Source organism: Ambystoma mexicanum, chromosome 2p (genome assembly GCF_040938575.1).
Source record: "Ambystoma mexicanum isolate Mex_15411 chromosome 2p, UKY_AmexF1_1, whole genome shotgun sequence".
Lineage (NCBI taxonomy): Eukaryota > Metazoa > Chordata > Amphibia > Caudata > Ambystomatidae > Ambystoma > Ambystoma mexicanum.
In genome coordinates this window covers 9,720,562-10,008,919 of record NC_090923.1, presented here as the reverse complement: position 1 = coordinate 10,008,919, position 288,358 = coordinate 9,720,562, and the positions used below count along the sequence as shown (strand labels likewise).

The following is a 288,358-nucleotide window of genomic DNA, read 5'->3' as shown; positions in this document are numbered from 1 at the left end:
ACAAAAGTATCATCCCCAAATAGATGATTTGTTGGTAAAAGTTGGGGGAGCCATAGTTTTTTCTACTCTTGATCTGGAGGCAGCCTGTCATCATGTTAAGCTGCTTCCTTACTACATGGACCTGACTACATTTATAACATCTTTTGGATTATATCAATGTAGAAGGATGTCTTTTGGCTTGATGTCTGCCTCAAGCGTATTTCAAAGGGTCACGAACAAGTTGCTCACAGGGCTTGCAGGTACGTGTTGTTATCAGGATGACATATTGGTGTGGGGCAAAAATGTGGAGGAACATGAACGACTGAAAGATGTGCTAAAGAAAATAGCGGAAGCAGGTTTGACCATATCTGTTGACTCAGACTGGAGAAAGTGCGATATTTGGGTCATGAACTATCCGAGGAAGGCGTGGAACCAAAATATGGCCCACTGGAAGCAATAAAAAGACAAAGGCACCAAAGGATACATAGGCATTGTTGTCTTATGTGGGGTTGGTTGAATTCTATGGGACGTTTGTAACAAATGTGGCAGAGAGGACAAAGATGATGAGAACCTTGGTAGAGGAAGGTGTGAGATTCGATTGGTGTGTGAAGTGTGAATGCACATTTGAAGATATAAGGAACTGCTTAGTGAATGCTCGTATCTAGAAAGGGTTCAAAAAGTATTAGGATGTAGAGCTCTGAATGGATGCAAGTGAGAGTGGCCTTGGGTGCGCTTTGATGCAGAGAAGAGGGGAGGTATTACGCAAAGTGGCATTGCGTGTCTTGAAGGAAGCTGAGAAGCATTATTCTGTTGTTGAGAAGGAAGCCCTGGCTTGTGAGTGGGGGATAGAAAAGTTCTGCCAGTTTGTATGGGGGTGAACATTTGTGGTTGTGACAGATCACAAACCATTGGTGGGCACCTTCAACAGGAAGGGGCTAGATGGTGTTTCAAGGAGGACTATCAGGTGGAGTTTGTCTATGCAAGGTTTAGACATGGAAGTAAGGCATATGAAAGGTGAGTTAAATGTTATTGCTGATGTGTTACCTCACAATCCAATAGAGGACAGTGATTTGAAATGTGAGGAGGATGGTGAGGTTTATGTGAAATGTAAAGTCGCCGATGACAGTATGTGATGACAAGATGAATGGATGCAGGAGGGTGAAGCAGGGGTTAAGCATTGTGAAGGGAATTGTCTCTCGGGGTGAGCGAATGGTTGTGCCGGAGGGCATGAGAGAAACCGTTCTTGGAATTGCTCATGAGGATTTTGATACAGAAGTGTTCTTGAAGGACTGTCAGGCTTGTAAGTATAGCAATAAGGTGTTGAGTACTAGGGTTCTCTCAGTGAGGGTTGTGGAGCCTCCCAGTTCAGTCTGGGATGTGGTAGCTATGGATATGTTAGGTCCCATATCCATCAGGGGAACCCAGAGTGCATATCTGGTCGTCTTGGTGCACTTGTTGTCTAAGTGGCCAGAGGAGTGCATTGTTAGACGTTAGTTCCTGCAGAATGATAATGTTATTGGAGTCAGTATTTTAGAGAGGGGTTTTCCCAGGAAGATTGTGTGGGACAATGGTCCCCAGTTCATTGGGAGGGAAATCGAAGCATTTTTGGAGGAGAAGGGCATTGGGCATTCCACGACGGCCTTGTATAATCCAAAGGGTAATGCTACTGTAGAGCTATTTAACAGGATGCTGATGGAGGTAATTAGGATTGCAATCGCGTCAGCTGGAGATTGGCAGCCTGCAGTGATGGACAGGGTAGAGCAATATAGGATTACGCCTCATCAGGTAACTGGAATCTCCCCTTTTAAGCTTTGAGGAAAAGGGTGCCAAATCCCAGACAGCATCCAGGTTGGATGAAAAAGTTTTTATACGTTTGTGAGGAGGTGCCAGTGGGATTGTTACACCACAGGATGTTGGATACACACAGGAGGTAAAAGAGAGGTATGATGAGAAGAACGGTGTGAAGGAATGTGTGTTGGAAGAAGGTGCCTCAGTTAAGGTAAGGAAAGGAAGAAGAGTGGATAAGGGGTTAGAAAGTTCTTCTCTCCTTTGAAGGTGGTGAAGGATTTGGGAAATACAGTCACGATGAGGAGTGATGGAGAAAAGTTGAGCAAAGAGAGAGTGGCGATTGGTATAGGTTGTGACAATTGCAGTAATGGTTGACATGGTGTGCATAATGTTTCCGCACCTGGAAAGGGGAGGAGGTGTGTTATTGATGTTGTCTTACTTTGGGCTATCAATAGGATGGCTCATCATTTCCAATACATATAGAGACGAGGAGGAGGCCACTAAGATCAGTAAAGATCACTGTTGTCGATGTTACCTGACTTTGGGCTATCAATAGGCTGTCTCCTCATGCACAATAGATAGTGGACATGTACCTAGTTATCCTTAAATGTATATAGTTGTGGTGCGTTCCTGTTCCTCTTCAGCTGCATGATATGCATTGAGCGGGTGCATTCTGTAACAGAGCTGGAGCTTTGTCATAGGCTAGAACACCAGTTCTAGATTAAATGTGATGTTTTAAGTGGAATACAGATGTAACTTGGCTGGAGAGGTCTTGGGCTGCTGAAGCTGAATCTCAATAAAGCTGTTCCAAGACTTACCTGCGTGAGGGTATTCTTCAACCCAATCATTACCAATAAGAATAACATGGGGAAAGCAAGGAAAACCATCTTTAGTGAAAACCACTGTCCCACTAATAGTCAGGCAGAGTCAGACATTGTTAGGTAACCATTCACACCTGACTCTACTTGGCTGTGTGTTCAACTATAAAAGGTGTGGTCAGTCGCAGAGACAATGCCAAGCTGGGGATGCAGTCCAGACCAGTGGAGGGCAGAAGCCGAGAGAAGCGGCAGATGCAGGCAGGAGGAAGATGGCGCACAAAGACGCTGGCCCTGTGTGTATGGGCTGCAGCGTGGCAATGGAGCCGTGCCTCCAGGGAGCCGGAGAAGCACTGTCTGCATTCTGCAGGCCAGGTCCAGCATTCCACAAGCCAAGTCCAGAAGAGTGCTCGTTGCCCTGGGGCCAGTACCGACCCCAGGTGTGCCTTAGGGGCAGCAGGTGAGACACTGACCTCAACGCTGCATTGCCTGGAGGAAGCACCTCTCAACGCGACGATGCCCAGTGAGTTTCATGTAGAATGTAATAGAAACTCGGGAGCAGGCGTTTAAATGAGAGAGGAGTGGGAGAAATGCACAGATAGGAAAAGCAGATTGGAGCAAAAGGCGAGTAAAAAGCCTGATTGAAGCAGAGAGCAAGAGAAAGTGAAAAGAAGCAGCGAGTGGGGCCTTTAGCAAAAGAGGGGTACGAGACAAGCAAATTATGTCATCCAGGTGGCCAGCACATGGGCATCACTTTTGGATCCAGTTCCCCGGGGTGGACCAATGCCGGAGGATCACCTGGGTGAAGGGTCTTTGGGGAGTGCAAGTGGGATGCCAGATGGCGAGATGCCATATTCCCTTCCCTGTTACACCTTTATCCCATCCTATCAGAGAGGATATGTAGGAGCTATATGCCCCCCTTTTCATACACAAGCACTTTCACACGGGCAGCCTGCTCTGGGAGAAAACAGACTAACAACCAAGCAGTATACCTGACAAGTCCCAATACAATGGTCAGGCAATTACTGACCATCACTCACACCTGACTTCCATCAAGCTTCCCCACACAGATAAAATGCTGAGCACAAAAGCACATGAGGAAATAGCAGTTTTGAGACGGCAGCTGAATGAGAGAAGAAAGAGGGCAAAACAGGAGGGGATTTCAAAGAGTGAGGTTACTTGACCTTTCTGACAAGAAACCATTACTTTCAAGAGCCCTCGAGATTAGAAAGCCTAAGACCAGGAAGCCAAGCTGAAGAATACTGTATTGTGTGTCATACCCGGGCCCCTCCCGTATCACTAATCATGGAGGGGAGAAGCAGCAGCTGCTGTGGTACCGTCCTTGGATCCATGAACAAAGCATCATCAGTGAAATCAACCCAGCCGGTGAGTTGGGGAGAACGATACAAGCCAAGGATGCATTGTTTCAAATATGTGTGATAAAAGATGCAAGTAAAGTGAACTGCTGATGAGTGATTGAACTTTGAAGAGACTTTGATACGATACCTTTGACATAGTAGTCCGATACCGCGTGGTTGCTCAATCGCAGGTCTCTCTGTGTACGGTATCCAGCTGAGAAGTTGCAGAAGATAAAGTTAATGCGTTATATTAAAAAGAGAAAGAAGAATTGTGAATCAAAGTGGTCCTGCGACGGGTCAAGCAATATCCTGCGCATAGTCTAAAGTCTTCGATTTTGATACAGTAAAGACCGATTGGAAAATTACATCAATTTGGCCTGGGCTCGGCGGAGGGAGATCAATTGAAGGTTTTTTGAGAAAGTGTGTCTGAGCCCGTCGAAGGGGGACTCAGGGTCAACAGTGAATCACCAGAGAAGTTGTGCATATGAGATACCTGAAGAGAAAGGAACTTAGAATGTTTGTCGCATCAGGCCCTCTGAAATAAGAGACTTTGAATGGCAAAGAGACTTTGGCACAGAAGGTCTTGATACTGAGATTTTGAACTGCATCCTCATGCTAGGAAAGCCAGAGTGCGTGCTAAGCTCAAGAGTGCTGCCTTGTCCTGTGCTGTAAACATGGGCAATGCAAGCTAGCGGCTCAACTATCCTGACATATCATTTCTTGAACACTTTTCTTTTGTATAACAGTGCTTCCCACACCATTTGTATTTAGAAGTAAGGATTGGCAATAGGGTTATTAGTATAGGACCTTTTATTTTGACCAGACTCTACTAAGACTCTACTAGGACTGCGTTATGGTCGTAGCTTGCTCTCATCTTTGGATTTGGTATTAGACAGGAATTTTACAAACCCAATTAAAATTCAATAAACACCCTTGAACTGTGATCACTTGTGTCTGTCTTCACTGCTTGATACCATGCCTTCCTTACCACACAGAAAGGAAAGCAGATCAGCAAAGTGCCAGGGGCACGTTTAAAAGGGTGCACATGTGCACATAAATGAAAGCAGAAAAAAAGGGATGCAGAAAGCATCTGAAGGAAACAAAACGATAACAGAACATGAGAGCAAAGAGAGTGGCACAAGCCTCTGATTCTACCCCATGAAAGGATGCTTTATAAATTCAAGACAGAACTGTAGTAAATCATGTGTTGCGTTTGGAAGCTGGAAGAGGCCTAGAGCTTTGGGGAAAGAGACCCTGAGAGGCCTATTTGAGAAATCAAAGTGCATCCTGATAAATAACTGATTTTATGTTTCAAGGTTGAAAGGGGCCTGCGGCCTCATTACAAGTATATCGGTCGGACCTGGCGGGCAGAGTGGCGCCCGCGAGCACAACTCGACAGATGCACCGTTATGAGCAGTGCCGGTGCATCCGCCTTCCCCATTCCCATTGAGCCGTATGGCGGTCTAATGGGAATGGGGAAGAACATTTTCCGGCACCCAGGAAAGGGCAATTACTGGGTCCGCCAAGGTCGTAATGACCCAGTAATTGCCCTTTTCTGGGCACTGGAAAAAATAGCTAATTTGGCGGGAGGCTGCCGGTTTTACCGGCAAGGCTACTGCCAAACTTGTAATGAGGCCCAATGTGTTTTTCTTTGTGTTCATAATTTGCTTTCAACATTAGTCTATCCTGTACTATACTTTCTGGTCTCTTCTCATCTACTTCCTGATATTGATTTCAGGCCTCTTTTCACTTTTTGTAAATAGTACGTTTACTTAGAATTTGTCATTTTTTATTCATTACTGTTCATAACAGAATGAATATGTGAAATGTACATACATGCCAAGTATGTATCGCAGTGTGTCTTAGCTCCAGTATGTCTGGGAGCTTATGTTTGAGAGGACATGCCATCACTTGTTATTAATTAACATAGGATGCTGGCTCTCCTTTCTTTAGAGAGTCAGCACCAGGATGCCATGCTAGGTGTAAGTTATATACACTAGTTACAGGGTGTCCCTTTCGCAGCAGTCATTTTCTGAGACAGTTCACAGGGACTTTGTCCAATGGTATACCACATTATGTTTTCCTGTTGGACGCATCTCTCTTTGTTGTTTAAAGAAAATGGTATTGGTATTGGCAATCGCGTTCAAAGAAATGCCATTTTCCTTGAAGAGCTGTATATTTTGCAATTTTACGCTCTCATAGTGCATGCAGAACATCCCATCAGTGCACATCAATGCAGACATTCTTCTGTTTATAAGACACCTTCCGAACTCTGGCTGAGAGCAAATTACACCGGCATGGTCGCATGCTCCTCTTGGTGCAATGGTTGAGAAAACCACCTTGGCAGTGGGAAAAATCTGCGTCACTACATTCATCAACTTCTTCAGGTGATGGAGCAAACGTCCACATGACAGATATGCCAAATGTAGACCTCCATAATGCACCATGACAACGATAGAGGCCACATATCTGCAAAGGTGGACCATGCTGCCGAAACTGCATGCATAGAGACTGGCCCACAAAGCGGCCATTCCTTCCAACCTGAAATTAGCAGCAACACCACTTTGCACGGCATAGCTGTGCACATCTTGCACAAATGTAACACCCACGATCAGCACTGTGCGTCTCTACCAACCTCATTACACAGAGAGTATAGTGAAAAAGTAGTAACGGCCCTTCCTGTGAACCACACCCTTCACACGTGATTCCACAATCCCCACAGTTCCGTTTGCATGCCCACCATGGTAAGAATCACAGGGAGTGGCGCGTGTACACTTTCCCAGCAACAGTGAGGGCTACACCTCAGTAAAGCACACACAATCCTTCTCCACCTCAGCACTGTTATTCCTCCAGCCTTCAGTACTGTGAAATATTCACGCATGCATGCAGCAATCACAGGCAAGAACTCTTCATCCAACACTCCATCCACAACCATCCAGAGCGGCATCCATCAAGCTTTTGACCCATGCACACAAAAGTATACTGCTTGCCCACACCCAGCACAACATAATGTAGGCGTGCATGTGAACATGTGGCCAAAAACCACAATCCACAAACGTAAGTTACGCAACAGCACTTCTACCCAACCCCAGCACCATCACACAACAATACATGGCAACATGTAACAGTTAGCACATTCCACAAACATACCACTGCCTCCATCACCCCTGCCCACTTCCATTCACAAAGTATTATGTCACTGGCAATGAGACCACACAATCTTCACAACATTGGGCCTACTCCCTGTGAAGTACACAAACCACAATATCTGAGCAAACACAAGTTTCACTTCAACCCTACCCTCTTCAATACTGTTCCAACACTGCACCCAGTGTGCACACTGCAAGACTTTTCACTGCACAATTTCCAGCCATACACCAAATACCGTAGGATGTTTGCCCAATAACCCCACCGATGGAACCAAAAATATGTGCATAGCAGCACACTTCTGGTGCTCTATGAAGAGTAAAATGTGCTGCTCAGCCATTCCGTAAAGGTGACCACCCTCAGGCAGATGCAGTCAGAACTGCATTGCTGCAGTGGGTGTGGCGAAAGCCTTGCCTTTTGGGTGCATGCCCTATGGCCTATGGCCTTTGGCCATGCACCCAATAGTCTACACCTTGTCCACACCCAATGCAACATAATCCAGCCATGCATGGCAATATGACACCAACTTCCACAATCCACACACGTACCACATCCACCACCAATCCTGCTGCAGTCTCTACCTCTCCTGTCCCTTCCCAGGCCCTTTGCACGGCACTGGCTTCTCACTTCATCTCTAAAACTCAGGACATCCTATCCTCACTGTCCTCCTCTCCCCTCCCTCCTCTACTCCCTGCTCTTCCTCTGGCCCTTCTGCAGCCACCTTTCCTCCCTCCTTCTCTGCCTTTCCCCTTTTCTCCTCAGATGAGGTTTCTAGACAAGTCTGATCTATGAAAGTATCATCGAAACAGGTTCACCCTTGTTCCTCCAAAACTATCAAGGACCACATCGACACCCTGGCACCAGCCGTGGCTAACTTCTGCAACCACCTCTTCACCACTGGAGTCTTCCCCTCCCCCTGAAGCACTCCCTTGTGCACCCTCTTCTTAAGAAACCCACTGCCGATCCCTCCTGCCCGGCTAACTATCGCCCAATCTCCATCACTCCCTTCCTAGACAAGCTCCTGGAGAAACAGGCCATCTCCCAGCTTAATCTCCACACTGAATCTGTTGGTAGTCTTCATGACCATCAGTCTGGCTTCAGAGCTGCCAGAAGCATGGAAACTGCTATCCTGAACATCCGTGAAGACCTGCTCTCCAACCTCGACTCTAACACCCCCTGTGTCCTCATCCTGCTTGATCTCTCGTCTGCCTTTGACACTGTCAACCATTCCATCTTGCTAAATTGTCTCCGTGATAACCTGGGTGATGAATTCTACTGGTGCACATGTTTTGAATACCTATGAGTTTCATGAATTTGATTGTGGAATTTGATCAAGACAGATAATTGATTGAGCCACTGTTTGTTTGAATTTCTTTATAGAAAATAATGATTGTACGCCGCTGATGAAGAGAGTTTCTGGAAACGCGTTGGACGATATGAACAATAAATCTTGTTGGAATTATTGATTGAATTGTGATCTATAATATATCTTGAAATACTACTGATGTAACTTATTTGTTGATAAGAGTATAAACCATAATACCACTAAATGCTATAAATCACCAATAATAGACAATGGCCCTCGTTACAACTTTGCCAGTCCGGAAACAATGGTGCCGGTAAGTTTACCGGCACTGTTGTTTCCGGACCAGCAAAGTACAAGTCTGTGGGTGGGTTGCCATTCCGCCCACCAGGTCTGCACTGCCGGGCAGAATGGCACCTGCCCAGAGACTTTCATGGAAGCACCGGCACCGTTGTTAACGGTGCCGGTGCTTCCATGGTCCCGATTCCCATTGAGTCCTATGGGACTCAAATGGGAATGGGGACTAACAATTACTGCCGCCTGACTTACCGGACTGCCGGGGCTGTAATTCCCTGGTGTTTCCGGGAAGTCAGGTGCAGTAAATCGTTTACCGGCAAAGTTACCGCTGGACCGGTAATGAGGGCCAATGTGTGTTCTATATAGAAGGGACCATTTGTTTCCTTATCAGTTTGGTTTATTCTTGAGCCCCAGAGAGTGTGCATGGGACGGAAGTTCCTAAATAGAGAACCTTTTTCTTTCTTTGCTTTATGCCTGGCGTATCAGGATACATTATCCTCAGTGCTCCCCAAATTTGTACCCTATAATTATTGAAAGCCACTCCATTGTGTGTATTCATGTCTAATTGCATTCCCGAATACCCCGCTTTCTTCCGTAACTCGTTTTTCATGTCCCCAATTGCCAACATGACACTGGCGGTTTATTTTTCTAGAGCATAAATCCACTTCCCTGCCCCTGCAGTGATTGAAGGAAGCATCTTCATTAAGTTATTCTGGGCCATGTGCGACCATCGGACATAATACACCCTCCCTTGACCCTTCTGGAATAATGGGTATTGAGTCACTTTTGCTTTTACTAGGCTTCACCTAGCCGTCCTCGTCCTCCTCCTATGGCCATGCGGGCTCCGCGGTGCATCCGAAGCCCCATGGTATATTTAGCAAAATCCTAACTAGAGCAGGAGGTGTAGCCTCTGTTTCCTGTCCTCCCTGCTTGTTGTCCATCTCCCAGTTATCCTCCTCTTCCTCCACTGTCCCTTCTATCACATCTCTTGATCCTTTTGTTGGGAAAATAACACCTTCAGGGCTGCCCTAGCAGGCTGTCTCTCTTCTCCCTCATTCATCTATAGCGGTGCTTTCTTTTTCCCTGGACACACGTCCTTTCTTTATGACAGATTTATCAAGTCATACGAGAATCTGACCATGCCTCCATTTTTCTCCCTTTGCTTCATGTGTTTCCCTGTTCTCATCTTCCTGCTTTTAACTACTATCCTGTTGTACCCCTGCCACTTCGCTCTCTACTAACCTTGCCACTTCCTCCCTATTCTGCTGTTCTTGCCTTTCCACTACTCTCCATAATCTATCCTCTATCCCCTCATTGACTCTTCTTCATGCCTGCTTCTTACAATCCTCTCTCGCTCTGGCTCTTCTGGTCCCAAGGATAATGCTGATTTTGCCCTTAAAATAGACTTTTCTTCTTTCCTCTTCCCTTTGAGGCCTGCCAACAACCTTTACTAAAGAAGGCGTTACCCTTCTGCTTCCCTCACATTCCTGTCTCCCAAAGGTTGGTGCAGATGGAGGTGTTACCCCTGAACGTCTCGTAACCACTGGAGTAGTCACTGGAGAATATGGAGTTTCAAACTCTGGATTTGTGTACCCTTCTGCGTGTGAAAAAGGATAGCACCCATATGGGGGCGGTGCAGAAAAAAATCATATGCCTTCCTTTCCTTATCCCTTCTTCCACCCTTCTCATATAACCTACATAGCTCCAAGATATTCAGTTTAATATCCATATTTGTACCCTTATATTTGATCCCTAAGGAAGTACGCAGATTTTCCAATATATCCTTATCGTGGGACTTCTCACTAGGCCACCGTTTAAACATCTTACCCTTCGTTTCCCTCAACTAGTCCCGATGGAACTTCAACATTTTCATTTTACATCCGGGGAGCACTAGGCATAAATGATTCAGTGGAGTTTCCACGTTTCAACAAAATCCCCCAAAATCCCAATATTATTAAAGAAAACCCCAACCTGTCAAAACAAAAATGACTACCCAAAAAATAATCCTTTTCTGTCCCTTAGAAGATTTTCCCCACACTCACTCTCTGCGCTCACTACTTTATCATAACCGCCTCAATAACTATGTATTCCTCAACCGCGCACGAAAGACAACGGCCCTCATTCCGAGATTGGAGGTAACCATGGCACTATTTGCACCATGGCTGCCTCAATACTGGGCCCGGCACCGGTCTGGTTGAATGGGGACTTACCAGGACATTCTGACCTGTGCGGACCCGGTAAGTCCCCATTCAACCAACCATTCCCCATTCCCATTTGAGCCCCCATAGGGCTCAATGGGAATGGGGAAGGCGCTAACAACGGGCCTGCAAATAGCAGGCCCGTTATTAGCGCCCTGGTCCCTTAGCGGGACCCGTAAAGGACGTGTGGTCAGACCACACGTCCTTTGCGGTTCCCGTTAAGGGACCTCGGAATTGGGCAGTAAGGGATTACCGGCACCGGTCTCCTTACCGGTGCACGGTATCCCTTACCACCCAACTCACAATGACCCACAACATCTTATTAAAACAAGCCGACCCAAATCCTTTGCATTCCTTTGAGATTTCACATTCACTCGAGCATAGAAGGAGCGCAATGTTTTCCACTACAACACTGTTGTATCTCGTCTTCTTTTCAGTAGTATGGCACTTTCTACTACAGAGCCATCTTCAGTAAAACTACCAGAGGAGACCCACACTACGTTAGACCCACCAAGAAACTCGAGGTGCTGGGTGCGCCCGCGCAATTGGTACAAGTAATGCGTTACCAAGATATGCCTCCTAAAGGTATCTATGGTAAGGTGGTCTTACCATAAGAGGCCACCTCACTCTAAAGTGAGGGCTCCAGCCAACCAGAGAAGCAACCTGAAGGGTATCGAGCCTATCCCCTTGAGTAACACACTGCGCTGAAATAACCTATAAATTACAAACTAGATATTAAAAAAAATGTTTTAACAACATAAAATGATTAATTTACTTCCTAAACACCTTGGGCCACATTCCGAGTTCGGCGGCAACCCTGCCGGTGCTACTGGCGGGTTGCCGCCGGACTCGAAATAATTTACTAGTGCCTGACCTCCCAGTGCCACTGGCTAATTCCGAGTCCGGCGGCCGGGAAGTCAGGCGCCGGTATGTTTGCAGATCCCATTGCTAACAGTGCCAGTGCTCCCGTGAAAAGTCTGCCTACCTCTGACCACTGTGCCCAGCAGGATCAGACCGGTAGGCTCACTGGCACCCTTACTTCCGGACTGGCAAACTTATAAAGAGGCCAGTTCACTCTTCAACCTGCTTAGTCCCTTCTAATCCCACAAATTAATTTCTTGCCCTACCTAAAAACCCTGTTTCCTTTTTTATTCCTATTACACCCGCATGGTTTACATAAAAAAGATGCACTTATGTAGACGTTGAAACCTGGAAGGGCTCCGAACTAGTGCTCCCCCAATTGGTTCTACTTCACAGCTGGGCTGCGGAACTTTGGCCTTGGGGACCAGACATGCCTCTTGTTGCATAAAAACGTCTTCTTTTTCATGCACAAGCTGGTCCCTGCACTGAAGGACCAGAGTCGACCTGGACGAACAGGAGACCCCCAATATTTCGGAGAGCCTAAGGCTCCTACCTGACTCACCAAACTGTAGGTGAGGAACTTTAGCTCTGCGCTTTTACCCAAATTAGGCCCACCTCTAAAATTAGTAAGGTCTCCTTTTGTCCATAAAGCAAGCTTATTGTACAACGGCCAGGACAGGGGCTTAGATGACATCTAAGTGTCAAACTAACCCTGGTCTCTCTGAATCACACAAAGAACACATATACAGTTTACAATAGTTAATACACTCCCCAAATAGCGTTACAAAGTCATCCCCCAAACATGATTGGTTGTCCTGTGCAGAGAAATCTAAAACTCACACAGTTCATTGGACACAGACATTATAACACAATCCCTTAAAACGTATAATTACAAGGTTTACATTTTCAACACACCCCTTCCCAAAAGCCTCTCCATATTTGGTGGTAGCCTTGCCTCTTAGTTACACAATAACAGAATTCCTGTTAATGACGCACACAGACCTATCCAAAAATACCTCAGCACATGAAGATGAGAGAAAGACACGTAGATTCCCTTTGACTTATTTGTGTTTGTTAACCGCATTGCCCAGACCTGTCTGGTGTATGATTTTTATGAGTTCTACGTGGCTGACCTTTTCTTATTCACATGAGTTCCACCCACCCTCTGACAACACAATCGTTCTCGTAAATGTATTACTACTGGTCTCCGCAAGTGCCCCAGGAGAAGCCGCCTGCTTCAAACACCCCATGAATTCACAAGATGCCGATCTCTTATATCAATGAGCTCTCCAGTTCACCAGAGATCATATCTTCCCTGGCCCTCCAGCACTTGAGCCATCTGCAAACCGACTGCAACCACCCGGTTGACCAGCTTACAAAGCATTGTTCCCTGACCGCTGACGGGGCCTTTGCAAACCTTTGCCATGATGGTGAAAACACCCTTCGGATTGAACCACAATGCAGAGATACACAAACCAATTCCACCTCATATATCTCATGTATTTTACTACATTTGAAAAACACTTCCCATACAGGTGTACCATTATGTGTGCACTTTATACCTGGAGGGGCCCTCCTTGTGACAATGTTTCATCATTGTGTTTCTGTCCGCATGCAAATCTACAAATGTATCGCCTCTTCACAAAATAGCACACAGTAACCTAAATGTAACACTTATCCCATTTACCATAAATATTGTAATATTTGTTGCAATTTGCGAAAGTGACAGAAAAGATGATGATGACGTGTCCATTCCCGAGTCAGTGGTATGGCGTGCGAGGTTCGAATTGTTCCAATTTCCCAACAAGGGTGAAACAGAAGGAGGGCAAACAATGACCTTACTATGCCTTGTGTTATTCAGATCACGCAAGAGTGGGGAAAAGGGGAGGGGAGAAGTTCCAATGGAGGGTGGTGGAGGGGGGAGTGTAGGCGGCTCAATAAGTGATGCCAGTGGGTGGCTCTTAAGTGCAAAGAGAAGGGACTGTAGGGTTACAGATACAGACCTGTAAGTGCTGATGGAGCCCGGAGACAGTGCAAGAGTAACTGGACATGCAATAACCTTCATGTAAAAAGCGTAGTCATGAACGTACTCTCCCTGCTCAGCAGGCTCTGCTATAAATTCTGCTGGGTTCACCCCACGCTGCCTGTCAGGCTCAATTTCTGGGTTTTTCAGTATTATCTCAAATCCGAGTCCCTTTGAGTAGCAGAGGCATTGCAAGGGGAGGGGGCTGAGGGGTCTGTTGCCCCGGGTCTTTTGGTTGTAGCCCTGGATAGAAGCTTAGGGGGTACACTGAAAAGGCTAGCTAGCCCATAGTCCCGACGTTCCCGACATTAGCATAGCCCTGGATCTTTCCCAGACCTTGCAACGCCTCTGTTGAGTAATCAATGTGGATTTTTCAAATATGGTGAAGAGCAAGTGCCTCACGTACAGAACTACATGGCTCCCCATGGTAATTTTTGCTGCCTTCTCTATTGCAAACGCTGTGGCCGCAAAGTGCTTGCTTGAAGGGGAAATGGCCCTGCATCACTGCGTCTAACAGTCTGCGGTAGTACAGCAGGGGTGTGTGTCCCTGTGGTTTCTTCTGTGTGAGGACAGCTGTCATCACTGTGCCATCACAATGGGAGATTAAATAGAACTTTTCTTTGTAATTAGGAATAGGTTAGCCAACACCGATGCGTGCGCCAGTGCCTCTTTGAGTTCAGCAAAATGCTCTTTAATTTCTGCAGTCTGTTTAATGTGTCCCTTTAACTTATGTGCTTCCTTTAGTGCCTGGAAGAAGGGCTTGGTAAATGTTGAAGAGTCAAACACCCATGACCTGCAGTAGTTTCATAATCCCAAGAATCTTTGCTTCTATTTTACTGTGCCAGGGGTGTTGTCTTGTGTACTGCCTCTATTTGTTCTGGTGTTATCCTTCACCCTTCCATGGATATTATCTGCCCCAAGTATACCAACTCTTCCTGGGAGTACTGTAACCTCACCTAATCTACCTTGTACCCCTTGTCTGACCGCAATGTCAGAAGAGTTATGGAGTCTGCCATGTTCCTCTGTTGGGCTACACCCTAGGAGGTCATCCACATACTGTATCACTCTGCTGCATACCTCTAAATTGCCCATATACATCTGTATTACTCTGTTAAATAAACTGGGGGACTTCCAGTACCCGTAGGGTAACCTTGTGTGTTCAAACCGGACCCTGCGATATGTGAACGCAGTGCGATACCTGGAGTCGGAATGTAATGGAATCGAAAGGAGATCAATCACTGTAAAGTATTTCGCATTAACAAGTATGTTACACAATAGTGTGCCAGGGTTTGGTGCTATTGGAAATCCAGCCTCTACCGCGTTGTTCAGAGGACGTCGGTCATGAATGAATCGTCTCGCCCCCCCTTTCCTTTCTTTTTTTTTTTTTAAACATATTTTTATTGTATTTCCATAATGATATAAAATCAACATCTCCAACGTTTCCCAACACCCTGCTCCCCCACACCCCGGAGAGCCTCTACCTCCTTTTCATTCCAGGAAATCTCTTCATGCAGTAAATAGGTCCAGAATTCATATTTTGTATGGGCACCATTGGGCCATGTAATCTGTTTGTAAATAAGCCAACACTGATCCCCATTCCTTCTTGAATAACTCCTGAGTCCCTTGAAGCTTATGTGTTATCCATTCCATTGTTACCAGTGCCCACACTTTCTGCAACCAGTCTTGTATCGTCAGTGCATCCCGCTGTTTCCCGTGCTGGGCTAGGTTACGCTCACCTGGTCTCTGCAAGGACGTTGGGGCACGGTTGGAGCCCTCCCTCGACTTGGCTCCCCTGGATCGACTCTCTCCCCCAGCTGCTGTGGAATCGACTGCTCTGGATGCTGATATTGCCCCTGAGAGAAGATGAGAGGCAAAGAGAATGGCGTGGTGGTGTCGTGAGTCCCCTCGACCCTTTTGTGCCAGAACGAAGTGTGCAAGCGTTTACCCATGCAAGCTCACCTGTTTATTTGTAATGCTGAGCTCTCCGTCCTGCTTCTTGTAGCAGGGGTGCTTGGAGTGGACCTAGTAGCTTCACTGGCCCGTGGAATTGGCGATCCAGACCGGCTGTGACAAATCACTTAGAAGGTTAGTCTTTTAGCAATGATTATTGTTCATTAATTATAATGTCTTTTGCAGTGATTGTAGTTCGTAATTCTTGCAATGTCTTTTGCTGTGATTATAGTTCCTAATTCTTGCAAATGTCTTTTCTCTCTTCTAAAGGTGTGAAGATGGCTGCCCGGAGTCGCAGTATTTGGAGCGAGTCCAGTGATTCCCCAGAGGATGATGAAGCCTTTGAACTAGATGGTAGATTGGCTTTTAATGTAGAACGCTAGGCTTAGGTATGGTGCGGCCGAGCGTTAGTTATTTATGTGACTCCTAACCTGTTGTGTTCTTTTCTCTTGCAGGAGAAGACTGGCGGCGTCGAGCGGATTCTGGCTGTTCGGGGGCCGGTCCGCGGCTGCAGGATGTAGGTTCTGCGAAGATGAAGAATGTAAGATAAGCTCCCGTGTAGCTGGACGTCCGGATCAGGTGAATAAGCGCTCCAACTCCGATGACGATGGGAGTCAGGTAAGATGCGAAGCGCTGCAGACTATGAAGTGCAGGAGATAGGTGAGATGCACGTGCAACGATGGTGTAGCTGGAGACAGGTAAGGTGCACTTTCCGTGATGGTACAGCTGGAGTCAGGTAAGATGCTCCTTCAGTGATGGAGTAGCTGGAATCAGGTAAGATGCGTCCTCAACGATGGAGTAGCTGGAATCAGGTAAGATGCATGGCGAGGAGAAGAGCAGGGAAAACAGGTAAGGACGGCGGTAAGCGATACGCTGCAGAAAGCAGACTAACGCAAAGCGCCAGTATGTGGACGGTTTGTACTTAAATAGGCTGGCCCTGGCCCCTCCCTTTGGCCCCGCCTTGTGGCTCCACCTTGCCACTCCCAGAGGTTCTTGCACATGCTCCCCAATGATCCTCTATAGCCAGGCCCGGCCCTGATGCACGTGCCTTACGCCAAAGTGTGCAAAGCACACTTTTCTATGAGCCTGGTGCCAGAGGCGCCAGGCCTGGGTCCATTTGGACCCTGTAGGTGAGGAAGACATGGGCCCTTGCCCAGTGGCCATGACAGCACTCCCCCTCAAGGCCCCTCTCACAGGCGTTCTCCTCTCTGGTCCTGTCTGGCAGGGTTATTACGGTGGAACCGCCTGATTAGTCGAGGTACATGGACAAATTCCACAGGTTCCCAAGTACGATCTTGAGGTCCATAACCCTCCCAATTGATTAAGTAGTACAGTTTTGATCGTACTATTTTAGAATCTAGGATGTCTTTAACCTCGTACTCAGGTTCCCCTCTGATAATTTCAGGTTCTGGTGGTTTTTTGATCCTAGTCTCTGGCTTCACAGGCTTCATGAGGGAAACGTGAAACACTGGGTGAATTAGCATATTGGTGGGTAGATCTAATTTTACAGCCCCAGGATTGATGTTGGCCTTGATGGGGTAAGGTCCAAGATATCTTGGACGGAAGACCCGAGGTCCTTTTAAAGTCCTTTTAAAGGTATATTTCTGGATGCCAACCATACTTTATCGCCAATTTGGTAATGCGGAGCTTCCCTTCTATGCCTGTCAGCAAACTTCTTCTGTTGTTCCTTGGTTTGGTTAGATTCTTGGTTGCTTCCTTAAGAGTTTGAGTAATGGTTTTATGTAGAGAAGTGATCGCAGGGATTTCTAGTTCATCAAGCGGATCAAAGGAGGACGTCCGAGGATGTCGACCATCCATGATATAGAATGGGGTTTGTCCAGTAGTAGTGTGGATAGAGTTATTGTAGGCAAATTCAGTCAACCAGAGAATGTCTTTCCAGGGTCCTTCCGTCTGTTGCAGCATGCATCTCAGGTACTGCTCTAGTGTTTGATTGGTCCTCTCAGTTTGACCATCGGTTTGTGGATGGTGACTGGTGGATAAGCGAAGATCAATTTGCGCTATCTTACAACAACTCCTCCAGAAGGCTGAGGCAAATTGCGTTCCTCGATCTGAAATCAGTACCGAGGGGAACCCATGTAGTTTGATTACTTGTTCTAAGAATACAGTAGCCAGAGTCCCAGCAGTAGGAAGTCCATTTAGTGGAATAAAGTGTGCCATCTTGGAGAATAAATCTACCATGACTAAAATTGTGTTGAAGCCGTCACAGGGTGGTAAATCTGTAATGAAGTCCATGGAGAGCGTATGCCATGGTGCTGGTGGTATAGCCAATGGACGCAATAATCCTGCGGGACTTGACTTTTGGGATTTTTGTTGGCGCAAACACTGCAGGTTGCAATAAATTGGACCATGTCCTTTCTCCAGGTTGGCCACCAATAGTTCTTCCTGATTTTGGCCTGTGTCTTAGTAATTCCAGGATTTCCCTCCACTAAAGACTCGTGGTAATTTGCTATAATTTTGTTTTGTGTTCCTTTGTCTTTAATGTATAGTCTCCCCTGAAAATAGGGTATACTATCCTTGATGGAGTACTGGTCCCCCTTATTTAACCACATTGTTGGGCTGTTTTGGTCCATTTGAGACTGGAGGTCGACCTTCAACTCTTCACAGCAGGCGGTTACTGCGATCTGGTTCTGAATTCGCCCTTCAGGAATAATGAGTACTGGTTCTGATGGTATGAATGCGTCCTTGTCCTCTCCCATTTGCGACAGAGTGTCTGCTTTTCCGTTAAGCACTCCTGGTATGTATGTAATCACAAAATCGTACTCTGCGAAGAAAAGAGCCCAGCGAAGCTGACGTGAAGATTGGGCCTTGGCAGTTTTTAAATATTGCAGGTTACGGTGGTCTGTGATAACTTTAACAGTATGTCTAGCTCCTAGAAGGTAGTATCTCAAGGTTTTAAGAGCTCCTTTAATGGCCAGTAACTCTTTGTCGGTTATGGCATAGTTCATCTCTGGTGCAGTAAACTTACGGGACCAAAATGCTATTGAGTGTAATTGCCCCGTGTCCAGGTCTTTTTGTGATAAAACCGCCCCCATGGCCACGCGGGAGGCATCGCTTTCAACTACATAGGCCAGGTCGGGTCAAGGATGCCGAAGAACGGGTGCTGATGTGAAGGCCAATTTTAATTCCTGGAAGGCTTTTTCGGCTTCGGGAGACCAGGAAAACTTTTTATTCTTTCTTAATAAAGAAGTGATAGGATGAACGATCTGAGAAAATCCCAAGATGAACCACCTGTAAAAATTGGCAAATCCGAGTACGCTCTGCACTCCCTTGGTCGATGTTGGAGATAGCCACTGAAGAATAGCTTCCACCTTGCGAGTGTCCATGTGTACCCCTCGTGGGGTAAGCATGAAGCCCAAGAACTCGACTTCCATGACATGGAAAAAACATTTTTCCAATTTGGTGAACCATCGATGCTTACGAAGCTTTTCCAAAACGGCCCTTAAATGGCCCACATGATCTTCCTTGGATGCTGAGTAGATGAGAATGTCGTCGATGTATACGAGGACGCAGACGTCCAACAGTTCGTCGTTCATAAAGAATTGGAATGCTGCTGGTTCGTTACATAATCCAAAGGGCATAACCTGATACTCGAAAAGCCTGTATTTGGTTAGGAATACTGTCTTCCATTCATCGCCCTTTTTCACTCTTGCTAAATGGTAAGCACCTCGTAGGTCCAATTTTGCATAGATTTGAGCATTCTTCACTTGATTAAGTAACTCGGGAATGAGTGGCAGAGGGTATCTGTTCTTTACGGTAATCTGGTTCAATGCCCTATAATCTATACAAGTTCTGAGGTCCCCTTCCTTCTTTGGTACAAAGAAGAGAGCTGAGGAGGCTGGGGACTTGGATGGGTGGATGTACTCATTGGCTAGGTACTGATCTAGGTATGTTCTCAGATGCTGATTCTCTTGCTCAATCAGAGCATAAATTCTGCTGCAAAGGATTTGTGCTCCTGGGACCAGATCGATTTGGCAATCGTAAGTTCTGTGTGGAGGCAGGGTGTTTGCTTGTTCCTTTTGAAACACATCCAAAAAGTCTTGGTATTCAGAGGGTAATGAACCAGAAATTCCTAAAATGGGTTTCACCTTGAGTTGTAGATTCCTCACATCCCTCTGGTAGCAACTCTCTGCACATTGTTGAGAGAAGTTCAGCTTCCTTGTGCGCCAGTCAATCCTTGGGTTATGGGTTTAAAGCCACGGCATTCCTAGGATCATTTGGAACTGGGGGGCCCCTATAAGATGGAATGAAATGCTTTCCCGATGACCATCCTGACATATCAGCGTCACCTTATCTGTGTGTTGTGTTACTGGACCGGAAAGCAACTGAGAGCCATCCACAGCAGTGATGTTTTCCAATTGTGGTTTTTGCTGAAGCGGAAGGCCTTTCCGTGTGGCCAAATTCTGATCGATGTAATTTCCCACTGCCCCACTATCAATGTAGGCTTCTAGAGCATGTACTTTTGATGATTGTTGGTGATGGGTTAATAACAACGGGATGACCAGGTGTGAGGTCTGTACAACTTTCTTTATTCCGCTCGACAAGTGGACCCCTACACTTGCCGGGCATATGAGTTTTCTGACTTCTGTTCCTTTTCTTCGTTGCTATTGTCCGTGGCACCTCCCATCTTCTTGGGGGGTTTTCTAGGGCAATCTTGGTGGAAATGTCCAGCTTTACTGCAATATAATTGTCTCCTTTTTACCCTTTCAGCCTTAGAAATAGGGGCTCGTAATCCTACAATTTGCATGGGTTAAGTGGGCTTACAAGTTTTGTTTTGATTGTCCCGAGGTCGCATGTAAACTGACCTCCCTTCAGCCCCCGTGAGGTCCATTTTTCGGTCGTGTAACCGATGGTCCAATTGCATCGCCAGGTTAATATATTCCGCACAACATTTGGGCGGGTTGTCCACTTGAGCTAGTACATCTTTTAACTCGCCACGTAGCCCTCGGTAAAAAAGTGTAGTCCATTTCTCCTCAGGCCAATTAGTCTGTGCTATGAGACGGTTGAAGGTGGCAATGTAAGTCAACAAGTTGTGGCTTCCTTGTCTGAGAGACAATAATTCGTTATCTAAGGCTTGTCCTTGGGTGAGTCTGGCAAACAATTTTTCCAATTCCGGTTGGAATTCCCCAAAAATTCCGAAGTATTGGATCATCCTGGGTTACTAATGGTATGGACCAGTCAGCTGCACAGCCTCCCAAATATGAAAGTACAAAGGCAACTCTTGCGCTGTTGTTAGGAAAAGCCCCGGGTCGACACAAAAAGTGGAGACGGCACTGGTTCATGAATACGGCATATTTGTTTGGGTCGCCGGTGAAGCGCACTGGTGGAGCCAGTGGGACTGCCCCTAGAAGTACCACTTGCACTGGTGGTGATGGTTGTGGCAAAGGAGTTGATGCAATCTCAGGTAACGGAACCTGTCCTGCGTGTGTATGCAGAAATAACAGGGAGAGCTTATAAAGCTAAGCACGGTACAACCGTGTTTGTCCTTTTTACCGTTAACAAAATCACATAGGGTAACACAGAAACAACGGTTTTATAGGAAAAAATGGTATTCAAGGTGCATCAAATGTATGCCAAACAAATAAGTGAGTTGAAGTGCTCACACTCAATTACATGAAAAAAAGGGCCACCCGACTCGGCGTACCTAGCCCTAAGGAAGAACACCCTGACCCTGACGGGGTGCCTTTCCCTGGGTTACGCGTGATGTATCGCCTACTAAAAAGAAATAGAGGAGAGTACTGTCCCTCAACCTTCTATACTGGTGGCGGTGTCTGAGAACAGACACGAATAGTCCAACAGGGACATCTAAAAAGTGGTAGACTTCAGCAGGTTAGGCAGCGTACAACAAAACTGTATATTAGATCTTGAGGCTGCTAAAATGTGTGGATACAACCTGCGAAAGAGGTCAAATGCTTATATTCCATCCAGAATGTATAACTTTAATGATTCCCGTAGGGCATTGTGGTGGGAGTGTAAAGCAGTACTGCTGGAGACACCACTAGAGGGTGCAATAAAAACAAACCCAGCCTAAGGGCTGTAGGGCTAAAAAATGGCTCTTGTAAAAAGGTGTAGCTCGCTCTGTGAGGGTGAGTGTGCTACAGTAAGCAATTTTTTAAAGAATACAGTCTCTTAAATTGGTGTGGAAGAGATCACGGGTAGGTCATGAGAGCCCTCATGACCGAAAAAGGTCGACCGGTTTCGATGGCATGGGAGATTCAAACCATCTTCTTCAGGACCGTGACTTGAAATGCAAACAAGTTTGCCAATTGTTCAGGTAAATGCTGAACAAGGGAATGCTGGTGTCTCCTGTAGGGAGACAGAAGTGAGGGGAAAAGAAAGAGAGGGGCAATCAAACAATGATGAAAAGCAAGCACCAATAGTGTGCAGACATACAGGTGGTGCTTGTCATGCGTAGAGTAGAGCATGTCTAGACAACAGAACTACAGCGGTCAGAAGTTTACAGGAATGATGGAGGTGCCTGGACACCTGTGTAGGGTCTCAACGCCAAGTGTGAAGGAATGCGGGGACAAGGAGGTGAAAGAGGTGGGCCATGAAGAAACGAGTCTCTCTAGGTGACAGACGAGCTGCTGCCTGGGTAGTGAGGGGCACCGTGCAGTACAGAGTAGGAAGGTCATGAGCCTCTGTGTGGTCCACAAAGAAAGGGTCTCTCCAAAGTGAACTTGAGGTGTGGATTGAGGGAATTGAGCCAGATGTGGAAGGCCTCTATCTCGTGTTCTAAGCCTCGGAATATCACGAAAATGTCATCGATATATCGCCGCCATATAATTAGGTGTGCGAGATACGGATTAGTCTCTGGATAGATATGTTGACGTTCAAATGAATCAACATATAGATTGGCGAGGCTGGGGGTGAAGGTTGCCCCCATCGCAGTTCCTGAGATCTGTTGATAAAATGTGTCTTCAAAGAGAAAAAAGTTCTTGGTCAATGCTATTTCTGCGAGAGATAAGATAAAATTAGGCGGGACTCCATGGAGGTCCATACCTGAGTGTAACAACCTGCTGAGCATGTGCAATGTTTCCTGCTGGCTCCGAACGCTCAAGGCGTTTCCCTGGAGCCAGCCACGTCACGCCGACGCTGCCGCCGCCTCAATTAGTGCGAGCGCGCTGCTCGCTCCTTTTTATAGGCGATGGGCCTTTTTTCTGTAGAACGCCAGTCTCGAGCTGTACCAGCTCGATACAGCACACAGATTTTACGGAGCCCAGCAGTTACAGCTTAAAAGGTATGGCACACCCCTAGATACTTTGGCTTTACACTCTAACTCATAAAGCCATGTTTTTTGAGCCCTTTCCACCCACACTTTGTGGTCTTTTTTCCTCAGGCACATTTTCACCCGATTGTGCGGGTTTTCGATCCTTCCTCACCAGCATGATGCTCTAAACAAACCAGTGTCATCCCTCGCCTCCCAGACAGACCTTATGCCTGAGATTTCGGCGAAGAGGTAGGTTCAGCCCCCTCTATTTTACTTACACCACTTTGGGATAGCTCCCCCCTTTCTTTGTGGACCACACAGAGGCTCATGACCTTCCTACTCTGTACTGCACGCTGCCCCTCACTACCCAGGCAGCAGCTCGTCTGTCACCTAGAGAGACTCGTTTCTTCACGGCCCACCTCTCCCTCACCTCCTTGTCCCCGCATTCCTTCACACTTGGCGTTGAGACCCTACACAGGTGTCCAGGCACCTCCACCATTCCTGTAAACTTCTGACCGCTGTAGTTCTGTTGTCTAGACATGCTCTACTCTACGCATGACAAGCACTACCTGTATGTCTGCACACTATTGGTGCTTGCTTTTCATCATTGTTTGATTGCCCTTCTCTTTCTTTTCCCCTCCCTTCTGTCTCCCTACAGGAGACACCAGCATTCCCTTGTTCAGCATTTACCTGAACAATTGGCAAACTTGTTTGCATTTCAAGTCACGGTCCTGAAGAAGATGGTTTGAATCTCCCATGCCATCGAAACCGGTCGACCTTTTTCGGTCATGAGGGCTCTCATGACCTACCCGTGATCTCTTCCACACCAACTTAAGAGACTGTATTCTTTAAAAAATTGCTTACTGTAGCACACTCACCCTCACAGAGCGAGCTACACCTTTTTACAAGAGCCATTTTTTAGCCCTACAGCCCTTAGGCTGGGTTTGTTTTTATTGCACCCTCTAGTGGTGTCTCCAGCAGTACTGCTTTACACTCCCACCACAATGTCCTACGGGAATCATTAAAGTTATACATTCTGGATGGAATATAAGCAGTTGACCTCTTTCGCAGGTTGTATCCACACATTTTAGCAGCCTCAAGATCTAATATACAGTTTTGTTGTACGCTGCCTAACCTGCTGAAGTCTACCACTTTTTAGATGTCCCTGTTGGACTATTCGTGTCTGTTCTCAGACACCGCCACCAGTATAGAAGGTTGAGGGACAGCACTCTCCTCTATATCTTTTTAGTAGGCGATACATCACGCGTAACCCAGGGAAAGGCACCCCGTCAGGGTCAGGGTGTTCTTCCTTAGGGCTAGGTACGCCGAGTCGGGTGGCCCTTTTTTTCATGTAATTGAGTGTGAGCACTTCAACTCACTTATTTGTTTGGCATACATTTGATGCACCTTGAATACCATTTTTTCCTATAAAACCGTTGTTCTGTGTTACCCTGCGTGTGTATGGAGCATTTGCCTTGCCAAATCATCCATCCTTTCCCGGGCTACAATATGGTCTCTCCTCAAGGCATTGGTCTCTTGCCTAGAGGCATGCACTTCAGCCCGCAGCTCCCCCATTAATTGGGCCAACTGGTCGGTTTCAGAGGTTTCCATAACGCCCAGGCAGAGATTCAGAGAGGCTTTGCATTCTGATACGCTCACCTGGTCCCTGCTGGGAAGTTGAGGCACGGTTGGAGCCCTCCCTCGACTTGGCTCCCCTGCATTGATTCTCTCCCCCAGCTGCTGAGGAATCAACTGCTCTGGATAATGATATTGCACCTGAGAGAAGATGAGAGGCAATAAGAATGGCGTGGTGGTGTCGTGAGTCCCCTCAACCCTTTCATGACAGAACGAAGTGTGCAAGCGTTTACCCTTGCAAGTTCAACTGTTTATTTGTAATGCTGAGCTCTCCGTCCTGCTTATTGTAGCAGGGGCCCTTGGAGTGGACCTAGTTTATTTATTCACAATTGTTAAGCGCGCAGCAGCCCAGGGGCATCGTGGCGCTAGTTACAGACAGTTCACATAGTTACAGATGACGGAACAATTGCAGTAATATATACAAGCAAGAGGCAGGCGAGGCAAGGCAAGCGGTAGGTCAATTGAAGAGTAAGGTCTTGAGTTTTTTGCGAAAGGTCAGAAGAGAGTTTTCTGTTCTGATGTTTGTGGGTAGAGTGTTTTAGAGCTTGGGGGCTAGGTAGGGGACACGTAGTCCTCCTGCTTTGGCTCTGTGGATGTGGGGAGTGTGTAGAAGGTTGGTGTAGGGTGTTCTGGTAGGCCTGGTGTGCCTAGGTTTGGATAAGGTTTGTGTGAGATATGTGGGAGCTGACGAAGAGAGGCATTTGTGGGTGAGGGTGAGAATTTTGAATTTGATGCGTTCTTTGACAGGTAGCCAGTGGGCTGCCTGTCTAGCCTGAGTGATGTGTTCCCTTTTGGGAAGGCTTATTGCTGCTCTGAGCGCATTATTTTGCATGATTTGGACTCTATTAAGATTATATTAGGAGGGCATTGCAGTAGTCCAGTTTGGCCCCAATGGTTGCTCTGGCAATTGAGAGACAGTTGGGCTTAGATAGGTACTGTTTAACTGCATTTATAAGTTTGGTGGTGTGTGCTGAGGCAGAGGTAACGGCGCTAACATGCCTAGACATGGATAGCGTGGAGTCTATGTAAACGTCTAAAGTCTTTACCGAGGTGGAGACAGGGATGATGGTGTTGTCGATGGTGAAATAGGAGTACAATTTGTCTAGCTTGGCTAATGTTGTTTTAAGGCCTAGAATGATGATGTTGGTCTTCTCTCCATTGAGGCAGAGGCCGTTAGCTGCCATCAGGCCTGGATGGTGGTGTATATGTCGTGAAGTGATTGGGCATCTTTGGTGTAGGAGCCAGTGAGAGGTAGGAGTACTTGCATATCATCAGCGTAGTTGGTTTGCACGATACCTAGCGCATCCAGCTTGTCGAAGAGATGCTTTGTGAACAAGTTGTAAAGAGTGGGTGCGGTGCAGGTGCCTTGCGGGACTCCACAGTGGTTGGTGGTGGGGGCAGCGTGGGCTGTTTCTGAGAATACTTTCATTGCCCTGCCCTCTAAGAAGGATGTGATCCAGTGTGCGGCTTCTTTGGAGAAGTTGGCTGAGTGTGTGAGGTGCGATGTGAGTGTCTTGTGATCTACAAGATCAAAGGCCGCTGAAAGGTCTAAGAGTATCAGGAGAGCTAGCTTGCCTTTATCCATTATTTGGGTGATCTGTTTTTTTTTGGTCTACCAGCGCTGTTTCCATGCCATGTCCTTTGCAAAACCCAGATTGTCTAGAACCAAGAATGGAGTGGGTTTCAAGGTAGTGTTGGATTTGGCAATGAGCAGCTTTGTCCAAAATCTTGAGGAGGAAAGGCACAGTGGTTATGGGTCAGTAGTTGTTTGACTGGGTAGGGTTGAGGGAAGTTTTTTTTAGAAGGGGTCGTACCCATGCTTCTTTGAGGCTGTCAGGGATGATACCTGTTCTGAAGGAGGCATTAATGAAGGCTGTTATAGGTGGGACGAGAAGATCTGCGCAGTCTTTGATGTTTCCTTCACACATAGAAGGCTTCAAGTTTTTGAGGATGTTGGAGACTTCCAGTCCTGAGATATCTTTAAATGTGAAGCATGGTATGGAGTTGGTTGAGGGGGGAGGTGGGTCAGATTGTTTGGGCCCATGGGTGTGAGCTAGAGCTTTGCGATGATCCTTGATTTTGTTTTGAAGGAGCTCTATTTTGTTAAGCATGGCGGCTTGGATGCTGGAGCATCAGGCTTCGTCTTTAGTAATCTCATCTGGAGTATTAGGTGGAGCTATAAGTTCATTGAAGATGGCAAATATTTCTTTGGATTGGGATTTGGCATTGGTAATACGGACATTGTAGGAATTGGCTTTGGCGTTAGTGATGGCATTTTTGTAAAATTGGGAGATTTGGTTGAAGTGGTTTTTTGTGTCCTCCCTAGGGCCTGCTAGCCAGTTTTTCGGAGCCTCCCTTTTGCGGGAGCATAGGGCCTGTAGTTCATCTGTGAACCATGAGTTGGAGTGTAGAGTTTTTTGCCTTTTTTGGGTTCGAGTGGAGCTATGGAGTTGATGGCTCTGGATAGAGTATCTTTGTAGATATTGGCTAGTGCGTTGGGGTCGTTGCAGAATGGGGGGGCTAGTGCTGGGATATTAAGGTTAGGTTGTAGGCTGTTCTATTTTAGTTTTTTGGCACTTCTGACTAGTTTGGGGGGGCGGGGCTGAGGAGTTTGGTGCTAGTGGAGGAGGGTAGGGTGAACTCGATGCAGTGGTGGTCGGTTCATGGTAGCGCTGAGCTGGCGGTGATAGAGGTGTAGCAGTTATGGCCGGCGACCCAGTCGAGGGTGCGGCCTTTGGAGTGAGTGGGGCTAGAGACTTTTTGTGTGAAGCCTAATTCGGAGAGTTCATTGGTAAGGGAGGTGGCAGCTTTATCTTTGAGGTCATTGGAACCGAGGTTAAGGTCTCCGAGAAGTAGGGTCTTGGCGGAGGCTTTAATGTTATTGCTTAATAAATGTAAGAGGTGGCCCTGGAAGTCCAGAGGCAAGCCAGGGGGACGATACAGTATGTGAATGTTGATGGTGCTATTGGGGGATAGAGCAAGCTTGGCAGATATAATATCTGAGTTGCTGTCACAGGGGAGAGTGGTGGGTCTGTGGGAGAGTGTTTCTTTAGCGATGAGAGCTACCCCACCTCCCATGCGTGTTGGTCTGTCTTGCCTCAAGGTCGTGTAACCTGTTGGGAGCGCAAGAGCAATGGATGGACCTGATGCTTCATGAAGCCAAGTTTCAGTGATGGCCAGCAGGTCAAGGTTAGAGCTGTCGATGAGATCGTGAATTTCTAGGGCATGCGCCGGGAGTGAGCAGACGTTTAGCAGGGCAAATTTAAGGAGGGGTGTAGGTGTGGTATTGTGTTTGGCGCTAGAGGGTAGATTGGCTGTTTTAGCGGTGGTGAGGGTTGTGGGTCCACGTGGTGGCTGTGGTGAAGGTGTATACCTGGGTATGTGTGTGTGCGTTCAGTGTGTGGAGTGCCATAGTAGGTTGAACGTGCCCCTAGGCATAGATTGCAGAGTGCTGTAGCTAAGGGGTGGTGGCTAATGTTAAGTGGTTGAGTGCGGGTTCTGAGTCTGGAGCGTCTGAGGTTGAGAGGGCATGTGGTGGTGGTGGGTGAGCGTGTGTGTGTCAGGGTTGGATTGTAAGGTAGCATGGTGGTAGGTGGGATGTGGTGAGGAGATGGGATCAAGCTGAAAACGTTAGTGTCTGACCTGGTGAGATAGTGGGTAAGTGGGGCGAGTATGGTGATGCAAGTGTTGGTGAGGAGGCTGGTGCTCTCTTTAGGTAGTATGGCGTGAGTGGGGTACCGCGATTGGCCGGGGAGTTACTTGAATCAGTGTGGGGGGGTGTCCTGGGAGAGAAAGAGACACTATTATGTTGCAATACAGGTTTGCTGCGGTTTGATTAATAGAGAATTGAGGGCCAGGTAGCGAGGTGCAGTAGGCAGAACAATGCAGGGTGGTTGCTAAAAATCACATTAGGCAAGTTCTGATAGTGTGCGGTGGGGGAACATATTGAGAGGGCATACAGAGTATGTATATATGCATATCATGATACGTGGAGGGGACTGGTTCACGATTCAGTGTGTGTGTATATCCGAGCGAGACCCAGGACGTGTGCGGAAGGGGTCATAGTCAATAAATGAGTAAATAGTCAGTGGAGGGAATACCTGTTTAGTGCAAGGTCCATCAGGTAGGTGATTAAAGTTCAGTGGCGACGGCGGTCCGGCGGCCACGGACAGGAACAGACAGACAGTTGATTCACTGGCCCGTGGAAGTGGCGAACCAGGCCGGCTGCGACCAACCACTTAGAAGGTGAGTCTTTTAGCAATGATTATTGTTCATTAATTATATTGTCTTTTGCCGTGATTATAGTTCGTAATACTTGCAATGTCTTTTGCTAGGATTATAGTTTGTAATTCTTGCAAATGTCTTTTCTCTCCTCGAAAGGTGTGAAGATGGCTGCCCGGAGTCGCGGTGTTTGGAGCAAGTCCAGTGATTCCCCAGAGGATGATGAAGCCTTTGAACTAGATGGTAAGTTGGCTTTTAATGTAGAATGCTAGGCTTAGGTATGGTGCGGCCGAGCGTTAGTTATTTATGTGACTCCTAACCTGTTGTGTTATTTTCTCTTGCAGGAGAAGTCTAGCGGCGTTGAGCGGAGGCTGGCTGTTCGGGGGCCGGTCCGTGGCTGCAGGATAGAGGTTCCGCGAAGATGAAGAATGGAAGAAGCTACCGCATAGCTGGACGTCCGGATCAGGTGAAGAAGCGCTCCAACTCCGATGGCGATGGGAGTCAGGTAAGATGCGATGCATTGCAGACTATGGAGTGCTGGAGATAGGTGAGATGCACGTGCAGCGATGGAGTATCTGGAGACAGGTAAGGTGTGCTTTCCGCGATGGTGCAGGTGGAGTCAGGTAAGATGCGCCTTCAGCGATAGAGTAGCCAGAATCAGGTAAGATGTGCCCTCAGCGATGGAGTAGCTGGAATCAGGTAGGATGCATGACGAGGAGAAGAGCAGGGAAAACAGGTAAGGATGGCGGTAAGCATTACACTGCAGAAAGCAAAACTAACTGAAGCACCAGTATGTGGGCGGGTTGGCCTTAAATAGGCTGGCCCATCCCCTCCCTTTGGCCCCACCTTGTGGCTCCACCTTGCCACTCCCAGAGGTTCTTGCACATCCTCCCCAATGATCCTCTGTGGACACGCCCAGACCTGATGCACGTGCCTTAGGCACAAAGGGCCTCATTACGACCCAGGCGCTAATGGGTTAACGGCGCCGTAAAAGGCTGCAGCGCCGTTAACCTATTAGCGCCTAATTACGAGGTCCCTTTGCGGGACCCGACATTAACGGCTGGTTTTACCAGCCGTTAAAGTAGGGTGCCGCAAAGGGACCTTGGTGCTAAGTACGGTGCCGCAATTTGCGGCACCGTACTTAGCGCCTTCCCCATTCCTATTGAGCCCTATGGGGCAAAAATGGGAATGGGGAAGGGCCCATGGTGAATGGGAAATTACCGCCCCGCCAACCTTGGAATGGGGCGGTAATTCCGCCATTAACCATGGCGGACCCCGGCATGGACCATGGTGCTAATAGCACCATGGTTTAGCGCCAGGGTCGTAATGAGGCCCAAAGTGTGCAAAGCACACTTTTCTATGAGCCTGGTGCCAGAGGCGCCAGGACTGGGTTCATTTGGACCCTGTAGGTGATGAAGACATGGGCCCTTGCCCAGTGGCCATGACAGTCTATCGCCAACCAAGCTGCTATCAGCACACCCATGAAGGCTTTCTTTTGTAGCTTCATTACTGTCTTAGACTTTGGGTCCCACATCCTGCAGAACCAGACTTTGTCTCCTATTTGGACTTTGACTGGTACCATCCCCTGAATCTGGGTTTTTACTCCATCCCAGAATCCCTGTATTCCCTGGCAGTCCCACCATATATGTCTACAGCTTCCTGTCCTAGCACATCCCCTTCACCATATATTTGAGACCTGTGGGTACATTGATTTTAGCCTTTCTGGGGTATAATGCCATTGTACCACCATTTTCACCCACATTTCTCTCATCTGGATGGCCCTCGCAAACCTAGGGATATCTTTCCAAAGTGCTACCCACTGAGTTCTGGGGATCGCTCCCCCTAGTGTTTCTTCCCACCTTTACATGTAACTCCATTGCATCTCTTCTTTCTGTATATTTATAAATCTATAAAGGGTTGAGACTAACCTTTCTGCATCTGAGTTGGTCAGTGTATATGTTTCGAAGGGGGTCAGACCTCTTGTGGCTGCTTGCTCAATGGCCGGTGTTGTTAGCCAATGTCGTAGCTGCTCATTTTTAAATCTATCGGAATCTCCTAGGCCTAACAGAGTTTTACATTCCTCAATCGATCTCATGCTCAGGTTATAGAACATATGCCCAATTTTAGTGCATCCTGCTATTTCCCACTTCCTGAAGACCCCCTCCTCCATTCCCGGCAGGAATGCTGGGAATGCTGGGTACCAAACAAGGGTGTAAACGGAGCTTGGATATTGTTAGGAAGCCCTTACTGGATAACTTGTCCCATGTGTCTAATGTTGATTTCGTCACCTCGCGGATGTGCGTGTTAGGGTGTCTATGTTGCTTTCCTTTCCATAGGGTCTCGCCAGTGGGGCCCGCACTACTGCCCGACCCTGCCTGGCCCATGTTTTCTGTGGGTCGCCCGCTGTCCATTCTTTGAGAACCCACAGCTGCGCTGCTTGGAGGTATTTATAGAAGTGTGGGAGGGCGAGCCCTCCCTCATGAAGTGGGGCTGTCAGAACTGTTCTTGCTACCCTCAGGTTTTTTTTCTCCAGATATATGACCTGATTGCCTTATTAAGGGCTTTAAAGAAGGGTTTTGGGATCTTAATCGGAATGGCCTGGAAACAGTAGAGAAGTTTGGGCAGGGTATTAATTTTCATTGCAGCTATTCTGACCCACCACGAGATCAATAGTGGATTCCGACTATCTAATTCGCGTTTGATTTTTTTCCTGGAGCCGGGGGTAATTTTCCATATAGACGCGTCCCACCCGATCTGTAATGTTTATGCCCAAGTATGGAATACCTTTATCTGCTACTCATAGTTGTAGGGATGCCGTCTGCCTCTTGATCTCATCTTGGTCCCCCGCCAGAATTAGTAGCTCCGATTTTTGTCCGTTTACTTTAAGTCGCATGATCTCACCAAAGCTTTCTATTTGCTGTATCGCTTCAGAGAGTGATTTTATTGGGTCCGTAAGGGCCAGCAGCATATCGTCTGCATACGCCACTACTTTATGAGGCCTCCTTGCCATTTCTATTCCTTTGACTATCGCTGAAGCTCTGAGTTTTATTAGTAGAGGTTCCAGGTAGATGGCTAATAGGAGCAGGGAGAGTGGGCATCCCTGTTTTGTTCCCCTAAAGATCATAACTTTCCCTGTGACTTCCCAGTTTATAGCTATTCTGATGGATGGAGAGTTATAATTAGGTTGGACCATTTTTGTAAGCCGTTCCCCCATCCCCATATGTTTCAGTATACGGAAAAGGAGCGACCATTCAGCCCGGTCGAATGCTTTTTCGGCATCAATGGACAGTAATATTGCAGGGGTTTTGGATATACCTATCTTCTCCACCAGATGGATAATTTGCCTGGTGTTGTCATAGGTTTGTCTTCCCAGAATAAAGCCCGATTGATCTTGGCCGATCAGGTCCAGTAAGAGAGGTGATAGTCTACATGCCAGGATATTGGTCTATAGTTTTGATTCGATGTTGATGGGGGCTATTGGCCTATAGGATCCGGGTTGTGTTGGAACCTTCCCTGGTTTGTGGAATACCAATACCTTGGCTTCATTCATGGATGCTGTGATATTTCCCACTTCCTTGAACGAGTTAAATAACCTTGCCAAGACTGGGGTCAGGATATCAGCGTATTTCTTATAGAAGTTGGCTGTAAATCCGTCCAGACCCAGGGCTTTATTTAATGGAAGTCCTACTATTGCTTTCTTCACCTCATCTTCACTGATTTCCCTATCTAGGGAGTGTTTGTCTGCTTCCGCTATATGTGGTATGGTCAGCAAGTTTAAGTATGTGTCTTGATCCGCGTTAGCCGGGTTGTCCGACATGTACAGGGATTGATAGAACTCCTTAAGTACCTCCCCCATATCCTCTATCCATGTCTGCAGGGCCCCTGCTTTATTTAGGATGTTTTTGATGGTTAGGTTGTTTTGTTTGGCTCTCAGTTGCATGGCTAGGAGTTTGTCAGCCTTATTTGCCTTCGTGTAATACCAGTGCTTGAGGAAGAGAAGACTCTTCTCTGCCTGTTTCGTGCGTATTGTCTCCAATTGACCCTGCACGTTTACGTGTCTTAGGACCTTCCTCAGTTTATTACCGGGGTTTTGAGTTCCCTTTCCCATTGAAGCCTTTGCTTGTCCTTGGACGCCTTCAGGGTAATCATATGGCCCCTCATCATCGCCTTGAAGGACTGCCATACTGTTTCTAGAGGGACCTCATCTGTGTCATTGTGGTTGAAGTACTCTGTGATTATTTTCTCGTATATTGTTCTCCAGAACCGGAACTTGGAGAACTTCCTGGGTGAGCCTCTACCTCCAAAGTCCCTTACTCCTGTCGGGTACTGCGATCTCCACCCACAAGGGGTCATGATTGGACAGTAAAATGGGTCCCTTATCAATCTCCTTGACCCTTACCAGCAGACCCACCATCACCCAAAAGTAATCTATCCTAGACATGGTATTGTAGATGTGAGCAAAGTGAGTGTCCCATTCTTGTAGGCCCCTCCGCTCCCTCCATACATCAGAGAGCACCAGGTTTCCCATCTTTTGGCAGAGATTGTTTGTTGGTGCCCCTACCCATGATGTCCCTTGATACTCCTGTCAATGTTGGGTTGCCAAGCTAGGTTTAGATCTCCCCCCAGAACTATCTGAAGTGAAGTCTTCTAATTTTCCCAGCGTCTCCCTCATGAAGGTATTCTGTCCCACCTTTGGTGCATATATCGAGGCTAGTGTAAGTGCGTATCCTTCGAGTGATACGTTTGTGAAGATATATCTCCCCGTTTTGTCGATTATTCTGTCCCTCACCTGTATCTTCAGGTTATTGTGAAATGCCAAAATGACACCCGCTTTCTTTTCTGTCACGTTGGATTGTATTATGTGTCTATATCCTCTTATGAGTAGTTTCGCTTTATCTTTTGATCCGACATGTGTTTTTTGTAACATTAGAATATTGTACCTATCCCCCCGGAAGTCATTTTCCAGCTTTTTCCTTTTTACCAGGGCGTTTAGGCCCCTCACATTAAATGTTAGTATTTTCAGCCCTCCCATCCCTGATTTTCCTTACTGGAATTGCATCCTGATATCCTGTGTCTGTGTCCGTTACTCTCTCCAGGCCCTCCACCCACCCCAACATCAAGTCCCACCCCCTTTGCCCCCAACTAGATAACCCACCAACATCCCTGTAACTGTCCCAAGGAGGGCCCAGCGACCTAAGGTTGCTTGGGCGAAGAGCCGTTGCTCCTGGCCCTCTGCTTACTTGGGGGTAACTGCGCGGAGGATCCTAAACCCCACATTCACCCCTGTGTTCTCTTCCAGAGTCCAAAGGTGGTCCATGGCCAGGCCACAGATACAACCTGGTCAGTGGAACTGTCGTCTCTCCTGTTTCTACAAGTAGCTGCTTCCTAGCCCTCATCGGACGTCCTGTACCCATGCCCGCGTGGGGCATTGGTCTCTTATACTCATGATGTTTCTTTTTTGGATATATTGTCTTCCAATCCCATGGTCTTCTCTGTGGTCCCTCCCTTGTTTTGTGTTTCTCTGCCTCCCTCTCTTCTTCTCTGACATTTAAGATATGCTTTTTTTTAGCGTTACTTGGGCATGGTCTTGGAAGAGCTGAATTTGTACCCCATTCATTCTAATGTGGTCTAATTCTCTTGCCATCCGCAGAATTTGCTCCTCCTTATGGAATGAGGCTAGGGCAACCAGCATGTCCCTGGGGCATACACCCGGTTCACCCATCCTCCGTGGGCCCACCCTATGGATCCTGTCTATCATAATTTCCTCTTTGCCCAAGTTTTCCAGAATGTCCTTGAATACTTGATGCACCTCTTCCTTAAGGTTGTTAGATTCCACTGATTCAACCATGTTTTTTATTCGGAGGTTAGACCTGCAGGAGCAGTTTTCCAGGTACTCGCACCGTAGTTCTAAATTGTGTGTGAGGCGTATGAGGTGTTTCTGCATCTCGTTGCTTTGCTGTGCTTCCTCCTCCACATTCTGGACCACTCTCTCCAGGGTGTCCGTGCGCTCTTTTAGTTTGGCTATGTCTGTCCTTAATTCCTGGACCGCTTGACTAATTTCCTCTTTTACAGATGCAAATTGATCCTGCACCGTGGTCATACATTTCTCTTGAAGGTCTTTGAACCATCCTTGCATATCCTCCTTTGTGGCCGCCATTGTCTGCGAGGCTGTCAATCCCTGGTCCTTCACTGTTTCCCCTTGACTTTTCCCTTTGCTGGAAGTAGAATTTTTGCTGGTCCACAGTTGAATCAGGTTGGAGGTCGGTCCGGAGGCCTGGATCTGAGGGGTAGCCTGTGCCCATTTTCCTCTTGATTTGGACATCTGTGTTCTTTGGTATGGTCCTTTGTCTCACTCTGCTCTTATCCCTACTTCTTCCATAGAGACCTTGAGCTTGTGTTCTGTTCTCACCCTTATGGAGGCTCCGGTGGGACCCCAGGCCTGGTCGTAGGAGCATATGTCCTTTGTGCTTATTCCCCTCCTTGCCGCTGCCTAGGATTTGTGTTAGGGGGTGGTTTGGTCTCTCCCTTATGCGTCCGAATGCTCCTTAATGTGGTGTGAACCGTGTGGCCCCAGATTGGTAGGGGCTATGAGATGTCCCTGTTGGTACGGGCCCAGTCCCCTTTGTATCATCGAAGGATCCCTCTGGACGCTCTCTTGCGGATCTGTGTTTGAGGGTACCCCGTTAGTTGATCTTGATATCTTAATGCCCAGTATCGCAGTATGTAAAGGAGGGGGTTGGGAGGGTGTGCCCCCCTCGGCTTAGGGCTGTGTCTGCTCCTCTCTTCAGATTCTGATGTGATGGTTGTGCATATGTAGCCTTATGGTCCTGGTCCTCTTTACCTGTTGTTCTTCGCTACTGACTGTTTGGAGGCCTACGCTTCTTCCTCGTGCTGGGTGCCACTCTAGGGTCTCTGGCTCTTTGGGATTTGTAAATCTGGCCTGTATGTGCTCCATCTTCAGCGAAGAATTTCCTGGTGCTCCACCAACTCTCCCCCGGGCCAAATCCTGGGCTGGGGGGCGGGGGGTTGTGCGGCCGGTTTACATTTGTTTGTTTGTTTGTTTGTTTGTTTGTTTATTATTTAATGCGCACCAGACCCAAGGGTTTCAGGGTGCAACAGTTACAAGAATATGCAAAGCTTAGTTACGGAAAATCATACAATGAAATTGATTACTTACAAAGGCAGGATATACCGATATTTACAGATATTATGGGTGTTGTACATGTAAATGATATTACTGCAATTAGGTATTACTAGTTGCATTTTAGTTACACAGGCAAGGATCATGCATCCTGTAGATTAATGATCTGTGGATTTTAACCACAGTATAGTATTTGTTCTGAAATTCTGGTAAGACTGGTTTACTCTCAGTGTAGGAGTTAGGGAATTCCATAATTTGGCTGCTTTAACGGGGAAACGATTACCTCCAATCGCGGATAGTTTGAATCTGGGGATAGACAAACAGTCCCGGTTTATTGTTCTGGTTGGTTTTAGGGACGTCCTTTTGTGGAATCCCTCAGAGAGGTAGATCGGTGGAGCATTATTGAGAGATTTATGAGTAAGCGAGGCAGTTTTTAGTAAGATTTTGTCGTTTGTCCGGAGCCAGTTTTTCTGTCGTCTACTCTCAGCAATATGCTCCCTTTTGGAGATGCCTAAGGCTGCTTTAAGGGCATTGTTTTGTAGGGTTTTATATTCTTGTGATGATGGATTTTTTAGCGCCTATGTATAGGGCGTTACAGTAATCCAGACGGGACAGAATGAGGGCTCTGGCTAGGATGGCACAACTATTGTTCGAGAGAAATGGCTTACCCGTTCTAATAAGTTTACACGTGTACGCCATGGATGACGCTAGTGTGTTGACCTGTTTAGAGAAGGACAAAGTAGAGTTCAGGTAAAAGCCCAGTGTTTTTACCCCCTGGGCTCCCTTGATGGGGTTGCCGTCAATTTAAACAAATGGTTCACACCACTCCTAAACAATGTAAGACAAGAAAAAAGAAACTGTGAGGCTGCATGGAAACTACTGCTTGTGGAAGCTAACAAACTAAAGCTCACCAAACTCTGGACCTCTTAGCTGCCTTCGATTTGGTGGATCACACTATCCTATGTAACCATCTTGACACAGCAGCACACTTCTCCAAAGATGCCATAACCTGGATTAGATCTTTCCTAAGTGGCAGAACAATGAGGGTTATCTCGTCCTCAGCAGCGGCAGACCCCATACCTATCACCTGTGGCGTGCCACAGGGGTCCTGCATCTCGCCCACACTGTACAATATCTTCACTAAGCCCCTTTTCGATGATCTGAATCCTCTTGGTATCACCTACAATAACTATGCAGATGATACTCAGATCCTACTCCCACTTACAGGGGATTATGACAAGGATTTGGCCTTGGTGAATAGAGTGTAGATCATCATCCAGGCATGGATGGCAACCCATGGTCTATGCCTGAATGAGGATAAAACAGAACTCATCATCTTGGGTACCCCTATTAACCTAAAATAATTAAGAGGTGACGTTGGGGGAACACACGGAGAGTCCTGAATTACGCCTTTTGTAATGATCACTAGCGCATTATAAACCGATGGCAAGGGGGGGGCTGTGTTGGCTGAACGCGGACTCACCCCTCAGACCGCTTGTTTGCTGTGCCTTTTAGTGTCCCCCTCCCCTTAAGCCCTGCACCCGGCTTACCGCTGCGTTGCTGCTGGAAGTTCTGGAAACCTCTGGACAATTCCTCCAGTCCCCAGCTCCAATTCACTGGGGGTGTGTTCTCACCCAGTCTCTTCTGCCACAGAAGGGGGAGTGTTTGAAGGCTGTTCCCCCATATTACATATCCCAGTGATCGCCTGGCCCTGCTTCCCCTCCACGGGTGATGCCGTTTATTTCTGGGGTGCTCATTCGTCAGGCGAATGTGTGGTGGGGCGGTGGGGGCTGCGCAATCTGCTGAGGGCCTTCTGTGAGGGAAGGTTCTGTGCACCCCTTGGTGCCGGCGAGCTGGCTGAGACCGATGGTACCTTTTCCCCATCAGCAGCAGGGCGCTTGCCTTCTCTTGTCCCGTGGGGGTTGGGGCGAAGCTTTCTCTGTGTCATGGGTCCTCGAGTCCGTCACCCGCCTTTCATCTGGCCTCACCTCTGCAACGTGGGTCTCCTTGTGTACACCCACCTGGTGCACCGGCGTGTATCCGCTCCAATGGGGGGTGGCCGTGGGCAGCGGTCCACCTCCCTGTTGCCTCTACTTTCTTCCTCGCCTGCGTCGATGACAGGCAGGTACCGGCTGACGGCCGGAAAGACCCCACTTTTCCATTCTTCTCAGGTAACTCACATATCCCACCAGGCTTTTGATGTGCCGCGGGTGTCGGAATAGCTCTCCCTGCGGGGACATCACTGGCAGCTTATCTTCTGTTTCTGACAAGTTCCACTTCTTTATTTAAAGCTTTATTGTCGCAGCCCGACGGGTGAGACACTCACACACGTCTCCTTCCCGCGGTGGCCATCTTGGATCCCCCTCCCTTTGCTCTCTTGATCAGGAATATGGCCGTGTTACATGGGTACATTGATGTATGTATTATACCCTGTTGCCATAAATGCGTTCATCTGCTTCGGAGAAGAGGGGGTACTGTTTTGCCCATGGCAGCAGCTCCCCTCTTTCAATTTTGTGTGGACGGCCCCTGCTCCTTTGAGTACTCCCATGTCATGGGGCCGCTTTGTCCACAATGTTTTGGGGACCTTCTTTAAGTCTCCTCAAGTGTAAATCACCTGTGTTTTGAGAAGCTACATCATCTGTGGTATGAACCTTTCTATCACTCTTATGTGCCATGGTATGTGCAGTTGAAACACAACTTCACCCTCCTCTTCCTGTTCCCAATCTGCAAAAAGATCTTAATCAGCCAGGCCAGTCAATGTTAATGTGGGGTCAACACAGAGTACTTTAGGCCATTCCATGTCATCCTCATCTGTCCCACACATGATCACCATGTCTTTTCGTGTGAGCACCTCTTCTAGATACAGCAGTATCTGCGTGCCTTGGGTAATGTCCTTATGCCTGAATAGAAATTCTGAAGATAGCCTGAATGATATGATATGGTATTTGTAACGCGCCTATACACAAGTGTTTCAAGGCGCGAATGTCTTTCTCTTTATCCCTGGCACCCTACCCCATAGTATCTGGACCCTGTATAGAAACACCTCGGGTGCAGGGGCTGCCCTCACAATGTGCTGTTGGCATAGTGGGCCTGTAATATGGCTGCCACCCTTGCTGGATACATGCCATGAGTGGAACACACCATACCTTTTATTTTGAATGAAATGGTAGCATTCAGCTTGCTCAGCAAATCCCTCCTTAGGATGTTAATGGGAGTGTCTTTTGAGTATAGAAGAGGTACTACCAGGTGCTGAGTACCTATCGTTAGGGGTAAAGCCCCAGAAATGTCCTTGGTGTCCATAACTTGCTGTATGCAAGATTTAGTGGCCCCCGTGTCTATCAAGAAGGAGGAATCTCTCTACCCTATCTTCACTGCTTTCTCAGGTTCCTCATTGGGGTCTTCAGTTACTGCAAGGACTGGATGCACACACTTTCAATGGGCAGTATTATTCTGAATGAACGGAAAAGGGTCCTCTCCCAGAACGGTCACTCCTGTGTAATGGGGTACTACATTCTGGCACAACAGTGTACCGCCCCGTTCTGAATGTGTTTGCTTGGGTGCTTGTAAAGCCTGTGTGGGTGTTCCCGGGACACATGCAGGTGCTGCTTGGGCCGATTTCTGTGCCTGCAGCGGCGGAGGTGTCATCTGCTGTTTTGGGAGCTGCTGGGGCTGAATCTGCTGAGGTTGGGCCCGGTTGCTGTGCTTGCTGTACAAAGGGACAGATGTCCTTGGTTGCCACATATTAAGCATGGCTCAATAAACCTATACCCGTCCCCTTGGCCCAGCTCTGGGTGTCCCTTCATCTGTGGGAAGTATCCCATTTGCTGATACGCTCCCGCTTGTGGGTAATAACCTTGCTGCTGGACCCCCTATTGTGGGACGTACTGTGGTTGCATATACCCCGCTTGTTGGGGTGCACTCCAAACTGGGAACCCTCACATGGATAACTTGGCCAGCTTCTTTTGTACCAATGTAGTCTCTGCCTTTGTAGAGTTATCTGTTGTCTCCTGTTCTTTCTCTTCTTTCCTCTTGTAATAGTGTATGATAGTTGCCACCCCTTTGCTTCTATTCCCACTTTGCATTGTAGTTCTTAATTCTGTGCTACTGTCATGATTTGGGACATGAAAACGTGGCTGCCATGCAAATAGCATACTTTTTAGTTTCCCATTCTGCGTTGCTGGCAGTTGCCATGGTGCTTATACCGACGCCAAGATCGAACGCAACGTACTCCACCTATTGCCTTGTGTTGCCATGGTTACCAGACACGAAGCGCAATGTCAGTATGTTGCTGTTCTTCTGTAATGCCATAAAGAAGGGCATTTCCAGGACACCAGTGCTTCTGATTGAAGTAGGTGCCCTTGCTTTCTGTCCTACGTGTGTATTGCTTGTGACTCCTGTGACCCAGTCCAATCTACAAGGTCCATGTAACAAGGTCCCATGCTTGTCAAACTGTGCCACAATTGATTCTGGATGAGAGTGAGATCTACAGGTGGTAGCAGCCAATATCAGCGTTCTGGGGCTACGAGGTGTTGTGGTTGACGAGAGCCTAACATGGCTCAAGCAAATAAATGCCGGGGCACCAACAAGCAATGCACTCTCAAAAAAGTACAGAAATCGCAGATAATAAAACACTAGATGCTGTGGAAGAGTCAATGGGCCTCATTACGAGTTTGGCGGCAGCCATGGAGCTATTAGCTATTAGCTCCATGGCTACCGCCAAAGCGGGCTCCTTTACTGGGTTCCCAGAATGAGTAATTACCGGGCCATTCTGAGTTCGGAGGGCCCGGTAATTCCTCCCTCTGGGAACCCGGGCCTGGATCTTCCCCATTCCCATCTGAGCCCCCATAGGGCTCAATGGGAATGGGAGAGGGAGCTAACAATGGGCCGATTACGACCGGCCCGTTGTTAGCTCCCTCTTCCCCTCGCGGGACCTGGTAACGACACCTGGTTTTACCAGGCGTCCTTGCCGAGTCCTGCGATGGACCTTGTAATCGTGCGGAATGGTGTTAACGGGTCCGCCTCCATTAGTGGAACCCGTTAACCCATTCTGCATGGGCGCGTAATGAGCCCCAATGTATCATCTAGAGGAGCTGTTTGTGCACCAGATTCCCGCTAATGTGGACATGGCGGGCGCACGACGACTAATGCCACGGTTCAGACGGACATGCAAAGTACTGTACATAATACTTTACTCCACTGCACAAGGCACACGTCCAAGGCCTTCAAAATTCAAAGCAGCTTTTCTGACGGCAAAATATTCTTTTTGAATTGATCTTGGCTAATGGAGCTTCTACACACTGTTATTCCTCTTCACTTCATTAGTATTTAGTATTTAGTATTTATTTTATTTATATTGCGCACCTAACCGAGAGGTAGCAAGGCGCAGAGGCATCAAGAGGATTGCAAAGCTTGGTTACATACAAAGGTACGCGGTCCAGCTGTGGTTACAGTGCTGGACGCGTAAAATAGAAACAATGCACGCCGAGGAGGCATAAATTACAGCGATAAACAATGTAGGCACTATTATATACAAGATGCCGGTTGTCTCATGAAAGATATCTATGCCAAACAGATGACAACCTAAATGTACATATTTACAAACATAGTGGTGTGGGGCATCAGGGCAACAAGAGAGCTGGCGGTCGTTATGTGTCGTGAGCCTTGAGCCAATAGATGGTCTTAGATCTAAATTGGCGGTAGGGAAGGTCCTCCCTGCAAGTAGGAGGAAGGGAGTTCCAGAATTGTGCTGCTTTTACCGGAAAGCTATTCCCTCCAGACAGTGTGCGTTTAAACCTAGGCACCAGAAGGAGATTAGAGTTGGCCATTCTGGAGGGGCGAGAGGAAGTAGGTCTGGTGAATCTAGTGATAAGGTATTGAGGGGCTGCTTGGTGGAGACATTTGTGAGTCAGGGATACCGATTTGAGGAATATTTTGTCTTTCGTGGATAGCCAAGTGACGGATCTTCTAGATTCAGAAATGTGGGCTTTCTTCGGGATGCTGAGGGCCGCTCTTAGGGCATTATTTTGAAGGATCTGTATTTTGTTAGTGATATATTTGTTGCAGCCTACATAGAGTGCGTTGCAATAGTCCAGCTTGGACAGGATCAACACCCTGACTAGTTTGATGCAATTGGATGGAGAGAGAAAAGGTTTGGCTGCTCTGATGAGTTTGCAAGTATATGATGTGGCGGAGGCCATAGCATTAACTTGTTTTTGAAGATGAGAGTAGAGTATAGGTAGAAGCCGAGGGTTTTGACCTCCTTGGCTGCTGTGATCTTATTGTTGTCAATTACGAAGGAGGAGTAATTTTGGTCCAATTTGCTAAGGTTATGTGGCGATCCCAGAATGAGGAGTTCCGTTTTGTCATCATTCAGGCATAGACCGTGTGAGGCCATCCATGCCTGATTGATGAGGTACCCACTATTGACGAAGGCCAAATCCTTGTCATAATCCCCCGTCAGCGGGATGAGGATCTGGGTATCATCGGCATAATTGGTGTAGGTGATACCCAGACCATCTAGATCATCAAAAAGGGGCTTCGTGAATATGTTGTACAGTGTCGGGGAACCGCATGATCCCTGGGGCACGCCACAGGTGATGGGCGTTGGGTCAGCTGCTGCTAGTAGGGAGAAGACTCTCATTGTGCAGTTATTTAGAAAGGATTGGATCCAGTCGGTAGCCTCTTGAGAGAAATGGGGTGCTTTTTGAAGGTGATCACATAAGATCTCCTTGTCGACCAGGTCGAAGGCAGCTGAGAGATCAAGAAGTAGCAATAGTGCAGTCATGCCCCGATCTCTCAGCTCATCTATCTGTGCCTTAAGGTCTATGAGTGCAGTTTCGGTACCATGTTGAGGCCTGAAGCCCGATTGTCTGACTCCTAAGAGCTGTAGTAATGGCATCCGCAATTATGCTTCAGCTATTGCATCTTTTCATGCTGATGGTACTCTTGCTTATATGATGGATCATTGTGCGGCTTTCCGTAGATTGGGCTGTGAATGAACACTCATTGAGGTGGATGATACTTCACTGATCTTGCTCGAAGGTTTAAGGGTGCTAATAGGAGAGCTTCAACTTTGCCAAACACCTTGCAAAAAACTGCACAACATTTCCAATGGTAGAACGCAAGACTGGTCAATGTGTCAATTTAGGCGGTCTCGCGTCTGAGAATGGGGCGAAGGGGGAAGGGTTTCATTGGGCATGGTTAGCCAGTATGGTGGAGCGGCATGGCCTACTGCATTCCTCGCTGTGGTTTTAGCTCCTCTTTTCTGTTTTTAAGTTGGAATACTCGTGGTCATTTCCACTTGTTTGAACAGGATGGTTTGCTGGACCATACTGACAGATCAATGTGATTGTGCTACAGGAGTCTTGGCTCACGAAATCCCTTGTGATCGATGGGTGGAATACGTTGACTCATTTAGCCACCCAGGGGCCTCGGGGGCTGTCCTAAAGGAAGACTAGCTCCAGGCACCAAGAAACCTTTGGGTTTAGTGCAAGTCCCCTGTGCATCAGGGTACATTCTCGTTTGTAGAGAAATGTTCCCATGGGAACCTGCTCACATGTACAGGAAAGACATCCTCATTGTCAATATATATGACCCCCTTACAAGAGATACCATGCTGCTATCATAAATGAAATCGAAGTAATCATTAATAATATGGAGGGAGGCACTTCTGTTTTTATACGCAGGGATTTTAACGCAAGGATTCCACAAGACTTCCCTCTTGAGGTGGGGGAATTAAATTCACTTCCCTCTCCTACTCCAGCAGGGAAATAGTTGGGCTAGCCTGTTGTACTCAGTTGGCTTCTCCATGGTAAACAGTGCCTTTCCCTCCAACATTCACACGTATTGGGAACCTAAGCAGAGGCATACTCGACTACATTTTTGTCGCTAACTGTCCCTTTTTGACTAGAGACATGTGTATTTTCCAACGTCGACAATGATCACTGCCCGCGAGTTGCTTGTTTGAACTTGAAACCTGAGCGTTCTACTCTTATATCCACTGGGAGATTGTACATCAGTGCACCATTGAATTGGATGTCTTGGAGCGACAGCCAGATTGGGCAGGCAGGCATCTGTTGTGGCCTAGAAGCTCTGGACACTTACTCGAGGCCTAGTTCTTTGATTGCTGTTAAGACCACTAGTCAAGCCTTAGCTATAGTGCTAACTTTCTACGAATCTAGCATCGAGACAATCAAAAACTGGTCCTTAGTTAAGCGCAGTTCTCATCGTTAGGCCGGTATTGGCTTCATTAATTCTCACCAACACATGTTTGATAAAGATATTAAAGAGAAACAAATGCCCTACGACCAGAGTTTCGAGCCTTAGCTAATTTGAATTTTGACTCAACACAACACGCCCTAGAAGCATAGTGCATTAAAAATACGGCAAATATTCTTTTTAAATTGATCTTGGTGTTAAAATGTGAGTTTCACGATTCATGAAGATGCGTTGACTCGCATTATAGCATATATGGCTTAAAAGTTGTTGATTGAATGCTCCGCTGGAAGGCACTGGTACATTTGTCTCTTTCCAAAAACACCACTATGTTTTGGAAGCTCATAAATGGTTATAAAAAAAAGAACCGAGACATCAATGACGTCTCAGAGATGAATTGGGCATCCCACATGGAGATGATCTTCGTTGGGGGTGAGGTGGAAAATTCCACGGTGGCTGAGATATCATGACTACTTGCAGCCACTGAAAAGGCCCGACCACCCACTCGCTGAAGGGGAAATTTGGAAACCTGAACCAGGTGATCATTGCCAGATCGCAATGATCGGCAAGGAACATAGGGTTGAAATTTGTCACAGAGAAAATCAACCCCCACCAGATGGTAAGCCAGATGAACGAGGCAGAGGGACCTGAAAGCTATTTTCTGTTTAACCAGGAGCCAATGCAGGCGATGCAGTACAGGGCTGATGTGAGAGCTGTACTCTGTGTCTGTGGCTACCCGGGCGGCGAGAGTTTGAAGCAGCCGAAGTTGATGAATTAGGCCCACCGGCGTGGCCTGATACATAGCATTACAGTAATCTAGCCTACTAGAAACAAGGGAGGCGACGGCCACAGGACAAAGAATAGAAGGGAGAAAGGGCAGGAGCTCTCAGACTTCTGTATGTCTAACCCCTGCTCCTCCTCCCGACCTGGTTCTTCTGTGGAGATTTATGTTAGGGAGAATTCTCTTCTAAGGCTAATTTCCCTTACCTATAGAGTCCCCCAGCAGCTTTGCTGGATTTGAAGGGTTTATTTTTTTACTCCTGCTAAGAGTGAGACTCTTATTCCCACTCTTAGTCATATTGTGATGTGTGTTTTAAGCTATTTTTGTGCTTATGGGCTATGGAGTTTTTCTCAATCCATAGGTATCATCTTTTTACATGTGTGTTGCACAGCACCCTAAGTGCACTAACACAGGGGTGTCATAGTGACCCCCGAACATAGACTCCGTACCCTGGGACTGACTACTGTCTCCCAGGACATGCAAAGTTACCATTGACTTTGCTATTCAATAGTTATGAACAAAACCAGTACACACCATCTTACTATGGAGGTACTAGGAAGGGTTAATAGTTTTTACCTGGTGATTCATTTTCAACAGGGTACCGTACAGTCCCTCTCTCCAAAGTTTCTGACTGGTGACAGTGGTTACTACCATTAATATTCAACCACGAATATTTCCCTATGGGATTTTCCCATTGTTCGAGGTTACCACTTTTTATGATAGCCTTTAACATACCGCCGGTTTATCTTTTTATTAACTTTACTCCGGTGGGAGTTTTTCACCAGATCTTTAATAATATTTCTTTCTCGTGTCTTTCTCTGTAATCCAAACCGAGATCTGGGCCTTTTGTTCGTCCTTTTGGCGGGCTTCTACACAGAAGCCCTCCTTCAGGCGCCACTGAGTCTGGGGTAGACAGGATGTGTGGGAGGGGGAATAGGCACCATGGACAGGGTTGCCTAAGCAACCCAAGTCGCACTCTGCCCTGATAGGCTCGGGGGTGATCCCGCCAGGATAACCACCCCGCTGCATGAGTGACAACTAGGCTATATGAATGGGGTTTTTCTGCATAAAAGCATGGATCTGAGGACTGGAGGACAAGACGTCGCCACTGGACATGAGAAGTCCAAAGAGGAAAGAAACCGAAGACCTCGGCAACGACTGAACCACTGGTCAAGCCCTGCTGCAGATCCTCACCACTTTTCTCCAACGACAAGAGAAGATCTTCACCTGCAAGAGCCTTCATTCCTTGAGCTGGTGGGGCCAACCAGTTTGCAATCGCCTTCCAGGACCTGCCTTGGTCGAATCGCCAGTGCCAAGCACTAGGAGACCGGATAGCCAGGCACCCGTCCACCACGACCGCGATTTAAAGGAGCATACCTTTTATTCCATTTTGGCATCACTGCAGCTGGCTTCTTCCCTGGGCAGTGCAGTGACTCGAACCTTTCTCCACGATGTTAGACTCTCTTCCTCTGCTGGATCTCCCGAACTGCAGGAACTGCCAGGAACTAACGCCACCGCAGGAGCATCATCCACTTTTAAGGTACATTGTTCCTCCAGGCCTCCCGTTTCGATGGGTACTGCTAAAGGTGTTTTAAATTCTTTACTTACCTTCTGGGCTGGACGTCCCTATCGTCTAACATTGTCTTTTTACCTTCTGCACCCTCCTTTTCAACCGTTAAACAAAGACTTGACTGCAGCTACTAGAACCGTTTGATCATGGGCACATTGCCTTGTACAACTGACTCTGGCACAGGCCTATTGACTCTGGCTAATTCTGTTACAACTGCCTACTCTAGATTGCTTTTCATCAAGAAATGTGTTGGTGCACCTAAACTCTTACAACCACCTTTCTTTCCCCTTTATATATTGTTGAAGTGCCATTTTGCTCGGTTTTCACCTACGTATTGCTTATGCTAAATTACTGCCTTGCCTAACTTGTTCACAATCCAAATGGGAAGTGTTGCTGGTGTGTTTCGGAGTCTAACCCTGTATAACTTGACCTTTCCCTCCCTCTGAAGAAATTGTTAGAGTGCTATTTCTGCTTGGTTTACACTGTGCCATTTTGCTCAGTTTTCACTCTTGCTCAAACTTGTCTACAATTTAAATAGGGAGTTGTGCATACTTTTCTTGTCTGTGTTAACTTGCTTTAATGATAGTGAATTGTGTGTTGAACTAAAAAGTGTGTAAAATAAAAATATATATATAATCTTTTTGATACCAAGCTTTGGTCAGTGTTTCCTTGTTCCATAGTATTGTAGTCCTATTGTGTAAACCCTGAATACTGCTCATCTCCCTCTTGAGATAAGTATGACTGCTCAGCCACAGCTACCAACTAAATCTTAGTGGTACAGACTGATACCAAAGGGGATTTATTGCATATACCTGTATTCCTAATCTTCTGTAGTGTTCCCTAAGGGAACTGCATAGGACTCTGCCTAACACTGGTGTACAGCAGTGATGATAAAGTATTGAGTTAACATTTTAGTGTGCTGCTAGTACCTCGGTGCAACTAACCACAAGGCCTAACAATCACTAAAAGCTAATTTTAAAAAATCAAGTGAAATATGTAAAGCTATAGCCAGGAGACCCTCCTTGTAAATACTGCTGACTATTTAAGGGATCTGTGTAGACAGAAAGGTCTTCCTGTCAAAGGCAAGAAATTAGAAATGATTGAAAGATTGTTAGAAAAACAAAGTCTGGAGAGGGGGGCTGTAGTGCCTACTCCTCCAGCAACTGAAGCAAATATTGAGGATGATAATGTTGATGATGTTATTGTTGAGATGAGGAAGAGGAGGCTGACAATGTAGACCCCACTGGCCTTCTGCCTGCTCAAAGGCCTGAACCTGTGGCTACTGGACCATTGTCAGGTCCAACATTAAGTCCTGAATTTATCTCACTAGAAAAAATGAGGCTTGAACTTGAATTCAAAATAATTAGTGCCCAAACCGAACAGAAACACCAAGAACTAAGCCTCAAAGAAATGGAGCTCAATCATGAGCTAGAGATGAATAAATTGTCTTTGGAAAACTCTTCTCTCCCCGGAACCTCTAGATCCTCCAGTCCAAAGAGACCCTGGATGCCTAAAGAGATTGTGGGTATGTATGAACCTAAGTTGGATGTGTTGGATTGGTTGGCTATGTTTGAGTACAATCATCAGCTCCAGGAAATCACAGGGAATCAGTTGCTTCCCTGGTTATTCTCTAGGCATCCCCTGTTGCATCTGATGTGGTAATGGAGTTGGGGGAGGTGGATAGGATGGATTATGAATGTGTAAATCTAGCTTTAATTGCTAGATTTGGGAAGACCCCTTCCCAGTACCTTAAGATGTTTAGGATCAGCATGGAAAAAGCATGATGGTACCCCTTGGGCTACCTGGGTGACTGAATGTTTGAAAAACTTAGAGCGTTGGATTAAGGGTTACAGAGTTAACACTTATGAGGGAATGAGAAATCTTGTTATGTTGGAGTCTATTTGTGATGCCTGCTCTCTTGAGCTCAGACAGCACTTGGCTGATTCAAAGGAATTAGATTCCAGGAAGCTAGCTAAGGCTGCTGACTTGTGGGTGGACAACATGGCTACTCACAAGGAATCTGGTTCAACTCAGAAGAAGGATGAGGGAAAGCAGCCACCAAAAGAGAACCAAGAGAATCCTAATACCTCCCATCCCAAAGAGGGCCACAAACAACAAAATAGCCAGGTGGGGAAAATTTGCGCTATTACTGCCGGCGGATCTCCCGCCGGCGGTAAACATGCCAAAAATTGGCAAATATGCAGTGGATTTCCCCCCTGCTCAGAGCTGGGGAGGAATCCCCCAAGGTCATGATCTGGTGGACCCTTAAATGCAGAGGTAATAGTGCTACTGCCGCATTTAAGGGTTACCGCCAAACTCGTGATGAGGCCCATTGTCTCCAGCATGTAGATGGGTAGGAGGGATTCAGGTTATGTAGCCTGTGTGGTGACAAATACCACCTGTAGCATAATTTATAGACGGTCTCTTTAATCGCAGTGCATGTGCCCAACTCCAAATTTTCCCCCATTCCTCCTCCGTAACGGGCGAGCCCAGGTCCCTCTCCCATGAGAGTATGTATGAGAGTTTATCCTCCTCTTGTGCTTTGTCTAAAAGTCAGTACATTCTGGATGGTGCTCTTATCGTCCTTCCCTCCTGCAGGGTTAGTTCCATCCCTATCGGGGTCCTAGAAGCCACCTTCTGCAAGAAATTTCTTCCTGTGTATTCACCAACCATCTCCCAGATACAGATCCATTCCTTGTGGAAATTGGGACTACCAGCAGGGTTTATTCAGCCGCAAGGCTTTTTCCCTGACAGGGGCGTGCTTCCCGGGGTCCATCTTTTCTGGAGTTTCCTCTTCCAGTCACAGTGGCCTCTGGGGGACCATGTCCTTATCTCTTCGAGAGAAAGAAGGATCGCAAGGGAGAGGAACCAAAGAAGACCTGCAGAAAGAAGAAGACAGAAGCCTCTGAAAGCTCCACAGAATAACCAGGTGAGGAGGAGCAGGGGGAAGACATACAGAAGTCTGAGGGCTTGCAACACCCAACTATTCCCATGGCATCGTTGGAACAGTATCGGGAACTTGTGGCAGCCTTACAGGGCTTGTCTGTGGAAGTACAGTCCCTTCAAGCAGAGAGCGTAGCCTTACGGCAGCAGACAGCAGTCTGTGATGACAGCAGAGGAGATCTGCCGCCATTGACTTTCCCATTTGGTAAATATGATGGAAACCCTAGACACCTGCCTGGTATACTTTACCTTTCGTCCAAGGGCATATGAACTAGATCGGGCGAAGGTTGGCTTCCTCATATAAAACATGGTAGGGAACGGCCTGGTAGTGGGCTACCCCATTGATCACCTGTTCAAATCCAGCCATGAACGATTACAGATTATTCACACAGCTGTTCAAGGCAAGATTCGACAGCTGGAAGTACAATACTCCTCCTACGAAGCCATGTTGGACCTCAAACAAGGAACACAAGATGTTCAGTCCTACGTATCCACCTTTCAACGTCTATCAGTTGATGCAGGATGGCCAAATTCAGCCCAACAAACTTTGTTCAGGTGAGGGCTCCACGAGGACATTTGACGAGTTAGCTAGAGTGGCTCGACCCGCCACATTTCAGGAACTAGTAACATTAGCCTTACAAATTGAGTTTTGCCTTTTGGAACACAGACAAGAGAAAAGAAGAGACAAGCCCTTCCAACCGCCGACCGCTAATCCTTCTCTTCCTCTGAATCGATCACTCGGAGATGAGCCCATGCAGATCGGCCTGGCCCGAGGACCTCTTACGACCGAAGAACGCAAGAGACGCAGAGAGCAAGGGCTCTGCATGTGTTGCGGTTTGTCGACGAAACATACACTAAGAAACTGCCCCGAAGTTCAGCCGTGCCGGGTGGGAAACGCTCCACCCCGACCCTAAACAGGGATAGGATCGGGGGTGATCACGCAAGACCCTGTAACAACACTCAACAAGTGGAGGATAATAGGCTCATGGTTTTTCAGGTCAAACCTCAAGTCAGTTCCTTGCCTCCCTGGAGGTACTTGCCATGCTTGACTGCGGGGCAGTGGGCAACTTCATCGACATTGAGTGGGCCAAGGATCACAACAACCCACTCCATGAGAAGCCAAGACCCATCCCAGTCGAAGGGGTAGACGGCTCCCCGTTAACCTCAGGACCAATCGTTCTGGAAACCGACCTCATTCAGGTTTCTTTATTCTCTCATCAGGAGACATTGGTGTTTGATGTTGTTCGTACAGCCCATTTTCCTGTAATACTGGAATGGTATGCCATGGCTGCGTCAACATAATCCTGGGATCAACTGGATTGCTAACACAATTCAGTTTAATTCCCTCTACTGCAGTCAACATTGTTTCATACAACAGGTCCAAGCACCGCAAGAAGGATTGAAGATCTCCCTCTCCACTTCGGTAGTACAGTCTATTCCATCACACTATCAGGACTTTTCTGAGGTCTTTGAAGATCAGCTGCCTCATACTCTACCACCACACAGAATAGAGGACTGTGCCATTGATTTGTTACCGGATGTCTCTGTGCCTTTCGGCCATATGTACCCTTTATCCTTGCCCGAGAGGAGGGCTCTGAAGGAGTATCTGGAGGCGAAGCTGCATAATGTTCTCATTCGTGAATCAAGATCTTTGGCAGGTACATCCCTGTCATTCTGAGAAGGACACACATGAGCTCCGTCCTTGTATTGATTACCGCAGCCTCAACCATCTTACCATACATGACAGATACCCCATGCCTTTAATTAAGGATGTGTTGGAGGCAGTTCAAGTTTCTCGTTATTCACTAAACTGGACCTCCGGGGGGCCTATCACCTGTTACGGATAAAAGAAGGGGATGAATGGAAGACAGCCTTCAGGACACCACTGGGTCACTACAAATACCAATTCATGCCATTCGGTCTGGTAAATGCCCCAGTGGTGTTCCAGCGGTTCATGGACAAGGTTTTTTCAGGCATCCTGTATACCTTTGTAGTAGTCTATCTTGACGACATCCTTGTATTCTCCACTACTCTGTCAGCACATAGAAGGCACGTCTGCGAAGTGCTGTGTCATCTATACCACAATCAGTTGCTGGCCAAGCCTGAAAAATGCTGCTTTGAAGTATCTTCAGTCTTTTATCTGGGGTTCATTCTTTCCAATGAGGGAGTCCAGATAGATCCTAAGAAGATCAAGGCTGTACTGCACTGGCCAGAACCCCAGAACGTTAAAGACATCCAACGTTTCCTGGGCATGGCTAACTTTTACAGGCGTTTCATTCTCCGGTTCTCTGAGAAGGTCCTGTCCATCTCCTCACTCCTGAAGAAGGGAGTCAAGTTCAACTGGAACACAGAAGCAGAAAACCTTAAAGGCAGAGTTCACATCTGCTCCCATATTCACACAACCGAAACAAACTCAGCCCTTTATAGTAGAGACCAATTCTACGGAAGGAGCACTAGGAGCAGCATTATTACCGGCCTCTCAAGACCGCTTGGAACATCCCATAGCCTACTATTCTCGGACACGCACACCTAGTGAATGGAATTATTCCGTATTGGAGAAGGAGCTTTTAGCCAACAGCCAAGCCTATGAAGCACTTACTCCAAGGAGCAGCACATTGGTTTCTGGTACGCACTGACCATAGCAACCTGCGGATTCTCCAACAAATGGAATGCAAGAATTCTCGTCCTGTCCGTTGGGCTTACTATTTCTCGCAATTCGATTTCGATATTACATCTTTTTCTGGCAGGGAAAACTCCTTGGCTGATGCCTTATCAGGAAGCTTTGAGGTTAAGACAGACTTCCAGAGCCACAAGAGAATATCGTCAGATGAGAGGTTCCTAACCACAGTTAACAATTTTCTCCAAGACGTGCAGTCTAATTCCAAGAAGACTTCTAATGCCCCTCTTCTGAAGAAGATCGATGGGCTCTACTTCTGGAATCAGACTTTATACTTGCCCACCAGCAAACTCCAGACCCTCAACATCACCTGGTGTCACGATCTACCTGCCGCAGGTCACAAGGAGCAGAAGGCTACGCAAGATCTGGTATCTAGGAGATCTTGGTGGCCAACGCTCGTGAAGGAAGTCAAGAGGTATGGGGCCACTTGTCCTGTCTGTGCCACCAACAAATATTCCACCCCAGACCAATCGGATTGCTCCAACAAGAAAAACCTACCCACCAGACCTTGGGATCATGTGTCTACCGATTTCATAGTGGATCTCCCTCCTTTAAGGGGTAATACTGCTACTATGGTCACCGTGGACACCTTCAGCAAACTCGCCCACCGTCTTTCTCTGAGATATTGGGCCTCATTACGAGGTATGCAGTAGAGGGATAATGGGGCCGGTAGAGATGCCGGCCCCGTTATCTCTCTACCGCCCCATTACGAGGTCTCTTCGCGGGACCCACTAAGGATGCCTGGTTTTACCAGGCGTCCTTAGCGGGTCCCACGAGCAGACCAGATGCAAACAATGGGACTGTCATTAACGGGCCCGTTGTTTGCATCCTCCCCATTCCCATTGAGCCCTATGGGGGCTCGAATGGGAATGGGGATGTACCGGGTCCGGGTTCCTGGGAAGGGGAATTACCGGGCCCTCCAACGTCGGAATCGCCTGATACTTCCCCATTCCGGGCATACAGACCTGGTTCCCAGTATGGGGGTAGCCATGCCGCTAATAGCGGCATGGCTACCTCCATACATGTAATGATGCCCATTGTCTGACTGCATGGCATTCCCTGCACCCTTGTGTCTGATTGGGGTTAGCAATTTACCTCATCTTTCTGGTCTTCCTTATGCAAACAACTAGGTTTCCAAAGGGCTCTATCCTCCGGGTACCACCCACAGAGCAATGGCCAGACCGAATGACTGAATTCCACCCTCGAGTAGTATTTGCAGTTTTTCTGCAATCAAGAGCAGGACAACTGGGCAGAATACCTCCCCGATGGCAGAATTTGCATACAACAATACCAAGCACTCAGCCATTGGTATGAGCCCCTTCTTTTGCACCTATGGATATAATCCACGGCATCTTCCCATCACTATAACTACATCCACTAAGACCCCGGCTATCGATCATTTTTGTCCAACCTCAAACAGTCCCAAAGAACTGCACTTCGGTCTTTAGAGAGAAGCAGGAAGAGCTACAAGACCCAGGCGGACAAGAAGAGAAGCGAGAATTCTTCTTGGATCCAGGAACCAAGGTCTGGCTCTTCACAAAATTCCTTCCTAGGTGGGTCCACACAGGAAAGTTCTCTCCCAGGTATCTCGGTCCTTTTACCATAAGTGCCACAATCAATCCTGTGGCTTTCTGCCTGCATTTACCACCTAGCTTGAGAAGAATACACCCAGTATTTTACTTCTCTTTACTCAAGGAATATCGTACAGACCCATATGGACGCAAGATCCCCAGTCTCAGAGGATGCAGACCTCCAGAACCTGAAGAATATGAGGTCTCAAGACTCATCGACTCCCGGTACAGAAAGGGTACTCTCCAATATCTCATGCATTGGAAGGGATATACTGAGGCGGAAAGGACTTGGCAACCAAGGAGACACCTCTGGGCTCCTCGATTGATCAGATTGTTTCATCATGGAAACCCCGGAAAGCCAGTAGGTCCCTCAATGAAGAGGGGTCATACTGTCACATGCCGTCCTTGGAAGTGCTGGAATAAATGGCGGTTCCTCTAGCGGCTGTTAAGTTTCCCACATTTGACTAGACGCTGTCTAGTGTTTCTCCCAAGATGGCTGCCACCTGTTATTTACTCAATCAGGATGCGCGGCTCAGCACCTTGCTACGCCAGTGTTTTTTGTACTCGGGTAAGACGCTGGTATACTGCATCCCTCCTGTGTTCTCGCCTATCTCTGACTTGCCTTTCTTTCTGCTCTGTGTCCCGCCTCCCAGCCTAGGGCGGTCACGGTCACTGCACAGCTCTCCTGGCTGACTCTCCCTTCCTTCTCTTTCTCAGCTTCCTTTTGTTAGCTTTGGATTGCCATTCCGGCTGGTTTTTCGTTTTCTCCCTGGCTTCACTTATAGCCGTGAGCCCTCTCTTCCTGGTCCTCAGTCTACCTTCTAAAGTGAAGGTGCCTCATTACGACCCAGGCGGTAAGTTACCGCCTGGGTCGTACCTTTACCGCCATGGCGTAAACTACGTTTACGCCATGGTGGTTGGCGGATTTACCGCCCCATTCCAAGGTGAGTGAGGCGGTAAATCCCCATTTCCCATTTACCCTTCCCCATTCCCATATTTGCTCCATAGGGCATAATGGGAGTGGGGAAGGAGATAATTACGCCACCGTAAATTACGGTGCCGTAATTATCTCCAAGGTCCCTTAGCGCCATGGATTTTAACGCCTGCAAAAAGCAGGCGTTAAACTCACCATGGCGCTAAGGGACCTTGTAATCAGGCGTTAAGGGTCGGCGCCATTTACGGCGCCGTAAACCCCTTAACGCCTGACTCGTAATGAGGCCCGGTGTTTCATTGAAACATGAAGCAGGTCAATTCCAGATCGTGTACTACTGACAGTCTGCGTCTTTCCTCTTTTTCCCAGTCTGCTTGGCATTCATTATATCCTGGAGTTCTTTTCTGGTTTAAGTACCTTTTCTGCAAGAAATTCCTTCCTGTGTTTTCACCAGCCATCTCCCGGAAACAGATCCATTCCTTGTGGAAATTGGGACTACCAGCAGGGTTTCTTCAGCCGCATGTCTCATTCCCAGACAGGGCCGTGCTCCCCAGGGTCCCTTTTTTCTGGAGTTTCCGCTTCCAGTCACAGTGGCCTGCAGGGGATCACATCCTTATCTCTTTGAGAGAAAGAAGGATCGCAAGGGAGAGGAACCAAAGAAGACCCGCAGAAAAAGGAAGATGGAAGCCTCTGAAATTGTTATTAGGATAACCCCCCAGCCAATCAGGGCAGAGTGCGACTTGGATTGCTTAGGCAACCCTGTCCAGGGTGCCTATTCCACCTCCCACACATCCTGTCTACCCCAGACTCACTGGCGCCTGAAGGAGGGCTTTTGTGTAGAAGCCCGCCAAAAGGATGAACAAAGGGCCCGACCTTGGTTTGGATTACAGAGAAAGACACGAGAAATAAATATTATTAAAGATCTGGTGAAAAAAAAACACCGGAGTAAAGTTAATAAAAAGATAAACCGGCAGTATGTTAAAGGCGGTAGCCTCGAACAATGGGAAAATCCCATAGGGAAATATTTGCGGTCAAATATTAATGGTAGTAACCACTGCCACCAGCCAGAAACTTTGGAGAGATGGACTGGACAGTACCCTCTCGGAAATGAACACCAGGGAAAAACTATTCACCCTTCCCAGTACCTCCTTAGTAAGATGGTGCGTACTGGTTTTGTTCATATCTATTGACCAGCAAAGTCAATGGTAACTTTGCATGTCCTGGGAGACAGTAGTCAGTCCCAGGGTATGGAGTCTATGTTTGGGGGTCACTATGACACCCCTGTGTTACTGCACTGAGGGTCCTGTGTAACACACATGTAAAAAGATGATACCTATGGAGTGAGAAAAACTCCATAGCCCATACGCACAAAAATAGCCTAAAACACACATCACAATGGCCCTCATAACAACTGAGGTGCTAAGTGCACCAACTTTACCACCATGGTGTAAACTACGTTTACACCATGGTGGATGGCGGATTTACCGCCCCATTACAAGGTGAGTGGGGCGGTAAATCCCCATTTCCCATTTTCCCTTCCCCATTCCCATTTTTGCCCCATAGGGCATAATGGGAGTGGGGAAGGCGCTAATTACGCCACCGTAAATTACGGTGCCGTAATTAGCACCAAGGTGCCTTAGCACCATGGAACTTAACGCCTGCAAAAAGCAGGCGTTAAGGTGGGAATCAGGCGTTAAGGGTTAACGGTGGCGTTAACCCTTAACGCCTGAGTTGTAATGAGGGCCAATATGTTTAAGAGTGGAAGTCTCACTCTTAGCAGGAGTAAAAAGTAAACCCTTCAAATCCAGCAAAGCTGCTGGGGGACTCTATAGGTAAGGGAAATTAGCCTTTTAAGAGAATTCTCCCTAACACTCGCCCCACCCCCCCAGACTAAGGGACAGGAGGATCTAATCCACTCCTGGATGAGTCTCTTACCTCTAGTCGGTTAAAAACATCCTAGAGAGACCATCAGCATTTTGGTGGTGACATCCTGACCTGTGCTCAAAGGTTTTCCTTTGTAAACTAGATGACCTACAAACCCTTTCTGGTACATCTTTCTTATTTAAGGTGTAAGGGACCTGATTTAACAGTCCCTTTGAAGTTGCAACAACTTCTGAACCCAAAATAGGTTTTCTCAAGGGGTCCTTATAAAGGATTCCCTTAGATCTAGAAGGGCCTCCAGGGTTCATCACCACCTCTCTTTCAAGATCAGGTTGGGTCTCAGGCATCCTGGTTGGAGGGTCAGAGGTCAAGCCAGGTACAGTCTTTCTCTTCTTCTGAGATCTAGTTTTACCTGGTGGAGGAGTTTCTTTCCTAACACTAGGTATTCCTTTGGAGTCTTTAGTAGAAGAGTCCACAGCCTTAAGGTTTTTAGCCTTGAGCCTATTGTTTCTGGATTTCCACCAGCTTTGAGAATTACCAGTTCTCACAGGCCTAGTGAGGGGTACAATCTCTCTATCCACTTCTTCCTCAGAAGCAGGGATTTATAATTGGATGGTCAATGGTGGAGCTTGGTTGGGGCTCCCATTTCCATAAAATTCTAGCCTCAGATTTGACTTTGTTAGAGGTCAACTTACTAACATCAGGGCTTTCAGTGGGGGTCTCAGTAGAGGTTCAGACAGGCTCAGAGTGATCTCTTAAGGCTGCCTCTCTAGCCAATTTGGTTTGATCCTGTGTCTCCTTACTGGGAGGCCTGGGGCTACTGGATACTACTCCTAGAGTTTTTTGATCATTCCCCAACAGGATTCTCCCAGGCACCTCGGTCTGAACACTGACAGGAATCCTCATTGCCATGTTATTACACTGAATGAGGGCTGGTAGAATAGGAACCAACTGGACATGACCTCCAGAAAGTTTAGTGGGACCTTTGGGTGCCTTAGCAACATCCTCAGGCTTGAAAAAGTTTTCATCCACTACTGTTCTATTGGCCCCAGTGTCTCTCCTGGCAGGAGTATCCTGGCCATTGACAAGAACACTGTCCATGTAATAGACTTTAGAGTTTTCTGGAAGGGAGTCATACACACCCCTATTCTGTTGGCTAACCAGACCAATGGACTCTAAGGATACAGTTGCTTGAAGACCCAAGGGTGCTTCAGTAAACAATTCATAATGGGCACTAGCCATTTGCACTTCTTCCTGTGGGGAGAAGGCTAAGGAGACTGTGCTGATCCCTGCAGGTTTACCTTTGTATCTGGGATCACCCTTTATATGGTCAATAGACCCACAAACATAGCATTTTCCAAATGCTCTCAGGAATGGGGGTTTCTGCTGGCCTACCTCTGGTTGGGCCGCAGAGAGTTCACTAGCCCTATTTGGTTTCCCAGGTGGGGACAATGGGGAATGAGGAATCCCCGAATGGGCCCAATGGGGAATGGGCAATAACCGTTCTGCCAAACCCGTGATCCGGCGCTAATAGCGCCGGGGGGGGTTGGCGATAGGGCTATTAGCGCCGGCGTTACCGCCCAACTCATGATGAGGCCCAATGTAGGGACAGAGGGGACTTATACCATATGTGGTGGGCTTGCCCCAAAGTGACGATATTGGAAGGAGGTCCTGGGGAACATACAAGAGATCACAGGGAAACAACTTGCTGAACCTGCGCTGGTTACCTGGCCATCCTCTGTTTTCCGGCCCAGGTCCCCTCCACCGCCAGTCCTATGAGACTCTATGGGAATGGGGAATTACAATTTACTGGCGCCTGACTTTCTGGACTGCTGGGGTTGTAATCCCCCTGTGGCACTGGCAAGTCAGGCATCGGTAAATCATTACGGGTCCAGTGGCAACCCACCGGTATCACCGGCATGGTTACCCATAATGAGGCCCATTGTTAATAATTCATGCTTTAAAATTATAATCATTATAATTCATTATCCACAACCTTCATCTAATATCAATCGTTTAAATCATTTTTTTAAACTTTACTACAGCTATCGTGAGAGCAGTATTTCTCCCACTGAATAGTTGTCCCCAGAATTCATCAGTGGTTAGCCAGTAATTATTGTAGAGAAATCTTGTACATGTTTCCTGTCTTGTGATTTCTAGTGCAGGACTACTAGCACAAGATCTCCAAGAGTTGTCATCCACAGTCTTTCTAGAATATTCGATCCCTTAGTCAAGATACGATTTAATCTAAATCTTGAAAAGAAAATCATGTTGCGCCCATCAGAGAATTTCTCCACGTAATTCGGTACAACACAATGGGACTCATTATGGATCCAGCGGTAACCCTGCTGGTGGTACCGGAGGGTTGCCACCGGACCCATAAAAAATTACCAGCGCCTGACTTCCCGGTGCCACTGCCCTATTCCAAGTCTGGTGGCCGGGAAGTCAGGCGCTGGTAATTTCGTTAATCCCCATTTCCAAAAAGTCCCATAGGACGCTATGGGGGTAAGGACATGGAAGCACCGGCAGCATTGTTAATGGTGCCAGTGCTTCTGTGATGGCTTTGCCCAGCAGGGTCAGACCTGTCGGGCACAGCGGCTCTGACAGGCAAATCCATAGTTTGCCGGTCCAGAAACAAGGGTGCCGGTGAGCTTTCCGGAACCCTTAATTCCGGACCGGCAAACTTCTAATGCTTTATCCTTACATGGGGCCTCATTACGACCCAGGCGGTAAGGGGTTAACAGCGCCGTAAAAGTTGTCGGCGCCGTTAAACACTTACCGCCTAATTACGAGGTCCCTTTGCGGGTCCCGACCTTAACGGCTGGTTTTACCAGCCGTTAAGGAAGGAACCCGCAAAGCGACTTTCGAAGTAATTACGGTACCGCAATTTGCGGTACCGTAATTACTGCCTTCCCCATTCCCACTGAACCCTATGGGGCAGAAATGGGAATGGGGAAGGGCCATTGGTGAATGGGGAATTACCGCCCTGCCATCCTTGGAATGGGGCGGTAATTCCGCCATTCACCACAGCGGAGTTGGTAAAATACTGGCGTCAACCATGGCGCTAATAGCGCCATGGTTAACGCCAGGGTCATAATGAGTATATTAAGCCCTTAAATCACAGGCACTGCACCAATCTGACTCATAGTTTCATCTTGACAGCAGCTGGGTTTGTTATAATATCCTCTTGACTTACCTTAAAAAACTCATATATTTTAAAACACTTCTTTTTAACACATGGGTTATGATTCTATATCTGATGCCTTAGATCAGAATAAAGTGTATTTTAGAAGAATTTCTAATAATTCTAAAGCAGGATGGCACCCCCATAAGTAAATCCCATGCAAGAAAAGGAGCCCCAATTCATATCTTAGAGTTGCTATGGGAGCACAGTTAGGCAATGATAATGCCTTACGGCAAATGTTCCCTCCAAACGTGCAAAGTCAATATCCTCTGACAGGGTACACACCTCCAAACTGTACATGACGGCTGGAGTAACCTTTGCATGATAGAACTTGGTTAATGGAATCATTGAGAATCCACAGTGTTTCTGATTCATAACCTTCATCTGGGCTCCAAATTTCTCTCCTTTGGTGTTAAGTTTCATTAGTATAGCAGACTTACAAGCTTTATTTACTATTAACAGTCCCAGATATGTTATTTCATTCACGACAATCAGTCTCGCCTCCCCTAATTTCCAAAATAAATTCGGCCCCCTTCTGTGCCAGTAACATTATGCAAGACACTGCTTCGGACTCAATTTAGAAAAATAGAAATAAGACTATGGGCCTCATTACAAGCATGGCGGTCCGGGAACTACCATAACGGTAAGCATGTCGGTACCGTAGTTCCCGGACTGCTATACTACGAGCTGTGCTGGCGGGCACCTGTCAGCCCACCAGGTCTGGCACCCGCGAGCACACCACGCCGGATGCACCGGCACCACTCTGAATGGTGCCGGTCCATCCGACATCTCATTCCCATTCAGTGCTATGGGGCCGAATGGGGATGAGAAGTACCTTATTACCAGCACCCGCGAATGGGCAATTACCGGGTCCGCCAAACGTGGTATGACCCAGTAATTGCCCATTCGTGGGTGCCGTCAAAATCACGGGTTTAGCAGCAGCCGTGCCTGTCTTACAGGCACGGCTACCGCCAAACTCGCAATGAGGCCCATTAACTCTTAAATGTTAATTTCATTCAGGCCAATGCCACGGTTCCATTGACTCAGATTTCTAAACCAAGTAGTCACAGTGACATGATTTACATAATACCCGGCATGCCAGAGCCTAGCCTCCACCCCAAAGTTGGTATAAATGCCAAGCTCCACCCCAAAGTTGGTATAAATGCCAAGCTGGCTGTGTGGCAAGTTTTGTGACACAGAATAGGGCTGTGCCAGACAAGATTCAGAGTGCTGTGGTATTATGTGACATTTTAGGTACTACCTCTCCTCCCCCACTACCGGCATGCTGAATACAGATGTCTTTGAAAGGACAGAACATCTTGTTTGTTTACATTTGAACTGACCTCAATCTTGTCATTATCTGTCGCATGTCTGAGCAAGATGTGGACTCAGGACCAACCTAAACCCAGTGTTTCGCCAGCGCAGTAGTGAAGGTTGAAAGGCTCACCTAACAAAAATACATCACGGGGGCTCATTACGAGGTTGGGGATAGCCTGTGCTACAGGCACGGCTGCCAGCGGTATCCTTTTTTTTTCGGTACCCATGAATTGGCAATTCCCGGGTCATGCCGATTTGGCGGACCCAGTAATTGCCCATTTGTGGTGCCGGTAATAAGGGAGTCCCCATCCCCAATGGGCCCCATAGGGCTCAATGGGATGGGGGAGGGTGGTAGCACCAGTACCATTAAAAACGGTACCGCTGCTACCATAATTTACTGCTCGCAGGTACCGGTACGGCCACCAGGTCAGACCTAGTGGCTGCAAAGGCACCCGAAAGCAGAACTTGTAGTTTGCCGGTATGGTAACAACGGTACCGGCAAGCTTACCGGTACCATTGTTACTGTACCGGCAAACTCGTAATGAGGCCCATGGTGTCTTTTAAATGGTGTGACCATGGAAAAAAAACATGTTGAAAAAGGTGCTTATTTTAGCCCCACAAATAGTGAAACAGTAAATGAAAATAGAATATCGAAAATTCAACCAAGTATCAATTGGTAAACCCATGTGCAGTTTACTACCTCAGGCTTAACGCACCTGAAAGCTGTTTGCTGCTAGTTTGCAAGGCAGTTCAGTTTTATAATGTAGATTTTCCTCTTAAAGCTAGCATTTAAAATCAGAATTTGGAAACAATTTGGCCAAGATAATACATTATTAATATTAGTATGGTAATTACTGAGCACAGACCAAGCTTTGAGAAGCAACAGAGAACTTACAGAGGGAAACAACAATACAGATACACAACAGAGCGCTTTACAGAGGTATACAATAGAACAGATGCATAACGGAGGGCTTTTCAGAGGTAACAACAGAAAAGATATACAGCAGGAGTAGAATACAGGGGGGAACAGAGGATGGGTACAGCTATACATGGTCGCGGGGAGTCAAGGGATGGAGTGCCTTTAGCAGGTCAGGTGGTGTGGGGGTGACGTAATGACCTGGGTGTTGAGGAGAAGAGACTCCTTGAAGAGGTGGTGAATTGCAGGAGCGTGCGGCGAGTCTGATGCTGATGGGGAGGAGGTTCCATAGTCTTGGGGCATAGGCAGAGAAGACTTGTTTTCTGGTCCTTTCCTTTTTGCAGCGGTGGATCTCAAGTCTGCATGTGTCCTGGCTTCTGGTGGTGTGCTGTCCGCCGGTTTCTTTGCAAGGTAGCTGGGTAACCACCTTATAGATGATGCGTCTTATAGATGAGGCAGGAACACTTGAAGGCGGTTTGTGCGTGCAGTGGGAGCCAGTGAAGGTCTATGAGGGCCAGGGGGATGTGGTCATATCTGCATACACCCTTCATGAGACACAAAGAGGACACATTGGAAACTACCCTTTTCCGTAAAGCAAGGGCTCGCAACAACCTTTTCCATAGACTCAGCTTTCATTCCCCCAATACCATAAAAAGTCCACCTTTTAGCCAATTCTTCAGGGTTAAGAAAATTGTTCAAGATGAAACAGATTGTGAAAGACATTTACAAGACATGGCCAACAGATTCAAAGTGAGATTCTACCCAGACAACGAAATCACAAACTCCTTTGAGAAGATAGACAATATCACAATGGAGACAATATTGATGAAAAGCAACACCAAGACCCAACACCCACTGATCTATGTCACAAAATAATCACTACAAAGTAAAAGAGTAAAGAAAATTGTCAACAAACATTGGCATTACCTATCGCAGGACAGATCACTGAGGAAACTAAATGAATCACCACTTGCATTCGTGTATAAAAGGAGCAGAAACATTAGAGACATGCTGGTCAGGAGCGACACCAACAGAAAACCCAGAAAACCCTGAAATTACAGTCTAGTACAAAAGGGTGACACAATATTTCACCCCAATACAGGAAAGAAGATATTTTTGAAATATTATGCAACATGCAAAAGCATCAGCATCATTTACAGTATCAAATGGCAGGAAATATTATATTGCAAAAAGCAAGGAAAGCCATACTCCGGGGGAATGAACACTGGTCTAATATCAGGACAGGTAACATGAGATCCCCAGTGATAAGAAACTTCCTAGAAGCGCAACACCAGATATCCCAAAGGAAATTCCAAATATTGAAAAAGATTGTGAAAAGAGATGGTGGGGGTACAGTATCCAAAAACTACTTGACCAAAGGGAACACTTTTGGATAGAAAGATTGAATTCCATACATCCAGGAGGAATGAATGAGGAATGCAATTATGCATGTTTTCTTTCATTTCATGAGCAATTATTGACAGATGACAGGATGTGGTCTTAGGGTACCAGTCTTTACACTACAGTTGGAAATGATTAATACGTGTGATTACATGTACAGGAATAAGCCTACAAATCATCTAAATGCTGTATTTCAATATCAATGTGAACCTGAACTATAACACCCATTACTATCACTGTTTATAACTATTGTGTAATGGGTCATTTCCAACTGGAAGCATGCCATGTATTATGAAAAGTCTTCAGACCATACCGTCATGAACCGTCGCCTACGTCCTTTCTGTACTTCGTGGTCCCTGACCCATGGGGGATTGAATGCAGTAATCCTTCCAACATGGCTGCCTGATACGGAATGCTGCTTGCCAGTCCTTGCGCTCCACGCTCTACGTTCAACTAAACAGTCACACCCCAGCGGCTCTGTGAATCTCAACGCTACCGCTTGCTGTAGTTGGACGTGTGTTGCCGGGGTTCGCTCGGGGCTTTCTTCTGAATCCTGTTTCCCGGTTCCTTGAATCCCCCTTCCTTCCTTCTTTTCCTCAAATCTTACCTCCGAACTTCCCGGTTTTGCGCCCGTGCTCAGGTCACGGCGTTCCGTGTCTCCGAGCTCGGACAGTGTTCCTTCCTGGTCTCCGTCCTGGACATCTGAACGTATCCTGGAGTTGGATTGTCATCCTCACGCTGGAATACGAAGACCAGCACACAGGTTTATACAAATCCCGGACCGTGCGAAAGAAGTCCCCAAAGAAGGTCTCAAGCAAACAACAAAAACAGGTGAGAAGGGGAGAGACTTGCGACAGATTGAGACGCCTAAAGAACGATACAGACACAGAGATGGAATCCGCGGTTCAACACCTCATGCGAGGCATGCAGGAACTAACCACAGAAGTCCAGAACCTTAAGGCTGAGAATGATGCATTAAAGCAGCTAGTCTTGTCACGTGACTCTGCAACTAAGGAAAGCGTGTTATTGGGAGGAGTAGTGGAAAAATTTGATGGTTCTTCAAAGACCCTCTGTGCTTTCCTTGATTCATGTTTAGTGCACTTCACCTTCAAGCCCTACTACTTTTCCACTCCTAGAGCAAAGGTGGGGTTCATGATCTCACACCTCACTGGTAACGCCTTGACCTGGGCAACCCCCCTAGTCAATTCGGGCGACGCCCTCCTGTATGATTATGATGGGTTTGTGGAAGCCCTAAAGGCCATGATTGATCGCCCAGAACAGGTTTACAGCGCTCAAAAACGTTTGCTTGAATTTCAACAAGGATCACAGGATATGCTTACCTATGTGACCCGCTTTAAACAACTTGTGAAGGAAGCTGATTGGTCTCAAGAAGCCAGCTTCACCCTCTTCCGAAGAGGCCTGAATGAAGAAATAAAGGATGAGTTAGCCAGGGTAGCTCGCCCAAACTCCTTCCAGGCTCTCATGGACTTTCCTTGCAAATCGACTTTCGAATCCAGAAAAGAAAGGCAGAGAGAAAGAAATCTAAGTCAACCTTCCAAAAGGCTGCCACAGACCAACCATCCAGACCAGAGCCCACAGCTTCTCCAACCTTGGATCCAGAACCCATGCAACTGGGGGCCTTCCGTGGACTCATTACCCCACAAGAAAGAATGCTCCAGATTCACACTGGTCTGTGCATGTATTGCGCCTCCGATAAACATCTCGTGAGAGAGTGCCCTATTGCTCCTCCACGGCGTTCGGGAAACGCCAGCTCCAGATCCTAGATGGGGCACAGTTTCGGGAGAGAGATGTCTGCTCAACATCAATTCCTTCCTTGAACTCTCTTGGACAAAACAATCTTGTGATTCTACAGGCATTCCTATCGCCTTCCAAGAAAGAATCTTACCCCATCCTAGAATTAGTGGATTGTGGAGCCATGGGCGTATTCCTACATCATGATTGGGTCACTACTAACCACATTCCATGTGAAACACGAGAGACTATGCAACCTGTAGAGGCTATTGATGGGCGACCCCTGTCTTCGGGTTCCATAACCCTTCAAACTAAAGAGATCCTACTTTCTATAAACCACCATCAAGAGAGGATTAAATTTGACATTATAAGATCGGCCCACTATCCAATGGTTCTAGGCATGCCCTGGTTACAGAAGCATAACCCCTACATCAATTGGGCAGCAGGCTCGCTCCTTTCTCTTGGTTCTGAACATTGTATGTCCCACTGCTTATCCCTAGGTACCTTACCAAGGTCCTCTGTAGACTCTCAAGAAACTCAGAAAATTGCAGTCACTGTTTCTAACATCATCCGGATTCCCAGGGCCTATCAGGCTTACACAGATGTATTCTCGACAGCCATTGTTCAAGCTCTTCCACCACACAGACCTGAGGATTGTGCTATCGATACTGAACCTTCAGCAGTAATCCCTTTCGGGAGAATGTTTATTTTGTCAGAACCCGAAAAAAGGGCCCTCCGGGAATACCTGGATACCAACTTGGAAAATGGAACTATACGACCATTCATGTCCCCAGCGGGTGCTTCTCTATTTTTCGTCCCCAAGAAGGATTCCAAGGAGCTCAGACCATGCCTAGATTACCGTGGCCTTAACCAGTGTACTCTCAAGGATCATTACCCATTGCCTCTCATCTCGGACATCCTGGAAGCAGTCAGAGGTGCAGTCGTCTTGACAACATTAGATCTCAGGGGTGCTTACCATCTCATTCGTATAAAGGAAGGTGACGAATGGAAAACAGCCTTTAGAACCCCCTTTGGCCACTTTGAATACTTGGTTATGCCCTTTGGACTTGCTAATGCCCCAGCAATCTTCCAACGTTTTATGGATCAGGTGTTTTCTGTATGCTGTTCCTCTTCATCATTGTATAGCTGGACGACATACTGATATACTCCAAGGACCACCTGAAACATGAAGAGCATGTTAAGACAGTCTTACAACTTCTACGTGAACATAAACTCCTGGCTAAACCCGAGAAGTGTCTTTTCCATGTATCAACTGTTCACTATCTCGGATCTGTTCTTAGCCCAAAGGGAATTGGAATGGACCTGTCAAAGGTTGATTCCATTCTATCGTGCCTGTTCCAACTACTGTGAAACAAATTCAATCCTTTCTAGGGCTTGCTAACTTCTACTGGAAATTGATACCAGCAATTCCTGAGATTGTGCATCCTATTGTTACATTGCTAAAGAAAGATACCCCCTTTCGGTGGACCTCAGCCCAAGATTCGGCATTCCTATGGTTGAAGTCGGAGTTCACACGAGCTCCCATCCTAGCTCAACCCGACATTGATCGACCTTTTCTTGTCGAAACTGATGCCTCCAACTACGACATTGGGGCAGTCCTGAAACAGGAACTTGGTGACAAGTTAGAACACCCCATCGCCTATCTCTCTTGCACCTTGACCCCCAGTGAAACTCATTATTCCGTCCTGGAAAAGGAATTGCTAGCCATCCGTCAAGCCTTCACTGATTGGCGTCATCTTCTTTTGGGAGCCAAACACCCGGTACAAGTCCGCACGGACCATTAGAATCTTCAAGTCCTGCAATCCCTAGAATGTAGAAACAGTTGTCAAGCCTGTTGGGCCTTCTTTTTTGCCCAATATCAATTTCAAATACATTATGTCTCTGGAGCACATAACATTATAGCAGATGCCTTATCCAGACGTCCTGATTATGAACTCCTTGAAGATCGGACCTTTCCTAAGATGTTTCCTCACACAATATTTGTTGCCCAAGCTAATACCCTCCTGGAGGATATTCGAATTCAAACCCAGTCCTCTGAACCTTGGAAGGAGTTCAAGAGAAACAATCGATGGAATCTCAAAACAAAGGACGGATACCTGTTCAAGGACAATCGCTTGGTCATTCCCACTTCTGGACTGAGACAAAAGATCACAAGTCTATGTCATGATACTTTCCTTTCAGGACACCGTGGCATCACCAACACTCTCCATCTAATACAAAGACAGCTTTGGTGGCCAAAGATGAAGGATGATATCAACGTCCATATCCAGACATGTGCAGTCTGCAATTTGAACAAACTACCATTTCTGTTCATTTCACTCATATTTAAATCTAGATTCTGGACACAGGGATACACCCCAGAAGGATCCTGTTATCCAGAGGCGGCTGAAGTACCAGAAAATAGGTGAGTGCTGAGAAACATGTAGAGCTAGATATGGTCTCACCCAGTATAGAGGAACCTAGCAGAGTAGCCATTTCAACTTCCCTACTTATCCCCCCATCTGTTGCCAGATACATCAAACAGACAAGAGAAAGTGGTAACTAATGCAGGAGTACACCTTGGGGGTCATTACAAGGTTGCCGTTCCGGAAACAAAGGTGCCGGTAAGCTTGTCGGCACTGTTGTTACCGGACCGGCAAACTACGGGTTCTGCGAGCGGGTGCCTTTCAGCCCGCCAAGTCTGACCTGGCGGGCGGAAAGGCACCCGCTCGCAGACCTTGACGGATGCACCAGCACCATTCATGAATGGTGCCGGTGCATCTGTCCTCCCCATTCTCATTGAGTCCAAGGGGACTCGAATGGGAATGGGGAGTAATATTTCCGCCGGACTCATAATGAGACCCCATGTCTTCACAAGGTATGTAAAAACGTAAGTACCAAGCATTTCATTTGGGAGGCTAGGAACCCTAGATCACCCAAAAATAGTGTTTGATGCCTTGAATTCCAGGTCACCAGTGAATCTCAGAGGTCTGAAGCTTAGATCCATGAGTAGCCCAGAAGTACCAAGGAACATAAAGACATGAAGTGCCTACAGGAACAATAACAACACAGGCAGGGGAATACAGCTGATGATGTATATTCACACCTTCATGTAATACCAGACACACTGCATGTGGTTATGTTTTGTAGAAAGGGATCCCTTAAGCGGGTCTAAATGACTGAAATGCATTGGACAACACAAGAATGCCTATGTCTAAAGAATAAATGCTTCCATTTTAAACTTTAAAGAATTTCTTTGTTCAAATCATATAATCTTTTGTATGAATGGTATGAACGGATATTAGATACAAGAAATGAAATAGAAACAAGCAAGACTCTCACACAAGGTCCTTACAGATGTCTGAGTAATCCCGTAATGAGGTTCAATGTACTTAAGCATACTACTCTTTAAGATGCGCTGTTTGAACAGAACATATTGATATTCTACCCGAAACAGTTCAGGGGAAGGGAATTAACCCCAGGATACAAGGATTGTTTTGTTGGATTTACACACTTTGTTTTTGCACACTTTTTGCTGATTTTATAGCAGAGACCTTTACCTTACACCATGTGTTGCTCATTTTTAGTGTGCGGGTGAGATACGTTTTGGACACAAGGACATTTTGTTTTATTTCATAGGGAAGGAAACTCTTTAGGATAGGGATAGAAAGGCCTTCATCCAAACCCTTTTATATTAATAAAATATCTAATGTTGAAAACATTACAACTTGGTGTACGTCTCTCATTTCTGACCCCGTATATTACTCATTTAGTGACAGGCAGCGTCCTGAGAAATGATTTGTAGGCCAGTTTCCCTCACATATCCAAAGAGTGTCTATAGTTATTGATTCAACCACTGAGTCTTTAAACTTTTTTAAAATGTTGGTGCCCATTAATATGCATGAGGTACTTAGGCAAAGTGTCCCATAGGTTGGGGACCTTAATACAGAAGGTACAGTCTCCTTTTAGAATATTCCAGAAGGATGCAGTTGAAATAGCAGTGATTAAACCAGTCAGAATCGGCCACTATTTGTGTGTCAAAGGAACATGGGAACAGCTGTGCCAAACTAAGACCCATTGAAGAATCACCACCTCCTCTCTGAAGCTTCAATTGCAGTGGGGATTTCACCACCTACATGTCCTCTTGTATGACATATGAGAACGCTGGAGTATTTGCTGCATTCACAACATTGCAAGGGTTCCTCACTCATGTTCTATCTGGTGGCTAATAAGGTTACTGTTCACAATTAAGCTCTTTCCATACTCTGCAAACAAATTATGTTTCACACCTTTATGTGTTCTCTGGTGGCGACTATGCTCTTGTTTTCCAACAAACCCTTTTCCACATTCAGGGTTCTCAGGAGGTTTCTCACCTATATGTGCTCTCTGGTGGCTAGTAAGTTCTCCCTTCTGAGCAAACATTACACACATTCAGTGTACATATGACGTTTCCCACGTGTATGTGTTCTTGGGTGGCAAGTAAGCCTTCCTTTCTCAGCAAACCCTTTCCCACATTCAGAGCATACATGAGGTTTCCAACCTGTATGTGTTCTCTGGTGGATAGTAAGATTTCTCTTCCTAGCAAAGACTTTCCCACATTCAGTGCACACATGAGGTTTCACACCTGTATGTGTTCTCTGATGACTAAAAAGATATCCCTTCCGAGCAAACAATTTCCCACATTCAGTGCACACATAAGGTTTCTCTCCTGTATGTGTTCTCTGGTGATTAATAAGAAGTCCCTTCTGAGCAAACCCTTTCCCACATTCAGTGCACACATGAGGTTTCTCACCTGTATGTGTTCTCTGGTGATTTATAAGATATCCCTTCTGAGCAAACAATTTCCCACATTCAGTGCACAGATGAGGTTTCTTGCCTGTATGTATTCTCTGGTGGTGGATAAGAGCTCCCTTCCAAGCAAACCTTTTCCCACATACAGTGCACACATAAGGTTTTTCACCTGTATGTGTTCTCTGGTGACAAATAAGATTTAGCTTCCGAGCAAACCCTTTCCTACATTCAGGGCACACATGTGGTTTCTCACCTGTATGTGTTCTCTGGTGGCTAATAAGATGTCCATTCTGAGCAAACCCTTCCCCACATTCAGTGCACTCATGAGGTTTCTCACCGGTATGTATTCTCTGGTGGATAATAAGCGTTCCCAACTGAGCAAACCCTTTCCCACATTCGGTGCACACATGAGGTTTCACACCAGTGTGTGTTCTCTGGTGGCGATTAAGTTTTCCTTTCTCAGCAAACCCTTTCCCACATTCAATGCACACATGAGGTCTCTCACCTGTATGTGTTCTCTGGTGGTGAATAAGAGCTCTCTTCCAAGCAAACCCTTTCCCACATTCAGTGCACTCATGAGGTTTCTCATCTGTATGTGTTATCTGGTGGTAAATGAGATTTCCCTTCTGAGAAAACCCTTTCCCACATTCAATACACACATGTGGTTTCTCACCGGTATGTGTTCTCTGGTGGCAAGTAAGTTCACCCTTCCGAGCAAACCCTTTCCCACATTCAGTGCATACTTGACATTTTTCAACTGTATGCATTTTTGGGGGCAGACAAGTGTAACGTTCAAATGGACACTATTCTCAAATTCAGTGAACTAATGAGGTTTTTCACCCATGTTCTCACGTGGGCAAAAAGTATGTTCTTGAGATGGCAACTTTTCCCATATTCTGTGCATATGTAAGGTTTCTTGTCAGTTTATTGTGTCAGGTGGTAAATAAGAAGACACTTCACACTGAATATTTTAGCAAATTCAGGGCACAAATGAGCTCTCTCGTGTGAAGATCATTTCTGGTGACAAACACGACTTTTCCTCTGATTGAGGCTTTGAAAATATTCAGTGCAAGGATATGCTTTGTCCATTCACATTTACAAATGTTTCGTAATATGCTTTAAAGAAACTACCTTTACATTGAGAATGTGTATAAAATAGCACTCACATGTGTTCTATAAGGAATAACGGTGAAAACAAAAATGCTTTTCTCAGGATTGACAGAAAGAACAAGCTTGGTTACTGGATGTTACCATTAAGGAGTTACATGGGCCGAAGCCATCTGGTAGCCAATAGGCTTCACAGTCTCAGTTCCTGAAATCTCTGAAAAGGCAACTGGACCCCAAACATCCCTAAGATGCTTGGAAATAGCATATTCTAATAATGACTCTTTTCACTGTATTAGTCCAGAGAATCTACCAATCACTGTGGTTGCATTTCTGGGGCATCAATCACCTGTTAACATAAAAGGAGATGCACATTATTAGTTTCAACACATTCTCAATCGCAGGCATCACATGTAACAGGCAGACTGGTTCTCAGTAGCAGTGATGTGCACTAGTTAATTACTCACGTAGTAGCTCATAAAACGTTGAATACTAGGGTGCCATTTATTGGGGACACGCACTCTAGGGGGCAGAGTAGTGGCTCTCTGATGATAAAATATAATGTGATAGAGGCCAAACGCTGCAGGAATAGTGGGATTCAGTTTTATTAACCCATTTTAGTATCCAAGAGTAAAAAACACAGGTAGAGTGAACAAATAGTTTAAGTGGATAGTTTAATCATCAGGGCACTGCATATACAGGCTACCATTCTATTTCTACAGAAATGACTAAACTAGCTTGAACGCCCCACATTTTTATATATCCAGCGATAAAGGCAGGTTTGACTAGTCTATTTTGTAATCACTGATGACTTCCTTACATTTAGGCAAATGTATATTGACCCAAACACAGAGACTGAGAATGCAATATTTGGCAATAAGGCAAAGTGTACGGGAGACTCCCTTCAACATCGTCCCATTTGCCTTCTAATTTTCTATACATATGCCATATTGCCATGTTCTGAAGAGAATTGGCAAAATGGATCCCACTTTTGTTGCCCTTTTCAATATACCACTGGGTAGTGTTCAGGCGGGGTGACATACTCCATTTAATTGTTGAGTGGGTATAAATGGGGCTGTTACTTATCAGTTTCCCATAAACCGATACAGACCCCTTATTTATGGATTCTGATAATTGAACCCTAAATTGAATCTCAGCAAGCCCCTGCACCATCTGCACTGTGAGCAAGGATTGCTTTCATGACATCACCAGTAACCAATGGGAAAGCAGCCCCAACATTGCTAATATCCAAGAAGGGATTGCCGCCATTTACGGATTACACACACTGTTTGTGTCTCATATGGCATTGTTACGGGAATAAGATGTATTTACTTGTGAATAGTATTTATAGTCACCACAGGATGCGCGGGCCACCGTCTGTCCGCCTGTCTGTCTGTCAGACAGTCAGTGGTAGGTTATTTATTGTGCAACAGAATATATGAAAAACTATGAGCATTCCAGTATGGGGCCATGTATCACTTGAACTGATGGCGATTGCTCACTAGGTCAACAGAGGGGAGAATGTACTTCTAAGCCATGCCCGCTACTTATAATACATGTATCACTTGAACTGATGACGATTAATCCCTAGGTCAAAAGGTGAGAAGGTACTTCTAAGCCATGCCCGCTTCTTCTAATACATGTATCACTTGAACTGATGGCGATTGCTCCCTAGGTCAACAGGCGAGAAGGTACTTCTAAACCATGCCCGCTACTTATAATACATGTATCACTTGAACTGATGGCGATTGCTCCCTACGTCAACAGAGGTGAAAAGCTGCTTCTAAGCCATGCCCGCTACTTATAATACATGTATCACTTGAACTGATGGCGATTGCTCCCTAGGTCAACAGGTGAGAAGGTACTTCTAAGCCATGTCCGCTACTCATAATACATGTATCACTTGAACTGATAGCGATTGCTCCCTAGGTCAACAAAGGTGAGAAGGTACTTCTAAGCCATGCCCGCTACTCATAATACATGTATCACTTGAACTGATAGTAATTGCTCCCTAGGTCAACAGAGTTGAGATGGTACTTCTAAGCCATGCCCGCTACTCATAATACATGTATCACTTGAACTGATGGCGATTGCTCCCTAGGTCAATAGGTGAGAAGGTACTTCTAAGCCATGCCCGCTTCTTATAATACATGTATTATACTTGAACTGATGGCGATTGCTCCCTAGGTCAACAGAGTTGAGATGGTACTTCTAAGCCATGCCCGCTACTCATAATACAAGTATCACTTGATCTGATGGCGATTGCTCCCTAGGTCAACAGACATGGGCGTAATTTTAGGGGGAGACGGGTGTGTTTGCCCCCCCCCCAACTTTCATGGCACACAATTTTGTCCCCATTAATTTGGCTGGAGCACCTTTTCTTCAGATGTCATGTTCCCCCCCAACTTTTTCAACAAAGTTACTCCACTGTCAACAGAGTTGAGATGGTATTTCTAAGCCATGCCCGCTACTCATAATACTTGTATAACTTGAACTGATAGCGATTGCTCCCCAGGTCAAAAGGTGAGAAGGTACTTCTAAGCCATGCCCGCTACTCATAATTCATGTATCACTTGAACTGATGGCGATTGCTCTCTAGGTCAACAGAGTTCAGATGGTACTTCTAAGCCATGCCCGCTACTTATAATACATGTATCACTTGAACTGATGGCAATTGCTCCCTAGGTCAACAGGTGAGAAGGTACTTCTAAGCCATATTGTTGTGGATTACTACCTAAACAGGCTGCGCTTGGTAACCATATAAAGACCACTGGATGTGGTGAGTTTAAACAGAATGGATGGGGAAATGGTCACAAATATGTTTAACTGGTTTATTTGTTCAAAGGAAAGATTGTACATTCACAGGAAAAGTATCACACATTCAATGTGTTTATTAAATCAAAACTTAAATAAAGTAAACGTCTGTGTATACAACGTTGTGTTTAAACAATTGTAAAAGAAAGTGTTTATACTTAAGACACAGTATATTTCCATGTAATGTCAAAACACATTATTGAAGCAGGCTATATGCCAGGTAGCGATAATCAACTTGTATACAATTGCGAAAAAATGCTTTATACTAAAGAAGTGCCATAATCGCATGTAAGGCATGCCATGTAATGCCAAATGATGCCAAATGTTTTATACTAAAGAAGTGCCAACACGTGTTTCAACCAAAAAGGCCGACCTCAGGGCATACAAATACATTTGCCGTTTGAACTGATATATAGTTGTTGAACCTTGGCTATTATTAAATATAAAAACAACCAAAGTAGGGGGTAGTGGGTCAAAGCAAAAAAGCACGAAGAAACAGGAGAGAGGAGAAAAATGGAAACATAGCGTTAGAATGATACGTGGAGTTAGTTATTCTAATTATTGGTATATAGACAAGTGAATCAATTCATACCTTGTTGTGATTATGATTTACTAATTCTTGATTGTGCTTTTGATAGTTGGGGAATTTGTAATTCCCACAAGCGTGGCTGGCCAGGTCTGTAAGCTGTAAAGCCATAAAGTAAAATAGCGCATATTTAGCCTAAAGTTCTGCACTGGTAGTTTATTGTGCAGTAATAACATATAATTTGTAAAGAGTATAGAGGTTATAATTACCAGTCTTACAATCAAGTCGTAGTTGTTGCTCGACTGGTGTGCCGCTGATCCAGCAGAAATGAAGTATAACGCACGTATTTGACGTGCTTTCCCTTTAATACCGGCCGTAATCTACAAAATGAACATAACAGCGTGTTTAGGCGATTTGAAAATATAAAAATGCTGCATCAACTCCGTATGTGAGAAAAGTAGGGGGCAGCTCTGGCTTACCGCCGCATGCTCCAAATGTTTGTGTGCACAATGGCGGGTTGTTTCTCCAATGCTGAAGGCATCGGCAATGTCTATAGTAACCTCCACGGAGTAGGTCAGGTGATGTAGTCACATGACCCAGTTGCTTGGAAACTCCTTCCAAGCCGGAAATACTAGAAATAGACATTTGTTGTGCGCTTGCTTTACAGAGATGCACTCATTCAGTGGAACTACATTCGCCAATAGTGATACAAAAGCTTTATTAGGTTTAGATATTTGGTTATTGGTGCTAAATACCAACACGGCATGAAAAGTGGAAACGGACATTGTCCGCGCAGTTTACGTGCAGGAACTGCGATAATAGGGCTTGGTGTATGCCTATATTTGAAAACCGTGGCGGTTCAGTGTAGGAATATATGGTAATGTTACATGCAGCATATGACTGATTTGATGAACGTATATTGATACTAGAGTAGTCTAAATGTATAGGCCATTGTGTAATTTGAGGTGTGGAAAGGCAATTAATTGCCAGTTAATGACAGTCGGTGGAATCTAAAGTAGGTTCACTAGACTATGTATAGGCACCTCGGGCATAGCCGGTAAGCCCTCTTATTATTCATGGGCTGAATAGCGTATGTTTAGCATTAAATTAAAATTGTCACCCAAGGTTCATAAACCGTTTCTGACTCTCCCAACAGTTCGACCAATTATGAGTGGACAGGGAGGAGTTACTGAAGCACTTGCTGATTATATAGACAGCAGTATTAAACACTTGGTACCTGAGATCCTGCATATCTAAAAGACACAACGCACACGTTGCAAATACTACAAGGGATTACTTGGAAACCCACATAGTATCTAGTGACTTTAGATGTGGCAGCACTATATACATCAATCCAACACCAACTGGCCCTGGAAACGATTGACTTCAGTTTCAGAACTTCCCATTATACACATGTACAGAGGATCAAAGGTTTTTTGGAATTCACTCTCATGCACAACCAGTTTCTTTTCAATGGTGACTATTATTCGCAAATCAAAGGGATTGCGATGGGGGCAAAATATGCCCTCTTTGGCCAACCTATTTATGGCCTTTTTTGAGGAAAGATATATTTTTCAGAATAACCCTTTCAAGCACCACATTATCAGGTGGAAAAGGTATATTGATGATGTCCTGGCCATTTGGGAAGGTAGTAAAGAAGACTTTGAAGCATTCATGCTTTATCTCAATGACAACACTTTTGATATTAAGTTTACAGGATACATGGATGCAGCAGAAATCACTTTTCTAGATCTTAAAATCAATATTGTGTCTGATAACATCGAAACCTGCACGTTTAGGAAAGCCCATGCAGTGGACTCTATATTGCATGCCACCAGTAGCCACAGACACAGTGTTATTCAAAACATACCTAGAGGTGAAATGTTAAGAGCCATGAGAAATTGCAGTCAAGATGAAACGTTCCAATCAGAATGTAAGTCTATTGGACACATATTTCGGGAAAGAGGGTATCCAATCCAACTAATTAGAAAAACCACTGATGCAGTCAAGAAAATACAGAGATCGCAGTTACTGACAGAGAAGATAAAATTGCCCAGTGAGCAATATCCTAAGCACGTCAACTTTATCACCAAATATTCCAGTGATCACAAGTTTATACAGTACATATTGCAAAAACATTGGCACATTTTGCATTTAGATCCTGATTTGACATCGTACATTACTGATCGACCAAGTATTATCTTTACCAAGGCAAATACCCTGAGGAATATTCTTAGTCCCTCTTTCCTTAAACCTGACCCAATTGGACAGGATAATTGGCTCACTGCAAGTACAAAACCAGCAGGCTTTTATAAGTGTGGGACATGTAATTTTTGTCATCATGCCTTAGCACCTGCAAAAACTTTCAGCTGTCATAATGGACTTCAAACCAAAATATTTAACTTTATGAATTGCTGTACAAAATATGTCATCTATGGTATTCAATGTGTATGTCAGAAAATCTATATTGGCAGCACGATTAGAGAAATTCGCTTTAGGATTCGAGAACACCTTAATAACCTCAGCAGTCAGGACATCAGACTCCCATTGGCTTCCCACTGGCAGAAGCATCATCAACTGGATAACATCAAAGATATTAAATTCATTGGACTTAAACACATCAAACAACAGCAGAGAGGTGGTAACAGAGAATTGACCCTACGACAGCAGGAAGCAAGAATGATTTGTAAACTACGTTGCCTGTCACTTGGCTTGAACCAAGACCATGAACTCAATGTGTTTCTATAATTTGTGAAAATCCAATTGTTTGCATATTGTTCGGATACCATGGGTTCCTATAGGTAACAGACATCAACGATCATATATGCATATCCGTTACAAGTCTAGCTCATATGTTGTTGTTATCAGTTGCACGACAACTATCACTTATAATTGCAAGCATATTTTGCCATTTCTTTCCAATGTTGTCGTTCATTTGTATTGTATACCATTCAATGTCCTGACTCTTAAGCATTACTTCCAATAGGCTTACATTTTACAGTAGTTTCATCAACCCCATCGCATATGATACTCTCTTTTACTTATCCCATAAGTGCACAAATTTTCCTTTCTAACTACCGAACTATATTCATTAAACGGGGTCTAAGCACAGACAAGTTGTGCTTAGCATGGAACAAAAATACTCAGATATAGCCCGATTAATTTGCCCTTCGCATTTGCTCATGCTCCAATTATTTAGCTACAGTGGCCATGCTTCATTCGTCCAGCCTTAATTGGTCATGTTACCATGGGAACCTAGTGGCAACTTTGACAATTTTAATTTAATGCTAAACATACGCTATTCAGCCCATGAATAATAAGAGGGTTTACCGGCTATGCCCGAGGTGCCTATACATAGTCTAGTGAACCTACTTTAGATTCCACCAACCATCATCTCTTAACTGGCAATTAATTGCCTTTCCACACCTCAAATTACACAATGGCCTATAAATTTAGACTACTCTAGTATCAATATACGTTCATCAAATCAGTCATATGCTGCATGTAACATTACCATATATTCCTACACTGAACCGCCACGGTTTTCAAATATAGGCATACACCAAGCCCTATTATCGCAGTTCCTGCACGTAAACTGCGCGGACAATGTCCGTTTCCACTTTTCATGGCGTGTTGGTATTTAGCACCAATAACCAAATATCTGAACCTAATAAAGCTTTTGTATCACTATTTGTAACGCTCACCTGATTCCCGTAGAGGCGCCGGTCTTGACTGGGCGTATACCGTATCTTCAAAGGTGATGTGTAACACACGGCTGGCTCTTTGGGCTGGACCTCTGTGCACTGTATGTCTGGCTCGAAGGGTAAGATGTCTGCAGATAGAAAATATGGGATTAAGGAACTGGGTTATTGAATGTCTCTCTCTTCTTCCCTTTCTCTTCTCCTGTAGAACCCCAAAGGTTAACGCTCTCACCTTAGGTAAGTGAACGCCGTGCTCTCCATCTGCCTCGGGGCAGGGTGCTGTAACCAGTTTCTTCACTGGATAAGGGGAGCAGGCCTCTTGACTTCAGAGGACTGCTGTCCATCGTTTACTGCACGAACGGTAAGTTTCGAGTAATTCTAATGTCTTTAAAGTCTTTAGTAATGACGTTTCTTGTTTTGCAGGGTTCCGGCGATGGCGGATGACAGGCTGAAGTGAGTTGAAGATGGAGCCCGTGTGATGAATAGAAGCGCCTGGAAGCACGTAAGTAAGCGCTAGTTGCCTGCTTCACGATGCGCTCTAACTGTCTTTTTATTTTGCAGGTACAAGTTCGGAGCGGCTGCAGGGTGCCGGAATACCCACTGGGTTAGATGTGGAAAGGAGTAATGGCACGTGAGTATTAAAGTTCCCCAATGTCTTTAAACGCACCTTGTTTTGTCTTTCAGATGCGGGATGCAGCGCCGAAGGCCTCCGGAGCGTGCGAAGAGTAGGTAAGCCTTTGGGCCTCATTAGGACCCAGGCGGATTTCGCGGTGCTAAATGCACCGCGAAGCACGGCGGAAAGCCGTCGATAGCGCCATGGGGGTTGGCGGATTCACCGCCCCATTCCGACCTCGGCGGAGCGGTAAATCCCCAATCCCCATTCTGCCCTTCCCCATTCCCATTCTTGCCCCATAGGGTATAATGGGAGTGGGGAAGGAGTTAATTACGCCACCGTAAAATACGGTGGCGTAATTAACAACGAGGTCCCGTAGCGCCATGGTTTTCTCCGCCTGGTAAAACCAGGCGGAGAAAACCTCCATGGCGCTAAGGGAACTCGTAGTACGGCGGACGGGTCCGCCGCGATTAGCGCTGGCGGAAACCCACTCCGCCTGGGTCCTAATGAGGCCCTTTGTCTTTCAGATGCCAGAATGCAGTGTGAAGACCTCCGGAGCGCACGAAGAGTAGGTAAGCCTTTGTCTTTCAGATGCCGGAATGCAGCGCGAGGCGTTGGTGACAGCCGATGGACCAGGTAAGTGAAGAGCTGTCACTGAAGACCGTAATGCTAACCTGTTCTTTCTTGTCTTTATAGGTCTTGCTGAAGACTGGATTCAGGATGGTAAGCCTTTTTCCTTAGGCCCAGGATCAGATGCAGAAGACACGATGAGCGTTCTGCTGCAGAGGATGCAGAATAACGCAAAGCAAGATTCATCCATCGGGTGTGGTTTAAATAGCCTCCTGTAGTGCTTAGGTGTCTCCTTCCACAGCCACGCCTAGGTAAGAAAAGAGTTCCTGCTTTCCAGAAGAGTTCCAGTGTTCTGAATCTAGGGAGTGGCTCCTGCCCCACCCAACAGGAAAAGTAGTTCCAAACAGAAGAGGATCAGAGGCTCAACTGGCAGGCAAGTAAGCAGCATGGTCTGCTGCAGGTAAGTCCACCCAAGCATTATGAGCCCGGCGCTTCCAGTGCTGGGACTGGGCATATTTATGAGCCTGGTGCCACTGGCGCCAGGACTGGGTCCAAAAGGTCCCAATTGGGACTGGTTGGCACTCGGAACCTGGGTTATGGATCTGCTTCCAAGGGAGTTGGGAAAACCCTGACCTTTTGGAAGCAGAGATCATGACAGTACCCCCCCTCAAGGCCCCTCCCAAACCGGGCTCCTCCGGGGGTTTTGGCTTGTCAGGAAATGTTCAGTGAAATCTTTTGATTAGGCGAGGAGCGTGGACATATTCAGCAGGTTCCCAGGATCTCTCTTGGGGGCCGTAGCCTTTCCAGTCAATTAGGTAAAATAGTTTAGATTTGGAGATCTTGGTGTCCAGAATGCTTTTGACTTCAAACTCGAGTTCTCCATCAACTAGGATAGGTTTTGGAGATTTAGTTAGTCGGGTTTGAGGTTGCACGGGTTTTAATAGAGAGACGTGGAAGACCGGATGTATCTTCATGTGCGGGGGCAAGTCCAACTTGACCGCTACTGGGTTTACTATGGTAGTGATGGAATAGGGACCAAGGTATCTTGGGTTGAATGTGCGTGGCCCTTTTAGAGGTAGATATTTGGTGGATAACCAGACTTGATCCCCTACTTGATATTGAGGGGCTTCCTTCCGATGTTGATCTGCTCCTTTCTTGTATTGTTCTTTAGTCCTTTGAAGGTGAGAAACAGCTTTCTTAAAGGCTTGGGTGATTGTAGAATGCAGGTAGTCTACTGCTGGTGTTTCAAGATCTTGGAGGGGATCCAACTCCGAGGTTCGAGGGTGACTGCCGTACAAAAGAAAAAACGGGGTTTTCCCAGTTCCCGAATGGACAGAGTTATTGTAGGCATATTCGGTTATCCAAAGGATGTCTTTCCAAGTTTTTTCAGTTTGTTGCAGCATGCAGCGTAAATACTGTTCCAGAGTTTGATTGGTCCTCTCGGTTTATCCGTCGGTCTGAGGGTGGTGACTGGTCGATAGTCTCACATCAATTTGAGCCGACCGCCAGCAACTTCGCCAAAAATGAGAAATAAATTGACTACCTCGATCCGAAATTAGAACCGAAGGAAAACCGTGCAGTCGGACGATGTTTTCGAGAAATTCTCGGGCCAGAGTTGCTGCTGTTGGCAAGCCTTTGAGCGGAATGAAATGCGCCATCTTGGAGAATAAGTCCACGATTACTAGAATCGTATTGTATCCGGAGCATGGAGGTAGATCGGTGATGAAGTCCATAGAAAGCGTATGCCAAGGGCGAGGTGGGATGTCAATAGGGCGTAAGAGGCCTGCTGGTCTTTCCTTTTGACTCTTGTTTTGGGCGCATACTCCACAGGACATTATAAAGTCTCTGATATCTTTTTTCCAAGACGGCCACCAGAAGTAGCGCTTGATCTTGTCTGAGGTCTTGGCCATACCGGGATGTCCTTCCATTAAAGAATCGTGATAACAAGTGATTACTTTTTTCTGTAAATCTGTGCTGGGTAGGTATAATCGTTCTTGGAAATACAATAAGTTGTCCTTTACTGCAAAGTCCTTTCCCTGCAGATGCCAATTCTGTATGTCTGCTGGAGTTACAAGTTGCCTGGCTTTATCCTTAACTTCCTCTATGGATTCTGTGGCGATTACACCCAGAATTCTTTGTTCGGGAATGATTGGTACAGGTTTAGGGTTGATCAAGTGTTCTTCCACTCCCATCCGAGAAAGGGCATCAGCTTTACCGTTCTTTGTACCAGGTCGATAGGTAATTATGAAGTCAAACTCGGCAAAGAATAATGCCCAACGGAGTTGTCTAGAGGATTGGGCTTTTGCGGTTTTCAAATATTGCAGGTTTCGGTGATCCGTAATCACAGTAACGGTGTGTCGGGCCCCCAGCAGATAATGCCGCCAAGACTTAAAGGCAGACTTGATAGCCAGAAGTTCCTTGTCAGTAATCGTGTAATTGATTTCAGGAGGCGAGAATTTGCGGGACCAAAATGCCACGGGATGCAACTGATTGGTTACCGGGTCCTTTTGTGATAGAACTGCCCCCATGGCAAGGCTTGAAGCATCAGTTTCCACGATGTAGGGGAGTTCGGGGCGAGGGTGTTTTAAGATTGGCGCCGAGATAAATTTAGTCTTCAAATCCTGGAAAGCTTGTTCCGCCTCGGTAGACCATTCAAAACGTTTGTTTTTCTTTAACAAGGCAGTGATGGGCTGGACTATTTGAGAGAATTCGGGGATAAACCTGCGGTAAAAGTTAGCGAAGCCTAACATGCTTTGCACACCTTTTACGGAGGATGGTGATGGCCATTTGAGAACTGCATCGACCTTCTTTGAATCCATACGCACTCCGCCAGGTGATAATATGAATCCCAAGAATTCAACTTCAGTCACGTTGAAAACACATTTTTCCAAATTAGCGAAAAGTTTGTGTTGATGCAATCTTTCGAGGACCATTTTCACGTGTTTCCGATGTTCAGATTCCGATGAAGAATAAACGAGGATGTCGTCAATGTAAACAACAACACACACATCTATGAGCTCTCTGAGGACATCGTTCATAAAATATTGAAAGGCGGCCGGGGCATTGCAAAGTCCGAAGGGCATGACCTGATATTCAAATAGCCCATACTTGGTGCGGAAGGCCGTCTTCCATTCATCGCCCTCTTTTACTCGTACCAAGTGGTAAGCTCCTCTAAGATCCAGCTTTGTATATATGCATGCTTTTCTGACTTGGTCCAGGAGTTCAGGGATCAAAGGTAACGGATATCTATTCTTAACGGTGATCTGGTTCAGGGAGCGATAATCTATACAAGTTCTAATAATAATAATAATAATAATAATAATATTATTAGGTCTCCTTCCATTTTTGGAACGAAGAACAAAGCTGAAGAAGCAGGGGACTTGGAAGGACGAATAAACCCATTTGCCAGGTATTGATCCAGGTATTGTCGAAGGTGAAGGTTCTCAGGCTCGGTGAGGGCATACATTCTACTACAAGGAGGAGTAGATCCAGGTATCAGGTCTATCTGGCAGTCATAAAACCTATGAGGAGGTAGAGAGTTAGCCTGATCCTTCCGGAAAACATCTTGGTATTCTAGGTATTCGGGAGGTAACTGGGGAGTCTCTGAAGAAATTGCTGCCAGTGAAACACCAGGTGGAGGGTGACAAGTAGAGACACATTCTGGAAACTGGACCGTTCTTGCTCGTCAATCGATCAGAGGATTGTGTTTCTCTAACCAAGGTATTCCTAGAATAATCTGAAACTGAGGGGCCTTGATCACATTGAACACGATCTTCTCATGGTGTCCATCTTGACTTACTAGCGTCACCTCTTGAGTGGTATGCGTTACTGGCCCGGAGGCTATCTCCGTACCATCCACCGTAGTAATGACGTCCTTTACAGCCTTGGGACAAAGAGTTAGATTCATCCTCAAAACCATTTCATGATCCACATAATTGCCGATGGCACCGCTGTCAACGTAAGCTTCAATTGCATGTAATCGATCCGGATTATCAGGGCTAATGAGGACCATAGGTATCACGAAATGCGAGGTCACAGAACTGGTTTTCACGCTCGGCAAGAGGACCTCTATTCTTGTCGGGCGAGGTCGTTTCCCAGCTCAGAGTTTGTAACTTTGGTAACTGCAGCTCCTACTGCCTTCTTGGCAGGTTTCACCGGACAGTCTCGAAGAAAGTGCCCTGAGTTTCCGCAATAGAGGCATAATTGCAACTGTTTTCTCCTTTCCCGCTCCTTTTGTGTTAGAGGACCTTTCAGACCCCCTATTTGCATGGGTTCCCCGGAGTCTACTCCTTTGGAAGGAGTTGGCGGTTTGGAAAATACTCGAGCATCAAACTTGGAACGATCGGCCTTCCTGTTCTGCAGTCTGTGATCTATTTGAACGACTAAGTCTATATAGTCCGAACAATCTTGTGGGGGATTCACTACTTGGGCTAACACATCTTTGAGCTCTCCACGTAGACCTCTATAAAACAGCGTAATCCTTTTGTCCCCAGGCCATTGAGTTTCCACTATCAGTCTGTTGAAAGACGCAATATAAGCCAAAAGGTCTTGATTACCTTGTCGCAACGAAAGAAGCTCATTGTCCAAGGCCTGCCCCTGTGAATGTCTTGCGAACAGTTTTTCCATACTGAGCTGAAAAGCTTGAAAATCATGGAGGACCGGATCATCTTGATTTACTAGAGGGATCGACCAGTCTGCCGCATTGCCACTAAGGTACGAAAGCCCGAAAGCTACTTTAGCTTGATCAGTTGGAAAGGCTGCTGGCCGGCATAAGAAATGCAACCGGCACTGATTGATAAATACTGCAAACCTCTTTGGGTCACCAGAAAATCGTTCGGGCGGAGCCAGAGGTACATTCCCAGGTAGGTTGATCTGCACTGGATTCATAGAGGATGTAGAAGGAAGATTTCCCCCAGATGCGGGTAACGGGGTCTGTCCGGCTTGTGACTGTAGCAATTGTCTAGCGAGATCATCTGTTCGCTCCTTGGAAATAATCAGTTCCCTTCTTAGAGCGTTCGTTTCCTGACGGGCTGCATGCACTTCTGCCCTTAGTTCCCCAAGTAACTGGGCTAGCTGGTCGGTATCCGAGGTTTCCATAGCGCCTGGACGGGAGTTTTGTGGTTGGCTTTGCGTTCTGTAACGCTCACCTGATTCCCGTAGAGGCGCCGGTCTTGACTGGGCGTATACCGTATCTTCAAAGGTGATGTGTAACACACGGCTGGCTCTTTGGGCTGGACCTCTGTGCACTGTATGTCTGACTCGAAGGGTAAGATGTCTGCAGATAGAAAATATGGGATTAAGGAACTGGGTTATTGAATGTCTCTCTCTTCTTCCCTTTCTCTTCTCCTGTAGAACCCCAAAGGTTAACGCTCTCACCTTAGGTAAGTGAACGCCGTGCTCTCCATCTGCCTCGGGGCAGGGTGCTGTAACCAGTTTCTTCACTGGATAAGGGGAGCAGGCCTCTTGACTTCAGAGGACTGCTGTCCGTCGTTTACTGCACGAACGGTAAGTTTCTAGTAATTCTAATGTCTTTAAAGTCTTTAGTAATGATGTTTCTTGTTTTGCAGGGTTCCGGCGATGGCGGATGACGGGCTGAAGTGAGTTGAAGATGGAGCCCGTGTGATGAATAGAAGCGCCTGGAAGCACATAAGTAAGCGCTTGTTGCCTGCTTCACGATGCGCTCTAACTGTCTTTTTATTTTGCAGGTACAAGTTCGGAGCGGCTGCAGGGTGCCGGAATACCCACTGGGTTAGATGTGGAAAGGAGTAATGGCACGTGAGTATTAAAGTTCCCCAATGTCTTTAAACGCACCTTGTTTTGTCTTTCAGATGCGGGATGCAGCGCCGAAGTCCTCCGGAGCGTGCGAAGAGTTGGTAAGCTTTTGTCTTTCAGATGCCGGAATGCAGTGTGAAGACCTCCGGAGCGCACGAAGAGTAGGTAAGCCTTTGTCTTTCAGATGCCGGAATGCAGCGCGAGGCGTTGGTGACAGCCGATGGACCAGGTAAGTGAAGAGCTGTCACTGAAGACCGTAATGCTAACCTGTTCTTTCTTGTCTTTATAGGTGTTGCTGAAGACTGGATTCAGGATGGTAAGCCTTTTTCCTTAGGCCCAGGATCAGATGCAGAAGACACGATGAGCGTTCTGCTGCAGAGGATGCAGAATAACGCAAAGCAAGATTCATCCATCGGGTGTGGTTTAAATAGCCTCCTGTAGTGCTTAGTGTCTCCTTCCACAGCCACGCCTAGGTAAGAAAAGAGTTCCTGCTTTCCAGAAGAGTTCCAGTGTTCTGAATCTAGGGAGTGGCTCCTGCCCCACCCAACAGGAAAAGTAGTTCCAAACAGAAGAGGATCAGAGGCTCAACTGGCAGGCAAGTAAGCAGCATGGTCTGCTGCAGGTAAGTCCACCCAAGCATTATGAGCCCGGCGCTTCCAGCGCTGGGACTGGGCATATTTATGAGCCTGGTGCCACTGGCGCCAGGACTGGGTCCAAAAGATCCCAATTGGGACTGGTTGGCACTCGGAACCTGGGTTATGGATCTGCTTCCAAAGGAGTAGGGAAAACCCTGACCTTTTGGAAGCAGAGATCATGACACTATTGGTGAATGTAGTTCCACTGAATGAGTGCATCTCTGTAAAGCAAGCGCACAACAAATGTCTATTTCTAGTATTTCCGGCTTGGAAGGAGTTTCCAAGCAACTGGGTCATGTGACTACATCACCTGACCTACTCCGTGGAGGTTACTATAGTAACCCCCAGACATTGCCGATGCCTTCAGCATTGGAGAAACAACCCGCCATTGTGCACACGAACATTTGGAGCATACGCCGGTAAGCCAGAGCTGCCCCCTACTTTTCTCACATGCGGAGTTGATGCAGCATTTTTATATTTTCAAATCGCCTAAACACGCTGTTAGGTTCATTTTGTAGATTACGTCCGGTATTAAAGGGAAAGCACGTCAAATACGTGCGTTATACTTCATTTCTGCTGCATCAGTGGCACACCAGTCGAGCAACAACTACGACTTGATTGTAAGACTGGTAATTATAACCTCTATATTCTTTACAAATTATATGTTATTACTGCACAATAAACTACCAGTGCAGAACTTTAGGCTAAATATGCGCTATTTTACTTTATGGCTTTACAGCTTACAGACCTGGCCAGCCACTCTTGTGGGAATTACAAATTCCCCAACTATCAAAAGCACAATCAAGAATTAGTAAATCATAATCACAACAAGGTATGAATTGATTCACTTGTCTATATACCAATAATTAGAATAACTAACTCCACGTATCATTCTAACGCTATGTTTCCATTTTTCTCCTCTCTCCTGTTTCTTCGTGCTTTTTTGCTTTGACCTACTACCCCCTACTTTGGTTGTTTTTATATTTAATAATAGCCAAGGTTCAACAACTATACATCAGTTCAAATGGCAAATGTATTTGTATGCCCTGAGGACGGCCTTTTTGGTTGAAACACGTGTTGGCACTTCTTTAGTATAAAACATTTGGCATCATTTGGCATTACATGGCATGCCTTACATGCGATTATGGCAATTCTTTAGTATAAAGCATTTTTTCGCAATTGTATACAAGTTGATTATCGCTACCTGGCATATAGCCTGCTTCAATAATGTGTTTTGACATTACATGGAAATATACTGTGTCTTAAATATAAACACTTTCTTTTACAATTGTTTAAACACAACGGTGTATACACAGACGTTTACTTTATTTAAGTTTTGATTTAATAAACACATTGAATGTGTGATACTTTTCCTGTGAATGTACAATCTTTCCTTTGAACTAATAAACCAGCTGAACATATTTGTGACCATTTCCCCATCCATTCTGTTTAAACTCACCACATCCAGTGGTCTTTATATGGTTACCAAGCGCAGCCTGTGTAGATGGTAATCCACAACAATTTGACTTACTTTAAGGTGATAGTGGTAGATCACCTTACCACCTACACGACAGCAGCTCAACCATTACTCAATTTCCTTTCAAATAATTCCAGTTGTGCGCACTCCTGATTAGGGCCCTACTCCCACAAACTCTTTACTTCTAAGCCATGCCCGCTACTTATAATACATGTATTACTTGATCTGATGGCGATTGCTGCCTAGGTCAACAGAGGTGAGAAGGTACTTCTAAGCCATGCCCGCTACTCATAATACAAGTATCACTTGAACTGATGGCAATTGCTCCCTAGGTCAACAGAGGTGAAAAGCTGCTTCTAAGCCATGCCCGCTACTTATAATACATGTATGACTTGAACTGATGGCGATTGCTCCCTAGGTCAACAGGTGAGAAGCTCATTTTAAGCCATGCCCGCTACTTATAATACATGTATCACTTGATCTGATGGCGATTGCTCCCTAGGTCAACAGGTGAGAAGGTACTTCTAAACCATGCCCGCTACTTATAATACATGTATCACTTGATCTGATGGCAATTGCTGCCTAGGTCAACAGAGGTGAGAAGGTACTTCTAAGCCATGCCCGCTACTCATAATACAAGTATCACTTGAACTGATGGCGATTGCTCCCTAGGTCAACTGAGTTGAGATGGTACTTCTAAGCCATGCCCGCTACTTATAATACATGTATCACTTGAACTGATGGCGATTGCTCCCTAGGTCAGCAGAGGTGAAAAGCTGCTTCTAAGCCATGCCCGCTACTTATAAAACATGTATGACTTGAACTGATGGCGATTGCTCCCTAGGTCAATAGGTGAGAAGGTAATTTTAAGCCATGCCCGCTACTTATAATACATGTATCACTTGAACTGATGGCGATTGCTCCCTAGGTCAACAGAGGTGAGAAGGTACTTCTAAGCCATGCCCGCTACTCATAATACAAGTATCACTTGAACTGATGGCAATTGCTCCCTAGGTCAACAGAGGTGAAAAGCTGCTTCTAAGCCATGCCCGCTACTTATAATACATGTATCACTTGAACTGATGGCGATTGCTCCCTAGGTCAACAGAGGTGAGAAGGTACTTCTAAGCCATGCCCGCTACTCATAATACAAGTATCACTTGAACTGATGGCAATTGCTCCCTAGGTCAACAGAGGTGAAAAGCTGCTTCTAAGCCATGCCCGCTACTTATAATACATGTATCACTTGAACTGATGGCGATTGCTCCCTAGGTCAACAGGTGAGAAGCTCATTTTAAGCCATGCCCGCTACTTATAATACATGTATCACTTGATCTGATGGCGATTGCTCCCTAGGTCAACAGGTGAGAAGGTACTTCTAAACCATGCCCGCTACTTATAATACATGTATCACTTGATCTGATGGCAATTGCTGCCTAGGTCAACAGAGGTGAGAAGGTACTTCTAAGCCATGCCCGCTACTCATAATACAAGTATCACTTGAACTGATGGCGATTGCTCCCTAGGTCAACTGAGTTGAGATGGTACTTCTAAGCCATGCCCGCTACTTATAATACATGTATCACTTGAACTGATGGCGATTGCTCCCTAGGTCAGCAGAGGTGAAAAGCTGCTTCTAAGCCATGCCCGCTACTTAAACATGTATGACTTGAACTGATGGCGATTGCTCCCTAGGTCAACAGGTGAGAAGGTAATTTTAAGCCATGCCCGCTACTTATAATACATGTATCACTTGAACTGATGGCGATTGCTCCCTAGGTCAACAGGTGAGAAGGTACTTCTAAGCCATGCCCGCTACTCATAATACAAGTATCACTTGAACTGATGGCAATTGCTCCCTAGGTCAACAGAGGTGAAAAGCTGCTTCTAAGCCATGCCCGCTACTTATAATACATGTATCACTTGAACTGATGGCGATTGCTCCCTAGGTCAACAGGTGAGAAGCTCATTTTAAGCCATGCCCGCTACTTATAATACATGTATCACTTGATCTGATGGCGATTGCTCCCTAGGTCAACAGGTGAGAAGGTACTTCTAAACCATGCCCGCTACTTATAATACATGTATCACTTGATCTGATGGCAATTGCTGCCTAGGTCAACAGAGGTGAGAAGGTACTTCTAAGCCATGCCCGCTACTCATAATACAAGTATCACTTGAACTGATGGCGATTGCTCCCTAGGTCAACTGAGTTGAGATGGTACTTCTAAGCCATGCCCGCTACTTATAATACATGTATCACTTGAACTGATGGCGATTGCTCCCTAGGTCAGCAGAGGTGAAAAGCTGCTTCTAAGCCATGCCCGCTACTTAAACATGTATGACTTGAACTGATGGCGATTGCTCCCTAGGTCAACAGGTGAGAAGGTAATTTTAAGCCATGCCCGCTACTTATAATACATGTATCACTTGAACTGATGGCGATTGCTCCCTAGGTCAACAGGTGAGAAGGTACTTCTAAGCCGTACCCGCTACTTATAATACATGTATCACTTGAACTGATAGCGATTGCTCCCTAGGTCAACAGAGGTGAGAAGGTACTTCTAAGCCATGCCCGCTACTCATAATACATGTATCACTTGATCTGATGGCGATTGCTCCCTAGGTCAACAGGTGAGAAGGTACTTCTAAACCATGCCCGCTACTTATAATACATGTATCACTTGATCTGATGGCAATTGCTGCCTAGGTCAACAGAGGTGAGAAGGTACTTCTAAGCCATGCCCGCTACTCATAATACAAGTATCACTTGAACTGATGGCGATTGCTCCCTAGGTCAACTGAGTTGAGATGGTACTTCTAAGCCATGCCCGCTACTTATAATACATGTATCACTTGAACTGATGGCGATTGCTCCCTAGGTCAGCAGAGGTGAAAAGCTGCTTCTAAGCCATGCCCGCTACTTATAAAATATGTATGACTTGAACTGATGGCGATTGCTCCCTAGGTCAACAGGTGAGAAGGTAATTTTAAGCCATGCCCGCTACTTATAATACATGTATCACTTGAACTGATGGCGATTGCTCCCTAGGTCAACAGGTGAGAAGGTACTTCTAAGCCGTACCCGCTACTTATAATACATGTATCACTTGAACTGATAGCGATTTCTCCCTAGGTCAACAGGTGAGAAGGTACTTCTAAACCATGCCCGCTACTTATAATACATGTATCACTTGATCTGATGGCAATTGCTCCCTAGGTCAACAGAGGTGAAAAGCTGCTTCTAAGCCATGCCCACTACTTATAATACATGTATGACTTGAACTGATGGTGATTGCTCCCTAGGTCAACAGGTGAGAAGGTAATTTTAAGCCATGCCCGCTACTTATAATACATGTATCACTTGATCTGATGGCGATTGCTCCCTAGGTCAACAGGTGAGAAGGTACTTCTAAACCATGCCCGCTACTTATAATACATGTATCACTTGATCTGATGGCAATTGCTGCCTAGGTCAACAGAGTTGAGAAGGTACTTCTAAGCCATGCCCGCTACTCATAATACAATTATCACTTGAACTGATGGCGATTGCTCCCTAGGTCAACTGAGTTGAGATGGTACTTCTAAGCCATGCCCGCTACTTATAATACATGTATCACTTGAACTGATGGCGATTGCTCCCTAGGTCAACAGGTGAGAAGGTACTTCTAAGCCGTACCCGCTACTTATAATACATGTATCACTTGAACTGATGGCGATTGCTCCCTAGGTCAACAGGTGAGAAGGTACTTCTAAACCATGCCCGCTACTTATAATACATGTATCACTTGATCTGATGGCAATTGCTGCCTAGGTCAACAGAGGTGAGAAGGTACTTCTAAGCCATGCCCGCTACTCAGAATACAAGTATCACTTGAACTGATGGCGATTGCTCCCTAGGTCAACTGAGTTGAGATGGTACTTCTAAGCCATGCCCGCTACTTATAACACACGTATCACTTGAACTGATGGCGATTGCTCCCTAGGTCAACAGGTGAGAAGGTACTTCTAAACCATGCCCGCTACTTATAATACATGTATCACTTGATCTGATGGCAATTGCTGCCTAGGTCAACAGAGGTGAGAAGGTACTTCTAAGCCATGCCCGCTACTCAGAATACAAGTATCACTTGAACTGATGGCGATTGCTCCCTAGGTCAACAGGTGAGAAGGTACTTCTAAGCCATGCCGCTACTTATAATACATGTATCACTTGATCTGATGGCGATAGCTCCCTGAGTCAACAGGTGAGAAGGTACTTCTAAATCATGCCCGCTACTTATAATACATGTATCACTTGATCTGATGGCAATTGCTGCCTAGGTCAACAGAGGTGAGAAGGTACTTCTAAGCCATGCCCGCTACTTATAATACAAGTATCACTTGATCTGATGGCGATTGCTCCCTAGGTCAACAGAGGTGAGAAGGTACTTCTAAGCCATGCCCGCTACTTATAATACATGTATCACTTGAACTGATGGTGTTTGCTCCTTAGGTCAACAGAGTTAAGATGGTATTTCTAAGCCATGCCCTCTAGTAATAATACATGTATAACTTGAACTGATGGCGATTGCTCAAGCCACACCCACTGCGTATGATACATGTATCACCGGGACTGATGGAGATGGGTCCCTAGGTAATTGGAGGTGTGGGGAAGAAATACACTGCAGGACAGCATCATTGAAAGCATTGCACATGGACTCCACATGTACTATTCCAGGACAAGGGGCAAGGAATGAAATCCAGACAGGTGGAACAGGCAGCATGGTGGGGTAGCAAGGCTACACGACACCACCAATATCACAATGCTGAGTAAGACAGTAAGATCTACCCAGAACACCTGTATTTCATGGAATACTCAACAGTATTCAGATAAGTTATGTGGCAACCATGAGAGATGGGACGTGTGAAAGTTGTGTTGTGGTCTGACAGAAAAGGCATTGTTTTTTTTAATGGGATATTGGTGTACCTTTGTCATTAATAAAAATATTACTTTCTGAAAATTATCCTTCGCTAAGTTTATTTATAAATGCTGTGTACCAAACATCACCTATGAGGTAACATTTTTAGAAAGGAAAGGACTGCGGGATTAGCACCCTCAGGCCGCACTAGCAAACAGGATCAAATATATTCCATGCACACCATGGTGCTCAAGTCCTGCATATCCCCAGAGCAGAACCAGGATGAATGGGGCATAGAGCAGCAGTGGCTCAGCTTCAGTGATCAGCTGCATGAGTCCCAATCTCTCCCCCTCACCTGCAGTCCTCCCCTCCCCCACATCCCCAGAGCAGAACCAGGATGAATGGGACAGAGCAGCAGTGCCTCAGCTTCAGTGACCAGCTGCATGTCTCCCAATCTCTCCCTCCCCCTCACCTGCAGTCCTCCCCTCCCCCACATCCCCAGAGCAGAACCAGGATAAATGGGACACAGTGCAGCAGTGGCTCAGCTTCAGTGATCAGCTGCATGTGACCCAATCTCTCCCTCCCCCACCTGAAGTCCTCCCCTCCCCCACATACCCAGAGCAGAACCAGGATGAATGGGACATAGAGCAGCAATGGCTCAGCTTCAGTGATCAGCTGCATGTGACCCAATCTCTCCCTCCCCCACCTGAAGTCCTCCCCTCCCCCACATACCCAGAGCAGAACCAGGATGAATGGGACATAGAGCAGCAGTGGCTCAGCTTCAGTGAACAGCTGCCTGTCCCAATCTCTCCCCCTCACCTGCAGTCCTCCCCTCCCCCACATCCCCAGAGCAGAACCAGGATGAATGGGACATAGTGCAGCAGTGGCTCAGCTTCAGTGATCAGCTGCATGTGTCCCAATCTCTCCCCCTCACCTGCAGTCATCCCCTCCCCCACATCCCCAGAGCAGAACCAGGATGAATGGGACATAGTGCAGCAGTGGCTCAGCTTCAGTGATGAGCTGCATGTGCCCCAATCTCTCCCTCCCCCTCACCTGCAGCCCTCCCCTCCCCCACATCCCCAGAGCAGAACCAGGATGAATGGGACATAGAGCAGCAGTGGCTCAGCTTCAGTGATCAGCTGCATGTGTCCCAATCTCTCCCCCCTCACCTGCAGTCCTCCCCTCCCCTCCCCCACATCCCCAGAGCAGATCCAGGATGAATGGGACATAGAGCAGCAGTGGTGCAGCTTCAGTGATCAGCTGCATGTCCCAATCTCTCGCCCTCACCTGCAGTCCCCCTCTCCCCCACATCCCCAGAGCAGAACCAGGATGAATGGGACATAGAGCAGCAGTGGCTCAGCTTCAGTGATCAGCTGCATGTGTCCCAATCTCTCCTCCCATCACCTGCAGTCCTCCCCTCCCCTCCCCCACATCCCCAGAGCAGAACCAGGAGGAATGGGACATAGAGCAGCAGTGGTGCAGCTTCAGTGATCAGCTGCATGTGCCCCAATCTCTCCTCCCATCACCTGCAGTCCTCCCCTCCCCCACATCCCCAGAGCAGAACCAGGATGAATGGGACATAGAGCAGCAGTGGCTCAGCTTCAGTGATCAGCTGCATGTGCCCCAATCCCTCCCTCTCACCTGCAGTCCTCCCCTCCCCCACATCCCCAGAGCAGAACCAGGATGAATGGGACACAGAGCAGCAGTGGCTCAGCTTCAGTGATCAGCTGCATGTGTCCCAATCTCTCCCCATCACCTGCAGTCCTCCCCTCCCCCACATCCCCAGAGCAGAACCAGGATGAATGGGACATAGAGCAGCAGTGGCTCAGCTTCAGTGATCAGCTGCATGTGTCCCAATCTCTCCTCCCATCACCTGCAGTCCTCCCCTCCCCCACATCCCCAGAGCAGAACCAGGATGAATGGGACATAGAGCAGCAGTGGCTCAGCTTCAGTGATCAGCTGCATGTGTCCCAATCTCTCCCCCTCACCTGCAGTCCTCCCCTCCCCCACATCCCCAGAGCAGAACCAGGATGAATGGGACATAGAGCAGCAGTGGCTCAGCTTCAGTGATCAGCTGCATGTGTCCCAATCTCTCCCCCTCACCTGCAGTCCTCCCCTCCCCCACATCCCCAGAGCAGAACCAGGATGAATGGGACATAGAGCAGCAGTGGCTCAGCTTCAGTGATCAGCTGCATGTGTCCCAATCTCTCCCTCCCCCACCTGCAGTCCTCCCCTCCCCCACATCCCCAGAGCAGAACCAGGATGAATGGGACATAGAGCAGCAGTGGCTCAGATTCAGTGATCAGCTGCATGTCCCAATCTCTCCCTCCCCCTCACCTGCAGTCCTCCCCTCCCCCACATCCCCAGAGCAGAACCAGGATGAATGGGACATAGAGCAGCAGTGGCTCAGCTTCAGTGATTAGCTGCATGTGCCCCAATCTCTCCCTCCCCCACCTGCAGTCCTCCCCTCCCCCACATCCCCAGAGCAGAACCAGGATGAATGGGACATAGAGCTGCAGTGGCTCAGCTTCAGTGATCAGCTGCATGTGTCCCAATCTCTCCCTCCCCCACCTGCAGTCCTCCCCTCCCCCACATCCCCAGAGCAGAACCAGGATGAATGGGACATAGAGCAGCAGTGGCTCAGCTTCAGTGATCAGCTGCATGTCCCAATCTCTCTCCCTCACCTGCAGTCCTCCCCTCCCCCACATCCCCAGAGCAGAACCAGGATGAATGGGACACAGAGCAGCAGTGGCTCAGCTTCAGTGATCAGCTGCATGTCCCAATCTCTCCCTCCCCCTCACCTGCAGTCCTCTCCTCCCCCACATCCCCAGAGCAGAACCAGGATGAATGGGACACAGAGCAGCAGTGGCTCAGCTTCAGTGATCAGCTGCATGTCCCAATCTCTCCCCCTCACCTGCAGTCCCCCCCTCCCCCACATCCCCAGAGCAGAACCAGGATGAATGGGACATAGAGCAGCAGTGGCTCAGCTTCAGTGATCAGCTGCATGTGTCCCACTCTCTCCCTCCCCCACCTGCAGTCCTCCCCTCCCCCACATCCCCAGAGCAGAACCAGGATGAATGGGACATAGAGCAGCAGTGGCTCAGCTTCAGTGATCAGCTGCATGTGCCCCAATCTCTCCCATCCCCCTCACCTGCAGTCCTCCCCTCCCCCACATCCCCAGAGCAGAGCCAGGATGAATGGAACATAGAGCAGCAGTGGCTCAGCTTCAGTGATCAGCTGCATGTGTCCCAATCTCTCCCCCTCACCCCCTCACCTGCAGTCCTCCCCTCCCCCACATCCCCAGAGTAGAACCAGGATGAATGGGACATAGAGCAGCAGTGGCTCAGCTTCAGTGATCAGCTGCATGTGCCCCAATCTCTCCTCCCCCCCCACCTGCAGTCCTCCCCTCCCCCACATCCCCAGAGCAGAACCAGGATGAATGGGACATAGAGCAGCAGTGGCTCAGCTTCAGTGATCAGCTGCATGTGCCCCAATCTCTCCTCCCCCCCCACCTGCAGTCATCCCCTCCCCCACATCCCCAGAGCAGAACCAGGATGAATGGGACATAGAGCAGCAGTGGCTCAGCTTCAGTGATCAGCTGCACGTGCCCCAATCTCTCCCCCCCCCCACCTGCAGTCATCCCCTCCCCCACATCCCCAGAGCAGAACCAGGATGAATGGGAAATAGAGCAGCAGTGGCTCAGCTTCAGTGATCAGCTGCATGAGTCCCAATCTCTCCCTCCCCCTCACCTGCAGTCCTCCCCTCCCCCACATCCCCAGAGTAGAACCAGGATGAATGGGACATAGAGCAGCAGTGGCTCAGCTTCAGTGATCAGCTGCATGAGTCCCAATCTCTCCCTCCCCCTCACCTGCAGTCCCCCCCTCCCCCACATCCCCAGAGCAGAACCAGGATGAATGGGACATAGAGCAGCAGTGGCTCAGCTTCAGTGATCAGCTGCATGAGTCCCAATCCCTCCCTCCCCCTCACCTGCGGTCCTCCCCGCCCCCACATCCCCAGAGCAGAACCAGGATGAATGGGACATAGAGCAGCAGTGGTGCAGCTTCAGTGATCAGCTGCATGTGCCCCAATCTCTCCCTCACCTGCAGTCCTCCCCTCCCCCACATCCCCAGAGCAGAACCAGGATGAATGGGACACAGAGCAGCAGTGGCTCAGCTTCAGTGATCAGCTGTATGTCCCACTCTCTCCCCCCTCACCTGCAGTCCTCCCCTCCCCCACATCCCCAGAGCAGAACCAGGATGAATGGGACATAGAGCAGCAGTGGTTCAGCTTCAGTGATCAGCTGCATGTCCCACTCTCTCCCCCTCACCTGCAGTCCTCCCCTCCCCCACATCCCCAGAGCAGAACCAGGATAAATGGGACATAGAGAAGCAGTGGCTCAGCTTCAGTGACCAGCTGCATGTGTCCCAATCTCTCCCCCTCACCTGCAGTCCTCCCCTCCCCCACATCCCAGAGCAGAACCAGGATGAATGGGACACAGAGCAGCAGTGGCTCAGCTTCAGTGATCAGCTGCATGTCCCAATCTCTCCCTCCCCCTCACCTGCAGCCCTCCCCTCCCCCACATCCCCAGAGCAGAACCAGAATGAATGGGACATAGAGCAGCAGTGGCGCAGCTTCAGTGATCAGCTGCATGTGCCCCAATCTCTCCCCCCTCACCTGCAGTCCTCCCCTCCCCCACATCCCCAGAGCAGAACCAGGATGAATGGGACAGAGCAGCAGTGGCTCAGCTTCAGTGATCAGCTGCATGTCCCACTCTCTCCCCACTCACCTGCAGTCCTCTACTCCCCCACATCCCCAGAGCAGAATCAGGATGAATGGGACATAGAGAAGCAGTGGCTCAGCTTCAGTGATCAGCTGCATGTCCCAATCTCTCCCCCTCACCTGCAGTCCTCCCCTCCCCCACATCCCCAGAGCAGAACCAGGATGAATGGGACACAGAGCAGCAGTGGTGCAGCTTCAGTGATCAGCTGCATGTGCCCCAATCTCTCCTCCCCTCACCTGCAGTCCTCCCCTCCCCCACATCCCCAGAGCAGGACCAGGATGAATGGGACACAGAGCAGCAGTGGCTCAGCTTCAGTGATCAGCTGCATGAGTCCCAATCCCTCCCTCCCCCTCACCTCCGGTCCTCCCCGCCCCCACATCCCAGAGCAGAACCAGGATGAATGGGACATAGAGCAGCAGTGGCTCAGCTTCAGTGATCAGCTGGAGGTGCCCCAATCTCTCCCTCCCCCTCACCTGCAGTCCTCCCCTCCCCCACATCCCCAGAGCAGAACCAGGATGAATGGGACATAGAGGAGCAGTGGCTCAGCTTCAGTGATCAGCTGCATGTGTCCCTATCTCTCCCCCCTCACCTGCAGTCCTCCCCTCCCCCACATCCCCAGAGCAGAACCAGGATGAATGGGACATAGAGCAGCAGTGGTGCAGCTTCAGTGATCAGCTGCATGTGTCCCACTCTCTCCCCCCTCACCTGCAGTCCTCCCCTCCCCCACATCCCCAGAGCAGAACCAGGATGAATGGGACATAGAGCAGCAGTGGCTCAGCTTCAGTGATCAGCTGCATGTGTTCCAATCTCTCCCCCTCAAATGCAGTCCTCCCCTCCCCCACATACCCAGAGCAGAACCAGGATGAATGGGACAGAGAGCAGCAGTGGCTCAGCTTCAGTGATCAGCTGCATGAGTCCCCATCTCTCCCTCCCCCTCACCTGCAGTCCTCCCCTCCCCCACATCCCAGAGCAGAACCAGGATGAATGGGACAGAGAGCAGCAGTGGCTCAGCTTCAGTGATCAGCTGCATGAGTCCCAATCTCTCCTCCCCGCCACCTGCAGACATCCCCTCCGCCACATCCCCAGAGCAGAACCAGGATGAATGGGACATAGAGCAGCAGTGGCTCAGCTTCAGTGATCAGCTGCATGTGTCCCGATCCCTCCCCCTCACCTGCAGTCCTCCCCTCCCCCACATCCCCAGAGCAGAACCAGGATGAATGGGACATAGAGCAGCAGTGGCTCTGCTTCAGTGATCAGCTGCATGTGCCCCAATCTCTCCCCCTCACCTGCAGTCCTCCCCTCCCCCACATCCCCAGAGCAGAACCAGGATGAATGGGACACAGAGCAGCAGTGGCTCTGCTTCAGTGATCAGCTGCATGTGCCCAAATCTCTCCCTCCCCCTCACCTGCAGTCCTCCCCTCCCCCACATCCCCAGAGCAGAACCAGGATGAATGGGACATAGAGCAGCAATGGCTCAGCTTCAGTGATCAGCTGCATGTGACCCAATCTCTCCCTCCCCCACCTGAAGTCCTCCCCTCCCCCACATACCCAGAGCAGAACCAGGATGAATGGGACATAGAGCAGCAGTGGCTCAGCTTCAGTGAACAGCTGCCTGTCCCAATCTCTCCCCCTCACCTGCAGTCCTCCCCTCCCCCACATCCCCAGAGCAGAACCAGGATGAATGGGACATAGTGCAGCAGTGGCTCAGCTTCAGTGATCAGCTGCATGTGTCCCAATCTCTCCCCCTCACCTGCAGTCATCCCCTCCCCCACATCCCCAGAGCAGAACCAGGATGAATGGGACATAGTGCAGCAGTGGCTCAGCTTCAGTGATGAGCTGCATGTGCCCCAATCTCTCCCTCCCCCTCACCTGCAGCCCTCCCCTCCCCCACATCCCCAGAGCAGAACCAGGATGAATGGGACATAGAGCAGCAGTGGCTCAGCTTCAGTGATCAGCTGCATGTGTCCCAATCTCTCCCCCCTCACCTGCAGTCCTCCCCTCCCCTCCCCCACATCCCCAGAGCAGATCCAGGATGAATGGGACATAGAGCAGCAGTGGTGCAGCTTCAGTGATCAGCTGCATGTCCCAATCTCTCGCCCTCACCTGCAGTCCCCCTCTCCCCCACATCCCCAGAGCAGAACCAGGATGAATGGGACATAGAGCAGCAGTGGCTCAGCTTCAGTGATCAGCTGCATGTGTCCCAATCTCTCCTCCCATCACCTGCAGTCCTCCCCTCCCCTCCCCCACATCCCCAGAGCAGAACCAGGAGGAATGGGACATAGAGCAGCAGTGGTGCAGCTTCAGTGATCAGCTGCATGTGCCCCAATCTCTCCTCCCATCACCTGCAGTCCTCCCCTCCCCCACATCCCCAGAGCAGAACCAGGATGAATGGGACATAGAGCAGCAGTGGCTCAGCTTCAGTGATCAGCTGCATGTGCCCCAATCCCTCCCTCTCACCTGCAGTCCTCCCCTCCCCCACATCCCCAGAGCAGAACCAGGATGAATGGGACACAGAGCAGCAGTGGCTCAGCTTCAGTGATCAGCTGCATGTGTCCCAATCTCTCCCCATCACCTGCAGTCCTCCCCTCCCCCACATCCCCAGAGCAGAACCAGGATGAATGGGACATAGAGCAGCAGTGGCTCAGCTTCAGTGATCAGCTGCATGTGTCCCAATCTCTCCTCCCATCACCTGCAGTCCTCCCCTCCCCCACATCCCCAGAGCAGAACCAGGATGAATGGGACATAGAGCAGCAGTGGCTCAGCTTCAGTGATCAGCTGCATGTGTCCCAATCTCTCCCCCTCACCTGCAGTCCTCCCCTCCCCCACATCCCCAGAGCAGAACCAGGATGAATGGGACATAGAGCAGCAGTGGCTCAGCTTCAGTGATCAGCTGCATGTGTCCCAATCTCTCCCCCTCACCTGCAGTCCTCCCCTCCCCCACATCCCCAGAGCAGAACCAGGATGAATGGGACATAGAGCAGCAGTGGCTCAGCTTCAGTGATCAGCTGCATGTGTCCCAATCTCTCCCTCCCCCACCTGCAGTCCTCCCCTCCCCCACATCCCCAGAGCAGAACCAGGATGAATGGGACATAGAGCAGCAGTGGCTCAGATTCAGTGATCAGCTGCATGTCCCAATCTCTCCCTCCCCCTCACCTGCAGTCCTCCCCTCCCCCACATCCCCAGAGCAGAACCAGGATGAATGGGACATAGAGCAGCAGTGGCTCAGCTTCAGTGATTAGCTGCATGTGCCCCAATCTCTCCCTCCCCCACCTGCAGTCCTCCCCTCCCCCACATCCCCAGAGCAGAACCAGGATGAATGGGACATAGAGCTGCAGTGGCTCAGCTTCAGTGATCAGCTGCATGTGTCCCAATCTCTCCCCCTCACCTGCAGTCCTCTCCTCCCCCACATCCCCAGAGCAGAACCAGGATGAATGGGACACAGAGCAGCAGTGGCTCAGCTTCAGTGATCAGCTGCATGTCCCAATCTCTCCCCCTCACCTGCAGTCCCCCCCTCCCCCACATCCCCAGAGCAGAACCAGGATGAATGGGACATAGAGCAGCAGTGGCTCAGCTTCAGTGATCAGCTGCATGTGTCCCACTCTCTCCCTCCCCCACCTGCAGTCCTCCCCTCCCCCACATCCCCAGAGCAGAACCAGGATGAATGGGACATAGAGCAGCAGTGGCTCAGCTTCAGTGATCAGCTGCATGTGCCCCAATCTCTCCCATCCCCCTCACCTGCAGTCCTCCCCTCCCCCACATCCCCAGAGCAGAGCCAGGATGAATGGAACATAGAGCAGCAGTGGCTCAGCTTCAGTGATCAGCTGCATGTGTCCCAATCTCTCCCCCTCACCCCCTCACCTGCAGTCCTCCCCTCCCCCACATCCCCAGAGTAGAACCAGGATGAATGGGACATAGAGCAGCAGTGGCTCAGCTTCAGTGATCAGCTGCATGTGCCCCAATCTCTCCTCCCCCCCCACCTGCAGTCCTCCCCTCCCCCACATCCCCAGAGCAGAACCAGGATGAATGGGACATAGAGCAGCAGTGGCTCAGCTTCAGTGATCAGCTGCATGTGCCCCAATCTCTCCTCCCCCCCACCTGCAGTCATCCCCTCCCCCACATCCCCAGAGCAGAACCAGGATGAATGGGACATAGAGCAGCAGTGGCTCAGCTTCAGTGATCAGCTGCACGTGCCCCAATCTCTCCCCCCCCCCCACCTGCAGTCATCCCCTCCCCCACATCCCCAGAGCAGAACCAGGATGAATGGGAAATAGAGCAGCAGTGGCTCAGCTTCAGTGATCAGCTGCATGAGTCCCAATCTCTCCCTCCCCCTCACCTGCAGTCCTCCCCTCCCCCACATCCCCAGAGTAGAACCAGGATGAATGGGACATAGAGCAGCAGTGGCTCAGCTTCAGTGATCAGCTGCATGAGTCCCAATCTCTCCCTCCCCCTCACCTGCAGTCCCCCCCTCCCCCACATCCCCAGAGCAGAACCAGGATGAATGGGACATAGAGCAGCAGTGGCTCAGCTTCAGTGATCAGCTGCATGAGTCCCAATCCCTCCCTCCCCCTCACCTGCGGTCCTCCCCGCCCCCACATCCCCAGAGCAGAACCAGGATGAATGGGACATAGAGCAGCAGTGGTGCAGCTTCAGTGATCAGCTGCATGTGCCCCAATCTCTCCCTCACCTGCAGTCCTCCCCTCCCCCACATCCCCAGAGCAGAACCAGGATGAATGGGACACAGAGCAGCAGTGGCTCAGCTTCAGTGATCAGCTGTATGTCCCACTCTCTCCCCCGTCACCTGCAGTCCTCCCCTCCCCCACATCCCCAGAGCAGAACCAGGATGAATGGGACATAGAGCAGCAGTGGTTCAGCTTCAGTGATCAGCTGCATGTCCCACTCTCTCCCCCTCACCTGCAGTCCTCCCCTCCCCCACATCCCCAGAGCAGAACCAGGATAAATGGGACATAGAGAAGCAGTGGCTCAGCTTCAGTGACCAGCTGCATGTGTCCCAATCTCTCCCCCTCACCTGCAGTCCTCCCCTCCCCCACATCCCAGAGCAGAACCAGGATGAATGGGACACAGAGCAGCAGTGGCTTAGCTTCAGTGATCAGCTGCATGAGTCCCAATCCCTCCCTCCCCCTCACCTCCGGTCCTCCCCGCCCCCACATCCCAGAGCAGAACCAGGATGAATGGGAAATAGAGCAGCAGTGGCTCAGCTTCAGTGATCAGCTGCATGAGTCCCAATCTCTCCCTCCCCCTCACCTGCAGTCCTCCCCTCCCCCACATCCCCAGAGTAGAACCAGGATGAATGGGACATAGAGCAGCAGTGGCTCAGCTTCAGTGATCAGCTGCATGAGTCCCAATCTCTCCCTCCCCCTCACCTGCAGTCCCCCCCTCCCCCACATCCCCAGAGCAGAACCAGGATGAATGGGACATAGAGCAGCAGTGGCTCAGCTTCAGTGATCAGCTGCATGAGTCCCAATCTCTCCCTCCCCCTCACCTGCAGCCCTCCCCTCCCCCACATCCCCAGAGCAGAACCAGAATGAATGGGACATAGAGCAGCAGTGGCGCAGCTTCAGTGATCAGCTGCATGTGCCCCAATCTCTCCCCCCTCACCTGCAGTCCTCCCCTCCCCCACATCCCCAGAGCAGAACCAGGATGAATGGGACAGAGCAGCAGTGGCTCAGCTTCAGTGATCAGCTGCATGTCCCACTCTCTCCCCACTCACCTGCAGTCCTCTACTCCCCCACATCCCCAGAGCAGAACCAGGATGAATGGGACATAGAGAAGCAGTGGCTCAGCTTCAGTGATCAGCTGCATGTCCCAATCTCTCCCCCTCACCTGCAGTCCTCCCCTCCCCCACATCCCCAGAGCAGAACCAGGATGAATGGGACACAGAGCAGCAGTGGTGCAGCTTCAGTGATCAGCTGCATGTGCCCCAATCTCTCCTCCCCTCACCTGCAGTCCTCCCCTCCCCCACATCCCCAGAGCAGGACCAGGATGAATGGGACACAGAGCAGCAGTGGCTCAGCTTCAGTGATCAGCTGCATGAGTCCCAATCCCTCCCTCCCCCTCACCTCCGGTCCTCCCCGCCCCCACATCCCAGAGCAGAACCAGGATGAATGGGACATAGAGCAGCAGTGGCTCAGCTTCAGTGATCAGCTGGAGGTGCCCCAATCTCTCCCTCCCCCTCACCTGCAGTCCTCCCCTCCCCCACATCCCCAGAGCAGAACCAGGATGAATGGGACATAGAGGAGCAGTGGCTCAGCTTCAGTGATCAGCTGCATGTGTCCCTATCTCTCCCCCCTCACCTGCAGTCCTCCCCTCCCCCACATCCCCAGAGCAGAACCAGGATGAATGGGACATAGAGCAGCAGTGGTGCAGCTTCAGTGATCAGCTGCATGTGTCCCACTCTCTCCCCCCTCACCTGCAGTCCTCCCCTCCCCCACATCCCCAGAGCAGAACCAGGATGAATGGGACATAGAGCAGCAGTGGCTCAGCTTCAGTGATCAGCTGCATGTGTTCCAATCTCTCCCCCTCAAATGCAGTCCTCCCCTCCCCCACATACCCAGAGCAGAACCAGGATGAATGGGACAGAGAGCAGCAGTGGCTCAGCTTCAGTGATCAGCTGCATGAGTCCCCATCTCTCCCTCCCCCTCACCTGCAGTCCTCCCCTCCCCCACATCCCAGAGCAGAACCAGGATGAATGGGACAGAGAGCAGCAGTGGCTCAGCTTCAGTGATCAGCTGCATGAGTCCCAATCTCTCCTCCCCGCCACCTGCAGACATCCCCTCCGCCACATCCCCAGAGCAGAACCAGGATGAATGGGACATAGAGCAGCAGTGGCTCAGCTTCAGTGATCAGCTGCATGTGTCCCGATCCCTCCCCCTCACCTGCAGTCCTCCCCTCCCCCACATCCCCAGAGCAGAACCAGGATGAATGGGACATAGAGCAGCAGTGGCTCTGCTTCAGTGATCAGCTGCATGTGCCCCAATCTCTCCCCCTCACCTGCAGTCCTCCCCTCCCCCACATCCCCAGAGCAGAACCAGGATGAATGGGACACAGAGCAGCAGTGGCTCTGCTTCAGTGATCAGCTGCATGTGCCCCAATCTCTCCCTCCCCCTCACCTGCAGTCCTCCCCTCCCCCACATCCCCAGAGCAGAACCAGGATGAATGGGACACAGAGCAGCAATGGCTCAGCTTCAGTGATCAGCTGCATGAGTCCCAATCTATCTCCCCTCACCTGCAGTCCTCCCCTCGGCCACATCCCCAGAGCAGAACCAGGATGAATGGGACATAGAGCAGCAGTGGCTCAGCTTCAGTGAACAGCTGCATGTGCCCCAATCTCTCCCTCCCCCACCTGCAGTCATCCCCTCCCCCACATCCCCAGAGCAGAACCAGTATGAATGGCACACAGAGAAGCAGTGGCTCAGCTTCAGTGATCAGCTACATGTGCCCCAATCTCTCCTCCCCCCCACCTGCAGTCCTCCCCTCCCCCACATCCCCAGAGCAGAACCAGGATGAATGGGACATAGAGCAGCAGTGGCTCAGCTTCAGTGACCAGCTGCGCGAGTCCCAATCTATCTCCCCTCACCTGCAGACCTCCCCTCCCCCACATCCCCAGAGCAGAACCAGGATGAATGGGACATAGAGCAGCAGTGGCTCAGCTTCAGTGATCAGCTGTATGTTCCCCAATCTCTCCCCCCTCACCTGCAGTCCTCCCCTCCCCCACATCCCCAGAGCAGAACCAGGATGAATGGGACATAGAGGAGCAGTGGCTCAGCTTCAGTGATCAGCTGCATGAGTCCCAATACCTCCCCCCTCACCTGCGGTCCTCCCCTCCCCCACATCCCCAGAGCAGAACCAGGATGAATGGGACATAGAGCAGCAGTGGCGCAGCTTCAGTGATCAGCTGCATGTGCCCCAATCTCTCCCCGTCACCTGCAGTCCTCCCCTCCCCCACATCCCCAGAGCAGAACCAGGATGAATGGGACATAGAGCAGCACTGGCTCAGCTTCAGTGATCAGCTGCATGTGCCCCAATCTCTCCCACCCCCTCACCTGCAGTCCTCCCCTCCCCCACATCCCCAGAGCAGAACCAGGATGAATGGGACATAGAGCAGCAGTGGCTCAGCTTCAGTGATCAGCTGCATGTCCCAATCTATCCCCCCTCACCTGCAGTCCTCCCCTCCCCCACATCCCCAGAGCAGAACCAGGATGAATGGGACATAGAGCAGCAGTGGCTCAGTTTCAGTGATCAGCTGCATGTGTCCCAATCTCTCCCTCCCCCTCACCTGCAGTCCTCCCCTCCCCCACATCCCCAGAGCAGAACCAGGATGAATGGGACAGAGCAGCAGTGGCTCAGCTTCAGTGATCAGCTGCATGTCCCAATCTCCCCCCCCGCCTGCAGTCCTCCCCTCCCCCACATCCCCAGAGCAGAACCAGGATGAATGGGACAGAGCAGCAGTGGCTCAGCTTCAGTGATCAGCTGCATGTCCCAATCTCTCCCCCCCTCACCTGCAGTCCTCCTCCCCCCCACATCCCCAGAGCAGAACCAGGATGAATGGGACATAGTGCAGCAGGGGCTCAGCCTCAGTGATCAGCTGCATGAGTCCCAATCCCTCCCCCTCACCTGCAGTCCTCCCCTCCCCCACATCCCCAGAGCAGAACCAGGATGAATGGGACATAGTGCAGCAGGGGCTCAGCCTCAGTGATCAGCTGCATGTGCCCCAATCTCTCCCATCCCCCTCACCTGCAGTCCCCCCCTCCCCCACATCCCAGAGCAGAGCCAGGATGAATGGGACATAGAGCAGCAGGGGCTCAGCCTCAGTGATCAGCTGCATGAGTCCCAATCCCTCCCCCTCACCTGCAGTCCTCCCCTCCCCCACATCCCCAGAGCAGAACCAGGATGAATGGGACATAGTGCAGCAGGGGCTCAGCCTCAGTGATCAGCTGCATGTGCCCCAATCTCTCCCATCCCCCTCACCTGCAGTCCCCCCCTCCCCCACATCCCCAGAGCAGAACCAGGATGAATGGGACATAGTGCAGCAGGGGCTCAGCCTCAGTGATCAGCTGCATGTGCCCCAATCTCTCCCATCCCCCTCACCTGCAGTCCCCCCTCCCCCACATCCCCAGAGCAGAACCAGGATGAATGGGACATAGAGCAGCAGTGGCTCAGCTTCAGTGATCAGCTGCATGTCCCAATCTATCCCCCCTCACCTGCAGTCCTCCCCTCCCCCACATCCCCAGAGCAGAACCAGGATGAATGGGACATAGAGCAGCAGTGGCTCAGCTTCAGTGATCAGCTGCATGTCCCAATCTCTCCCCCGTCACCTGCAGTCCTCCCCTCCCCCACATCCCCAGAGCAGAACCAGGATGAATGGGACATAGAGCAGCAGTGGTGCAGCTTCAGTGATCAGCTGCATGAGTCCCAATCTCTCCTCCCCCTCACCTGCAGTCCTCCCCTCCCCCACATCCCCAGAGCAGAACCAGGATGAATGGGACAGAGAGCAGCAGTGGCTCAGCTTCAGTGATCAGCTGCATGAGTCCCAATCTCTCCTCCCCGCCACCTGCAGACCTCCCCTCCCCCACATCCCCAGAGCAGAACCAGGATGAATGGGACATAGAGCAGCAGTGGCTCAGCTTCAGTGATCAGCTGCATGTGTCCCGATCCCTCCCCCTCACCTGCAGTCCTCCCCTCCCCCACATCCCCAGAGCAGAACCAGGATGAATGGGACATAGAGCAGCAGTGGCTCTGCTTCAGTGATCAGCTGCATGTGCCCCAATCTCTCCCCCTCACCTGCAGTCCTCCCCTCCCCTACATCCCCAGAGCAGAACCAGGATGAATGGGACACAGAGCAGCAGTGGCTCTGCTTCAGTGATCAGCTGCATGTGCCCCAATCTCTCACTCCCCCTCACCTGCAGTCCTCCCCTCCCCCACACCCCCAGAGCAGAACCAGGATGAATGGGACACAGAGCAGCAATGGCTCAGCTTCAGTGATCAGCTGCATGTGCCCCAATCTATCTCCCCTCACCTGCAGTCCTCCCTTCCTCCACATCCCCAGAGCAGAACCAGGATGAATGGGACATAGAGCAGCAGTGGCTCAGCTTCAGTGATCAGCTGCATGTGCCCCAATCTCTCCCCCTCACCTGCAGTCCTCCCCTCCCCCACATCCCAGAGCAGAGCCAGGATGAATGGGACATAGAGAAGCATTGGCTCAGCTTCAGTGATCAGCTGCAAGAGTCCCAATCTATCTCCCCTCACCTGCAGTCCTCCCCTCCCCCACATCCCCAGAGCAGAACCAGGATGAATGGGACATAGAGCAGCAGTGGCTCAGCTTCAGTGATCAGCTGCATGTGCCCCAATCTCTCTCTCCCCCTCACCTGCAGTCCTCCCCTCCCCCACATCCCAGAGCAGAGCCAGGATGAATGGGACATAGAGAAGCATTGGCTCAGCTTCAGTGATCAGCTGCATGAGTCCCAATCTATCTCCCCTCACCTGCAGTCCTCCCCTCCCCCACATCCCCAGAGCAGAACCAGGATGAATGGGACATAGAGCAGCAGTGGCTCAGCTTCAGTGATCAGCTGCATGTTCCCCAATCTCTCCCCCCTCACCTGCAGTCCTCCCCTCCCCCACATCCCCAGAGCAGAACCAGGATGAATGGGACATAGAGGAGCAGTGGCTCAGCTTCAGTGATCAGCTGCATGAGTCCCAATACCTCCCCCCTCACCTGCGGTCCTCCCCTCCCCCACATCCCCAGAGCAGAACCAGGATGAATGGGACATAGAGCAGCAGTGGTGCAGCTTCAGTGATCAGCTGCATGTGCCCCAATCTCTCCCCGTCACCTGCAGTCCTCCCCTCCCCCACATCCCCAGAGCAGAACCAGGATGAATGGGACATAGAGCAGCACTGGCTCAGCTTCAGTGATCAGCTGCATGTGCCCCAATCTCTCCCACCCCCTCACCTGCAGTCCTCCCCTCCCCCACATCCCCAGAGCAGAACCAGGATGAATGGGACATAGAGCAGCAGTGGCTCAGCTTCAGTTATCAGCTGCATGTCCCAATCTCTCCCCGTCACCTGCAGCCCTCCCCTCCCCCACATCCCCAGAGCAGAACCAGGATGAATAGGACATAGAGCAGCAGTGGCTCAGTTTCAGTGATCAGCTGCATGTGTCCCAATCTCTCCCTCCCCCTCACCTGCAGTCCTCCCCTCCCCCACATCCCCAGAGCAGAACCAGGATGAATGGGACAGAGCAGCAGTGGCTCAGCTTCAGTGATCAGCTGCATGTCCCAATCTCCCCCCCCCCACCTGCAGTCCTCCCCTCCCCCACATCCCCAGAGCAGAACCAGGATGAATGGGACAGAGCAGCAGTGGCTCAGCTTCAGTGATCAGCTGCATGTCCCAATCTCTCCCACCCCCTCACCTGCAGTCCTCCCCTCCCCCACATCCCCAGAGCAGAACCAGGATGAATGGGACATAGAGCAGCAGTGGCTCAGCTTCAGTGATCAGCTGCATGTCCCAATCTATCCCCCCTCACCTGCAGTCCTCCCCTCCCCTACATCCCCAGAGCAGAACCAGGATGAATGGGACATAGAGCAGCAGTGGCTCAGTTTCAGTGATCAGCTGCATGTGTCCCAATCTCTCCCTCCCCCTCACCTGCAGTCCTCCCCTCCCCCACATCCCCAGAGCAGAACCAGGATGAATGGGACAGAGCAGCAGTGGCTCAGCTTCAGTGATCAGCTGCATGTCACAATCTCCCCCCCCACCTGCAGTCCTCCCCTCCCCCACATCCCCAGAGCAGAACCAGGATGAATGGGACAGAGCAGCAGTGGCTCAGCTTCAGTGATCAGCTGCATGTCCCAATCTCTCCCCCCCCCACCTGCAGTCCTCCCCTCCCCCACATCCCCAGAGCAGAACCAGGATGAATGGGACATAGTGCAGCAGGGGCTCAGCCTCAGTGATCAGCTGCATGAGTCCCAATCCCTCCCCCTCACCTGCAGTCCTCCCCTCCCCCACATCCCCAGAGCAGAACCAGGATGAATGGGACATAGTGCAGCAGGGGCTCCGCCTCAGTGATCAGCTGCATGTGCCCCAATCTCTCCCATCCCCCTCACCTGCAGTCCCCCCCTCCCCCACATCCCAGAGCAGAGCCAGGATGAATGGGACATAGAGCAGCAGGGGCTCAGCCTCAGTGATCAGCTGCATGTGCCCCAATCTCTCCCATCCCCCTCACCTGCAGTCCCACCTCCCGCACATCCCCAGAGCAGAACCAGGATGAATGGGACATAGAGCAGCAGTGGCTCAGCTTCAGTGATCAGCTGCATGTCCCAATCTCTCCCCCCTCACCTGCAGTCCTCCCCTCCCCCACATCCCCAGAGCAGAACCAGGATGAATGGGACATAGAGCAGCAGTGGTGCAGCTTCAGTGATCAGCTGCATGAGTCCCAATCTCTCCTCCCCCTCACCTGCAGTCCTCCCCTCCCCCACATCCCCAGAGTAGAACCAGGATGAATGGGACATAGAGCAGCAGTGGCTCAGCTTCAGTGATCAGCTGCATGTGCCCCAATATCCCCCCCCTCACCTGCAGTCCTCCCCTCCCCCACATCCCAGAGCAGAACCAGGATGAATGGGACATAGAGCAGCAGTGGCTCTGCTTCAGTGATCAGCTGCATGTGTTCCAATCTCTCCCCCTCAAATGCAGTCCTCCCCTCCCCCACATACCCAGAGCAGAACCAGGATGAATGGGACATAGAGCAGCAGTGGTGCAGCTTCAGTGATCAGCTGCATGTCCCAATCTCTCCCCCTCACCTGCAGTCCCCCCCTCCCCCACATCCCCAGAGCAGAACCAGGATGAATGGGACATAGAGCAGCAGTGGCTCAGCTTCAGTGATCAGCTGCATGTGCCCCAATATCCCCCCCCTCACCTGCAGTCCTCCCCTCCCCCACATCCCAGAGCAGAACCAGGATGAATGGGACATAGAGCAGCAGTGGCTCTGCTTCAGTGATCAGCTGCATGTGTTCCAATCTCTCCCCCTCAAATGCAGTCCTCCCCTCCCCCACATACCCAGAGCAGAACCAGGATGAATGGGACATAGAGCAGCAGTGGTGCAGCTTCAGTGATCAGCTGCATGTCCCAATCTCTCCCCCTCACCTGCAGTCCCCCCCTCCCCCACATCCCCAGAGCAGAACCAGGATGAATGGGACATAGAGCAGCAGTGGCTCAGCTTCAGTGATCAGCTGCATGTGTTCCAATCTCTCCCCCCTCACCTGCAGTCCTCCCCTCCCCCACATCCCAGAGCAGAACCAGGATGAATGGGACATAGAGCAGCAGTGGCTCAGCTTCAGTGATCAGCTGCATGAGTCCCAACCTCTCCCCCCCCCACCTGCAGTCCTCCCCTCCCCCACATCCCCAGAGCAGAACCAGGATGAATGGGACATAGAGCAGCAGTGGCTCAGCTTCAGTGATCAGCTGCATGAGTCCCAATCTCTCCCTCCCCCTCACCTGCAGTCCTCCCCTCCCCCACATCCCCAGAGCAGAACCAGGATGAATGGGACATAGAGCAGCAGTGGTGCAGCTTCAGTGATCAGCTGCATGTCCCAATCTCTCCCCCTCACCTGCAGTCCTCCCCTCCCCCACATCCCCAGAGCAGAACCAGGATGAATGGGACATAGAGCAGCAGTGGCTCAGTTTCAGTGATCAGCTGCATGTGCCCCAATCTCTCCCATCCCCCTCACCTGCAGTCCTCCCCTCCCCCACATCCCCAGTGCAGAACAAGGATGAATGGGACAGAGCAGCAGTGGCTCAGCTTCAGTGATCAGCTGCATGTCCCAATCTCCCCCCCCCACCTGCAGTCCTCCCCTCCCCCACATCCCCAGAGCAGAACCAGGATGAATGGGACAGAGCAGCAGTGGCTCAGCTTCAGTGATCAGCTGCATGTCCCAATCTCTCCCCCCCCCACCTGCAGTCCTCCCCTCCCCCACATCCCCAGAGCAGAACCAGGATGAATGGGACATAGTGCAGCAGGGGCTCAGCCTCAGTGATCAGTTGCATGAGTCCCAATCCCTCCCCCTCACCTGCAGTCCTCCCCTCCCCCACATCCCCAGAGCAGAACCAGGATGAATGGGACATAGTGCAGCAGGGGCTCAGCCTCAGTGATCAGCTGCATGTGCCCCAATCTCTCCCATCCCCCTCACCTGCAGTCCCCCCCTCCCCCACATCCCCAGAGCAGAACCAGGATGAATGGGACATAGTGCAGCAGGGGCTCAGCCTCAGTGATCAGCTGCATGTGCCCCAATCTCTCCCATCCCCCTCACCTGCAGTCCCCCCTCCCCCACATCCCCAGAGCAGAACCAGGATGAATGGGACATAGAGCAGCAGTGGCTCAGCTTCAGTGATCAGCTGCATGTCCCAATCTATCCCCCCTCACCTGCAGTCCTCCCCTCCCCCACATCCCCAGAGCAGAACCAGGATGAATGGGACATAGAGCAGCAGTGGCTCAGCTTCAGTGATCAACTGCATGTCCCAATCTATCCCCCCTCACCTGCAGTCCTCCCCTCCCCCACATCCCCAGAGCAGAACCAGGATGAATGGGACATAGAGCAGCAGTGGATCAGCTTCAGTGATCAGCTGCATGTGCCCCAAGCTCTCTCCCTCACCTGCAGTCCTCCCCTCCCCCACATCCCCAGAGCAGAACCAGGATGAATGGGACATAGAGCAGCAGTGGCTCAGCTTCAGTGATCAGCTGCATGTCCCAATCGATCCCCCCTCACCTGCAGTCCCCCCCTCCCCCATATCCCAGAGCAGAACCAGGGTGAATGGGACATAGAGCAGCAGTGGCTCAGCTTCAGTGATCAGCTGCATGTGTCCCAATCTCTCCCTCCCCCTCACCTGCAGTCCTCCCCTCCCCCACATCCCCAGAGCAGAACCAGGATGAATGGGACATAGAGCAGCAGTGGTGCAGCTTCAGTGATCAGCTGCATGTCCCAATCTCTCCCCCTCACCTGCAGTCCCCCCCTCCCCCACATCCCCAGAGCAGAACCAGGATGAATGGGACATAGAGCAGCAGTGGCTCAGCTTCAGTGATCAGCTGCATGAGTCCCAATCTCTCCCTCCCCCTCACCTGCAGTCCTCCCCTCCCCCACATCCCCAGAGCAGAACCAGGATGAATGGGACATAGAGCAGCAGTGGCGCAGCTTCAGTGATCAGCTGCATGTCCCAATCTCTCCCCCTCACCTGCAGTCCCCCCCTCCCCCACAACCCCAGAGCAGAACCAGGATGAATGGGACATAGAGCAGCAGTGGCTCAGCTTCAGTGATCAGCTGCATGTGTCCCAATCTCTCCCCCCTCACCTGCAGTCCTCCCCTCCCCCACATCCCAGAGCAGAACCAGGATGAATGGGACACAGAGCAGCAGTGGCTCAGCTTCAGTGATCAGCTGCATGTGTTCCAATCTCTCCCTCCCCCTCACCTGCAGTTCTCCCCTTCCCCACATCCCCAGAGCAGAACCAGGATGAATGGGACATAGAGAAGCAGTGGCTCAGCTTCAGTGATCAGCTGCATGTCCCAATCTCTCCCCCTCACCTGCAGTCATCCCCTCCCCCACATCCCCAGAGCAGAACCAGGATGAATGGGACATAGAGCAGCAGTGGCTCAGCTTCAGTGATCAGCTGCATGAGTCCCAACCTCTCCCCCTCACCTGCAGTCCTCCCCTCCCCCACATCCCCAGAGCAGAACCAGGATGAATGGGACATAGAGCAGCAGTGGCTCAGCTTCAGTGATCAGCTGCATGTGTCCCAATCTCTCCTCCCATCACCTGCAGTCCTCCCCTCCCCTCCCCCACATCCCCAGAGCAGAACCAGGAGGAATGGGACATAGAGCAGCAGTGGTGCAGCTTCAGTGATCAGCTGCATGTGCCCCAATCTCTCCTCCCATCACCTGCAGTCCTCCCCTCCCCCACATCCCCAGAGCAGAACCAGGATGAATGGGACATAGAGCAACAGTGGCTCAGCTTCAGTGATCAGCTGCATGAGTCCCAATCCCCCCCTCACCTGCAGTCCCCCCCTCCCCCACATCCCCAGAGCAGAACCAGGATGAATGGAACATAGAGCAGCAGTGGCTCAGCTTCAGTGATCAGCTGCATGTGCCCCAATCTCTCCTCCCATCACCTGCAGTCCTACCGTCCCCCACATCCCAGAGAAGAACCAGGATGAATGGGGCATAGAGAAGCAGTGGCTCAGCTTCAGTGATCAGCTGCATGTGCCCCAATCTCTCCAGTAATTGCCCATTCGTGGGTGCCGGACCCAGATGCGACTTTGGAGGTAACCTTGCCGGTTTTACCGGCAAAGGCTACCTCCAACCTCGTAATGAGGCACCTGGTCTTGACCGCCACCAATGCTACCTTCGTAAAACACCTGTGTATGAGCGCGATATAAATAAAATATCAATATTAATATCAATATCAATACCTTGATTGGTCTGGCTTGCCCAGAAGGTTACCCTGTTCCAAGAAACTAGGCTGGCCTTCTGAACATCTGACCACCAGGTCAGAGTTCAGAAATCCATTTTAACAAATTGGTGTACAATGGTGGGATAGGTTTGAAGGTCCCAGTGTTGCGCACTGGTAAAGGTACCCAGATTACACTTACCCAGGACACATAGGGCCTCATTACATGGATGGCGGCGGGGGATTACGGCACCGGTAAGGGCACCGGTGCCGGTAATCCCCTACCGCCATACTACGAGGTCCCTCAGTGGGTCCCGTCCTTAACGTGTGGTCAGACCACACGTTAAGGACGGGACCCGCTGAGGGACTTCAGAGCAAATAACGGTACCGCTAATAGAGGTACCGTTATTTGCTCCTTCCCCATTCCCATTGAGCCCTATGGGGGCTCAAATGGGAATGGGGAGGTGCCATGGTAAATGGGGAATTACCGCCCCCTGCACACCTTGGAATGTGGCGGTAATTTTGCCATTCACCATGGCGGAGTCGGTAAGGGTTTGGCGGCAGCCATTGAGCTAATTGCTCCATGGCTACCGCCATCCGTGTAATGAGGCCCATAGGGCTACTCACAAGGATTCTGGGGCAACTCAGAAGAAGGAAGAGGGAAAGCAGTCCAAGGAAGACAACAAGGAGAATTCCAATAATTCCCATACAAAGGAGGGCCCCAAACATAACCAGGGTAAGCCACAAGTTAAACCGAATCAGGCTAGTGTACCACCTGGTTCCACAACAGATGGAGGTCCGGCCAAGCCCCCATTCCAGAGAGCATTTGGGAAATGCTTTGTTTGTGGATTGCCTGGCCATGTGAAAGGAGATCCCAAGTGTAAGGGTAAACCTTCAGGGATCAACACTGTCTCCTTAGCCTTCTCCCAGGTGGATGAAGTACCTATGACAAGTGGAAACATTCAGCTACTAGCTGATGAGCCCATGAGAGTCTCAGCTAGTGTTTCTTTAGTGTCCTTGGGTCTTTGGGAACAACAGAACTTAGATGTCTATAACTCTATCCCAGATAATACTAAAGAGTATTACAAAGATAGTGTTCTTGTGAATGGTCAGGAGACCCCTGCCATCCGAGACACTGGAGCCAGCATAACTGTGGTTGATGAATGTTTTTTCAAAGTGGAGGATGTTGCTAAGGCACCCAAACGCCTAACCAAGTTAGCTGTAGGCCCTGTGCAAATGAAATGGTTCCCCAGTTACCAGCTCTCATCCAGTGTAATGACATGACTGTCAGAATACCCGTAAGTGTGCAAAATAACGTACCTGGGAGGGTCCTGTTGGGTAATGACCTTAAAACTCTTGGAGTTGTGTCTATTACCCACAGATCCCCCAGTAGAAGGAAGCAGGATCTCACAAGGTCTGCAAGGGAGAGAACCTTAAGAGGCTCTCCTGGGGACATGATAGAGGAAGCTATCACCCCATGTCCACAGGACTTACTTACTGCCATTGCAGGGCAAGAAAAGACAAAAGAGAAACCTAAGTCTGCCAGCAAGAAACCAGCAAGCACTCCTGTGCCCAGAAGGACATTTCTGAGACTGTCCAAAGTCACACCTGTGACTCCCACACCAGCTGAGGCTGAGTGTGAGGTTCAACCCTGTATGGTCAAACTAGATACTGAGGAATCAGATCTAGAAGAAGATCTTACCTTGGTAGGAGATCTTGACCCTGTTGACCATCCTGAGCTGCAAGTAGGCAGTGGAGACTGGAGGAGCGCATCGGCTAAGTCCGGGACGATAATTAGTTTTTTCCAGCATTTGTGTAGATTCAGAGTTTCAGATTCAAGTACGGGAAGGGGGACAGGTGAGGGGTGAGGGGGGACGGGTGAGCGAATGACGAACGAGAGAATGAAGTTATCTGACCAGATGATAGGGGTGGGGGGATTAGATGAATCCGGGTGTTGGAGCTAAAGATGGCATCAAGAGTGTCCTTTATAGTAAGTCGGGCCATTTGTGTGGAGTTGGATGTTAATGGCGTCTAGACCGTCAACCAGAGAGTGTGTCATAGGGTTGGTGTGGATGTCGAGCCATATGTTGAAGTCTCCAAGGAGGGTGAGGTTGGGATGGTTTAGTTGAAGGGTGGCAATAGAGTTGCAGAGGTTGTTTGCAATTTGTCTATCGTAGCCAGGGGGCCTGTAGATTATTAGGAAGCTGTGTGAGAGCGAAGCGGAGAGGGATAGTTTAACGAGGAGGGATTTGCAGGAAGGAATGGAAGGTTGGTTGTCGATGATTGAGGCGTGGAAGAGACTTGAAGACAATAGACAATGTCAGGACAGGTTAAAAGCAAAAGGTTTGGGTGCATAGAATATAGGAGGGAAAGAAAAGAGAATCTTTCCTAACATCAGGCAGTAAAAAAAATGCCATGCCACAGAAAAAGTATATCAAGACTGAGGCCAGTGCATCACATAATCAAAGCTCAGTTTGCATTCACTTTTGATGCAAAGTACAAAAATGCCATGATTCACTAAGAATATATGGTCACTAGTTTATTTACCCTTGATGCCTAGTAAATCAAAAATAAAAAAATGCTATGCCACATTAAGTATATGCAGACCGATGCTAGTATTGCCAGACTGCATGTACTTGAATAAGGCATCAAAAGTGAAACTTGGCATCAAGGGTAAAGCAAACATAAGCGTTACTGTGTGGCTAGACTGGCCTACAACATGGACTAGTCTAGCAAAGTAATAACACTTCAATATGCTTTACCCTTGATGCGTAGTCAAATTGTGTTCCTGTGAGTTACGAGGATTAGCATCCACCCCATCGCTTTCACAAGGAAAGTCTACAAGCAAACATGGGTCCTCTTCATTCACAGCTCAAGTGCCACACAGCATTGGCGAGAACCACGCTGCAAATGAAAGGGGAGGTTATGAAGCAAAAGAGGCAGTAGCTATCAGCACAACTGCAGGAAAGAACCTTAAGGTGGTCCATAATATCAGTAAGCCTTCTACTACGTCTACAACAAAAGCAAGCAATCTAGCTTACGTGCACAAAAGCCAAATGAAAGTAGGACCCAGGTGGAAAGAGTCAATCTCTCTTCCAGTCTCACATCTGACCAATGAGGATGAGTGCAAGTTGCTGTTAAATCAGTTTGCCTCCCTGTTCTCACTTTCACCAGGCTTGACCCCTTGGGGCCAGTATGACATACTCACTGGTGACTGTTTACCTGTCAAAAGCAGGGGGTACAGAATGTCAGACAATATCAGATCCCACATAAGGAATGAGGTCAACAAGATGCTTGAAGTCGGGGTAATAGAACCCTCTACTAGTCCATGGTCTAGCCCAGTTGTGCTTGTACCAAAGGCAGGATCCCAGGAGTTGAGATTCTGTGTGGACTATAGAGCTCTTAATGCAGTCACCAAGACTGATGCCCACCCTTTGCCAAGGACACATGAGCTGGTGGATAAACTTGGTGCAGCCAAGTACCTCAGCACATTTGATAACGTCAGGCTATTGGCAAATATCCCTGACAGAACATGCCAAGAAGAAAACTGCATTCTCCACTCCAGCTGGCCTCTACGAATTTAAGGTGATGCCTTTTAGGTTAAAGGATGGTCAAACAAGTTCTGAATGGGATGGAGGACTTCTGCATGGCATACTTGGATGACATTGCAGTGTTCAGCCCTACATGGAAAGAACATGTTGACCACCTAGGTTATGCATTGCAGGCTCTGGAACAGGCCCATCTGACCATAAAGGCAAGCAAATGTCAAATTGTTCAGAGCTCAGTGGTCTACCTTGGACATGAGGTAGGAGGAGGTGAAATAAGGCCATTGCCTAGCAAAGTACAAGCTGTATAAAACTGGGCCACCCCTACTACTCAGACCCAAGTAAGAGCCTTCCTAGGTCTTACTGGGTACTATAGGAACTTCATAGAGAACTATGGGACCATAGCTTCTCCCTTGAATGTCATCTCCTCTCCCAAATTTCCTAAAAAGGTCAGGTGGAATGAGGAGTGCAATCAAGCCTTTGAAGGTCTAAAGAAAGCCCTTTGTCAAGCTCCAGTCCTAAGAGCTCTTAACTATCACCAACCCTTCATTGTACAAACTGATGCTTCTAATGTAGGTATAGGTGCAGTCCTTAGTCAACTGGATGAGAAAGGTAGGGAACACCCCATTTGTTTCATCAGCAGGAAGTTAAAGGGTCCTGAAACAAAGTGGGCAACAAAAGAAAGAGAATGCTTTGCTATTGTGTGATCACTGAAGAGGTTTAGACCATACTTGTATGGAACTACCTTCATCATTCAGACTGACCACCAACCCTTGAGATGGCTGATGCAAATGAAAGGGGAAAACCCAAAATTACTCAGATGGTCAATCTGCCTGAAAGGGTTAGATTTTTCCATTGAGCACAGAGCAGGAAGTCACCACCAAAAAGCTGATGGTATCTCTAGGATGTTTGTAACCGACTAGAGGTATGAGATCCATCCAGGAGTGGATTCAATCCTCCTGTGCCTTAGTCTGGGGGGGCGAGTGTTAGGGAGAATTCTCCTTCTAGGGATAATTTCCCTCACCTAGTGAGTCCCCCAGCAGCTTTGCTGGATTTCTGGAGTTTATTTTCCCACCTGGTAAGAGTATACATCCTTTTTTCCACTCTTACATGGGTTTTTACTCATTGGGACTCATTGGGACTCATTACGACCCTCGCGGTGGACCATGGTGCTATTAGCACTATGGTCCATGACGGATGCTGCCATGGTGAATGGCGGAATTACCGCTCCATTCCAAGGTTGGCGGGGCGGTAATTCCCCATTCACCATTGCCCCTTCCCCATTCCCATTTTTGGCCCATAGGGCTCAATGGGAATGGGGAAGGCGGTAATTACGGCATCATAAATTACGGTGCCGTAATTACCTCCAAGGTCCCTTTGCGGGTTCGTTTTTTAACGCCTGCTAAAAGCAGGCATTAAAGTGCAACCCGCAAAGGGACCTCGTAATAAGGCATTAAGGGTTTAACGGCACCGACACCTTTTACGGCGCCGTTAACCCCTTAACGCCTGGGTCGTAATGAGGCCCATTGTGTGATCTTGGGCACTGGAGCACTCCACTCCAGGTGCCCCTGTTCTTGTATGGCTTACCCAGCACCTTTAGTGTAGTAATCCAGGGTTGTCTTTAAGACTTCCCTCTGACTCCATTTCGCTGGGGCTGACTACTGTCCCCCAGAGAAAGGTAAAGTTGCCATTTACTTTACATAGTCACTCTTTTACCTCTTCTTCAGCCAGAGGTCACCTTTGTGGTCGAAATCACTGCACACTGCTTTAGTGGTCCGGATAGCCACCTGAAGAGCCTCTCCTGTTTTTAAGGAGCGCACCTTTTATTCGTTGTCGCTGCTGCCGGCTTCATCCCAGTGTGGTGCAGACCCCCTTCAGACGTCCTCCTTCACAACAAAGCTCCAGGAATCGTGGGTCTGTGGAAACCAAAAGGAACAACTGCCAGGGCACCAGCTGCACCATTGGAATAAGGTACTGTGTTCTGCTCGAGGAAACTGGGTGAATCCCTTTTCTTTATCTTCAAGGATGGCCCTTGTCTTCCCTCCTTCTTATAACTTTTGCTTCCGAATATTGACAATATCAAAGTACTCTTGGCTCCGCTGAATCGTGAACTGTCTAACGGTGTGATCTTCGACAACAGGTCTCCGGTGTCACTTAAACCTGGCTCCGGCCCTTTGACTTTTGAACTCCTGTTTCTGAGTGTTTCTCGATCCTGCCTGCCTAACCTAAATATTGCCTGTGATTTTTGCCTCCAACTCCCTCTGAGTATCTCAGGTGCTAAGTGTGTTTTTGCCCCGGTAGCATTTCATGTCACGGATACACGTTTATTTAGTAGAGCGAACTGTCAAAAAGTGATTGCAACCGTATCCGCGTTATCGTGTTTTGTTCATAACACCGGTTCATTCCAACACAGGGTACTTACCTTGAAACTTACTGTACAAAGTGAACTGGTTAGTTGTAGTATATTTAACATGTGGTTTTGTTTAAAGTTTAATAGAAGTGTTGTGTTTATAACTGACGGTTTAAAAATAAATGTACTTATATTTTTTACCTAACACCTTGAGTCAGTGTTTGCTTGAGTCAAAGTAATTGTGGTCCCTTTGTGTAATCTCTGCTACTGCTCATATACTCTTGAGATAAGCCTGGCTGCTCTGCTACTTCTACCACTATAACTTAGTAGTACGGGCTTGTACCAAAGGTAAAACTTGTATTACCACCTGTGGTTTTAATTGTGTGTAGTAGTCCCTAAGGGCACTGCACAGGATTCTGCCTAACAGAGCCCCTTATTACTGGCACCCGCGGATGGGCAATTACCGGGTCTGCCGAACTCGGCATGACCCAGTAATTGCCCATTCGTGAGTGCCGGACCCAGATGCAAGTTTGGAGGTAGCCTTGCCGGTTTTACCGGCAAGGCTACTGTCATCGTGCATGCCCCCAAAACCCTGAAACCTGCAAGCCCAGCCCAGATTCTGGCTTCCTTGGGGACTTCCCAGGCCCCAGCTAGGCTCACCTGGGCTCAGTCCTGGTGCCGCTGGCGCCAGGCTCATGGTATGTGTTAAATACATGGTCCATTTATTTGGCTCTGAGATGCTGATCCATTCAGTACATGTGTGGCTTGGGACTACTTTACCTGAGAGACAGGATACGATTAAGGGGACTATTTTCCTGGAACTACTTGCAAGGCTATTTAAACCGCACCTTGCAAAATGAACACGCTTCGCGTTAATCTGCACTCCTGCAGCGTAATGCTCACCGTGTAAGTTCTTGCTTCCTTTCTGCCATGCCCGTCCAGAGTCTTCTCTCCATCGGCACCTGTGAAAATAGAAGAACAGGAGTTATTCACGCATTGAAGGCCTTACCTGCAGAAACATCCGGACCTCGCCTTTATGCTTACCCACGGGCCGCCGCATCTGTAGAAGAGCAGAACAGAAGGTACCCTCTCGGGTAGCGACGCACTTGACTCGGCCTCCTCCAGGAACTCCATCGAGCAGTTCTCCATCATTCTGCATCGCGCCGCATCTCGACACCGTCAGTCGGACCTTCCATCTTCTTCCTGGAAACAGCGCCGCACCTGCCGAACAGAAAAGACAAAGCAGGTTAGTCGCACGCAGCAAGAAGGCTAAAATAAAGTGAACTATTAGCGCATCTCGCACAGCGCTCTACTTACCGGCAAGAATCCTGCACATCATTGTCAGGAGAATCATCCATCATCCGAAAGCTGCTTTTGTGCCCCACCTGAAAGACAAAAATGAACATTAGATATCTTGCATACAAGGACTTAAGGCAGCTATTTCAAGGAGTCATTGGAATATAGATTTACCTGCTTACTCCGGTCCATCCACTTCAGCAACCTCCATCGGATCAGTGAAGTAACTCGATCCTGGAACTACAGAGTAACCGCGCCCCTGCCAGAGAGTGTGCAGGACGGAGAGCTCACCCATATTATAAACAAGGTGAGACAGAGAAAGAGAAGGATAAAACGGTAGGAGGTGAAAACCAAAACCAGCTACACACAGTTGGCTAATATCTTGTTTCAACTTGCAGACAAACATCTCCTGAGGCAAGACAGAAGGGAAGACGCAAGCAGGCCCTCATTAAGCAGAACAACACCAGTGCAGACATCATCCATCGCACACGAGCACGCCCCCGTGGAGACCAGGTGAGCGTGACAGCTACCTCCAACCTCGTAATGAGGCACCTGGTCATGACCGCCACCAATGCTACCTTCGTGAAACACCTGTGTATGAGCGCAATATAAATAAAATATCAATATTAATATCAATATCAATACCTTGATTGGTCTGGCTTGCCCAGAAGGTTACCCTGTTCCAAGAAACTAGGCTGGCCTTCTGAACATCTGACCACCAGGTCAGAGTTCAGAAATCCATCTTAACAAATTGGTGTACAATGGTGGGATAGGATTGAAGGTCCCAGTGTTGCGCACTGGTAAAGGTACCCAGATTACACTTACCCAGGACACATAGGGCCTCATTACATGGATGGCGGCGGGGGATTACCGGCACCGGTAAGGGCACCGGTTCCGGTAATCCCTTAGCGCCCTATTACGAGGTCCCTTTGCGCATTCTTCCTTAACGCCTGGTTTTTCCAGGCGTTAAGGACGGGACCCGCAAAGGGACCTTGGAGCTAATAACGGTACCGTTAATAACGGTGCCGTTATTAGCGCCTTGCCCATTCCCATTGATCCCTATAGGGGCTCAAATGGGAATGGGGAATGGCCCTGGTGAATGGGGAATTACCGGTCCCTCCAACCTTGGAATGGACTGGTAATTGCTCGATTCACCAGGGAGGAGTCGGAAGGGTTTTTGAGGCAGCCATATTAGCTCCATGGTTACCTCCAAACTCATAATGAGGCCCATTGTGCCCTTAGTAGAAACTTAACTATAAAGCTAACAACCTATCTTAGAGCATGGACATAATAACTAACATAACTTTGAATGCTTCCAAGTCAAAGACGCTGAGCACAGTGTGTATCAAGAGAGGCTTATCCACTCAAGATACCAAGGGGGAAATGATCTAAAGGATCATGGATTGGCAAGAGGTTCAGCTCGATGACATTACCTCAGTGGTCGGGCTGCTCTCACTGACAGTTCTAGCAGACTGGCTAAATGCTGACGACCCGCTGCTGACGCGCCTGACCAGTGAGAAATACCCCAAAAGAACTACAATGTTCTGGGAGCTGCAGTTTCACAAGTACTTAGTTTGTCGTGACTGCAAGCAAAGCAAGCAGCAAGCGTTTGCCTATACTGAAAAGTCACAATTTTATAAGCAGTCGTAAAGACAGTCAATGTAGTATAAAGGTATAAAGAAGGTCAAAGCATACATTTCTATTTTCAAATCACGATGTTCTAAAATTGGTAAAACCTAATTCTGCTATAGTAAAGTGACTCGTGCAAAGTTAAATGAATGCTATGCATTTATACTTTCAACCACACAGCTTCTAAGTTGGCAAAGGTTAATTCTGCTATAAAAGGCGATGTGTGCTAAGGAAAGTGAATGCTTCTGAGATTGCTTTTTGGCAACCGCCAAAAGATGGTGGACGATACCGGTGCTGCACTTGTGGAGGCCAGAATACATCGTTCACCCGCGTATCTTGCTCCCCTACAACAATTTGACGTCTCTGGAGCTCCGTCAGCCCTAGGTGGTCTGCCTGGGTGAAGCGCCTAGATATGTTCGTATCTGCCACTGGAGAGGACAACGATGAAGCAAAGAAATCAATCAATGCTCTACTCAGCCAGCCCGGCTGTTTGCCACCTTTCTGAGATCCTACGGCCTGCCGATAGGACCTTTGGTGCAGCCAAGACTGCGTTGCATGAATATTCCGCGCCCATCGCAAACCTCGACAATGGGAGATTGCTAATGAGGAATGTGAATCCTTTGACATATCCCTTGAGGCGGAAAATGGGCGCATGAGAAAAATGAGATCAATGGATGCTCGTCAGTCAAGCTAAGACAACAGATTTAGCAGGAACCGGGCATAACATTAGCCCACATCCTTTGGCTATGCCGCTGCCTCGAGATGGCTGTTGTCAGGGGAGAGAAAATGTGTGCTGCCAGGAAATCTGCCAAGCTAGAGGAAGCCTGTGCCCTGGGCAGACAACAGTTTGGCAAGACAAACAAGTGCCCACCGTGGACCAAGAGAGTTGGACGTGGCAGTGAGGTTACTGTGTCCCAACTGTGGCTATGTCTTACCCCACTCTGCTGAGGGCCCAGAAAATAGTCACATCTGCGGGAGATGTGGGGTAGCATATCACTTTGCCAGGGTCTGCCACACCCCAGCACCATCAATGCACATGTGAGGACCAGCAGGTTCAAAACAATCCTCTCAGAGGAAGGCATGGAAGGTGGTGGTAGTAGAGCAGCCACCCCCGAACGAGGAACAGCACACGGAGGAAGAGACAGATTAGAAGGACGTCTTCTTCATCTCCAGTGTGTCAGAATTAAAATCACAAGGATGACACCAGCCAAAAAGCATGATCCATGTATGCAACTCTCAGATTCCTCCTCTGGTCGACACTGGGGCGTCAGTGAGTTTCATGGCGGACAAACACTACTGCAGTATAATAGATGCGCCGGCCCTTAAAAAGACGCAAGTACGAATCTATACTTTTGGGACAGAGGCATTGCACCACTAGAAGGGTTCTTCATTGCACCTGTTCGACATGAAGACATCACCATTAGAGCAAGATTTTTCGTCATCAAATAAGTAACATTGTTTGGTTGTGCCAGGGCGCCGGCATTGCACATTGTGAACTTTGCATTTGGAGTTTACATACAAGACATCGAATCCCTGCTAACCAGGCATGCAAAACTGTTTACGGGCATAGAAAAGCTCACGGGTGATCCAGTTCACCTGCACATTGACCCTACCATACAACCAATACCGTTGAAACACAGAAGAGTGCCCTACCATCTTCGGGCGATGGTCGAGAAAGAACTTGATGACCTGGTCCGCATGGGCATTATTGAGGAAGTGGAAGGACCAAGCCCTGGGGTCACCCCCATTTTGATCGCCAACAAACTGAAACAAATTAACTCCATCTGCTTATGTGTGGACATGCGCCTCCCCAAAAGAGCCATCAAACAGGAGCAACACATAACTTCAACGCTCAATGACATTCACAGAGCTGCCAGGGGCTTAGGTTTCCTCAAAGTTAGACCTGATATTGGGTTACCACCAGTGGGCGCTAGACCCAGCCTCCCGTTACATCACCACGTTCACCCCTCATAGAGGACTGTACAGGTATAAGATCCTCAATGTTGGCATCTCTTGATCAGCTGAGGTGCCCCAGAACACAATCCGCAGGGCTTTGGCAGGACTGAAAGGAGTGATCAACATCAGCAATGACATCATGGTGTACTCCAGCTCGGAACAGGAACACTTGGAGAGTCTGGGGAAAGTACTAGGTCGTATTCAATAATACATTCGTGTTTACATTATAGAGGGACAAGTGCGCATTCCTACAAAAGAGAATCACATTTTTCAGATTTGTATTTCATGAAGATGGCATCTCCCCTAATCCGGCAAAAGTGGAAGAAATCCAAATGGCAGGACCCCCATTGAATGCTTTTAATGTACGCAGCTTTCTTGGTATGGAGGTTTATATGTAACCCGGCCACCCTCTCTGAACCACTTCACAATCTCACAAAGAAGGAGCGTACCTGGAAATGGACCACCCTGGAACAAAACACCTTTCAGGAGATCAAGAAGGAGCAGATGACACAATGGTATTATTTAACCCAAAACAGAAAAGCGGAAATCATTGTGGATGCCAGTCCGTTTGGCCTTGGAGCTGTGTTGGCACAACCAGATGAGTCTGGGGAGGCTGGCCCCGTCGTGCTTTCAAGCAGAGCCCTCTCAAATACAGAACAATGATACTCACAAATTGAACTGTGCTGTGGGAATGTTGACATTTTCATCTCTATGTGTATGGCAAGTCTGTCACTGTCTTCACTGATCATAAGCCCCTTATCCCAATCATGATCGGCTCGTGCTCAAAACCACCAGCGAGAATTGAGCGGTGACTGCTCGCCCTACAGTAGTATGACCTTGAGCTGGTATACTGCCCAGGAAATGCCAATTCGACAGACTACATGTCCTGACAACCTGTGGGGGAAACGAAACAGGCATAGGTCGACGCAGAGAAGGAAACAGAAGATTTTCAGCACAGCTGGACATCGGCAGCTACCCCCGATGTCCATGTCCCAAGAAGAAATACAGGAAGTGTTGGCAAACGACGAATGCTTACGAATGCTTCAGTTAGCAGGAACTCGTGCAGAGTCATGTTCTAGAAAAACTGAATGCACGCACCCAGGATGCAAAGAGAGTGCTTGAGTAAATGTGCGGGGTGCGGTCGGAACTGACATTTCTGGATAACGGGCTGGTCCTGCAAGGCTCTAGGATAGTCATTCCATCCAGTCTGGTGCCACGTGTACTAGAGTTGGCGCACAAAGGACACCAAGGGGCGTCCAAAACCAAAGCCTGACTCAGAAGGAAGGTCTGGTACCCAGGCGAGAGTCAGCACTACCACACCAGAAAGTACCCTGCATCGTTTCCATAGACCGGAGTAATGTCCTGTGGGGAACAGTACACATGGACTTCGGGACTAACTGCCGCAATTCCGACTTCCTGGTACTAGTGGCCCAGTGGTCGCGATACCCGCGGTAGAATTTGTGGAGGACGTCATACCTGTTCTTGGGAAGATATTCTTCATGAATGGACTCCCAAAGGAAGTCTGCAAGGACAATGGCCGGCCTTTTCCTAGTGGAGGATTCTCCGAGTACCTCGAAGGGCGAGGAAAACACCACCGGAAAATAATGCTGGTATGGCTTGGAGCAAATTGTGAGGTGGAAAGAATGATGAGAAGTCTCAATAATGTATTCTGCATCGCGCATGGGCAGGGCGAGTGCAAACAACGGACACGATAGCAATTCTTGTTGGAATACTGTGCCACTGTCCACTGCTTAACCGAAGTACCTCCTGCAGAAGTCCTATTCCAGCCATGCCCAAAGGGACTGCTACCAGACCATCCAAGTCGCACCCATGGGATGATTCAAGGAACTAGTGCTTGAACGCAGGCGGAGGGCAAATGAAAAGGAAAACATCAGAAGAGGACCGTGTGACCAACATCTAGAAATTGGAGACAAGGTGCTGGTACGCATCAGACACACGAAGAACAACATGGACCTTCCTCACGAGCCTACCGCAATTGAGGGGGTAGGAGCAAAAGGGATCATGGGCACTGCCTCCGATGGCCGGGCCACAGTGACAAGGAATGCCAGTTTCTTCAGGAAAATTGGGATGCTGGCAAGGGAAGGAAGTGGAGAACGAAGGTCCAGTCCTACAACAACAGTCGCCCCATCGTGGCCACGACTAGACAGTGAGGAGTCGGACATGGGGGGGGGGGTGTCCAGTGACGATGAGAATGGTCTAGCAGATCTAGGAGCATGTCTCCAGAAGAAAAAGATATGGTGGCCAGAAGGGGATACCCAGCGAGAGACCATGGCAGGCCACAGGAAAACCTGAAGGACTTTGAAGTCAATATGCCCTGACATATACACTGACGTTTTATGACAAAGTTGGTCATTGAGATGAAGGTCCTGTTGTATGTGTTGTTTGTTCCCACCTGTTGTGGCTCCATGTAACAACGTGGTTTGCATCTTTTTCTCATGAAAAGGGAGGGTGGTGTGTGCCCTTTTAAGCGCCTGTGACGCTTTGACTCACAGGATGCAGAGAATAAAAGGTCAGTAAGCGCGGGCACTAAGTTAATCAGCATAACTGCCTCTGTGTGTTCTTTAATCTGTTGGGTAGGCACCAACCTGGACGGGGCCCTACCACACCACACTAATGTTATCTGTTGTTTGTTATTCTGTGTCCGGCATGGATGTTGGTGGTCAGGGGACTTCCAGGGAGCTGGTGTTCATTGCAGCCAGGTCACCTTATCAAGCTATGGGTTGTGGCGGGTGTGAATGGGGTTTGGGGGGTCAGGGGACTTCCAGGGAGATGGTTTTGGGTGCAGCCAGGTCACCTTATCAAGCAATGGGTCGTGAGGGATATGAATGGGGTGGGGGGTCAGGGGACTTCCAGGGAGCTGGTTTTGATTGCTGCCTGGTCACCTTATCAAGCAATGGGTCGTGACGGGTGTGAATGGGGTCGGGGGGGGGTCAGGGGACTTCCAGGGAGCTGGTTTTGATTGCTGCCAGGTCACCTTATCAAACAATGGGTCGTGATGGGTGTGAATGGGGTGGGGGGGGGGTGTCAGGGGACTTCCAGGGAGCTGGTTCTGACTGCTGCCAGGTCACCTTATCAAGCTATGGGTCGTGAAGGGTGTGAATGGGGTCGGGGGGGGGGGTTCAGGGGATTTCCAGGGAGCTGGTTCTGACTGCAGCCAGGTCACCTTATCAAGCAATGGGTCGTGACGGGTGTGAATTTGGCCGGGGGGGGGGGTCAGGGGACTTCCAGGGAGCTGGTTTTGATTGCTGCCAGGTCACCTTATCAAGCAATGGGTCGTGACGGGTGTGAATGGGGTCGGGGGGTGGGGTCAGGGGACTTCCAAGGAGCTGGTTTTGATTGCTGCCAGGTCACCTTATCAAGCAATGGGTCGTGACGGGTGTGAATGGGGTCGGGGGGGGGGTCAGGGGACTTCCAGGGAGCTGGTTCTGACTGCTGCCAGGTCACCTTATCAAGCTATGGGTCGTGACGGGTGTGAATGGGGTCGGGGGGGGGGGGGATCAGGGGATTTCCAGGGAGCTGGTTTTGACTGCAGCCAGGTCACCTTTATCAAGCAATGGGTCGTGACGGGTGTGAATGGGGTCGGGGGGGGGGGTCAGGGGACTTCCAGGGAGCTGGTTTTGATTGCTGCCAGGTCACCTTATCAAGCAATGGGTCGTGACGGGTGTGAATGGGGTCGGGGGGGGGGGGTCAGGGGACTTCCAGGGAGCTGGTTTTGATTGCTGCCAGGTCGCCTTATCAAGCAATGGGTCGTGACGGGTGTGAATGGGGTCGGGGGGGTCAGGGGACTTCCAGGGAGCTGGTTCTGACTGCTGCCAGGTCACCTTATCAAGCTATGGGTCGTGACGGGTGTGAATGTGGTCGGGGGGGGGGGGATCAGGGGATTTCCAGGGAGCTGGTTCTGACTGCAGCCAGGTCACCTTATCAAGCAATGGGTCGTGACGGGTGTGAATGGGGTGGGGGGGGTCAGGGGACTTCCAGGGAGCTGGTGTTGACTGCAGCCAGGTCACCTTATCAAGCTATGGGTTGTGGCGGGTGTGAATGGGGTGGGGGGGGGGATCAGGGGATTTCCAGGGAGCTGGTTTTGATTGCAGCCAGGTCACCTTATCAAGCAATGGGTTGTTACGGGTGTGAATGGGGTCGGGGGGGGGGTCAGGGGACTTCCAGGGAGCTGGTTCTGACTGCTGCCAGGTCACCTTATCAAGCTATGGGTCGTGACGGGTGTGAAGGGGGTCGGGGGGGGGAGGATCAGGGGATTTCCAGGGAGCTGCTTTTGATGGCAACCAGGTCACCTTATCAAGCTATGGGTCGTGACGGGTGTGAATGGGGTCGGGGGGGGGGGATTCAGGGGACTTCCAGTGAGCTGGTGTTGACTGCAGCCAGGTCACCTCATCAAGCAATGGGTCGTGGCGGGTGTGAATGGGGTCAGGGGGGCGGGGGGTCAGCGGACTTCCAGGGAGCTGGTGTTGACTGCAGCCAGGTCACCTTATCAAGCTATGGGTCGTGGCGGGTGTGAATGGGGTCGGGGGGGCGGGGGGTCAGCGGACTTCCAGGGAGCTGGTGTTGACTGCAGCCAGGTCACCTTATCAAGCAATGGGTTGTGGCGGGTGTGAATGGGGTCGGGGGGGTCAGGGGACTTCCAGGGAGCTGGTGTTGACTGCAGCCAGGTCACCTTATCAAGCAATGGGTCGTGACGGGTGTGAATGGGGTGGGGGGGGGGTCAGGGGACTTCCAGGGAGCTGGTTCTGACTGCTGCCAGGTCACCTTATCAAGCTATGGGTCGTGACGGGTGTGAATGGGGTCGGGGGAGGGGGGGGTCAGGGGACTTCCAGGGAGCTGGTGTTGGCTGCTGCCAGGTCACCTTATCAAGCTATGGGTCGTGACGGGTGTGAAGGGGGTCAGGGGACTTCCAGTGAGCTGGTTTTGGCTGCAGCCAGGTCACCTCATCAAGCTATGGGTCGTGACGGGTGTGAATGGGATCGGAGGGGGGGGGGTCAGGGGACTTCCAGGGAGCTGGTGTTGGCTGCAGCCAGGTCCCCTTATCAAGCTATGGGTTGTGGCGGGTGTGAATGGGGTCGGGGGGGGGATCAGGGGACTTCCAGTGAGCTGGTGTTGACTGCAGCCAGGTCACCTTATCAAGCTATGGGTTGTGGCGGGTGTGAATGGGGTCGGGGGGGGGGGGGATCAGGGGATTTCCAGGGAGCTGGTTTTGATTGCTGCCAGGGCACCTTATCAAGCAATGGGTCGTGACGGGTGTGAATGGGGTCGGGGGGGGATCAGGGGACTTCCAGGGAGCTGGTTCTGACTGCTGCCAGGTCACCTTATCAAGCTATGGGTCGTGACGGGTGTGAAGGGGGTCGGGGGGGGGGGAGGATCAGGGGATTTCCAGGGAGCTGCTTTTGATGGCAACCAGGTCACCTTATCAAGCTATGGGTCGTGGCGGGTGTGAATGGGGTCGGGGGGGCGGGGGGTCAGCGGACTTCCAGGGAGCTGGTGTTGACTGCAGCCAGGTCACCTTATCAAGCAATGGGTTGTGGCGGGTGTGAATGGGGTCGGGGGGGTCAGGGGACTTCCAGGGAGCTGGTGTTGACTGCAGCCAGGTCACCTTATCAAGCAATGGGTCGTGACGGGTGTGAATGGGGTGGGGGGGGTCAGGGGACTTCCAGGGAGCTGGTTCTGACTGCTGCCAGGTAACCTTATCAAGCTATGGGTCGTGACGGGTGTGAATGGGGTCGGGGGAGGGGGGGGTCAGGGGACTTCCAGGGAGCTGGTGTTGGCTGCTGCCAGGTCACCTTATCAAGCTATGGGTCGTGACGGGTGTGAAGGGGGTCGGGGGGTCAGGGGACTTCCAGTGAGCTGGTTTTGGCTGCAGCCAGGTCACCTCATCAAGCTATGGGTCGTGACGGGTGTGAATGGGATCGGAGGGGGGGGGGGGGGGTCAGGGGACTTCCAGGGAGCTGGTGTTGACTGCAGCCAGGTCACCTTATCAAGCTATGGGTTGTGGCGGGTGTGAATGGGGTCGGGGGGGGGGGGGGATCAGGGGATTTCCAGGGAGCTGGTTTTGACTGCTGCCAGGTCACCTTATCAAGCTATGGGTCGTGACGGGTGTGAAGGGGGTCGGGGGGGGGGGGGGGGGAGGATCAGGGGATTTCCAGGGAGCTGCTTTTGATGGCAACCAGGTCACCTTATCAAGCTATGGGTCGTGACGGGTGTGAATGGGGTCGGGGGGGGGGGATTCAGGGGACTTCCAGTGAGCTGGTGTTGACTGCAGCCAGGTCACCTCATCAAGCAATGGGTCGTGGCGGGTGTGAATGGGGTCAGGGGGGCGGGGGGTCAGCGGACTTCCAGGGAGCTGGTGTTGACTGCAGCCAGGTCACCTTATCAAGCTATGGGTCGTGGCGGGTGTGAATGGGGTGGGGGGGGGGGTCAGGGGACTTCCAGGGAGCTGGTTCTGACTGCTGCCAGGTCACCTTATCAAGCTATGGGTCGTGACGGGTGTGAATGGGGTCGGGGGAGGGGGGGGTCAGGGGACTTCCAGGGAGCTGGTGTTGGCTGCTGCCAGGTCACCTTATCAAGCTATGGGTCGTGACGGGTGTGAAGGGGGTCGGGGGGTCAGGGGACTTCCAGTGAGCTGGTTTTGGCTGCAGCCAGGTCACCTCATCAAGCTATGGGTCGTGACGGGTGTGAATGGGATCGGAGGGGGGGGGGGGGTCAGGGGACTTCCAGGGAGCTGGTTCTGACTGCAGCCAGGTCACCTTATCAAGCAATGGGTCGTGACGGGTGTGAATGGGGTCGGGGGGGGGGGATCAGGGGATTTCCAGGGAGCTGGTTCTGACTGCTGCCAGGTCACCTTATCAAGCAATGGGTCGTGACGGGTGTGAATGGGGTCGGGGGGTCAGGGGACTTCCAGGGAGCTGGTGTTGACTGCAGCCAGGTCACCTTATCAAGCTATGGGTCGTGGCGGGTGTGAATGGGGTCGGGGGGGCGGGGGGTCAGCGGACTTCCAGGGAGCTGGTGTTGACTGCAGCCAGGTCACCTTATCAAGCTATGGGTCGTGGCGGGTGTGAATGGGGTCGGGGGGGCGGGGGATCAGGGGATTTCCAGGGAGCTGGTTTTGATTGCAGCCAGGTCACCTTATCAAGCAATGGGTTGTTACGGGTGTGAATGGGGTCGGGGGGGGGGGTCAGGGGACTTCCAGGGAGCTGGTTTTGATTGCTGCCAGGGCACCTTATCAAGCAATGGGTCGTGACGGGTGTGAATGGGGTCGGGGGGGGATCAGGGGACTTCCAGGGAGCTGGTTCTGACTGCTGCCAGGTCACCTTATCAAGCTATGGGTCGTGACGGGTGTGAAGGGGGTCGGGGGGGGGGGGGAGGATCAGGGGATTTCCAGGGAGCTGCTTTTGATGGCAACCAGGTCACCTTATCAAGCTATGGGTCGTGACGGGTGTGAATGGGGTCGGGGGGGCGGGGGGTCAGCGGACTTCCAGGGAGCTGGTGTTGACTGCAGCCAGGTCACCTCATCAAGCAATGGGTCGTGGCGGGTGTGAATGGGGTCGGGGGGGCGGGGGGTCAGCGGACTTCCAGGGAGCTGGTGTTGACTGCAGCCAGGTCACCTTATCAAGCAATGGGTTGTGGCGGGTGTGAATGGGGTCGGGGGGGTCAGGGGACTTCCAGGGAGCTGGTGTTGACTGCAGCCAGGTCACCTTATCAAGCAATGGGTCGTGACGGGTGTGAATGGGGTGGGGGGGGGGGTCAGGGGACTTCCAGGGAGCTGGTTCTGACTGCTGCCAGGTCACCTTATCAAGCTATGGGTCGTGACGGGTGTGAATGGGGTCGGGGGAGGGGGGGGTCAGGGGACTTCCAGGGAGCTGGTGTTGGCTGCTGCCAGGTCACCTTATCAAGCTATGGGTCGTGACGGGTGTGAAGGGGGTCGGGGGGTCAGGGGACTTCCAGTGAGCTGGTTTTGGCTGCAGCCAGGTCACCTCATCAAGCTATGGGTCGTGACGGGTGTGAATGGGATCGGAGGGGGGGGGGGGGTCAGGGGACTTCCAGGGAGCTGGTGTTGGCTGCAGCCAGGTCCCCTTATCAAGCTATGGGTCGTGACGGGTGTGAATGGGGTCGGGGGGGTCAGGGGACTTCCAGGGAGCTGGTTCTGACTGCAGCCAGGTCACCTTATCAAGCAATGGGTCGTGACGGGTGTGAATGGGGTCGGGGGGGGGGGGGATCAGGGGATTTCCAGGGAGCTGGTTCTGACTGCTGCCAGGTCACCTTATCAAGCAATGGGTCGTGACGGGTGTGAATGGGGTCGGGGGGTCAGGGGACTTCCAGGGAGCTGGTTTTGATTGCAGCCAGGTCACCTTATCAAGCAATGGGTCGTGGCGGGTGTGAATGGGGTCGGGGGGGCGGGGGGTCAGCGGACTTCCAGGGAGCTGGTGTTGACTGCAGCCAGGTCACCTTATCAAGCAATGGGTTGTGGCGGGTGTGAATGGGGTCGGGGGGGTCAGGGGACTTCCAGGGAGCTGGTGTTGACTGCAGCCAGGTCACCTTATCAAGCAATGGGTCGTGACGGGTGTGAATGGGGTGGGGGGGGGGTCAGGGGACTTCCAGGGAGCTGGTTCTGACTGCTGCCAGGTCACCTTATCAAGCAATGGGTCGTGACGGGTGTGAATGGGGTCGGGGGAGGGGGGGGTCAGGGGACTTCCAGGGAGCTGGTGTTGGCTGCTGCCAGGTCACCTTATCAAGCTATGGGTCGTGACGGGTGTGAAGGGGGTCGGGGGGTCAGGGGACTTCCAGGGAGCTGGTTTTGGCTGCAGCCAGGTCACCTCATCAAGCTATGGGTCGTGACGGGTGTGAATGGGATCGGAGGGGGGGGATCAGGGGACTTCCAGGGAGCTGGTTTTGATTGCTGCCAGGGCACCTTATCAAGCAATGGGTCGTGGCGGGTGTGAATGGGGTCGGGGGGGCGGGGGGTCAGCGGACTTCCAGGGAGCTGGTGTTGACTGCAGCCAGGTCACCTTATCAAGCTATGGGTCGTGGCGGGTGTGAATGGGGTCGGGGGGGCGGGGGGTCAGCGGACTTCCAGGGAGCTGGTGTTGACTGCAGCCAGGTCCCCTTATCAAGCTATGGGTCGTGACGGGTGTGAATGGGATCGGAGGGGGGGGGGGGTCAGGGGACTTCCAGGGAGCTGGTGTTGGCTGCAGCCAGGTCACCTTATCAAGCTATGGGTCGTGACGGGTGTGAATGGGGTCGGGGGGGTCAGGGGACTTCCAGGGAGCTGGTTCTGACTGCAGCCAGGTCACCTTATCAAGCAATGGGTCGTGACGGGTGTGAATGGGGTGGGGGGGGTCAGGGGACTTCCAGGGAGCTGGTTCTGACTGCTGCCAGGTCACCTTATCAAGCTATGGGTCGTGACGGGTGTGAATGGGGTCGGGGGAGGGGGGGGTCAGGGGACTTCCAGGGAGCTGTTGTTGGCTGCTGCCAGGTCACCTTATCAAGCTATGGGTCGTGACGGGTGTGAAGGGGGTCGGGGGGTCAGGGGACTTCCAGTGAGCTGGTTTTGGCTGCAGCCAGGTCACCTCATCAAGCTATGGGTCGTGACGGGTGTGAATGGGATCGGAGGGGGGGGGGTCAGGGGACTTCCAGGGAGCTGGTGTTGGCTGCAGCCAGGTCCCCTTATCAAGCTATGGTTCGTGACGGGTGTGAATGGGGTCGGGGGGGTCAGGGGACTTCCAGGGAGCTGGTTCTGACTGCAGCCAGGTCACCTTATCAAGCAATGGGTCGTGACGGGTGTGAATGGGGTCGGGGGGGGGGATCAGGGGATTTCCAGGGAGCTGGTTCTGACTGCTGCCAGGTCACCTTATCAAGCAATGGGTCGTGACGGGTGTGAAGGGGGTCGGGGGGTCAGGGGACTTCCAGGGAGCTGGTGTTGACTGCAGCCAGGTCACCTTATCAAGCTATGGGTCGTGGCGGGTGTGAATGGGGTCGGGGGGGCGGGGGGTCAGCGGACTTCCAGGGAGCTGGTGTTGACTGCAGCCAGGTCACCTTATCAAGCAATGGGTTGTGGCGGGTGTGAATGGGGTCGGGGGGGTCAGGGGACTTCCAGGGAGCTGGTGTTGACTGCAGCCAGGTCACCTTATCAAGCAATGGGTCGTGACGGGTGTGAATGGGGTGGGGGGGGGGGTCAGGGGACTTCCAGGGAGCTGGTTCTGACTGCTGCCAGGTCACCTTATCAAGCTATGGGTCGTGACGGGTGTGAATGGGGTCGGGGGAGGGGGGGGGTCAGGGGACTTCCAGGGAGCTGGTGTTGGCTGCTGCCAGGTCACCTTATCAAGCTATGGGTCGTGACGGGTGTGAAGGGGGTCGGGGGGTCAGGGGACTTCCAGTGATCTGGTTTTGGCTGCAGCCAGGTCACCTCATCAAGCTATGGGTCGTGACGGGTGTGAATGGGATCGGAGGGGGGGGTCAGGGGACTTCCAGGGAGCTGGTGTTGGCTGCAGCCAGGTCCCCTTATCAAGCTATGGGTCGTGACGGGTGTGAAGGGGGTCGGGGGGTCAGGGGACTTCCAGGGAGCTGGTGTTGGCTGCAGCCAGGTCCCCTTATCAAGCTATGGGTCGTGACGGGTGTGAATGGGGTCGGGGGGGTCAGGGGACTTCCAGGGAGCTGGTTCTGACTGCAGCCAGGTCACCTTATCAAGCAATGGGTCGTGACGGGTGTGAATGGGGTCGGGGGGGGGGGGATCAGGGGACTTCCAGGGAGCTGGTTTTGATTGCTGCCAGGTCACCTTATCAAGCAATGGGTCGTGACGGGTGTGAATGGGGTCGGGGGGGGGATCAGGGGATTTCCAGGGAGCTGGTTCTGACTGCTGCCAGGTCACCTTATCAAGCAATGGGTCGTGACGGGTGTGAATGGGGTCGGGGGGGGGGATCAGGGGATTTCCAGGGAGCTGGTTTTGATTGCTGCCAGGGCACCTTATCAAGCAATGGGTCGTGACGGGTGTGAATGGGGTCGGGGGGGGGATCAGGGGATTTCCAGGGAGCTGGTTTTGATTGCTGCCAGGGCACCTTATCAAGCAATGGGTCGTGACGGGTGTGAATGGGGTCGGGGGGGGGGGGGTCAGGGGACTTCCAGGGAGCTGGTTCTGACTGCTGCCAGGTCACCTTATCAAGCAATGGGTCGTGACGGGTGTGAATGGGGTCGGGGGGGGATCAGGGGATTTCCAGGGAGCTGGTTTTGATTGCTGCCAGGGCACCTTATCAAGCAATGGGTCGTGACGGGTGTGAATGGGGTCGGGGGGGTCAGGGGACTTCCAGGGAGCTGGTTCTGACTGCTGCCAGGTCACCTTATCAAGCAATGGGTCGTGACGGGTGTGAATGGGGTCGGGGGGGGGGGTCAGGGGACTTCCAGGGAGCTGGTTTTGATTGCTGCCAGGGCACCTTATCAAGCAATGGGTCGTGACGGGTGTGAAGGGGGTGGGGGGGGGGGGGGGGGTCAGGGGACTTCCAGGGAGCTGGTTCTGACTGCTGCCAGGTCACCTTATCAAGCAATGGGTCGTGACGGGTGTGAATGGGGCGAGGGGGTCAGGGGACTTCCAGGGAGCTGGTGTTCACTGCAGCCAGGTCACCTTATCAAGCTATGGGTCGTGACGGGTGTGAATGGGGTCGGGGGGGGGTCAGGGGACTTCCAGGGAGCTGGTTCTGACTGCAGCCAGGTCACCTTATCAAGCAATGGGTCGTGACGGGTGTGAAGGGGGTGAGGGGGTCAGGGGACTTCCAGGGAGCTGGTGTTCACTGCAGCCAGGTCACCTTATCAAGCTATGGGTCGTGACGGGTGTGAAGGGGGGGGGGACAGAGATACCCGGATTTGAACATTTCCATGGATTGGATGGAAGGACAAATGTGCCTGCAGGGCCCCCGAAATATGTTGAAAACGTTTAAAACATGACTTTTTAATCTCGGTTTATGCATACATGTACTATAAAATGCATACAATTACAAACATTCTCTGTTGAGGGGTTGGGATTGTTTGCTCTCCCTCTTTGCTCCACACATGAGGCCATGTTCAGCTCTTACCCCACCCCTGGGCACAAGGGGGGGGGCAGTAAAGAAGGGAAGAGGGGGCAGGGAGGACAGGGGTGCGCATGACAGGAGACAGAAGCAAAGAGCAGGGTGTGCAGAGAGGCTTCCACACAGCAGTTATTTACCTTTCGTAGCATGTTCTCCTTACTTTTGGCTGTACGCATCCAAACACTGATAACGTATTCCGGGCTGGGGAAAGCAAACATTATCATATGCTTAATTAATCTATATTAAGAATGATTTAAATTAAATATTCCTAGCATTTAGATGACATCCAGATAAAATATATAACTGAAATATCTAAAGAAGGAGCTGTTGATCCCCCCAAAACCTCCCGCCCCCTCCAGCATCACCCGCCCGCCATCCCATACAAAGGAGAAAGGCTTAATGGGAGGTTAGGCAGCCCCCTCCCCGCCCACCATCATAACCCGCCCCCTCATCCCATACACAGGAGAAAGGCTTAATGGGAGGTTAGGCAGCCCCCACCCGCCCCACCAGCATCAGCCGCCCCCCCATCCCATACACAGGAGAAAGGCTTAATGGAAGCTTGGGCAGCCCCTCCCCGCCCCACCAGCATCACCCGCCCTCCATCCCATGCACAGGAGAAAGGCTTAATGGGAGGTTAGGCAACCCCCACCCCGCCCCACCAGCATCAGCCGCCCCCCATCCCATACACAGGAGAAAGGCTTAATGGGAGGTTAGGCAGCCCCCTGCCGCCCCCACCAGCATCACCCCCCATCCCATGCACAGGAGAAAGGCTTAATGGAAGGTTAGGCAGGCCCCTCCCCTCCCAACAGCATCACCACCCCCCATCACATACACAGGAGAAAGGCTTAATGGAAGGTTAGGCAGCCCCCTCCCCTCCCCACCATCATAACCCCCCCATCCCATACACAGAAGAAAGGCTTAATGGAAGGTTAGGCAGCCCCCTCCCCGCCCCCACCAGCATCACCCGCCCTCCCTCCCATACACAGGAGAAAGGCTTAATGGAATGTTAGGCACCCCCTAACCCGCCCCACCAGCATCACCCCCCCCTCCATCCCATACACAGGAGAAAGGCTTAATGGAAGGTTAGGCAGCCCCCCTCCCCCGCCGCCCCCACCAGCATCACTCGCCCCTCATTCCATGAACAGGAGAAAGGCTTAATGGAAGGTTAGGCAGCTCCCTCCCCGCCCTCCATCCCATGCACAGGAGAAAGGCTTAATGGGAGGTTAGGCAACCCCCACCCCGCCCCACCAGCATCAGCCGCCCCCCCATCCCATACACAGGAGAAAGGCTTAATGGGAGGTTAGGCAGCCCCCTCCCGCCCCCACCAGCATCACCCCCCATCCCATGCACAGGAGAAAGGCTTAATGGAAGGTTAGGCAGGCCCCTCCCCTCCCAACAGCATCACCACCCCCCATCACATACACAGGAGAAAGGCTTAATGGAAGGTTAGGCAGCCCCCTCCCCTCCCCACCATCATAACCCCCCCCATCCCATACACAGAAGAAAGGCTTAATGGAAGGTTAGGCAGCCCCCTCCCCGCCCCCACCAGCATCACCCGCCCTCCATCCCATACACAGGCGAAAGGCTTAATGGAATGTTAGGCAGCCCCCCTCCCCCGCCGCCCCCACCAGCATCACTCGCCCCTCATTCCATGCACAGGAGAAAGGCTTAATGGAAGGTTAGGTAGCCCCCTCCCCGCCCCACCAGCATCACCCGCCCCCATCCCATGCACAGGAGAAAGGCTTAATGGAAGGTCAGTGAAGGAAAAGCAGAGACAAGTCACCATTTACCCTCAGAAGACTCTTCTCACTGCAAGAGAGTGGAGCAGCTGCAGGTCACTCACCTGCAGGAAATTATGCCATTATTACTGCTTCATCCTTTGGGGGGCGTCTTCCATTCCAAAATATGGGATTTGAGATGCAAAGGAGCAGGAGATGGGGAGGGGGTCCCAGGAACACGTCCCCCACCACTCAAACCCTCCCAGAGTGACTAAGTATGTCTGAGCTGTCAGTCCTCATCAGTGGGGCCGCTGCAGAGCCTTCCAGAGTGACTGAGGATGCTTGAGTTGTCAGTCCTCATCAGTGGAGCCGGCTGCAGAGCCTCCCAGAGTGACTGAGGATGCTTGAGTTGTCAGTCCTCATCAGTGGAGGGGCTGCAGAGCCTCCCAGAGTGACTGAGGATGGCTGAGCTGTCAATCCTCATCAGTGGAGCCGGCAGCAGAGCCTCCCAGAGTGACTGAGGATGGCTGAGCAGTCATTCCTCATCAGTGGAGGGGCTGCAGAGCCTCCCAGAGTGACTGAGGATGGCTAAGCTGTTAGTCCCCATCAGTGGAGGGGCTGCAGAGCCTCCGAGAGTGACTGAGGTTGGCCTTCCAGAGTGACTGAGGATGCCTGAGCTGTCAGTCCTCATCAGTGGAGGGGCTGCAGAGCCTCACAGAGTGACGGAGGATGGCTGAGCTGTCAGTCCTCATCAGTGGAGCGGCTGCAGAGCCTCCCAGAGTGACTGAGGATGCCTGAGCTGTCAGTCCTCATCAGTGGAGCCGGCTGCAGAGCCTCCCAGAGTGACTAAGGATGCCTGAGCTGTCAGTCCTCATCAGTGGAGCAGCTGCAGAGCCATCCAGAGTGACTGAGGATGCTTGAGCTGTCAGTCCTCATCAGTGGAGCCGCTGCAGAGCCTCCCAGAGTGACTGAGGATGGCTGAGCTGTCAGTCCTCATCAGTGGAGCCGGCTGCAGAGCCTCCCAGAGTGACTGAGGATGGCTGAGTTGTCAGTCCTCATCAGTGGAGCCGCTGCAGAGCCATCCAGAGTGACTGAGGATGCTTGAGCTGTCAGTCTTCATCAAAGGAGTGGCTGCAGAGCTGATAAACATGCTCGATGCTGAGACACAGATCCTTAGAGTATGCGCGGAAAGAAGACACTGATCCTCAGGGCATGTGCATAAAGGGAATTGTAAAAGGAGCATGCACAGTGAGGATCTACTCCCAAGGAACATTAGGAACATTCACAACACAAACAGCAACAACACATTCATCACTCAGAGCCCCAGAGAGTGACTGAGGATGCCTGAGCTGTCAATCCTCATTAGATGAGCCGTGCTGCAGAGCTGATAGACACACTCAGTGCTGAGACACTGATCCCCAGAGTATTAGGGGGAATTCTCAAAATGTGCTAATTTCCCTTACCTTTTGAGACCCCCAGCAACTTTGCTGGATTTCTATTTTTTACCTGGGAAGAGTGTGAGCCTTTTTTTCCACTCTTTCATGTATTTTGATGTGTGTTTTACTTTTGTGTTCTTTGGTTATGGAGTTTTAAAACAACTCCATAGGCATCATCTTTTTCTGTATGTCACACAGCAACTTCAGTGCAGTGGTACAGGGGTGTCTTTCAGACTCCTCAAAGTTTAAATACCTTCTCTGGTACTGACTCCTGCCTCCCAGAGCATGTGAAGTTAAATTGACTTTACTAGTCTTTTTAAATTTACTGACCAAGCACACACTATCTTCCTATAGGAGGGGTTGCCTAGCATCCCTTGAGTCTAAACGATCATGTAACAGTCAAATGTTACCCTTCCCTACTTGAAATGGCTGGTGGCAGGGGTTTTTAACAAACTACCATACATTTTCTCGACCGCGAACAACGGTAACTGAAAATCGGGTCAGCCATGTTTCCAATATGGCGCCCAAGACCTATCTGTAAAAACAGACTCTGGTCGACTTTTTTCGCCATTTCTTTTAGGAAAGGTCCTTCTTGTGTTTGTCTCTGCGTGCCAAACCAGGTTTGGTCCCCTTGTTCGTTGGCCTTTGGCGGGTTCAGTGCTGAAGCCCTCCTCTGTCGCCTCAGTGTCTGGGGTGGACAGGATGTGAGGGAGGTGCCCGAAAATCCCTGTGCTTAGTCTCCTAGGAGACCTGAATGCAATCTGGCGTGATTGGCCGGCTGGCTGTCCCGCAAGGACAGCCACCCCGATGTGTGAGTGACAGCCACTCTGGAATGAATGGGGAAAAACTGTTTAAAAGCAGTCATCTGGGACTTGGAAAGCAGGGTCGACCACTGGAACGAGAGAACCGACGACGAGCTGAAGGAAGATGACTGCTGCAACTCCTGGTACACCGGTGAAGCCCTGCTGCAGGTCCGAATTGCCTGAAACTCCATCGACAGAGAAGCCCTTCAAGGTTAACTTCTTTCTTTGAGTTTGGTGGGAATAACCAACTCGTAAGCCGCTTGGACACCGTCCCTAAACTGGTCGAATTTTCTGCAGAGTGCTGTGGAAAACCGGATAGCCAGTGGGAAGGATTCCAGTTCGTGGTCTTTAAGGAACTCACACCATAAACCGACGTTTTGCCAAGCTTGTGGCCTCTTCCCTGGGCAGTGCAGGAACCTCCCGACGTCCTCCTTCTTGTCCCCATGACTGAAGCTCAGGAACAGCGAGATTTGCAGGAACTGCCAGGAACAACTGCCTCAGCTACAGCTCTTATTCACTTTAAAGGTACTGCGCAAATGCGGTCAGGAAATCTTTTCAGCCGTGCTGAAAGTTTGTGAAACTTTCCCAAATTTGAAGGCTTGTCCTTCCCTAAACCATCATCTAACTTTTAGTCTCACCAACTACTCTTAAAATCCGTGGCAAAGACTTAACCGTTTACTATCAGAACTGTGCTATCCTATCCAAGACCCTGAACCAGTGACTTTGGCCCAGGCCTATTAAATTGAATTGAATTGTTGGTTGTAGTGAACTGAAACCCTTTGCCCTGCCTATGAAAGTATGTGTACCTTGATTCTTTTAACCTTGTCTTTTTACCCCTTTTAAAAGTAACTGAAGTGCCATGTTGCTCCCACTTCAGGGGAGCTGAACATGTTCAGTTACTTATTGGTTGTGCATTGTAGTAGACTAGTGTGTGATATTGAGCTGCTTTTGCTAGTGGAATGTTTTCCAACTGACTCTGTAAATAAATGTATATTATTTTGCCAAGAAACCTTGAGTAAGTGTTTGTTTGAACCACTGTGATTGCTAGGCCTTTGTGCAACCCCTTGTGCTGCTCACTTTACTCTTGAGATAAGTCTATCTGCTCAGCCACTGCTACCACATTACTGTGTAGTACAGGCTTGTACGAAAGGTGAAATTGTACTGACACTTGAAGTCTTAATGATGTGTAGTGTTCCCAAAGGGTGCTGCATGTGATTCTTCCTAACACAGAGCATGCGCAGAAAGGGGATACAGGAAGGAGCATGCGCAGAGAGGATCTACTACCCAGGTAGACTCACAACACAAAGAGCCTCCCAGAGAGAGTGACTGAATATGCCTGAGCAGTCAGTCCTCATCAGTGGAGCCCGACTGCAGAGCTGATAGACACCCTCAGTGCTGAGACATATATGCTCCGAGGGAGCGCAGAAAAGTGATACTGTAGCATCTTACTGTAATTGATTTTTTGTTAGGAATGTGTGGTAATCCAGATTAGAATATGGAATTTAGAACATTAGGACAAAAATTAATTTCTTTGGTCAGTTGAGTGTGATCTGTTGATGTATCCAGTTGTGTCTGTTGGGTTTAACTTGTAAACTTAATAAATAAGATTTACCAGATTACTTGAAGTTCTATGATCTTTTCACTGGTGACCAGTGTCACTGTGATCACCCCAATAAGTAGCTCCAGTATGTGGAACAATGACGATCAAAGAAGAAAAACCTGCTGTGGAACCAGGCTGTGGGCGGCCCAGCGTAAATAAATGAGGTGAGAGGCGCCACCTCCCAACGCAATGCTCCCCATCTATGTTCCTCCTATCCAAACGGGAAGGGGGCAGCTCAGCGTGAGCAACGGAGAGCAAGCACAACAGAGCGAGAGCAAAACGAGTAACTGCACATGCGTGAGCCGGCTTAAATTCACATAATCAGCTTCCTTGTACTTAGAGGAAAGGACCTCAGAACGCTGAGTTGCATGACACCATTTTGGTTTCCACAACAACCAACATAAACATTGTGACAACCGAAGCACTGCTTCGCTTTGCATCTTTCAATACTGCTGTGCGCCGCCTACAATTTGCTTTAATACACACAAAAAAGGAAGGAGAAAGGAGACTGTGCAATAACAGTAGTTTATAAAAGAAAAATATTTTTATTTTTTTGTTTCTTCAACCTCAGCCAGCTCCCACCATACAAAAAGTCTTTGCACAAATTAAGTGACAATAAAGCTATTTCCCTCCTGCACTAGCTGCAGATTGATTTGGAGGTATCCTGTGGTTGTACTTCATAAAGCAGACCTTTGTCAAACCGCAGTCTTCCTCAGAGCACCAGATACCTCAAGCGCCACAAACTTCACAATAATATTTCCCCTGCTGGCAACATGGCTTTACAAGGTGTGCCTCCTCCAAATTATGTTTTGGAAGTTCAAGGGTAATCCACCATGCCCTGGAAAAGGTGGAAAAACTCTTCGACCATTATGTGCTTGCCATACATGGGTTGAACTTCTCCGGCGAAAGAAAGAAGGGACTTTTGATGCACTGTTTAGGGAATTATGGCAGGAACAATTTGAAAATATGCCTCCACTTTCAGTAGATGAGCCAGCAGGTCTCAGAGAATATGAGAAGTGTGTACAAATGTTGGATAAACATTATGAGAAATCGGTAAACATAATTCTAGAGCGATACCATTTCTGCAAGAGGAAGCAACATCATGGAGAGTCTGTGGAGCAATATATGACAGCTCTTGGAGGTTAGGCAGTATCATTTTAATTCAGCAGTGCCCTTAATGAAAGATTACAAGATCAGTTTATGCTGGAATGCAATGATGAAAAAGTAAGAGAAGCTTTGTGGTGCAAAAGTAATCCCTCAATCGATGAAGTGCGCAGAGTAGCAAAATAAGAGGAACACACTCATAAATGCGTGAAAGAGTTAGAGAAAAGAGTGAAACAGGATCGAAGAGAAATGACAAAAAGAAACAGAATATGAAAAGAGATGGAGTGAGTAAGAAATTTAGTAAGCACAAAGAAGAAAAAGAAGGAGACAAGAAAGATGACCGAAGAAATGCTTCCATTGTGACATCCTTTTTGATATTGAGAGTAGTGACAAAAGCTGTGTTTAAAAGGTGTAACCGGACAGGACATTTTACATCTTGTTGCAAAACTAAACCCAAAAAATATCGATGGTGTTGATGAATTGTGTGACGATGAATGTGCATGTATTGTCGATAGCAATGATATCACACTTATTGGAGAGGATGATGCGGCCATGGAGATTGAAGACCTGAATATTAGTATTGTGATTGATTCTGGGGCGACATATACCCTACTGTCCAAGTCCAATTTTGATGCAGATTTAAAGAAAAGAGTTTCACTCAATACAGTAGACATTAAACCTGTAGCCTACAGTGGCCAAAGAATTGAACTTGAAGGTTGGTTTTGGGCGATTTTGAAATTTAAGAACAGGTCAGCCATAGGGAAAGTGTATGTTTCAAAGAACGGTAACAACCCACTTTTAAGCTGGTCACATCAAAAAAGGTTAAATATAAAACCTGATCCCAATGCAGATAAGGCAGTTTATGCAATAAAAGGTTTAAATGATCTCCACCAACGCAATGGCCCTCATTACGACCCCGGCATTAAGGGGTTAACGGCACCGTAAAAGGTGTCAGCGCCGTTAAACCCTTGGTCTGTACCAGCCGTTAAGGTAGGGACCCGCAAAGGGACTTTCGAGGTAATTACAGTACCGCAATTTGCAGTACCGTAATTACTGCCTTCCCCATACCCATTGAGCCCTATGGGGAAAAAATGGGAATGGGGAAGGGCCAATGGGAAATGGTGAAATACCGCCCCGCCAACCTTGGAATGGGGTGGTAATTCCCCATTTCACCATGGCGGACTCTGTAAGTTACCGGCGTTAACCATGGCGCTAATAGCGCTATTGGTTAACGCCGGGGTCGTAATGAGGGCCAATGTGTTTTGTGAAGAATTAGGTAATTTGAAAGGTTTCATGCACACAATTAGAGTAAAAAACAACTCAGTTCCAATTATACCTAAACAGAGGCCTATGCCATTGGTGATTAGAGCTGCAGTAAAAGAGCAACTGGAGGCTATGGAAAGGCAAGGGGTGATTGAGAGAATTGAGGCAACCAAGAGGGTTTCTCGTTCAGTGGTAGTGCACAAACCCAATGGGAAGTTAAGGTCATGCAGCAAACTTAGATCTGTGAATCGAAATGTAATTCCAGACAGGCATCCGTTACCCGATATATCAGAAATGTTAGGAACCATCAAAGGGACAGAAGTGCTGAGTACTTTAGATTTGAAGGCGGCGTACAACCAGATTCTTTACACCCATCTTCCAAGAGTATTATAGCCTTTAATACTCCAGAAGATTTATTTCAATGTAGGTGCATGCCTTTGGGTTTTGTGTTTACTGCTGCTGTTTTTCAGCATATAATGTACCAACTATTACACGAAATGGAAGAGGTTTTATGTTTCCAAGATGATGTTCTGGTCTATGGGGGACGTCAAGAGGAGCATGATGTCAGACTGAGGAAAGTGCTTGATAATTTATGAACGCTGGGTTGATTTTGAGCATGGAGAAACGCAAGTTTAGCAAGTCAATAATTCAATACTTGGGTCATGAAATGTCTGAACAAGGCATTAAACCAAAAGAGAGTTTGGTGAATAATATCGTTAACTCTCCCAGTTCTGCAGAAAAAGAAGAAATAGGGCCTCATTGCGATTTTGGCGGTAGCCGTGCCTGTAAAATAGGCACGGCTACTGCCAAACCCGTGAAAATACTGGCACCCGCGAATGGGCAATTACCAGGTAATTGGCGGACCCAGTAATTGCCCATTCGCGGGCGCTGGTAATGAAGCGCTCCCCATCCCCATTCGGCCCCATAGGGCTGAATGGGAATGGGGAGCATGGATGCACCGGCACCGTTCATAAAGGTGCTGGTGAATCCATGAGTTGTGCTCGCGAGTGCCTTCCACTCTGCCATGGCAGACCTAGCGGAATGGAAGGCACCCGCGAGCACAAATCGTAGTTTGCGGTATGGTGACAACAGTGCAGGTAAACTTACCAGCACCTATGTCACCGTACCGCCAACCTCATAATGGGGCCTCATTACAACTCTGGCGGTAGCCGTGCTGTTAAAAACGCACGGCCGCTGACTGAGTTGCATTTTTTCTGGAACCCGTGAATGGGCAAGAACCGGGTCATGCCGATTTAGGCGGACCCGGTAATTGCCCATTTTCGGGTGCTGGAATCAAGGGCCTCCCCATCCCCATTCTGCCCCATAGGGCTTAATGGGGATGGGGACGTCGGATGCACCGGCACATGCAGAGTTGGGCCGGTGCATCCGACGTTCCAGAACTCGCGGGTATCGGTCAGCCCGGCAGGAAAAAGCTGCCGGGCTGTCAGGCACCCACGAGCACAGCCGTAGTATGGCAGCCCGGGAACTAGGGTACCAGCATGCTTACCGGTACCATAGTTCTCGGACCGCCATGCTTGTAATGAGGCCAATCATCTCTTTTCTTGGCGTGGCTGAATATTACGCCAAATTTATTCCAGGTTTGGCAGACATGTTTGGTTAAAAAGGGGGTCAAGGTTCAATGGAATGGACAAAGTGCACAAGACTTTCAAGAAGTGAAATTAGTGTTTGCAAAAGCTCCAACATTGAGCACTTTTGATGCAGGCAGGAAAAGCGTACTGACAACAGATGCCAGCAGTCAAGGGTTGGGTGATGTGCTCTCCCAAAAAATAGAAGGAGGGGATGCCACTGTTGCTTTTGCTTTGAGGGTTTTGAGGTGTGCTGAAAATAATTATTCCACTATTGAAAAGGAGATGTTGGCGAACTAATGGGAAATTGATACATTTTGCTCATTTTTGTGGGGTGTAAAATTCACAGCGAGATCTGATGACAAAACTTTGAAAGAGATTCTCACCACGAAGGGTCTGAATACTGTATCATCCAGGATACGCAAGTGGGTAGCGAGTTTGCAGGAATGCAACTGTGAGAGTGTCTTCCTGGTGTTAGGAACAAAGCAGCAGATTGGCCCTCATTACGACCCTGGCGGAATCCGCGGTGCTAAATGCACCGCGGAGCATGGCGGAAAGCCGCCGATAGCGCCATGGGGGTTGACGGATTTACCACCCCATGCCGACCTTGGCGGAGCGGTAAATCCCCAATCCCCATTTTACCCTTCCCCATTCCCATTCTTGCCCCATAGGGTATAATGGGAGTGGGGAAGGAGTTAATTACGCCGCCGTAAAGTACGGCGGCGTAATTAACAACGAGGTCCCTTAGCGCCATGGTTTTCTCCGCCCGGTAAAACCAGGCGGAGAAAACCTCCATGGCGCTAAGGGAACTCGTAGTACGGCGGACGGGTCCGCCGCGATTAGCGCTGGCGGAAACCCACTCCGCCAGGGTCCTAATGAGGGCCATTGTCTTTCAAGGTTGACAAATGTAGTAGAAGATGAGGATGATGAGTGGATAAGGAAGATCAAGTATTGAATGTCAACCAGGAAGTTGTATTGGAGAGGGTGTGGGATGATGCTGTTATGGTCAATGGGGGTCATTATGAGGTTGGAGATAGCCATGGTGCTATTAGCACCATGGCTACCGCCTTACTGCATTCCGGGTCTGGGTTCTCAAAATAGGGACTTACTGGGTCATTCCAACCTTGGAGGACCCGGTAAGTCCCCATTCCGGGAACCATTCCCCATTCCCATTCGAGCCCCGATAGGGCTCAATGGGAATGGGGATGGAGCTAATAACGGTACCGCAATTTGCGGTACTGTTATTAGCTCTGAAGTCCCTTAACGGGTCCCTTCCATAACGCCTGGTAAAACCAGGTGTTAAGGAAGGAACCCGCTAAGGGACCTCGGAATAGGGTGGTAAGGGATTACCGGCACCGGTGTCCTTACCGGTGCCAGTAATCCCTTACCTCCAACCACGTAATGACCCCCAATGTCATGGAGAGACTTGAGGCTGGTTTAAAGATTAATCAAATAAAAAAAGGTGTCATCCTTGATGCCAATATATATGTATTTGATGAACTTCTAATAAAAGAAGGTTTGGTGTTGGGGAGGAGACAAGTTGTTTCCTGCAATAGTAGTTTGGGAAAACATCTTAGAGATGGCTCATGAAGGACATCAGGGAATGTCCAAAACATAACAATTGTTAAGACAAGTTCATGGGGGTGGACCAGTGAGGGAGGATCAGCTGGATGGTGGGTCTTCGGGGAGTGGGAGCGGGACAGCGATGGGTGAGACGTGGTATCCGGACATTGCGTCGACAACCAAAGCATCGATAGACATACCATCTACAAAAAAAAACATCTAATGCATTTTTGTAGATGTTAAAGGGTTTAGTTGAATGAAAATGGGTTTTAAAGGTTAAAAAAAGGGTGTTCGGGGGGACCCCCATTAAACTTTTTTAAAAAAATGCATTAGATGCTTTTTTTTTAGATGGTATGGAATTAGATGCTTTGGCTGTAAATGAAATGACTATAAACTGTGAGACGCTGTATCCCCCTTCCTTCAATACCTCTTCCCCATCCAACCACATAGGACATTCGAAAACACTGACCCCCCCATTTTTTTAACACATACAATTTACGAGAATTTACACACCTGACAGCCCATTCTCTTCCCCACAGGGATAAAAGGTGGAGCAAGAGAGCACAGTACAAGCAAAGCAGACCGCACAACGAGGCAGTTTACCAGACCCGGCAGTTTAAGAGGAGGAGAAAGGCTGCAAATATCGAGAGGATTATGAGGAGAGACATGATCGTGCCCTTTTTGACAAAAACTGCGAACCCTGCGCTGAAAGAATAGTAAGACCGAGGACAATAGTCCAAGTGTACTGCAGCAGATGTCAACGGTACAAAGAGCATATCAACGCTGATATGCCGGAAGGAGGGAGACTTCTCCTTCCATGGTTCCGGCCTTGACTCCAGTGAAGAGCAAAGTCAAGCGGTTCATCACAGTCAGTGAGTTGAGGGGAGAGCCGATAAGAACCGAGCTGTGGTATGATATGATATGATATGATATGGCATTTACAATGCGCCTATACACGAGTGTTTCAAGTTGCAACAAGGAAAAGGAGGGGGAACAGAGGAAAGTGTCAGAACTCTCCTTCAGGTAGTTGAACTCTTAGTGTAGAAAAAGAGTTCTTCCGACTAATATACCCCTCTGAACATATAATGACACATGCAGAGGAGTCAATTCATTGAAAGATTGGACCAAACACGAGACACCGATGGCTGCAAGACAATATACAAGGTTACTGGAATGACAGGCACAACTGAGAACCTTACAAAATCCAATGAGTCAGAAACTGACCTGTGCCAAACCACGAAAAGAGTTAACTGCAAGGTAAGAGTTCTTTGCAGAGAGCACAGGGCAATAGGGTTAACAGGTGGAATCATGTAACATCACACAAGGAGAGGTTTAGCTAAAGAATACAGAAGGTGAAAGAGAAGTTCAGGAAAACATTGCAAGGTTCACGGTAATGGATCCTTGATTTCCTAGTGTCAATGGAACTTGGTTTCTCAAGGCAAAATGTTTGTGTCTGCTCGTAAACCCTAACCCGACGGCACAAGGACACATTGGGCCTCATTACGACCCTGGCGCTAAACCATGGTGCTATTAGCACCATGGTCTATGCCGGGGTCCGCCATGGTGAATGGCGGAATTACCGCCCCATTCCAAGGTTGGCGGGGCAGTAATTCCCCATTCACCATGGGCCCTTCCCCATTCCCATTTTTGCCCCATAGGGCTCAATGGGAATGGAGAAGGCACTAAGTACGGTGCCGCAAATTCCGGCACCGTACTTAGCACCAAGGTCCCTTTGCGGCACCCTACTTTAACGCCTGCTAAAAGCAGGCGTTAAGGTCGGGTCCCGCAAAGGGAACTCGTAATCAGGCGTAAAGGGTTTAACGGCGCCGACACCTTTTACGGCGCTGTTAAACCCTTAACGCCAGGGTCATAATGAGGCCCATAATATCCAAGTACACATAAGGCAGTCTCTAGTCCGTGTAACTTTGACAATAGTTAGGGCCTCATTACACGGTAGGCGGTAACCATGGCGCTAATAGCGCCATGGTTGCCGCCGGTATTTTACCATGTCCGCCTTGGTGGATGGTGGAATTACCGCCCTACTCCAAGGTGAGCGGGGGCGGTAACTCCCCATTCACCAAGGCTCTTTTCCATTCCCATTTTTGCCCCCATAGGGCATAATGGGAATGGGGAAGGTGCTAATTACGGTACCGCAAATTTCCGTACCGTAATTAGCTCCGAGGTCCCTTTGCGGCACCCAAGTCGGGTGCTGCAAAGGGAACTCGTAGTGAGGCGGTAGGGGTTTACCGGTACCGGTGCCCTTACCGGTACCGGTAAACCCCTACCGCCTACCGTGTAATGAGGCCCTAAGTAACAGTTTGTGCAAACCCACGGCCAGAATCCTTACGAACGTGGAAACAGGGGGCATGTACAATGCCGAGACGGGAGGTAGTCCAGCAGATGGTCCGGGTCAACAGAAGAATCGGGTGGCGGGGAACAAGGCAGAGGCTGGAGGCAGTCCGTAAAACGGTCCGGGTCAGCAGGTAATTGGGCGGCAAGGTACAGAATCACTGGTGTAGGCAGGTCCGTGTAGCAAATGCAAGGTCGAATGAAAGTTCAACAAGACAGAGTAGGGGAACAGGCAATGCAGGTCGAAGAAATAAGAAACAAGGTTGGCAACAGAATAACGTAGGTAAAATGCAAGAACGGTCGCTATAAGAAATTCAGAAGCATCATGATGCGAGTAGGCAGGGTTTAAGTATACCAAATTACATGACGACGTCCTCCGTCACCCTCACAGAAGCATCATCTACACAGGTGTAAGGGACGCCACTGTTTCCATGGCAGCTTCCTGCCAGCATGAAACAGAACTTTACGTCCATTCCCTGTTATGGTACCATTGCGGGAACTGGTGGTTCGGGAATGAGCATATTCATAAAAGCCTGATTTCAACCGGTGATGTACTGGCTGGATCATGAGTGTTTTAGCCCTACCTTTAGTTCTTGCTACTGGGACAACACCTCTCCTGCATTGAATCCTGACAGCATCCTCCTCCAAATGGGCCTTCACCCGCTGGGAAGCCCAGAACGTAGAGATTAGTCTAGGAGCATGTATGTTAAACACAGGTTCCCACTTCCACTCCTGTGGACCATAGTCCTTTCAGTCTACGTGATAAAATTGTACCCCTCTAGAAACCGTAGTGTCAAGCATTTTGTTCACCTCGTACTTGTCAGACCCCTGAACACAAACAGGGGGGGGACGAGACTGAATCCTCGTGGTGGGATGAAAACAGTGTGTACTTTCCAGAGGCAGGGAGGTCAAGTCATACTGACAGGATTCACAATGTCCTTAATACCATAGAGCGCAACATAACGAGGCAACAGAGACTTACGACCACCAGGAATGCAAAGGTTTTTTGTGGATAGCCACACTTTCATCCCTGCCGTGTAATCCAGGGCTGGAGAGAGATGAGCGTCAGCAAAGTGCTTAGTACGTTCCTGAGCGTCCAACAGATGTCACCTTATATCCCTATGTAATTCGGACAGGTTGTTGATGCAAGCTGGGTTATTTGACAATATTGTAGAAGGCAAAGGCAGAGAACGAGGATGCTGGCCATGAAGAGCAAAAAATAGAGAAGAATTAGTTGATGGCTGCAGAGAGTTGTTATAGGCGAACTCCGCCATGACTAAGACTGAAAGCCAGGAATCCTGATGTTGTAACGTCAGACAACGTAAGTACTGTTCAAGGGTGGCATTTAAATGCTCTGTTTGGCCAGCCGTTTGAGGGTTATAAGCACTTGAGTATCTCTCATTGATGCCGAATGATGCAGTAAGAACCCTCCAAAAATGTGACGTGAACTGAGACCCTCGATCCATTATCATGATAGAGGGAAGCCCAAACAACCGAAACACATTCTTTAAGAACAGATCTTCCAGAACGGGAGCAGTTGGAAGTCCTTGACAAGAGACAAACAGCCATCTTACTGAGATAATCAACAGCCACCCATATGGTATTGTATCTTCTGAAGGGGGGCAATTCCACAACAAATTCCATAGAGGTCATTGTCCAAGGGTGGTCGGGAACAGGAAGAGTTTGCCACAGGTCGACTGGTTTCGTAGAGACACTTTGGGCCTCATTACGACCCAGGCGGTAAGGGGTTTACGGCAGCGTTAACAGCGCCGACCCTTACCGCCTGAGTACGAGGTCCCTTAGCGCCATGGCGCTTTTAACACCTTCTTTTAGCAGGTGTTAAAATCCATGGCGCTAAGGGACCATGGAGTTAATTACGCCACCGTAATTTACGGTGGCGTAATTAACGCCTTCCCCACTCCCATTATGCCCTATGGGGCAAAAATGGGAATGGGGAAGGGTAAATGGGGATTGGGGACTTACCGCCCCGCCAAGGTCGGAATGGGGCGGTAAGTCCGCCAACCACCATGGCGTAAACATAGTTTACGCCATGGTGGTAAAGTCACGGCCCAGGCGGTAACTTACCGCCTGGGTCGTAATGAGGCCCTTTTACATTGAGCACAATTAGCACATACTCAGCGACGTCTTTGTTCATAGTTCATAGTAGGCCACCAACACCATTGTCGCAAGAAATCCATGGTCTTTATTTTGCCGGGATATGCGGCTACCATAGAATCATGACACCAGTGCGTGGCCTTGCAATGATTAGCGTAGGCTGGTAGATACACCGTGCCTTGCACATAAGGTAAAGACTGCACAATGTCCATATTGTATTCCCCTATTTCCGGAGGATTAGTCTTTACCCACTCCTGGATGGAGGTTTCTGAAGGATGGTTGCAAGGTGCAGCTGCAAACGACTTGGTGGGGAAGCAGAAGAGGACCATCTGACCTACTTGATGTGGAAGCGCCACGGATGCGGGATAGCACATCAGCTTTGGTATGTAAGAAACCAGGTCGGTACGTAATGACAAAGTGGAACATGGACAAGAACTCGTGCCACCTGGCATGACGTGCTGTGGTACATTTGATTGACTGGAGCACCAGCAGGTTTCAATGGTCCGTGTATAGATGCACAGGGAGAGCTGTACCCAACAGGTGATGTCTCCAGACCAGAAAGGCATCTCGGACAGCAAGTAGTTCACGTTCGGTTATCATGTAATTCCGGTCATACAAAGTTAGTTTCCTCGAATGATATGCAACCGGATGGAGAGCGCTTGCATCATGGCATTCCTGAGAGAGTTTAGCACCTATGGCAACAGTGGAAGCATCTGCCTCTACTATGAATGGCAAAGCAGGATCTGGGTGCTGCAAAACAGATGCCGTTGTAAACACAGCCTTGAGAGTGTCAAAAACCTGTTGAGCCACATTGTTCCACTTCAACTCTTTCTTGCTACTCGAAAAGTCTCTGATAAAACGTCTATAAAAATTGGGAAAACCCAAAAATGACTGTAACAATTTAAGGTTACCTGGAACAGGCCATTCCAAAACGGCATTGACCTTGGTCTTGCTCATCTCATATTGTCCCAGGAGGATAGCTCATCGGCAGCGTGCTCGACTTGGAAACAAGACGACACGGAGCAACACAGGTTCGATCCCTGGGTCCGCGCTTAGAAACCTCTGGGTATTAAGCGCGTTATAAATAACCTATCATATCATCATATCATATCTGTACCCCCTTGCTAGTAATGTCGTAACCAAGGAACTCCACCTCAGGAACACGGAACGTACACTTCTCTAACTTTGCGAACAGTTGGTTATCTCGCAATCTCTGCAGAACCTTAGAGATGTGTACTACATGCGACTCATAAGAAGGAGAATAGATCAGAATACCATCCAAATAAACAACAACAAACTGGTCAAGCATGTCACAAAACATGTTGTTGATAAAGTATTGGAATGTCAGCATTGCATAGCCCAAATGGCATTACACAATACTCATAGAGACCTTATTTTGTTTTAAAGGTTTCTCTCCAGTTGTGAACCCCACAACTTTTTGCTTTGATTTGAACACCATAGTCTGACTTTGTCAGAGGAGCGCAGGCTTCAGCTGCGCTGCTGTGGGCTTTCGCTCACTTTCTATGGGGAAACTGACATGCCCTTAAAGGCAGTTAGTCCTGGGAGACTTTGGGTCTCATTACAAGTCAGGTGGAATGGGTTAATGGGGTCCGCTAATGGGTGTGGATCCGTTATTCCCATTCCGCCTGATTACGAGGTCCCTAGTGGGACCCAGTAAGGACGCCTGGTAAAACCAGGCGTCGTTACCGGGTCCGGCGAGGGGATCAGGGAGCTAACAACGGGACGGTCGTAATCGGCCCGTTGTTAGCTCCCTCTCCCATTCCAATTGAGCCCTATGGGGGCTCGAATGGGAATGGGGAAGGTCCGGGCCCGGGCTCCCTGAGGGAGGAATTACCGGGCCCTCTGAACTCGGAATGGGCCGGTAATTCCCCATTCAGGGAACCCGGACCCGGCTTTGGTGGCAGCCATGCCGCCAATAGCGGCATGGCTACTGCCAAACCGTAATGAGGCCCTTTGTTTCCCTTACTCCTTGTGCATGTTGCAACTTTTTAGCAACGTGTGACCAATACACCAAGTACCTTACCGTACAGTGCATTGGGGGTCTCTAGTCATTTCCAAAGGCCCTAGATAGTCTCAAATGGATTTTTAGGAGAAGTGTGGATATGCTATGGACAGGGCTGGTGGCAGCTTATCTTTTCATATATTTCAACCATTTCCTGCCATGTTAACCACGTTTGGTACAGATCGGTGGCCTGGCTCCAAAATGGCCATGCCACGAGGTTCTTTGTCCTGTCCTTTGGCCATCTTGCTCCTTCACCTTCCCCAGGTCGAGTCGACCCGGGTCAGTCCTTATTTGAGCATGCATTCTCCCACGAAACGCCAAGCTTTTGCAGGCTTTTGCAGGCTTCTGCATGCCTTGTGTGTGTGCCTCCATGATGTGGGCTGGAACGTCTGATTCCAATACACATCCTGGGTGCCAGAGAGTCTAGAGTGTGGTGAATGCCTGGGACCACCGTGGTCCGTGATTGGTCCACGTATGGTGTGCCTGTATCTGAGCAGATCTCCCAATGGGTCATCTTCATTTTGGCGCAAAGGAGACTTTGGATAAGAGAGGCCCCAAACAGCCATACCATGTCAATCTCTGGAGTTCTAACTGAACGAAGGATTGGATATGAGTATCTTGAAACTACGAAGCTGAGTCGAGGAACCGCTGGTAACCCGCTGGAAGGTTTGGCACCCTGAGCCCGCTGTCGTCCTGCTGGACCCCTCTGCATCTGATCTATCTAGAAGGTCTGCGAAGACGCTTCAACCCATTAGAATAGTGGGACCAACTATTCTCGGCACCTTCAGCAAACCCTGCAAGTAAGCCTTCTCTGAAGTGTCCCTGGGCCAACCAGTGGGCTGACCAGCTTATGCAGGACCTATGCCCTGATACCACCACTGTTTTGAGGAGACCCTTGAAACTTAGTATATTGCTAGCACTTTGTTCACTACACCGTCATACCGAATTTCGTACACTTGGCATTCCCAAAGTCTGAAGTGAGACGTGTGCGCCAGAACCGGAGCATACACAGTTACCGTGTCGCCCAGCCGTGGTGATGAACTTTGCAGGTGCGCTGAATTTGTGCCCCTCTTGCCCCTGAAGCCTGCTGCAGTGAACCTGGCCTGATATATCCACCAGGAGCAGAGAAATCGACATTGTCCCATTTGGGAATCAATACTGTATCTTCGCTGTTGAAAGCCGCAGAGCCGCCGAAACTATCGCATCTGAACCTGCAACCGAATTGGACTCGACTGCCGGAGTTTGGGCTGTAGTGCGCCTATGGGTGGTAAGTACTAACAACCCTTACCGGTGGCCCCTAGCGCATCCAACCCTTTTTACGCATGAGTAGCCCCCAAGGGCCCCTCTCCTTTCCCCTGCTAGTGCAAACTAGCAAACTATTCCCAACTCTTGGAATCGACTCTGCCCTCAAGTGGAGGCCCCTCCTCAAATAGTGGTAACCTATTCTTCTTTGCCTAACCCACCTTCCTGAACTGCTACAGCCCCCTGAAGAGACCCATCTGCACTACCACGTGCGACAGCATCGAAAGTACATTTGAGCGCTAGGCTCCCCTCATCTCTGTGACTGGACTGCCTTTCAGTTAGGATTGTGATTGATGTCGAATTACCTAAAGACTCTTTGCACTACCTGCTTCCTTTCCTTTTTAGGTTGTGGACCCATTCTGTGCATTAACCCTTTAGGCCACTTGGTCCTGTATATATGTATCTCGATAAGATTGTATTGATCTAAAAGTATTACTGCGATTGTTATTGTGTGTCGAACTTTCAAAGGCCTTGAAATAAATGTACATGTAGGTTTTATGTATACACCTGACTGGGAGTGATTTGTAAGCGTCATTTACTCTGTGTGCTCATTGAGGTCTTTCAGTCACCCTCACCCCTCCTGAGACCTAGGGCCTCAGTACGACCCAGGCGGAGGACCATGGATAGCATCATGGTCCATGCCGGTGTCCGCCATGGCGGAATGGGGAATTACCACCCCATTCCGAGGTTGGTGGGGTGGTAATTCCCCATGCCACCATGGCCCTTCCTCATTCCCATTTTTGCCCCATAGGGCTCAATGGGAATGGGGAAGGCTCTCAAATTGCGGTACCGTAATTAGCACCAAGGCAAAACCAGCCGTTAAGGTCGGGTCCCGCAAAGGGACCTCGTAATTAGGCGTTAAGTGTTTAACGGTGCCGCAACCTTTTACGGCGCCGTTAAACACTTAGCGCCTGGGTCGTAATGAGGCCCCTAGTCTTGACCGCCGCCAAGCTACCCTGATTGGTCTGGCTTGTCCAGAGGTTACCCTTTTCCAAGAAACTAGGCCGGCCTCCTGAACCTCTGCCCACCAGGTCAGAGTTCAGAAATCTGTCTTAACATATTGTTGTACAGCGGTGGGATAGGACTGAAGGTATCCGCCATGACTAAGACTGAAAGCCAGGAATCCTGATGTTGTAACGTCAGACAACGTAAGTACTGTTCAAGGGTGGCATTTAAATGCTCTGTTTGGCCAGCCGTTTGAGGGTTATAAGCACTTGAGTATCTCTCATTGATGCCGAATGATGCAGTAAGAACCCTCCAAAAATGTGACGTGAACTGAGACCCTCGATCCATTATCATGATAGAGGGAAGCCCAAACAACCGAAACACATTCTTTAAGAACAGATCTTCCAGAACGGGAGCAGTTGGAAGTCCTTGACAAGAGACAAACAGCCATCTTACTGAGATAATCAACAGCCACCCATATGGTATTGTATCTTCTGAAGGGGGGCAATTCCACAACAAATTCCATAGAGGTCATTGTCCAAGGGTGGTCGGGAACAGGAAGAGTTTGCCACAGGTCGACTGGTTTCGTAGAGACACTTTTAAATTGAGCACAATTAGCACATACTCAGCGACGTCTTTGTTCATAGTTCATAGTAGGCCACCAACACCATTGTCGCAAGAAATCCATGGTCTTTATTTTGCCGGGATATGCGGCTACCATAGAATCATGACACCAGTGCGTGGCCTTGCAATGATTAGCGTAGGCTGGTAGATACACAGTGCCTTGCACATAAGGTAAAGACTGCACAATGTCCATATTGTATTCCCCTATTTCCGGAGGATTAGTCTTTACCCACTCCTGGATGGAGGTTTCTGAAGGATGGTTGCAAGGTGCAGCTGCAAACGACTTGGTGGGGAAGCAGAAGAGGACCATCTGACCTACTTGATGTGGAAGCGCCACGGATGCGGGATAGCACATCAGCTTTGGTATGTAAGAAACCAGGTCGGTACGTAATGACAAAGTGGAACATGGACAAGAACTCGTGCCACCTGGCATGACGTGCTGTGGTACATTTGATTGACTGGAGCACCAGCAGGTTTCAATGGTCCGTGTATAGATGCACAGGGAGAGCTGTACCCAACAGGTGATGTCTCCAGACCAGAAAGGCATCTCGGACAGCAAGTAGTTCACGTTCGGTTATCATGTAATTCCGGTCATACAAAGTTAGTTTCCTCGAATGATATGCAACCGGATGGAGAGCGCTTGCATCATGGCATTCCTGAGAGAGTTTAGCACCTATGGCAACAGTGGAAGCATCTGCCTCTACTATGAATGGCAAAGCAGGATCTGGGTGCTGCAAAACAGATGCCGTTGTAAACACAGCCTTGAGAGTGTCAAAAACCTGTTGAGCCACATTGTTCCACTTCAACTCTTTCTTGCTACTCGAAAAGTCTCTGATAAAACGTCTATAAAAATTGGGAAAACCCAAAAATGACTGTAACAATTTAAGGTTACCTGGAACAGGCCATTCCAAAACGGCATTGACCTTGGTCTTGCTCATCTCATATTGTCCCAGGAGGATAGCTCATCGGCAGCGTGCTCGACTTGGAAACAAGACGACACGGAGCAACACAGGTTCGATCCCTGGGTCCGCGCTTAGAAACCTCTGGGTATTAAGCGCGTTATAAATAACCTATCATATCATCATATCATATCTGTACCCCCTTGCTAGTAATGTCGTAACCAAGGAACTCCACCTCAGGAACACGGAACGTACACTTCTCTAACTTTGCGAACAGTTGGTTATCTCGCAATCTCTGCAGAACCTTAGAGATGTGTACTACATGCGACTCATAAGAAGGAGAATAGATCAGAATACCATCCAAATAAACAACAACAAACTGGTCAAGCATGTCACAAAACATGTTGTTGATAAAGTATTGGAATGTCAGCATTGCATAGCCCAAATGGCATTACACAATACTCATAGAGACCTTATTTTGTTTTAAAGGTTTCTCTCCAGTTGTGAACCCCACAACTTTTTGCTTTGATTTGAACACCATAGTCTGACTTTGTCAGAGGAGCGCAGGCTTCAGCTGCGCTGCTGTGGGCTTTCGCTCACTTTCTATGGGGAAACTGACATGCCCTTAAAGGCAGTTAGTCCTGGGAGACTTTGGGTCTCATTACAAGTCAGGTGGAATGGGTTAATGGGGTCCGCTAATGGGTGTGGATCCGTTATTCCCATTCCGCCTGATTACGAGGTCCCTAGTGGGACCCAGTAAGGACGCCTGGTAAAACCAGGCGTCGTTACCGGGTCCGGCGAGGGGATCAGGGAGCTAACAACGGGACGGTCGTAATCGGCCCGTTGTTAGCTCCCTCTCCCATTCCAATTGAGCCCTATGGGGGCTCGAATGGGAATGGGGAAGGTCCGGGCCCGGGCTCCCTGAGGGAGGAATTACCGGGCCCTCTGAACTCGGAATGGGCCGGTAATTCCCCATTCAGGGAACCCGGACCCGGCTTTGGTGGCAGCCATGCCGCCAATAGCGGCATGGCTACTGCCAAACCGTAATGAGGCCCTTTGTTTCCCTTACTCCTTGTGCATGTTGCAACTTTTTAGCAACGTGTGACCAATACACCAAGTACCTTACCGTACAGTGCATTGGGGGTCTCTAGTCATTTCCAAAGGCCCTAGATAGTCTCAAATGGATTTTTAGGAGAAGTGTGGATATGCTATGGACAGGGCTGGTGGCAGCTTATCTTTTCATATATTTCAACCATTTCCTGCCATGTTAACCACGTTTGGTACAGATCGGTGGCCTGGCTCCAAAATGGCCATGCCACGAGGTTCTTTGTCCTGTCCTTTGGCCATCTTGCTCCTTCACCTTCCCCAGGTCGAGTCGACCCGGGTCAGTCCTTATTTGAGCATGCATTCTCCCACGAAACGCCAAGCTTTTGCAGGCTTTTGCAGGCTTCTGCATGCCTTGTGTGTGTGCCTCCATGATGTGGGCTGGAACGTCTGATTCCAATACACATCCTGGGTGCCAGAGAGTCTAGAGTGTGGTGAATGCCTGGGACCACCGTGGTCCGTGATTGGTCCACGTATGGTGTGCCTGTATCTGAGCAGATCTCCCAATGGGTCATCTTCATTTTGGCGCAAAGGAGACTTTGGATAAGAGAGGCCCCAAACAGCCATACCATGTCAATCTCTGGAGTTCTAACTGAACGAAGGATTGGATATGAGTATCTTGAAACTACGAAGCTGAGTCGAGGAACCGCTGGTAACCCGCTGGAAGGTTTGGCACCCTGAGCCCGCTGTCGTCCTGCTGGACCCCTCTGCATCTGATCTATCTAGAAGGTCTGCAAAGACGCTTCAACCCATTAGAATAGTGGGACCAACTATTCTCGGCACCTTCAGCAAACCCTGCAAGTAAGCCTTCTCTGAAGTGTCCCTGGGCCAACCAGTGGGCTGACCAGCTTATGCAGGACCTATGCCCTGATACCACCACTGTTTTGAGGAGACCCTTGAAACTTAGTATATTGCTAGCACTTTGTTCACTACACCGTCATACCGAATTTCGTACACTTGGCATTCCCAAAGTCTGAAGTGAGACGTGTGCGCCAGAACCGGAGCATACACAGTTACCGTGTCGCCCAGCCGTGGTGATGAACTTTGCAGGTGCGCTGAATTTGTGCCCCTCTTGCCCCTGAAGCCTGCTGCAGTGAACCTGGCCTGATATATCCACCAGGAGCAGAGAAATCGACATTGTCCCATTTGGGAATCAATACTGTATCTTCGCTGTTGAAAGCCGCAGAGCCGCCGAAACTATCGCATCTGAACCTGCAACCGAATTGGACTCGACTGCCAGAGTTTGGGCTGTAGTGCGCCTATGGGTGGTAAGTACTAACAACCCTTACCGGTGGCCCCTAGCGCATCCAACCCTTTTTACGCATGAGTAGCCCCCAAGGGCCCCTCTCCTTTCCCCTGCTAGTGCAAACTAGCAAACTATTCCCAACTCTTGGAATCGACTCTGCCCTCAAGTGGAGGCCCCTCCTCAAATAGTGGTAACCTATTCTTCTTTGCCTAACCCACCTTCCTGAACTGCTACAGCCCCCTGAAGAGACCCATCTGCACTACCACGTGCGACAGCATCGAAAGTACATTTGAGCGCTAGGCTCCCCTCATCTCTGTGACTGGACTGCCTTTCAGTTAGGATTGTGATTGATGTCGAATTACCTAAAGACTCTTTGCACTACCTGCTTCCTTTCCTTTTTAGGTTGTGGACCCATTCTGTGCATTAACCCTTTAGGCCACTTGGTCCTGTATATATGTATCTCGATAAGATTGTATTGATCTAAAAGTATTACTGCGATTGTTATTGTGTGTCGAACTTTCAAAGGCCTTGAAATAAATGTACATGTAGGTTTTATGTATACACCTGACTGGGAGTGATTTGTAAGCGTCATTTACTCTGTGTGCTCATTGAGGTCTTTCAGTCACCCTCACCCCTCCTGAGACCTAGGGCCTCAGTACGACCCAGGCGGAGGACCATGGATAGCATCATGGTCCATGCCGGTGTCCGCCATGGCGGAATGGGGAATTACCACCCCATTCCGAGGTTGGTGGGGCGGTAATTCCCCATGCCACCATGGCCCTTCCTCATTCCCATTTTTGCCCCATAGGGCTCAATGGGAATGGGGAAGGCTCTCAAATTGCGGTACCGTAATTAGCACCAAGGCAAAACCAGCCGTTAAGGTCGGGTCCCGCAAAGGGACCTCGTAATTAGGCGTTAAGTGTTTAACGGTGCCGCAACCTTTTACGGCGCCGTTAAACACTTAGCGCCTGGGTCGTAATGAGGCCCCTAGTCTTGACCGCCGCCAAGCTACCCTGATTGGTCTGGCTTGTCCAGAGGTTACCCTTTTCCAAGAAACTAGGCCGGCTTCCTGAACCTCTGCCCACCAGGTCAGAGTTCAGAAATCTGTCTTAACATATTGTTGTACAGCGGTGGGATAGGACTGAAGGTATCCGGTGTTGCACACTAGTGAAGGCATTTCAAGTTATTCCTACCCAGGACACATAGTGACTAGAATTGTGATAACTGTAAAGGCCATAGACCTATCTAATATAATGGAAACAAGTACCTTCATAACCTTAAATGCTTCTAGATCAGAAACATGTGTACTGAGAGAGGTTTACTTGTTCAAGGTACAAAGTAGAAATTGATTCAGAAAATCATGGAATAGCGAGAGTCACAAGTCAGTGCCATAGCTTCAGAAGAAGGTGGAGCTGCTTCCACTGAGAGAACTGACAGTTCTGTCGCTGCCCTCATCCATGGGGCCCATGAGGGTATAGAAGATGCTATGTCTAATGTTTCCTCTGCCAGCTCTGATGCTGAGGCCATGCTGGAATTCAAGACGCAAGAGCTGCTGTTTAAGCAGAAGGAGCTTGAATTTCACAAGGCTAAGCTGAAGTTAGAGCAGGCAGAAAAATAGAAGGACAGGGATCACCAGTTGGCCAAGCTTCAAGTTTCAAATGGATCCAAGGGATCTGGAGATGGGTCTGAGTCTTCCTCTCATCCATGTTTTCCTAGGGATCTGTTCAGTGTGTATGAATAGAAGAAGGACATTATGGACTGGCTGAATGCATTTGAGTTTGCATGTGAAGTTCAAGAGGTTGGAAATGCTCATAAGATTGCCTGGTTGCTCAGCAGACTGCCCCATTCTGGCTGTACTGCTATTATGGAACTATCAAAAGCTGAAAGAGGAGATTTTGTAATGTTAAAGCAAACTCTCATTTTGAAATTTGGGAAGACTCCTGCCCAATACCTTAAAAGGTTCAGAGAGTATAAAAAGAAAGACAGACGTACTTGGGTGTCATATGTGACTGAATCTTTAAAAACCTTGACTGGCTGCGTTGAAGATTACAAGGTCTCCTTGAGAGTATGATGTAAAGTGGCTAATGAACAGGAAGGGAGAGAATCCAAAGTTGCTCAGGTGGTCCATACGTCTGCAAGGCTTTGACTTCACTATTGAGCACAGGCCAGGTGTCCAACATAGCAATGCTGATGGGTTGTCCAGAATGTTTCACCGACCTGAACATAAGACTCATCCAGTTCACGATACCCGTTATGCCATTGTATTCCTAGAAAAATCATGGTCTCTGCCGGACCTTACGTTTTGGTGTCATTAATCTCCCACCCCTCTTTTTGTAAACCGTCTTTGATAAGGTCTAGGTGTATTCGCACACTATTCTCATCCTTATCTTGAATCAATATGTCAGCAATATAATGCACAATCTGTACATATGGTTTGCGTGGAATTTTGTCTAAGTATTGGGCCGCAAGCCGGAGACAGATGGTCAGACTATGCATGTACCCCATTGGTAAATGTTTAAACCCATACTGCCTCCCATTCCAGGAAAATGCAAACTGCTCCTGACATTCGTCAGCAATTTGTACGGTGAAGAAGACATTAGCTAAATCTAACACTGCATATCAGGTGCCCTTAAATGTCTGTATATTTTCTAGCAAGGTTACTGCATCGGTACTGAGGGTACTAGCAGAGGAGTATGTTTATTCAACTCAATATAATCAACAGTCATTCTGTAGCTACTGTCTGATTTTCTTTGACGGGCCAAACCAGATTGATCCAAGCCGTCGTTACTGGACGCAACACACCAGCTCCACATATCCTTTGATGGTTCCTGAAATTTCCTTCTGACCCCTGCAAATTTGATATTGTTTCATGGACACTCTTTTAGTGGCTATCGGAACCTGCACCAGGCAGCATTTTTAATTGTCCGACTATCACGGGCGAACAAGTGAAAGCACTTACTCCAAACTGATAAAGTTTACCTCCTAATGCGAGGGACAACCCTTATAAAATGTCAAATACAATAATGTATTCTGGAAGGCGGATAATTAATACTTTATATGTGTATCTTCTGAAATGACCAATTTTCATATACATTTTTGTTTGGACTGCAGGGGGCTCTTTGCCCCCCAATCCCATGATCATAAAATGTCTTCCCATAAATCTAGAAGGATTTCCCTGTATCAATGAGGTGTCTGCCCCAGTATCAATTAAGGCTCGAACCTCTTGTGTGTTTCCCGTTTGCCAAAATAATTAAACCGTTACATGGGGCCTTGTTTGTTTATTTATATAGCACTCCAAACCCGCAGGTACCTAAGTTTGACCCTCATCCTATTCGTACTTGCAGTGCATGTATTTGGATTCCCTTTCTACCATTGCACTTGCCATCTTCCTTAAGTCTGCATGAGTTGGCTGGGAGAGAAAAGACCTATTAGAAGACTCATTGGGCCTCATTACGACCCAGGCGGTCCGGAAATAACGGTGGCGGTAAACCCGCCGCCACCGTTGTTTCCGGACCGCCTGAGTCCGACCCCAGGTCTGACCTAGCGGGTTTAACACCTCCCGCATGCAGGCGGACGAGGAAACACCGGTAGCATTAAGAGATGCTGCCGGTGTTTCCATGATCCCCATTTCCATCTAGTCCCATAGGACTCAATGGGAATGGGGATTTACACCATTCCGCCACCCGTCCACCCGCCGCTCATGCCCCGCTCGTGCCCCGCTTGTCTCTCTCCGCACCCGCTGCCCACCCCCCGCTCATGTCCGTGTGTCTCTCCCCACCCGCCGCCCACCCCCGCTCATGTCCGTGTGTCTCTCCCCACCCGCCGCCCACCCCCCGCTCATATCCGTGTGTCTCTCCCCACCCGCCGCCCACCCCCCGCTCATGTCCCGTGTGTCTCTCCCCACCCGCCGCCCACCCCCCGCTCATGTCCCGTGTGTCTCTCCCCACCCGCCGCCCACCCCCGCTCATGTCCCGTGTGTCTCTCCCCACCCGCCGCCCACCCCCCGCTCATGTCACGTGTGTCTCTCCCCACCCGCCGCCCACCCCCCGCTCATGTCCCGTGTGTCTCTCCCCACCCGCCGCCCACCCCCCGCTCATGTCCCGTGTGTCTCTCCCCACCCGCCGCCCACCCCCGCTCATGTCCCGTGTGTCTCTCCCCACACGCCGCCCACCCCCCGCTCATGTCCCGTGTGTCTCCGCTCATGCCCCGTGTGTCTCTCCCCACCCGCCGCCCACCCCCCGCTCATGCCCCACGTGTCTCGCACCTCCCGCCCACCCCCCGCTCATGCCCCGTGTGTGTGTGTGTGGGTGTCTGTCTCTCCCACCCGCCCACCGCCCGCTCATTCCCTGTGTGTGTGTGTGTCTCTCCCACCCGTCCACCCTCCGCTCATGCCCCGTGTGTGTGTCTCTCCCACCCAGCCACCCCCCGCTCATGCCCCGTGTGTGTGTCTCTACCCACTCATGCCCCGTGTTTGTGTGTCGCTAACACCCACCCCCCCCGCTCATGCCCCGTGTGTGTGTCTCTCCCACCCACCCACCGCTCATGTCCTGTGTGTGTGTCTCTCCCACCCACCACCCGCTCATGCCCCGGGTGTCTCGCCCACCTGCCAATCCCCCGCTCATGCATGTGTGTGTGTGTTTCTACCACCCACCCACCCCTGCTCATGCCCAGTGCGTCTCTCCCACCCCCCGCTCATGCCCCGTGTGTCTCGCCCACCCCCCGCTCATGCCCCGTGTGTCTCGCCCACCCCCCGCTCATGCCCCGTGTGTCTCTCACCTCCCACCCACCCCCTGCTCATGCCATGTGTGTCTCTCCCCTCCCCCCGCTCATGCCCCGTGTGTCTCTCCCCTCCCCATCACCCCCCGCTCATGCCCCGTGTGTCTCTCCTCTCCCGCCGCCCACCCCCCGCTCATGCCCCATGTGTCTACCCCTCCCGCCGCCCACCCCCCGCTCATGCCCTGTGTGTCTCTCTCTCCCGCCGCCCACCCCCCGCTCATGCCCCGTGTGTCTACCCCTCCGTCGCCCACCCCCCGCTCATGCCCCGTGTGTCTCTGCATCCCGCCTCCCACCCCCCGCTCATGCCCCGTGTGTCTCTCCCTCCCGCCGCCCACCCCCCACTCATGCCCCGTGTGTCTACCCCTCCCGCCGCCCACCCCCCGCTCATGCCCCGTGTGTCTCTCGCTCCCGCCGCCCACCCCCCGCTCATGCCCCGTGTGTCTCTCCCTCCCGCCGCTCACCCCCCGCTCATGCCCCGTGTGTCTACCCCTCCCGCCGCCCACCCCCCGCTCATGCCCCTTGTGTCTCTCCCTCCCGCCGCCCACCCCCCGCTCATGCCCCCTGTGTCTCTCCCTCCCGCCACCCACCCCCCGCTCATGCCCCGTGTCTCCCTTCTTTCCCCCCCACCCCCTGCTCATGCCCCGTGTCTGCACTGTTGGAACAGGGCAGACACGGGGCATGAGCGGGGGTGGGGGCCCCACCTTGCCCTACCCCCGCTCATGCCCCGTGTCTCTCCTGTTCACCCCCACCCCCGCTCCTGCTCTGTGTCTGTCTCCCTCCTTTTCCCCCCACTCATGGCCTGTGTCTCCCCTGTTCACCCCCACCCCCGCTCATGCCCCGTGTCTCCCTTCTTTCCCGCTCATGCCCCGTGTCTCCCTTCTTTCCACACCCTACTCATGCCCCGTGTCTCCCTCGTGTTACCCCCCCACTCATGCCCCGTGTCTCTCTCCTGGTCTTCCCGACCCCCTGTCGATGCCCTGTTGTGTTCTCTTTATACACCCTGCCTTCCCTTTCCCTGGTGTCCATCTTGGTAAAAGATTTTCCTTCCTACACCGGGATGCCTGCCTGCGGTGTCCTGGTTTGGGAAGAAAAATCTTTTTTTTACCACCCCGAGTTCCCACTTTGAGAACCTAGGATGCTAGTGGTCTTCCTCCATTGAAAAGGACGTTATGGTTATGTTGCACTAATAAAAAACTATGACATTCAGTAAAAAAACTTTGTTAAAGGGACGTTATGGTTAAGTTGTGCTACTAAAAACCTATGAAATTCAGTAAAAGAAACGTTGTTAAAGGGACGTTATGGTTAAGTTTTGCTACTAAAAACCTATGAAATTCAGTAAAAAAACTTTGTTAAAGGGACGTTATGGTTCAAAGTAAAACCGAAAACCACCTGAAATTCGGCAGTTATGGTAAGATAAGCAACCATAACTTGCGCCACTGTGCACTGTTAACACTAACACCCAGGACATCAAAGCTGACATCACAAATGTCAGCTTACTGTCGTGATCCAGTGGAGGCTATACTATCCTGACTAGGAGACTGTTCACCTTTGGAAGTATGTGCCAGCTGAACAGTAGACCGTAGACAGTGAACCTTTCCCCCAAGAGCGCAGCTTGCAGGACAATAAACACCTGACAGACCAGGGGCTTGGGTAAAAATTCAGGAGCGGCAACAGAGCTAAGGGAAAAAGACAAAGATCACAGGTTCACTGTACGTACGGTACAACAGCAAGCCACCCCACCTCACCGCCCTCTTTCTCCCACTCTTACCTGCAGTGAATAATGATCAAGCGAGGAACCTACTGGAGTACTGGGAACAGATGCTGGAGTTCAGTGAAAGAGTTCAAGTGTTCCAGGAAGAGAGGTCCAGTGCAGCTAACCCGAACGGAACAAGTGAGCAACTAATGTCCAAAGAACAGTGCAATCCAAACAAAACAGATCCCAAGGAAATCCTCCGAGTGCAGCAAAGCGTCCCAAAAGTGCAATCCACCTAAATGTGTCCAAAAGAAATCCACCTGTACAGCGTAGCATCCCCTAGAAAACCTTCCAGCAAGTAAATGATTGGTGGCAACAAGTGACCAGCAGCAAAGTGTCCAGAAGTCACTCAGGGATAAAGATGTGACGGGATTCAACAGTGTCAGTATGTTTGTGGTTAATGGAGAAGTCCTTTGACTCACAGGAAGAGCCAGAAACAAGACGCAGCGGCCGTAGACAGAACGGGAACCAGGTGAGTGTACCGGCCGACAACGTCAGGGTTCTGGACTGGGTTAAAGAACAAACCAACTTGGACTCAGCAGAAGCAAGGTCAGGAGGAATGCGAAGGGTCCAGTAAACAAGGAAAGCAGTCAGAGCAGGAGAAGGCGTCGGAAACAAGAAAAGGGTAATCCATGAGCGTGATTGAGAAGGCGGTCCGGGTCCAAATAACAAGACAACAAAGACAGGATACAAGGCACGACACAACTTGATGCAAGGCAACTGTTAAAGAGCACCAGGGTCGCTCACTTCTCTTGTACTTATAGTTGTACTATGAGGCATACAGGGAATACAAGAAGCATATCGCGTGTGAATCATGTGACCGTTCCTGAAACAAGGATGCCACGGTGGTGATGTAACAGCCGCCACAGCAGTTTCCATGGCTTTGTATAAACAAGCAGATTTGTGGGCGAAGCGATACGGGGCATGACACTTACCATAACTGGCAAATTTCTGAGGTTTTTCGGTTTTACCTGTAACCATAACGTCCCTGTAACAACATTTTTTCACTGAATTTCATAGGTTTTAACCAGGAAACCCTTAGTTTGTAAAGGAGTACCATACAACATACTGAACCCGCTGGCAGAATATGCGTCTGGTCGCGGACATCAGGTGGCTTCCAACCTGCTCAGAAAGGCAGAGGTTCCCTTACATAGTGGCACCATTCAGCAAACACAAGGAACATATACAAACAGCACCATGTACGTGAATTGCAAGGAAAAATAGAGTTGGTCCACAAACTGTGTACTTAAGAAAGAAACACAACAAAGGCATAGGGAGTACAGCAGAACGGAATGCACCAACAAGAGAAGTGACGTCTGCCTTACCGCACTGCTGCTTTACATAGGAACAAAGAACGAACGGCTAGAGTAAGGACTGGAAAGTACCAACACCAGAACATCTCTACAACGTACTAGGCACACTAAGGGCTTCATTACGAGTATGGAGGCAGCCATGCCCTTAACAAGGGCATGGCTGCCTCCATACGGGGTTCCAGTACTGGGTTCTGTCAATGGGGAAGTACCGGGTCATTCCAACCTTGGAGGACCCAGTATTTCCTCATTCACAAAACCAATCCCCATTCCCATGTGAGCCCCCATAGGGCTCAATGGGAATGGGGATGGAGCCAATAACGGGTCTGCCAATAACGGGTCCGCTAATAACGGGCCTGTTATTAGCTCCTTGGTCCCCTCGCGGGACCCGGAAAGGAAGTCCGGTTTAACCAGACGTCTGTTCCGGGTACCACTAGGCGACCTCGTAATCAGGCATCCTGTAATGAACGGTGCTGGTCCCGTACCGGCACCGTTCATTACGGGAGCGCCAGGGTGGTAAGGGGGCCCTAAAGCTTGTCTGAAAATTGCACAAGTGGTGCAGTATACAATGGTAGATAACCGTAATGATTTTTTTTATGCAGAAACTGCAAGCACCTTAGAGTGCCTGGAAGAGAATTTCCCTCATGACGACACCCCTATAACTTTGCCCCCCTCCATGAAACCTCACCCAAAATTCAGCAGGCCCCATATACTTTTTTGGCAAAGTGTTATCCAAATTCGTCCACGGGGAGCAAAGTTATAAGCCGCCCAAAATGGGGTATTCCTATGGGTTTAGCAACTTAACCATAACTAAACGGCCGCTACCACGGCCCGTGTAATGTATATATTACACAGCCATGGTAGTTGCTGTGTAGTTATGGTTAAGTTGCTGTTTCCATAGGAAGAGCACTTTTTGAGCGGCTTATAACTTCGCTCCCCTTGGACGAATCCTCACCAAACTTTGCAAGAAAAGTATATAGCCCACTCTGAATTGTTTTGCAACTTTTGGTGAGGATTCGTCCAGGGGGGGCATAGTTATAGGGGGGGTCCCAAAACTTTTTTTTCCCCATAGACTGAATGGGGAAAAAACTTTGCTCGCGCCTACAGCCCAAACCGCTGGACGGATTTTCACCAAATTCGGACCAGGAGAAGCAGCTTGGTCCCGAAAGCGTGCTTTTGCAGATTTGGTGAAAATCTGTCCAGTAGTTTTCTTAAAAATTACCAAAAAGTAGGTCATAAGAAATTAGTGATATCTGTGTTCGGTCCGCGGACACACTTCCCTGTTTGCTCCGCGGACAGTGTCCTGATTGGCCGATCGGCATACATCATGTCCGCAGACATGCGACGTGTTCGCTGATTGGACGGCGTAGAGCGTGAAGCGCGTCAGATTTTCGGTAGCACCGGCCATCTTGCATTCCCGGACGTCCGTGGACAGCGCAGTGAAACTTGGTTTAAAATTTGTATTTAGTAGAGTGTGTTGGTGTGTAAGAGTGTTTGGGGAGGGTATAAGAGTATGAGATAGGTTAAATGTTGTTCATGTTTATTCAACTCAATATAATCAACAGTCATTCTGTAGCTACTGTCTGATTTTCTTTGACGGGCCAAACCAGATTGATCCAAGCCGTCGTTACTGGACGCAACACACCAGCTCCACATATCCTTTGATGGTTCCTGAAATTTCCTTCTGACCCCTGCAAATTTGATATTGTTTCATGGACACTCTTTTAGTGGCTATCGGAACCTGCACCAGGCAGCATTTTTAATTGTCCGACTATCACGGGCGAACAAGTGAAAGCACTTACTCCAAACTGATAAAGTTTACCTCCTAATGCGAGGGACAACCCTTATAAAATGTCAAATACAATAATGTATTCTGGAAGGCGGATAATTAATACTTTATATGTGTATCTTCTGAAATGACCAATTTTCATATACATTTTTGTTTGGACTGCAGGGGGCTCTTTGCCCCCCAATCCCATGATCATAAAATGTCTTCCCATAAATCTAGAAGGATTTCTCTGTATCAATGAGGCATCTGCCCCAGTATCAATTAAGGCTCGAACCTCTTGTGTGTTTCCCGTTTGCCAAAATAATTAAACCGTTACATGGGGCCTTGTTTGTTTATTTATATAGCACTCCAAACCCGCAGGTACCTAAGTTTGACCCTCATCCTATTCGTACTTGCAGTGCATGTATTTGGATTCCCTTTCTACCATTGCACTTGCCATCTTCCTTAAGTCTGCATGAGTTGGCTGGGAGAGAAAAGACCTATTAGAAGACTCATTGGGCGTCATTACGACCCAGGCGGTCCGGAAATAACGGTGGCGGTAAACCCGCCGCCACCGTTGTTTCCGGACCGCCTGAGTCCGACCCCAGGTCTGACCTAGCGGGTTTAACACCTCCCGCATGAAGGCGGACGAGGAAACACCGGTAGCATTAAGAGATGCTGCCGGTGTTTCCATGATCCCCATTTCCATCTAGTCCCATAGGACTCAATGGGAATGGGGATTTACACCATTCCGCCACCCGTCCACCCGCCGCTCATGCCCCGCTCGTGCCCCGCTTGTCTCTCTCCGCACACGCCGCCCACCCCCCGCTCATGTCCGTGTGTCTCTCCCCACCCGCCGCCCACCCCCGCTCATGTCCGTGTGTCTCTCCCCACCCGCCGCCCACCCCCCGCTCATATCCGTGTGTCTCTCCCCACCCGCCGCCCACCCCCCGCTCATGTCCCGTGTGTCTCTCCCCACCCGCCGCCCACCCCCCGCTCATGTCCCGTGTGTCTCTCCCCACCCGCCGCCCACCCCCGCTCATGTCCCGTGTGTCTCTCCCCACCCGCCGCCCACCCCCCGCTCATGTCACGTGTGTCTCTCCCCACCCGCCGCCCACCCCCCGTTCATGTCCCGTGTGTCTCTCCCCACCCGCCGCCCACCCCCCGCTCATGTCCCGTGTGTCTCTCCCCACCCGCCGCCCACCCCCGCTCATGTCCCGTGTGTCTCTCCCCACACGCCGCCCACCCCCCGCTCATGTCCCGTGTGTCTCCGCTCATGCCCCGTGTGTCTCTCCCCACCCGCCGCCCACCCCCCGCTCATGCCCCACGTGTCTCGCACCTCCCGCCCACCCCCCGCTCATGCCCCGTGTGTGTGTGTGTGGGTGTCTGTCTCTCCCACCCGCCCACCGCCCGCTCATTCCCTGTGTGTGTGTGTGTCTCTCCCACCCGTCCACCCTCCGCTCATGCCCCGTGTGTGTGTCTCTCCCACCCAGCCACCCCCCGCTCATGCCCCGTGTGTGTGTCTCTACCCACTCATGCCCCGTGTTTGTGTGTCGCTAACACCCACCCCCCCCGCTCATGCCCCGTGTGTGTGTCTCTCCCACCCACCCACCGCTCATGTCCTGTGTGTGTGTCTCTCCCACCCACCACCCGCTCATGCCCCGGGTGTCTCGCCCACCTGCCAATCCCCCGCTCATGCATGTGTGTGTGTGTTTCTACCACCCACCCACCCCTGCTCATGCCCAGTGTGTCTCTCCCACCCCCCGCTCATGCCCCGTGTGTCTCGCCCACCCCCCGCTCATGCCCCGTGTGTCTCTCACCTCCCACCCACCCCCTGCTCATGCCATGTGTGTCTCTCCCCTCCCCCCGCTCATGCCCCGTGTGTCTCTCCCCTCCCCATCACCCCCCGCTCATGCCCCGTGTGTCTCTCCTCTCCCGCCGCCCACCCCCCGCTCATGCCCCATGTGTCTACCCCTCCCGCCGCCCACCCCCCGCTCATGCCCTGTGTGTCTCTCTCTCCCGCCGCCCACCCCCCGCTCATGCCCCGTGTGTCTACCCCTCCGTCGCCCACCCCCCGCTCATGCCCCGTGTGTCTCTGCATCCCGCCGCCCACCCCCCGCTCATGCCCCGTGTGTCTCTCCCTCCCGCCGCCCACCCCCCACTCATGCCCCGTGTGTCTACCCCTCCCGCCGCCCACCCCCCGCTCATGCCCCGTGTGTCTCTCGCTCCCGCCGCCCACCCCCCGCTCATGCCCCGTGTGTCTCTCCCTCCCGCCGCTCACCCCCCGCTCATGCCCCGTGTGTCTACCCCTCCCGCCGCCCACCCCCCGCTCATGCCCCTTGTGTCTCTCCCTCCCGCCGCCCACCCCCCGCTCATGCCCCCTGTGTCTCTCCCTCCCGCCACCCACCCCCCGCTCATGCCCCGTGTGTCTCTCCCTCCCGCCGCCCACCCCCCACTCATGCCCCGTGTGTCTACCCCTCCCGCCGCCCACCCCCGCTCATGCCCTGTGTGTCTCTCCATCCCGCCGCCCACCCCCCGCTCATGCCCCCTGTGTCTTTCCCTCTCGCCGCCCATCCCCCGCTCATGCCCCGTGTGTCTCTCCCTCCAGCCACCCACCCCCCGCTCATGCCCCGTGTGTCTCTCCCTCCCGCCGCCCACCCCCCCGCTCATGCCCCGTGTGTCTCTCCCTCCCGCTGCCCATCCCCCGCTCATGCCCCCTGTGTCTCTCCCTCCCGCCGCCCACCCCTGCTCATGCCCCGTGTCTCTCTCCCTCCCGCCGCCCACCCCCCGCTCATGCCCTGTGTGTCTCTCCCTTCCACCGCCCGCCCCCCCGCTCATGCCCCCTGTGTCTCTCCCTCCCGCTGGCCACCCCCCACTCATGCCCCCTGTGTCTCTCCCTCCCGCCGGCCACCCCCCACTCATGCCCCCTGTGACTCTCCCTCCCGCCAACCACCCCCCGCTCATGCCCTGTGTGTCTCTCCCTCTCGCCGCCCACCCCCCCGCTCATGCCCCGTGTGCCTCTCCCTCCCGCCGCCCACCCCCTACTCATGCCCATGTGTCTCTCCCTCCCGCCGCCCACCCCCCGCTCATGACCCGTGTGTCTCTTCCTCCCACCGCCCACCCACCGCTCATGCCCCGTGTGTCTACCCCTTCCACCGCCCACCCCCTGCTCATGCCCCGTGTGTCTCTCCCTCCCGCCGCCCACCCCCTGCTCATGCCCCGTGTCTCCCTTCTTTCCCCCCCACCCCCCCCTCATGCCTCCTGTGTCTCTCCCTCTCGCCGCCCATCCCCCGCTCATGCCCCGTGTGTCTCTCCCTCCAGCCACCCACCCCCCGCTCATGCCCCGTGTGTCTCTCCCTCCCGCTGCCCACCCCCCCGCTCATGTCCCGTGTGTCTCTCCCTCCTGCTGCCCACCCCCCGCTCATGCCCCCTGTGTCTCTCCCTCCCGCCGCCCACCCCTGCTCATGCCCCGTGTCTCTCTCCCTCCCGCCTCCCACCCCCCGCTCATGCTCTGTGTGTCTCTCCCTCCCACCGCCCACCCCCCCGCTCATGCCCCCTGTGTCTCTCCCTCCCGCCGGCCACCCCCCACTCATGCCCCCTGTGTCTCTCCCTCCCGCCACCCACCCCCCGCTCATGCCCTGTGTGTCTCTCCCTCTCGCCGCCCACCCCCCGCTCATGCCCCGTGTGCCTCTCCCTCCCGCCGCCCACCTCTACTCATGCCCGTGTGTCTCTCCCTCCCGCCGCCCACCCCCCGCTCATGCCCCGTGTGTCTCTCCCTCCCACCGCCCACCCACCGCTCATGCCCCGTGTGTCTACCCCTTCCGCCGCCCACCCCCCGCTCATGCCCCGTGTGTCTCTCCCTCCCGCCGCCCACCCCCTGCTCATGCCCCGTGTCTCCCTTCTTTCCCCCCCACCCCCTGCTCATGCCCCGTGTCTGCACTGTTGGAACAGGGCAGACACGGGACATGAGCGGGGGTGGGGGCCCCACCTTGCCCTACCCCCGCTCATGCCCCGTGTCTCTCCTGTTCACCCCCACCCCCGCTCCTGCTCTGTGTCTGTCTCCCTCCTTTTCCCCCCACTCATGGCCTGTGTCTCCCCTGTTCACCCCCACCCCCGCTCATGCCCCGTGTCTCCCTTCTTTCCCGCTCATGCCCCGTGTCTCCCTTCTTTCCACACCCTACTCATGCCCCGTGTCTCCCTCGTGTTACCCCCCCACTCATGCCCCGTGTCTCTCTCCTGGTCTTCCCGACCCCCTGTCGATGCCCTGTTGTGTTCTCTTTATACACCCTGCCTTCCCTTTCCCTGGTGTCCATCTTGGTAAAAGATTTTCCTTCCTACACCGGGATGCCTGCCTGCGGTGTCCTGGTTTGGGAAGAAAAATCTTTTTTTTACCACCCCGAGTTCCCACTTTGAGAACCTAGGATGCTAGTGGTCTTCCTCCATTGAAAAGGACGTTATGGTTATGTTGCACTAATAAAAAACTATGACATTCAGTAAAAAAACTTTGTTAAAGGGACGTTATGGTTAAGTTGTGCTACTAAAAACCTATGAAATTCAGTAAAAGAAACGTTGTTAAAGGGACGTTATGGTTAAGTTTTGCTACTAAAAACCTATGAAATTCAGTAAAAAAACTTTGTTAAAGGGACGTTATGGTTCAAAGTAAAACCGAAAACCACCTGAAATTCGGCAGTTATGGTAAGATAAGCAACCATAACTCGCGCCACTGTGCACTGTTAACACTAACACCCAGGACATCAAAGCTGACATCACAAATGTCAGCTTACTGTCGTGATCCAGTGGAGGCTATACTATCCTGACTAGGAGACTGTTCACCTTTGGAAGTATGTGCCAGCTGAACAGTAGACCGTAGACAGTGAACCTTTCCCCCAAGAGCGCAGCTTGCAGGACAATAAACACCTGACAGACCAGGGGCTTGGGTAAAAATTCAGGAGCGGCAACAGAGCTAAGGGAAAAAGACAAAGATCACAGGTTCACTGTACGTACGGTACAACAGCAAGCCACCCCACCTCACCGCCCTCTTTCTCCCACTCTTACCTGCAGTGAATAATGATCAAGCGAGGAACCTACTGGAGTACTGGGAACAGATGCTGGAGTTCAGTGAAAGAGTTCAAGTGTTCCAGGAAGAGAGGTCCAGTGCAGCTAACCCGAACGGAACAAGTGAGCAACTAATGTCCAAAGAACAGTGCAATCCAAACAAAACAGATCCCAAGGAAATCCTCCGAGTGCAGCAAAGCGTCCCAAAAGTGCAATCCACCTAAATGTGTCCAAAAGAAATCCACCTGTACAGCGTAGCATCCCCTAGAAAACCTTCCAGCAAGTAAATGATTGGTGGCAACAAGTGACCAGCAGCAAAGTGTCCAGAAGTCACTCAGGGATAAAGATGTGACGGGATTCAACAGTGTCAGTATGTTTGTGGTTAATGGAGAAGTCCTTTGACTCACAGGAAGAGCCAGAAACAAGACGCAGCGGCCGTAGACAGAACGGGAACCAGGTGAGTGTACCGGCCGACAACGTCAGGGTTCTGGACTGGGTTAAAGAACAAACCAACTTGGACTCAGCAGAAGCAAGGTCAGGAGGAATGCGAAGGGTCCAGTAAACAAGGAAAGCAGTCAGAGCAGGAGAAGGCGTCGGAAACAAGAAAAGGGTAATCCATGAGCGTGATTGAGAAGGCGGTCCGGGTCCAAATAACAAGACAACAAAGACAGGATACAAGGCACGACACAACTTGATGCAAGGCAACTGTTAAAGAGCACCAGGGTCGCTCACTTCTCTTGTACTTATAGTTGTACTATGAGGCATACAGGGAATACAAGAAGCATATCGCGTGTGAATCATGTGACCGTTCCTGAAACAAGGATGCCACGGTGGTGATGTAACAGCCGCCACAGCAGTTTCCATGGCTTTGTATAAACAAGCAGATTTGTGGGCGAAGCGATACGGGGCATGACACTTACCATAACTGGCAAATTTCTGAGGTTTTTCGGTTTTACCTGTAACCATAACGTCCCTGTAACAACATTTTTTCACTGAATTTCATAGGTTTTAACCAGGAAACCCTTAGTTTGTAAAGGAGTACCATACAACATACTGAACCCGCTGGCAGAATATGCGTCTGGTCGCGGACATCAGGTGGCTTCCAACCTGCTCAGAAAGGCAGAGGTTCCCTTACATAGTGGCACCATTCAGCAAACACAAGGAACATATACAAACAGCACCATGTACGTGAATTGCAAGGAAAAATAGAGTTGGTCCACAAACTGTGTACTTAAGAAAGAAACACAACAAAGGCATAGGGAGTACAGCAGAACGGAATGCACCAACAAGAGAAGTGACGTCTGCCTTACCGCACTGCTGCTTTACATAGGAACAAAGAACGAACGGCTAGAGTAAGGACTGGAAAGTACCAACACCAGAACATCTCTACAACGTACTAGGCACACTAAGGGCTTCATTACGAGTATGGAGGCAGCCATGCCCTTAACAAGGGCATGGCTGCCTCCATACGGGGTTCCAGTACTGGGTTCTGTCAATGGGGAAGTACCGGGTCATTCCAACCTTGGAGGACCCAGTATTTCCTCATTCACAAAACCAATCCCCATTCCCATGTGAGCCCCCATAGGGCTCAATGGGAATGGGGATGGAGCCAATAACGGGTCTGCCAATAACGGGTCCGCTAATAACGGGCCTGTTATTAGCTCCTTGGTCCCCTCGCGGGACCCGGAAAGGAAGTCCGGTTTAACCAGACGTCTGTTCCGGGTACCACTAGGCGACCTCGTAATCAGGCATCCCGTAATGAACGGTGCTGGTCCCGTACCGGCACCGTTCATTACGGGAGCGCCAGGGTGGTAAGGGGGCCCTAAAGCTTGTCTGAAAATTGCACAAGTGGTGCAGTATACAATGGTAGATAACCGTAATGATTTTTTTTATGCAGAAACTGCAAGCACCTTAGAGTGCCTGGAAGAGAATTTCCCTCATGACGACACCCCTATAACTTTGCCCCCCTCCATGAAACCTCACCCAAAATTCAGCAGGCCCCATATACTTTTTTGGCAAAGTGTTATCCAAATTCGTCCACGGGGAGCAAAGTTATAAGCCGCCCAAAATGGGGTATTCCTATGGGTTTAGCAACTTAACCATAACTAAACGGCCGCTACCACGGCCCGTGTAATGTATATATTACACAGCCATGGTAGTTGCTGTGTAGTTATGGTTAAGTTGCTGTTTCCATAGGAAGAGCACTTTTTGAGCGGCTTATAACTTCGCTCCCATTGGACGAATCCTCACCAAACTTTGCAAGAAAAGTATATAGCCCACTCTGAATTGTTTTGCAACGTTTGGTGAGGATTCGTCCAGGGGGGGCATAGTTATAGGGGGGGTCCCAAAACTTTTTTTTCCCCATAGACTGAATGGGGAAAAAACTTTGCTCGCGCCTACAGCCCAAACCGCTGGACGGATTTTCACCAAATTCGGACCAGGAGAAGCAGCTTGGTCCCGAAAGCGTGCTTTTGCAGATTTGGTGAAAATCTGTCCAGTAGTTTTCTTAAAAATTACCAAAAAGTAGGTCATAAGAAATTAGTGATATCTGTGTTCGGTCCGCGGACACACTTCCCTGTTTGCTCCGCGGACAGTGTCCTGATTGGCCGATCGGCATACATCATGTCCGCGGACATGCGACGTGTTCGCTGATTGGACGGCGTAGAGCGTGAAGCGCGTCAGATTTTCGGTAGCACCGGCCTTCTTGCATTCCCGGACGTCCGTGGACAGCGCAGTGAAACTTGGTTTAAAATTTGTATTTAGTAGAGTGTGTTGGTGTGTAAGAGTGTTTGGGGAGGGTATAAGAGTATGAGATAGGTTAAATGTTGTTCATGTTTATTCAACTCAATATAATCAACAGTCATTCTGTAGCTACTGTCTGATTTTCTTTGACGGGCCAAACCAGATTGATCCAAGCCGTCGTTACTGGACGCAACACACCAGCTCCACATATCCTTTGATGGTTCCTGAAATTTCCTTCTGACCCCTGCAAATTTGATATTGTTTCATGGACACTCTTTTAGTGGCTATCGGAACCTGCACCAGGCAGCATTTTTAATTGTCCGACTATCACGGGCGAACAAGTGAAAGCACTTACTCCAAACTGATAAAGTTTACGTCCTAATGCGAGGGACAACCCTTATAAAATGTCAAATACAATAATGTATTCTGGAAGGCGGATAATTAATACTTTATATGTGTATCTTCTGAAATGACCAATTTTCATATACATTTTTGTTTGGACTGCAGGGGGCTCTTTGCCCCCCAATCCCGTGATCATAAAATATCTTCCCATAAATCTAGAAGGATTTCCCTGTATCAATGAGGCGTCTGCCCCAGTATCAATTAAGGCTCGAACCTCTTGTGTGTTTCCCGTTTGCCAAAAAATTTAAACCGTTACATGGGGCCTTGTTTGTTTATTTATATAGCACTCCAAACCCGCAGGTACCTAGGTTTGACCCTCACCCTATTCGTACTTGCAGTGCATGTATTTGGATTCCCTTTCTACCATTGCACTTGCCATCTTCCTTAAGTCTGCATGAGTTGGCTGGGAGAGAAAAGACCTATTAGAAGACTCATTGGGCCTCATTACGACCCAGGCGGTCCGGAAATAACGGTGGCGGTAAACCCGCCGCAACCGTTGTTTCCGGACCGCCTGAGTCCGACCCCAGGTCTGACCTGGCGGGTTTAACACCTCCCGCATGCAGGCGGACGAGGAAACACCGGTAGCATTAAGAGATGCTGCCGGTGTTTCCATGATCCCCATTTCCATCTAGTCCCATAGGACTCAATGGGAATGGGGATTTACACCATTCCGCCACCCGTCCACCCGCCGCTCATGCCCCGCTTGTCTCTCTCCGCACCCGCCGCTCATGTCCGTGTGTCTCTCCCCACCCGCCGCCCACCCCCGCTCATGTCCGTGTGTCTCTCCCCACCCGCCGCCCACCCCCCGCTCATATCCGTGTGTCTCTCCCCACCCGCCGCCCACCCCCCGCTCATGTCCCGTGTGTCTCACCCCACCCGCCGCCCACCCCCCGCTCATGTCCCGTGTGTCTCTCCCCACCCGCCGCCCACCCCCGCTCATGTCCCGTGTGTCTCTCCCCACCCGCCGCCCACCCCCCGCTTATATCCGTGCATCTCTCCCCACCCGCCGCCCACCCCCCGCTCATGTCCCGTGTGTCTCTCCCCACCCGCCGCCCACCCCCGCTCATGTCCCGTGTGTCTCTCCCCACCCGCCGCCCACCCCCCGCTCATGTCACGTGTGTCTCTCCCCACCCGCCGCCCACCCCCCCGCTCATGTCCCGTGTGTCTCTCCCCACCCGCCGCCCACCCCCCGCTCATGTCCCGTGTGTCTCTCCCCACCCGCCGCCCACCCCCCGCTCATGTCCCGTGTATCTCTCCCCACACGCCGCCCACCCCCCACTCATGTCCCGTGTGTCTCCGCTCATGCCCCGTGTGTCTCTCCCCACCGGCCGCCCACCCCCCGCTCATGCCCCACGTGTCTCGCCCCTCCCCCCCACCCCCCGCTCATGCCCCGTGTGTGTGGGTGTCTGTCTCTCCCACCCACCCACCGCCCGCTCATTCCCTGTGTGTGTGTGTGTCTCTCCCACCCGTCCACCCTCCGCTCATGCCCTGTGTGTGTGTCTCTCCCACCCAGCCACCCCCCGCTCATGCCCCATGTTTGTGTGTCGCTAACACCCACCCCCCCCCGCTCATGCCCCGTGTGTGTGTCTCTCCCACCCACCCACCGCTCATGTCCTGTGTGTCTCGCCCACCTGCCAATCCCCCGCTCATGCATGTGTGTGTGTGTTTCTACCACCCACCCACCCCTGCTCATGCCCCGTGTGTCTCTGCCACCCCCTGCTCAAGCCCTGTGTGTCTCGCCCACCCCCCGCTCATGCCCCGTGTGTCTCGCCCACCCCCCGCTCATGCCCCGTGTGTCTCTCACCTCCCACCCACCCCCTGCTCATGCCACGTGTGTCTCTCCCCTCCCCCCGCTCATGCCCCGTGTGTCTCTCCCCTCCCCCTCACCCCCCGCTCATGCCCCGTGTGTCTCTCCTCTCCCGCCGCCCACCCCCCGCTCATGCCCCATGTGTCTACCCCTCCCGCCGCCCACCCCCCTCTCATGCCCCGTGTGTCTCTCTCTCCCGCCGCCCACCCCCGCTCATGCCCCGTGTGTCTCTGCATCCCGCCTCCCACCACCCGCTCATGCCCCGTATGTCGCTCCCTCCCGCCGCCCACCCCCCACTCATGCCCCGTGTGTCTAACCCTCCCGCCGCCCACCCCCCGCTCATGCCCCATGTGTCTCTCGCTCCCGCCGCCCACCCCCCGCTCATGCCCCCTGTGTCTCTCCCTCCCGCCGCCCACCCCCCGCTCATGCCCCGTGTGTCTCTCCATCCCGCCTCCCACCCCCCGCTCATGCCCCATGTGTCTCTCCCTCCCGCCGCTCACCCCCCGCTCATGCCCCGTGTGTCTACCCCTCCCGCCGCCCACCCCCCGCTCATGCCCCTTGTGTCTCTCCCTCCCGCCGCCCACCCCCCGCTCATGCCCCCTGTGTCTCTCCCTCCCGCCGCCCACCCCCCGCTCATGCCCCGTGTGTCTCTCCCTCCAGCCACGCACCCCCCGCTCATGCCCCGTGTGTCTCTCCCTCCCGCCGCCCACCCCCCACTCATGCCCCGTGTGTCTACCCCTCCCGCCGCCCACCCCCGCTCATGCCCGCTCATGCCCTGTGTGTCTCTCCATCCCGCCGCCCACCCCCCGCTCATGCCCCCTGTGTCTCTCCCTCTCGCCGCCAATCCCCCGCTCATGCCCCGTGTGTCTCTCCCTCCAGCCACCCACCCCCCGCTCATGCCCCGTGTGTCTCTCCCTCCCGCCGCCCACCCCCCCGCTCATGCCCCGTGTGTCTCTCCCTCCCGCTGCCCATCCCCCGCTCATGCCCCCTGTGTCTCTCCCTCCCGCCGCCCACCCCTGCTCATGCCCCGTGTCTCTCTCCCTCCCGCCGCCCACCCCCCGCTCATGCCCTGTGTGTCTCTCCCTCTCGACGCCCACCCCCCCGCTCATGCCCCGTGTGCCTCTCCCTCCCGCCGCCCACCCCCTACTCATGCCCGTGTGTCTCTCCCTCCCACCGCCCACCCCCCGCTCATACCCCGTGTGTCTCTCCCTCCCACCGCCCACCCACCGCTCATGCCCCGTGTGTCTACCCCTTCCGCCGCCCACCCCCCGCTCATGCCCTGTGTGTCTCTCCCTCCCGCCGCCCACCCCCTGCTCATGCCCCGTGTCTCCCTTCTTTCCCCCCCACCCCCTGCTCATGCCCCGTGTCTGCACTGTTGGAACAGGGTAGACACGGGGCATGAGCGGGGGTGGGGGCCCCACCTTGCCCTACCCCCGCTCATGCCCCGTGTCTCTCCTGTTCACCCCCACCCCCGCTCCTGCTCTGTGTCTGTCTCCCTCCTTTTCCCCCCACTCATGGCCTGTGTCTCCCCTGTTCACCCCCACCCCCGCTCATGCCCCGTGTCTCCCTTCTTTCCCGCTCATGCCCCGTGTCTCCCTTCTTTCCACACCCTACTCATGCCCCGTGTCTCCCTCGTGTTACCCCCCCACTCATGCCCCGTGTCTCTCTCCTGGTCTTCCCGACCCCCTGTCGATGCCCTGTTGTGTTCTCTTTATACACCCTGCCTTCCCTTTCCCTGGTGTCCATCTTGGTAAAAGATTTTCCTTCCTACACCGGAATGCCTGCCTGCGGTGTCCTGGTTTGGGAAGAAAAATCTTTTTTATACCACCCCGAGTTCCCACTTTGAGAACCTAGGATGCTAGTGGTCTTCCTCCATTGAAAAGGACGTTATGGTTATGTTGCACTAATAAAAAACTATGAAATTCAGTAAAAAAACTGTGTTAAAGGGACGTTATGGTTAAGTTGTGCTACTAAAAACCTATGAAATTCAGTAAAAGAAACGTTGTTAAAGGGACGTTATGGTTAAGTTTTGCTACTAAAAACCTATGAAATTCAGTAAAAAAACTTTGTTAAAGGGACGTTATGGTTCAAAGTAAAACCGAAAACCCCCTGAAATTCGGCAGTTATGGTAAGATAAGCAACCATAACTCGCGCCACTGTGCACTGCTAACACTAACACCCAGGACATCAAAGCTGACATCACAAATGTCATCGATGACATCACTGATGACATCACATGTCTGGCTCCACCTTTTTTTCCTTTACTGACATATCTAGGCGACATGGTTTTGCTCAGTAACAGTCAAGGGGCCTCATTACGACCCAGGCGCTAAGGGATTACCGGTACCGGTAAGGGTACCGGTGCCGGTAATCCCTTAGCGCCTGATTACAAGGTCCCTTTGCGGGTTCCCACCTTAACGGCTGGTTTGGACCCGCAAAGGGACCTTGGTGCTAATTACGGTACCTTCACAGTACGCAAAATTCTAATAAGAAAGCAGTTATCATTTCACTATTCAACATGGCAAGATTATGAATATTGCACCTTCATCATGTATGCTGCACACACTGCCTATGTTTCTGCATAAGTCGCTTACTATACTGGATAGAACTTCATAGTAGAATGCTATTTATATCAATGCATTGCTTAATGCACTAATTAGTTCATGATATTTATCCCAATGACCCTTGACAGTTTTTGGTCAGCATTATGAGAATCCCTTGTACAGAGTTTCCATGAAAAGTAAATGCACATGTGATGTCATCAATGACATTTGTGATGTCATCTTTGATGTCCTGGGTGTTAGTGTTAGCAGTGCACGGTGGCGCGAGTTATGGTTGCTTATCTTACCATAACTGCCGAATTTCAGGGATTTTTGGTTTTACTTTGAACCATAACGTCCCTTTAACAAAGGTTTTTTACTGAATATATATGTGTATGTATATATATATATATATATATACATATATATATTCAGTGAAAAAACGTTGTTAAAGGGACATTATGGTTACAGCTAAAAACTGAAAAACCTCAGAAATTCACTAGTTATGGTAAGCTAAGCAAGCATAACTCACGCAACCAATGTGCACTGCTAAGACTAACACCCAGGATATCAAAGATGACATCAAAATGTCATTGATGACATCACTGATGACATCACATATCTGTCCCACTTGTTTTTGTTCACTGACATATCTAGACCAGGTGGTTTTGTTCGCTGACAGTCAGAATATTAAAATTCAAAGGGTACTGTATATCTAGACGTTAACCTCGTCATATGTTCTCAAAGTACTTTCCTTAGGGTTTGATCTCAGCTCATGGTGCACATACATGGGGCAATAGGCAGGCCTCAAACACACAATTCATGTTTATACATGAAGGTAAACTTTAATGCTATTAACATTTTCTGATGATGCTGTTTCTTTCTTCCTTACTTTAATTTCCCTGCATGTGCCTCTGAGTTGTATGCATTGTGGCTCTTCATATGCATTGTTTGTACTAGCACAAGTGTGTAGTAAGTCTTGAATTCTTAGCTAGTTATTACATGTTTAGCATTACACAATAACCCCTGAAATCTTGCTATTGTCACCCCGAGTGGGAAGGGTATGCCCAGACGTGGGTCCCTTGCCTGCTGGGCCTAGAGACCCAAGCTACTCCTCACTGATGTCGCCCAACAAGGCTGAAACATGTCTGGGGATGCTTGTGGTCTCGTGCAAAAGGGATGTGACCTAGCAGTTCGGGCTGGACTACCCCTTTGGGGGTGGGACCAAGCCTGATTTGCATATGGTTTTTCCCCTTTTGTAATGGCTTGGCAGGCGAAGAACGATGGTCTGGAGGGTTGCCCAGAGCAATGCCAGAGGTCAAGATTTATTCTAAACCTTCCAGCCATCAACTCTTTTGTTTTGCTATTGTCACCCCGAGTGGGAAGGGTATGCCCAGACGTGGGTCCCTTGCCTGCTGGGCCTAGAGACCCAAGCTACTCCTCACTGATGACGCCCAACAAGGCTGAAACATGTCTGGGGATGCTTGTGGTCTCGTGCAAAAGGGATGTGACCTAGCAGTTCGGGCTGGACTACCCCTTTGGGGGTGGGACCAAGCCTGATTTGCATATGGTTTTTCCCCTTTTGTAATGGCTTGGCAGGCGAAGAACGATGGTCTGGAGGGTTGCCCAGAGCAATGCCAGAGGTCAAGATTTATTCTAAACCTTCCAGCCATCAACTCTTTTGTTTTGCTATTGTCACCCCGAGTGGGAAGGGTATGCCCAGACGTGGGTCCCTTGCCTGCTGGGCCTAGAGACCCAAGCTACTCCTCACTGATGACGCCCAACAAGGCTGAAACATGTCTGGGGATGCTTGTGGTCTCGTGCAAAAGGGATGTGACCTAGCAGTTCGGGCTGGACTACCCCTTTGGGGGTGGGACCAAGCCTGATTTGCATATGGTTTTTCCCCTTTTGTAATGGCTTGGCAGGCGAAGAACGATGGTCTGGAGGGTTGCCCAGAGCAATGCCAGAGGTCAAGATTTATTCTAAACCTTCCAGCCATCAACTCTTTTGTTTTGCTACCAACATTATAAGCACACCCCCTTGTGGGGACTTTTCATCAAAAGGAATTTAACATGCAATGTCATCAGTGATGTCATCAATGACAATTGTGATTTCATCTTTGATGTCATCGGTGTTAGTCTTAGCAGTGCACGGTGATGGCGCGAGTTATGGTTGCTTAGCTTACTGTCGTGATCCAGTGGAGGCTATACTACAAGTATCCTCACTAGGAGACTGTTCACCTTTGGAAGTATGTGCCAGCTGAACAGTAGACCGTAGACGGTGAACCTTTCCCCCAAGAGCGCAGCTTGCAGGACAATAAACACCTGACAGACCAGGGGCTTGGGTAAAAATTCAGGAGCGGCAACAGAGCTAAGGGAAAAAGACAAAGATCACAGGTTCAATGTACGTACGGTACAACAGCAAGCCACCCCACCTCACCGCCCTCTTTCTCCCACTCTTACCTGCAGTGAATAATGATCAAGCGAGGAACCTACTGGAGTACTGGGAACAGATGCTGGAGTTCAGTGAAAGAGTTCAAGTGTTCCAGGAAGAGAGGTCCAGTGCAGCTAACCCGAACGGAACAAGTGAGCAACTAATGTCCAAAGAACAGTGCAATCCAAACAAAACAGATCCCAAGGAAATCCTCCGAGTGCAGCAAAGCGTCCCAAAAGTGCAATCCACCTAAATGTGTCCAAAAGAAATCCACCTGTACAGCGTAGCATCCCCAAGAAAACCTTCCAGCAAGAAAATAATTGGTGGCAACAAGTGACCAGCAGCAAAGTGTCCAGAAGTCACTCAGGGATAAAGATGTGACGGGATTCAACAGTGTCAGTATGTTTGTGGTTAATGGAGAAGTCCTTTGACTCACAGGAAGAGCCAGAAACAAGACGCAGCGGCCGTAGACAGAACGGGAACCAGGTGAGTGTACCGGCCGACAACGTCAGGGTTCTGGACTGGGTTAAAGAACAAACCAACTTGGACTCAGCAGAAGCAAGGTCAGGAGGAATGCGAAGGGTCCAGTAAACAAGGAAAGCAGTCAGAGCAGGAGAAGGCGTCGGAAACAAGAAAAGGGTAATCCATGAGCGTGATTGAGAAGGCGGTCCGGGTCCAAATAACAAGACAACAAAGACAGGATACAAGGCACGACACAACTTGATGCAAGGCAACTGTTAAAGAGCACCAGGGTCGCTCACTTCTCTTGTACTTATAGTTGTACTATGAGGCATACAGGGAATACAAGAAGCATATCGCGTGTGAATCATGTGACCGTTCCTGAAACAAGGATGCCACGGTGGTGATGTAACAGCCGCCACAGCAGTTTCCATGGCTTTGTATAAACAAGCAGATTTGTGGGCGAAGCGATACGGGGCATGACACTTACCATAACTGGCAAATTTCTGAGGTTTTTCGGTTTTACCTGTAACCATAACGTCCCTGTAACAACATTTTTTCACTGAATTTCATAGGTTTTAACCAGGAAACCCTTAGTTTGTAAAGGAGTACCATACAACATACTGAACCCGCTGGCAGAATATGCGTCTGGTCGCGGACATCAGGTGGCTTCCAACCTGCTCAGAAAGGCAGAGGTTCCCTTACATAGTGGCACCATTCAGCAAACACAAGGAACATATACAAACAGCACCATGTACGTGAATTGCAAGGAAAAATAGAGTTGGTCCACAAACTGTGTACTTAAGAAAGAAACACAACAAAGGCATAGGGAGTACAGCAGAACGGAATGCACCAACAAGAGAAGTGACGTCTGCCTTACCGCACTGCTGCTTTACATAGGAACAAAGAACGAACGGCTACAGTAAGGACTGGAAAGTACCAACACCAGAACATCACTACAACGTACTAAGCACACTAAGGGCTTCATTACGAGTATGGAGGCAGCAATGCCCTTAACAAGGGCATGGCTGCCTCCATACGGGGTTCCAGTACTGGGTTCTGTCAATGGGGAAGTACCGGGTCATTCCAACCTTGGAGGACCCAGTATTTCCTCATTCACAAAACCAATCCCCATTCCCATGTGAGCCCCCATAGGGCTCAATGGGAATGGGGATGGAGCCAATAACGGGTCTGCCAATAACGGGTCCGCTAATAACGGGCTTGTTATTAGCTCCTTGGTCCCCTCGCGGGACCCGGAAAGGACGTCCGGTTTAACCAGACGTCTGTTCCGGGTACCACTAGGCGACCTCGTAATCAGGCATCCCGTAATGAACGGTGCTGGTCCCATACCGGCACCGTTCATTACGGGAGCGCCAGGGTGGTAATGGGGCCCTAAAGCTTGTCTGAAAATTGCACAAGTGGTGCAGTATACAATGGTAGATAACCGTAATGATTTTGTTTTATGCAGAAACTGCAAGCACCTTAGAGTGCCTGGAAGAGAATTTCCCTCATGACGACACCCCTATAACTTTGCCCCCCTCCATGAAACCTCACCCAAAATTCAGCAGGCCCCATATACTTTTTTGGCAAAGTGTTATCCAAATTCGTCCATGGGGAGCAAAGTTATAAGCCGCCCAAAATGGGGTATTCCTATGGGTTTAGCAACTTAACCATAACTAAACGGCCGCTACCACGGCCCGTGTAATGTATATATTACACAGCCATGGTAGTTGCTGTGTAGTTATGGTTAAGTTGCTGTTTCCATAGGAAGAGCACTTTTTGAGCGGCTTATAACTTCGCTCCCCTTGGACGAATCCTCACCAAACTTTGCAAGAAAAGTATATGGCCCACTCCGAATTGTTTTGCAATGTTTGGTGAGGATTCGTCCAGGGGGGGCATAGTTATAGGGGGGGTCCCAAAACTTTTTTTTCCCCATAGACTGAATGGGGAAAAAACTTTGCTCGCGCCTACAGCCCAAACCGCTGGACGGATTTTCACCAAATTTGGACCAGGAGAAGCAGCTTGGTCCCGAAAGCGTGCTTTTGCAGATTTGGTGAAAATCTGTCCAGTAGTTTTCTTAAAAATTACCAAAAAGTAGGTTATAAGAAATTAGTGATATCTGTGTTCGATCCGCGGACACACTTCCCTGTTTGCTCCGCGGACAGTGTCCTGATTGGCCGATCAGCATACATCATGTCCGCGGACATGCGACGTGTTCGCTGATTGGACGGCGTAGAGCGTGAAGCGCGTCAGATTTTCGGTAGCACCGGCCATCTTGCATTCCCGGACGTCCGTGGACAGCGCAGTGAAACTTGGTTTAAAATTTGTATTTAGTAGAGTGTGTTGGTGTGTAAGAGTGTTTGGGGAGGGTATAAGAGTATGAGATAGGTTAAATGTTGTGTTTTTTATGTGGTAGATGCTCTTGTTGTGTTCGATTTGTCTGCGGAAAACACAGGTGTTCTGAAATGTTCTAAATAAACTGAATGGGGGGGTGTTATGAGGACGCAATATGTGTCAGTTATTTTTGTAAGCAAGCTGAAACTGTTCTAAGAACAGTCCTGGTGTGCTGAAATGTTCGTAAATAAACAAAATGAGGGTGTTCTGAGGACGCTGTCCGTATTGTTCTCTGGTAAGTTGAATGTGTTCTAAGAACACTCGTGATGTTCTGAAATGTTTGTAAATAAACACAGTGGGGGTGTCCTGAGGACGCTGTCCGAATTGTTCGTTGTCAAGTTTAAAGTGTTCTAAGAACACTCGCGGTGTTCTGAAATGTTCGTAGGGGGTGGCCATGCACCCAAGACTCTATGCCCTGGCCACAACCACCGCAGCATATCATACTCATAGTTGCTTATAACTTTGGGTCAAAAATAAATTTATAAGGAACAAAGTTATAAGACACTATGGGTGTGATATGCTGCGATGGTTGTACTTATTATAATATACTTACTGTTTGGTTTAGTAACTGGAGTACATGTATTTCTTGTTCATTTCTGTGATAAAAGAAAATAGCATGTTAGTATTAGTATTTTGTCATGACTTATTAAATTGTAAAAATCAACATTTTTTTTTTGGGACCCTCATTTAGTAGATTACAAACCAGAGTACTGAGCAATTTGCTCAGTTTCTGTGTTTGTTGCTAAAATCATTGGGTCTGTGGGAGAAAAAAGAATCCATGTTGGATTAAAAGAAAAAACCTTTTTCTGTTATGCTACAGTTTATTTGTTTGTTTGTTTTCAGTGTTCACTTGTTGTTTCTGGCTAATGCTTTATACATTGGCTTGTTGCAGTTTTTTGGAGCAGTAACATATCATTTATTTTTTGGGATATTGTAAAACTTTGGAGCAGTTAGATACCAGTAGGCGTATTCGAACTGTCTATTTTTTGATATATTTTAGTGGTATTGATTTATATGTTTGGATATTGTTAAATTTTAGGACAGTTAGATACCAATTGGTGTATTCTAACTGTCTATTTTTGCTCTAATTTAGTGGTATTCATTTATTTGATTATTTGTTGTAGAATTTTTGGGCAGTTAGATAGCTTTTGGAATATTTTAACAGTATATATTTTTTTGCTACAAGTTTAATTAAGGTTTAAGTATAGTTTAGTTATCAAATTTTGGTTTTAAGAACATTAAATAAGCGTTTGTAAGATTTGTTGGTAATCTCTGCTTTAGAGTAATGGTACTATCATTACATTTAAACCATCCACATTTCTTTTTTATATATGCAGTGTAGTGCCCTGAATTGATTGTGGCTCCTGCGTGGTAGATTATACCTATTGTTGTGATGGTTTTCTTACCAAGTGATATTTGACCATGTGTGAATCCAGTCAGCTTGCAGTTGTTTTTGGTACCATCTGCATTGTAACGTAGAAGCATTAGTATTACGTATTTACTATGTGTTTGTATTACTAACCTGGAGCGATTATCCGAATTGCAGGTAGTACATAATCTACCATGGTTTGCATTTTGTACAAGTTGCTGAAATGGAATGGATTCACAATTAGGTATTGATATATATATGAAGCGTTCATTGGGGATTTCTTCTTGTGTCACATTGTTGCAGAGAGTGCATGTATGTTTCCACATGTATGAAATCTGGAAGATTTCATGTGTAGGTATGTTTTTATTTTCCAGTACTTGTAGTAAGTACATTAGAAATGCTTGTGGATCTTCCTGTGAGTTTATAGTGAATTTAACCATTCCAGCACAGTAGTCCAATTCCTGTCTTATTCCATAAACACTGTACATGTTATCAGGATTGTTTGTTGCATTTCTGTGAAGCACTAACATTTGCAAACACAATTGGTCTGTACTGTGTAAGTAAATGTTGTCAACAATTGGTGGTAATTGAAATAGAATATTCATTGCTACGTTTGCGTAGCAACTTACTCCAACGATATTTGAGAGTTTAAATGGACCAGGTAGTTCTGTATCTGATTGATTTTTTTTAGTGTGTCTTCCTTCTTTGATGAAGTACCTGCTTTACTTTCTCTAATGGGTTATTTTATGTTTGTGATACTTGATGAAGTTTTAGTTTCTTTTACTATCTTTGGAGGATTTGCAGTGACATCCTGTTGCATTTCTATTTGATTTAGTTTTCTTTTAGAACGTTTTACTTTTTGTGGTACACAATATGTGTTTAGATGGGGGGTGTATAGTGAGCCTAGTCTATTGTATTCTAAAATGCAAGGAATAGCAGCGTTTACTTTACTTGCACCAAAGTTGATTAGAAATAGACCGTCAAGTGTATGTAAGCGTGATAGGTACGTAGCTCATGCCTTCTTTAAAGACTGTGTTACCAATATCTATCATTGCTTTGTCTAGGGTAAGACCTTGTGATTTATGAATCGTGACTGCGTATGCAAGAGTTAGAGAAAATTGTTCTCTGCGTACATACATGTCTTTGAAGAGAAGGAATTGAGCTGTTGAGCGTCCTATCCTTTTTACTTCTGAAAGTTTGTCAAAGAGAATATTGACAAACTGAATTTTGTTGTCACGTGGGTATGTTTGAAAGCCAACAACTATACCCAGTGCTCCATTAACTAGTCCTTGGTCCACATCAAGGTTACGTTTAAGCATTACTCTGCAATTTATGGATCATTTTAATATCTTTTCCAAGCCTGCTGTGTTTGAGATTGATTTTTCTAAACTATTTAGTCTTGTTGTGGCTTGGTCACACATGGGTAGTGTCATACCATGTACATCTAGTTTGTCTGTGGTGCTAATTTCCATTATTGGTTGCATTTCTTTACTTAACATTATTTCATTGAATTTTAAACAGCTTGCAAGAGTTGGCATTAAGGCCATACAATTGACATTTTTGTGGGCTAATTGTTCCATAACATCTGTAGCACATCCATTATCACCATAAAGTGCATGAATGTGTCGGGTTTTCAATATTGCTTCTGCTTCTTTAGAAAGTATACCAACTCTGATACTTTTTAAGATGTTGGCATAAGTGAGATTTTTGTTATTTTATATTTCTTTTGGTTTTTTATTCACGACACACTATGAGAGGAGGGGAAAGGAGGGTAAAGTGGGGGACACCAACCACGGGGATAAGAAAGGGCGAGCTGAGAAAGGAAGATGTAGAGTGGGTTTTATTTGGGTAGTGAGCAGGTCTTCTCGTGCTCTGAGACGATAGTCTCAAAAGCACTACGAAGTCGCTCACCCCTGCAGAGAACTGTGTCGCAGTACATACACACAACTGTGACCCTCGAAAGGTAAGGGTCATCAGCATTCTGTATGGCCTGTGAGGCGGCTTGAGAAAGACGCTGTCCCACAGAGGTGGTCCTTGTGGTGACAGGATCAGAAACAGAGGATGACGTAGAGGAAATCAACCTGCTACGTTCTTCGCAAGGTACAACTCTGCGAATAGCCCCAGAGTGAAATGACCTCAGATGTCGCTTCATAGTAGTGGTCCCAAAGCTGTAGTTACCGTGCTTCCCGCGACTGAGTATCATTTTGCACTCATTGCAGGTAACATGGTTCGCACAAGCCTTAGGACCATTCCCATGAATGGTAAATAACCGCCACACCCAAGACTCACGCCTAGTGCGGGTAGTAGGGATTTCCTCTACCTCATTCTCATCATCCTCTTCTTCCTCCTCCGCATCCTCACTCCTGTTCCCCTCTTCAGGCCCTTGGGGAGGTGGTGGTGGTGGAGGGGGTGGTGGTGGTGCTGAAACAGGTGCAGCACCAAGTGGCAGTTCAGCAGCCAAGGATGCCATGTCGATGATGGTGTAGTCTGCAGGTGGCAGCAAAAATCACTGTGTTCTGAAGAATAGCCAGAAACACAATGGGAATAAGCTCTTGGGCGTGGTCTTTTATAGGGGTGCTTGTGCGCGGTCCGCGGACATGCGCACTGTGCATGGACAGATCGAACACAAAAAAAGGATCGGAAAGTTTCAAAAGGTATATAGAAAGTCAAGATTGCTATGTGGGATTGTGGCATGGTGAGATTTTATTGAAAAATATTATGGATTAACTGAAAATGTACTTTTAAATTGTTCGGGGACACGAACAGTGTCCGCATTTCAGGACATACGATGAGCGTGGGCGCGGTCATATGATCTGTTTGCGAACTAGTCTGCGAAGGAAGCGCCTGTCCGCAGGACACCAAGTGCACGGAGATTGGTTAGCGCATGCGCATTGATGTCCTAAGGACACTGCTCGGGTTCTGAAGTAATTAAAAGTGCGTCACACGTGAAACGAATATTTCAGGACACCGCGTGTGTTCTTAGTACTGTTGTTCAGGACACATCATTTTCGTGTATTTAGGAACATTTCAGGACAGCAATTGTGTTCTTAGGACAGTTTTAAGTTGATAGCGAACATTACGGACAGATATAGTGTTCTTTAGAACACTTTAATTTTTATTTCTTTACGAACATTTCAGGACACCACGTGTGTTCTTAGAACAGTTTCAACTTGCTAGCGAACAGTACGAACAGGTGTGGAGTTCTTCAGGACACCTCCATTTTCGTTTATGTACGAACATTTCAGAACACTCGCACTGTCCGCGGACACTTTTATTGTTTTTAAAAAAAAAACGGAAACTGTTCACAATACAATATAAAAATGAAACTTTATTTAACATATATTAATAATTTATGACAGAGAAGGTGAGGCAGAAACAGAAACAAAAACAGGAGAATTTGGGGTTTCAACATGATTGGTATTAGGTGAAGAAGGGATGGAAATCTCATCAAAACGTTTTGGATTATGGAGAGGGTTTGGGGATAATTGACTGGCGCCAAGAGGAGGGCTTCTTAGCAGAAGCCCGCCAAAAGGGCGAACAAAGGATCCCCGACGCAGGTTAGGATTTCAGAGAAAGACACGAGAAAGAATTATTATCAAAGATCTGGCAATAAAAACCTAGCGGAGTAAAGTTAATAATAAAATAAACCGGCGGTATGTTAGAGGCTGTCAGTAAAAGTGGTAGCCTCGAACAATGGGAAAATACCATAGGAAAATATTCGCAGTCAAATAAAAAAGGTAGTAACCACTGTCACCAGCCAGAAACTTTGCAGAGAGAATGAACCTAGGGGAAAAACTATTAACCCCTTGCAGTACTTCCGTATTTAAATGGGTTGTACTGGTTAAGTTCATACAAATTGACTAGTAAAGTCAATGGGGATTTTACATGCCCTGGGAGACAGCAGTCAGCCCAAGGGTATGGAGTCTATGATTGGGGGTCGCTACGACACCCCGGTGTCCCTGCACTGAGGGTGCTGTGTAACACATGTGCACAAAGATGGCTCCTATGGAGGAGAGAAAGATCCCATAGGCATTAAACACAAATATAGCCTAGAACACACATAGCAAAAATGCCTAAGAGTGGGAAAAAGAGCCTCACTCTTAGCAGGTAAAAAGAAACAAACCCTTCAAATCCAGCAAAGCTGCTGGGAGACTCTATAGGTAAGGGAAATTAGCCATAGAATGAGAATTCTCCCTAACACTGACATATCTAGGTCAGTACGAGTCAGGAACTAATAAATCATAAACTCATTATTTATATTCAAGTACTATATTTGTAGAGTTATACTTCAAATGTGTTCTTACAGTAATTCACTTGGGTTTCACTCAAAGCATATGAAACATATACAAAGGGGAAAACACAGATTTGGAAAACAGCAATGCTTATAGTTCTGCCTTTTTTAAATTACTTTCCTTTCCTGGATAGGCTCACATTTATATACATTGTATGCACACTACTCTCCTTAGGGTCCAGTCACATTATATGATATTTATACATAGCCAATGAGTAGGTTTGAAGCAGAGCGATCATTTCTATGTATAAAGTGAATCAGTTGGGGTATGAAGATGGGCTGGTAATACTATAGTTTGCTCATATTTGTATGTGTTTTTGTTATTTGTGTTTCGTTTTGAATAATGCAATTATGTAGTAAGTGGGTTTTATTAACTAGTTATTAAATGTAGCCCAATAGACAAAACTGTAATAAGAAACATGTATGATTTTACTATTCAACATGAAAAGATTAATAATATTGCACATCCATCATATATCTTGCACACAATGCATATGTTTCTATATGAGTAGCTTAGTATACTGGAATAAACCTGATAATAGAATGGTGTTCGTATCAATGCATTACTTAATTCGCTACGTACCTCATGAAATGTATTCCTATACCCTTCACACTTTTTGATCAACATTACTATAAGAAACCCTTGTACAACCTTTGTATGAACATAAATGCACATGTGATGTCATCAATGACATTTGTAATGTCATCTTTGATATCCTGGGTGTTAGTCTTAGCAGTGCACGGTGGTGGCGCAAGTTATGGTTGCTTAGCTTACCGTAACTGGTGAATTTCAAGGGTTTTTTGGTTTTACTTGGAACCATAAAATCCCTTTAACAAAGTTTTCTTTACTGAATTTCCTAGGTTTTTAGTAGCGCAACATAACCAAAACGTCCCTTTAACAAAGATTTGTACTGAATTTCATAGGATTTGAGTAGCACCACTTAACCATAAAGTCCCTCTACCAAAATGTTTTTACTGAATGTCATAGGTTAGTAGCACAACTTAACCATAACATCCCTTTAACAAAGTTTTTTTACTGAATTTCATAGGTCTCTAGTAGTGCAACGTAACCATAATGTCTATGAACATCTGACTTCATTGCACACCTTCCGGAGAATGGCACATGACCATATGCTGCCGCACAGCATGATCACGTGTCCGAGAACCCGTACGCACTTCACAATAAGATCTTTGCTTCGTGGACAGTGTGGAACTACATTTTTTACTGATGTACTGATGTACGAACTTGAAACTTCAACATTTCCCTTGCACAGCTAACACCTATTCCTACTCATCCATTAACAATCTAGTACACAATACATACATTTAGCAAAACTACTATTTATTTTAAAAGGACATCAGCTAAGACCATCCCTCCTCCCCAAGAGACACCACCACTGCTGTAATCAAGCAGCATAAAAAACACTACGCCCTATCTTAGAAATAACACACGTGCAACATTTTCCCCCGTCCACCTGGCCCTACATATTAGTGTTTTGAGCCTCTTCCCTCAGTTCCCTCCCCAACTTTCGGTCTTAGCTCTCCTGCCAAAAAGAGCCAACCAAAAGCAAAGTTTCCAAAGCGGTAACCTGTGCTACTAAAAAACAAGATTTTTCGTCCTATACCGGGACACCTGTGATGTCCCGGTTTAGTAAGCAAAATCCTTTTCCAAGATGGCCACCATGGAAAGAGAAGGCGGGGGTTCCATACAGAGCCCCTCTTCGCTTTCCATGGCAGCCTGCGAAAGGCTAAAACAAAGGCTACAGCCTTCCCCTCCGTCACTAAAGCTATATCGCTATTTTTTTAACTACATTATGACACTTGCCAAATAAGAAAACACTGCCACATTTGCAAAACCATGCTTTTCGATCATTGCCAATGAGCCTTACGCAAATTTGCTGGAAATCCACCCACATTTTATTTTTTCAAAACTATCAAAAGAATACACAAATGATTCGTCATATAAGGTGTGCACAAAATCCCAACAAACTTTGTAAACTCATTCAAAATCACGTCAGAAATATTCCACCCATCAGCATTAGCCCTCACCTCCCCAATCATTATTTAATAAGTTTCACAAGTACAATGCTCAGAAAATATTATTGTCTCGAGGGTTCGACCATGTATTTTTGTACATAAGTTCATCTATCGGAAATATTTCCAATACACCTTACCTCATTTTTCCTCTTTTAGAAACATACGAAATCAGAAAACAGGGCACGTTCATCTTGTGCTATTCTTATCCATTGCTGCATCTGCCTAAGATAAACTGCCCTGACGTCACTAAATCATATGCTCCGCCCCTGACCCTCACATAAGCAACTCTAGTGATATTGAACACCTTTCTAGGTGATGTTCCTCTTCAGCATTGGCAAATCCGCCCGTAATCACCCTCGTGCCATGACCCAGAACCCGAAAATCTACACACATCGACTAACACACTCAATAGCTCTTCACAATTTGAAATATTAAACCGGTCTCTAAAAGAAAATAACACCACTGTACAATTTGTAAAGTACTTTAATTTTACAATGAACTCTCCAAGAACATCCGACTATTCCCATATTCAATCAAATTGCATTTTTTTTTCCTTGCTCGTGATCGAAAATGTTAATTGTGAGGCACACATTGTTCCTTTCACATACACAAAGTGTTTGTTTTTGATAAAGGAGCCGCTTGGGTCGCACAGTGAATTCCAAGGCGTTGACATGAACTTCGGCCTAGACCACCATAAAAGATGTTATGTTACTCCTATTTTCTAGTTCAGCATACGGACACATGGGGCCTGGGCGGTCGTCCCACAAAACAGTCACGGTGGTCCAGCCATTGACGACCATGTGCACCTGGCGAATGAAGAATATATCAGTTGGCATCTGGAATCCATGGCAATCGCAGTAAGGCAGCATGTAGTTATTTGGAAAACATAACAGAAAATATGTATCAATACCCAACCTTTATTAACATACACTTATTGATTTCTTAATTCAGCATACAGTTTAAACTAATGAATAGCACACACAGCAAACAATCTCAAAAAAGACGAAAAGAACGTGGAAACTGATACACAATTCGATATGGTCATACATGACATTTTAAAGAAATATCAGCGTTGAACCTGGGTGAATCTAGTGATAGTCTACATACACCTACATTCTGCACTCCCCATAACCACAGAAAAATGACAACCACACAGAAAGATAGTACTTCAGTTACATTGTCAAAATTAATGTTCAGATAATAATACATTAAAGCTTGTTCTGGTGTACATTCGTCAAAAGCGAACTTACAGAATATTCACCGTCTCCATTCTCTTCGTGTAACGCAGACTGCTATGCTGAATCCGCTCACACGAAACAATGTTCATCAACTGATTTTACATGTTCCTTACAAACTTTTGGAATGCATAACCTTATCAAATGTTCCTTATTCCAAACCTTCACTCCCTGCATTCTTACTAAATATTCCCTTTCCCTCAAGGTCAAAAAACAATTGACCCTTATAGTTTCAGTCCCATGCGTGGGCTTGCTTAGCTCGCAACCAAATAATCAAAGCTGCTGACCTTCACTCAGAATCCAAATACATTCTCACTTTGCAACAACATCGCTCAACGCATTCATGAGAACTACTACTCGCATACACGTGCAGAGCCGCTGTTTCCATCAAACACTGCAGGTGGCTGCCTCAGATGCCAAACTCTAGAGGGTGCTAGTCGGACTCCAATATTATTTTAAATACATTGTAACACAGACACATTAGTCCTTCGCCTGTACTTTACTCTCATTGTATTGAGGAACATCTCCAAATGTACGGTATAACTTTCGTGACAAAAAAACACCACTTTTTTACTTCTTGCTGTCACATCCCATCCCAGCCTCATCAACCCTCACCTTCCGACACAGTATTTGATAAGTTTAACAAGTGCAATGTTGTGTTTTTTTATATGTTTTTGCAGTGATGTCCGCGGACATCAAAACACGGATGAAAGATGGCGGGCGCATCGGAACAATCTGACGCACTTCACGCTCTTCACCAACCAACGAGCAAGCGCATCACATGTCCATGGACATGACGTGCCCGATTAGCCAATCATTATCTTCTCCACGGAGCGAACAGGGAAGTGTGACCGCGGAGCGGACATAGATATAACACACTTTTTTAGACCTACTTTTTGATCGTTTAAAAAGAAGTACTGGACGGATTTTCACCAAATTTGCAAAAGCATTTGGTGAAAATCCGTCCAGCGGTTTGATCTGTAGCCATGCGCAAAGATTTTCCCCCATTCAGTCTATGGGAAAAAAATAAGTTTTGCCCCCCCTGGACCAAACCTCACCAATCTTTGCAACAAAATTCAGAGTGGTGGGCCATATACTTTTTTTGCAAAGTTTGGTGAGGATTTGTCCAGGGGGAGTGAAGTTATAAGTGAAGTTATAAGCCGCCCAGAAAGTGATCTTCCTATGGGAATAGCAACTTAACCATAATTACACGGCCACTATTGTGGCCATTTAATATATGTATAATTTCAAAACACAATTTCTGGTTCCTTTGCTTGTTGTTGCATGTCCACTGCATGTGCTTATATGCAGTTGCATCATACATACTCATTCATCCAAATGTGCACAAATACGCAGACACACACCTACACAAGCATATACTTGTGCACACGACACAAATGCACACAACCGTGCGGCTGTTCCGGGGGCAATAAATGGGAGAGCAGCCATGCACCGTGCTGGTATCCCGGGGGCAATACATGGGACAGCAGCCATGCACCGTGCTGCTGTTCCGGGGACAATACATGGGAGAGCAGACATGCACTGTGCTGCTGTGCTGTTCCCGGGGGCAATCCATGGGACAGCAGCCATGCACCGTGCTGCTGTGCTGTTCCCGGGGGCAATCCATGGGACAGCAGCCATGCACCGTGCTGCTGTGCTGTTCCAGGGGGCAATCCATGGGACAGCAGACATGCACCATACTGCTGTTCCGGGGCAATACATGGGAGAGCAGCCATGCACCGTGCTGCTGTGCTGTTCCAGGGGGCAATCCATGGGACAGCAGCCATGCACCGTGCTGCTGTGCTGTTCCATGGGGCAATTCATGGGACAGCAGCCATGCACCCTCTGAATGTAGGGCACCTGTACACTACATGTTTCCCTAGCCAGGCATCTCCATTGCTCCTAGAGACTTTGTAGGCGCAAACACGTGGCAGGGCTTGTTCATGTGGCAGAAGCCTGATTTATTTCAGAACAATAAGGTTTTCATGCAACGCGAGTGGAGAGTGAAGCAGGCATGCAAATATGAGATGCAGTCATGCACCCAGATGGCATTTGCATGAATAACTCTGCGTTATGAGTTGAATCGATTGTTTATTTGTATAGCGCCTATACACAATGGGCCTCATTACGAGATAGGAGTTAAGGGAAAAACGATGCCGGTAAAGGATTACCGGCATCGTTTACTGCTCCGCACCATTATGACCCGCCAACCCGTTAATATCGGCACCGTAAATAACGGTACCTCTATTAGCGGCATTGGTGCGTGCACCCGACCCAACATGCCGGCAATAGCGGCATGGCGTTAACAGGAGCTGAACACAAGTCAGGCGGACATACAAATAACGGCCCCCTAAAGCCCGAAAAGTTCCTTACCGGCATGGAGTAAATGCCGCCATCATGAACCACCCATAAACGGCCATGTGCAGTGTTCCCAACTGCCACAGGTGCTCACAATCAGCACAGGTGGAGTCAATGTAGACCGGGCCAGCACAAAAGGAGCACACCCTACCCCTTCCCGCACCCAGTCACACACCAAAATGATACCAATACTAATAGCTCTATTGGGGCTGGAGGACATGATTGCAGAGGAACTCCAGCAACAACTACAACAACAACAGACAGCACACAGGAGACGCAGGAGCAGAAGGAGGGTGAGGCAGGCACAGCATGCACCACCAGTGCAGGCAGTTCTACCACACAGGCAGCCCCCAATCCCTCGAATCAGAGCCAGTCCATTCAGCCTAACCCCTGTGCAGATCCACACCCTGTACCGTCTGGACCGGGACACCATCACCACCATTGTGGACATGATACACAACGACATCGTCAGCCTCATAGACATCCGTACCGCCATACCCCCTCTACTGAAGGTATTGTCCATGCTCCACCTACCTGGCCACAGGCACCTACCAGCACACAGTGGGGCACTTGCATGGCATTTCACAACCATTATTCTCACGTACGCTGAACGAAGTGCTCAATGCCCTCCTCAAGCACACAGGCGACTACATTACCTTACCACGGACTGCCCAGGAGATGGCAAACACCAAAGTGGGTTTATATGCACTGGCTGGCATACCTGGTTGCATTGGTGCCATCGACTGCACCCATGTGGAATTGGTGGTCCCACATGCCATGGAGGTAGCGTACCGCAACCGTAAGCAATACCACTCAATCAACGTACAAATGGTATGTGACTCAAACAGGATCATCACACATTGTTGTGCCCGATACCCCGGATCAACCCATGATTCAATGGTTCTGCGGAACTCCACAATACCACGCTACATGGAGCGACATGCAGGGCCGAGATCCTGGCTACTTGGTGAGTCTCATGTCATGGCCATGGAATTGTGAAGTGGATAGGTGATTGACGTACCAATGCATGCTTTACCTGGCTGACAGGGGCGGGGGGGAGGATGCATACTTCATCTGGCTGACAGGGGGGGGAGGATGCATACTTCATCTGGCTGACAGGGGGGGGAGGAGGCATACTTCATCTGGCTGACAGGGGGGAGGATGCATACTTCATCTGGCTGACAGGGGGGTGGGGGATGCATACTTCATCTGGCTGACAGGGGGGGGAGGATGAATACTTCATCTGGCTGACAGGGGGGGAAGGATGCATACTTCATCTGGCTGACAGGGGAGGAGGATGCATACTTCATCTGGCTGACAGTGGGGGGGAGGATGCATACTTCATCTGGCTGACAGAGGGGGGGAGGATGCATACTTTACCTGGCTGACGGGGGGGGGAGGATGCATACTTTACCTGGCTGACAGGGGGGGATGCATACTTTACCTGGCTGACAGGGGGGGGGGATGCATACTTCATCTGGCTGCGAGTAGCAGAGGTAATGGAGCCAGCTCATACCCTAAAGCAGTGCAGACTTTAGCTGACACCTGACCACATAATGCCAGATGTAAGCAGCCCTACCATGTGAATGAAGATGTGTCCCAACCATGACCCAACCAATGCATGTGCACTGTACAAAATCAGACCGCATCCAGCTCAAAGAAATGCACCTCCATGCAAGGACTTCAGCCAATACACGGCACCAAACACCATCAACTGAAAGGGCAGTCCACCATAACTACGCACAAAGGAGCCACATGACGGACATGAACATCAAAACACTAATACATGGACACAGAGGCCCAAATGAATTGCATAATAACATTTGAAGTGCTCAATGAGGTCATCATGAGGCTGACAGCAATGGTGCCATGATGAGAGCATTGATAACACATGGACATTGGCCAGATCACCAAAACAACCGCTATGTACTAACACAGTGAATGGGCACTCATAAGGTACTGGACCCCCCTGCATACAGTGGTTGAAGGCATGCAAAACAGTCCATAAGAGGAATACACATATAGCGGTCACATCGTGTGACTCCATTCGTGCATGGAAATGGGGTTCAAAGTAAGAGATGAATGCATGCCATGGTGTCATGTCATGATTTAAAATCTGATGTCATGACTGACACATACATTGTTGCCCACATACAGGTGATGCAGGCTATCTCTTGAAGAGGTGGCTCCTTAACCCAGTCTGGAACCCACAGAACCGGCATGAGGAGGACTTTAATTGTGCACATACACGAACCCGTGTGGTGATTGAGCAGACATGGCACGGTTTTGCTGCCTCAGCAGGTCTGGTGGGGCACTCCTGTACCGGCATGAGAAGGTGGCAAAGATTGTCATGGAATGTGTAATGCTACACAATATGTGCATCAGACGGAATGTGCCCCTGACGCTGAACTGCAACCACCTGACAATGAGGATGAGGAGGGTGGGGATGGGGCAGCACCTCAGGGAGGAAGCGATGCACAGGAGGGACGTGCCATGCGTCAGACTCTTATTAACCAATGCTTCTAGCACACATGGACGGTGGGTGTCACATGGAGATGGCACTTGGGGCACTGTGTGTGTCTGGGACATGCACACTGTGGACTGTTCACCAATAAAGCACACGTACACAATGAGCAATGTCCACACATGTGATTTGTGCATAACAAAAAAGTGTATTGAAATTGTGATTTGAATGAACACACCCACTCCCCCCTCAACTCCCCAGCACACCCACTCCCCCCCTCAAGTCCCCAAAACACCCCATCCCTCCTCCCCCCTCAACTCCCCAACACACCCCATCCCCCTCCCCCTCAAGTCCCCAACACACCCCAACCCCCTCCCCCCTCAACTCCCCAACACACCCCATCCCCCCTCAAGTCCCCAACACACCCCATCCCCCCTCCCCCCTCAACTCCCCAACACACCCCATCCCCCCTCAACTTCCCACATAAGTGTGTGGATGCATCATGTGGGATTGTCCCACTGGGCGGACTCTATTGCCCCCCCCTCTCCCTGCACCCGGGGCACCCCTGCCTGTACTCCGCAGGTTCCTGGCAGATCTGCGGACAGGGCTGGATGGGGCAGAACTGGCAGCCGAGGAGGTACTTGGCCCCTCACAAGGACGCATGTCCCTCAGAACCTGAACAAGGTTTGTGAGCACGTGCCGCACCGTGGCTAATTCCGTACATATGTCCTGGGTTGAGGATTCTATTGCCGCCTTCACTGTATCAGCACATTTTTGCATTTCGGCCCTAGCACTCCAACATTCGGCCACATGCTGGTCCATCAGTGAGGACAGTTGTTGTTGCCGCTGGATTATCTGTACCATTGATTCCTGGTTTCTCGGGGCCAACGAGAATGCCAGTGGCGTGTCGAATGTGCTGATCCCCTCCTGCACAATTTCAACTGGGGATGGAGTGGCTGGCCAGGAGTTATCAGGGGATTGACCCTGTATGGCTTCATCGTGCAGGCTGTATGGGGACAGGTAGGGGGAATGAAGGTGGCAAGTGGGGGAACCTACAAATACATCTGCATTCCCTGCATCATCGTCCGAGCCACCTGCGGTGGCAGCAGTCTCGCCCTTTGTGCTGCTTCCGGCAGAACTAGTGCCTTCGGTGGGCAACACTTGCTGGGTGTCTGATGCTGGTGCAACCATGGTGTTTGGCCTGGTGGACATCTGTGCCCCGGCCTGTGTTGTCACCGATGATTTTGGCTGCTGAGGGATTTTGTGTTTTACAGCAGAGGTGGAGGGTTGTTGTGTGGGGACATCGGGCCTGGCTTTGTTTGCAGGTGTGGTGGCAGTGTCTTCCTCGTCACTGTCCGAATGAGAGGCTGTGGTGGAGCAAAGGGGGGAAAGGGTTAGTGATGCCTCTGTGGACTTTGAGCAGGCATTGTGATGGCTGCATTCAATTTGATTTCTACATGTTGCACGTTGGAGGCAGTGACATATTTGTAGGTGGTATAAGCATGGAGGCATGTGTGTGGCTACGGGACGGGTGTGCATACTGCATGTGTACAAGGTGGAGGTCAGAACTGCCTGTTGGCAGTATTGTGCAGATGTGTTGTGTTAACCCTGTCAGGCTTCATTGCAATTCCCATCAAAGTGGACTTCAGTGACTTTGGCATGGCTGGATTTGAGGCACCTACCTGAGTCACATGAGGTCGGGGCTCCTCTCTCCATGTCTCCGACCCCCTCGATGCATTCGGTGCCAATGAGTGCGGCACATGTCTCCTCCCACGGCTGCATTTTTATTGGGGACTGTGCTCCTCCACCAGTTTCCATGGCCAGGTTCCTGTTGGCAGAAAGAATGCTCCTTACGCGGAGCCGTAGGTCATCCCACCTCTTCAGGCACTGTCGTGCATTGCGGAGTGTAGTGCCAACTGTACTTACCCTCTGTGCAACCATGGCCCATATTGCCTTCTTACGGGCTATTGCTGGCCTTGTCATCTCAGTGGACAACACCACATCTGCGTGTTCCTGAAGTGTGTCGGCCAACATGTTCAGCTCCTCCTTAGAGAAGCGCTCCTGCCGCAGCCGCTCTCCACTTTTTTTAACAACTTTTGGCATTGTGGTGAAGGATTGAGGTAGAGGAAGGTTTGCCGAGGTTGTGGGGGTCAGGTGTCCAATGGTTGCGGCGGATGGCAATGGATTGTGTTTTTGAAGATGGCCGCCGTGCTCTTTCCCATTCCTGTGCGTTGACGCAACTTCCGGATCCGCTTATTTGCGGTCACCGCTAATAGTGGTCCCCGCTATTTGAGGTCACCGCTAATGGCGGTGATCGTTGATATCGATGGCTGAGGTGGCGGACGCGCTATTTGCATGGCATAAGATGCCGGTAAGTGGCATTTTTAGTGCTTCACCGCCATGGCGGTTGTTACATTACCGGCATGGCGCAATGCTCGTGCCCGAGAGGTCGTAATGTGCTGCTTTTAGCGCTGTATGGGCAGCACGGACACGTTGATTGCGCCATGCCGGTAATGTCCGCAAATTACCGCCAGGGTCGTAATGAGGGCCTTTGTATTGTAAAGACAGGTATAGACAAGATTCACTTCTAAGGCACTGCAACACCGTAAAGTAGATTTCACAATGTTCATTCTTAATGATAGACACGTGACCAATAATATGTAGATTCATAGTATGTAGTTTAAAGACTTTAAGTGTTTAACAATGGTGTTGAGTAATATGTAACTTTTACGCGAGTAAAAGAACCCTTTCCATTCACACGCAAATGTTATTTTCATGGTTCCCTGGTTAGTAGATAGCTCGTAAACTCCAGCTCACTTCTACTTTTTGCGCGAGTGAAGGAAAAACTGGATAGTGTTGCCTGCTGGCAGTGCTCGCACAAGGAAACAGAACCCCAGGTTTGACTCACCGGCTTCTGTTATCCTTGTTCTGCAGGTTGCTCGTGTTCCACGACTTCGGCGTGCACAACTTCTACGGCATCTGGCTTCAAAGTGACCCACATCATCCTCTGATCAGGTGTCTCCAGTTCTGCACCTTGAATAAGGAGCCCCTCTTGCTCCTCAGATCTGCGACTTGGCCACAGCTCCTCGCCTCAGTCTTCGACATGTTTCTTTCTCCAGCAACCACAATAGTCGGGCTCACATGGGGAAAACAGCCTCTCTGCACGTCCGCCACTGGGCAGCATCTGCACTAAAGATTTTCTGGGAACAGGCCCCTCTTAGAACAAGCAGGTGAAATATGCTGCATCCACGTTCTGCAGTCCCTCTGGTTCTTCCACTTCTGCTTGGTTTACCAGTTCTATGCCATCGTCTTTCTCCTTCTGATACTGCTGCACACACTCCAGTCACAGTTCCAGCTGCTTCCACTCCTTTCTCTTGTCTGCACCTGAGGGGGCCTTTTATGCCTCCCAGGTTACTTCAGGTGTGGGCTTTTAGGTTTAATTACCTGACTACGACCACTCTATGCCACGTCAGTCCTCTTCCTCGTCACAGTACTCTGGGGATTATGGGACTTGCAGTCCCCTTCAACAAAGTTAATTCTTTTAGGGTTTTGGTTAACTTTAAGGCTAGATCTACTTCCCTCAAGGTTATTTAAAATTACACCTTTAGAATTCAGTACTGCAGAAGAAGACAAATCATTAAAGGCAACATTTCCTGATTCCTTTACATGATATCCTTGAGAGGAAGAAAGTTGTTTATCCTGAATAACTTTAAAGGATCTTTTCATTGGTAAGGCTTTCTCAGATTTTGTAATACTTGTCTCAAAGAACCCCAGATTGTATGTATGGGTGAGGGACACCACAATGACAATAAGCCATTACCTGTTTTGGAAACCTGTAAAGGTTTTCCTTGTCGCAGGACAAATACTGTATCTCATCCCATGGGATCCTCTCGCCACCCTGGCCCTGTCTCCTCAAGGTGATCCTCCCGCAGTACACCACCCCCAACATGTAGGTGGAGGAGAAAGGGGACGTTGATAGAAGAATGGGCATGGAATTTGCTGAGAGTCTGATAAACGGTGCTAAGCACAATGGGGGCTGCAGGGTCAGGGAGAAGGGGGAGCCAAACTGTAGGCCTATGAGCATGGATAATCCTTGTCAAAGGTAGGCTTAGTACATTTGGCCACTCTCTCATCCTACCATCCTTTCCCAGTCCCCTCAAATGGCAGTGAGTAACTGCTCGCCATCCATAAAAGGCCCTTTATCTGGATACGAGTGCAGGTTTCAAAAAGCCAGGTAAGAGACTAGAACTGGGCATTGAACAAGAACTTGGTGATAGGAAGGATCTGAGAAGAAGGGTGCGGAAAACTTTAGAGCCTGAATTTCTAATGCTGGTAAGAATCCCGGGCTGCCACAAGGAACTACAGGCTTTGGGAGAGGACTTTATTAAGACTCACCGGAGGTTGTAGGACCCCGAAGCAAGCCATATCAAGGAGAAGCCACCCCGACTCTTAGTTTTCTTTAGACTTCATTCATCTTGAGCCCTCAGTTGCACCAGAGGCCTCAGTTAAGCGGATATCACTGCTATTTATTATTTTTCCCAACATTGTAACTTTTCCCCAATTAATGCATTAACCTTGTGTTTCAAAGTTTGTGTGGTCCTTCGTCCCATATTTGGTAAATGGGAGTTCTGTGGATGGCATTTTTGCCTCCAGTAAAAATAGATCAGATGTGCACAAATATTTACACAAAGTGAGGGTAGGTATCATAAATGCGTTGTACAGAGAGTAAGCGTAGGAACCACACATTGCACTTCCCTGAGAGTGAATGAAGGAATCATGAACAGTACATGCAGAGAATAAGGGCATACATCACACATGACGTTTGCAGAGAGTAATGGGCAGGAATTCCACATGGGTCTGCGGAGAGTAAGGGGCAGGAAATGCACATGATGTCTTGTGATGATTCACAGGACCGCCAGACTACTGCAGCTGTCCTTCGTTGTTTTCTTGGAGAAACCAAAGCATATCTCGCACTCCACCTCCTTGTGGGCAGGGGGCAGGCAGTACAGGCATTGAAGGTGCTTGTCCTCAACAAACACATTCCGTAGCCCGCATTTGGTGCAGGGCCTAATTTACGATGATTTTCTCCCTTGTGGGGTGCAGAACTTCACAAAGAAAGAGTCCCTGCTGTAGAAAGAGTAGAAAGATAAAGAAAAGAGCACACAGGCTTCTTTGAAACAAAAATAGAAAAGTTTCCATCAAAAAACACGCAAACACGTACAAATAGCTCAGAGCAAACTCGAGGACTCCTAACACTGTAGCGCACAGTAAAAATCTGAAGATGGCTGACAGAGGAAGGGCTTAGGGAGAGGACTGTCATTGGATGGGGGCAGTATGACCCAGAGCACAGTGATTGGTTTAGGGGAGAAATACAGTTTTTAAGTGAAAGTGAAACTGTTTTTCTTTTACCGAGGACTTTCAGCCAGAGGACGGGAAATATTAATGAGCATGTGAATCCATGCCAGACCCCACATTGGAGAAATAACAGTTAAGTTCAACATACACCTAATAACTGTATATCCTTGTAACCTGGGTTGTCTGCCCTTCCCCAGATTCAAAGCAGGATTTTCAATCAAAAGCTCAAATAAGCAAGTTCCGTTTTGTAGCCAAGTTCTGATTATAAAGTTCTACTTGTACCAAAACTCTTTCACTTGGACTTTAAGCAACAGTTCAATGAGACGACAAGTCTTTATCTCTCCACTTATAGCAAAGCATTCAACATAACTTCTTCTTCTTAAGAAAAAATTCACAATTCTTCTGTTTTGTCAGGATGATCCCACAGCAATTCATGCCACTTCTTCTCCACACAACTTCATCCAAAATGCAGCATTTCAATGATTTCTTCCTGGTCCACTAACCTGCCAGGACTAGTGCTAAAAGGCCCCTATCCAGGTATACTCGCCTGCCAGGACAAAAGCTCCTAACACCTCTACAATCACTCTGTGGTGAAGTCTACTTCAAACCTTTAGAAAAGTAATTAACTTTCAACAAAATCAAAATTCACAACTGCTTTTGAGAATCCATGATACACATTGGTGCTGTATGTTCCACTGTTTTATTTGCCACAGGCAATGTAGGTAATGCTCCTCTCCTCCTTGAACCTCTAAACCAGGAGACCTCTCCCCTGCCACTTTTGATTTTCCACTTTCACATCAATTAACTGCTGACAATGTTTCTTTGTTTCTGTTGCCCCTTTTTGGCTTAAGCAACGCATGTCGATGTCTTGCTGAAATATTGCCTCTTCCTTTCTATGGCAAAAATAATCACAATCTTCCTGTAACAAAGTTTCTCTTATTATTTAGCCTGCATGGATTACATGCTCTGAGAAGTATTGACCCCTCTTTACTTTGTCAATGCTGGTTATTGTTGCCTTGTTTCAGTATTGCCCCTTCTTTACTTTGGCAATGGGGTTTATAAATAGCTTGCTTCGGTATTGTCCTTTCTTTACTTTCACAATGGTGTTGGCTTTTTTAGCAATGATTGTAATCTCTCTCTTATTGCCTCTTTACAAAGTCCTTATTTTGTCAATGTAACTTCTTTATATTAGTTTGGTATTCAAAACTGCTGTCAGTAGTCAGCAGTCACATAGAGCATTACCTGATAATGGTAAACTCCCAAGTGCCACTGTTTGTTCTGTCTCTTCTGCTGCCCCCTGCATGGCAGATGGCTTCGATTTTCTCACAGCCTGCGCCGATCGCGAAAGGGGCTTCTCTCACTCCCAATGTACACCCGTGCTCGCCATCCACCGAGATAATGCAAGCAATCAGGAGAGCCTCTCTCTTCAGGGGGAACGCCTGCCACAACGCTGATTCCAGTTGTGCGATCTCTGCAATTAAGGTTATCATCCTTGGAGACCCTCTCAGGACTGACATCCGCTTAAAAATAGTGGCTGCTCTGACCTATCTTTCCTTGTTCCAGTGCAACTGCGACAGCTGGTCTCTGCAACTCCACCTTCTTGTTATAATGTCCTGCACCTGAGGAAGCCTTATATATTCAAAGGTCCCGCTAAGGTGAGGTTCACTAGAACCACTAGACTGCATACTGCAGTTTAGTGCCTCTGAGTCCTGCTTCCTCCTTCCAATACCTAGGGTATTGTGGGACTTGAAGTCCCCAATGATTTGATTACTTTTTCCTTCATGAATACATATTTCACCTTTATTGGAATTACTCTGGGTATTAAATAGATCTCTACAAAAGGGTTTTAGCAGGATCAATGGTTGGCCCAGATATAAGGGAGAATTATATTTATCAGAAGTCAGGGTATTAAAGTTCTGACTCCCATATATTTTATTCCCCTGTTGACTACCAGAGTTTTCACTACCATCAATGTGGGTAGCTTTATGAAGGGAAGTCTTACTCTGACAAAAACTCTGAATTAAATATTCTGGCACCAAATACTGCGTTTCTCCTGGTGGAGTCCTTCTGTTCCTTTGGGGGCCTTCTCCTCCCAGGTGTGGCAGCCCTCTAATACCACCCCCAGGCTTGGGATCAGGGAGCAGCTGTCTCCCCCAGGCCGCCTGGGGGAGGCAGCTGGGAGGAGACTTTAGGCAGGATTCTGTGAGGGATCTGCAGGTAGCGGCTGCTTCCCCCAGGCCACCTGGCAGAAGACTTTAGGCAGGGATTCTGTGAGGGATACACAGGTAGCGGCTGCTTCCCCCAGGCTACCTGGTAGGAGACTTTAGGCAGGATTCTGTGAGGGATCTGCAGGTAGCGGCTGCTTCCCCCAGGCCACCTGGGAGAAGACTTTAGGCAGGGATTCTGTGAGGGATACACAGGTAGCGGCTGCTTCCGCCAGGCTACCTAGGAGGAGACTTTAGGCAGGGATTCTGTGAGGGATCCGCAGGTAGCAGCTGCCTCCCCCGGGCCACCTGGGAGGAGACTTTAGGCAGGGATTCTGTGAGGGATCCGCAGGAAGCAGCTGCCTCCCCCAGGCCACCTGGGAGTAGACTTTAGGTAGGGATTCTGTGAGGGATCTGCAGGTAGTGGCTGCTTCCCCCAGGCCACCTGGGAGGAGACTTTAGGCAGGGATTCTGTGAGGGATCTGCAGGTAGCAGCTTTCTCCCCCGGGCCACCTGGGAGGAGACCTTAGGCAGGGATTCTGTGAGGGATCCGCAGAAAGCAGCTGCCTCCCCCAGGCCACCTGGGAGGTGACTTTAAGCAGGGATTCTGTGAGGGATCCGAAGGTAGTGGCTGCTTCCCCCAGGCCACCTGGGAGGAGACGTTAGGCAGGGATTCTGTGAGGGATCCGCAGGAAGCGGCTGCCTTTCCCTGGTCCCCTGGGAGGAGACTTTAGGCAGGGATTCTGTAAGGGATCCGCAGGAAGCGGCTGCTTCCCCCGGGCCACCTGGGAGGAGACTTTAGGCTGGGATTCTGTGAGGGATCCGCAAGTAGCGGCTGCCTCCCCCGGGCCACCTGGGAGGAGACTTTAGGCAGGTATTCTGTGAGGGATCCACAGGTAGCGGCTGCTTCCCCCAGGCCACCTGGGAGGAGACTTTAGGGTGGGATTCTGTGAGGGATCAGCAGGTAGCGGCTGCCTCCCCCGGGCCACCTGGGAGGAGACTTTAGGCAGGGATTCTGTGAGGGATCCGCAGGTAGCAGCTGCTTCCCCCAGGCCAACTGGAAGGAGACTTTAGGCAGGGATTCTGTGAGGGATCTGCAGGTAGTGACTGCTTCCACCAGGCCACCTGGGAGGAGACTATAGGCTGGGATTCTGTGAGGGATCCGCAGGTAGTGGCTGCCTCCCCTGGGCCACGTAGGAGGAGACTTTAGGCAGGTATTCTTTGAGGGATCCGCAGGTAGCGGCTGCTTCCCTCAGGCCACCTGGGAGGAGACTTTAGGCAGGTATTCTGTGAGGGATCTGCAGGTAGCAGCTTCCTCCCCTGGGCCAACTGGGAGGAGACTTTAGGCAGGGATTCTGTGAGGGATGCGCAGGAAGCAGCTGCCTCCCCCGGGCCACCTAGGAGGTGACTTTAGGCAGGGATTCTGTGAGGGATCCGCAGGTAGCGGCTGCTTCCCCCAGGCCACCTGGGAGGAGACTTTAGGCTGGGATTCTGTGAGGGATCCGCAGGTAGCGGCTGCTTCCCCCAGGCCACCTGGGAGGAGACTTTAGGCAGGGATTCTGTGAGGGATCCGCAGGTAGCAGCTGCTTCCCCCACGCCACATGGGAGGAGACTTTAGGCAGGGATTCTGGGAGGGAACCACAGGTAGCGTCTGCCTTTCCCTGGTCCCCTGGGAGGAGACTTTAGGCAGGTATTCTGGGGGGTTCCACAGGTAGCGGCTGCTTCCCCCGGGCCACCTGGGAGGAGACTTTAGGTTGGGATTCTGTGAGGGATCTGCAGGTAGCGGTTGACTCCCCCGAGCCACCTGGGACGAGACTTTAGGCAGGGATTCTGTGAGGGATCCGCAGGTAGCGGCTGCTTCCCCCAGGCCACCTGGGAGGAGACTTTAGGCAGGGATTCTGTGAGGGATCTGCAGGTAGCAGCTGCTTCCCCCACGCCACATGGGAGGAGACTTTAGGCAGGGATTCTGGGAGGGAACCGCAGGTAGCGTCTGCCTTTCCCTGGTCCCCTGGGAGGAGACTTTAGGCAGGTATTCTGGGGGGATCCACAGGTAGCGGTTGCTTCCCCGGGGCCACCTGGGAGGAGACTTTAGGTAGAGATTCTGTGAGCATTCCGCAGGATTCATCACACCAGTCAATACACCGGTTATGCACCTGCAGCCAAGGTATCCTAAGAGTGACCAGAAAATATGGAGCGGCGATCAGATCAAATATTTCCCTGCTGTGTGCCCAGTGTAAAAAAAGGCATGGTATCAACAGTAAGGGTGTTTATTGAACTTAAAAAGGGTTTAAAAAACACCTATCTAATCCTAAATGTACAGATGGGAGCAAACTTCAACCATCAAATAATAACACAGTCCTAGTAGTGTCTCGTCAAAATAAAAGGCTCTATACTAATTAACCTATTGCCAATCCTTACCTCTAAATACAAACAGGGTGGCAAACAATGCTATGAAAAAGTAAGAAGTGTTCACAGAATGATATGTCAGGATGTTCAGACCGTTGGCCGCCCTTCCTCATGTTTTCAGCCCGGGACAAGGTGGTACACTCGAGCTTAGCACAGTCTCTGGATACTCTAGCATGAGGATACAGTTCAATCATTCGCATCGGGGCCTTCCGTGCGCAAGTCTCTTTGCCTTTTAAAGTCTCTGCATTCTGAGGGCCTGATGCGACAAACAAATGATACGTTATTTTCCTCTTTCAGATTTTCACAAGTACTCCATTTCTTAGCCGATTAACTATTCACCTTGGAGCCCCCTCAGCTGGGCTCAGATCCCGGATCCCCCTCAGCTGGGCTCAGATCTCGGATCCCCCACAGTCAGGCTCAGATCCCTTTTAACACAATGTTCAATTAGTCTCCCTCCGCCAGTTAGGACTAATTACAATTTGCAATATAACTTTACACAAACTTGCTTTAACCAAATACCTTCAGCTGATCTCCCTCCGCCATGCTCGGACCACCTTCATATACTTTTTCATCAACTATCGAAGACTTTCGAATGTGCATGTGGTTTGGCTTTACCATTGCAGGAACACTTTGATTTTACAATTCTTCATCACATTTGCCACCTTTCAGCTGGATACCTAACTGAGACTTCGGAATGAGCACCCACATGGTGCCAAACCACTACGTCTACTCTATCGTATCTTGGCTTCAAAGTTAAATCCCTCATCTGCTGTTTAATTGTGTTTGCGCCGCTTGCAAAATATGCTTCATACACTGTTCTGTTCAGTTTTCACTATACAATGTTGTCACTTGCAAACTTGGCTTCAACACAGACCGGTCTTGCATCAGTATCCCAAACTCACCGACTGTGCTGACTTCACTGGCGCTGCTTTGTTGTAGGAGCCACGGACAGTACCACAGCGGCAAAGGATTCTCACTGGCTTGACTTTCAACATGGGAGAGACCCGGGTTCCTCCAACACACAATGCAGGATTCTTTAGCCTTGATTCTGGGTGTTACGTTTCCTATTCTCGAAGGTTCATGAAAGTAAGTCTTTTGTTGAATGTTTTAAGGTCTCTTGCAATCCTCTTCGGTTCTGCCATCTTCCACCTTGTATTAAACTGCCATCTTGGAACTGCTGCTTTGTTGGCTATGCTTTGCTCAGAGTGTGCTCTCGTGCTCAGTCTTTTATCCATGTGGGGAAGTGTGATGGAAGTCAGGTGTGTGTAATGGTCAGTAATTACCTGACCATTGTATTGGGACATGTCAGGTATACAGCTCAGATGTTAGTCTGTTTTCTCTTACAGTGAGCGGTCCATGAGAAAGTGTTTGTGTTAGGAAAGGGGGGGTGGGGGTTGAGCTCCTAAGTATCCTACCTGGTAGGATAGGGGTAAAGGTGTTACAGGGAAGGGGATACCGCAACTTGCTATCCGGTGTCCCACCTTCCTCCCCGAAAACCCCTCACCCAGGTGATCCTCCCACACTGGTTCACCGCCAGGAACTGGATTCAAAAGTGATAGCTGTGTCCTGGCCACCTGGATGACAGATCCCTGTGGACTAGCGGGTGAGACACCCTGAGGTGTCTCATACCAGGCACAGGAGAACAGTTTTCTCTACACCAGGACTAGACACCAAGCTGGTCCCGTCACATTCTCTTACCAGCTCTGGCCTTTGGAAACTTGTGGAATTTGTGCTGGTTGAGCCCGAGTTGAATCCATATAAGGCCCACTTGATCCTGAGCCAATCGTAAGCCGAACATCATGATACAGATGTTTAGGAGCAGAGACCCAGGCATCCAAGTGTACATGTGAGGCAACTATACTTTTTCCAGTATGGATATAGTTTGGAACTGTCCCGTGGGTCCCTATGAAGGACAAATCTAGGCATTTCCCAACTAGTCGGCCGCCATAGGCTACAGTAGATGAAATTCCCTGGTTCTCCGCAATTCAAACAAATGTTAGAAGCTTGCTGATACTCACATTCTTTTTGGGTTGAGGGATCCTGAATAGAACCAACTTGCATATGTGTGGGTGTATCATTGGTCTCTATGCTACCTTGGAAACAAAGGACTTGCTGCGTTCTCCTCAGTGCTCAGCACAGCAGGCAACGACCTGGAGGACCAAGTCTAGCAAGGCCAGAAAGTCACTTGGTAGAACGGGGACCACTGACATGGCATCCTTGAAGTCTTCCGACAGGACTTTATCAAACACTGCTGCCTTCCTCTGTTCTGGCCATTTGATCGCCAAAGCCAGTTGATTGAATTGGGCGACATACTGTATGCGTCCCTGTTTGCTGTGACTAAGGTCCAGCAGATGCAGATATCGGGCTTGGGTCTTATGCCTAGTATCAAAGAAATGCCCCATAGCAGCCACAGCACATCCAAGTCCTTCAGGACTGCATTGTTTGATTCCATAATGGAATTGGCCCGTGTGGCAGCCAAACACCCTAAATGGTATAACACAAATGGCCTCATCACGAGTTGGGCTGTAGCCCTTAAATGCGGTGATAACGGTTATACAGCCGCATTTAAGGGCTGGCCCTATCACGAGTTGGCCGCTAAATGTGCTGTTTTACCTCCAGCCTTTCTCTGGAGTTGAACATCCCCTGTTTTCAGCTGCATTACTGCCGGCTGTATTGGCCTGCATAATTAGCACTGAAAATGCCCCATTGGATCCAATGGACCCAATGTGGAATGGGGATTTACCGTTAACACCCAACTTGTGATCCGACGGTAATACCGCCGGACCGATCGGTGCTAGGGTTATTACAGTCGGGATCAGCCCAACTCATGATGAGGCCCAAAGGCTGCTTTGGAAGGCTGAGGGTCAACATAGAAAATTCAATTTGCATTGGTTCATGAAAGATCAATATTTGGTGGGATCCCCCAAAAACCGTTCTGCCAGGATCAATGGCAACTTCATGGGTTTCATCACTGGTAGTTGGACCTGAGGGCGGTGCATCACAGTAGAAGCTACTGGAAAACTTTTCTGCCCCTGTTGCAGATCAGATATGTCCCAGGGCCCCCCAAACTGCTCATGCAGGAGCAAGGACTGTGTCACACTCTAAACGACATCAAGCCTCTGATTTATGGTGGCATGTGCCCGGGTCGTGTCAGTCTTAAGTGGCGCTAAAGCGTAAATCAAGACCATAACAGGATCAGCTGCTTCCTCCATGTTGTCTAGGGTAGGACTATATACTTCTCAATCTGTCAGAAGTTGGGCCGATGCTGGAACCGTCCAGTAGACAAAATAACTTTTCTTCCAATACACCGGCAAATAGCAAGAGAACACACTACTCTCCCCAGTGAATCAGACAGAAAGTGGAATCCGGAAAACCAGGCACATTACCAGATGACCAGTAAAAGGAAATAGCTTCCAGCAAACTATGGAGAAACGAGAAGACAGACTAATGAGTAGAGAACCCTCAAAATACAAGTTGCATTCCCCCCAAGGAACATCACCTTACCTATTCTTCTCTTCTGTTGTGTAACTGGTTCTCCCAAAATAGAAACTACAGAGATTACAATGTCCATAGGCTGGGAAACCGTCTAACGTTCCTTCCTCGGACAAGTCGTGAGCAACAAGTCCAGAAGGGCAGAGAAACCAGCAGCGATATAGTGCTCCCTGATGATCTGAGGAAAAAGTAAACAACCCTGATTTACTCACAGGTGACCAAGAACAGGTCAGTCCTTCAGGAAAACAGAGAGGTGAAATGCCAGGCAATAGTAAGCAAGGAATCCAGGAATAAACAGGGTTTTCAATCCAGTATAATACTCAGAGGCAGACAAACCAAGAATCTGGGCAGAGGATCCAGTGACAGGCAGAGGTCGGGTTCCAGAGTAGCCTCAGAGGCAGACAAACCAAGAATCTGGGCAGAGGATCCAGTGACAGGCAGAGGTCGGGTTCCAGAGTAGCCTCAAAGGCAGACAAAACAAGAAGTTGGGCAGAGGATCCAGGGACAGGCAGAGGTCGGGTTCCAGAGTAGCCTCAAAGGCAGACAAAACAAGAAGCTGGGCAGAGGATCCAGGGACAGGCAGAGGTCGGGTTCCAGAGTAGCCTCAAAGGCAGACAAATCAAGACATAGAGCAAGAAGTCCAGGGCAAGGCCGAGGTCAAAATCCATGAAAAACCAATAGTTGAGAAACAAAATGGCATAAAACTATTCTGTGTGGAATTCCTCAAACAAATGTATTATTTTCTTAAAACAAATTACAAAGCATTCAAAACAATGGATCCTACAATGAAACATTCCATAATACATATACAAATCCAAAAATACCCCATATCTCCCCACCCTTCCCCTTCAATTTACCCAAAACATTACTGTATATCAATTAAAACAAACTAAAGGAGGGGAAAGAGAAAAATATATAAAAATAAAAATAAACATAGGGAAAAGGAAAGGGCGTCTTATAACATCCTTAAACACATCCCTTCACCAATCTACATTATACTCCAAAAATACTAATCTTCTCTGCAGCCCACAATTAATAACGTATTCATTTCCCAAAACAATACTTATCTCTCTTGCAGTCCTCAAATCAAACACCCTTTATGACATATCCAAATCCAAAAAAGGCCCACAGATCTTCTGGAATCTTGAATCCTTCTTCTGCAGCATGTAATTTACCCGTTTAATGTTGCAAATTTTGTACATTTCTTCCAACCATTTGCGCCAGTTCATATAGTCAGCTGACTTCCATGCACTTAATATCAATCTCTTTGTCACTGCTGCGCCTCTCATAATCCAGGTGATTTGGCCATCATTCAAGTCTTCTAACAGTACAGTTTCACCTAAGATCGATGTTTCAAAGTTGAATTCCATCTCTTCACCCACAACAGCATTCATTACCTTTACGAATCCATTCCAGAAATCTTTCAATGTAACACAATCCCACAACATATGCTCCAAAGTGCCTTGCCCCAGAGCACAACGCCAGCAACTGTCAGAGTTCAGTAAACCATGTTTGAAAAGACGAGCCGGAGTCCACAATATTCTGTGGAGTATCTTAATCTGACGATCTTGATCCCCAATGTTCAGGGACACTCTTTTGATATTTGCACATATACTTGTCCATCTTTGAGAAGTCATTTCCTCATCCAAAATCTCTGACCATATCATCATTAACCCCTGATCTGGCTCTGAAAAGTCACTTAGCATAGTGTACATTTTAGAGGCTAAAGGTGCCTTTCCGGAAAGCCTCCCGATACTGGAAGTTTCCTTAATTTCCTGTAGTCACCATATACATTGTCGGGAAGGTTATATTCCGCCCTCAGCTCCCTGAATGTCTTCCATTTCCGATTTTGGAACAAATCCCAACTTTCTTGATACCTGCTGCAAACCAACTTCTCCAGAAAAGCCCTTTCTTCCCAATTTTTATTCTGGGAATCTGCCAAATTGAGGATTCCGCTTTTATACCAGAATCCGTAACGCCCCTTGTTCATAGGCTCTCCAAATTGACCTCAGGAATTCTGTCAAAACTGATCTATGGGTCTCTTGTAAGCCACCGTTGATGGGATGGCCCACACATCCAAAGGCCCTGCCCTCTCAGCCTCACAAATACCCACTCATCATCAGAAGTCAAAAACGTAATGATGTGCCTCAAGGTGAACGCCTGATGGTATCTCTCAAAATTTGGAATGTTCAAACCACATTTATCTATCTTGAGCTGAAGTATCCAGAGTCTTAATCTCGGAGTTCTCCCTTTCCAAACAAATGACTGAAGCATAGAATCCTATTTCTTCCAATCCATTTTCCGGACTGGCATCGGGATTATTCCTAACATGTGGCGTTAGGGTCATGTTTATAGCATGTACCCGACCCCCTAAGGACAGCTGAAGTGCATCCTCCTGTTGTATCTTTTGTATACAAATGCCCATGTTAGTTTTCATAAGATCACCTAAATCTTTAGTTATCCAGATACCTTGATATTTCATTTTACTGGCACACTATCTGAATCCAAAATTCCTCACCACTTCACTAAATGTTTTGTTCGAGCATGGTAGTGACTCAGATTTTTGCCAATTGATCTTGTAGTTTGAAAGTGCGCCAAAATCATCCAGAACCTTTATCAATTCCGCAATTGAGTTCCATGGGTCTTGCACCACCGCCAATAAATCGTCCGCATACAACCAGAGCTTCTGACAAGTTGTTCTGTAGTTAACCCCTTTGATTCTCTGAGTGGATCTGATTGCTTCTGCCAATGGTTCAATTGAAATTACAAACAATGGAGACAGCGGGCATTCTTGTCGAGTCCCCCGCTGCAATTCAAATTCACCAGACAGCCTGCCGTTGGTGTTAACCACTGCCATTGGTTTGTTATATAAGACTTTCACCCAGTTCAAAAACTCCATACCAAAATGAATTCTCTCCAATGTAAATTGCAGGAACTTCCAACTCACTCTGTCAAAAGCCTTTTGGGCATCAAGTGAAATAGCTACTGACTCAATTTGAGACTTTTGACATTCCTCCATAGTTAGCAATAGCATCCTCATGTTTGTAGCTGATATTCTCCCTTTAACAAAACCAGCTTGATCAGCAGGGAGGATTTTCTCGAGCCTGGCTGCCAGAATTTTAGACAAGACCTTACAATCCGTATTCATCAGGCTGATGGGTCTATAACTCATTGGGTCTAATTCAGGGCGATCAGGTTTGAGTAATAGTGAAATTGATGCTTGGCGCAGAGTGGGAGGTCGGATACCTTTAGCTTTGCTATCCAGGAACATATCCCTCATTAACTCCATGACCCCATCAGGCATCACACGATAAAATTCGCATGGCAACCCGTCTGGCCCAGGACATTTCCCAGTATTCAGGGACAATACAGCCTTCTTAACTTCCTCAATAGAGATCTCTGCATCCCGAAATGATTGTTCTTCATTATTTATCTTTTTTTAAAATAATTTTCTCAAAACATTCTGAAGATTTTTCCACATCTGTACAGCTCCTAGTAAAAGTTTTTAAATATTTCAACTGGATTTCTGGTCACCCCAGCAGCTTTCCCTATCGCTCCTATTCCCCTCTCAGAATCACTCTTTCTTAATATATGGGCCAACAGCCAACCACATTTCCCCCCCCTCATAATACTTGAATTTTAATTTAAATAATGCAAATTCTGCTTTCTTGCTAAGGATTGTATTCAGTTTATACTTCATAGTCATTAATTTATAATGTTTCACACTATCAAAATGTCTCATGAGCTCTTTCTCTAAAATGTCCACTATGGTGTTCAATTCTTTCAGCTCAGCCTCACTTTTCTTTCTCTTGATCCCTGACACTTTCATAGCCACCCCACTGTTACGCTCACCTGGTTCCCACAGGGGTGTAGATCGAACCCAGACAGCTGCGGCCTCCACCAGCGTGAAGCATAGGGCAAAGATGACCGTCTGGACGGACCCCCTCAACCTTGTAAGCTTGACTCGTAGAAATATTCTCCTGTAGATGGAGAAAGGTATTTAGCCCCGTGGGTGTGAATGCTGTTAGGGAGAATTCTCTCTTTAGGCTGAATTTCCTAACCTAGTGAGTCCCCCAGCAGCTTTGCTGGATTTGTGGAGTTTGTTTTTTCCTCCTGCCAAGAGTGAGACTCTTTTTCTCCCACTCGTGGACATGATTTATGGTTTTCCTTTGACTGGCAATATGCTTTATGGGCTATGGGGTCCTTTACTTCATAGGGTCTCATGTGTTTTTACTATGTGTGTTACACAGCACCCTCCGTGCAGTAACACAGGGGTGTCATAGTGACACCCCACCATAGACTCCATACCCTGGGACTGACTACTGTCTCCCAGGGCATGTAAAGACACCATTGGCTTTCCTAGTCCCAAATTATTAACAGAAACCAGTACAAACCATCATATTGTGGACGTACTGGTCGGGGCAATTCAATTGCCCCGGGGTCTGTTAGTCGAGGGGGCACGTCTCCGTCCCCCCTGATCAAGTTTTGGCTGGTGGCAGTGGAAACTACTTTTTATGTTCGACCGCGAATATTTCCCTATGGGATTTTCCCATTGTTCGAGGCTACCAACTTTAATTATTTAATTCTCATAGCCTCGAACATACCGGCCGTTTATTTATTTAATATTAATTCGCCTGTTGGTATTTTTTGCCAAGACTCGATTCTAAAATGGCGTTTGTGTTCTCTTCTGTGACTCCAACCCAAGTCGAGCCCTTTGTTCCACTTTTTTGGCGGGCTTCTCCACAGAAGCCTCCAAAAGTGGTGCCACTCTGTCTGGGTAGCACAAGCGGCATGGGAGGGGGTTTAGGCACCCTGGACTGAGTTACCTTGGTAACTCAAGTCGCACTCTTGTGTGATTGGCCCAAGTGGTGAGCCGGCCGGCTCACCACTTAGCATGTTTGTTTGACAGCTAGGCTGAGTGAATGGGGGTATGATGCATAAAAGCAGGGCTTTGGGGACTGGAATTTCAGAAGTTGCCACAGGACCTGAGAATCCGACGAGGGAGAATCTGAGCCGACCTACCACGACACCACCACCGGTGGAGCCCTGCGGAACCGACTCACCACTTCCCGACGACAGAGAAGATCTCCCGGCTGGAGAAGCTTCTTTCCCTGACTGGTGGGCACAACCAGTTTTACCTTCTTTCTTCACACCCCCAGACTGGTTTGTGGTCGAACTGCCTGTGCCAAGCACCCCGGCGGCCGGATAGCCACTCACCACTGAACAGCGAATCAACGGACCGCTCATTGTACCTGAGAAACTCAGTGGCTGGTTTCTTCCCTGGCAGTGCAACAGACTCCTGTCTTCCTCCACGACGAGATCCTCTCTTCCCCCGGACGAAGCACCGACTTGCACCCGCTGCCAGGAACAACTGCCCCCGCTGGAGTATTCTCACCACTTAAGATACCGTGTCCGCCAGGCCTCCCTTTCTAAAGATTGCTACAAGGTAATAATGACCCCTTAACCTTCTGGACTGGGCTGGACGCCTTGACCCCCTAACTGGTCCCTTTCTTTGGTCCAACTCCTTTTTGAACCGTTACAAGACTTTTGTGCACTGCAACCGTGTGACCTTGGACACATTTCGTTTGATCCTCTTAAAGTGGATCTGGCCTATTGAACTCTAACTTCACGGTTTTACTTTGCCTTCCTCTCTTGTTTTGTTCTTGTAAAAGTGTTGGGATCTGTTTCAACTTGTTCTCTGCTTTTCTCTTCCTTTTAAAAACGAACTATTAGAGTGCGATCTACGTTAAGCGCTCACCGCTGTCTGAAAATAAGTGGGGCTTTACTTAAGACTTGTCTAATATTCTTTTAAGGGAGTGTATATCTTTTAGTGACCATGTTTTTGAATTGCTTGCTATTAGTGCCTGTGTGTTTTTCTAGATGTGGTTTTTTTAATAAATAATGATATCTCTTTTACACCATCCCCTGGTCAGCGTTTACTTTTTCTATTGTGTTCTCTTGACCTATTGTGAATACTCTGTATACTGGCTAACTCTTCTTGAGGGAAGTCTGACTGCTCAGCCACAGCTACCAAGTGAATCTGTATGGTACAGACTGCTACCAAGTGGGTTTACCTGTAGTCTTAAATCTTTTGCAGTGGTCGCAGAGGGAAATGCACAGGTTTCTGCCTAACAAATGCAGACCCCCCTTCCTGCTCCCGTTCTCCCCACTTGCCACCTCCGATATTCCTGGTCAGTGTTCTCACCTTATATTTTTGGTTGGTGAGCTCTCCATCCTACGTGGCATGCAGGGGCGCGTAGATACCAGTTATTTCACTGGTTTTAGTTGTTGGGGTTCTGGACGATTATTGAGTCCTGAGTTTGCCAAGTTTTTAAAGAGTTCAAAATGTCCAAAGTTCACTCTTGCACTCCCCTGTTGATTTGCGGCGGCAAATTCTGTCTGGTGGTTGCTGGCGGCGTTCAGGTAAGAGTCTGTATTACCCAAACTGTCCTGTAATGTAGGTGCATGAGAATTGCTCACTGTCTTTTCCTTTTTCCCCTAGATGCGGCGTATTGAAGGATAAAGCCTCCGGTGATAATCGGGTAAGTCTTGTAATATAAATGATTGTATTTTTAGTCTCTTTAGGCTCACCTTGCCTTTTCTTGTCTTTTTCCCCAGGTGTTTAAAATCACCGAAAAAGTGACGGAGGCAGCGCCGAGTCGGAGATGCTGTGGGCTGGTGAAAATGGAGCTGCACTGTAGCTGGGATGCGACGTGTGCCGGAAGAATGTTCCTTCAGACTCGGAGTGATGCAGGATCCGAAATCAGGTGAGGAATCAGATTAAAGTCTGTAATCTAACCTCTTCTATTTTCCTTTCTCTCCTAGGGGCTCCGTGTTCGAGGCGGGCGAGGCAGAAGGCTGGTTGCAGGTTTACAGACACGATGAGCATTACGCTGCTAAATGCAGAATAACGCGAAGCGTGTGTTGAAGATCGGGCGTGGTTTAAATAGCTTTGAAAGTAGTCCTAGGTAAGAAATCCCCATAACCACACCTGAGTGAAAAGTAGTCCTTGTGGAAAAATAGTCCCTCCAGGTCTCACGTTGGCCTGGATGCATTTGCAGCATGGTCTGCCTGAGGTAAGTGATGACTATGAGCCTGGCGCCTTAGGCGCCAGGAGTGATTTCTACTATGAGCCTGGAGCCTAAGGCGCCAGGACTGAACCCAGATAGCCCCTAGCCAGGGCTAGGATGCCTGCTTCTGGGGCGAATGGGCTTGGGCCAGCTGCCCGGGGGTAGGCATCATGACAGCACTCCCCCCCCAAGGCCTCCCCTAAGGTTGTTCTTCCTCAGGGCCCTGGTTTGTCTGGGAAGTTCCGATGGAATTTCTTCACTAATCGAGGTGCATGGACGTGGTCACGGGGTTCCCATGACCTTTCCTGTTGTCCGTAACCTTTCCAATCGATTAAATAAAAAGTTTAGATTTAACCATTTTAGAGTCCAGAATATCTTTTACCTCGAATTCAGGTTCTCCATCTATTTGGATGGGGTCAGGTGGCTTGGCTAATCATGTTCCGGGTTGAACTGGTTTTAGAAGTGAAACATGGGTGACGGGATGGATCCGCATACTAGAGGGCAATTCTAATTTAACTGCTACCGGGTTGATCATTGTTTTAATGGTGTAAGGCCCCACATATCTAGGATTAAAAGTTCGAGTCCCTTTTAGGGGTATGTGTCTGGTTGCCAGCCAAACTTGATCTCCAATCTGATGATGGGGAGTGTCACTCCTATGCTGATCGGCATTCTTCTTCTATTTATCCTTTGCTTTTTCAAATGTTCAGTTGCTTCCTTAAAGGCTTGAGTAATAGTAGAATGCAGATGTGTCACTGCTGGCATTTCCAAGTGTTGGGGTGAATAAAGTTCTGAGTTTCGAGCATGATGACCACAAATGGTATAAAAGGGGCTTTGTCCAGTTCCAGAATGTACTGAGTTATTGTACACGTATTCGGCAATCCATAATATATCCTTCCAATTGCCCTCGGTCTGATGTAACATGCAACGTAGGTATTGTTCCAGAGTCTGGTTGGTCCTTTCCGTCTGACCATCGGTCTGGGGATGGTGACTAGTAGATAACCACACGTCGATTTGCGCTAGTTGACAACATTTCTTCCAGAATTGCGAAATGAATTGACTACCTCGATCTGACACCAATACAGAAGGAAATCCATGTACTCGAACGATGTTTTCAAGGAATTCCTTGGCCAAAACTGAAGCGGAAGGTAATCCCTTTAAAAGAATAAAGTGAGACATCTTGGAAAAAAGGTCAACAACTACTAGAATTGTGTTAAACCCATTACATGGAGGTAGATCTGTAATAAAGTCTAGAGACAAAGTGTGCCATGGTGTAGGTGGAATATCCAAAGGTTGTAAAAGACCGGCTGGTTTCTTCTTCTGGCTTTTGTTTTGGGCGCAGATCCCACAAGACAACACAAATGACTTTATGTCCTTTCGCCAGGTGGGCCTCCAGAATTGTCTTTTAATTTTAGCTTCAGTCTTGGCAATACCTGGGTGTCCTTCCATCAAAGCATCATGGTAATTGGAGATTACCAGTTCTTGCAGTTCCTTGTGTGGTAAAAACAGACGCCCTTGATAGTAGGGTAACTCATTAATGACTGAATAATCTGGGCCTCTTTTGTTCCAGTCCTGCAGGGCTGTTGAATCAAAAAGTTGTTGAATCTTTAAATGAATATCTTCCAAAGTCTGTAAAGTAGTTACGCCGAGGATTCTTTGTCCTGGAATTATGGGTACTGGTTCTGGGTTCGAAAATGCTTCTCCCATTCCTATTCGGGATAAGGCATCTGCCTTACCATTCTTGCAACCAGGTCGATAAGTAATCACGAAATCGAATTCGGTGAAGAATAGTGCCCATCGGAGTTGACGGGATGATTGGGCCTTGGCTGTTTTTAAATACTGCAGGTTCCTGTCGTCAGTGATTACTGTGATGGTGTGCCTAGCACCGAGAAGGTAATGTCTCCAAGCTTTGAAGGCGGATTTGATGACTAACAATTCTTTATCGGTAACAGCATAGTTTAATTCGGGGGCCAAAAACTTTCTGGACCAAAAGGCTACAGGATGAAGTTGACCGGTTTCGGGATCCTTCTGGGACAGGACAGCCCCCATGGCTGACTGGACCCATCTGTTTCGACTATGTATGGAAGTTCGGGACGTGGATGCTTCAAGACAGGTGCTGATGTGAATTTCGACTTCAACTCTTGGAAGGCTCTTTCAGCCTCTTCGGTCCACAAGAAGCGTTTGTTTTTTCGCAAAAGTGTTGTGATGGGGTGTACAACCTGTGAGAAGTCTGGAATAAATCTGCGGTAGAAATTAACAAATCTGAGCATGCTTTGTACTCCTTTAACTGAATTGGGTGATGGCCATTTGAGGATTGCATCCACTTTCCCAGAGTCCATTCGGACTCCTTTTGGAGTCAAGATAAATCCCAGGAACTCTACTTCCGTGGTATGAAAAAAGCATTTTTCCAGTTTTGCAAATAACTTGTGCTGACGTAGTTTCTGAAGGACTGCTCGAACATGCTCAACATGATCTGATTCTGAGGAAGAGTACACTAGAATGTCGTCAATGTAAACGACAACACAAACATCGATGAGTTCACGAAGGACATCGTTCATCAAATACTGGAAGGCTGCTGGTGCATTGCACAACCCGAAGGGCATCACCTGATATTCAAACAATCCGTATTTGGTGCGGAAGGCAGTTTTCCATTTGTCGCCCTTCTCTACATGTACCAAATGATATGCCCCTCTGAGATCTAATTTAGTGTAAATGCAAGCATCCTTTACCTGGTCTAGTAATTCGGGGATCAAAGGTAATGGGTATCGGTTCTTTACCGTAATCTGGTTTAATGCGCGGTCGTCTATACATGTTCTAAGGTCACCTTCCTTTTTCGGTACGAAGAACAAAGCTGAGGAAACAGGGGACTTGGATGGACGAATTAAACCATTAGCAAGGTATTGGTCTAGATATTGTCGTAGGTGCAGATTTTCAGGTTCCGTGAGGGCGTAGATTCTGCTGCATGGGGGTTGTGCACCGGGGATGAGGTTGATTTGACAATCGTATGATCTGTGTGGTGGTAAGGTATTTGCCTGTTCTTTTTGGAAAACATCCTGGAATTCTTGGTATTCCTGAGGTAACTGCACGACTGGAGTAGTGACTGTGGCCAGGCCTTTGTTCAAGGGTTTTTCTGGGTAGCAGGTGTGTGCACGATCCGGGAAGGTTATTCTCTTCTCTCGCCAATCAATACAAGGATTATGTGTTTCTAACCAAGGTATCCCCAGTATTATTTGGAACTGTGGGGCTTTGATTAAGTCAAACACAATAGTCTCTCGATGCCCATCCTCACCCAGCAATGTCATCTCTGTAGTGGAATGAGTTACAGGCCCCGAGGCAATTTCCGTTCCATCGACTGTGGTGACGTCATCCGGAGCGGTCTTTTTGCAGAGAGATAGATTCATCCTAGAAGCCAGTTTATGGTCCATATAGTTTCCTACGGCCCCGCTATCGATATATGCCCTTGCTGCGTGCATACGTGATGGGAGTCTAGGATCAATGAGGACCATTGGTATGATTAGATGCGAGGTCTGAGTGTCCTTCTTCAAGCTCGGCAAGCGGACCTCTACGCTTTTCGGGTGTGGTTGTTTCCCGATTCAGGCTCTGTTTGATTTCTAACAGTAACTCTGGCTACCTTCTTGGATGGTTTAATTGGGCAATCTCTTAGAAAATGTCCTGAAGCCCCACAATAAAGGCACAATTGCATTTGTCGTCTTCTTTCTCTTTCTTTTTGCGTTAAGGGTCCCTTAACCCCCCCGTTCTGCATGGGTTCTGATGTGTCAGTTCCTTTGGAGGTAACATGTGGTTTGACCAGAACTCGATTCTTGAATTTAGCTCGATCAGCCTTTCGATTCTGGAGTCGGTGGTCTACCTGGACTACTAAGTATATATATTCTGTGCAATCCTGGGGTGGGTTCACCACTTGGGCCAAAACATCTTTGAGTTCACCCCGAAGCCCACAATGAAATAAAGTAATTCTTTTCTCCTCTGGCCAGCCGGTTTCTACCACTAACCTGTTGAAGGTTGCGATATAGGTTAACAGATCCTGAGTGCCTTGTCATAGGGATAAAAGTTTGTTATCCATGGCCTGACCCTGCGAATGCCTGGCAAATAGCTTTTCCATACTCAATTGAAAACCTTGAAAATCCCGAAGAAGAGGGTCATCCTGGTTGACCAGCGGGATTGACCAATCTGCTGTGCTGCCACTAAGGTACAACAGTACAAAGGCTACTTTGGCTTGGTCGTTTGGGAAGGCTCCTGGTCTGCATAGGAAGTGCAAGCGGCACTGGTTCATGAACACGGCGAACCTTTTCGGGTCCCCAGCAAAACGTTCGGGTGGAGCTAGAGGAATGCTCCCTGGGAGAACCACTTGCACAGGATTGCTCGAAGAGACAGGAGTTGGATTCCCTCCGAGTCCAGGTAGTGGTGTTTGGCCAGCTTGGCTTTGCAGCAGTTGTCCAGCAAGATCATCAGTGCGTTCCTTTGACAAAATAAGTTATCTCCTGAGGCAATTAGTCTCTTGACGTGCAGAGTGCACCTCTGCCCTAAGTTCCCCTAACAGTTGGGCTCGTTGGTCGGTTTCAGAAGTTTCCTTAACGCCATGGGTGGGGTTTTTTGGGTAGTCTTTGCGTCCTGTTATGCTCACCTGGTTCCCACAGGGGCAAAGATGACCGTCTGGACGGACCCCCTCAGCCTTGTAAACTTGACTCATAGAAATATTCTCCTGTAGATGGAGAAAGGTATTTAGCCCCGTGGGTGTGAATGCAGACCCCCCTCCCTGCTCCCGTTCTCCCCACTTGCCACCTCTGATATTCCTGGTCAGTGTTCTCACCTTATATTTTTGGTTGGTGAGCTCTCCATCCTGCGTGGCATACAGGGGCACGTAGATACCAGTTACTTCACTGGTTTTAGGTGTTGGGGTTCTGGACGATTATTGAGTCCTGACTTTGCCAAGTTTTTAAAGAGTTCAAAATGTCCAAAGCTCACTCTTACACTTCCCTGTTGATTTGCGGCGGCACATTCTGTCTGGAGGTTGCTGGCGGCGTTCAGGTAAGAGTCTGTATTACCCAAACTGTCCTGTAAAGGTGCGTGAGAATTGCTCACTGTCTTTTCCTTTTTTCCTAGATGCGGCGTATTGAAGGATAAAGCCTCCGGTGATAATCAGGTAAGTCTTGTAATATAAATGATTGTCTCTTTAGGCTCACCTTGCCTTTTCTTGTCTTTTTCCCCAGGTGTTGAAAATCACCGAAAAAGTGACTGAGGGAGCGCCGAGTCGGAGATGCTGTGGGCTGGTGAAAATGGAGCGGCACTGTAGCTGGGATGCGACACGTGCCAGAAGAATGTCCCTTCAGGCTCGGAGTGATGCAGGATCCGAAATCAGGTGAGGAATCAGATTAAAGTCTGTAATCTAACCTCTTCTTCTATTTTCCTTTCTCTCCTAGGGGCTCCGTGTTCGAGGCGGGCGTGGCAGAAGGCTGGATGCAGGTTTGCTGATACGGTGAGCGTTACGTTGCTAAATGCAGAATAACAAGAAGCGTGTGTTGAAGATCGGGCGTGGTTTAAATAGCTTTGAAAGTAGTCCCAGGTAAGAAGTCCCTAGAACCACACCCGAGTGAAAAGTAGTCCTTGTGGAAAAATAGTCCCTTCCAGGTCTCACGTTGGCCTGGATGCATGTGCAGCATGGTCTGCCTGAGGTAAGTGATGACTATGAGCCTGGCGCCTTAAGTGCCAGGACTGAACCCAGATAGCCCCTAGGCTTCTGAGGTTTAAACAGATGTCCGGATGCCTGCTTCCGGGGCGAATGGGCTTGGTCCAGCTTCCCGGGGGTAGGCATCATGACACCCACGCATCACACATTTCAACGCTTCCCAACTGGTCTGCACCCCAACTTCCCCATTTAAGATGGTTTTTAAATACTCTGATGCTGCATCAACTAACTCCTTTCTCAACTCCTCCTCACTCAAAATTCCTGTGTAAAAACCTCCACACTTGGTCCTATCTGATGAATAATCCAATGAAACTTCCATATTCACAGTAGCATGGTCAGATATTATTATACCTCCTATTTCACAACTTTTTACCTATCTCGTGAGAAGACCTGATGTTAAAACATTATCAATTCGAGAATATATGTGATGTGCATTTGATGTGTACTCCCTCACAACAGGATTCTCCAGCCTCCATATAACAGACAGGGTAAAATCCTCCATCAACAATCTCAAAGCGTCCCTATCCTTTTTCCTTCCATCCCTGACATTCTGACTATTTCTATCCAGATACGGGTCCACTGTCAGGTTAAAATCACCCCCCCAACAGAATGTTCCCACCTCATAGATCCAAAAGTTGTCGCCCTAAATCATTAAAAAATACATCCCCGTTAACGATGTAGAGAAGCACGGTGCTGCCGAACTCACTGGGTATTCAGTTCCTGCGGCTTGGTTGCAGTACGCGACTTGATTGGTTGGTCACGTACTGTGAGGCACCATGGGAATCATAATTCCTGCTGAAGTACCCGCCCCATATGTTCCACAGCGAATGTCAACAGGTATATAGAAAAGGAACCTGCACCGAAGGAGGTTGTGACCTGAAAACATGACAAAACATGAGATCCATCAACCTTCTCCCATACAGCCAATTAAAGAAGGACGTCACTCTTCAGACAGTCCAAAGAAAAATAACAGGAGCTCAGTCCACTAACATTATGTAACAATGGGGCATCAACCTAGAGATACATGAAACAATGGGGTCCTTAGCTCACTCATAAAATATGAAACAATTGTGTCTTAACTCACTAACGATACATGAAACAATGGGGCATCACCCCTTTCATTCAATTATGCAATGGGGCATTATGGTACATCGAACATTGGGACAATAATCAAAGAACATCATTACTTAGACATAGCAGGTCCCCTTCTCCCACAACTCATTCTAAAACACAATCCCAGCTCATGCAACATTCTTTTTTATTGTATTGATTTATTAAAATCGAATACAAAATTACAAAATATAAACAAAAAAAAGAAAATATAAAAAATGCCATAAGGTTACAATCTTAGAACTTAAATCTCTAGTATTGCAATCTACACATAAATAGGATAAATGTTACTGATTCATACTTTATAAATTATAATCATTATAATGTATTATCTACAACCTTCATCTAATATCAATCATTGAAAACAATGTTTAAACTTAACTACAGCTATCGTGAGAGCAGTATTTCTCCCACTGAATAGTCATCCCCAGAATTCATCAGTGGTTAGCCAGTAATCCTCGTTGAAAAAGTGTGTGCAAGTTTCCTGTCTCATGATTTCTAGTGCAGGACATTTTGTCATATTTTTTATATTTTATTTGTTATTGCATTGAAATTGAAACATTTGTTTTAGCAATACCACATGTTGCAAAGCTAATGCATCTAAACATTTAACAATATAAAGAAGAAAGAGATCATCCCTGAAAATCTTGTGATGCCTTGTCCATGAATCCATGAATGACTTATAGTGGTTCAGTTTGAGAATTCAGACAGAATTTCAGATAGAAATGTAACCACTGCAATTGCATATAGTTTTTTGTCCTTCCATCAGAGACCTCAACTAAACTTCTGAGTCTAGAATCTGGAACTCGGACAGATATTGATATTTGAGAGAAGGGGGAACGTTTTGGTACAGCCCACTTGTCGGGAAGGTGCCTCAGTTTGGAATGTGATGTTCAGCTTTGGTACCGGGCCACTGGGACCCTTCTTGTTGCAAGTGGCTCCAAATAACCTCCGGCTGTTGTCGGCCTTACAGCATCACCTCCAACTGCACTGATTCTTATGATATCTGTAGTTAATGTGTTCCTCTGTGCAGCTGGTTGAGATAGGTGAGCGGGTTCCGGATCCTTAAAGCTTACAGTAGTCAGGTCAAAACTCTTGTCCCTCTTGTATGGCCAACTATCACCCAATTTCCATTACCCCCTTCTTAGGCAAACTCCTTGAAAAGCTGGCCATCTCTCAGCTAAACCTTCATTCTGATTCTGTTGGCTGTCTCCATGACCACCAGTCTGGCTTCAGATCTGGCAGAAGCATGGAAACTGCTCTCCTGAACATCCGTGAAGATCTGCTTTCCAACCTTGACTCTAGCATTCCCTCTGTTCTCATCCTACCTGATCTCTCCTCTGCCTTCGACACGGTCAACCATACCATCCTGCTCAACCGTCTCCGGGATAACTTGGGCATCACCGATCAGGCTCTGGCCTGGCTGACCTATTTCCTCTCTGATCGACCCTCCCAGGTCCAACTTGGGTCCTTCCTATCATCTGTCTTCATCACCACCTGGTGTTCCCCAGGGGTCTAACCTCTCGCCCTGGCTTTTCAACCAATACTACTCATTTTCAGGCTGGCCTCGGCCACCTCCTCCACCTCTCTCATCACTGATTGCCTGGTGTGCCGCCAACGATCTTTGTCTTAATGCCAGCAAGACAGAGATCCTCCTCATTGGCATACCATCACCTTCCTTTCCCCTCACTCTCTGGCCGGACTCGCTTGGCCCTCCTCCTATCCCCACCTGCGAGGCCAAGAACCTTGGTGTCACATTTGATTCCACACTCTGCTTCTCCACCCACATCGGTGATGTATCAAAACAGTCAAACCCCCTACTGCACCTCCTCAGAGGTATTCTTCCTTTCCTCTCATTCCCCCAAAAGCTCACTATCTCCCAAGCTCTGGTTCTCTCCAAGTTGAACTATTGAAACACTTGTGTATAGGCGCGCTACAAATGCCATATCATATCATATCATTGCAACAGCCTCTTTCTTAATCTACCTCCCTCTACTCTCCGCCCTTTACAACTTATCCAGAACAGGGCTGCGAGACTTGTCCTTGGCCTCAAGCCCTGGTATCGTATCTCTCCAGCTCTGAAATCTCTCCATTGGCTCCCAGTGGATGCAAGGATTAAATTCAAAACCCTCTGCATTGTCCACAAGGCTTTCTGGGGCCTGGGTCCAACATACCTTCAGCTATCCCTCAGCAAATACCTCCCATCTCGAGCACTCCGCTCCTCTACCTCTAACTACCTCAGGGTCAGTCATTTCTCAAAGAAACGACCTGGGGGTAGATCTCTGTCTTCGGCTGGGGCCTCCCTCTGGAACAGCCTCCCTGCCACTCTAAAACTTGAGGAGAACCATCTCTGGTTCCGGAAGCACCTCAAAACCTTCCTCTTTGCTTCTGCCTTCTCCTCCCCTCTTCCCTGTTGATTCTACTCTCTCTCGGCACCATGCACCTGGCCACCCTCTGTCCTCCAGGCCCAGGTACCTGCTCATCTTGCCACCCTCATGCACTGCCTCCAGGCCACCCCTTGCACTTGGGTCTGTATCTGTACCCATACAGCCCTCCCGTTTTCTCCCTGTGCTTTCAGACCTACATGGCCTGCAGCACTTGCCACTTGCTGGCTGCACTCCCATTGTTTGTTGCCTTTTTATTTATTATTTTATTATTATTATTATTATTGTTTTTCCTTCTCGCTCCGCACTCTCCTTTTGATCCCCCTTCCATGCACTCCCCCCCCTTCCCCCTCTACCCTGCACTTGCACGTTCTCAATGTCACTGGGCCTAGTACGATCGTTGTTTTTGTTCTCCTTTGTTCCCCTTCCCTTGCCTTGTCGCGCTCTGAAACACTTGTGTATGAGCGCAATAGAAATAAAATATCAATATCGATATCAAAACCCGATATTAGGAGGCTTTCCATTGCATTAATCAGCATATATTTTACGACAGGGTAGACAGAATTCATCTGTCTTTCATCACCAAATTCAATAATCTTCAGGTCTTCAGATGTCAATTGCCGCAAGTTTGGAATGCAGTATAAGTAATTCAAGCACTGTTCTGCGGTTGGAATGAGGTTATCGACCCTGTCCAGAACTCTCTGTAATTTGAGGGAGCAAGAGTGTAGGTTATGGTCCCCTTCCTCCCAGATTGGTGGCTAGTGTTAGATCGTCTTATCTCACGGCTCCTTAAATTCTTCACCTGTCTTGATTTCTCGCTGAAGTACTCAAGGCACTTAGACTGATTAGGTATTTGCTCATGATTTTTCTGATCCTTCGGGTTCGTCGATGAGGGTAGGACCATTCCCCCCTGGACGCCCGAGGACGAAGGTCCAAATTCTACCAAAAGGCCAGGGTTTTCTCCCAAAACCTGGTTGGTGTCAGTTTCCTCTTTCTGTTGTTGGTTGACATTTATTCTCCTTCTCTTTTCTGACATAGTCAAGAAAGGAGGTCAAACCGGCGAACCAGTGTGTAACCCAACTGACTGTGGTACACCTGCCTCCTTATACCAGGGTCCACTACAACCATCTCTGCTGGCTGACTACTGGCTGAATCATCCAGCGAGTAGGTGGATAGGTCCAACAGTATTTGTAATGATGGGCTCATTGATTTCATAGTTGACCCTACAGTTGATAGTTCTTCCGTGCCCTCAGCAGGCAGTCCACAACTGACCATGTTCAGCGAGCTGCTTGTTTTGGGTCGAGTCTTCCTTGGAGCTGGTTTCGGAGCTCCCCTCAGGAGGTTCTGGTGCTGGGAGGAGGTCAGCTTGGATCTCGACTTGTGACTGTCCATACAACCTTTACTTGTCATTGCATCCTTTCTGCTATGCCCGATGGTCCTCTTGTTGGCAAAGATTGCGATTATCGAGGTCCGCCACCATCCTCCACCACTGAAATGGTCTGTGATACTGGGTCAGTGCAGACACAAGGTCTGTACTTGGGCCTCTCAGATGCAGTTGGCCCTCATGATGTTTTGTTGGTGGTCACTGTTTGGCCTGCATGTTCACCTGTTAAGTCCACCGACTGGGAGACAGAAAGGCTGTTCATCAGGGGGGCCATTAGAGATGGACTGATCGTGGCTTGACAAAGAGGAACCAGACCAGCCATTCGCTATCTGAGGGGTCGGTTCAGACACGACTCACCAGGCCCGACTCCCAGCCTGTCACCTCCAAGTTGCGATGGATCCCAGAATGACGACAGGCCACTTGTAGTATCCGCTAGGTCAGTTGCGGTAGGAGGAGTCACACCCGAGGGCCTCACCAGCCTCATCTGGGTCTCGGCAGGTTCATGCGCGTTCACCCTATCCCCGAATGTCAAGAGCGCATCTGGTTCTGGGATAGGCCCCTTTCCAGGTGCAACACAAGGGTCTTGAGCCAAAGTCACTATGCGCTCTTCACTAGTGTTGATGCAATGCTCAGATGCTGACGTCCGTGATTGTATTTTGTAAAAACCAAAAGATGAAGTGGAACTTGGCTTATTAACCTTCAGCAAAAGCTGTTCTTAACAGTTTGTCAACAAATGAGGAAAAGCTGTACGGGGTAGTTGATTTGCCTGTTAGGTCAGATTCCCTCAGTCGTCCTGGGAGGTCTTTGGTCTGTGTCCCACAGCACTCCAGACCCTCCAGCAGCTCCGTGCCAGACAGGTCGCTGGAGCTCAGATCACTTGTAGGAAAAACAGTCTTTGTCATGAACATCGACAGCACTTTGGGACACAACAGGGTGCCGAGCTTGTGTAATCTATGATACAAGCAGGGTTTAGTTGTCAATTTTGTTGTTGTTCTGGAAGCCGAGTTTGTAGTGGCCGAAAGACAAGATGGTGTGCAACGTGAAACTTGCTTCGTATTCCTTAGGGGATGTGTAATGATGTTGTCTATATTGTTGATTCTCTTGTTATCCAATTGGGAGACAATGAGTGCTTCCATGCAGCCGGTGTTGGTAGCACAATATTCATCCATTTGAGAAAGCCTAGGAACTCTTGTTAGACATGAAGTGGCCGGGCATGAGTCGTTTGTGCCTTTGCAAAAAGGGGGATTGCACAATTGAGGCTGCACTCTCAGTTGCATTCTGTTGGCGATGTTAGGCCCGGCCAGGGCTCCGCAGCTCGCTGTGCTCTTGCACCTCCACAAGGAGTGCCGCACACATGGGAGGGAGCTCCACTCCTGCCCTTTCATGACCAGTGAAGCTTCCGTGAGGTTCTCTTCACCCCCAGCATCAGGCACACCCGCACCCAGCTCCTTTGTCATATCCGGGACCATTGATGTAATCGGGTTCGGGGGCCCGTGTGAATGGTGGCAGGCAGGCTCTGTGAAATTAGTACTGGTCGCGGTTCCAATCGATTCGGCCGCCCAACCCCAGGGAATTCTCCTGCAAAGCGTTCTGCTCAGTCAAATTAGCAGGGCACCACAGGGACCCAGGAGACACAATTGTCTGGATCCTCAGACGAGGTGGGTCCGTAGGTTGGATCAACAGAACAGCCTCATTTCCAAGCAATGTGTCCGAAGATGACATTGAGGGAACAGTAGTAATTAGACCCTCTGGGTTTTCTACTTCTTTTGACAGTGAAGGGTGAGGTGTCGCAGCACGGCTAAAAGCCTGCACAATAGGTGAGAAAAGCAGCACAACATTTAAAGTTGTAGTCTTGATCTTACCCGCCAGAGGCTCTTCAATCTCCGAGTCCCGATGAGTTGTTGATTTAAAATTCCCTGTTGGTAGCACCAGCACCGGCTCATTTTCTTTCCGGCTTTTGGAGCTTCTGAGCTTCCTGTGTTCGTTCATCGGCCCCCGGCCCACCGGACACACAACCACACTCTACTACTCTTCACTCTTCTAAGAAGGTGGGTGTGACTAAGAAGGTGGGTGTGAGCAGGAGGGGTAGGACTTGGACAGACACAGAGGAAAGACTCCACGGGTCACAGGAGCAACGTAGCAGGTAGGCAGTCCAGCAGCAGCACATCTGACACATTGGACACTCAACCACACTCCGATACCCTCCGCTACGGGCGTGAGCTGGAGGGGGAGGACTTGGACAGACACAGAGGAAAGACTCCACGGGTCACAAGAGCAACGTAGCAGGTAGGTAGTCCAGCAGCAGCACATCTGACACATTGGACACTCAACCACACTCCGCTACCCTCCGCTACGGGCGTGAGCTGGAGGGGGAGGACTTGGACAGACACAGAGGAAAGACTCCACGGGTCACAGGAGCAACGTAGCAGGTAGGCAGTCCAGCAGCAGCACATCTGACACACTGGACACTCAACCACACTCCGCTACCCTCTGCTACGGGCGTGAGCTGGAGGGGAAGGACTTGGACAGACACAGAGGAAAGACTCCACGGGTCACAGGAGCAACGTAGCAGGTAGGCCGTCCAGCAGCAGCACATCTGACACATTGGACACTCAACCACACTCTGCTACCCTTCGCAACGGGCGTGAGCTGGAGGGGGAGGACTTGGACAGACACAGAGGAAAGACTCCATGGGTCACAGGAGCAACGTAGCAGGTAGGCAGTCCAGCAGCAGCACATCTGACACACTGGACACTCAACCACACTCCGCTACCCTCCGCTACGGGCGTGAGCTGGAGGGGAAGGACTTGGACAGACACAGAGGAAAGACTCCACGGGTCACAGGAGCAACGTAGCAAGTAGGCAGTCCAGCAGCAGCACATCTGACACATTGGACACTCAACCACACTCCGCTACTCTGCGCTACGGGCGTGAGCTGGAGGGGGAGGACTTGGACAGACACAGAGGAAAGACTCCATGGGTCACAGGAGCAATGTAGCAGGTAGGCAGTCCAGCAGCAGCACATCTGACACACTGGACACTCAACCACACTCCGCTACCCTCCGCTACGGGCGTGAGCTGGAGGGGAAGGACTTGGACAGACACAGAGGAAAGACTCCACGGGTCACAGGAGCAACGTAGCAGGTAAGCGGTCCAGCAGCAGCACGTCTGACATGCTGGACACTCAACCACACTCCACTAGGCTCCGCTACGGGCGTGAGCTGGAGGGGGAGGACTTCGACAGACACATAGGAAAGACTCCATGGGTCACAGGAGCAACGCAGCAGGTAGGCAGTCCATCAGCAGCACGTCTGACACACTGGACACTCAACCACACTCTGCTATGATCCACTCTTCAAGGTGACTAAGAAGGCGGGCGTGAACTGGAGGGGGAGGACTTGGACAGACACAGAGGAAAGACTCCATGGGTCACAGGAGCAACCCAGTAGGTAGGCAGTCCAGCAGCAGCACGTCTGACACACTGGACACTCAGCCACACTCTGCTACGATCCACTCTTCAGGGTGACTAAGAAGGCACGCGTGAGCTGGAGGGGGAGGACTTGGACAGACACAGAGGAAAGACTCCACGGGTCACAGGAGCAACGCAGCAGGTAAGCAGTCCAGCAGCAGCATGTCTGACACGCTGGACACTCAACCACACTCTGCTACGCTCTGCTAGGGGCGTGAGCTGGAGGGGGAGGACTTGGACAGACACAGAGGAAAGACTCCACAGGTCACAGGAGCAACGCAGCAGGAAAGACTCCATGGGTCACAGGAGCAACGCAGCAGGTAGGCAGTCCAGCAGCAGCACGTCTGACACACTGGACACTCAACCACACTCTGCTATGCTCCACTCTTCAGGATGACTAAGAAGGTGGTCGTGAGCAGGAGGGGAAGGACTTGGACAGACACAGAGGAAAGACTCCATGGGTCACAGGAGCAACACAGCAGGTAGGCAGTCCAGCAGCAGCACGTCTGACACGCTGGACACTCAACCACACTCCGCAACGCTCCGCTACGGGCGTGAGCTGGAGGGGTAGGACGTGGACAGACACAGAGGAAAAACTCCATGGGTCAAAGAGCAACGCAGCAGGTAGGCAGTCCAGCAGCAGCACGTCTGACACACTGGACACTCAACCACACTCCGCTACGGGCGTGAGCTGGAGAGGGAGGACTTGGACAGACACAGAGGAAAGACTCCATGGGTCACAGGAGCAATGCAGCAGGTAGGCAGTCCAGCAGCAGCACGTCTGACACACTGGACACTCAACCACACTCCGCTACGCTCTGCTATGCTCCGCTACGGATGTGAGCTGGAGGGGGAGGCCTTGGACAGACACAGAGGAAAGTCTCCATGGGTCACAGGAGCAACGCAGCAGGTAGGCAGTCCAGCAGCAGCACGTCTGACACACTGGACACTCAACCACACTCCGCTATGCTCCACTCTTCAGGGTGACTAAGAAGGCGGGCGTGAACTGGAGGGGGAGGACTTGGACAGACAAAGAGGAAAGACTCCATGGGTCACACGAGCAACGCAGCAGGTAGGCAGTCCAGCAGCAGCACGTCTGACACCCCGGACACTCAACCACACTCCGCTAAGTTCCGCTACTGGCGTGACCTGGAGGGGGAGGACTTGGACAGAAACAGAGGAAAGACTCCACGGGTCACAAGAGCAACGCAGCAGGTAGGCAGTCCAGCAGCAGCACGTCTGACACACTGGACACTCAACCACACTCTGCTACAATCCACTCTTCAGGGTGACTAAGAAGGCAGGCGTGACCTGGAGGGGGAGGACTTGGACAGACACAGAGGAAAGACTCCATGGGTCACAGGAGCAATGCAGCAGGTAGGCAGTCCAGCAGCAGCACGTCTGACACCCCTGACACTCAACCACACTCCATGTCATATTATAGCAACAGGTCTCCATTTCTTGCTTAGTAGCACAGAATCTACAAGAGTTGTCACCCAGGGTCTTCCTAGAATATTTGATTCAATACTCAAGATGAGATTGTAACTAAATCTTAAAAAGGAAATCAGATAGCCCCCATCAGGGAATCTCTCCAAGTAATTCGATAGAACAGCATAATTTTTGTGTTCTTGTGCTATATCCTTACATAGAGTTTATTGGTTCCATAGCTGAAAGGTATTGCAGCAATCCGACTTATAGTTTCATCTTCACAGCAGCTAGATTTGTAATAATATCTTTTTAATTTAACTTGAAAAAACTCAAATATTTTAAAACACTGCTCTTTAAACATTTTCATAATACCTGGGTTAGGATTACACATCTGATGCCTTAGATCAGAATACAGTGTATTTTTAGAAGAAGTTCTAATAATTCTAAAGCAGGATGGCACTTCCATAAGAATCACACGCAAGGAAAGCAGCCCTAATTTGGATCTTAGAGTTGCCATGGGAGCACAGTTAGGCAATGATAATGCCTTACGGCAAATGTTCCCTCCAAACATGCAAAGTCAATATCCTTTGGCAAACTATAAACCTCCAAACCGTATGTTAGGAAAGATTTCGTAATTGTAGGTAATTTTCCTTCCATGTGGCAACCCCTAAACTTTTTGCTGTTGTTTTTCACCTTGTTTTTGACTTTGCCAGAGAAGTGCAGCCTTCTGCCGCACTCCTTTGGGCTTTCGCTCCTTTCTTACGGGGAAACTGACATGTCCTTAAGACAGTCAGTACCGGGGAACGCTGTTTCCCGTAGTTTCTTTTATCATGTTGCGGCTTTCGTGCAACATGACACAAGAGGGCACTGTAAGCTAAGTTACAGCTCTCTTGGGTCTCTAGCCTTCTACAGGCCCTAGATACTCGTTTAGGATTGTATCTGATCGGTGCAAGTGATTCAGGGACGGGAATGGTGGCAGCGATCGTTTCTTGTGTTTTGAGCTCCTTTTGGCGTGCTAAGCGCGTTTTCCGTGCTTAACCCAAAATGGTGGCCTGGCTCCCAAAATGGCTAGACCACGAGGCTCCTTTGTCCTGTCCGCTGACCGTCTTGCTCCCTTCACCTTCCCCAGGTCGAGCCGACCCGGGGCCTTCCTTATTTGGGCATGTACTTTCCCGCGAAACACGGATGCTTTTCGCGGGCTTCTACATGTCTTGTGTGTGCCTCCAGGATGTGGGCTGGGATGTCTGGTCCCAATACACATCCTGGGTGCCAGAGAGTCTAGGGTGGTGTGAATGCCTGGGACCACCGTGGTCCGTGATTGGTCCACGAATGGTGTGAGTGTTGATGAGCGGATCTCCCATTGGGTCCCCTCCGTTTTGGCGCGAAGGGAACCGTGGATAAGAGGGGGCTGGAAACACCACTACCATGTCGATCTCCTGAGTTCTCACGAACGAAGGAATACAGGAGCCAAGTATCCTGCAACCAAGAGGCTGAACCGAGGAATCGCTGGTGACCCGCTGAAGGATTTCTCCTCTGCACTGCTGTCGTCTTGTGAAACCCTTTTCACCTTTGATCGAACCGGAAGGCCTGTACTGGTACTTCGACCCTTTGGAATAGCGGGAACAGCTATTCTCGGCATCTTCACCATCTCCTGCCAGTAAGCCTTCGGAAGCGTCTCTGGGCCATCCAGCTGACTGACCAGCTTACACGGGAGTCTTGCTCTGTAACCGCCGCCAGGTTGTGTAGTATTTCGAGTCCTTGTCACTCTCACACGCTTCGTACACTTGGCGTTCCCAAGTCTGAAGTGAGTAGTGTACATTTGGCTCAGATACACACGGCCGCTCCGTTGCCCTGCTGTGGTAACAAACTGTGTGGGTTTCTTCGATTGGGACGTCTTTTTACTCAACACGATGACGAGGCGTTCCCTGCTCTTCTGAACCTGCCAGCTACTGAAACGGACGCGGAGAAGCCTGGGTCTGCTTGCATCGGGGACCGTTGAGTAGCATAGCTAGGATCTGGTCGCCCTCCTGCAGGAGCCCATTGCTTTTCCCCGCTGTGTAAAACAGCACCCTTTTCCGTACTCGCGCTCTGCTTCTGCCCACTGTGGAGGCTGCGCTTGAGACGCGGAACTTGTTCTTCTTCTTTTGTGCCCTAAACTGAACTGCCTGATTTCCCTCGAAGAGCTTCTCCTTTGCCCGTTGGCACCAGCGCGTGCAGGTACTTTTGAGCACAAGGCTCCACTCTTCGCAGGGCTCGGACTTCCATCTAGTTAGGTGCCTCTGAAGGCGAACTGGGTCTAAGCATTATTTCGCACTGCCTGTCTTCCTTCCCTTTTAGGTGGACTACACATTTTGTGCATATAACGCTTGAGACGTGTAGTATTTGTATATATATTGTGTTGATATGGTATGTGTTGGTTTACTATCGTTATATTGTGATTTTCTCGCTACGGTCATTGTTTTAAAGGCCTTGAAATAAATGTGTATATATTTTTAATATAACAACTGTTTGGAGTAGTTTATAAGTGATCTTGCTTTGTGTGCTCTTTGCGGGCTTTCAGTCACCCTCACCCCTCTTGAGACCTAGTCTTGACCGCCGCGATCACTACCTTGATTGGTCTGGCTCGTCCAGAGGTTACCCTGTTCCAAGTAATTAGGTTGGCCTTCTGAACTTCTGCGCCACCAGGACAGAGTTCAGAAATCCGTCTTAACACCGTACACGAGGGCTGGAATAACCTTTGCACGATAGAATTTGATTAATGGAATCAGGGAGAATAACTTTCATCTGGGCTCCAAATCGCTCTCCTTTCGTGTTAGGTTTCAGTATTATAGCAGACTTGCGAGCTTTATTTACTATTAACAATCCCAGATATTTTATTTAATTTACGACACTCAGTCTCTCCTCTCCTAATTTCCCAAACAAATTTGGTCTCTTTCTGTGCCAGTAACATTATGCAAGCCACTGCTTCGGACTCAATTTAGAAAAATATAAATAAGACTATTATTTTCTTTACACCTAATGGCTCATCTTAAAAGGTGCCTTCTGGCTCCTCATTTCTCCCAATGTTTCGAGATCTTCGAGCCTCTCCCTTCGTCTTTCCTTAGTGACAGTCTTTTCAGTCATTGGGCCTCATTACGACAAAGGCGGTAGGGACTTAACAGGGCCGGTAGAGCTGCCGGCCCGTTCACCCCCTACCACCTCATTACGAGGTCTCCTTAGCGGGTCGTGCGAGCAGACCAGGATGCAAACAACAGGCCGTCATTAACGGGCCCATTGTTAGCATGCTCCCCATTCCCATTGAGCCCTATGGGGTCTGATATGGGAATGGGGATGTACCGGGTCCGTGTTCCTTGAATGGGGAAATACCGGGCCCTCCAAGGTCGGAATGGCCCGGTATTTCCCCATTCAGGGAACCCGGACCCGGTACCCGGAATGGGGGTAGCCATGCTGCAAAAAGCGGCATGGTTACCTCCAGGGTCGTAACGAGGCCCATTAACTCTTAAAAGTTATTCTCATTTTACCCATGCCACTGTGCCATTGACTCAGATTTCTAAACCAAGAGGTCACAGTGACATGCTTTACATACATAATACCCTGCATGCCAGAGCCTAACCTCTACCCCAAAGGTGCTATAACTGCCAACCTGGGTGTGTGGCAAGTTTTGCGGGCCAGAATAGGGCTGTACCAGACGAGATTGCCATAGCATTACGTGACATTTTAGGTACTTCCCCCTCTGTTTAAATACAGATGTCTTTGAAAGGACAGAACATGTTGGTTGTGTATATTTGAGCTGAACTCAATCTTGTCATTATCTGTCGCATGTCTGAGCAAGATGTGGACTCAGGACCAACCTAAACTCAGTGTTTCACCAGCAGATGAGTGAAGGTTGAAAGGCTCACCTAACAGAAATACATCATGGTGATTTTTAATGGTGCGACCATGGAAAAGAAAAACATGTTGAAAAATGTTTTTATTTTAGCCCAAAAAATATTGGAACAGTAAAAGAAAATAGAATATCAAAGAACTGACCAAGTGTCAATTGGTAGACCCATGAGCAGTTTACAGTCTCAGGCTGAAGGCATCTGAAAGCTGCTTGCTGCTTGTTTCCAAGGCGGTTCAGTTTTGTAATGCAGATTTTCCTCTTAAAACTAGCATTTAAAATTAGAGCGCAAACATAGCACTTTACAGAGGCATTTAATAATACAGATACACAACAGAGTGCTTTTCACAGGTATATACAGTGGGGGTAGGATACAGACAAGCACAGAGCAGGGTACAGGGTGGTGGGGTGTCAAGGGATGGAGTGCGTCTAGCAGGTTAGGTGGCGTGGGGGCAACATGACGGGCTAGATGTTGAGGAGGGGAGACTCCTTGAAGAGGTGGTACTTGAGTGCTGTTCTGAATTGTAGGAACATGAGGCGAGTCTAATGCAGATGGGAGGAGGTTCCATAGTCGTGGGGCGTAGGCAGAGAGGACTTGTTTCTTGGTCCTTTCTGTTTTGCAGCAGCAGCTGCATGTGTCCTGGCTTCTGGTGGTCACTGTCCGCTGAGATGCTTAGGTTCTCTGCGAGATAGCTGGGTGACTGCCTAATAGATCATGCAGCAAGGCTTGAAGGTGGTTTGTGCGTGCAGTGGGAGTCAGCGAAGGTCAATGAGGGCCAGGGTGATGTGGTTGTATCTGTATACACCCTTGATGAGACCTCCGGCAATGTGTTGGACACTTCTTAGGGGCACAAGGGTGGACGATGGGAGGCCTTCGAGAAGGGCATTGCCCCCATCCATGTGGAATAGGACCAGTGCTTGAATGAACGATCTAAAGCTGTAGCCCAGGCTGATGGTGCAAACATTTGTGTACTTTTGCTATAATCAAAAGTGGCATCTCGTAGGACTTATCAGTTGTCAGTGTAGACAGATTTGGATGGGAGAAGTCAGCGACCTGTGTAGCATGGCAGTCACTTCTAAAGGGTTTGCAGTGGCCTGCTGGTCCATTCTTACAATGGATAGACTGTGGTGTAGGGTGCCAATCATATCCACAGGGGCACCCCTAAGGAAGTAGATGCTTTGTTGTAGCGCATTGAAGTTGTCATCTCTGCCGTAGAACCATTTAGTTATAGTATGATTTTTCTAGATTCTGCATAGCTGAGACGGCATCCTGCCAGGACAGTAAAGATGTAGTGTGTTCCCTGGAGCGCCTACATCTAGCCTTCCCTAGGTGTGTATCTATTTGTGTGATGGCAGTCCAATTGCTGGATGAACTCCATGTGCCAAAGTCATGTATAACTGGGCCTAACTTTGCATGCTCACCATTGACTGGCAAAGCTTCCCAATTGAGATTGCAAAGGTTTCTGAAGTGTTGTGTAAAGCCCATGCTCTGTAAGGACCTAAACTGGAGCTAAAGCACTGTTTATGGCACTCATTGGATTCTATACCCCATGATGCCAACATACCTGAAGCATGTGATGTGACTTCTATCACTAACATACCTGAAGCATATGTGATGCGACTTCTAACACTAACATAACTGAAGCATATGTGATGTGACCTCTACCAGTAACATACCTGAAACATATGTGATGTGACTGGTATGTTCCATCATGTGTCATTTTCTCTCACTACAGATACTTCCACCTATCACACTCTCTGGCCTTCCTGGAAGTAGTGGTGTGCTTTTAGAGGCGTCCCGATACCTGGGAGTTGTCACAACATCATCTTCCCCTGTATTTTCACAGCACCCATTGTTCATTCATGCCAGAATCATCCCAAATCATACTCTGGCCACAACCCAGACTGGCCATTATTTCTCCATATTCTTTTTTGAGATTTCCTTTCCCTACATAACCAGCTTCTGACAACTACAAATGGAGATACTGCTGTGTGCCACACGCTGTACGGGGCGTCACAGCCCATGGCAGCGAGCATCCTTGTCTGAATACAAAACATACATTGTCTGAATTGATCATTGCTTACACAATTATTTCTGTTGTGGTCAGACTCGTGAAACCTCAGGAAAATTCACAGAAATACAAACGTGGTAAGAAAATTTAAGAAGTTGACAATCACATTCATTAGAACATGAAAAAAAAATTAAGATAGTCAGCCCACTACCTAAAACACATCAATCGCCCCTGTTGTAGGAAGCAGTTTACTCCAGAGTAAAGAGAGAAAAAGAAATAGATGTAACATACAAATGTAGGTACTACTAAACATTTATTTTTAATGAAACACAGCAACATATTGGCTGAAGCGCAATATTCTTTTAATCAGCATTTCATTCAATTTGTGAACACAGGTGGCTAAGGCTAGAATTCAGCATGTCAGCTTTCCAGGATTACTTTAATTTGGTAAACATGTGTGTCCACTATTCCTGCTCAGAATTCAGAGAGCACAGCAATGATATCATTACACCCACAACATTTTCATTTCAGACTGAAAGGCACCATTTAATTTCCAAGTTTGTATGTGTTTTATTGTCTCCGCTCAGTGACTAATTCTATTACATTTGCCCTTTCTACTATATTCATAAAATGTCACTTTTCTAAAATACATGTGCTCCTAATATAATGGAACACTTGACATCTTCTCAAGACGCTTCACACCAGACCAGCTTTTTATAAGACAGTGCTTTGACAGTGGGCATGCACCCCCCTTATATAAATGCACCTCCATATGCCAATCCCAGGCCAGGGAACTATCTACTAATCCTATGTGCCCCAATAGAGATATACAACCGTGTAATGCCCTAGAGGGGGTCCTGAGAAGTGTGTTCCACTAGAGATGGGCAATAGTGTAATACACTAGAGGGGAACCTGAGGAGAAGAGTGTTCTACTGGAGACAGGCAATAGTGTAATACACTAGAGGGGATCCTGAGGAGAAGAGTGTTGTACTAGAGATAGGCAATAGTGTAATACACTAGAGAGTATCCTGAGGAGAAGAGTGTTCTACTAGAGATAGGCAATCATGTAATACACTAGAGGCGGTCCTGAGGGGAAGAGTGGTCCACTAGAGATAGGCAATAGCGTAATACACTAGAGGGGATCCTGAGGAGAAGAGTGTTGTACTAGAGATAGGAAATAGTGTAATACACCAGAGGGGATCCTAAAGAGAGGAGCCAAGCGCTGCAGAATGTGCTGCCAAAGTGGAAACGCTGCAGAGTTCAGTCAGGAGGACGTACGAGGCAAGTCATGCATTTCCTGGAAACTGACTTCTGGAGTAATATTGGAGATTCCAGTTCATGGATTCCATTCTCCATGTTTTCCCCTCGATGAGCATTGCCTTTTCACATCTGTTTTGCCTGCTTAGTCTAATTAGCCCTGTGAGAATGCAACATTCTCCCAGTGTATTAAGGGGGCTCCAATGTGGAATGTTTTAATCCTGTTGTTTTTACGTTGAAAGTAATATTACTTCATGGGGGTGTAAAAGTATGATTCTCATTCCTAGTAGGGGCATTTTTTACTTGAACATAAAACATGTAACTCTGTTTTTCTCGCATCTTTGTATCTAGCAAATATTGTAAAAGAAAATATGAATTTTTCCTTTACAGTTTCTCTACAGATCAGTCAGTAACACCTGTAGAACACCTCCCAGTGGTGAAGCGTGGTTGGTATCACTGTCCTGAATGTATCCACGGAGCTGAGGGGTGAGAGCAGGAAAGCCTGCAGCTATGTGTCCACTGATTACGATGTTATAGCTGGGAGCATTACTACTTTTACAATGGGAGTGTTTGACAAGTCTTGGGGAGTACATTTGATCAATACACTGCTTAGCTGTAGGGATGGGATACAACAATGCATTCTCTATGGTACGTGTTCATCCACAGGTCACATGGTCTGTGGTGGCGTGCATTCTTAGACAGAGGGCTTTCAAGATATGGGGAGCCAAAACCCAAAGAGGCTACACAACATGGCTACCTTCTGAAACCGGAAATCCTCGTCTAGAGGGATAGAACTATATGTACAGGCAGGACAAGGGTGGAAGTATGGACTGCAGAAAAGAGGGGATGTGTGCCATAAAGGGCACAATGGGTTACACACAGCGCCTTAAACCCAATCTGAGAGGTCACATAGGTCACATGACCTCTCAGATTGGCCAGTGCAGGTTGAAACAGACCAGAGTGATAAGGGCACATTTCTGAACGCCTGAAAGAAGCAGGTTGGCCCTTTCTGTGCCACCTGAAGTTAGTCACATGCCAGGGAGCCCAGAAAGATGGCATCGCCATTGGCAAGTCTGGAAATAATTAGGGTTATAGCAAGTGGGTATGAGGGCTAAGAAATGGGAGGATATTGTGCAGCAACTTAATGTGGGAATAAACTGCTGCCAGCCACAGCATCTAAGAGACAAGTGAGAGCCCAGAGTAAATTGTGACACCCAGGTAGATGGTGTGAGCACCAAGCTCAGAGGAAGGCCAGGGAAGCATGCCAAGTGCCTGGTGCAACCCCAATAACCAATATAGACGTGTCAGTCATTGAGAAACCATTCACTCATTCACAGACAGCTGTAAAAGTAAAGTGATACCTTTGCTGAGCTCCCAAATAAGCATAGGAGGATCATCCTGTTAATAAGGGACTCTGATATCAAATGAAGCATCGTAACTGCTAATGTTCTATTATCCTGGAAGGATTGTAAAAAGGAGAAGGCCAAGTCCCTGAGGCGGGCATCTCTTACACTAAGTAGGATTAATGGTCCATGGCATCAAAGACAACAGAGAGATTCCAGAGAATACTAAACGTCTCCCACTATCACTCAACCAAAGCAGGTTCTCATCTGCATGTGTTCTCTGGCACCAGCTACACAAATGATCAATATGATGAATCCTGTGGAGTTATCCCTGATCCCCAGCCAAGGATCTCCTCCCACGTGGCCAAGGGACGGGAGCCGCTACCCGATCCTGAGGGTGGTATTATGAGTGAGGATCACATGGGAGTAGATGAATGACGGGGAGATGTGGTGACCCCACCAGGAGAGACACAGTATTCTTCCATTCCATGTGAAGAAGACACTATAGTTCCTGATGGCATGTTATCAGTATACCAATCCTTCCAGTGGTAAAACCCCAAAACCCCTTCTTGCCAGACACCCCTGGCAGGACACCATTCACACTTCATATGCATATACTGCTCACTGGACAACACCTGTTTCTGATGGATTTGCTGTAAACAAAGATCCAAAGCAATATAGCTTTGGAAAGTTTAAAACTCCTACCGACTCCAACTCCCATAAGACCTTTAATATTGGGACAAGGAAAAGGAGAAAGGCGTTCATGTAGCAGAAGAAACATCAAGCTAAATGTGCGGAATAGTTGCTGTAATGACAGTTAGCTGTGCGGGACATTGCAAAATGCTGTGCCTTTTGAAAAAGTAGTAGTGAAGGAGAAGGAGCGAGATGCAGAGCAGGCAAAGCGCGAAGCAGAACCGGAGGCAGACACACGAGCATGGACTGCGTGGCAGGAGGCAGACGGTTCCTACCGGAAAGTAGAGAGACCAAGAGAAGCACAGCCAGTGCCACAGGTGAACCACTGAGGAACCAGCAGCAGTGGTGAGGCTGTCTATGAAGCGTTTGCATGGAAGAGCAGAACGTCCATCAGCGAGTGAAGGAGAAGCCAGAGGGAGAACAGCAGAAGGGTCTGCAGAGTGGGTAATGCTTCCCCAAAGCACACACTTTGCGGCAGCCATATGTCACGGGTCAGAAAACGCCAGCAAACACTGGTGAGACTGCCCTGAACAGCTGGGAGCACCAGGACATACCGACAGGCATACAAACAATTGGGAACTTATTTTGAATACCTTCCAAATGATATAGAAAAACTGAATTTACGGAAGTCTGCATATATGAGATGTCGATATGGGGAAAGCTGCAGAAAATGTTATCATAAGCAAATCAACTTTAATGAACAATTGAAAGGCAAGATCTGTACAAATCTTCATATATGAGATGTCAATATGGGGAAGATTAGAACAGGTAATACTTGGAGCCAATAAAGCATATACACGGTGATGGAGTATAACTGTGTTATACTTAAAGAGAAAGAGAACTGAAAGAAGGAGCACAACGTGTACGAAGATCCAGTGAAAGAAGTGCATCAGTCCTTTGGGGGAAAGATACCTGGCAAGAGAGTATACCAGGGGATCTGCCAAGCCCAGAAGATATCCATTCAGGATGTGCAAAAGGAAATGCAATTGTGAAAAGGTTCCTGGCAGGAGAGTATACCAGGAGACTATCTTTTATAAGTTGCTGTGTAGAAGAGACGTGGTTGCTATCCTTACCATCCTTAAAATACCATTACATGGAAAAGACACTTTTTTGATCATTCTTAAGAAAGTGTTGTCAAAGAGTCATTCCTACTACTCTTGAGGAACCACTGTTTGGAAAAGAAATTGTTATCATCATTAAGAAAGTATTAAAACAACATTACTTAAATTGGCAAGAGATACTTTTGCCATCCTTATTCATGTATTTATTTATTTGCATTTTTAAAGCGCTCATCTGCCCTCGGGCATTGTGGCGCTGTTAAAAGAAAACTTGGCATAGGTGTAATATCATGAAAACAGTGGGAGCTTGGTTACAGACATTGCTAATGTTCCAAGGTTACATGAGAACAGTGAGCATAGGTACAATTGTTGGTTACAGCCATTATTCACGTTTGCAGTAGCATTTTAGGTACAGATTTACTTGAATAAGAGGGTTTTCAGTGCCTTTCTGAAGGCCATGAGGGAGGCTTCAGCTCCTAGTTTAGGTGGTAGTGAGTTCCAGGATTTTGGTGCTAGAACTTCAAAACTTGAGCCGCGTGCTTTAGCTCTGTTGAAGTTGTGGACTGAGAGTTGGTTTGTGTACAGATCCCTTTTGGGTCTGAGTGTCTGCACTTGTTGTATTTGTTCAGTTAGGAAGCTGGGGGCAGATTGGGATATGCATCTATTGGTAATAGTGAGGGTCTTGAACTGGATGCACTCTTTGACTGAGAGCCAGTGGGCATTTTGTCTTGCTACGGAGATGTGCTCCCTCCTAGGAATACGGAGGGCTGCTCTCAGTGCGTTGTTCTGTGTAATTTGAAGTCTGTTAATGTTTTTGGTGGAGGTGCCTAGTAGGAGGACGTTACAATAATCCATTTTAGCACCTATGGTGGCCCTAGCGATGTTGAGGCAGTTTTCAGTGGAAAGGTGAGGTTTTACCGCATTGATTATTTTGGTTGTGAGTACTGCTGAAGAGGAGATATAGCTAACATGTCTATCCATGGACAAGGTTGAATCTAGGTAGACTCCCAGAGTTTTTACCACAGAAGAGACTGAAATTACAGAGCTCTCAATTTTGAAGTTACTGTATTTGCATTACACAATTGTTTTTCTTCATCCTTACGAAAGTGTTATGTGGAAAAGAAATTTCTATATTCTACCGGAAACAGTTCAGGGGAAGGGAATTAACCCCTGGATACAAGGATTGTTTTGTTGGAGTTACACACATTGTTTTTGCACACGTTTGCTGAATTTATAACAGAGACCTTTACCTTACACCTTTTGTTGCTAATTTTTAGTGTGAGGGTGAGATACTTTTTGGACACAAAGACAGTTTGTTTGATTTCATAGGTAGGGAAACTCTTTAGGATAGGGATAGAACGGCCTTCATCCAAAGTCTTTATATTAATAAAATGTCTTATGTTGAAAACAGTACAACTTGGTGTCCGGCTCTCATTTCTGACCCTGTATAGTACTCATTGATTGGGAGGCAGCGACTTGGAAAATGATTCATAGGATACTTTTCCTCATATATCCCAAGAGTGTATGTAGTAATTTATTCAGCCACTAAACTTTAAACCTTTTCAAAATGTTGGTGCCCGTTAATTTTCATGAGGTCCTTGGGCAAAGTGTTGTATAGGATGGGTACCTTAGTACAGAAGGTAGTCTCCTTTTTGAATATTCCAGAAGGGTTGCATTTGAAACAGCAGTGATTCATCCAATCATAATCAGCCACTATTTGTGTGCCAAAGGAAACTGGGAACAGCTGTGGCGATAAACCCATCACAGTGTTAGTAAATAGCCATGCCAAACTCATACCCATTGAAGAAGCAGCACTTCCTCTCTGAAGCTTCAATTGCAGAGGGGACTTCACCACATACATGTCCTCTCATAGGGCAGATGAGAATACTGGAGTATTCTCCACGTTCACCGCACTGCAATGTTTCCTCACTCATGTTTTATCTGGTGCCTGATAAGGTTAATGTTCACAATTAAGCTCTTTCCATATTCTGCGCCCACATGATGCTTCGCACCTTTATGTGCTCTCTGGTGGCTATTAAGTTCTCTGTTCTGAGCAAACCCTCACCGAATTTCAGTGTACACATGAGGTTTCTCACCTGTATGTGCTCTCTGGTGGATAGTAAGATTTCCCTTCCAAGCAAAGCCTTTCCCACATTCAGTGCACACATGACGTTTCTCACCAGTATGTGTTCTCTGGTGACTAATAAGATATCCCTTATGAGCAAACAATTTCCCACATTCAGTGCACACATGTGACTTCTCACCTGTATGTGTTCTCTGGTGGATAGTAAGAGTTCCCTTCTGAGCAAACCCTTTCCCACATTCATTGCACACATGAGGTTTCTCCCCTGTATGTGTTCTCTGGTGGCTTGTAAGATGTTCCTTCTGAGAAAACCCTTTCCCACATTCAGTGCACACATGAGGTTTCTCACCTGTATGTGTTAGCTGGTGACTAATAAGATATCCCTTCTGAGCAAACCCTTTCCCACATTCAGTGCACTCATGAGGTTTCTCGCCTGTATGTGTTCTCTGGTGGATAGTAAGATTTCTCTTCCAAGGAAAGCCTTTCCCACATTCAGTGCACACATGGGGTTTCTCATCTGTATGTGTCCTCTGGTGGATAGTAAGACTACCCTTCCAAGCAAAGCCTTTCCCACATTCAGGGCACACATGAGGTTTCACACCTGTATGTGTTCTCTGGTGACTAATAAGATATCCCTTCTGAGCAAACAGTTTACCACATTCAGTGCACTCATGAGATTTTTCACCTGTATGTATTCTCTGGTGGCGAGTAAGATGTACCTTCTGAGAAAACCCATTCCCACATTCAGGGCACACATGAGGTTTCACACCTGTATGTTTTCTCTGGTGGATAGTGAGCGCTCCCATATGAGCAAACCCTTTCCCACATTCAGTGCACACATAAGGTTTATCACCTGTGTGTTTTCTCTGGTGAATAGTAAGGGCTCCTATATGAGAAAAGCCTTTCCCACATTTAGTGCACATATGAGGTTTCTCACCTGTGTGGGTTCTCTGGTGGCAATTAAGCTTTCCTTTCTCAGCAAACCCTTTCCCACATTCAATACACACATAAGGTTTCTCACCTGTATGTATTCTCTGGTGGTGAATAAGATTTCCCTTCCAAGCAAACCCTTTCCCACATTCAGTGCACACATGATGTTTATCACCTGTATGTGTTCTCTGGTGGCTAACAAGATGTCCTTTCTGAGCAAACCCTCTCCCACATTTATTACACTCATGAGGTTTCTCACCTGTATGTGTTCTCTGGTGGCTAATAAGATGTCCCTTCTGAGCAAACCCTTTCCCACATACAATGCACACATGACGTTTCTCAAATGTATGCATTTTTGGGCGGCAGACAAGTGTATCATGTAAATGGACACTATTCTCACATTCGGTGAACTAATGAGGTTTTTTACCCATGTTCTCACGTGGGCAATAAGTATGTTCTTTAGATGCCAACTTTTCTAAATTTCTTTCAATGTGTAAGGTTTCTCATCAGTCTATTGTGTCAGGTGCTAAATAAGAGGACACTTTGCACTGAATCTTCTCCCAAATACAGAGCACAAATTAACTTTCTCTTATGAAGATCATTTCTGGTGACAAACACGATTTTGCCCCTGATTGAAGCTTTAGAATATTCAGCCCAAGAATACCTTTTGTCCATTCACATTTACAAGTTCAGAATGCATATAAAATATCATTCACGTGTTCTATCAGGAATAATAGTGACAATAAAAACACTTTCCCTACTGCACATCAAACATTGTCATTTTCTTGCCAGATATCCCTCTCCCCCACGATTGACAGAAAGAACAAGCTTGGTACTGGATGTTACCGCGAGGGGGTTACATGGCCAGAAGCCATCTGGTAGCCAATGGGCTTCTCAATCTCAGTTCATGAATACTCTGAACAGAAAACTAGACCCCAAACTTGCACACTTCTCAGGTGCTTGGAAATTGCATATTCTAATAATGACGCTTTTCACGGCATTAGTCCAGAGGATCTACCAATCACTGTTGTTGCATTTCTGGGGCATCAATCACCTGTTAAAATAAAATAAAAGGAGATGCACGTTATTAGTTTCAACACATTCTCAATCACAGGCATCACATGTAACAGGCAGACTGGTTCTCAGTAGTAGTGATGTGCACTAGTTAATTACTCACGTAGTAGCTCATAAGATGTTGAATACTAGGGTGCCATCTATTGGGGACACGCACTCTAGGTGGCAAAGTAGTGGCTCTCTGATAAAAACATATAATGTGATAGAGGCCATATGCAGCAGCAATAGTGGGATTCAGTTTTACTAAGACCATTTTAGTATCTAAGTTTAGGAGAATGAAACACAGGCTGGGTGAAAACACAATTTAGGTGGATACTTTAATCATCAGGGCCGTACATATACATTCTACCATTTTATTTCTTTAGAAATGACTAAACTCGCGTGAAAGCGCCACATTTCCATACACAAATGATAAAGGCAGGTGTTTGACACTAGTTCAGCAGTTTGCCACAAATTGGACACATGTTTGACCACTCTATTTTGTAATCACTGATGACTTCCTTCCTAATTTTCTATACATATTACTTTGTAAATACATCAAGATATAGGGCCTCATTACACGGAAGGCGGTAATGGTTAACAGCCACCGTTAATGGTAAGGGTGGCCGTTAACCATTACCGCCTTACTACGAGGTCCCTTAGCGGGTTGGTGTTTTAACGTCTGCTTTTTGTCCGAGCGGGACAACTACGGAACTCCCTGCCACATCTTCTACGAGAGGAGCAGCCGTATCCCAAATTCAAATCTAGCTACATCAATCTGTTTAATTCTTCGGACATCTAGTGTCATATTAGTTGATACATGATTCCAGATCCCATCTTGTTTGTACATAATCCCCAGCCAGTTGCCCTTTATGTATATTTTCCCATTTGTATGTATCTATGTGATTTATTATTGCCCTGTACATATGTCTATATCCGCTGTGTAATCTGTAACATTGTAACTTAAAGCTTTGCATATTCTGTACTGTTGCACCCAGTTACCTTTGGGTTTGGTGAATACAACAAACAAAACAAACAGCAGTAAACGCGGGCCCCCGTCTGTCTGTCAGATAGTCAGTGCTAGGCTATTTATTGTGCAAAAGAATATAACTGAGTTTCAACAGTTTCCATCTCAGTCATACACGAGAAAATGTGCCGTTTGGACAGTTCCTCGGTGAAAGAGGAACAGTACATTGAAGGTAGCTGGGGTAGATGCACCTGCTCTGCTTCCTCCATCTATACTACTGCCCGTACTCCTTCCACATAGCCGCTGTTATTAGAATGGGTCCCCTGCCTATGCTGGGGTAGATGTACCTATTCTGCTTACTCCATCTATACTACTGCCCATACTCCTTCCACATAGCCGCTGTTATTAGAATGTGTTCTCTACCTATGCTGGGGTAGATGTACCTGCTCTGCTTCCTCCATCTATACTACTGCCTGTACTCCTTCCACGTAGCCGCTGTTATTAGAATGGGTCCCCTGCCTATGCTGGGGTAGATGCACCTGCTCTGCTTCCTCCATCTATACTACTGCCCATACTCCTTCCACATAGCCGCTGTTATTAGAATGGGTCCTGTGCCTAGGCTGGGGTAGATATACCTGCTCTGCTTCCTCCATCTATACTACTGCCCATACTCCTTCCACATAGCCGCTGTTATTAGAATGGGTCCTGTGCCTATGCTGGGGTAGATGCACCTGCTCCATTTCCTCCATCTATACTACTGCCCATACTCCTCCCACTTGGCTGCTGATATTAGAATGGGTCCTGTGCCTATGCTGGGGTAGATGCACCTGCTCTGCTTCTTGCATCTATACTACTGCCCGTACTCCTTCCACGTAGCCGCTGTTATTAGAATGGGTCCTGTGCCTATTCTGCTGGGGTAAATGTACCTGCTCTGCTTCCTCCATCTATACTCCTGCCCATACTCCTTCCACATAGCCGCTGTTATTAGAATGGGTCCTGTGCCTAGGCTGGGGTAGATGCACCTGCTCTGCTTCTTCCATCTATACTACTGCCCATACTCTATCCACATAGCCGCAGTTATTAGAATGGGTCCTGTGCCTATGCTGGGGTAGATGTACCTGCTGTGCTTCTTCCATTTATACTACTGCCCATACTCCTTCAACGTAGCCGCTGTTATTAGAATGGGTCCCCTGCGAATGTTGGGGTAGATGTACCTGCTCTGCTTCTTCCATCTATACTACTGCCCGTACTCCTTCCACATAGCCGCTGTTATTGGACTGGGTCCAGTGTCTGTGCTGGGGTAGATATACCTGCTCTGCTTCCTCCATCTATACTACTGCCCGTACTCCTTCCACGTAGCCGCTGTTATTAGAATGGGTCCTGTGCCTATGCTGGGGTAATGTACCTGCTCTGCTTCATCCATCTATACTACTGCCCATACTCCTTCCACATAGCCGCTGTTATTAGAATGGGTCCCCTGCCAATGCTGGGGTAGATGTACCTGCTCTGCTTCCTCCATCTATACTACTGCCCGTACTCCTTCCACATAGCCGCTGTTATTGGACTGGGTCCAGTGTCTGTGCTGGGGTAGATATACCTGCTCTGCTTCCTCCATCTATACTACTGCCCATACTCCTTCCACATGGCCGTTGTTATTCGAATGTGTCCTGTGCATAGGCTGGGGTAGATGTAGCTGTTCTGCTTCCTCCATCTATACTACTGCCCATACTCCTTCCACGTAGCCGCTGTTATTAGAAAGGTTCCTGTGCCTATGCTGGGGTAGATGCACCTGCTCTGCTTCTTCCATCTATACTACTGCCCATACTCCGTCCACATAGCCGCAGTTATTAGAATGGGTCCTGTGCATATGCTGGGGTAGATGTACCTGCTGTGCTTCTTCCATTTATACTACTGCCCATACTCCTTCAACGTAGCCGCTGTTATTAGAATGGGTCCCCTGCGAATGTTGGGGTAGATGTACCTGCTCTGCTTCTTCCATCTATACTACTGCCCATATTCCTTCCTCATAGCGCTGTTATTAGAATGGGTCCTCTGCCTATGCTGGGGTAGATGAACCTGCTCTGCTTCCTCCATCTATACTACTGCCCATACTCCTTCCACATAGCCGCTGTTATTAGAATGGGTCCCCTACCAATGCTGAGGTAGATGTACCTGCTCTGCTTCTTCCATCTATACTACTGCCCATACTCCTTCCACATAGCCGCTGTTATTAGAATGGGTCCTGTGCCTGTGCTGGGGTAGATGTACATACTCTGCTTCCTCCATCTATACTACTGCCCGTACTCCTTCCACGTAGCCGCTGTTATTAGAATTGGTCCTGTGCCTGTGCTGGGGTAGATGTACCTGCTCTGCTTCCTATATCTATACTACTGTCCTACTCCTTCCACATACCCGCTGTTATTAGAATGGGTCCTGTGCCTATGCTGGGGTAATGTACCTGCTCTGCTTCATCCATTAATACTACTGCCCATACTCCTTCCACAAAGCCGCTGATATTAGAATGGGTCCTGTGCCTATGCTGGGGTACCTGCTCTGCTTCCTCAATCTATACTACAGCCCATAGTCCTTCCACATAGCCGCTGTTATTAGAATGGGTCCCCTGCCAATGCTGGGGTAGATGTACCTGCTCTGCTTCCTCCATCTATACTACTGCCCGTACTCCTTCCACGTAGCTGCTGTTATTGGACTGGGTCCAGTGCCTGTGCTGGGGTAGATATACCTGCTCTGCTTCCTCCATCTATAGTACTGCCCATACCCCTTCCACAAAGCCGCTGTTATTAGAATGGGTCCTCTACCTATGCTGGGGTAGATGTAGCTGCTCTGCTTCCTCCATCTATACCTCTGCTCATACTCCTTCCTCATAGCCGCTGTTATTAGAATGCGTCCCCTGCCTATGCTGGGGTAGATGCACCTGCTCTGCTTCCTCAATCTATATTACTGCCCATACTCCTTCCACATAGCCGCAGTTATTAGAATGGGTCCTGTGCCTATGCTGGGGTAGATGTACCTGCTCTGCTTCCTCCATCTATACTACTGCCCGTACTCCTTCCACATAGCCGCTGTCATTAGAATGGGTCCCCTGCCTATGCTGGGGTAGATGTACCTGCTCTGCTTCCTCCATCTATACTACTGCCCATACTCCTTCCACATAGCCGCTGTTATTAGAATGGGTCCTGTGCCTATGCTGGGGTAGATGCACCTGCTCTGCTTCCTCCATCTATACTACTGCCCATACTCCTTCCACATAGCCGCTGATATTAGAATGGGTCCTGTGCCTATGCTGGGGTAGATGCACCTGCTCTGCTTCCTCCATCTATACTCCTGCCCATACTCCTTCCACATAGCCGCTGTTATTAGAATGGGTCCTGTGCATAGGCTGGGGTAGATATACCTGCTCTGCTTCCTCCATCTATACTACTGCCCATACTCCTTCCACATAGCCCCTGTTATTAGAATGGGTCCTGTGCCTATGCTGGGGTAGATGCACCTGCTCTGCTTCCTCCATCTATACTACTGCCCATACTCCTTCCACTTGGCCGCTGTTATTAGAATGGGTCCTGTGCCTATGCTGGGGTAGATGTAACCGCTCTGCTTCCTCCATCTATACTACTGCCCGTACTCCTTCCACGTAGCCGCTGTTATTAGAAGGGTTCCTGTGCATATGCTGGGGTAGATACACCTGCTCTGCTTCTTCCATCTATACTACTGCCCATACTCCGTCCACATAGCCGCAGTTATTAGAATGGGTCCTGTGCCTATGCTGGGGTAGATGTACCTGCTGTGCTTCTTCCATTTATACTACTGCCCATACTCCTTCCACGTAGCCGCTGTTATTAGAATGGGTCCCCTGCGAATGTTGGGGTAGATGTACCTGCTCTGCTTCTTTCATCTATACTACTGCCCATATTCCTTCCTCATAGCCGCTGTTATTAGAATGGGTCCTCTGCCTATGCTGGGGTAGATGTACCTGCTCTGCTTCTTCCATCTATACTACTGCCCGTACTCCTTCCACGTAGCCGCTGTTATTAGAATGGGTCCTGTGCCTGTGCTTGGGTAGATGTACCTGCTCTGCTTCCTATATCTATACTACTGCCCGTACTCCTTCCACATAGCCGCTGTTATTAGAATGGGTCCTGTGCCTATGCTGGGGTAATGTACCTGCTCTGCTTCATCCATCTATACTACTGCCCATACTCCTTCCACATGGCCGCTGTTATTTGAATGGGTCCCGTGCCTATGCTGGGGTAGATGCACCTGCTCTGCTTCTTCCATCTATGCTACTGCCCATACTCCTTCCACATAGCCGCTGTTATTAGAATGGGTCCCCTGCCAATGCTGGGGTAGATGTACCTGCTCTGCTTCCTCCATCTATACTACTGCCCGTACTCCTTCCACATAGCTGCTGTTATTGGACTGGGTCCAGAGCCTCTGCTGGGGTAGATATACCTGCTCTGCTTCCTCCATCTATACTACTGCCCATACTCCTTCCACATGGCCGCTGTTATTTGAATGGGTCCCGTGCCTATGCTGGGGTAGATGCACCTGCTCTGCTTCTTCCATCTATGCTACTGCCCATACTCCTTCCACATAGCCGCTGTTATTAGAATGGGTCCTGTGCCTAGGCTGGGGTAGATGTACCTGCTCGGCTTCCTCCATCTATACTACTGCCCATACTCCTTCCACATGGCCGCTGTTATTAGAATGGGGCTTGTGCATAGGCTGGGGTAGATGTAGCTGTTCTGCTTCCTCCATCTATACTACTGCCCATACTCCTTCCACGTAGCTGCTGTTATTAGAATGGGTCCTGTGCCTATGCTAGGGTTGATATAACCGCTCTGCTTCCTCCATCTATACTACTGCCCGTACTCCTTCCACATATCCGCTGTTATTAGAAGGGTTCCTGTGCCTATGCTGGGGTAGATGCACCTGATCTGCTTCTTCCATCTATACTACTGCCCATACTCCGTCCACATAGCCGCAGTTATTAGAATGGGTCCTGTGCCTATGCTGGGGTAGATGTACCTGCTGTGCTTCTTCCATTTATACTACTGCCCATACTCCTTCCACGTAGCCGCTGTTATTAGAATGGGTCCCCTGCGAATGTTGGGGTAGATGTACCTGCTCTGCTTCTTCCATCTATACTACTGCCCATATTCATTCCTCATAGCCGCTGTTATTAGAATGGGTCCTCTGCCTATGCTGGGGTAGATGAACCTGCTCTGCTTCCCCCATCTATACTACTGCCCATACTCCTTCCACATAGCCGCTGTTATTAGAATGGGTCCCCTACCAATGCTGGGGTAGATGTACCTGCTCTGCTTCTTCCATCTATACTACTGCCCATACTCCTTCCACGTAGCCGCTGTTATTAGAATGGGTCCCCTGCCAATGCTGGGGTAGATGCACCTGCTCTGCTTCCTCCATCTATACTACTGCCCATACTCCTTCCACATAGACGCAGTTATTAGAATGAGTCCTGTGCCTGTGCTGGGGTAGATGTACCTACTCTGCTTCCTCCATCTATATTACTGCCCGTAATCCTTCCTCGTAGCCGCTGTTATTAGAATGGGTCCTGTGCCTGTGCTGGGGTAGATGTACCTGCTCTGCTTCCTATATCTATACTACTGCCCATACTCCTTCCACATACCCGCTGTTATTAGAATGGGTCCTGTGCCTATGCTGGGGTAATGTACCTGCTCTGCTTCATCCATCTATACTACTGCCCATACTCCTTCCACAAAGCCGCTGTTATTAGAATGTGTCCTGTGCCTATGCTGGGGTAGATGTACCTGCTCTGCTTCCTCAATCTATACTACAGCCCATACTCCTTCCACATAGCCGCTGTTATTAGAATGGGTCCCCTGTCAATGCTGGGGTAGATGTACCTGCTCTGCTTCCTCCATCTATACTACTGCCCGTACTCCTTCCACATAGCCGCTGTTATTGGACTGGGTCCAGTGCCTGTGCTGGGGTAGATATACCTGCTCTGCTTCCTCCATCTATACTACTGCCCGTACTCCTTCCACGTAGCCGCTGTTATTAGAATGAGTCCTGTGCCTGTGCTGGGGTAGATGTACCTGCTCTGCTTCCTCCATCTATACTACTGCCCGTACTCCTTCCACATAGCCGCTGTTATTAGAATGGGTCCTGTCCCTGTGCTGGGGTAGATGTACCTGCTCTGCTTCTTCCATCTATACTACTGCCCGTACTCCATCCACATAGCCGCTGTTATTAGAATGGGTCCCGTGCCTATGCTTGGGTAGATGTACCTGCTCTGCTTCTTCCATCTATACTACTGCCCATTCTCCTTCCACATAGCCGCTGTTATTAGAATGGGTCCTGTGCCTATGCTGGGGTAGATGTACCTGCTCTGCTTCCTCCATCTATACTACTGCCCGTACTCCACATAGCCACTGTTATTAGAATGGGTCCTGTGCCTATGCTGGGGTAGATGTACCTGCTGTGCTTCTTCCATTTATACTACTGCCCATACTCCTTCCACGTAGCCGCTGTTATTAGAATGGGTCCCCTGCGAATGTTGGGGTAGATGTACCTGCTCTGCTTCTTCCATCTATACTACTGCCCATACTCCTTCCTCATAGCCGCTGTTATTAGAATGTGTCCTCTGCCTATGCTGGGGTAGATGTACCTGCTCTGCTTCTTCCATCTATACTACTGCCCATACTCCTTCCACATAGCCGCAGTTATTAGAATGGGTCCTGTGCCTGTGCTGGGGTAGATGTAACTGCTCTGCTTCCTCCACCTATACTACTGCCCGTACTCCTTCCACGTAGCCGCTGTTATTAGAATGGGTCCCCTGCGAATGTTGGGGTAGATGCACCTGCTCTGCTTCTTCCTCTATACTACTGCCCATACTCCTTCCACATAGCCGCTGTTATTAGAATGGGTCCCCTACCAATGCTGGGGTAGATGTACCTGCTCTGCTTCTTCCATCTATACTACTGCCCATACTCCTTCCACATAGCCGCTGTTATTAGAATGGGTCCCCTGCCAATGCTGGGGTAACGTACCTGCTCTGCTTCATCCATCTATACTACTGCCCATACTCCTTCCACAAAGTCGCTGTTATTAGAATGTGTCCTGTGCCTATGCTGGGGTAGATGTACCTGCTCTGCTTCCTCAATCTATACTACAGCCCATACTCCTTCCACATAGCCGCTGTTATTAGAATGGGTCCCCTGCCAATGCTGGGGTAGATGTACCTGCTCTGCTTCCTCCATCTATACTACTGCCCGTACTCCTTCCACATAGTCGCTGTTATTGGACTGGGTCCAGTGCCTGTGCTGGGGTAGATATACCTTCTCTGCTTCATCCATCTATAGTACTGCCCATACTCCTTCCACAAAGCCGCTGTTATTAGAATGAGTCCTCTACCTATGCTGGGGTAGATGTAGCTGCTCTGCTTCCTCCATCTATACTACTGCCCGTACTCCTTCCACATAGCCGCTGTTATTAGAATGGGTCCCGTGCCTGTGCTGGGGTAGATGCACCTGCTCTGCTTCCTCCAACTATACTACTGCCCATACTCCTTCCACATAGTCGCAGTTATTAGAATGGGTCCTGTGCCTGTGCTGGGGTGGATGTACCTACTCTGCTTCCTCCATCTATACTACTGCCCGTACTCCTTCCACGTAGCCACTGTTATTAGAATGGGTCCTGTGCCTGTGCTGAGGTAGATGTACCTGCTCTGCTTCCTATATCTATACTACTGCCCGTACTCCTTCCACATAGCCGCTGTTATTAGAATGGGTCCTGTGCCTATGCTGGGGTAATGTACCCGCTCTGCTTCATCCATCTATACTACAGCCCATACCCCTTCCACAAAGCCGCTGTTATTAGAATGCGTCCTGTGCCTATGCTGGGGTAGATGTACCTGCTCTGCTTCCTCAATCTATACTACAGCCCATACTCCTTCCACATAGCCGCTGTTATTAGAATGGGTCCCCTGCCAATGCTGGGGTAGATGTACCTGCTCTGCTTCCTCCATCTATACTACTGCCCGTACTCCTTCCACATAGTCGCTGTTATTGGACTGGGTCCAGTGCCTGTGCTGGGGTAGATATACCTGCTCTGCTTCCTCCATCTATAGTACTGCCCACACTCCTTCCACAAAGCCGCTGTTATTAGAATGGGTCCTCTACCTATGCTGGGGTAGATGTAGCTGCTCTGCTTCCTCCATCTATACTACTGCCCGTACTCCTTCCACATAGCCGCTGTTATTAGAATGGGTCCTGTGCCTGTGCTGGGGTAGATGTACCTACTCTGCTTCCTCCATCTATACTACTGCCCGTACTCCTTCCACATAGCCGCTGTTATTAGAATGGGTCCTGTCCCTGTGCTGGGCTAGATGTACCTACTCTGCTTCCTCCATCTATACTACTGCCCGTACTCCTTCCACATAGCCGCTGTTATTAGAATGGGTCCTGTGCCTGTGCTGGGGTAGATGTACCTGCTCTGCTTCTTCCATCTATACTACTGCCGGTACTCCTTCCACATAGCCGCTGTTATTAGAATGGGTCCTGTGCCTATGCTTGGGTAGATGTACCTACTCTGCTTCCTAAAATCTATATTACTGCCCGTAATCCTTCCACATAGCCGCTGTTATTAGAATGGGTCCTGTGACTGTGCTGTGGTAGATGTACCTGCTCTGCTTCCTCCATCTATACTACTGCCCGTACTCCACATAGCCGCTGTTATTAGAATGGGGCCTGTGCCTATGCTGGGGTAGATGTACCTGCTTTGCTTCTTCCATTTATACTACTGCCCATACTCCTTCCACTTAACCGCTGTTATTAGAATGGGTCCTGTGCCTATGCTGGGGTAGATGTACCTGCTCTGCTTCTTCCATCTATACTATTGCCCATACTCCTTCCTCATAGTCGCTGTTATTAGAATGGGTCCTCTGCCTATGCTGGGGTAGTTGAACCTGCTCTGCTTCCTCCATCTCTACTACTGCCCATACTCCTTCCACATAGCCGCTGTTATTAGAATGGGTCCCCTACCAATGCTGGGGTAGATGTACCTGCTCTGCTTCTTCCATCTATACTACTGCCCGTACTCCTTCCACGTAGCCGCTGTCATTAGAATGGGTCACCTGCCTATGCTGGGGTAGATGTACCTGCTCTGCTTCCTCCATCTATACTACTGCCCATACTCCTTCCACATAGCCGCTGTTATTAGAATGGGTCCTGTGCCTATGCTGGGGTAGATGCACCTGCTCTGCTTCCTCCATCTATACTACTGCCCATACTCCTTCCACATAGCCGCTGATATTAGAATGGGTCCTCTGCCTATGCTGGGGTAGTTGAATCTGCTCTGCTTCCTCCATCTCTACTACTGCCCATACTCCTTCCACATAGCTGCTGTTATTAGAATGGGTCCCCTGCCAATGCTGGGGTAGATGCACCTGCTCTGCTTCCTCCATCTATACTACTGCCCATACTCCTTCCACATAGCCGCAGTTATTAGAATGGGTCCTGTGCCTGTGCTGGGGTAGATGTACCTACTCTGCTTCCTCCATCTATACTACTGCCCGTACTCCTTCCACGTAGCCGCTGTTATTAGAATGGGTCCTGTGCCTGTGCTGGGGTAGATGTACGTGCTCTGCTTGCTATATCTATACTACTGCCCGTACTCCTTCCACATAGCCGCTGTTATTAGAATGGGTCCTGTGCCTATGCTGGGGTAATGTACCTTCTCTGCTTCATCCATCTATACTACTGCCCATACTCCTTCCACAAACCCGCTTTTATTAGAATGTGTCCTGTGCCTCTGCTGGGGTAGATGTACCTGCTCTGCTTCCTCAATCTATACTACAGCCCATACTCCTTCCACATAGCCGCTGTTATTAGAATGGGTCCCCTACCAATGCTGGGGTAGATGTACCTGCTCTGCTTCTTCCATCTATACTACTGCCCGTACTCCTTCCACGTAGCCGCTGTTATTGGACTGGGTCCAGTGCCTGTGCTGGGGTAGATATACCTGCTCTGCTTCCTCCATCTATAGTACTGCCAATACTCCTTCCACAAAGCCGCTGTTATAAGAATGGGTCCTCTACCTATGCTGGGGTAGATGTAGCTGCTCTGCTTCCTCCATCTATACTACTGCCCGTACTCCTTCCACATAGCCGCTGTTATTGGAATGGGTCCTGTGCCTGTGCTGGGGTAGATGTACCTGCTCTGCTTTCTCCATCTATACTACTGCCCGTACTCCTTCCACGTAGCCGCTGTTATTAGAATGGGTCCTGTGCCTGTGCTGGGGTAGATGTACCTGCTCTGCTTCCTCCATCTATACTACTGCCCGTACTCCTTCCACATAGCCGCTGTTATTAGAATGGGTCCTGTCCCTGTGCTGGGGTAGATGTACCTGCTCTGCTTCTTCCATCTATACTACTGCCAGTACTCCTTCCACATAGCCGCTGTTATTAGAATGGGTCCTGTGCCTATGCTTGGGTAGATGTACCTGTTCTGCTTCCTCCATCTATACTACTGCCCATTCTCCTTCCACATAGCCGCTGTTATTAGAATGGGTCCTGTGCCTATGCTGGGGTAGAGGTACCTGCTCTGATTCCTCCATCTATACTACTGCCCGTACTCCACATAGCCGCTGTTATTAGAATGGGTCCTGTGCCTATGCTGGGGTAGATGTACCTGCTGTGCTTCTTCCATTTATACTACTGCCCATACTCCTTCCACGTAGCCGCTGTTATTAGAATGGGTCCCCTGCGAATGTTGGGGTAGATGTACCTGCTCTGCTTCTTCCATCTATACCTCTGCCCATACTCCTTCCTCATAGCCGCTGTTATTAGAATGTGTCCTCTGCCTTTGCTGGGGTAGATGAACCTGCTCTGCTTCTTCCATCTATACTACTGCCCATATTCCTTTCACATAGCCGCTGTTATTAGAATGGGTCCTCTGCCAATGCTGGGGTAGATGCACCTGCTCTGCTTCCTCCATCTATAGTACTGCCCATACTCCTTCCACATAGCCGCAGTTATTAGAATGGGTCCTGTGCCTGTGCTGGGGTAGATGTACCGGCTCTGCTTCCTCCATCTATACTACTTACCGTACTCCTTCCACACAGCCGCTGTTATTGGACTGGGTCCAGTGCCTGTGCTGGGGTAGATGTACCTGCTCTGCTTCCTCCGTCTATACTACTGCCCATACTCCTTCCACAAAGCCGCTGTTATTAGAATGGGTCCTGTGCCTATGCTGGGGTAGATATACCTGCTCTGCTTCCGCCATCTATAGTACTACCCATACTCCTTCCACAAAGCCGCTGTTATTAGAATGGGTTCTCTACCTATGCTGGGGTAGATGTACCTGCTCTGCTTCCTCCATCTATACTACTGCCCGTACTCCTTCCACGTAGCCACTGTTATTAGAATGGGTCCCCTGCCTATGCTGGGGTAGATGTACCTGCTCTGCTTCCTCCATCTATACTACTGCCCGTACTCCTTCCACGTAGCCGCTGTCATTAGAATGGGTCCCCTGCATATGCTGGGGTAGATGTACCTGCTCTGCTTCCTCCATCTATACTACTGCCCAAACTCCTTCCACATAGCCGCTGATATTAAAATGGGTCCTGTGCCTATGCTGGGGTAGATGCACCTGCTCTGCTTCTTGCATCTATACTACTGCCCGTACTCCTTCCACGTAGCCGCTGTTATTAGAATGGGTCCTGTGCCTGTGCTGGGGTAGATGTACCTACTCTGCTTCGTCCATCTATACTACTGCCCGTACTCCTTCCACGTAGCCGCTGTTATTAGAATGGGTCCTGTGCCTGTGCTGGGGTAGATGTACCTGATCTCCTTCCTATATCTATACTACTGCCCGTACTCCTTCCACAAAGCCGCTGTTATTAGAATATGTCCTGTGCCTATGCTGGGGTAGATGTACCTGCTCTGCTTCCTCCATCTATACTACTGCCCATACTCCTTCCACATGGCCGCTGTTATTCGAATGGGTCCCGTGCCTATGCTGGGGTAGATGCACCTGCTCTGCTTCTTCCATCTATGCTACTGCCCATACTCCTTCCACATAGCCACTGTTATTAGAATGGGTCCCCTGCCAATGCTGGGGTAGATGCACCTGCTCTGCTTCCTCCATCTATACTGCTGCCCATACTCCTTCCACATAGCCGCTGTTATTAGAATGGGTCCTGTGCCTGTGCTGGGGTAGATGTACCTGCTCTGCTTCCTCCATCTATACTACTGCCCGCACTCCTTCCACGTAGCCGCTGTCATTAGAATGGGTCACCTGCCTATGCTGGGGTAGATGTACCTGCTCTGCTTCCTCCATCTATACTACTGCCCGTACTCCTTCCACGTAGTCGCTGTTATTAGAATGGGTCCTGTGCCTGTGCTGGGGTAGATGTACCTGCTCTGCTTCCTCCATCTATACTACTGCCCGTACTCTTTCGACGTAGTCGCTGTTATTAGAATGGGTCCTGTGCCTCTGCTGGGGTAGATGTCCTGCTCTGCTTCCTCCATCTATACTACTGCCCGTACTCCTTCCACGTAGTCGCTGTTATTAGAATGGGTCCTGTGCCTCTGCTGGGGTAGATGTCCTGCTCTGCTTCCTCTATCTATACTACTGCCCGTACTCCTTCCACATAGCCGCTGTTATTAGAATGGGTCCTGTGCCTATGCTGGGGTAGATGTACCTGCTCTGCTTCCTCCATCTATATTAATGCCCGTACTCCTTCCACATAGCCGCTGTTATTAGAATGGGTCCTGTGCCTTGCTGGGGTAGATGTACCTGCTCTGCTTCTTCCATCTATAATCCTGCCCATACTCCTTCCACATAGCCGATGTTATTAGAATGGGTCCTGTGCCTATGCTGGGGTAGATGTACCTGCTCTGCTTCCTCAATCTATACTACTGCCCGTACTCCTTCCACATAGCCGCTGTTATTAGAATGGGTCCCCTGCATATGCTGGGGTAGATGTACCTGCTCTGCTTCTTCCATCTATACTACTGCCCGTACTTCTTCCACATAGGCGCTGTTATTAGAATGGGTCCTGTGCCTATGCTGGGGTAGATGTACCTGCTCTGCTTCTTCCATCTATACTACTGCCCATACTCTTTCCACATAGCCGCTGTTATTAGAATGGGTCCTTTCGATATGCTGGGGTAGATGTACCTGCTCCGCTTCTTCCATCTATACTACTGCCCATACTCCTTCCACATAGCCGCTGTTATTAGAATGGGTCCCCTGCCAATGCTGGGGTAGATGTACCTGCTCTGCTTCTTCCATCTACACTACTGCCCATACTCCTTCCTCATAGCCGCTGTTATTAGAATGGGTCCTCTGCCTATGCTGGGGTAGATGAACCTGCTCTGCTTCCTCCATCTATACTACTGCCCATACTCCTTCAATGTAGCCGCTGTTATTAGAATGTGTCCTGTGCCTATGCTGGGGTAGATGTCCCTGCTCTGCTTCCTCCATCTATACTACTGCCCATACTCCTTCCACATAGCCGATGTTATTAGAATGGGTCCTGTGCCTGTGCTGGGGTAAATGTACCTGCTCTGCTTCCTCCATCTATACTACTGCCCGTACTCCTTCCACGTAGTCGCTGTTATTAGAATGGGTCCTGTGCATCTGATGGGGTAGATGTCCTGCTCTGCTTCCTCCATCTATACTACTGCCCGTACTCCTTCCACGTAGTCGCTGTTACTAGAATGGGTCCTGTGCCTCTGCTGGGGTAGATGTCCTGCTCTGCTTCCTCCATCTATACTACTGCCCGTACTCCTTCCACGTAGTCGCTGTTATTAGAATGGTTCCTGTGCCTGTGCTGGGGTAGATGTACCTGCTCTGCTTCCTCCATCTATACTACTGCCCGTACTCCTTCGACGTAGTCGCTGTTATTAGAATGGGTCCTGTGCCTCTGCTGGGGTAGATGTCCTGCTCTGCTTCCTCCATCTATACTACTGCTCATTCTCCTTCCACATAGCCGCTGTTATTAGAATGGGTCCCCTACCAATGCCGGGGTAGATGTCCTACTCTGCTTCCTCCATCTATACTACTGCCCGTACTCCTTCCAGATAGCCGCTGTTATTAGAATGGGTCCTGTGCCTATGCTGGGGCAGATGCACCTGTTCTGCTTCCTCCATCTATACTACTGCCCGTACTCCTTCCACATAGCCGCTGTTATTAGAATGGGTCCTGTGCCTATGCTGGGGTAGATGTACCTGCTCTGCTTCTTCCATCTATACTACTGCCCATACTTCTTCCACATAGCCGCTGTTATTAGAATGGGTCCTGTGCCTATGCTGGGGTAGATGTACCTGCTCTGCTTCCTCCATCTATACTCCTGCCCATACTCCTTCCACATAGCCGCTGTTATTAGAATGGGTCCCCTGCCAATGCTGGGGTAGATGTACCTGCTCTGCTTCCTCCAACTATACTACTGCCCGTACTCCTGCCACGTAGCCGCTGTTATTAGAAAGGGTCCCCTGCCTATGCTGGGGTAGATGTACCTGCTCTGCTTCCTCCATCTATACTACTGCCCATACTCCTTTCACATAGCCGATGTTATTAGAATCGTTCCTGTGCCTAGGCTGGGGTAGATATACCTGTTCTGCTTCCTCCATCTATGCTACTGCTCATTCTCCTTCCACATAGCCGCTGTTATTAGAATGGGTCCCCTACAAATGCCGGGGTAGATGTACCTGCTCTGCTTCCTCCATCTACACTACTGCCTGTACTCCTTCCACATAGCCGCTGTCATTAGAATGGGTCCCCTGCCTATGCTGGGGTAGATGCACCTGTTCTGCTTCCTCCATCTATACTACTGCCCATACTCCTTCCACATAGCTGCTGATATTAGAATGGGTCCTGTGCCTATGCTGGGGTAGATGCACCTGCTCTGCTTCCTCCATCTATACTACTGCCCGTACTACTTCCACATAGCCGCTGTTATTAGAATGGGTCCCCTGCCTATGCTGGGGTAGATGCACCTGCTTTGCTTCCTCCATCTATACTACTGCCCGTACTCCTTCCACATAGCCGCTGTTATTAGAATGGGTCCTGTGCCTATGCTGGGGTAGATGTACCTGCTCTGCTTACTCCATCTATACTACTGCCCATACTTCTTCCACATAGCCGCTGTTATTAGAATGGGTCCTGTGCCTATGCTGGGGTATATGTACCTGCTCTGCTTCATCCATCTATACTACTGCCCATACTCCTTCCACATAGCCGCTGTTATTAGAATGGGTTCCCTGCCAATGCTGGGGTAGATGTACCTGCTCTGCTTCTTCCATCTATACTACTGCCCATACTCCTTCCACATTGCCGCTGTTATTAGAATGGGTCCTGTGCCTATGCTGGGGTAGATGTACCAGCTCTGCTTCTTCCATCTATACTGCTGCCCATACTCCTTCCACATAGCCGCTGTAATTAGAATGGGTCCCCTGCCAATGCTAGGGTAGATGTACCTGCTCTGCTTCCTCCATCTATACTACTGCCCGTACTCCTTCCACATAGCCGCTGTTATTAGAATGGGTCCTGTGCCTATGCTGGGGTAGATGTACCTGCTCTGCTTCCTCCATCTATACTACTGCCCGTACTCCTTCCACGTAGCCGCTGTTATTAGAATGGGTCCTGTGCCTGTGCTGGGGTTGATGTACCTGCTCTGCTTCCTCCATCTATACTACTGCCCATACTCCTTCCACATAGCCGCTGTTATTAGAATGGGTCCTGTGCCTATGCTGGGGTAGATGTACCATGCTCTGCTTCCTCCATCTATACTCCTGCCCATACTCCTTCCACATAGCTGATGTTATTAGAATGGGTCCTGTGCCTATGCTGGGGTAGATGTACCTGCTCTGCTTCCTCCATCTATACTCCTGCCCATACTCCTTCCACATAGCTGATGTTATTAGAATGGGTCCTGTGCCTATGCTGGGGTAGATGTACCTGCTCTGCTTCCTCCATCTATACTACTGCCCATACTCCTTCCACATAGCCGCTGTTATTAGAATGGGTCCCCTGTGTCAGGGGTTTTGACCCATGTTCGAGTTATTATGCTGCAACATTTGGTGCTGTGGGCTTAGGAAATCCAAGATGGCGGAAAAACCCACATTTGCGCCAGGATCCAGGAAAACCGCGCAGTTTTTGCGCACACCAAAATGGTCGCCTGACCTACCACCCACCAGTGTGAGCGTGATGGGCCAGGAGTGCCTTGGGTGAAATGTGTGCCAAAGGAAAAACAGCAGTGCCAGTTGGCTCAAAAAAGCGCTTTGAAATCACCTTTGTTTCTCTGAAATGCAAGCTAAAAATGCCTATTTTAAACATTGCAAGATATTCAAAAATCTCACTGAACACCAGTAGACATTTGGCAGAATGTATTCTTGTGTGCATACAAAATCTGGAAAGAGAAAGAACCCAAAATAATGTTCATAATGAAACTGGCTGAGCCGTGGATGTCAGCAGCTGAAGTGAAATTGGACTAAAGACACTAAAATCGAAATGTTTAAAATAAATGAGTGACCTACTGTTGAGTGTCACATAGTTTGCAACTGTTAAACGTCATAGTTTTGAACTTAGAATCAGCGTTCTAGCTACATGTGTAACAATTGTAAGTTTGATTTGGATGAAGAAAAACTGGGAACAAAAGTGACATTTAGATGAAGCCTGGCTTAAAGAGATTGAATTCTGCCTGGCAACTACCCCCGACAGGAGTTGAAACTTGCTTGGCTACTCTTCCCAGGCGTGGCTGCATTCTGCTGCCCCCACCAAAAGGAGATGACACCTCTCTGATTGGATTAGGGGAGGAGCAGCTGGGCAATGCAGGAAACTGAACAATGAGCCTTCCTTGGCTCAGGCAAATGTTAAATTAGGGGGGGTCGTAAATGGCTTCCTCTTGAGCGAAACGGGGAGGGGCAGTGCCTCTGTGAGCAACTTGAGTTGGAGGAAGTGGACAAACCAGAAATTCCACCATGTGCTTTGGGAAACCACACCCCTCTGGGCCAGAGCATAATTTTAAAAAGATGGATAATTCATAGTACGGACTTGTCAAAATTATTTAATTAACATCATTATTCTTGTGATTTCTCTGTGCACATTTTAAGAGGTGTTAGAACTCTGTACCATGTTCTGAGGCAAAACCCCATGTATTATGGAGATTGCAGACACTGGGTTCACGCTAGAAAAATGAAAATTTACTGCAATATGTGTAGAAAGGCGGGGTACATCTGTGTCATTTTTGGTAAAAATCCAATATTGGTAAACCAACCAAAAAGCGCAAAATGTTGTCATTTCTTAATCCAAGCTCTTAGAAACATCAGAGTTGGAACAGAAACTACCTTATGTGATATAGGATGTGTATATGTAAGTCAACCACCTATGTATCTGGGAAATGTGTTTAGTTATGAAAATGATTTTCTAAGGTAAAAGCAAAGGGGAGTGTTCTTTCTGTATGCCATAAAGATGACATTTGATGACTCACTGCTCCCTTCTCAAAATGGGTCAAAGAGAAATCCTTGACCTATCAAATCATGAGTGGGGTGGGCAAAGAAAGTTAGCATCCACACCCATTTTCAAAAGACATAAAAAGAGCCACTGGAAGCCAGACAGGGACATTCATTTTCCAACCTTCAACTGAATTCCTGCACAGCACGCTGACGGAGAACTCCAGAACTTCACTCCAGAACTTAAAGCAGTGAGGCCTGGACCACCAGCTAAATCCCTTTTCAGCAGGCCTTCAGAATCCAGCAATCCAACCAAACTATTCTACAGCCGGGCGAGCTGTTGAATTCTTTGCCAAGATCTTTTGCCACAACCGGTAGCAGACCCAGAAAGAAGTGCCGACAGCAGAACCACAGACCAGATCAGAACCAGAGAGACCAGAACCAGAGATCCAGACCAGACCAGCAGAGCAGAGCTGACCCAGATAGCTGTGACTTCAGAACCAACCACCTGGAGTCCAGTCCCAACCTGACCAGACCCTGACGGCCTATTTCAAATTCATAGTGTGAATACCCAGCTAGAACTGTGCAGAACCCATCTCTTAGCTTAAAATAATCTGATGTAAAACATTTGAACCTGTCCAGAACTGCATCATAGGAATCGTGTGTCCCTTCTCAGATTTTCAACCTGTAAAAGTGTCATTTTGCCATTTTGAATCCTTATTTCATTTCTGAAAATCTACCTTCACGGAATCGTCTGTATCTCTTGAACCGTTTGTGCTAGAAGCGAAATGTAACTTTCATTTTAAAGCTAAGACTTTCTATTCATTATACTTTTTCCCTAATCCCGCTCGACGCACTCGGAAAAAGTGCCGCGATTTGCGATTTGGCTCAAATTTCTTCACTTGTCAAAATAGCAGCTTCTTGCTTTCCTTTGCAACCTGACAATCATTCATAGAGCATTGCTAAAGTGATCCTGAACTAATTTGAAGTAGCTATCACCCACCCTGAATCTCTTATAGGGCATTAAAATAATTTTTAGAATATTTTTCCCTTCTTTGCATACCACCTTTAAAGTACTTTGCCTGTGTTTAAAATCATCCCTGTTTCTCTAAGGTTGCTAGGGGGGAACTGAATTCGTATTGTACTGTGATTGTATTCCTGAAGACTGTGTGTGTTACTTCCATCTCATTACATTGCATAGGGGGGGGGGGGTGAATTGTCAGAGAAAAAGTGATCATATTATCTTTTGCTGAAATCATATCAAGTTTATTTCTGTACTGCCTTTTATTCATCTTTGCATCTCCTTGAAACCATAAAGCATTCCCAGCTACCTTGTTCTTTCCGTACCAACTCCTAAGTAATAAAATAAGTGTGCTAGTATAACATTATCCATTGTTGATCGACATTATACTCATAAGTGTGATATTAAATATTAATTTATTATAAAAGTGTGATATATATATATATATATATATATATATATTTTGTTTAAATTTTCCAATAAATCTTTTAAATTGCAAACAAACCTACTTCTTGGCTCAGTGAGGTCAAGGGGATTCAAAGAGAGGGGCGTTATATAAGGGTTTATCATCCAGAGTATAACTTGTCATAAAAATATATAAATAAGGGCTTCCCTTGGGCGTCCCAGACGAGGCACCGATTTAGTGGGATTGCTGAATTGAAGTCACTTAACAGAGGGGGGGGCTCGTAGCCGGGGATTCTGGATTAGATCTAACACTTGTGCAGATTAATACAGTGTGCTAACTGACAGGATATATAAATTCTGTTGGATCACCACGCCGTTTTACACTGTAAAAACACCCCTCAAAGGAACGCTCTAAGGAAACGGTCTGTTTGCAAAAGAAAATACAAACTTCTGTAAGTCAGGAAGGAAATCAAGTTCCAGAATGACGACCTTGGTAGATATCAAAATAGCCAGAGAACACCTCTTACATAAGCTATTTGTGAGAGGTGAGTGGGCTCATCAGGACCAGGCGGTCTGGTTGCAGGCAATCTCACCCCAGATCACTGAAACAGGGTCAGATATATGGAGAGATCAGGGTCCCTTACATGTGGCCCTGAGTGAACTATATATGGCCCCTAAGGCCAAGTATGAGCACAACAGGATTGCCAGGGTAGCGGCATATTTATATTTACATATGGGAGCCATACAGGACAAATGTGCTGAAGGCCAAGATCTGGCAAATAGGCAACTGATGGCATTAGAAAAGGCCCAATCTGACCTGGTCTCTTCTGAGCAGAGGCTGCAGAGGAGCCAGGAGTCAGAAAATGATAGTAGGCAGTATATTATTAAAATAAAGGAGGAAATGGATATCCTGCAACAGGAAAAGTCTGACCAGGATAACAGATGTGTGGCCTTGCAGAAGGAGTACCAAGAAGGTTTGGACGCCCTACTGCAGAGCCAGAAAAAGCTGGAGCAACAACTGGACTTCAATAGGGCATGCGCAGAGCAGGTAGTCACCCTGCAAAGCCACCTAGATAGGGAGAAGACAGAGAGCAATAAACTGATTTTGAAAGACCTGGATACCCAGGCAGAGTTTGAACAAGAATGCCAGAAAGCTGGTGCCTTTCAAAGGCACAGGGACGACCTGGCGGCACAGATGCAGGCTCTTAGTCAGGAAAGGGACACCTTAGGCCAGGAAGTCTGCCAATTAAAAGAAAACATTGAAGAAAATCACTTGGCCCTCCAAGGACTGGGTGACCTCCAAAAAGAGCATCAGAACTTGTTAAAGCACACCAGGAGGGTAGAAGATGCTCTGGCAAGAAAGGAACAGGCCAGTAGGGATGGGACTCAGGAGGTAACACTCCTGCAGCAAAGAATGGCCCAGTATTCCAGGACCAACCAGGAAGCGCAGAGAGAAAATGAGGCTCTTTGTCAGCACAATGATAGGCTCCAGCAACAGGTAGCCATGCAGGAGAGACTGATAGAGTCTAGTAAGGCCTTAACTGAGGAACTGAAAATGCAGGCTCTTGCATTGCAACAGGGAGCAGGGGCGGATAGAGATGAGGGTCGCTGGGAAAGGGAAACATCTGAGCATAACCTCAGGAGCCCTAGTACCAGAGGCCTCCATCTCTCCCAGTCCCTGGACTCTGCCACCCCCATGTCCCCTGGCGCACATGAGCCCAGGGCCACGGGGATGGCAGATTACTATCCAGCCAAAAGTATGGGGCTCATAGGCCAGTACCACCCAGAAATGGAGGGGCGGGCATCTGGGTATGGGCACCCAAGCACAGTGCAATTTAGTGGGGAACCCCAGGAGAGTAGGACCACTAAGGGCATCCTGAAAACTTCTGCACAGTAAGTTCAGTGGGGGTGGGTACCCATCAAATCCTGGCAGCAAGGAGGGATCTGAAGACTCCTCTGAGCGGCCCAGAACACAGGAGACTAGGTCCCCACATTCTGCCAGCCACTCCCAGGCTTGCAGAATCCGGGAAAACCTGCAAGATCAGACGGGCACCTCTGGGAGCAGTGCCTCCGAGTCAGAGGATGAGTGGACCAGGGTTACCCGAACCAAAAAGGCCAACAAGGCAAAAAAGGGCCTTGCTTAAGGACCCCTTAAAGCAGATCAAGGCAATAAGGAGTGTCATAACCCCTTATCACAAGAACGCCAAGTATTCTGTTTGGGAATACTTGGAGCTTTATGAGCAAATGATGGAGACTTTCCATTTGAAAGACAGCAGTAACTGCATTCAGTATGTAAAATGGCCATTCTGTCCAGAATACTCCAGTTTCTTTGCGGGGCTGGGGGACCAAAATCATTGAAGATGGTCCACCTACAGGGCAGCCATCTTGAAACATTTTTCTGTTCACAGAAATCCCCAAGAGGCTCGCAAGGCAGCCTACAATTTGCAATGTGGGGAGGATCAGGCCCCACAAGAATTTGTGCAGGAGTTAAAGCGTGCTTTTGCGCAGACTACAAAAAGGGTACGCACGGACAGTAAAGAATTTGTTAATACATTTTCCCATGCCTTACCCAAATACATAATGACCCAGCTCGTGAGACTTTCACGAGAAAAGATCTTTAGACTGGGTCAATAAGCAAGCCTCCCGCATCTATGAGGTGCAAAAACCAGTGGAAAGTAAGAATCCGCCCAAAAACCCCAAAACCAACAGCACCCCCGCTGCTGCCAAGGTGGCAGAGGTAAAGGTTGCCCCCATTTGAGATTTGGAGATGGGGGGGCCTAAAAACCTGCCGGCACCAAATAATTCTAAGCCCAGAAGGCCCTCGGGCCAGTCACAGACAGGGTGTCGAGGAGGTAGTCCCACAAATGGGGTCCCTCGCTCTCCTGACTATGTAAGTCCCCGCTATAAGGGAAACAGTCCAATCCTGGGTTATGTGTGGACTCCTCCGGCCCAAGGGGGGGGGTCCAAACAAGCACCTAACCCAGGGAACTTCCCTCCGCACTTCCCCCAGGAGGGCAGAAATTCACCAAATCCTGGGCAGAACCTGTTCCCCAGGTATCCACCCAACTTCCAGCCCCAAAATCATCCATCCTTCTTTCCCCACTTCCCTGAGCCCAGACAACCTAATCCGGGAGAGGGGAGGCCAAGGGTGGAGGGGTACCCAAATCTTCCCAACCCGGGGCACTACCAGAGAAGGGATAGCTACCCTTCCCGGAATCAGCCAAGGGGAGAAAACAGAACCCCGTATCAGCCTGAGCGGGTTTCCCAACTTGAGCGCCAGGTCCAAAATATGGCACGGGATCTGGGTCACATACTGAGGGATCAACAGAACCCTGAGATGAGTATGCCACCGCAGAATGCCCCAAACTCTGGGCCTGGTGCTCCAGAACAATGACGGGGCAGCACCCGATAACCCACCGGTTCCCAAGGAGGAGGCACAAGGGGAAGGGGGGGTGTAAAGCCTTGAAGGAAGCTTCCTTCCCAACTTGTAAACAGCCCCTGGAAAACCAGGAACTGGAAACAAAATCTCCTATCCCTGGAAGTCTGCCACCCAAGGAGCAGAGATGAGGTAGGAGAAACAAAGGACCCAAACAGACCCATTTTGTGGAGGAGGTACAGGTCTTCCAATTTGAGGGAGAGGGATCCTCAGAGGATCCTGGGAAAACGATCTTCTCCTTCAGAGATGGGGGAACTCCTCCCAAGGAAAAATGGGTCCCAAGGGATTCCAATCTAGACTGGGTAGATGTGGGGATTGAGCTGTCGCCGCCCATCATTCTATCCCAGAACCAACAAGACCGAAAACCCCTGGTTCAAACCCATCCTGGTGACTGCCTCCAAAAAGGGGGGGGGGCGGCCCAGAACCGGAACCAGAGGAACTCAAAACCGCATCAATAGACTGGGTAGATGTGGGGATTGAGCTGTTGCCGCCCATTATCCTATCCCAGAACCAACAGCATCAAAATCCCCGGGTTCAAACCCATTCTGGTGACTGCCTCCAAACAGGGGGGGTGGCCCAGGACCGGAACCAGGGGAACTCGAATATCCTCTTTCAAGATGCCAACTTTTTCTTGCAGATCCCCATGACACTCCACAGAATTCTGCCCAAATCTCTTCTCTCGCAATGTCCAAAACCAGAAAATCAGCCCACCAGTTGTCCAAAAATGTGCATTATCTCTGCCCCCTTGAGGAGAAGGAGGGAAGATACTATGCCCCGGTACAAGTACAGGGGCAGGGTACAATTTTGGCACTGGTGGACACTGGATCCCAAGCTACTCTTCTGTCCAAAAGAGCCTTTGATGAACTAAAGGCAGGAAGGGGGGAGAATTACCGTATTCCTCTCACCTCTCTTCCTGGACAACTCCAGAACTTTGACGGGAAGGAAATTCCCATCGAGGGGTCTGCAGATTTGGACATCAAAATTGGGTGACACAAGGTGAAATACCCGGTCATAGTAGTGACTCCAGAGGGCACCCCTTGTTTACTAGGGAATGACCTCCTGAGAAGGTTGTCACCCCTAATAGATTGCGTAAACAGGTCCTCTGGACCCAGACTAGCCGACCAATAAAATTAAAACAGAGTGTCAACCATGTTAGTTTAAACGGCACCTGCCACATGGATGAACAAATTTCTGACCAAGTCGAATTTCGCTTCCAGAACAACCAAATTCCAGATGTCACAGTAATAGCAGTAGGACAACAGACTGGTAATGGGGGGTCCTCTCCATTTCTGAAAATCAACCTTCCCTCCAGTTTAAGGTGGTACTCCACACTGGAAGGAAATACTCTGAAATTCTTTACTAATCCACAATCAGAAACTCCCACTCCGATACTCCAGAAAGATGTGAAATCAGCTCCGAGCCTGGCTGATATTCAGCAAATTGGAGAGCAGTTGTTCATCCCTATTCAGTTAAATGATGGGAAGGACTCTGTTCTCGCTCGAGTGTGTGTGAACAACGGTAAGAGCTTCATCAGCGAAGCCATGTTCCGCCAACTCCCAAAAGATCCAGCCATTCCCACATTCAAACTGATAGACAAATGGGAAATGGACCTGGAAGCACCTAATTCCAAACATTCCTGCCAAGCAGGTGTATGCTCAAAATCTCCATTGGCAACAAGAGCATAGTCCATAATTGTTGGGTCGTGCGAGACGTCACTGCCGCCTTTTACTTAGGCAGTGACATTCTCAATCGCTTTGCCATTAGTTTGGACCTAATAAACTTCAAAGCTTGGTCCCGATTAGCGGATAATCCCATGGGCTTTGATGATCCAGAAAAAGCATTTAGGTCAGCTCAATAGCTATCTTATGCAGTTGAAATTCAGATTAAGAAGGAAGTCACCATCCCAGAAAGGACCCGACAATTCTCCCTGGAAGTAAAAGTTAAGAGGACAAAAATTGAAAAACCCTGATGCTTATATTCATCTAAATGCTTTCCTCCAACAGCAAGGGTTAGGGGTAAACCCAACACCATACCATTCCAATAGAGGTGGATAACAGCGACTTAAAGAGTATTACTCTAGCCGCAGGCACCATTATTGGAATGGCGGTTAATGACTGACATTTCTCCATTGATTTAGGAAATGAACTGTTAGGACCAATCCCCAAGGACTGTTTTGACAGTGACAGTGATGACAATACAACACCAGACAGGATCTTTACCCGGCATGGGGGGGAACTTCCTGGTGTACACTTCCTGCCCTTATGGCAAGAAAGACGTGACTTGTGACTTCAGAAGGGATGAGATGATTTTCCAGGTCCATGAGGGCTGCCTTTCCCACCTGAAGCCTCCAGTCCAAATCAGCACTCTGACCAGGGACTTCTCCACCCAGCTGGAGGAGGCCTCCGATATAGCAAAACCAGAAGTCTTTCCAGGCTTCAGGCAGATGGTGGAAGAGAGAGTCAACCTAGCTGATGCCTGCGTGACTCTGGAACAGAAGCAAAAGTTGAAACAAGTTTTCTTAGATTTCCAAGATCTCTTTGCGGTAGACTCATATGACTGTGGTCGCACCGACATCCACACAACAATAATTCCCACGGACCCTGGCATGACTCCAGTGTTTGTGAAGCAATATCGCTTGCCTCTCACATCAATGGAGTCCCTTACTGAAATAATTAAGAACCTTGAGTCCCGGGGAATAATCCGTCCAGTACACAGCACCTTCAATAATCCGGTGCTGGGAATATTGAAGCGAAACGGCCAGTGGAGACCCTATGCCGACCTTAGGGAGCTCAACAAACGGGTCCATACTTCCCGATGGCCTCTGCCCTACATTGACCAAGGGCTGGCCCAGATTCAGGGGTCACAGGTATTCACTGCAATAGACCTAACCAATGGATACTGGACCATGCCTGTCAGTAGGGAGGACAATACAAACTGGCTTTTACATTTGGGGGCCACCAGTACACATGGACCCGGACTCCCTTCGGATACCTCAACTCCGGCAATGAGTTCAACATTTTCCTACATAAGGCCATGCCGACCTGGGTGCGAGGGGTAACCTGGCTTATGTATATAATGTCCTAATCAAAAGTTCATCTGTGGAAGAACACATAGCGGAGATCCGTTATGTTCTGACACAGTTGAGGGCCGCCGGAGCAAAACTTTCCTTTCAGAAAGCACAGTGGTGTAGAACCAGTGTTAATTTCTTGGGGCATGAGATTACTCCTCATGGTCTCTGTCCCCAGGAAAAGAAAGTGGAAGCACTTCAGAAACTGAAAGACCCCACAACTCTGCGGGAACTAAGGAGCCTCCTTGGACTGACTAATTACAGCAGAAAGTTCATTGAGGGCTACGTAGAGATCACCAGACCCCTGATTCATCTCTTGAAGGGGGGGTATGTGGGAATGGGGTCCAGAACAATCCGAGGCAGTAAGACCACTCAAAAGATGCCTCTCACAAGCGCCTTGCCTAGCTTACCCTGTCAGAAACAAGGAGTTCTTCCTGGAGACAGGGTTCTCTAATACGTGCTTGACGGCAGTATTATACCAAAAGCATGACAAGGTCAATAAAGTAATCTCCTATGCGAGCAAAACTTTATCCTCTGTGGAGGAAAAATTCAACGATTGTGAGAAGGCACTTCTGGCAACGGTGTGGGCATTGAAGAATTACCGCCCGTTCATCCAGGGGGAACACATCATAGTGGAGACTCCACACCAGCCTCTGCAATATCTCCAAAGTGACAGAATCCTGGCCGGAAATGTGAGTAATTCCCAAATTACTTCCTGGATTCTGTCAATGCAAGGCTTTCCTGTGGAGGTCAGATATGGCCAAAACAAGAAGAGTCCCCTCGCGCAAGGTCTGGCTGACTTGCATGACTGTGCCAGAGAAAACTGTCTCGAGGACGAAAGTCTAAAAATCAAGGACAAAATGGAGACATACCTTAATTCCCCACACAAATTCTTTGAAGAAAAGTGTGAGGGAATGCCCACTGTGTGGATGGATGCTCTTACCATGTTGAAAACAATAGGGAAAAAGAACTGGTGGCCAGGGTAGGGAAAGCGTGGGTGAATGCGTCTCCAGAACCCTCCGCTGGGTACAAAATCGGTCCCCGAAGTAGTCAAGTAGCAGAGTTGAAGGCTGTGCATCAAGCCATCCTCACTGCTGTCCAACATCAACTCCACAAACTGGTCATAATCACAGATTCGGATTATGTACGGAACGGGTTCGTGGAGCACCTGGTCAATTGGAAAACCAGAGGCATGCTATGTGCTAACAACAAACCCTTGAAACATGGGAAGTTGATCCAAAACATTGATGATCTGGTCACATCGAATGGGATGACCATCTACTGGAAAAAGATCAAGGGTCATTCCAAAGTAGAGGGACCAGACAAAACTCAAAATGACTTAGCTGATCAGCTGGCCAAAAACGGGGCCATCCAAGGGTATCTAATAGAGATTGAGTCCCTGTTGGGGGAAATCCAGGTCACGGCTATCACTAGGTCCCAGACAAATGCTCACAATGATCTTTCAACTGCACAATGGAGTAAGGAGACCCCTGATGCTGATTTAATTACAGCTCAGAAGGGGGATCCAATAATTGTTAAGTTTTACCAACACATTGAGGACCCTGAGAACTTTCCCCTGACGGATACCGATTACATTGGGAAGGAGGACCTTAGAGTGTTGATGAAATGTCCAAAAATGTTCCGAATCCAAGACGTGTTGTTGGTAAGGAAATCCCAAGCCGACCATGATCAGTGGGTGCTTCCTACCTCATTCCGAAGCCTGAGGTTAAGTCACACCCATGATGCGGCCACCGCCGGTCATAGGGGGTTTCACACAACACTGGAAATCTTAAGAGAGGTTGCATACTGGCCACACATGGGGCAGGTCATCGATCAATACTTGAAGGGGTGTCTGGTGTGTGCACAATTTCAGCCATCATCCCTCACACACCGTGCGCCTCTCCAAAAGAGGAGTATTACACTGCCATGGTCAGATTTGCAAATCGGCTTCGTAGGCCCTGTGATTCGCTCGTCTAGGGGAAACAAGTACATGTTGACGGTCACATGCTTGTTTACCAAGTGGGTGGAATGTCTCCCGGCCCCAAACTGCAAGGCAGAAACAGCAGCTGTCCTGATGATTAACCACATATTTTCCCGTTTTGGTCTACCTCAAAGGATTGAGTCAGACAGAGGTAGCCATTTCACCAGCAAGGTAATGACAAAGATGTGGGAGATACTGGGGGTCAAAAGGAAGATACATTTTGCTTACCGGCCAGCCTCTTCAGGTGCAGTGGAGAGATACAACAGAACCATTGTGAGCATATTAAAAAAGTTTGTGGCAGATTCTAGGCCAAGTTGGCATATCCGATTACCTCTGGTCCTAATGGCCATCAGATCTACCCCTTCATCTGCAACTAAAATGTCACCATTTGAGCTGATGACTGGACGCAAGATGGTGCTTGACCAGCATTTACTCTACAGGACCCAAGAGCAGACGTTGATCAATGCCTCCACAACTCATGAGTATGTGGAGAATTTGAGGAAACACCTCCAACATGCTTTTGCCTATGCTCAGCGAAATCTAAAAAGATCAGCTGATAGCATGAAGACCCATTACGATTTGAAAACTTCCAGGAAAGTATATAATGTGGGAGACCGGGTCTATCTATACAATTTCCAAAGGAACCAGGCCAAACAGCGAACATTTTTGCCTACATGGAAAGGACACTTTGAAATTATAGACAAGATCTCCCCAGTTGCATACAAGATCCGCATCCCCAAAGGTAGTTTGGTCGGAAGGGGAAGACAAGTGGGTCCATATAAATCAGTTAAAGTGTTGCCATCCCAGGCACACTCTGCAACAACTGGAGGAATCCTCTGGAATCCCAGAGGGGGCCGCTCCAGAGTAATTCAGTTTTAACCCTAAAATATCCCACAGTCTCTAAAATATTATGATTCTTAAATGCCAATGTATCCTGTTATATCTTGTTTTTAAAATAAGACTGCAAAATGTATCCTGATGTATAAAATGTATATGTTCGCCACACCATTAATAGTGGTGGAAAAATGTCTAGGAATGTGTATTGCCGCTTTGCTTTATCATCCTAGGAGAGATGAAACCATGGAGACTGACCATAAAAGAGGACCTGGGGACCGGAAGCAAAGATCCGAGGGGCCCGGGGTACCGCCCAATACTACCATCAGGACCGGCAAGGAGAACTGATCGAACGACCCTGATGAAGGAAAATGCTGAACTGTGCCATCTGCGGAATCGAAAGAAGATGATGCGGACATCCCAGCGCGTGGATCAAAAAATCATTTGCACCCGACTTCCCCTCGACTCGAAATCAAAGCGCAGTCGGGCGGGGGTGCTTGTCAGGGGTTTTGACCCATGTTCGAGTTATTATGCTGCAACATTTGGTGCTGTGGGCATAGGAAATCCGAGATGGCGGAAAAGCCCACATTTGCGCCAGGATCCAGGAAAACCGCGCTGTTTTTGCACACACCAAAATGTTCGCCTGACCTACCACCCACCAGTGCGAGCGTGATGGGCCAGGAGGGCCATGGGTGAAATGTGTGCAAAAGGAAAACAGCAGTGCCAGTTGGCTCAAAATGCGCTTTGAAATCACCTTTGTTTCTCTGAAATGCAAGCTAAAAATGCCTATTTTAAACATTGCAAGATATTAAAACATCTCACTGAACACCAGCAGACATTTGGCAGAATGTATTCTTGTGTGCATACAAAATCTGGAAAGAGAAAGAGCCCAAAATAATGTTCATAATGAAACTGGCTGAGCCATGGATGTCAGCAGCTGAAGTGAAATTGGACTGAAAAACACTAAAATCTAAATGTTTAAAATAAATGAGTGACCTTCTGTTCAGTGTCACATAGTTGCAACTGTTAAATGTCATAGTTTTGAACTTAGAATCAGCGTTCTAGCTGCATGTGTAAAAATTGTAAGTTTGATTTGGATATAGAAAAACTGGGAACAAAAGTGACATTTAGCTGATGCCTGGCTTAAAGAGATTGAATTCTGCCTGGCAACTACCCCCGACAGGAGTTGAAACTTGCTCAGCCACTCTTCCCAGGCCTGACTGCATTCTGCTGCTCCCACCAAAAGGAGATAACACCTCCCTGATTGGATTAGGGGAGGAGCAGCTGGGGACTGCAGGAAACTGAACAATGAGCCTTCCTTGGCTCAGGCAAATGTTAAATTAGGGGGGGTCATAAATGGCTTCCTCTTGAGAGAAACGGGGAGGGGCAGTGCCTCTGTGGGCAACTTGAGTTGGAGTAAGCGGACAAACCAGAAATTCCACCATGTGCTTTGGGAAACCACACCCCTCTGGGCCAGAGCATAATTTTAAAAAGATGGATAATTCATAGTACGGACTTGTCAAAATTATATAATTAATATCATTATTCCTTTGATTTTTCTGTGCACATTTTAAGAGGTGTCAGAACTCTGTACCATGTTCTGAGCAAAGCCCCATGAATTATGGAGATTGCAGACACGGGTTCAGGCTAGAAAAATGAAAATTTACTGGAATATGTGTAGAAAGGTGGGGTACATCTGTGTCATTTTTGGTAAAAATCCAATATTGGTAAACCAACCAAAAAGCGCAAAATGTTGTCATTTCTTAATCCAAGCTCTTAGAAACATCAGAGTTGGAACAGAAACTACCTGATGTGATATATGATGTGTATATGTAATGTCAACCACTTGTGTATCTGGGAAATGTGTTTAGTTATGAAAATGATTTTCTAAGGTAGAAGCAAAGGGGAGTGTTCTTTCTGTATGCCATAAAGATGACACTTGATGACTCACTGCTCCCTTCTCAAATCGGGTCAAAGAGAAATCCTTGACCTATCAAATCATGAGTGGGGTGGGCAAAGAAAGTTAGCATCCACACCCATTTTCAAAAGACATAAAAAGAGCCACTGGAAGCCAGACAGGGACATTCATTTTCCAACCTTCAACTGAATTCCTGCGCAGCACACTGACGGAGAACTCCAGAACTTGCCTCCAGAACTTCACTCCAGAACTTAAAGCAGCGAGGCCTGGACCACCAGCTAAATCCTTTTTCAGCAGGCCTTCAGAATCCAGCAATCCAACCAAACTATTCTACAGCCGGGCGAGCTGTTGAATTCTTTGCCAAGAACTTTTGCCAGAACCGGTAGCAGACCCAGAAAGAAGTGACGACAGCAGAACCACAGACAAGATCAGAACCAGGGAGACCAGATCCAGAGATCCAGACCAGACCAGCAGAGCAGAGCTGACCCAGATAGCTGTGACTTCAGAACCAACCACCTGGAGTCCAGTCCCACCCTGACCAGACCCTGACGGCCTATTTCAAATTCATAGTGTGAGTACCCAGCTAGAACTGTGCAGAACCAATCTCTTTGCTTAAAATAATCTGATTCAAAACATTTGAACCTGTCCAGAACTGCATCATAGGAATCGTGTGTCCCTTGTCCGAATTTCAACCTGTAAAAGTGTAATTTTGCCATTTTGAATCATTATTTCATTTCTGAAAATCTACCTTCACGAAATCGTCCATATCTCTTGAACCGTTTGTGCTAGAAGCGAAATTTAACTTTCATTTTAAAGCTAAGACTTTCTATTCATTATACTTTTTCCGTAATCGCGCTCGACGCACTCGGGAAAAGTGCCGCGATTTGCGATTTGGCTCAAATTTCTTCACTTGTCAAAATAGCAGCTTCTTGCTTTCCTTTGCTGAAATTCGTTTGCAACCTGACAATCATTCATAGAGCATTGCTAAAGTGATCCTGAACTAATTTGAAGTAGCTATCACCCACCCTGAATCTCTTATAGGGAATTAAAATCATTTTTAGAATATTTTTCCCTTCTTTGCATACCACCTTTAAAGTACTTTGCCGGTGTTTAAAATCATCCCTGTTTCTCTAAGCTTGCTAGGGGGGAACTGAATTCGTATTGTACTGTGATTGTATTCCTGAAGACTGTGTGTGTTACTTCCATCTCCTTACATTGCATATGGGGGCGGGGGGGAGTGAATTGTCAGAGAAAAAGTGATCATATTATCTTTTGCTGAAATCATATCAAGTTTATTTCTGTACTGCCTTTTATTCATCTTTGCATCTCCTTGAAACCATAAAGCATTCCCAGCTACCTTGTTCTTTCCGTACCAACTCCCAAGTAATAAAATAAGTGTGCTTGTATAACATTATCCATTGTTGATCGACATTATACTCATAAGTGTGATATCAAATATTAATTTATTATAAAAGTGTGATATATATATATGTATTGTTTAAATTTTCCAATAAATCTTTTAAATTGCAAACAAACCTACTTCTTGGCTCAGTGAGGTCAAGGGGATTCAAAAGAGAGGGGCGTTATATAAGGTTTTATCATCCAGAGTATAACTTGTCATAAAAATATATAAATAAGGGCTTCCCTTGGGCGTCCCAGACGAGGCACTGACTTAGTGGGATTGCTGAATTGATGTCACTTAACACCTGCCTATGCTGGGGTAGATGTACCTGCTCTGCTTCCTCCATCTATACTACTGCCCACACTCCTTCCACATAGCCACTGTTATTAGAATGGGTCCCCTGCCTATGCTGGGGTAGATGTACCTGCTCTGCTTCCTCCATCTATACTGCTGCCCATACTCCTTCCAAAAAGCCGCTGTTTAGAATGGGTCCTCTGCCTATGCAAGGTTAGATGTACCTGCTCTGCTTCTTCCATCTATACTACTGCCCGTACTCCTTCCACATAGCCGCTGTTATTAGAATGGTTCCTCTGCCTATGCTGGGGTAGATGTACCTGCTCTGCTTCCTCCATCTATACTACAGCCCGTACTCCTTCCACATGGCCGCTGTTATTAGAATGGGTTCTCTGCCAATGCTGGGGTAGATGTACCTGCTCTGCTTCCTCCATCTATACTACTGCCCATACGCCTTCCATATAGCCGCTGTTATTAGAATGGGTCCCCTGCCTATGCTGGGATAGATGTACCTGCTCTGCTTATTCCATCTATACTACTGCCCATACTCCTTCCACGTAGCCGCTGTTATTAGAAAGGGTCCAGTGCCTATGCTGGGGTAGATGTGCCTGCTCTGCTTCTTTCATCTATACTACTGCCCATACTCCTTCCACATAGCTGCTGTTATTAGAATGGGTCCTGTGCCTATGCTGGGGTAGATGTACCTGCTCTGCTTCTTCCATCTATACTACTGCCCATACTCCTTCCACATAGCCGCTGTTATTAGAAAGGGTCCAGTGCCTATGCTGGGGTAGATGTACCTGCTCTGCTTCTTCCATCCATACTACTGCCCATACTCCTTCCACATAGCCGCTGTTATTAGAATGGGTCCTGTGCCTATGCTGGGGTAGATGTACCTGCTCTGCTTCCTCCATCTATACTACTGCCTGTACTCTTTCCACATAGCCGCTGTTATTAGAATGGGTGCCCTGCCTATGCTGGGGTAGATGTACCTGCTCTGCTTCCTCCATATATACTACTGCCCGTACTCCTTCCACATAGCCGCTGTTATTAGAATGGGTCCTCTGCCTATGCTGGGGTAGATGTACCTGCTCTGCTTCTTCCATGTATACTACTGCCCATACTCCTTCCACATAGCCGCTGTTATTAGAATGGGTCCCTGCATGTGCTGGGGTAGATGTACCTGCTCTGCTTCTTCCATTTATACTACTGCCCATACTCCTTCCACATAGGCGCTGTTATTAGAATGGGTCCCCTGCCTATGCTGGGGTAGATGCACCTGCTCTGCTTACTCCATCCATGCTACTGCCCTTACTCCTTCCACATAGCCACTGTTATTAGAATGGGTCCTGTGCCTGTGCTGGGGTAGATGTACCTGCTCTGCTTCCTCCATCTATACTACTGCCCATACTCCTTCCACATGGCTGCTGTACTTAGAATGGGTCCTGTGCCTATGCTGGGGTAGATGTACCTGCTCTGCTTCCTCCATCTATACTACTGCCCATACTCCTTCCGCTGTTATTAGAATGGGTCCTGTGCCTATGCTGGGGTAGATGTACCTGCTCTGCTTCCTCCATCTATACTACAGCCCATACTCCTTCCACATTGCTGCTGTTATTAGACTGGGTCCTGTGCCTATGCTAGACCACAAATACCCTCATTGTGGAAAGATAAATGCTGCACTTGAAAAGTCATCTGTTCATTATTCTATGCCCAGCATGGATGAGGGTGGTCAGGGGACTACCAGTGAGCTGGTTGTGAGTGCTGCCAGGTCACCTTATCAAGCAACGGGTTGTGACGGATGCAAAGTGGGTGGAGGGCAGATATTCTTGGATTTCTACATTTCCTTTGAATGGATAGAAAGACAAATCTGGGGGTCCCTAAAATATGTTGAAAAAGTTGAAAAACATTATTTGAACCCCTGTTTAAGGATACATGTACTATAAAATGCAAACTTCTACCCTCATCCAAACGTTCTGTGGAGGTGCTGGGATTGCTCGCTATCCTTCATTGCTCATTGCAACTAGGGCCATTTACAAAACCTTTTTCCGGGCCACTTGTGGTTCCAATTCCACACCTGGGCACGAGGGGAGGAATACATTCAATTTCAATCCAGAAAGGGGAGAGGGGACAGAGAGGGCAGGGGTACCCAGGTCAAGAGACAGAAGCAAAGAACAGGGTGTGAAGAGAGGCATACATATATATCATATCAGTCATTTACCTTTTGTAGCCTTTTCTCCTTACTTTTTGCTGAACAGGACCAAACACCTATAATGTATTCAGGTCTGGAGAAAGGAAACATTATTGTATGATTAAATAATCTACAGTACGAGTTATATAAATGAAATACGGAAAACATTTATATGGCATCCAGAGAAGATGTATAATTGAAATGTCTAAGGAGCTGCCAATCTACCCCAACGCCATGCCATCTCCCCCACCACCCTGGACCTCCCGGCCCATCATCAAACAAGCATTGGAAATGCCAACAGTTTGGGCTTTTGTGAAGGCCATGGGAAAGGCAGTTGGCCGGCACTGCCATAGTGGCATTAACTGCCCACTGATTGTAGGAGGTGCAAAATGGTGCGAGTACCTGGGCATGTAAGAGCAGTGCTTGGCAAATGCCTAATATTTACACACAAGCCAAAACTGTTGGCTTTTTCAAGGTTTGATTTTAATAGGACTTTAGTGAAGAACATGCATAGTGTTTATGTATCGAGTGACTGAAGGCAGACCTGGTTAAAACATGTTTATTACACCAGTAGCAGGTTTACAGCTCCAATTAAGTAATTAACTCTGTAAGACTTGCAGGTACTTCAAGCACAAAGCTTGATGGTAAGGCTTGATGAAAGTGAACCCGTAGAGAAACATTGAGGCGATATGTTGGGCAGGAAGGAGCAGGAACTGGGTGGGGAAAGCCATTGGGATTAGCATGGCAAGGCCAGTCAATGGGTTTGTGCCCCTCATATGCTATGTCTCCCTGTCAATACTGTAATGCTATAGCCTCTGTTTATTAATGGAGCAAGTGCCTTTGAATTGCCAAACAAAAATTTGGGGTTTGGAGATACTGAGATGAAGGATTTTAGTTGCATCGGTTTACATCATGTGCAGTATGAAACTTTGCTTTGGTTGGAGTGAAGAGATTCGTCTGAAATCTAAGTTGCGAATTAGTCGTGAAACTTTTGCCCTTTTCTCTGTGGTGTCCATTTCAAGTACTAACAGGAGACACTATTAGGAAATCTGTGTCCCTCCTCATATGCCCTTCCTCCCTATCTGTCATCTATAGCAATAGTTTAGACATATAATGGCCCTTACTAAAACCAGCCTCCTTCACATGCACAGGAGAAAGGCTTAATGGAAGGTTAGCCAGCCCCCTCCCCCCAGACCCCACCGGCATCACCAGCCCCCATCCCATACACATGAGGCTTAATGGAAGGTTAGGCAGCCCCCTCCACGTCCCCACCAGTATCACCAGCCCTTCATCCCATACACAGGAGAAAGGCGTAATGGGAGTCTAGGCAGCCCCATCCCCGCCCCATCCCATGCTCAGGAGAAAGGCTTAATGGAAGGTTAGGCAGCCCCCTCCCTGCCCCATCAGCATCACCCGCCCCCCATCTCATACACAGGAAAAAGGCTTAATGGTCAGTGAAGGAAAAGGAGAGACAAGTCACCATTTCCCCTCAGAAGACTCTTCTCACTGCAAGAGAGTGGAGCAGCTGCAGGTCACTCACCTGCAGGAAATTATGCCATTATTACTGCTTCATCCTTTGGGGGGCGTCTTCCATTCCAAAATATAGGATATGAGATGTAAATGAGCAGGAGACAGGGAGGGGTCCCAGGAACACGACCCCCACCGCTCAGAGCCTCCCAGAGTGACTGAGGATGGCTGGGCTGTCAGTCCTCATCAGTGGAGATGCAGAGCTGATAGACACGCTCAGTGCTGAGACACTGATCTCAGAACCATGCGCAGAAAGGATTTACTGAGGGGAGCATGCGCAGAAACCGAACACTGATCCTTAAAGCACGCATAGAACGGGATACTAGATGGAGCATGCGCAGTGAGCATCTACTCCCAAGGTAGATTCACAAGACAAAGAAAAACAAATCCATCATTCAGAGCCTCCCAGAGCGACTGGGGATGGCTCAGCTGTCAGTCCTCATCAGTGGAGCGGGGGTGCAGACACTGAGGGGATAATGGAAAAAGCATGCAAGAACTACTCCCAAAATAGACCCCGAAATTTGTAAATAAAGAGCGAAGACACTAATACGATAGAAGAATGCTCGGATTAGTTTCCTGTAATCTGCATTACTCCTAGACTTTTTCTTCC

General features: G+C 48.8%; 1 protein-coding gene across 1 annotated transcript; it reads right to left on the bottom strand.

Moving 5' to 3' along the window:
* Positions 1–68,163: 68,163 nt before the first annotated feature.
* On the bottom strand, positions 68,164–287,935 carry LOC138567659 (zinc finger protein 585A-like). The gene is made up of 5 exons (XM_069646132.1): positions 287,762–287,935; positions 286,252–286,315; positions 249,247–251,248; positions 152,263–152,461; positions 68,164–70,676 (listed from the first exon to the last, which is right to left on the bottom strand). The coding sequence occupies exons 3-5, from the start codon at positions 250,545–250,547 to the stop codon at positions 69,504–69,506; spliced, it is 2,673 nt and encodes an 890-aa protein (XP_069502233.1). The 5' UTR covers positions 250,548–251,248; positions 286,252–286,315; positions 287,762–287,935; the 3' UTR covers positions 68,164–69,503.
* Between the last annotated feature and the right edge of the window lie 423 nt (positions 287,936–288,358).

Coding starts and splice junctions, on each gene's coding strand:
- LOC138567659 (XM_069646132.1), bottom strand. CDS start 250,547: ATGCATACATTTGAGAAACGTCATGTGTGCATTGTATGTGGGAAAGGG. Junction 152,462..249,246: donor CATGTGTACACTGAAATTCG/GTGAGGGTTTGC, acceptor CAATTTTTATAG/ACGTTTTATCAGAGACTTTT. Junction 70,677..152,262: donor TCTCTCAGGAATGCCATGAT/GCAAGCGCTCTC, acceptor ATTTGAGAATAG/TGTCCATTTGAACGTTACAC.